A 288,358-nucleotide genomic window follows, 5' to 3' on the forward strand; every position below is an offset into this window, starting at 1 on the left:
GGTTGTGAGAAGACACACGTAACATGTTGTGCTCCATCCCGAGACTCCCCCTTCAGCCATCATCTTCATCAGGTGCCATTGTCCCTTATCGCCTTCCCTCAGCGTCTGTCCCCCAGCTCCGCTCTGAGGCCGCAACACTCGCGGCCAAACCAATTTGCCCACATCCCACAATCCAATCACTTCCACAATGTATCTGTGTCAATGTCAGAGAGGGAGGGGGAGCTGTTGTCCAATGATCTTTGAAATGCAATGAACTGCTTGAAGGAAATAATTGAATTGCACACTATAATGACTAATCTGACTGATGGCGGTAAACAGCAGTAAAGCGATTACCTCATTACCTGCTCAGAGGGAAGAATGGAGGCAAAGCTTTGTACAGCCACCAGCTCAGTGTTTCACAAACATCTTTTTTACTCAACTCATCCTCCCAGTATTGCTTTTGAAGTCCAGTGCCGGTCCTGACCGTATCGATTGCTATGATGGCTGCCTGAGGAGCACTAGGCTGTAATAACAGCTTGAAGGCATGTCCTGGCCCGACTGTACTTCCGCTGCAAAGCCATACTGAGATGAGCAGGGCACAGGCCAGGAAGCACATAAATAATTCACTGTGATCTCACTCTGGCCCACATGTAATTTAGCCTGTATCCCTGACGGCCCCACCAGGAGACACAAAGTGTTCTGTTCTACTCATCCAAAGGGGACCCTCCGCGGCGATACGAACAGGAAGCTGTGCTACCCGTCTCCGCACTCGAGGCAGAAAAAGAGCGAGAAAAAGGTGAGAAATCTGCTGGACTCATCAATATTCATGTAATACATGAGGCAGTGCTGCAGGAGGGAGGAAATCACAGCATGACCGAACAATTAGAGCATCCATAGCAGGAAATCATGCCAGGAAACAAAATAATCTTCCCCTCAGCTACTGCAGTGCTGACTAGCTCTACTTGTTGATCTGTTGCAAGTTATTTAATTTACCGTCTTAAACACGATTTCACTTTCAGTGTCGTAGTGACGCTCATTTACCATTGCACATAATCTCTATGTACTGACTTTGGAATCTCAAATGACTGTTTTTTTTTTGTCTAAAAGAACTATATACGCCAACTCACTTTGTCAGCTTGGGGATATTATTTTCCTCTGACAGCAGCTTGTTCATTCAGTTATGAATTTGTATTACAACCTTGTTAATACTTTAAACATTTAAATTACAAGTTGAATTTTTCTCCAAACATATGTAGCATAAAATTGAAGTCACTCACCACAGCATTTATAACCTCAGCTTATTTGCAATGCCTGTCCCTAGATGGGCCTTTAAATTATATGAAATATAAAAAAAAAACTACATGCAAGAGACAATACACAAACAAAAACTCAACAATAATTATGTCTTATATAATACATACAGATCAATATAAAACACAGATTGTTTTACAGCACAATATAATATCATAAAACAAGAAGCATCAGATCAGTCCTGACTACATGACTGATCCCTTTTGATAGGCCGTTTAAAAGGTGAAACAAAAGGAATTTATTAAGGCTTGTAAAGCTTACGTGGTGGGATAGGTGGAGGTAGGCTGAGGCGGATGAAGGCTCGGGTGAGTGCAAAGTGGCGGATCCACAGAGAGATCAGGCGGAGACTGACAGCCAGGTAGTTGGGTAGCAGAGTGGCTGTGGAGCCGGAGCTCGGGATGGCACTGGCTCTAGGAATGCTCCTGCGAAAGGGACCACTCAGAACAACTAAAGCACACAGAGAAAACCCACAAAACGTCCACAATCATGACAATCCTTGCAGTCATGGTCTTCACTGGTGTTGAAATACATTTCAGAGTCCTCTTTGTCTGAGACCGAGAAAAGAAAGTAAAAAGGCAATCCATTCTGATACCCTCAAAAAGATTGGTCTTGGGACAAACTATGTATCAAAAGACATTGTCAAAAAGTGAGACAATGTAAAAATGATCGCTGGTAGAGATGAACCTATAGAGAGTTTTCAGCTGAATCTGCAGCCCTCGGCAGCTTTTCAGTGCTTTAAAGTATCCACTGGTCACGACTTGCTCAGCAGACAGACACAGTTTTAAGACTAGCTGGTGAACATAGTGGAGCAGTTGGCAGCTAAAGGGCAGATATTTCCTTCTGGAGCTGGTGGACCAAAATCAGAGCTAAAGAATGGTCAATATTGGACTTACAGACTCTAAATGACTGATAACATTGCTGAATCTGCTCGATATGTACATGTTTACTATGTTAACTTAAGAGGTGATGATTTGTTTGATGTTGTGTTCACAGCTTGTTTCCGATGCCGCCCAGTGGGGACAAGAAATAAGTCATTGCAGATCTAAACTGTCAATAACTTACATGGGAAATTTCTTCAAGTAGTAAATGAGCTGCATTTTTCCCATAAATACCTTGCTGTTGCACCTCAAGACGTCTGAGATGAAGACTGACTGCAGTCAGTTTTCCCATGGCAATCCACAGCTCCGCTGGGAACACAGTGAAGTCATTTAGTAGCCATCTGCAACAGCTACAAATCTAATCAGCAGAGCCCGACAGAATGTTGTTCTTTCAACCTCAGCCTCTCAATTTGTCACATCCAATCTTTGTCCAATTTCACTCATCTTTCGCTGAAAGTCAGGGGTGCTGCTAGGAAACCACCTCAAACAATTACCCGGTCCTGACTGCGTAATGTTGGTGTTTAGGCTGTGCCAACTGTCACAGATCTCAAAGTGAGTCGCACTCAGACACATGTATGGCAGCAAAACCAATGAAAAGTAAACGTACAGTAATTAGAGCTCTTCTTTCTCACCGTGTTCACTCTTGAAACGAGACAGAACAGGTTTGTTTTCCTTTGTTTAGCAATTCATTACACATTACACACATATACATTCAGCTGAACACTCCTTGGAAAATATGTGGATTTTGGTGTTGTGAAACCTTCACGTACCTTGTTTGAATATAAAACCTGCTTAAATTAATCAGTTTTTGCTGTCAGCAGAGGAAACTTGTCTAAAAAAAAGTATTACGGTGCACTATGATCTGATTATGCAAAGGAGCTCATATGCTGTGCTCTGTCTTGAAATTAGATGAAGAAGCCATGTGTGGGCTTAAAATGGGTTTAACATTCCCAGATCTCTCCTCCATTAGACAAATCCAGGGTAAAATTATGATAACAGTGTACGGGATATTTCTGACTGCATACACAATCTGTACACAATCAATTGTTAAGTGACATATCAGTCAACTGCTGTCCTCTACCTTCACTGTTCTTTAGTCTACACCAGCAAAAAAAAAAAATGACCTAGTTCGCTTGAGTGATACACTACATTTACAAGCTAGTCATTAACTTTGTTGAACATGTAGTGTACCCCAGGTTTATCGGAGCTTTTGCTGAAAACAGCTTCCTTGAACAAGGTTAAATGGAGTGAACCAAACACAACACATCAAAGATCGATCGCCAGTCACTGCCACAATTACATGAATGTTACAGCGTACCAGCAACAGGTGCACGGACCTTTGCTGTACACTCACTGTAATGTCAGGCTTAGGCCAGAGAACTACTTGGTTAGGCTTAGAAAAACTAACCAAGGTGGTTTGGCTAAAAGTTAGTCTGTTACTGATGTAACTTCAGGTAACTATGTTACATACTTACATTATGTATGTGACAAAACTATGTTGGCAAGTCAGTAAAACTTGTCAGTGACTTTTGCTTTCATCCAACCAACTCCCCTCCTTATGCGGACTTGCTGCTCTTCATGCTACCTCACCTAGAAGCCATCACCTAACAAGAAACGTTAAATATGGATCGTGATGAGCTCTGTTCACAGTCAACCTGTATGGTTGTTTTTTCGGGGTAGGACGGGCTGACAAAACAGGAGAGTTTTCAGCCATAAAACCAAGACAATGAGCTCCAAGAGGCTGGAAGGCTGGGTAGGTCCGATGAAGAAGAGCAGAGGGTGATTTGTTGCGTGTTCGTCACTATGGGCAGCCCCTTTCACATCATGCACAGTCATTTAATCCCTTTTTAAATCAAGTTCATTTATAGTGCCGCTTTAATATGAGGAACTAAACGTACTTCCCAAAAGTCCATTTAGATCCTCTGAATTATAAATAAACTTTGAACAAACTTTAACATAATGTCCAGCAAAGAGTTTGCTTTGACATGAAATGTTATCACTAAATATCCCCCACTGTCCTAAATCAAAAAATAAACTCTAATCTCACATTAGCTGTCGCCTTGTCGAATAAAAATTAACACGTTAATGCAATAAAGTTGTTTTCTGAGTCGTAAATTATCTCAGATAATCAGCTCAACGGGCTGTAATAATAGCTCATCAATAATTAACAAGGATGGCCCTGCTGGAGATGATCTACTACACACAGCTACATGTAAAGTTGGCACAAGTGTGCGTTACTGTAAAGGAGGGAGGGAAATCACAGCTTATGAATAAACAAGTCTAATCTGAGCTCTGCGGCAGATTGTTACACAACGACTTTGAAAATCCTGGAAATCAGTTTATTCATGCGGCTTCGCGGCGGGGCGCCGCGCTTGACATGTTCACTGGAGGACGGCAAACTTCTGCAATATTTTTTATCTGATCAGCTTTGTTGTGGTAAAATCCCCTGTAATTGATGACAGAGACATGTTCTCTCTGGCAAATCAGTTTAAAAGGAGATGACGGATGGAGACAGAGGTTGCTGGGGAAAAGCGGCTCATCAGTCTTCCCCTCTGCCAGGATGACGGGGGCATGAAGCTGTCATTTTCATTCGCTCCGCTACTTGCTCTTCTTCTTCGCTCACAACTCAATCCACAGCAGCCTGCTCCGGTCAGCTCTGATGCTGGATTTGTGCCCTGATCTTCAGACAGTTTTGAAATGTATATTATATAAGCCTGTGAGTGCCGCACTGCAATCTTGTCTATGGATATTTGTCAGCTAATTTGACTGACTTCAGGAAGAAAGTTTCGTTGGCCAAACTGATGGATGGTTTCTGTCTGTAGATCACAGAGCGGGGGGTTGGGGGACTCTTTGGCTCTGAAAGCAACAGGTAGACATTTTTGGAAAGACACTCCTTCACTTTCTTGTTGAGAGTTGGATGATATATATGTGGCTGCAGCCATTAGCTTAGCCTCTCATCAATCTGTCAGCATAAGCCCTGGTAAGCATAAGTTTTGATTTAAACAGCATTGCACATTCCAGCAGCGTCACTAAATTAAAATATTGGCATCCTTGAATTTACGCAAACCACGGTTTGGTAAAATTTTGTTCATTTTATAATCATCATCAACATTTCTACAGTATGTTTCATATCATGTTCAGATTACTTATACAGTATATGAGCTGACTTTAATGTCTGGTAGAGGAGGGGACGAAAAGGGACAGCTGAAAAGCAAGAAACGACTGTTTGAGACTAAGAAAAACGATGACACAGGTTGGCTAATATTTTTGTTTACTGTCAGACTGCGACCTCTTGTGGCCATAGTATTTATTACGACACTAAAGGAGGAAGTCAGCAGAAACAGAATAAGGGTCAAGAAAGTCCACATAATGTGCATGTTGGGGATGGATAGTCGGGTCAGACAAGCAGCGCTGTTTGTGTCCAGCGTGAAACCAAAAGTATACGGTGAGTCATTTTGAAGTGAAGTTATCTCATGTACATAATGTAGAGTAAGTTAACATAGTTCCTGTAACCTGAAGCACGATGTTGTCCTAAATCTAACCGAGTAGTTTTCTTACCTGAACCTATCCGAACTGCAACCAGCCTATCAAGTGATTTAGGTATGAGGATGTGTTCGGCAAAACCATTGGATGTTGTTAACAAGCTGTTGGGACAGTTTCCAGTGTTTTCTAGTGTCAGAACCACCTGGGCCATAACCTGATCTTCTCCTGATCCTAACCACGTGGTTGATGTGCCTCAGCCTAACCAGAACCAGAGCACAGCGTTGTCACAACATGGAATTTAACGACTAAACTCAAAGAAACAAAAAGTTGCAACAGATCACTGGTTTGAGTACATCAGCAACATTCATTCTGCTGATTGGGTTTTCGTACTTAGCTTTAATGTTAAGAGCACCTCTAGCCACAGTGTTGTTACGATTAGACAAAGCTTTGCAGCAAAAACCTGTTTTTTTGCTCCTGCAGTCTCTCTATAACACCAAGCTGCTCAAGCATCAGTGCTCCCCTCCTTCTCTCATTTGCCTTCCAGGCTTTACGAGCTTTCTGTGGCTGGGGAATAGTATTGAAAGCCCAATATGTTGATATTAGGCGATTTAACTTGATAAGAACTTAATACTTCTGGACCCTTGCTTGGTTTTATTGGAGTTTATCAGAAACCTGCCAGGGAATAGAGCGCTGCAGTGAAATCGCGATGTAAACCCTGCACACACCCATCTCTGTTCTCCCTGTGCTATCCCTGCATGGCGGTGGAGAGAGATTAACAACTGGTAACAAATATGATCATCATTTAGGACAGAGGTAGACTGACAGTGATTGACAGCTGGTGTCACAGGAGAGACAAACAACAGAGGTTGGAGGATGCAGTTTGTGACGACGGCCTCACCTGGCCACAGCACAGGATGGAAACAATGGAAAGAAACAGAATGCAGGGAGGTAGGTAACCACAGTGTACACCCAAGCACACTCACTCACTCACACACATCACATCTTCATTTCACAGTCGCTGCTTGACTATGACAGTACAAGTAGCTTCATTAGGCTCTTTGTCGCTGTGCTGCAGGATGGCTGGGAGGACGCCAGGGGTTACGAGAACAGCTGTGATGAAAGTCCCCGACACCCAAAAATCATCAGATCCTGCAGTGCCTCCGCTGCTGCCAAGACTGCCACCACTGATGTCGCTGCAACGATGTAAATTCATCGCACCCAGATTTTTCATCGATTAGGAGTTAGATTTTGCAATTGTGTGCCTAAAGAAAAAAGAAACAAAAAAAGAAATGAAAACCCCAATCTGTGGCATAATAGCGCTAAGAAATGATCAGCGCCACGTCCTCCAAACAGAGTCACTTAATGACCGCTGGATAAGAGGCTTTTCTCCGCTGGTATTTGTCTGCGTGCATTGTGAATTCTGGCTCGGTCAGCAAAGGATCAGCACAAGTTTCCTTACCGGCGTCTGTGGCTGGCGGAATGCAGCCCTGTGAATAATCTGGATAAATAATAGTACAGTAAGTGGCGGCCCCGGCCTGCCAGCTGCAGCAGAGCCTCCTCTGCTTCTGTCCGAGGACCTGATTATCGTGAGCCTCCGTATCCTGCTCCACAGTCCAACACACTGGCTGAGATAATGCTATAGTGCTGCTTTGGATTTCACTCAATCTGTTATCTGTTTCAAGTAAATATACCTCCTTGTCCGTCAGTCCCAGTTGGATAAATATGCATCTGATAGAGACATAGCGGGGGTGCTGCCTGTTGACAGAGTGCTGAATCATGTCTAGTATTGACAACCTGGGCTCTGACCTTGGGAGGTGTCCACCGCTGCCTGATTGATGGCAGACAGATGCCAAGCACAACAAAGATAGAGGGATCGATCCGGCCAGGAGGCCTCACTGAGCCCCACTGAGACAGTGAAGAGGAAGTCTTACATCACTTCATTTTGTCGCGTGACGCCGCGTTATTTTTGTGTCGCAATTCTGCTAGGACGCAACATCAACTTTCATCGTAGTTTTCAGGCAGAAATGATCAGTTATGTTGCCTCACATTAAGGAGATAAACGTGAAATGATTACAATACGTTTAGTGGCCTTACGAAGGCTGGCAGTGGTGAAAGGTGGATGTTTGGCCGAGGTGGTTCAGTTGTTCCTGTATCCTTTGTTATTTTCAAGATCATGGCAAAAGCTCAGGAGGAGGGATAACCACACTCGCTGATCCATTTTCCGAGTACTTCTTCTGAATGGCAGCAGTGACATCTGCTGGACGGAGAACAAACCTGCAAAGCTGACCAATGACACAGATATACAGATCCAGACTACACAGTCAAGAACCTATTACTTAAATTCACATTAGTTAATGATAATTCTACAGTCAATATTAATTGTATTTATATTTTTGTGTTTATGTGCAATGTTTAGTTAAAAGGGCAATTCTATTTTGATTTTGTTTTTTTACTTGGGCTCCATCGTACATGTTTTGGCACTTAAATGATTCATATGTACCAAAAGGCTGCAACGTTATCCTTAGGGGCAACTCTCAAAGACACGTCCACTAAAATGGCTTGTTTTAGCTACTGGCATCCTGAGGTTGATGTTCCAAGTGTGTGACAACACAACAGAGACCTCTCCTACAGAGATACTGTACATGTTTTTGAATAAGCTCCGTTTTTGTTACCAGAAACACAAGTCTCGTTCAAGGACAAGTCTCTCGAGATGTGAGCTGGTGAAGGGTCAGAGAGCTGGAGAGAGGAGTTTGGAGTTAACTTACAGGACCTGCCAGAAATAATTTTCATTCAAATGCCATGACTGAATATTTAGCTCATTCTGGCAATCCAGAGACTTCTACTTAAGACTTTTCATGTTAATGTAACACTCCTGACAGTGTCCACGAGTGTCATCCAATACCATGTCATTTACTGTAAGATAAATACACAGACAGATGTACCCCCAAGTTCATTTAAGTACCCCAACTTTACTTTGCTTGTTAGACAAAAAAATCACATAGGATTTAGGAATTGGTGATGCAGAAGTCATCCCTCCATCTTACCTGAAACATCCAGATAATAAAAGAGGTACCCAGTAATTAAAAAATAACTAAAGTGTTAAATAAATCTCTGTAAAATCCCAGATTGTTACCCCCTTGGCTGTGATCTACTGCGTAACTCTGAACTTTTAGGAGCTACTTTAAGCAGAGGCCAGTTGTCTGGCCTGAAATTGGCGTTGTCTGTGATTTTGCGCCCCCGACATGTTCTGAGTGCAACGCTGTCATAAATACAAACCCCAGGTGTGTAACAGTTTGTCAGATGTAATGTAGGTGCTGAACAAACAAAACTCATCACGTCACTACAATGTTATGTGTTAAAAACTTGTATATCGAACCAAACATGTATGTAACACTGTGATAATCACAATAATCATCAAAATATTCTAAAATCTAAAATGCACCGGAATCACTGGAACCTTACATTTTGTCAGGCAGGAAGCAACTATTTGTATTGCATCACAGATAGGACTCAAATTTAGAGACCACACATCAGATTTAAGTTGTTTATGTCAAGGACACAATGTGCTGGCTCTGCCTTGAGCCAGGGTGCCAGGCTCAGGCTATTCAAAATCAATCACGAAATTAGGATATTTATCAATACCTTGATTCATGATTATTCAGATAAAGACATCTTACCACGATCAACTTAGTGTGAGTGTCTTTTATTCCTATCTGCAATGAAATCTTGTATCCCTACAAAGGTTTTGTATTATATAAATGTCATCAAATCAGATCAGAGCACTTTGCACACAGTGGGATGTGCTTCTCAAAATGTAGTGGTGTTGACTAGCAATGCCCCCTAGAGGGCACTCTTATCTTTTCTTTCACACAGCACTATATCATACTTGATATAGTTGTTGTTTCAACAAACCTACAACAGCTGCTGATAGCTGACCATTGGGCTGCATGATCCTGTTGTTAATGAGTGAAGCCGAATCCACTCTGAAATAAACTACACCCTGGAGAATATATCTTGCATGTTTTGACTATAAAGTGTGTAATATACAGCAGGCAGCAACATGTATATTAGAAAAATCTGACCAATAGTAAAAAAAAAAGCTGACTTTGTAACCCTTTGTTTTTCGTCCTGGTAAATATCAGTAAGCTGAATGTCAGTCGTCTCTTGCTGTTGGCTCTTTTCTCACTTCAGCTGTTCTGTGCTCTGTTTGTTGCCGGATCGTGCTCGACATGGATTATATTATAAGCAGATATCACTGGAGTGTTGTTGCTCTGCTGCGTGCCTGCGGGCAGTCGCTTCACTTTCCCCATCTGTATTGACTGTACATTTCTATCATGCAGCAGCAGAGATCATGGCTGTGATTGTTTTGGGGTTTTTTTTACGCTGACATCACTGATGACCTCACTTTCATCATGAGAAAACGTGTACATACAGGTACTTATAGGCTAGTTTGTCATGAGGAGATTTTTCATTAGTGTTGTTGGCATTTTTGGGTTTCAGTTGGCTTGCTACAAACCAGGTGTCTGTTTGGTGACAGTGTGTTCTTTTTAAAGGGGCACTATGTAGTTTTGGAGAAGAAATTCAATCTCAGATATTTTGTATTTACAACATCAAAGAGGCAATAATACAGACTCAAAAATATTTATGTTTTTCACAAGCGAATAAACAAGATGTAGAACACTGTGTGAGGCTAGAAAGGTGGCAGGATCTGAGGAGTTTGTTTATTTCCAGTTTTTCTCAATTGCTAAAACACTAAAACCCATTGGCTGAACAAAGTTCGCAGTTGCCTGAACTCATTTAGCTCATTGTGCAGTCTGTTGTCAATACCTTAAACCATTTCACATGGTAAAACACAATTTGCAGATCTCACTTAGACTTTTCAGCAGAACTCTAAACACATTCTCATTCTCAAAACACATTCTGCACTCTAATGCACATGTCATCCATACTGGTAAACACAATTGGCAACAATCAAATACAAAAAGAGAACACATGTCATTGATTACGGTTTTTTTCGATTGCCAAGACGCATTGGTCGAAACTGAAGCGACATATTCAAAACTCAGTCTGCATTTCCATCATGCAGCTCAGCTAAACAGTTAATCTCATGCCCAAAAGTGTGTCTCACCAACAAAACACGAGAAGCACAAGAAGCTCATTCAACAAAACACTAGCACATCGTCTCACTTTGGAAACACACACAATCACTCTTAACAAACGGAACGACAAAATACTAACAACAAAGAACATTACATCAAATACATCTTATATTTCAAGTTAGAATGATTTTTGTCAGGTAAATCAGTATTTTATATAGGATCTTTTGCACTTTAATGGTTCTAAATTATTGTATATGCTGTAATATATTGCAACAACACTGAATCAGGAATGCAGAGATTTATTCAAGAACATTTGTGCTTTTGCATAAGTACTTCAGGGCCATACAAAAAATAAAGATTACGTAAACAGAATGATGCAGAATTTCAGAATTCCAGGGGTAGAATACAAATTACAGTAAGAGATAAAACTAAAAAACAACACATGTATACTGTAATATTCAGACCCTGTCATATGCATTCGGCCACATGTTTTCCTCGAATCTTCTTGAATGTCTGATCCATCCCTGGCAGGCTTCGGGAGAAATATCTCCCCAACCAGCATTCATTGCATCCAGCAAGGAGAGCTGGTTGTATGGAGCGTGATCATAAATCTTCCACCTCCATGCTGAAAAAAAATCTTCAATGGGTTTCAAGAAGGGCGAGTATGGAGGCAAAAACAGCACAGACATCCTTGGATGCTTTCTAATGAGGCCAAACGCAGATCACCTGAATCAGTTTTCAGCTGAAAACTACCATCAGCTGTTTGGAATTGAATCTTTGTTTTAATTATTTTTATTGTCAGTATTTTGATATAATTTTCAATAGATTTCAATGTGGCTGCAGCAGAAATTCCCAGTGTTTTTTCCCCCTATCATTCTGTTTTGAGTGTGTTTTTAACTGTTTTGAACAAAGTGTGTTAGCATTTGAAAAATGTGCTGTTACAGTTTTTCTTGATTGCTTTGACCTGCTTAAACAAACTGGGATCCACTCGGTTTTCATCATCACTGTCTCAGCAGAGCACAAGACACCACTTGCAAATGTGTTAACCCTTTCTCACTGAATTGACACATTTTCTCCACCCTTTTGCAGAACAGTTAACACGGATGTCATTCAAGCAGTCCAAACTCCATTGTTTTAGCTATGGTAACCAAACAGATACCATCTGTTCCTAACTATTAGAAACTACCTACATCAGTATGAAATCACTAAAGCACCTGTTTGACACTCCTAAACACAAATCTTCAATGAGCAATCAGTCTGCAGGCCTTAAAAAGTGCAGCGGCTGTGTTGTTCTTTGTCAACATGGATTGAAGAGGTCTAAGGCAGATGAGAGTGAGAAATAGGTGCAGAGGAATGTCAAGGTTGGATGGCATGCAAGAAGATTTTTTCCTTGGTTCATTGCAGGAGAGGATAATGAATGTGATGTGGATGAGGCCATGTGGCCCCATCTTCAAGACAGAAGAGACTGAGTATCAATAGTGGCTATTTCTTATACTCTACAGTAATAGATTTTGATACTTTACTGTAATATTTTATACCTTTAACTTCTTTTCTATAATTTAAAAAAGGTCAGTTGTTCAGGAAAAAGCTTGCTGTGAAGCTGCAGAAATGTTTTGTGGACTATGAGACTACCAGCTTTTCTTATTTTCTTATACTCTAATAGATTTTATTTTGGTTTCCATGTCTTTTGTGTAATAATTACAGTATTTCACTTTTCAGCCACAGTTCGAAAAAAAGAATCAATTGAATCAAAAAATGCATCAAAGCATTTCTGATTCTGGATTCAATTCTTTGCAAGACGGAAAATTTGACAACAAATGGCACTGGCATGAAAGCTACGTAGAGTAATAGGCCACAATGACAAGCAATGGTGCACCGATTCGCACTGAGTGCTGTACTTTGTATTTTGTTGTCCACTGTGTAATGGTTGATTGGAAGAGCTCATACACTTGTTTGCAAGTTGTGTTGTTTGAAGGCAAAATTTGCTTTTGTTGCATATTTTAAATGTTTTGGCACGGTCAGAGCCTTTTGCAAACAAAATGAGTCATTTTGACCATGAGAGCCACTGTTTCGGCCTGTGTGGTAACTGTTTTGAAAATGTGGAGTCTGAGTTGACTGCTGCATCAAAGCAGTCAATAAAAACTGTAAAAATGTACTTCTCCCTGAGAACTATATGTTATGAACAACGTGTTTTCTATTTTTTGGTGTATTGTTTACTGACTGCTTGATAGTGTATATCATTCTGATCGCTTTGTTTATGATTTGAGAGCAGTGTTTGGTTTTGAGCACAGGTAAATCTGTTCTGGCGAAAGTTTCATTTTGCACGAGGAGTCAGAGGTTTTGTAAATAGTGCTTGAAGCTGAGCATTTGTGTTTAATGTTTTCAGAAAATGAAGCAAGGTTTCAGAAATTGTGTTTTAGCAATTGAGAAAAACTGTAATATATTTTAGGTATAAAAAGATCAGTTCTTTGATTAAACTGATTAAAATGTTCTCCCCAAAACTACATTTGTACACATTGCCTCTCATCACAAACAGGATAAATCATGTTCTCATTTATTTTTAGTTAGCCAGGCCTGATCAACTACCTTTTTTAGATTGGCCAAAATGAAGTGAAGTGCCAGGGGCCGGACCTTCAGTGTTTACAGTTTTTCTCGATTGTTTACACACATTTTCTGAAAGCATGCCTCATACTCTCAGAACTCTACACACAAATCAAAAATCACACACACAATGGGCAAAACCCCTCAATTCTCCTGCAAAATGAAACTTTACATTCAAAACAATGTTATTTCTTCTTAAAATGGTATTTTGTTTTCAAATGACACACACAAACCATCATATGAATAGACATTTATAAGGACCAGTTGAACACTGATGTGCTCAGTGTAAAACACTATGATGAATGGAAAACACTACTTCTTCATTCATCATATTGACTTAGGCCTTTTTTGTTCAGTTACACTTACTACAGTCAGTACATTCATAAGTGTGTTGTAAAACATTTGAGAATATTGTTTTTATACTCAGAACACACAGATACACGGTAACAGATATATTTTATTTTTCCCACAAAACAATGTACACAGGGTACATCCCAACCAACACAAAGTGCATATACAACAATATACGATCTACATACAAAACAACAGAAGAATTTACTGTACACAGTTACAGTAAAAAAAACAACAACAAAAAAAAACTGTGCAGCATGCTCTCCTCTGTTTCGGTCTGGCCACAGCACCTCATCCACATCACAAGCAATGTTTTCCCTGGCCAAGCAGCAAGAGAAACATTGCCTAGCATGGCGAATTCAGCCATGAAAAGCACCAACTGCTATCTATCCACATGCATCTTCCATAGCTTGGAGAAGTGGTATACGCAATTGTGGATTTCGGTCATACACTTTCCATCTCCAGGCAGAAAAGAAATTCTCAATAGGATTGAGTAAAGGAGAATATGAAGGGAGATAAACAACTATAAAGCGTGGGTGGGCAGTGAACCAGTTACGAACCAGAGCAGCCCAGTGGAAACGTACGTTGTCCCAAATGACAACGTACCTGAGCTAATCTAGTGGAATGAGTGTGTTGTGTAGGGTGTCCTGGTGTTTGCCCATGTGATGAGTCAGTACACATAGTAGGACAATTAACTTTAGAACTTTGAATGACAGAGTGTTCCTTGTGAAAACAAGAGATTTTCTTTATGAAAATTGTGCCAAATGCAGAGAATTGTGTGTAGTGTTTTGAAAAAAGTGTGTTTTAGAACTGCAATTTGAGTGTAAAGCAGGAATTGTGCTTGTAGTTTAGCAGAATTGGTTCAGGGGGTTGGTGCATGAGTTACATGTTGTGGTCATTGTGTCTCAAGTACCAATTTTTGTGTGTAAACTATTGAGAAAAACTGTAACAAGACATTATGCTAATTTGCAGGTCCATCCTTTTATTTTGGGTTGCAACTAGAAAATGTTTACATGCTTTAATGCCTCCCCTCGACTGAAAAGCTCTGTTTTAGCATCCGTCTCTTTAAGGCACCACTCTGATTGGTCAGCCAGCACATGCCTGACCCAGCACTACTAACACGGAGAGCAGTTCTGCTTAACAATTCTAACGTGCCAAGTGCCATGGTGAGATTTTACAAAGTCAATGATGTAACAGGTGAGACTTCTGACAGGACCTCTCAGGAACACACACTCACACACACACACACACACACACACACACACACACACACACACACACACACCCACACTCACACACACACACACACACACACACACACACACACACACACAGTACAGTCTTACCCTCTACTTAACATTCTTTGATCAAAACGTTTTAATGAGAAAGATGAGTATAAATAAGGGCATTTTTGTGATAAACTGCAGACACAACAAATTAATGAGCTAATTAGCCATCTGACAAAATGATGAAAGGGCTGGAACAAAATTCTTTAGTGCCACTTTCAGCCCACGGGCCACCACTTGAATAAGTCTGAGCTAAGCATAATGATTTATTTCTACTCAAAACAGTGAGTGTGTGTGAGAACCTTTCTAATGTTTATACCATAATTTGATCTAAGCTGCCGTTGCACTGACCAAAATGCACTGGTCTGTTCAGCAGATATGATTTAGAACATTTCCATGTTAGATGAGAGAGGGCGTTTACCTGCACTCTTTAAAGATCCTGTGTCATTGATTCTAATCTAATTTTAAAAAATAGCAGTAAATAAAAAAAAGATTGTTGATTGATTTCATATATGAGCTAATGTGTCGGTGAATTAGCTGCATATCATCTGTAAATGTCAGAGAGCAGATGGCCTGGCAGCTTTGAACCATAACTGCTCTACCTAATCCTTGTCATGTATGGGTTTCACCGGTCCATATCATTTTAATATAACACCTACTTTTAATTTAAACCTTTTATTAAAAAAAAAAAAAAGAGGACCACAACGAGTCAAGCACTAGAAATAATCTACCTGTCAGGTTAAGAAGAAGCCTGTGGTGCATCCAATTAGTCTTCTGACTGTGAGTGGTGATGAACAGGAAGAATGGGTTCAGACCTGCCACTGCTATAATGATCGGTGCCAAGATTTGCAAAGGCGCCTCCGACCTAAACAAAACATGTATGCAGTATAGTCCCCATGGTGGCTATAATGGATGTGAATGCAGGTGTGTTCGTGTTGATCAAAGCATTAAAAATGACATCTGACCAGAACTAATGCTGCGTTTCAGACAACTTGTATTTATGAGGTGCTGCAGCGTTACTCATGTGCACATCCAAAGACCCTTTAAGGCACCAATAGAAGATGAAAATACATAAAATGGGGGAAAAGGTCTGCAGACTTCATAAAAATAATTAAATGGGTTCACTTACTGTATGTCCTCAAGTACTCACCTGACTGGCCTCTGTAGTAAATCTTGTATTAATTTAGATATTCCAAGTCTATACTCCCTCACAAACAGCACTTAACACGATTGAAACCTGCCTCTTGGAAGGATTCGTTTAAGCTTCAGTTTAGTCCTAGAGTAGCTCTCATCTTCCCTCTTCCAGTTTACTTTGAATCCCAAAAAGGTTCAATCTAAGACTGTGTAAGATGAGTCGGTGCAAGTCCCTTTAAGTTAAGACGGTCCAAACAAGCATTTAGTCTGGGGTGAGGCTGATGGCAGAAGAGATGGCGGCTTGTCTGTATTCCTAATTTAGATATGATATGATAAAAAAGTGATTTACATGTTTTACCGTATTTTTGTGCAGAGTTCATTATTGGGTTACTAGTCAGACCTGTTTTACAGAACGGTGTTCTCAGAGTGTTCTCGCCGAGTCTTTTCTTGGATGATGTTGGAACTGGAAACACTCTCTACCCAAGTGAAAACCTACATATCATGAACTCCCCAAACCCGACAGTGAAGCCAGAGTTGTTAAAGATTGGATAGCGAAAAAAAAACCTACACTGACTTTTCTCTCAAATGTTTACTGACCCTAAAAATAAAGGCTTTCTGACAACTGTATAATTACATGGCGCAGGGAGCTGGGCTGCTCGCACATAACGCGATGCCATTTCGTGTGTGTTTGCGAAGGGATGGGTTTTGCGGAAGGTGGAGGAAGACGGGAGGCTGTGGAGCTTAGTGTGGAATTAAAACAGGACCTTTGCGGGGCTCAACCTCTTTTGTCTGGACATTTTAAGTGGCCAGAGTTGATCTGAGGCAACTGGCTGTATTCATGGGCAGGAAGCCAGTGAGTGATCCATTTAGTTACATTATAAGCGCGCAAACAGGTTTTGATGTTATTTATTTTTCACATTTGCATGCAGTCAATATGCATCGATGCTATAATACCAGTTTAGACACATGAAGTGCCCATTCATTTTTCTGCTGTTATTATACAAAGCAATTCAACTGTTACTAGTAGTATAAAGCGGCATGAAGAAGTGACAAGAATTCTTGTTATATGCAGCCCTGCTCAGTGGAGCCTGAAGAAGCAACATTGAGGACTGCAGAAACATTAGGAGCTGTCTGAGATCTTCCACACTTTAGTCCATATTAAAGACCTTCTCAGATGCAAAAGGGCCCCCTTTTCAATTCAGGCAAACGGTGGTTCAGAGGATGTAGTGTGCCTTTCATGGGCCTGCGGGATTGTTTGGGTTTGACACCTGCTGAAACTGACACTCGACACGACCCAATATTTACCAAGAGCTGTCAGGAAGATTGCTAGATATAACTGCGAGCTATTTTGTTCTCTTGTGCAGCATTTTCACGCCCCTTTCTTTGGTGTGTTTCTTGTGTGGTGGCCCTGAAGCGCATATCAGAAAACATAAAATGAATTGGCACGCAAACTTCATAACAACAAATCTGATTTCTGATTTGCCATTGTGATTTGCACTTCAGGGCCGCTGTAGTGTGTTTGGTTGATGCTGCTTTCTCTCTTCAGGTTTTTTCTAAATTCAACAAAAACATGAGGAAAGGAAAGAGAGGAGATTTCGAAAAGGGTGGAAGGGAAAGGAGTGTGACCAAGACTGTTTCAACACCATCATCTGGAGGCTTTGATGACAATAAATGGGATAATGGGGATTCTCGCTCCTCTGCCTTGACCACCTGCCGCAATTGTGTCTCATATTGACTTTGAGAGGGTAGTACTCCAAGACTATTCACCAGCACAAAATTGTGTGCTCGAATCGCTGTTCATCGATTTCCTTGTGCCATGAGTCCATGCGGTCTTTCTCTAGCATGCGGACACAGAACTCGCTGACATCGTCATTAGTCGGGCGGACTCTTCTGTTGAATCTGTTGCCAAGCATCTGTCTCGCTTGAATTATTCATCGTAGGATATTTAGGTAAAAGATTAGAAATGTGACACCCTAAATTTGATGGTGTACAGCTTATTCACTCGTTACACTTGTTTTAAGCCATGAAGCAATGATGAGAATTTTACGAGTCAAACTGCTTCCTCAAGGAGTCAGGTCAACCGGTTTGTTTTCCTTAAACATGACACAGATTGTCCTCATTGAAAGAGACAGAAATTCTTCGCCAGTGGGATTAGCTCAGGTTGTTGTCAATAAGGAATGTTGTTATTGGTTAAGCATGAACAAGCTAAAGGTTATACGCTATGCTTTCATTAGATTCTGGGTCACTGATTTGTTTGTGTTAACCTTAAGGTCAAAATGTAATGATGCTTCCTGCTGTTTCTATAGCAACATTGTGCCATAGGTATTAGCCATGTGTAAGATCAGGTCTATCATATGTCACATACATGGCCTAGAGCAGGGGTACTCAAATACAAGTCTTGAAGGGCCACAAAGATTTTTTTTAATGACTCAAAGGTCCATGTATTGAGGTCGGTCAGGCCACATGCAATAATACTGTATAATATACATATACATATATATATATATAATAATGCAATAATACTGTATAATATATGTATATAAATATACATATATTATACATTTGTGTTTTGCGACAATGGTTGTATGAAAAGGTTCCTGAGACCCCATAGTAAAATGATCCTGTGTTCACAAAGTGGTGAACTTCACGCAGTCCTTGCTCGTAAACACCTAAGCCAAACATAAGTTTGATTGTTTGTGAACTGTTCTAAATTGCGTATGTGACTATACGACATAAGCACATTCAGTTGCTTCATATTTGATAAAATCCAGTTTTTTTATGCTAATATGCTCTTCTGACCTTTATCAGGTATAATGTGCACCATGTTAATAATCATCCACTTGAGTGTTAGCATGTTGACATTTGCTCATTAGCACTAAACACAGAGAATAGCTGAGGCTGATGAGAATGTCATTAGATTTTCAGTGTTGTCTCATAAACAGTAATAAAGCATTGGTCAGATTTTGATCTGTTTGTGGCAAAGATGCTCACAATTGACTCTCTGGGGACCTAAATGACAGTAGTCCTTGGCAGTCCAACCATTAGCTGCTGAGATATTTGGTGGTAAATAGTGGACCACCATCTGTGCCATCCCTTGAGCACCTCTGCTAGCGTGGCATATAAAACAACAACTTTAACCCTATAAAGCCTGACACATAAAAAAATTGCTAGAAAATTCAAATTTTTTGGAACTGAGATTTTTATAAAACCTTTTAACAAAATCGTTTAAAAAACAAATTGCTATATCATTTTGTTTATGAGATATTTTTTGTATCACATTTGATACATTGGGCATTTCTGGCAACTTTTTGCTCACAGCAATGTTGATTTCAGATTTAAAAATGATGCAAATAACATTTTGAAAATAAAGAACATTTCAGGCAGTTCCTCTCATTGTTTTTTTATACATAAAACTTTTCACAGCCTATTTCTTTCACTTTGCGGTCAGCACAAAAACAGTTTCTGTCCTTGATCAGGCAAAGATGCACCTTACACCTTCACAGTAGACATCTGAGAAGGGATTGCTGGTGCAGTGCTTGCAAAATAGTGTGTCAGTGGCGTGCACAGACTTTTTAAAGGGCAGGGCGAAAAGAAGGGCACTTTAGCATGCGTTTTGGCTCCCATGAGGGCACTTTAGCGCGTGTTTTGACTCCCAAGAGGCCAGTTTATCATGTTTTAACCAACCAAGGGTGCAGTTTATCATGTTTTAACCAGCCAAGGGCGCAGTTTAGTGTGTTTTGACAACCAAGAGGGCACTTTGACACGCTTTTTTGGCTCCCAGGAGGGCAATTTAGCGCGCGTTTTTCAACAATTGAGCCACGAGGGGGGGCGACTGCCCCCCCTGCCCCCCCCTTGTGCAAATCACTGTAGTGTGTGCTTGCATTGTGGTAGGCATGATGTTGATTACATTATAAAAATGTGACATGACCATTCAGGGATAAATACCTGCAGTATCGATAGTTTAATTTTGATGAGGACGAAGGAAGGCAGGTGAGCGGCTTGAGCCAGAAGCCAGAGTGGAGTGATCTCGCTTGGTTTCCAGCCTGAAGGCGTAAATGATGTACAGCTGATTGCTGAACAGAGAGAAGGCTGGAGGTATGTGCACAAGCCGAGCAAAAAGACAATGTCAGAAAACATGAAAATCCACACAGGACCAAAAGCCCGAGATACTATACTTGATTAAGGCTGGAGCGTCACCCGAGGGAACAATCTGGCACTGAAGGGGTTATGGGTTATGTAGAGGCAATTGATGAGATGATGAAACACAGGTGCATCTCTCTGCTGCAGCGGTGACAAGACACCCACACATACTCAAAGGATCAGGTAAAGGGGGGTACACACATAAGGATTTTATAAATCTTAAGAGATTTTTTATCTGTAGAGCCCCCACACATGAAGATTAAAAAATCAGCTTTGATCGTACTGTGTGTGGTGTGCGCCAATATTCTCAACACAGGACACCACACACATAAAGATTATCTGTCTCACGGGCGATCTAGAATCTAGTCCTCCAAGCCAGAAATATTGCGTGATCAAACGTGATCTACAGTAACCAATGGCAACAACCCCCGCATAACGGTTAACGTTAGCGCCAACGCTAAACCCATTAAAAACATTAAAATGGCTAATTCAAACACCCCCATAGGAAAAGTTAGATCTCACCTCTGTTTTTATTTACGTCCACTTCCGTGTTCCTCAGTCAGCTGGTTGGCTACATTGCGTTTCACGTCACATTTCACGGAGTAGTGACTCGGGGGTCATCGGCTTTCCCCACACACGAAGATTTTTCGTCGCAAATATTGAACAAGTTTTACATTTACGATTGTCGGCGATTTCCGAGCAAATTATTGGGACAAATTGACTCTTTACACACCATAGACCACAGGATAACCGTATAGGATAATCTTATAAGACAGAAGATAATCTTCCGTGGTCAGGAAGGGGTAAAATTGGAGCAAAATCAGCCCGATTATCGTTATGTGTGTACCCCCCTTAAGGGAAAAGTAGTGGGGAAACAGGTAAGGAAAACACAACTGAAAAGGAGAACAGGCAAGAAAACCACTGTCCTGGTACACAGTGACAGCAGAGGTTGCTACGTTAGTAGTAAAGACAAAAAAGTAAGCTTGATGGAGAACATTTTCTTCAACAGGTAAAGAGAAAGGAAGACAACACACAAAGACACGATGGCCCTTTTTTTAATGAAGCTCTTCCAATTTTACCATGAAGATTCCCTATTATGCCAGTTTTGCTTTTTTATGTACTGAACCAAACAATGAAAGGCATCATGTTGTTCAGTGTGTTATTTTGGATAGCATGCCAGCATTATGGAAGCAAAAGACATGAAATTTGTAACACAATGGCACATTTGACAAGGAGGCAATTTGAAGTGGGATAAAGGAAGGTGCCATTTCCTTTGTAAGTGAAATGACAAAATTGCATCCCCCTTGTTAACCTGCAATCCCAGAGAGAGATATTAGAGAGGGATGCTAGTAGTATATTCTGACTCATGCCTTCAGGTTTCATTAGTGCACTCTTCAGAAAGCTGATTGTACAACTGACTCACAGATCTATAGGCTGCTGGTGAGCAATCTGAGCAATCTGATGTGCACAATGAACGACTATAGGAGGAGGTGACTAAAAAGGGACTCTTGAACCTCTAGCAATACTGCTGCAGTACACCATAGCTATTCATCAAATAAACCAAACAAAAATACAAACTATTACGTACATAGAAATAATAAAGTCAGATGATTTTATCAAAATTAAAGCCTATTAAAGAGGTAATATTATGCTAATTTTCAGGTTCATACTTTTATTTGGGGGTCTAAGAAGAATAGGTTTCCATACGTTATTTTTCTCATATGGTGCAGCAATCCTTTCACACACTTGTCTTGAATGTTTCATTTTAGCTGCGGAGTAAGACATCTCACTGCTGTTCAGTGTATGATGAGATTGCACATGTGCATTACTTAATGGCAGGATGAAGCAACTCGAAGTTATGGAAGTAGTGTGATCAAAAATTACGACGCTACAGCTGGTAATCACGTCTGCGGTACAGCCAATCTTCTTAGCGATGGTCTTGTTTGTTAATGCAGCACACACCAAAACCACCTCAAAACTCCTTGAAACTGCTCCAAAGGTGGTGTTTGTAAGAGACAGCACCTTGATTTTTGAGTCTTATTGGCAACTTGTCGAAATCTGACACTTGTAGCATGGGTCAGCCACCACCCCAAAGCCTCAGATATTGACGAGTTGGGAATGAGATTCAAAAATCATTTTTTAAAATTACAAATAGCACCTTTAGGTGCAGCCTTTTTTGCTACATCAATGCAATCAATTTGTGGTTGGCTGAAATTGATGGGCTCAGAAATGCTGCTTTAAAGCAAAAGCAAAAGCACAAAATCAAACCTTTTTTCCCTCAAACCGTGATTTCAGCAAGATGATAAAGGAGGCTTCTTGAGAGACGGCTACTTGTCAGATTGAGACAGCAAGAAATTATGTTAACAACACTTAAAATCAGGCAACATGAAAACAGAACTGATGAGTCCTCAGTGTTCAGTAGCATTCACATTCACATCAGCTCTGAACCTGATGTCAGCTGGAAAAAAGCAGACAGCAGACTCATGTTACAGTTGATAATTATTGACATTCACTGCAGTGTATAGTGCTTCTTAGAAAAGAATAGGGAGAAATATGACTGCTTTAAGCAAGTAAACTTGCTTCTACTCACTGTTTAAGGGTAATATGTGTGAGATTGATGGGTAAACGGGTTATGAAGCATCAACAATGGGCTCTCTCTCTTTCTCACTGTGCTGAGCAATACCATCATTAAATATAATTACAAAGTACAAGTGTCTTTTGATCCTCTATAAGGGGGAGCTTTCTGCCACTTATCTAGAGAAAACTGTAGAATGGCGGCTGTGGTTCAGGGTTAAAGCCAGCGTCTTATTATCAGAAGAACACTGGTTCGATTCCCCTAGTCTGCATGTCAAAGTGTCCCTGGGCAATACTGAACGCCCAAACTGCTCCTGATGTGCTGGTCCACACCTTGCATAGCGACCACCGCCATCAGTTCATGCATGTATGAACAAAAGCGTCTGCTAAATGCCCTTAATGCAAATGTAAAAAAGAGAGAGAAAAATGTGACAGTCTGTATTCATTGCATACGCAGTGAAGCATTCATTTAACCGAGTTGACTGGTGCATATAACAGTTTCAGCACCCGACAGAAACTCTACCTTTTGAAGAAGTCAGTAGGGTCAAAGTTGAAAACGGATCAACAACAGCATGTGGAGACCAACAACGCACAGCAACAACTCATGTTTGAAAAACTGTCTTTGTGTAGTCATGATTTCCAGGAGGTTATAGAGTTCTGAATCCTCTCTGAATTTAAACTGATTTGCTCACCTGTTTTTCTTTTGCCCTGCTAATTTTCATTTGTCTGTATCAGTGTGTCAGAGCAATCAAATCAAATCCAGGGTTTTATGTATTTATCTATATTTTGTGTGATTTGTTGTATGCTTCCAATAATCAGGGCTGGCCATAGCCTTTTTAGAGTCCTAGACACAATTTCACTTTTTGAAACCCTGTGCATTGGGGCTATGGCAATAGTATCCCTGCTGGAAAAAAAACAGCATAGACCAGCACCAAAACACAACATATGCTGGTCTTGCTAGTGACTGGTCACTGGGATTACTTGCCATGTCATATACATCTGTTGATTATTCTTGTCAGGAATAGGCAACAGGGAGGTGGGCAGGGAACTTAATCCAAGAGGGTTTAGACAGGAAGCAATTCATTCTGGCAGCAGGTTAAATCGAGCTAACAGGTAGGTTTACAGAAACAGGAAACAACATGGACAGGCTGGGAGCTGCGAGGGAAAAAGTGGAACGTATCCTGCATGTATGCTGAGGACATAATGATGGAACAAGGGACAGGTGAACAGAGAGGAGCCAGACCAGGTGATTGTCAAAAGGGGGGATATTGCTAAGGGCATCTCAGGTAGATACATGACCTTTTTCAAGAAAACACCTCCCCTATTCACATTTGCACAGGTTGAATTGGATAGTTATCTAAAAGAGCAAAGTGAGAATTCATCCCAGAAGCAACTGAGACGGACTAAAATCTGACTGCCCTTGAGAGTTGTTTTGGGATGCATTCTAGCCAGATGTTGCAAAGGTGAAAAATCCTCCGGCACTCCAAGACTGTGTATGTTATGATCTTTACTCTCCACCCAAATGAAACAACAATAATACACATGGTGTACCAAGCTATTGTAACTTTCATCTCATCCCCGAGTAGAAGTTTGTCCCATCAGCCCATGACGATAACACAACTTCTGCAGCCTATAATGGTAATGCGTCCTTATGTTTGTGCTAGTTCATGGATGGGTATCAGCTAGCTAAAGCTACTGCTATTGAGTACTGCAGGGATGACATATTTTTATAGGATAAGCCCTAAGTTAGCCTTTTCTTGAGAATGACATTGTTGTTTGCATTCTCTATGCTTGACTTAAATTGTTCATTTTTACCAGGGTAACTGGTCTGCTGTATCAGCCGCTGCCTGCTAGTTTCATCTGTGGCAAGATAATCTTCTGCCATGAATTCTGCTTTTACAAACATCCACGTTTTCGTTTTTTCTTGACACTGTCAGAAACTAGACTTAATGTTTATTATTGAGTTCATAGCAGGTAGTGGTGTTTCTTATGTTCTTCCCCTCTCATATTGTATTAGGAACACCTCACGATATGGTTTAGAGTGAGGGTTATGGGTGTACCTAATAAGGTGGGTCTACTGTATTACCAAGTGTCTTATAGCTCATATGGATTTCGTGCGGATATTAAACGTGCAGATATAAAACACATTAAACAAGTAACAAATGTGAATGTGTTCCTATAACATTCATCACATCTGAATTAAAAGGTGTATATCATAAAATGAATGATGGCTGAATTCCATTTAGCTGGTTTAGTTTTAGGGTCCTGTATAGTGCAGGCTGGCTGACTGGAACACTTTTAAAAGAAAGTAAATGTTATGAGTAAATCAACCAGCTGAGCAACACTGGCCATTCATTAGCTGCATGCTCCTGTAAAACCAAAAAAGATGGGAAAAAAACAATTACCCATAAAAAGATAAAAAAGATTACCCCTAGAAATCCTTAAAGCGAAACTCTCGCCAAAAAGCAACCAAGGCTTTATTTGGGATTGAATATGAGTCAAACCTTTGTGTGAAAGCATAATTATGACGAAAGAGGCACTTTTAAGATTTACCGTAGTTTCGGCTTTGGGCACGTTAATTTTGAATGGGAGTGCATGGGGCAAGACATGCTATTTTTAGAACACTAAGAAGGCTCGACACAACATGAAACTTTGCTCGTAGCATCACTAGGGTCTCTGCTCATGAACAAGAGCATTGAGAACATTGTTTGTGTACACAGAGTTTATGAAATAGAAGGTTTTTGAACTACTCACGTTAGCTGCTGCATCTCCTGCGCATTGCCGTCATGGCAGACAAAAATTGTCGATCCCCGAGTGCGACCTGACAGGCACGCTTGAGGAGCGGTTCACCATTACTCTCCTGCCTGTCAGGTCGCACTCGGGGATCAACACTTTTTGTCTGGCATGGAGAGCAGCAGCTAACGTGAGTAGTTCAAAAACCTTCTTTTTCATAAACTCTGTGTACACAAACAATGTTCTCAATAAAGCCTTGGTTGCTTTTTGGCGAGAGTTTCGCTTTAAAGCTAGAGAAAATTGTAAATAATTAAAGTTGTAGAACTATTACTTTTGAAGGCTTTGTTCCAGTTCAGAACACATATTATCCCTCTAATAAGTCTTATTGTTAGAGTCAGACACAGCTGACGTCAACCACCTTGCTGTTCTATGTGAAAATGAAGAATGAAGAAGTCTGCGGAAACACACAGTGCTCTGACAAACTAACATTTCCATTGAACTTCCATGAGTAAACACAGGCGATGCTGTTCATGTGGAGCATACACAGCAGGTCTCTCTGGTCAAAGTGGCAAAGTGGCTCTGCCAACGAAATTGTGCCAATGTTTTTATGATAAATTTGAAATTGGAAAGTACCTCAGCTTGCTTTTTAATGACTCTGACTCCTGAGGTCATAATTAGGCCTACTGCAGGTAGACTGGTGCTGCAAAGGTGCTGCTCACTCCCCCGCCAATTTCTTATTTGATTAAGTCTTCCTCATTTCACTTCTTCAAAATGAAAGATTTTCTTTGTATTCTTTTCTGTCTAATTGCTGTTCCAGTAATTTTATTTCTGTTTTTGTTTGTGTTATCCAAAGATAATGTCCATTTGGAGATTGGGTTTTTCAATTGCTTTTGCAAATTGACCTTGCCATCTTCTTCACAGGCAGGTAAAAGCACCTCATCCTTTTTGGAGAGAAAAGTGGTGGTGAGAAAATTCTGTGCATGCTCTAAAGAAGTTTGAGACAGCTCATTGAACTGCACTAAAGTGAATAGATGTGAGAAATGCAGATAAATAAATACCGTATAAAATCTGACCCTCATATTTCTTGATCATCTTCTTTGAGTTTTAACTGTCCATCGGTGAAAATAGTCCATCTGTAGGGAGCCTAATATCAGTCATTAAACAGCTGCATGGGGTCTTGGTGTGAAATCATCAAAAACAACAATCCCATTTAACAAATTGTTATGATCAATCAGTGTTATAAAAAAGCAGACAAAAATCATTCTACTAAATACATTATGGTGAAATATTACTTTGGTAAAAGTCAAAGTTGCCCATAGGGATAGTAATTGAGTAAAAGTAAATCACACATACATTTACATAAACACAGTATACTGTGGGTCAACTGATAACCCACCTGATTTATTAACTTTGATATTAAGCATTTTCTTCTGATTATATATAATCTGTGTTAATTTAATTTAACAATTTAAAAAAATGTGTTTGGCTCTGATGCAGCATACAAATTACAAAGTAATTAATGATGAAGACAACAAAGTACAATCTGTACCTCCAAAATGTAAAGGAGTGGGAGTATGTAATAGCAGAAAAAGGAAATACTCAAGTAAAGAAAAAAAAAAAATACTTACTTGATTAATGTTATTCACTGTAGAAACATCCTGTTGGCCTACCACAATCTGAGGCACCACACATCCAAATGTACCACTCTTGAGCTGCCGATTTAATAAAAATTGATCTCTCTCTGTTTTTTAGCGTGTCATTGCCATAATCAGACATGTTAAAGTGGTAGATATTTTTGCATGAAACAAATGTGGCAACTTAGAAAATCCTTCAAATCCAAGAAAAGTTGAATTCTTTGAAAATCGCACTTTCACTCATTAAAACATAATCACTGCAGCTCCCAGTTAAACAGCAACATTTCAGTCCGTTGTTCCACAAATTGACTGTTGCATGAAGATGAATGAAGAGATCCATATGTTCCCTTCTGCCTCGTCTAGCTGCCGTGTCTATCTCAGCGGTTCTGATTTTGACTGTCGGATGATGCGTGAGGGCGTCCTGAATCTGACAATTAGATCTGGCAGTGGAGACAGGCGTCCAAGCCTGTGCACATCTCTGCTGACTGTCCCATCAGGCGTCGAGGAGGAAACCTTTTTCTCAATCATTTGGTGACTTGTAGGGCGTTAGTGGTGATGATCACATGTTAGAAAGCAATATAAAGACAAAATGATGTATTCATAAATTTATGCATGAATTTAGAGAAAACATTAAAAGAAATCCTGGTTCATAAAAATGAAACGAAGGCATCATCCCATTCATATCTTATTTGTAGAAATCAGAAATTGGTCATTAAAACAGCACACACTGCTCACGGGGTTGATGGAACTGATAATATGGTTGGTAATGTAAGCTGAAGATTTTCACAGGAAGAGCACATATCCTTTGAGACTGTACGGACACTGTATGGATAGCATTAAACACATATCTACTTTCTGCCAGGCTTCAATCATCCGGCCCCTGTCCCGCTGAATAAATCTGTTGAATCAACACTGGTAGATGGGTTATTTTCCCTCTTCAGGGACCATATTGATTTGCTCATACCAGGTGTGTTGAGCCAATCAAATATGGTCTAGATCCTGCTACAGTACTGCTATATTAATAAGAACATCAAGGAGACTTGCTAAGTTGATGTGTAGCACATCAGGTGTGACACTGCTACTTAACAGAAAACAAGAGGGTAGTTTTAGTTTTAGTTCGTTTATTTTTGCACAATTTAAAAAAAATCAACAAAATGACAAAGAATACAAATAACATACAGTGCAGGGAGAGGCAGAAAACCCAGTGGGCTTATTTGAAGCCTCCACCTAAATAATGTTAAAATTTCACAACATCATAAGGAAAAACAACATTAACATAAAAAAAATCATTGAACTACATAAAAATGATAACAAGCTTATAGTAATAAATTATCTATAATAACAAAAAATAATAACATCAATATAAAAGCAGAGAATGTGAGTGTGTAATGTGTATGTGTGTGTGTCCGTGAGGGGAATATTGGTTTATACACCTTATTTATTAATTCCTTGAGCATGTTTGAATCAAAATAAAACATGGAGACATGGACAACAATACATGAAAAAAGCAATTACAAAATTGGAGACATGGACAACAATACATGAAAAAAAGCAATTACAAAACAACAGTTAAATGATCATTTAAGTTTCTTTTGTAGCATTTTATAGAGCAACAGTTTTCTGCTGGATAGGGAAAGCCATTCCATAATTTGGTACCCCTAAATCTTATTGAAAATTGACCTCTGCAATTAAGAAATTTAGGAGGATGAAGATCTGAAGATTGGCGAGTTGAGTGGGAATGGACCTGTGAATTTGCTTTAAAGTAAGTCTTGAAATGCTCAGGAATATTCCCTTCACTTGAGTGTATCTTATAAATAAAAACACATATTTAAGAAATACTGATGTTGTAAATAGTTAGAATTTGTAGTATTTGGAATAAAGTAGCAGATGAGATGTGGCTCAGGTGGTAGAGTGGGTTGGCCTATGTTCGGAGGGTCGGTGGTTCGACCCCTGCCCGGCCAACTGCTTCGTGGTCGATTTTGTAGAGAGTGGTAGGAAAAGTACTCACCCAAAATTCCCAGGAATCTTGTAGATGACACTTGAGGCATCTCAACAGACTCAATTGTGATTTTAGATAAATCCTTAGAATATGATTTTTTGCCACTGAAAGTGATAAAGTTAGATTTTTTTATATTCAAAGATAATTTATTTAATCTGAACCATGTAGTGTAGGCAGTTAAATCAACATTAGCATCCTTAATCAGTGACCGAAATTTGAATGAGAGAGAACTAGAGTTGTATCATCTGCAAACATTATTGAAGAAAGGATATTAGAGACATTAGACAAATCATAAATATATATAAGGAATAATAATGGTCCCAGAATGAATGGATCCCTGCGGAACCCCACAGAGTAGTCTGCCTTTGTTTGAATAGCAACCCTTAACACAAACAAACTGTCTTCTGTTGGAAACATAATTTAACCATTTGTACGTAGTGTCATGAAAACCGTATTTATACATCTTTTCCAGTAAAATATGATGATTTACCATATCAAAAGCTTTTGAAAAGTCTATGAAAATACTACAAGTAAATTCATTATTTTCAAGTGCAGAAGTAACTTTGTCAATAAGGTGAAGCAGAGCTATATATGTGGTGTGTTTTTTCCGGAAACCATACTGGTGTTTGTAAAGAATTAGAATCTAAATGAGAAAGAATCCTTTTATATATATTTTTTTCTTATATTTTTGAAAAACATGGCAAAATAGATATGGGTCTATAGTTATTAAAACAACATGGATCATAAGCTTTAAACAGAGTAATAACTTTGGCAACTTTTAAATCCTCTGATACAACGCCAAAGACAGAGAAAATATGTGACCAAGTGGCTGCAGTATTGACTGTTTCACCTGTTTTACAAGGAATGCAGTGATATTGTCATGACCGGCTGAAGATATTTTTAGTTCATCAATTATGTCACTAATTTCTTGGATATCAGGGGATTTAAAAGAAGAAATAATAGGAAAATGTCTCGGAATAAAATCCAGTGGATTACCATGACATGCAGATATTTTGTTAGCTAGTTCATAACCAATATTAACAAAAAAATCATTACATGTTTGAGCCATATCAAATGGATTTTCCAGGCAGTTTTTTCTCTTTGCCACAACCGATTTATTGCAGATCTGTATATTTATTTCTATAGGATTTATAAACACCATGGATAAGAGGAGTAGGATTTGAGACATAGTTTCTGTATAGTTTATTATTTTTCCTCAACAGCTTCAAAAAATCAACTGTAAACCAATGCTTATTGAAGTCTTGACTGTATTTCCTGGTAAAACTTCCAATTGGAAAACATTAATTAAAACTAAAGCTAATAACTTTCGTAAAATGTTGATATGTAAACTCAGCATTATTTTCCTCATATAGGTCATCCCATGAAATACTGGCAAGCTTGTCTTTAAATTTTGAAATATTTGACTTGCTCATAATTCTCTTGTGTATTACAGTTTTTTACACACATTTTCTGAAAGCATGCCTCATACTCTCAGAACTCTACACACAAATCAAAAATCACACACACAATGGGCAAAACCCCTCAATTCTCCTGCAAAATGAAACTTTACATTCAAAACAATGTTATTTCTTCTCAAAATGGTATTTTGTTTTCAAATGACACACACAAACCATCAAATGAATAGACATTTATAAGAACCAGTTGAACACTGATGTGCTCAGTGTAAAACACTATGATGAATGGACAACACTTCTTCTTCATTCATCATATTGACTTAGGCCTTTTTTGTTCAGTTACACTTACTACAGTCAGTACATACATAAGTGTGTTGTAAAATATTTGAGAATATTGTTTTTATACTCAGAACACACAGATACACGGTAACAGATATATTTTATTTTTCCCACAAAACAATGTACACAGGGTACATCCCAACCAACACAAAGTGCATATACAACAATATACGGTCTACATGCAAAACAACAGAAGAATTTATTGTACACAGTTACAGTGAAACAACAAAAAAAAACTGTGCAGCATGATCTCCTCTGTTTCGGTCTGGCCACAGCACCTCATCCACATCAAAAGCAATGTTTTCCCTGGCCAAGCAGCAAGAAAAACATCGCCTAGCCTGGTAAATCCAGCCATGAAAAGCATCAACTGCTATCTATCCACATGTGTCTTCCATAGCTTGGAGAAGGGGTATAGGCATTTGTGGATATCGGTCATACACTTTCCATCTCCAGGCAGAAAAGAAATTCTCAATAGGATTGAGGAATGGAGAATATGGAGGGAGATCAACAACTATAAAGCGTGGGTGGGCAGTGAACCAGTTACGAACCAACGTACCTGAGCTGATCTGGTGGAATGAGTGTGTTGTGTAGGGTGTCCAGGTGTTTGCCCATGTGATGAGTCAGTACACATAGTAGGGCAATTAACTTTAGAATTTTGAATGACAGAGTGTTCTTTGTGAAAACAAGAGATTTTCTTTATGAAAATTGTGCCAAATGCAGAGAATTGTGTGTAGTGTTTTGAAAAAAGTGTGTTTTAGAACTGCAAATTGAGTGTAAAGCAGGAATTGTGCTTGTAGTTTAGCAGAATTGGTTCAGGGGGTTGGTGCATTAGTTACATGTTGTGGTCATTTTGTCTCAAGTACCAGTTTTTGTATGTAAACAATTGAGAAAAACTGTATTTTCTTGGTATGTTCAGCTCTATTAACCTTGATTAAAGCTACTGGAATATGGAAAAATGGTCTGACAAGTCTAAATACAAGACCCCAGATTTCATTCCTTCACTCAAAGAGTTAGTTAATATGTTATCAATCAAAGTTGCTGAATTTTCTTTAACTCGTGTAGATTTATGAATAAGAGGGGAAAAGTAACTAGAATAAGAATATTGAGAGAATCCCCAGTAAGGGTATCTGATTTATATTTAAAGAGATTTATATTGAAATCTCCTTAAATGTAACAGAGTTTATCCTCATATTTTTCATTAAAATATTTGATGAGAGAGTCAGGTGAGCGATGAATAACACCAACAACAACATTCTTTACACCAGAGACACCAGAGAGCTCTACAAAAACAGATTCCACCTCAGCCCCATCAGACTTTAGAGAGAGATCATCCCTAATTTTAAATTTGCACTCACCATTGATAAACAGAGATACTCTGCCTCCAGATCTATTCTCTCTTATGTGGTGAACCGAATAATATTTAGGTAATTTAAAAATGTCTCTAGAGTCCTCTGTAAGCCATGTTTTCTGATAAAGCAATAACAGAAAAATCATGTTTAAGTGAAGATAGATAATGAATGAATTTGTCATAGCTGCTGGAAAGACTTCTTATATTCAGATGAAAAGTAGAGAATATATTAGAAGGCATAGAAGTCATTAAACGGATTGTCATGATAGAAACTACAAATGTTAGAGGCATCAAATGATGAAAAAAAATGTAGATCTGGGTCAACATAAAAATTGTAAGAGTCAATAGTAAAGGGATCAAAGGGCTAAAAAATCTGTCCAGGTTTGTTGTAGTCCATAGTTTGTGTATTTTTAAAGCTTTATATTACAGTTTATCTACAGAGCTTATGTAACATTATTTCAAATCAGAGTGAAAATGAAAAAGCCCTCTTACCTTCAAACTTGGTGTGATGTGTGGATGTAATGTAAATGCCACCCCATGACGCTTTCTGGCAATGATGGCTTGCCATGCATTAACATGCAGAGTGCCACTTACTGTTCAGTTACGCTCGCATAGAAAAGTCCAACAATGTTTAACGAGCAATAAACAACATCCGGCAGAACTATTGCTTCTCTGTCCACGGAGCACAAGCATGTGGGGAAGGGATCTAGTAGCCATGCCAACCACACACATCCATGTATGTGGCTTTCAAAGTCAATAACATATGCAATAGTAAGCAGCATAATCCCGAGAGGCACATAATTATTTTGCTGTATGTGATTTAGAATTAGTGAATGCACATAACTGTGTAACATGCATTTTGTACACAGCTAGGCAGAATTGTGTGATAGACAGAGAATTCCGATAATAAAACCTTAGTTGCCCCGAGCATTAAATGCGTGAGGTATTCTAATTGGCTCAAAACAAGCACTCGATCACATGTTTGGTAATTAACCTGTGCACCGCAAGGCCCAGGCTCTCATTTACATGCAGCAGGTACTCCAAGTTTAACCTTTGAGGTTGCTGCTTCCCCTCTCGAGCGGTTTGGTTGGCCCTGTGTGCATAATGAATGCACTGAACAGATGAAGCAATCTATCTGACCACTTCACTGTCTTGTTACTCAATCACGACCCTTGTTGGCTGACATACAAAGAAATGACACCATGATAATAACTCAGTGCCAAAATTATTGAGATTATTGCTCTTAGATTACCACGGAGTCAGCACTTTCTTTCCTCTACCAGACATCCAGATTTACAGAAATGTATGGAAGCACATTGCATTCACCGGAAAAAAAAAATTCGATACCTTATTTCGTAATTATGAGAAAAGATCTCATTGGCCACTGCTTCACTCATAACCACAAACTGCACATCCACGAAGAGTCTGTTAACCTTTGGCCCCTCACAGTTGGAAGCCAACCCCTGGACCTTCACTCACAATGAAAATCAATTAGTCATGATTGAATCTACCCTAAGTAGATCAGAATGTGTTGCCTTCCAGATACCTCACTAGCATACAGGTAGCGTAGCTAGCTAACAAGGAGACTGTCGATTGTTGATGATGCTGCAAAACATAATGTATTTCCAGGAAACCAAGGAAATTGCAAATGGCAAACGTCGCAATACAGTGGTTTATGGGTTGCAGAGGAAAATATTGACCGAATGCAACAAGACATTGAAGGTTAATTCCACTTTTCATGGCAAGAACCCAGATATTAGCGTTATTAAATTTATTAGCCATTACTGAGTTCTAAGGACAAATTTGAATTATGAGCTGATAACGTCCGTGGAGTAAGAGTCTGTGTATTACTCTTTGTAAACTTTAAGAAGAGGTGACATTGTTGAATATGGAGAGAGAAGATTTGGAGTTTAAAAAAAAGGCTTTACTGAACATCCGAAATTCTCCTGTATGATTACAAAGGCTTCTATAGCCTACAAGTATTGACATCATGAAGAACTTAATAATCCAGGGCTGTGTAGTTTTACAACTTTATTGTGTTTTACTGTGGCTAAATATTTCTTGCTGGTAAAAGTAGTGAAATGACAACGCTGAAAAAAAGTGTAGTAAATTCATAATTGCAGTTATTTGGTATATAATAGGGCTGCACAATTTAAAAAAAATATATATCTAATTGCAATTATTTTGACTGATATTCCAAATGTAATATGATTTGTTAAATTAGAGGGGAAGATCATTTTTACACTATATCATTCCAATTTAAATTAAAATGTGTATTATTGAAGTATATATGTATGGTTCTGATGTGAGTTTACAGGGATCTGTACCAAACAGATCCTTGTAAACTGTCATTATGTCAAATATGAATTTAGATCAGGCCATCTCTGTCCTGGAACAGGAGAGGAGGAGGAGAGGGAGAGGTAGAGAAAGACAGGAGGAGGAGAGAAGCAGAGGAGGAGGGGTGAGGTTAAGAAGCAGAGGAGGAGGTGTAGGAGGAGAGAGGAGGAGAGGAGGAGGTTGGCCAGGACATCACTGCAGAATCACAATGTTTACTCTAAGATTCTAAGAGAATTGCAGAGGTTCATATTGCGATTTCAATTAAATTTCAATGAATTATTCAACCCTAGTATATAAAAGTATACTGATACTCAGAGCCGGCCCGAGGCATAAGCGAACTAAGCGGCTGCTTGGGGACCCTTGGCCACCAGGGGCCCCAAGGAAAGAAAAAAAAAATGTGTTTCTTTTTTTTGTTTTTACATATTAAAGACATGAAACAAGTAACATGAATTAATGAATAATTCAAGACAAGATGATTCTGATTTCATGATCAATATACCTGCCTACAACTGCTGTGTGTGCCAGCGTAGATATCCTGACATCTGTCACTGTATTATTACAATTTATAATGTAACATTATAATGTGACATTTGTGTCAATAAATGTCAAGCACAGGTGACTCCGCGGTGGTGTCGCCTCAGAGCAATCCTGTCCCCATAACTGGTATATAGCGTGGAAGGTAGGCATCTTCTGTTTCTCTGACAAGCGATGAGTCAATCTGTGAAGAAACATTAAAAAATATAAGCTAACTTTAAATAAACTGCCAGTTAATTTGTACCTGAGTATCAGCAGTGCCGGCCCAAGCCTTTTGGGGGCCCTAAGCAGAATTTGATTTGGGGCCCCCTACAAATTAACTGGCAGTTCATTATCATATCACGAAGGTTTCCTTCCGGATTTCAAAGTAAAGGACGACGTGAGAAAAACAAACAAACAAAAAAAAACATTGTTTCCATAAGTAGTTCAAGATTCATTTACTGCTGGACTTGGTACTTCCTAGACTACTTGCATGCATAATATGAAGTACTTTTACTGTGTCAAAATCCTTAACAGAGAAACCTTGATGTGTAATCAAAAGCGTATTTTCCATAAGTAGTCCAAGATTCATACACTGCTGAACTAAGTACTTCCTACAATACTGGTGTAACTAGTATGAAGTACTTCTACTGTGTACTTTATAAGTAATCCTCTGTCAAAATCCTTATCCTCGTATGTTTCATGGGTCTGATTGTGACACTGCAGTCTGCGCCACAGTCACTACCAGCAGCTCTTCAGAACGGCTTCATTACGATTACCATAAAATCTGTAACTTTGTAGAGCTAGTACTGTATATTAACTTGCTCACAAAACTGACAAACTACCCTTTCACATAAGAGCAGTTGTTAATGCGGACAGTTTTATTGTGATTTTAACCTTTTTTAGTGCCTTTTCTGTGCTGAGTTGAGTATTTAACACAAAACTACATGATATTTTACTTGATTTGTGACAACTTCAACTTTCTTGACTCTGAAAATTATCTTTTTAATTGACATCATATCATATGAGTAGTTCATGGTGCAATTCAAGCAGGATCTAAAAAATATTTCTCTCTCTCCAACGACAACCATACAAAGTTTTTCCCAAATAAGATCCCATGGGGTTCCCCGAGGGAGTTGTGACTTTGTCACTCTCTAGTCTAAGCAAGAACTTCCCTGTTACTTAAATTAATTTTGAATGGCCAACACGTGTCCGGTCACTTAAAATGAATCCACACCTGTCAGCCAGTCAGAATCAAGAATTGTCTATTCAAGTATATATCAAGTATAGTTAATAGCAGGGGACCTCAAATTGATCCTTGTGGAACACCTTAAACAACTAAATGGGGACTTGGTTTGAAACCATACACAACTACCGTCCTATTTAACAAATTGTTATGATCAATAGTTTAAATAATCCTGTTGGCCCTCGTCAACCTTTTGGAAGTGAGTCTTAATTAAACTGTATAATTATTGCCATCTATCATCAGAAAGAAGACAGCGAGGTGCAGATTTTAATAAAAAATGTTTGACTGTTTCTTTGATGGCTAATTAATCCTCAACAGTGCTGGAATAGTCTATGTATAATTAACTAAGACAGGACGAATGGACCTTATATGTGAGTGGCACGAACAAGGAGTGACTTCCATTCTATTTTCATGAGACAGATGAGTTCAGTGTGAGAAAAGTCACTTTTCTGCTAATGATCAGATGGGTGAAAAAAAAAAAGTATATATAGAAGCTTATGCTTGAATATGAATCTCATTTGGAATTCATCACGGCCTCGGTCTTGTTGATATTCTGTAGCACCACTCTGGTTCTCACTGAGTCTACAACACTCTAGTGTGGTTCAGCGTTCCCTTGCTGTCCTTGTACTGATCATTTATTTCCTCTTGTGTCCTGCCAAGATCACCATCAATATTGCCTCTCTCTGACATTAGACAGTGTAGTGGTTGCAAAGTCATAACATAGAGGAAGCTCACGTCTGCTGCAGATCGATGCATTTGACAGATTTATAATGGAAACTTGATCTCTGATATATAGGAGAAACAATACTGCCTCTTTTATTTAAAACCCTTCATACATATATTTATATATATACGGATGAATGCTACTTGACCCAGTTCTTTAATGGAAGCGATGAAGAGGGGTCCGAAAGCATCGATGTTGATGGAAGCTGTTGAGCCTGCAAGTTGTTTTTCATCACTGCCTGTCAGCGTGCCTGCTGTTAATGCAGCAAACAATCTTGCAGTCAGTCGACCTCCGCCTATCTTCTGCTGTGTTCCTGCGTACAGCTGCAGGTGCCCACATTACTCTGAGCGCTTCAACCACAACACCGAGCTACATCCCAAACAAGTGAACCAAACAGGATGTATGGGGCTTTTGCTGTTTGTCCCCTAATGTTCTGACTGAGTCATCAGAACTGAAAAAATCAGTACAGCTCCGTGTCCACTTCCATGGATTCATGGATTCTGTTAGGGACACATTGTAAAATACAGTGATGGGTAGAAAAAATAAATCTGAATAGGGTTCAAATTTAAGAGAAATGACAAGCTAACTTATTGCATGCTTTTTCAGTCTTACAATGTGGACAGGTCTGTATTCAAAACAGGAAGTATCCTTTTCTTCGTTTATCTTTGTATGCTGCTAAAGCTCTGTCAAACTGAGCTGGGATTGTACGTTTTTTTACGTCGAAGAATGTGAATTGAGGTCTGGACCCCAACTTGTTGTCAGGACATTGTTGTTTTGAAGTCACTGCTTGAGCTTTACTATATATGGGGTCAGCGTCTCGTTGGAAATTACATCTTTTCTCGTTCATCTCCTGCAGAGAGCAGCAGGTTTTTCTTTGTATTTGGGTGCAGTTATTTTACCCCTCACACACCTTGAGCTAAACATTCCACTGCATTCATATTCAAATGAGGGTCGGAATGCAGTTGTATTCCCACTATATTTCTCTCACCTCCATGTGTGTTCTATTCAGCAGTGACTTTCTCTTCTGTCACTGCCATTGATTAGGGTTTTTCTCTCATAAAACAAAAAAAAAAGCATTTTGCAGAATTGTGGATCTTGTCACTAGTCTCATACATTGACATCACTTTGAGAAGGGATCTGTAATATTTACAGGAGACAGTAAGTCTTTCAAATGTCATGCCTTACCTTGCTCATACATGCTTATCCTTTATAAATGTGAAACATACACCAAATATTTCAAGTGAGGAAAACTTACCAACAAGCATGCTCTTCCGCGGTGCTGGCCTTGCACCAGTAAATACACAAGTGATAAAATAGAGCCATCTGCATGTACATGATTATGCACAGTGTGACAAGGGCAGCATAGGATAGACACAATGGGATTCTTGTCCAAGACCCTAAGACTCTTTACACAGTTTCTGGCACTCATGTTGACACTTGCATTAACCACTGACAAATGGTTGAGGATCTTGGTGGCTTGGAGTACTCCATTCATTTTCCCAAATATAGCATCAGCAGTCAGTCGCCAGTTGTCAGCCCCTTCTCAAGAAAAGTCAAGACTAATTTTATTGTCCCACATTGTGGAAATCTAGACTGCACATTATACAAGAAAGAGTGAGACAGCTATGGGGAACAATAAACATATCAGAGCATAATAAATAAATCTAACAATCCAGAGAAACAGAGAAAAAAAACAAAAAAAAACAAATAGGCTGTGTTAAGTAGATACATTTCATCAACTGCATATCTTGGAGCAGTCAGCAGAAAACTGCTCAGTATGTACCACCACAGTCACCTGCAACACTTGTTGCCCCCATCAGCGGCGGGCAAGACTCGATTTCATGCCAAATCATCCATTAGATAGGGGGCAACACGGTTATTTATCATGTCTTTGTTCGGGTTTAGGAATATTTGTCAGTGATCCCTAAGTCTGGAAAGAAACTCATGGGAGAGAAGGCGGATATGATCTGTGGAGGCTAATGGAAAGCTGTGCTGCATGGCGGAAACAGCCACTTAAACCTCGGCTCCACAGGTCAGTGTTCAAAAGAAAGACAATGACACAGTTCACCAAGGCAAATCATTTTACAGCAGCGACAACAGTCACATTATAAATAGACTAGTTAATATACAAATAGATTGATCATCTGTCTGACGTACTAGGCCAAACTGGTATTAAGGGCGGTGAGTATGTAGGATTATAGCTGACTTTTTATTCTTTTATAGATGTCCATAAGATACATATATTGGAGAGTATTGCAGTTGAATGTTATCATAGTATAAGCATTAGAAGCAATTAATAGTTAAAAAAAAACAAACATTTTAGCCACTTATCCAACCCCTGGGTGTTGAATTCACAGTTGCAGGCAGCTGACCCTGCGCTCCTTTTCATGATGGCATGATTATGAAACTTACCAATTGTCTTACAGCATACACTAAGAACATCTAAATGTTCCTTCACTCCTTGTCCTGCCAATTCTTGTTTCTCCCTCTTCATCGCCGCCCCTCCCCTTGTCTTTCTCATGTCTTCTTTCATCTCTCACTCCTCTCTCTCCTTTCCTTTCTTGGCGCTTCATATGTCATGCACACCTCGCTCTCCTTCCTTCTCCCCTCACCTTAATTTATGTTGTCTGCTTGAATCTTCAACTGGCGAGGACTGACTCTTTTTTTTTCTGGGACATGTTAGCTTTTAGCCTCAGTCTTTCAGCACATTACCATGTGTGTTGCAATCAAGATGCAGGTTTGAGACCTCTTCGACAGCATTTTGAATGCCTTTTATTAGCAACATAGTGGCAACATTTGATGATCAGCAGACAGAAACAAGGACCCAGCGTTTTCTACCACTGTCTGAAACCAATGGATTCAAATTTGCTACACATTTTTAACTGGCAACAGAGAAATTATCTGCTTTGATATCATTGTGAAGTAAACGATGATTGCACAGTTGATGATATGACATTCACTCTGCCATCAGATTTGCAAAGAAGGTGGAGAGAGAGAGTGACATAAACCGGCCATTAACCAGACGGAGAGAATCAGTGTTGTGTCAAAGTCTGTTCCCCTGTTCGTGTGTTTCCTCCTATCACCAGGACTTGAGACAACTCAAAACGGACAGTCTTCCACAATGATCAGTAAGTTACAAAACCTGTGTACTTTCTTTGTTTCTAGGTCAAAATGGGAATCTTAACGTTGCTTTTTTTTTTGGGACAGTAGCCATGCTGCTAGCAGCAGCCATGTTGCTACCGCTGTCTTTACAACAGCAGTGCAAACATAAACCTTATACCAAAGGGAAACACAACGAGGATGGAAAGTTGTAAAGCTCTCCATTTCTGCATGAGTCTGCCTGTCTGCATGCAGTCCAACGTGCGGACAGAAGGCTTGACAGATGAACTAACAGAATCAAAGGGATGTGAAGCTTAACAAAGGGTCAGTTACCTTGTTCGGGATTTGATTGGAATTTTTTTTTGTCTTGTTGATGCAGTTTTTTGCCATGAAATTGATGAACCATCTGTTAACCCTCTGACGTTTCTTTAAGGTCAAGTATATCGAGTGCAGGGTGTGGTCAGGCTAAAAGTCATTGACATTGATTAGACACAGGTGATTTAGTTTATGTGACTAATTTGCTGCTCCACGGTTGATGTAAGTGTGACATACAGGGGATAAATACCAATGCACTCGTCTGTTTTGTCTTTTATGTTGTTAATTTAACTCAATTTGTGTAAAAAAAAAAAAAAAGAAATCTTAATTCCATCCACTGTGACACAACTTTGTGAACCAATGTGATCAGTGCCATCGCTGTAGGCTAACTCCCTGATCAAACCTGTCCTGCATCAATCCTGCCAGTAGAAATATCACACCACTAAGACAACCCTCATCTGGACCTAATAGCAGCGCTGATGAATGGACACACCTGTCAGGCCCAGGAGATAATGAGGAGTCAGACCTATTCCTGGGACTAGCAGCTATCGTGAGCTCACGGCCCTGTTTCATTTTAATTAAGCTGGGGTCGGGAGCATGAATTATAAAGCGTTTCACGCTTTCGTTTTAAAGTTTCATGAGAAACTCACGCATGATATTACAACCCCTTCAGCGAAACATCTGCACCACAGCAGCTTTGGTTGTTTTTTTTCTCCCCTCACTTGTTGGCTCCCTGCTGGAAATAAACAGCATAGACCAGCACTAAAACACAACATATTTTGTGATTTGGTGCTGATTTTGGTGCTGGTCTCTGCTGGTTTTTCCAGCAGGGCTGTCTTTGGTTTAGATAATCAAATCCAATCATGCAATAAGTGAGATATACATTAAATGTTACTGAAACGTGCAATGTTTTGTATAATCTCAACACACATCTGTGGGATTATTTATGGCTCGCTAATGAATGTGTCCTGGACAGCGTGTGCATGCATGGATCAACATGTGTTTTATGTGTGTTTGTTTCTGTTTATGAACTGCATGAAGATGCCGAGCACAAATAAAAGAAGGATAAAAGGGGCTCAATAGGAACGGATCGAGCCGTGGGTATTTTTACCCGTTACATTTAAAGATTCAGTGTTCAGAATTGGGACACGTTTGAATGCACTCAGAAAATGATATAAAATTTATATACATGAACATGTTTGAGCATTTATGTAAATGAAGCTTCGGAACGATCAGGTGAAGATTAGTGTGATGTTTTGAAATCGTACTTTGTAGCTCATAGCGTATTCTGTATTCCGCCGCAGGGGGATGTCTCTCAATCAAGGGAAATGGAAAGAGAATTTCGAGCAGGTCAGGCGGTTTGACAGTCATTCGACAGATTGACAGGATTTATGTGGAATAACTGAACCACACTTTTTTTTCCAGTGTATGTGGGGAATGAACAAAACAAGCATTAGTTGCTTTGAAATGAACGACAGTATATGCAATCTGTATAAGTGGCTTCTTATGTGAAAAGCAATTTAACACAGTGAGGACACTGAATCCCTCAAGCAAACCATTTGGAATTCTGGCACGTACATCTTAAAGGCTCAGTAAATTGCTTTTTGACAACATAAGTATTAGGTTTGTTCACATACAGAATCAAGTAGTCCGGACTGTATTTCATTTGACTTTAATAGACATATTATATTTCTATATAATAGACCTGTGTTTACAAGAGTAACCGGTGAAAAGGTTCTTAATGCATAGTGTATGAAGATCTGTGTTAGCAGATTTGGATCGTTGTCAGCTTTACACAATGATCACAGACGGAACCTTTGCAAGAAAACTACATTTGTCTCAGTAGTTTCGGTCATCATCATAACACCTTGACTTGGATTACATCAAATGAGCTGAATGAAGCCATTTTGTTTCATTTCTTTTAAAACGTGTTCCCCATATATTTTCCACGACTTTCCATCCGCATGAGGGGGAGTAGACAATGCTGACTGAACTTTCTTTATGAGGTGAACTTATCGTATACTGAATGAGGCGTATGTTGTTTTATCCTTTCATGAATTCCATTTTTTTCTTTTTTTTCCAAGGAGTGGTAAACAAGCGGTCGCCATTGTTGGTATAACACATCCTTGGTTCCAGTGCACAGCTTGACAACATCTGGAACATGGTGTTAATTCTCCCCACAACACTGGTTGGATTCATTGTTTTTTCCATCAACAAAAACCACTGTTTCATGTCATGATGCCAGTTGTGCACGACCAAACACTTGGTGGAATGTGCAGATTCAATGTCTGGCTCTGAACAGAGGCTGAAGGCCTGTGGATTAAGACGAACAGGCCTGGCTAATGTTAGTCACACAATTTTTCGGCTGCCCAGTTCTACTGTAAAGGTCAAATCTCTCATTTTGTTTTCAGGACTTTACATTGTGACGATGCGATGCACTTAAAAATAGTTTTGCTAGAAATTTTCACAAATACCTTCATGGATAAAAGAGCCATAATGCACATAATAAGAGCTGAAATTGTGTGCAGCTTGACTGTCTACACTTTCATCAATTATCATGTTCATGGTGGTCTGTGGAAAAAATAATGGCAGCTCTTAGTTGCTGTATTGCAATTAGCCAGTTCTCTTAACACACCCATAGATGGAACCTGCTCACAATAACAAAGCTCGCATCTTCAAATAAACAGGGCAACAGTTTTTGAGTGACACACAACCCTGATTCCACTGAAAACTGTATTTATATTTAAAGGAGACCTATTATGTCTTTCGTATTCATTTATTTTTACCTTTCCTTCAGTGTTTTCTTTATGTTTTCTTTAAGATCCTCAAAGTTAAAAAGGCCAAAGTCTGCACCAACAGAAACTTTTCTCCTCCACAGAAAACACTGGTCCTGAAACGCCTCGTCAGTAGTTTCTCTTTTAATTCTGTGACTTTGTGACATCACACTACATCACCTTGTCACACATTTTTGTATGTTTTGTAGGTAAGAAGGCAGGTCTTCTAGAGGCAGGAGCCAAAATGGAGTGTTTCAGACAGAGGGGGGATACAGTGCTGCAGCGGTATGAGAAATCTGGTGTAATGTTTGAGCATTAGAGCATGTAAACCTATTCTAGTAGTAACCCAAAATAAACCTATGAACCTGAAAATTAGCATAAATGTCTCTTTTAAAGGTGCACTACGTAGTTTTGGGGAATAATCTTCAATTCAGAAGAGAAAGACCCTCACTGACTGACTTTTATGCCTAAGCAAACAAAATAAACAAACCGTTTTACTTTGTTTACATTTGGCGGACCCTGCCATCTTTCTAACTTCAAACAGCGTCCTGGGACCTGATTTTCCTCTGACAATAGGTCAGCGACGAGGAACGGGGGCAACAAAAGACTGGGAAAGTCATGGAACTCTACATCTGTTTGGAACATTCAGCAGGTAGACAGGTTCACTGGTATCAGGTGACAGTATTGTGACTGGGTATCGAAGGAGCATCATCGAAAGGCTCAGTCGTTTGAGCATGGATGGGGCGAGGTTTACCACTTTGTGAAACACATCATGGTATATAAGTATTAAAGTGTAATTCATTTCCAGGTCCTATCTAGATGCAGATCTGTCACCATCGTCCTCCTGTACTGGGCCTGTACCATATAGCAAAAAAATGCTTCCACAGTAGCGTGAAACTGTAATAGAAAGCATTAGTTAGCTTTACAACAGTGTTATCATCTTGTCAGATATGAATGTTGGTGTTAAACAAAGAATGATGCCATCGGCTACATCTCAGCCCCTCTCTGACGAGCAGCTGGGAATGCTGTATTGATGGCTGCTGGTCACTGTATTAGCGTTAAAGGTCAGAGTTGAGTCGCAGCCAGCTGCCAGGCAGTTTCTAAAGAGGATAGAAGCAGAGCGCTCTTTGTTGGATTCCTGCTGGATTGGTCTGTGGAGCTTGGCGAACGCAATCCAACCTTTCCACGTAATGAAACACATGACATTCAATATTATGGCTTTACCGCCTCATTTCTGTAAGAATTGCCAGATGACTGCTTTTGCTCATATTTCTCACCAAGCCTGAGCTATAACATGCAGCAGCTTCTGAGGCATCTCAAAATCACTCGGAACACAGCTTTTCATCCGTCACAATAATAGATTCCTCCTGCTCCCATCCTCCAAACGGAAGATTTGGATACCCGGAGGAGGTGACATATTGCAGAAATCACAGGGCTGTAGAAAAGCGAGGTAAAATGCAGACAAACACAAGTCTGAGAGGCGAGGAGTGAAGAAATATTTCAAGAGGACATTTTTCTCAACAAACAGCGCTGCTGGGCTGAAAGAAAACAGACAAATGAAAAGTTACATCAGTTTATTCGGCAGCACTTCAGAGAGAAAATGTAAACAGGTTGTAACAAATATCACCGGGCATCTTTCTGCATATCTGCAGACAAACACAGACCCACCCACTGTGTGATAACTTAAACCCACAACCAACAGATAATCATCACACATATGATCATATAAACAGATGTTGAGTAGACTGAAGAATCACATTCAAAGGACATACAATACATATCAACTGTTACATATTTACATTATAAATCACATTTACATTTGAACGAAACACTTCATCACAACGTACACAGACGAATTCCTGAAAATTGGGGAATTTTTACTCATTTCACAAGACAAAAACGAGAGATAGCATGCAATGAAATATACACAACATCTGAAATGCAAACTGTGTGTCCCTTCCACAATTCTCACTCATTTATTTATATTGTGCTGTGGCTCCTGAAGAAAGTTTGTTCCATTTTTTCAACAGTAAAGAGTCACAGTTAGTCACATTCATTCCAGCCGAAGCAGGTACAGTGTGGGACGACACTTTCTAATACCTAATGTATAAAATAACTTAAAAGTAAACTTTAGTCAATAGTTTATTCATCGTTTACAAAAAACAAAATGCTTTATAAAATATTTATTTTGCAAATGTTCATTGTAAAGTTGAAACGTGTGTTCATAATAACTTCCAAATGGTTAATAACGACTCGTAGTTAATTTATAAACATTATTTGGATGGCCATTACAAAGTTGCAACCGATGATTTAAAAACTTTACAGCTGCTTCATAAATGGAATATATGGCTTGTTGTTGTTGTTTTTTAACAGTAAAATAGTAACTAAAGTTTACCATGTATAAACGATGGCTAAAGTGTTACCCAATTTGAATATTAGGTAAGGTCGAGCCTCAGACCATCTTCTCTTTGTCTAGTTATGTACAGGATTTAAACGTAAACTTAGGCTGGGTTAAGTGCTGTCCGCCTCTCTAGATCATGAAACCCACTGCGGTCCTATTATTAAACATCATTTAAAGTGAATACTGGGCTCTGTAGGAATCGTCACCAAACATTTTTTTCACATTTCACCGCGTAATAATGACAAAAAAAAAGTGCCATGCTAGCGGCTCTCTAGTCTCTGTTTAGGCACGACAGTTCTTTTACCTTAATGCTAACGTCAGCATGCTAACATGCTCACTATAACTATGTCGACATGCACAGTACTATTCGGAATTTGATACAGGTCATATAAACAGCATGTTCTGTTTTGATATTCAGAACTATGATTGGTTCTGAAAGTAGCATTTCCCAGTTAGGACATTTACGATATGCCAGTGTGATTCCGTTTATAGGAGCATTTATTTTTGGACACGTGTGCAGGGCATTCAGAATATGCGTGTCAGCCGGTTGTTGTGTTGTCGTGGATACGCTGAACACAAACCGACCGCCCATCACTTTTTGTAAGGCTGGCGTACAGATGCGTGTCCAAAGAAGCAAAACGACACAAGTGCTCTCCATGGTTAGGACACATTAATTGGTGCAAACTCTGCTCCATATGAACAGGAATACTAGCGAAAGATTCATTTTCATCAGCCATGTAAACAGCTTAGTGGGGATTTTGTATTTTTTGGAATGAGCGCAAAAAATCTGAACAGTCACTGACAATGCTAACATGCTAACATCTTTAGCAGGTATGGTGTTTACCACATTCACCATCTTAGTTCAGTGTGTTAACATACTACCAGTACTCAATGTCATTAGGTTTGTAAGCAGGCCAATTTGGTCATGAAGTACTGCACATATTAGAATTTTTACCTGATGATGGCGCTAGAGGAAAAGGGTTTCACCAGAGTCATTACAATTCATCCTCTGGGGATCATAAATGTCTGACCCAAATTTCATGGAGGCCCATCCAAAATGTTGTGAAGACATGTCACTCAAAGCCACGCCTTGGCCTCCTGTACGCTACAATATACAGTTACTGCAGAGATGTGTAGCTCTGCTATAATGTTTGTCCTCACATTTATTTAAGGAATTTCACTGACTCCTGGTCCTGAGGTAGGAAAAACGCGTCCGTGGCGTCACTGCTTTCACCTGCTGTCCGAAAGGCTCTTGAGGCTGATGTACAGGGAGCTGACCATGGTGGCTTCGTCCTGGATGGACTCCCTCATATCTGACTCACCCCCACACATCAGGGCCACCAGCCCCCTCGGCAGCTTCCAGCTGAACAGCAGGTAGATGCAGGGGTTCGCACAGCTGTTCAGGCTGGCCAGCAGCATCAGGATGGTGAAGGTCGCAGCTGGGAACATGGAGAATATTGAATATTCAACTGTGCCTTTTGATTTTTAGATTTTGATCACTTTGACTAGAGAAGATCAAATTCTAATTGTAAATATAGTCTGATTTTGGAGAGCAATAAATTACAGTATCAATTATCAACATAACATGCAATAACCTCTAGGTTGACTTGAGGTATTGTCCAATTTCTACCCCAGCAAGTGAAGATGTATTATTATTGTTTTGTTATGTATTGTGAAAATTGCTGGGTTTACTATCGTTTACAGTGTATTTCAGGTGGAGATTTCACCTGACAGAGGGAGAATCAAATCTGGATTCCCAAATTACCAAGGATAGTGGGTTTTTTGTAATTTTGTAATTAAGCGTTGATGTTTTTCACCTTAAAATGCAATTCTAAAGCCAGAATGTGTCTTTTCTTGTCATGCTGTGAGATCCAAAACCCTGTCATCTTACTCTGAGTGGGCGCCTCCACGTCCCAGACAGACCACAGCTGCACGGTGAAGAAAGGCGTCCAGCAGATGATGTAGGCGAGCACGATGACCACGGTCATCTTCACGGTCTTCACCCTGGCCTTGGACACCCCTGCCACGCTGCTGGCCCTGGAGGACAGAGGCTTGCTGACCACCTCTCCGACGTGTTGCGTCTTCATGTGAAAGTTGAAGTGCACGGTGCGGCAGATGCGCACCTGGCACACGGTCACGGTGAGAATGGGCAGCACGAAAATCACCAGCGTGGTCCAGGTCACGTACGCTCTCGGTCCCCACGGCTTTATGAACTGCGCCCAGCAGTCGTACACTCCGGGAGCGACTTCCACCCGAGAGAAGATGAAGATCTGCGGGAGGCTGCCGATGAAAGATACGCACCACGCGGCGCACACCGGAGCGTTCCAGCGCGCTCTGCCCCGCTGGAACGTCACCATGGGGTTGCATATGGCTTGATATCGGTCTATGGTCATCACCACTATCATGTAGGTAGACGCAAACATCCCGACCACTTGGAGGTACTTCACTGCACGACACAAAGCATCCGGACCCAAGAATCTGTCCGTGATGTCCCACATGAGCTGCGGACAAACTTGGAAGAACGTGACCACCAGATCGGCGACGCACAGGTGGAAAACGAAGACGCGCATCCTGGAGAGCTGCTTCCTCCGCTTCAACAGCACCAACAAAACCCCGATGTTCAGGATCGCTGCCAAGATGAAGATGATGGAGAGAAGAGCTATTTCCAACTGAGCCAAGCGCTCGTCCCGCGGCTCCTCCTCAGACAGAGCGCTCTCCAAAGTGATGTTACTCGTGTTTACTCTGAACCAAGCCATGCTTTCACCGCAAATCACAGAAAGAGCACCTGAACACTGTTACACAACCGCTCCAGGTGAATCCAGCTCACGTGCAGACATCCAAAAAAAAGAAAGAAAAAAAGGGATTTGGGAGAATTTCCAGTGAGCAACAAGTGTTGAGAGCGTCCACTGAGGCGCAACTGAAGTAGAGGGAGAGGGGGCTTTATATCTCCTCATCTGTGCAGGAGGAGGAGCAGCCTCACTCCTGCACACACACACAAAGTATTCTCACGGTGTCGAGCACATGCAAGTGTCATGAGTCTGTACTCTGCTGTACATACACTGAAACAAACGAGTCACCGCATCAGTCCTTTTAATAAAAAGTAGAACCTTTTTATAGAACACTTTCTTTACAGAAAACATGGCAAAGAAATTAGACAGAGCTGCAGTTAAACAGAGGAGAACTCTAAAATCAAAGTATTGTTAAAGGGAAACTCCACCTATTTTACACAATAAGGTGTGTCTACAGGTAGCAGGATTTACATAAAGACATGAGCTCTGTAATAAACACAATCTGAAATGAAATCTGCTGCAGTCATCCAGTCCACATTTTCTCATACGGTAGCAGCTGTGATGCTGACAGCCTCTTGTGCATCATCTCTTTACATTTACATGGTGAAGCAGGTAACAGAAGTGGCCCTGGGGTAATTAAGAAGGAACTTGCATTAATGAATGTCTCAGCTCTTGTAGCGTCCTTTCTGAGCAATATGCATGAGCGGCACAATTAGAGAGTCAGGTGTCCAAATTATTATTATTGTCTAACGCACAAAAGCACCTGGGCTCCGCTCTGCTCATCAAGGCTTTATGTAACTGAGGAGCTCATCTTTGTCCATCTGATAGCGACTCTTCTTCCAGATGTCGCGCAGCTCCTGTAAGGTGGCACCTATCTCTTTGCCTGTCGTGATGCCCATCCGTCTCAGATCGTGACCGCTGACAGGGAAGCGAGGGATGGACCATCTGCAGAGCTCTGCCAGCAGCTTCTCCTCACCCTGATACTTCAGCAGCTCACATACTTTACTTTGTGTATCCAGCTCCCGACTCTAAAAAGACACAGCATGTGTGTGAATTAAAGCCTCTGAAAACCTGGTTTCATTTTTTAAGTATCCTATAACATTAAATATTTATGACTAAATAAGCAACAACCACGTAAAGGAAAAAACCTTCCCCATTTATAGTTAAATATTTAAATAGCTGATCTGCTTCATCAGGACTGCGAGTGGCAGACAAGCACACAACTCTCATTACATTTTGATTAAAATATTCCATTATAGAGATTGCCCTTGTCTTTTCTGATACTCGGCCCACTTCAAACCAGTATGAAGAGCGTAGAGAAAGAAAGAATACAGAAATGAGACCCGTGTGTTGAAGGACATTGTGCAGACATGCAGGACAACATCACCAATGAAAAAAAGCAGAGTGAAAAAATGTTTCAAGGTCCAAATGCCTTCCATTTGTTCTGTAGTGATGAGCCATTTCTTTCACTTCACCTGCTCCATCTCATCCTGCCATTTCCATTTCTGCTTCTATTAGTAAAAGAGTTCAGGTTCAAGTTCAATATGTTCTTACTGAAGCTAAATCCAGTGTTAAATGATCTCATCCCATCTGAATAATTGAGAATCCCTTCATGAACTTAAAGATGTTTATGTCAACTATCTTGTAGAAAAGTTAAAGCAACGGTATGTAGAAACTGGCATTTTGTGTGATTTGGCGCCCCCCACAGTGCAACATCACTGTTGTAATACAAATACCAGGTTTGTAACAGTTTGTCAGATGTAATGTAGGTGCTAATGATAAACACAGCTGATTACTCCAGAGCTATGTTATGTGTTGAAAATGTGTATCTTAAAGTAAAAATGTGTGTAATGCTGTGTGATCCCACCCTCTCACTGAAGTTACATAGTGCAGAAACAAGTGATAGGTAGCCCGAGTGGCTGTGACAGAGACACCATCCACCAAGCTATGAAATTAATTAAAAGTTAATGTTAAACTAAAGTTTTGCCAAACATATCAAATAGTTTACTCTTCAGATACAAGATATTGTAGACTCAGACTTTAATGAATCCAAGCATTTACCCACTAGATCCATTGATTTCACTCACAGTATTCAGTCCTAGTTAATAATTGCAAACATTTCCTAGAATGCCTTTCCACTGAAACCCAATTAGTATGGATGGGAACATGTTGCATGCAGATGTAGGTGATGGAGGGTGCAGGCGGATCTCGGTTCAGCAGGTTCAAGAAAGCGAGTTTACATGGGTGCGACTGCTGAATACAAAGTAGGGCTGTAATTATATTTATTGTCATGACTGGTTAATATACCGATAATGTTACTTAATAAAATCGACTGTTTGGTTTGTTCTCCGCAGAGATGCTAGTCATACTTTCCCGGAGCACAAGACGACGTCAGAAAATTGCTAGTTTTCTCTGGCCCACAATCCAAAATGTGCTGTATTTGGTTTACCATCAGGGAAAATGGAAAAAACTAGCACTCAAATCACATTTGAGCTTAAACCCATGACTGTTTGACTAGTGATTTATCTTTATTTTGGAATATTTGCAGATTAATCTCCTGTTGTTCAACTAATATTTAATTTCCCTGATCATTTGAGCTCTACTCCAAAGCATGTCCTAAGACCTAACTCCATCTGGCAGCTAATTAACAGTTGATGCTTGCAGGCAGTTTTGAAACCGTTAGTGATTTAGGATGGATTTCTCACTGTTGTGCATCTGACCATCCATTCAAATAAGCTTCTATTTTTGATAATTAGGCCATCTTATGACATTACTGGCTACATTCACTGGCACACAACACAGTACATGCTGATGAATAATACTGCCAGGCTAGAACACAGAATCACTCCGGCCTCTCATGGCTGCAGTTAATGATCTCATTGTTCTGCACAGTGCAAGGCTATACTGTAAAACTCTCCTGCTCTTTTTGTTATAAAAACACATTAATAATTGACATCCGATTGTTTCTACAGACTAACTGAAGGATGCTTAAACTTACGTCAATGATAAAGTCAGTGAAGGGTTTGAGGCTGTCAGGCTCGTCTTGGCTCTTACAGAGCTCCTGTCTGTATTTGACCAGGAACAGAGCCAGAGTCTTCTCCTCTCTGGAAACCTTCAGCCGGATGTCCATCTTTTCCACCTCCTCTGGGCTTTGGAAGAGAGCTGCCAGGATGGTCATGGGTTTGGGAGAGTGGTCTTTTGCGTTCTGCCACACTCGCTTCATCTCCTCAACATTGCCATCTGGAGGCAAACCTGAGGAGGAGCAGAAGCAGCAGGAGTGCTTTTACAACAGCTACAAACACTGAACGAGATGATAAAAAAAACCATCATACTAATATTTGTTACGATTATAATCCGTTTGACTGAGATTAAGCTGATAATGTTCCTAAAGTATAGGTCTCTATAGGTAAAAGTATTCTGCAGGAACTATGGTAAATGGTAATGGTAAATGGTCTGCATTTTTATAGCGCTTTTCCAGTCTGACGACAGCTCAAAGCGCTGTACAACACATGCCACATTCACCCATTCACCCATTCACACACACATTCATACACTGATGACGGAGGCTGCCATGCAAGGCGCCAACTGCTCATCAGGAGCAATTTGGGGTTCAGTATCTTGCTACACTTTGACATGCAACTAGGGGGAGCCGGGATTCGAACTGGTGACCTTACGATCACTAGACGACCCGCTCTACCCACTGAGCCACAGCCGCCCCTAACTAACTAACTAAATAATGAATAGTCTAGTGGTGACTATTACCAGAGTTCACTGTGCCACAAGAGTCAAGAGTCAGTAAGGCCACTTCATCTCGAGGATGGGAAATCAATTCTTCCCCATTTAGAATCGGCTCCAAACAATCAGACTCTGGAGAACTGTTGAGCTTTGACATCACTGATCCCTTTAATGGTGCCTGACTTCACAGACACTGACTTAATAGCAGGGTAGATGTTCCAATGACAGAAAAGAGTTGAAGTTCTAACAAGTGGAACACTTTACTAAAGTGGGTTACAGAGGGCAAGACATAAAATTAGACTTGCAAAGGTTAGTTCATGCAGAGGCGGGAGAAAAAGCTTAATACTGACAATTGAGCCATAAACCATTAGTCAGTGTTAACTTTGACATAAGATTCTGTAGACTCTTTTTATTCAACGTACAAGTTTTGCATGAATGATATTCAGCAATTTAAGTAAATTAAGTGATATGCAAGCATGAAAGGTTTTCCTTTCCACCAGTCAGTATCATTGTACTTTTTACTTGTCAGGAGGAGCACTTGCCAGCCTCTGAAAACAGCTGTATAATGTCTAATGAGTTTAAAAGGGTGCTTTGTATGGTCTGAAAAGAAATAGCATTAATAACTTCATTATGATGTCTCCAGGCTCATCTAAGCTTGGGCAGGAGAGCTTTTAAAGTGTCCATGACAAGCTGGAGATGAGGAGTCTGAAAGAAATGGTAAGTTATTGTAGATGCTGCCGAGTTACATTATGGGAATAATACAATAATGAAATATATGGGGGCACAGTACCTCCTTTAAGATTGGGATCAATCAGATTTAAACAGTAGTGAAAGTATTGTCTGGGTCACGTGATTGCTCCAATTGGTTGTTGTTACTACATAGTTTTTGTTAAAACATTGTGGCTTCTTTAATGACTGCACTTTTTCTGATACATATTACAGTTTGAGTGCAGTTCAGTTTGGATTGCCTCTGGTTTCCTGATGAACACTTTTTCCAATTTTCCAAGAGCACCCGTAACTATTTTTATCAACTTTGTATTAGATACAGTCATCTCCTTTTCCCGCTACTCTCCATCTAATGGAAGTCACAACATGAATGTAGGTAATATCTAAACTACCATCAAGTGGCAGTGGACAGTTACTTACTGTTACACGTGAAAAAGACAGACGTATTTTGACAAAGACTATTGTCTAAATACTGTGATATATTTATGTGTTGGGTTTGTATGAAAGAAATGATATCCTCCCTGCCTCCTCTCTTACCTGTGTACTGGGCCAGCTCCAAACTATACATCAGCTCCAGCAGATGAGCAGCATGGTTCCCAACAACCATCTTTTTTAATTCCACCCAAATTCGTTCTCCTGATATGGCTGCCAGGCCTCGGCCGTTGTCCTTGATAGCGGTAAGTGTCTCGGGCTCATGGTCACCCGGCTTCAAAGCCACTCTGCCATAGAACCTGGGGATAAATTTAAGGTAAAACCACTTTTATGTCAAACAAATATAAATTATTTTCTCTTTTCACGCTTGTTTTGCATAAAAAAGTATTTCTCCAAGAAAAAAAAGTGGCAACCTGAAATAGCGCAGTATTCTCAGGTAGTCCTCTTGGATTCTTTGCTCAGCACTGCCAACAAACCGAACTTTACGGTTCTGCAGGTCCTCATATCCTTTAAAGTAGTCATATAATGTCCCATCAAGTCCTGTGAGAGGATAAAGTCAACATCACATGGTGAAGTGAAATAAATGTAATATATGACAATGTCCCGCAAACGCACCAGAACTGACACCATATGCTGAGCATCTCCACAACATAAGCAAACACAGAGATGGGACAATGCATTTTATTCAGTGGAGGACAAACACTAATACCTAAAAACATGGAGTTGATGGTGAGGTCTCTCCGCTCAGCATCTTTCTGCCAGTCAGTGGTGAATTCCACCTCTGCATGACGTCCATCAGTCTGAACATCCACACGCAACGTGGTCACCTCAAAGTTCTCATTGTGTAGCTGTGACAGAAGACAAACAGACAGAACAAAGATCACTGTGGGCAGAGAAAAGGCCAACATGTTCAGTGTTCCTCTCTATCTACTCTAAATTATTGGTGTGCAGATTTTAGAGCGCATTCAGAGAAATATAGTTTTGACTACCATATGCCGTCAGGGCGTTGTAGCATCTGTCCAACCGCATGGACCAAAACCCTAAACTCATTAGATGCCGCTTATCTACATATTCCAGGAATAAACAAAATCAATCAGAAGTGGAGTTTCCCGTTATCGGGCTGTGGAGTTTCCACCCACAATCCATCAGGATGGCTGTTCCATGGATGCACTTATTAGATCGATCATCGACTTTCTGTTACAATCCCATTTCTGGTGTCTGTGTACACGTACACTCAGAAGTGTATGTGTTTGAATATCAGGCATTTACTGAATCTGTAGATGTGTAGCCATGGACCCGCGAGAACACATCAAGATCATTATTTCTTAAAAATCTGTATTGACTACTTTTTCTTTGCCTGGTTTAGCTAATCTTCTGCTAAAGTACCTGGCAGATAACTCAAGTGGTCTTCAAACCAGCTTTCTGACATTCATTTAAAAAGTGAAAGCTACATCTTCAGTCTCTTACTCTTGCTGTAATGGTCCCATGCTTCTCTCCTTTATTGTTGATCATCCTGATCCCAGCATTTTGGAACATGCGCTTCATCTCCTCTGGAGTGGCTGTGGTGGCAAAGTCCACATCTTCAGGCCGCTTCCCAGACAGCAGGTCACGTACAGCACCACCTGCTATTCTCAGCTCATGCTGGTGCTTCTCAAACACCTCTGGAAAAAAACAAAAACACACAGGAGTTAGGTTTCTTTTCAGAGTGAGTGAGTCTGGAGGCAGAGACAATCTTCCCTCGTTGGGTTAAACGTGGAGGGGCAGAGCCAGAGAAGAAACTTTTTAATATAATGAATCCTATTGTCTTGAATCAATACAAACACATTATATATATATACTTTTTCATTTATGTCCTGACTGCAGTTTTTTTACTTTGCCTATTAGGCAACTTGTCTTTTTGACTCTGCTTATTGATTTTAAGCCTAAACAATGGGATCATTTCTGCAGCCAGAGCAGCTTGGAAATGTGTTTAAGCTAACAAGTGTCGTGCATGGAATTTTAAAGGAGCTTTCCACCAGTTCATCCCATGAATAAAACTGACTTTTCAAACTGGAAGTACAGAGTTTATAAGACATGTGTTTACCAGACAAAGAGTCTAACAAAAGTATTGCATTGTGGGAAATCAGAACTTCATTTGGCCCTTTACCCAAAGTGGGGGCAAGAGATTATGTTTTCCTCTGCTGCATTAGTTTGACTAGTAATTTTTAATTTGCTCAGGCCCACTAACCAATATCTATTGAAGTGCAATACTAAAGAGCTGGAGAATGCCCGTACAGCAAAATGGTAAAACATCAACTAAAAAACTAAATTCTTTTAATGAGAAATTCTCTTTTCTGAACAGTAAACAGCCTTCAGGACATACCTGTAAATTTTGAATTTTGGATATACAAATTCTGATTCTTGCTTGAGGGGCAGATACCAATTAATATCTACTTGTGACTAAATCAGATGTCAGCAGACATCATCATATAACACTATCCAACTCTGCGTTCCCTTAAAACAGATCCTTTGAAAGAACGTTGACCAAAATGTGCACTGAGTGAGACAGAAAAAAAGTACCCATCAGCGCTGTTGTCTTAGTGTTTTATACTCTATACTGTAATGTTGCATCAGTCTGTTCTGTACTGATGGCATCTGTTAATCCATATCTAGTCTGTTGCTCTTCCTTTTTCTTGGTAGGAGTTTCTTATATCCAAAATCTGTCTAATGTTAGGTGTTGTATGTTCTACAGACTGGACTACGCCTCGAGATACTTTTATGATATTGGGCTATGTAGATCAATTGAATTGACTCTGTGGAGAGCTATATATGAGACAGTGTTTGTAAAATATCTCAAACACAGTCTCCTCTCTAACATTTATCTACTGTAACTTTTGTAACTACTACTGTAAATTTTCAGCGAACATACAGTACAATAGCATATCTGCAATGTGCCAATATGCAATGGCATATTTATCAGTCTTGCTCTTACTCTTTCAGTGAACATAGGGCATCTGCAATATATTTTATTCAGAAAGCATCAATGTAAGTGGTGAATCATGGGGCACATCTGTGGATTTCAAAGCCTCATATGAAGCTTTTGGGGTTAGAAAGTACCGATTAATTTTCAAACAGACTGCCGCTGACTAACATCACTGACAGGGTACCCAGGTGGCACCTCACCTGCTAGTCCATTGAGTCCATCATTGAACAGAGCCTGGAACTCACTGGTCTTCAGCTGCATGGTGAAGAGACTCCTCCAACACAAACGTGTTCTACCAATCACACGAGGGCTCAATAATCTGCTCCACATCTGTGCAAACATAAAAAATAAAATAAAAATGTCGTCATGTGCTTCTGTTTGGGTCTCTGTCAGCTTTTAACAAGCTAGCAACATGTCTGTGAAGACATGCTTGCGACCTTTAGCTCTCCGAGTGCACTGCTCACACGCTTCACGCGCTGTCGGCACATGCGCAACACCGACATGTAGCGGTAAACAAACCAAATATAACACACAGGACTGACCTGCAGCTTCAGAAGAAGAAAGTATGAACATTTAACGCAGCTATCTCTTCATGAAATCCCTCTCTGCTCTGATATCATGGAGCTCTGTAGGAAGTGTTCCGCCGACGTGCTGTTGAGGACCAATAGCAGGAGGTTGCGTCAGGCAAAGGGCGGAGTTTTACGGGCGCGTGCAGCCAGTGGCCTCTCGCGAGACTTTAGCTAGAAGCTAGAAGCGACTTCAATGGTGTTGGTGGCGGACGGCTGTCAGATTAGTAAACGGTGCAGGAGGTAATGGCTAAAGTGGAGCTGACGCCGCTCAGACCATGGGACGACTTCTTCCCTGGCTCGGAGAGGTTCGCGAAGCCAGACACGAAAGATTTGGCGAAATGGAACAACAGAGTTGTCAGCAACCTGCTGTATTATCAGACAAATTATTTGGCTTTGGCCGTCGCTGTTTTCCTCATCGTCGGGTAAGTTAACGCTGCATGACATGTCATCAATACAGCAGCTGTTTATTATAGTGTCTATTTGGTAACGAAAGTTTCGTATAAAGTTGTTCGTAACTCTTTCTCGCGTATTTTTTTTATGTAATGTTACCATGTTGGTGTAAACTGGGATGTAGCCTACTTTAAAGGTTTTAAAATGAGGGTACAAACAGGATGTTGACTCAGAGTTGGAAGGAGTCCCATAAGAATGAATGGGGAGGTTTGTGTGCTAGCATGCAGCGTTACTGTGTGCTCTCAGTGTGAACTCACAGTTTGTATAGGGATGTACAACTGACTTTTTCATTGGCTATAAATAAGCAAAATGTGATGGCATGACGCCCCCATGATGTACTCATCTGCTGGACAGAGGCTGAATTGGAGAAGTAAAAGAGGAGTGTGTAACCAGTGTGAGGGCCCTGACTCATACTGTGCACGAACCCAAATCAAGACTTCTACTCCTTTGAAGAACAAGCACATACCTGGACCACTGCAGACGGCTCTGAGAACTAATCTGATAGCTCCATACAAGGTAGATTCAGTGAGGCCAGAGCAAGTGATTAAACCTCTCATCTAGGAAAATATCTTGGCTTTAGTTGGCACTTTGTTCCAGCCAGAGCCCAGCTTCCTAAAAATAGTGATGCCCTATCCTGGTCCGTCCACTGAGCTGTATGATGACATATTGTTGCTATGGTCATGAAGGCCTCATAAGCCCCGTGTCTAGTCAGCTGTTGTGCTGCAGATAGCACAGCTGTGAGAAAAAATCAGGTCAATCAGCTGTCCCTTCACCCCTGAGTAAGGAGATAATCCGGTATTTGATCATTTCAGTCAATCCTGAAGAATGACCTTAAACCTACAAGGTTGACACAATCAGTTTAATTGTTGCGTTAAAAAAAGGAGAAAAAAGAACAACGTTTGTTATCTTTACGCAGTTTCAAAACAGTTCAACCATGCAATGTGTTTTTGCATGGACCTCATTTGCATTGCCAAAAGTGTTCGGGGCATGCACGTGTGTGTGAGCTTATTTTGTCATAGGATGTATTCGTAAGTACACACACACAAACACACACACACACACAGACGATACCATACTGAAACACCCAATTACATCATCTCAAGTTACCAGCCTGTTACAGTGGTTCTTTATCATTTCTAGCACATTCGCTGAAGTCCTGATGACTGTGGGTCTCCTTGTTAGGGATGGGCCGATAAAAGATTTTATCACTGATGGTGATAAAAGACACTCACAATAAATTGATTAGGGTGAGTCTTTAATTATGGGGACAATTGGGAATCAAGATACTCTCCAATATCCTCACATGAATGACTCGAAAAAGCTGCGCAGCTCGTTGACACACAGTCCTATATTGGTTTCATGACTTGCTCTGTCACCGTGGCTGAAGGCATGACTATCAGACTGTATCCCCAACAAAAACAAACAGAGAGAGGAGGTAACCACTACTTATATACCCTTTAATTGAGCAGGAAGACCTCATGATTTATGATTACCTATAAAAGATTCTTGGATTGTTTTTCACCAAAAAACACGTGTCCTATATGTGATGCAATAAGAATATTTCCTCACAAAATGCGAGGTTGGAGTGACTGATTCCAGCATGTTTTAGTGGAATTTTAGTTTTTATTTTAAACTTCTAAGAATATTTTGATGATTATTGGGACAGTATTATGAATTGCAATAATGTTGGATAGGCTAATATTGACATGACATTTGCATATTGTCCCATGCTGACTTCACCTGCAGTTGTTCTTCACAGTCTTTATGGTTTCACGACATTTCAACACGACGGCCGGCACTCAGTGCAGCTCTCACCTGAGGGTCTTTTGATTAGTATAGTCTCAAGATGAAGAAGAAGCTGTTTGTGCTGCGTTGGCACATTCACCTATGTTTGTGTGATATGCGGAGGAACAAACCTTTTGACCCTATAATCAATATGTCACATGTAAAAGGTCAAGCCAGGTTGGTCACTGGCTGTTTGTCATAAAAATGGAGGAAGAAGACAGTTGGAAATGCAACAGTGAGGTGGAGCAGTAGGAGATGTGAGGTGAGAAATTCTATAAAGAGGCGACACTTGTTACGGTGACATTTGAGGATGTGAGAGACTGTAGTGCAGCGGGTCAAGAGAGGTTTCAAACCCACCAAAGAATGTCAATAATTCAACACACTCACCACTGCACAGTGCAAGTGGTGACTTTCCTTCATTTTTTGTTTGCTATGAAGACGGCAAGAGTTCTCATTATTCCTGTTACCAAGTTAACTAACGCTGCAGGAGAATTTGTTCAGGATTAGTGGCATCCTTATCTTACTCACCTTCGGTTGCATGACACTGTATTGTATGGACAGTTCAGACAATGTCCCACTCTGGGTGAGGAACATATCAGGTAGTTAGTTTTATTTAGTGTCTGTAATAAATTGACCTCACGGCTGAAAATATTGAGGTACTGCCTGACAGATATATTGGTTGGTATTAGCTCATCACTGATATATTGATTTAATCAAAGGTCAGATGATAAGTAACAAGAAATTGGAGGAAAACATGATGTTTTTGAGGGAATTTAGAAACTGTGTTGTCATTGCGTAGTTTGTCCACCAGATGGCAGTAGTAAGTTCTTTTTTTGTCAAGTTCAGGGCATCTTGGTCACTGTAAGAAATTAGGGGACACATATCAAAAATGTTTGTGTGTGTTATGTGTTAATGAAGTCAAATAAACCTTGGTTGATATATTTGTAATCACATTTTATGCACTCTGAAATATCAGTCACTGCCTCGGAAATCCAGAATCCATCAGGACGCTTAACGCAACTTTTTAACATATACTTTTAAAAAATTTCAACTGCGAAATGCCAGATACGAAGAAGGAACATCGTGTCCTAGTTTCAGGCCGAGCTTAGTCTTTTACATTAAAGGTGGGAAATATCTGCACGCTGTAATTGCTTTATTCCTGCTACACTTTGATCACGTACACCTTCATCAACCTGCTCTCTCTATCCGTATCTCTGATTTATCCGGGATCATTAGCGTGTGAAGCCGCATACCTAAAAGGGAGCCTGAGTAAGGTGAACTTGCTGTGTGAGACAGGCTCTTGATCACACGTACTGAGGTCATGAACTGGGCCTGATGTAGTCACTGTGGTTATGCCAAAGCTGGATTTGTCACACAAAGCTTGTCTGTCGAAGGTGTCTGTGCAGGGAGAGCACAGCAGTAGATGTGATGGGGAAAGCTGATATAAGGCTGTTGCAGCAGAACATATACTGCCTATAATATATAATGCCTATAATGCACAGTGGATTGTATTGTCTTTTTTTGGTGTCATAGCTGAATTGTTGCAGGTGTGATGTCATGATTCATCATGATTTGATGTACCGATTTGAAAATGAAAGTTTTTAAGTTTTGAGGGCTTCAAAATACAGTGATTTTCTAGATAGTATAGTGATAGTTAAAATTCACATGTAACTTTTCCGCCATTGGTCCGAAACAAAAAGGAAGTAAGTAACTAAAATCATCAGAATACCTTTCACCAGTGGCGTGCACAGACTTTTTGAAGGGCAGGGGCGAAAAGAAGGGCACTTAAGCGCGCGTTTTGGCTCCCAAGAGGACACTTTAGCGCGCGTTTTGGCTCCCAAGAGGGCACTTTAGCGCGTGTTTTGGCTCCCAAGAGGGCAGTTTATCATGTTTTAACCAGCCAAGGGGGCAGTTTAGTGTGTTTTGCCAATCAAGAGGGCACTTTAGCATGCTTTTTTGGCTCTCAGGAGGGCACTTTAGCACGCGTATTGGCTCTCAGGAGGGCACTTTAGCACGCGTTTTGGCTCTCAGGAGGGCACTTTAGCATGCGTTTTGGCTCTCAGGAGGGCACTTTAGCATGCTTTTTTGGCTCTCAGGAGGGCACTTTAGCACGCGTATTGGCTCTCAGGAGGGCACTTTAGCACGCGTTTTGGCTCTCAGGAGGGCACTTTAGCATGCGTTTTGGCTCTCAGGAGGGCACTTTAGCGCGCATTTTCCAACAATTGGGCCACGAGGGGGGGTGACTGCCCCCCCTGCCCCCCCCCTTGTGCACATCGCTGCCTTTCACCAAAAGTAAAAGTACAGAAAATGCTAAATTTCCCCTTTATTATATTGCTGCATAATAAGTACTGATGCATTAATGTGTTCATCACTTTAATGTTGCTGCAGGTAAAACTGTTGGGTTAATCTATGTTAATACATCATAATTGTACCTCAAAATATTACAATACTTGAGTAACTTCCCTCACAGGTTACTTTAGATTTTAAAATGAACATATTTATTTTCATGGCAAATGTACATTGGTTCCAAACATCAATTATTTGTCTCCATGATTACTAATAATCGGTATCAGCCCTGGGGGAAAAAAAACAAAAACATCAGTCGATCCCTACTATCACATAAGAAAAATAAAAGCCGCAAAACCTCACGCTTGAGAAGCTGGGACAACTTATTGTTTGTGATTTTTGCCTGAAAAATGACAATAAAAAGATTAAAATAACAGCTGCAGATTGATTGTTGGTCGACTCATGTATTGATCAACTCTAGTATCAACACAGTTTTGAGCAGGAATACGCTATTATGCAAACACAAGGTCACCAGTTGTCAAGGCCAGTCCTGTTGTTTCTTAAAAAATACATCCAATAATGGAGGAAAATGCATTCAAAGTGACATTAAATGTTATTATGCGCGTGTGTGTTCAAAGTCCTGTCCTTTACCAGTCGTGTTGCGGTAGAAACAACATCCAACCACTCGGTGGAGCCACTGACCAGCCACACACACACACACACACACACACACACACACACACACACACACGATGCTGCCTGTGCTCTAGTTTGTGTGAGAAGAGTTTCTCACTGAGCCGTCTGCTCTCACGTGTCTTGTGTTGCTGCCCTGCAGGTTCCTGAACCCGCTGGGGATGTTCACAGCCATGGCCGTGGTGTCGGCCGTCTTCCTGGGGTCGGTGTGGGCCGGAGAGAACAGAGCGATCATCAACAACTTCAAGAGGCAGAACCCCACTGCGTTCGTGATCGCCGTCATGGTCGCCAGCTACCTGTTAATCTCTTTGCTGGGAAGCGTCATGGTGTTTATGACTGCAATCACTTTGCCTCTGACCTGTAAGTCCTACAAGATAATGCTGGATAATTTAAATGACTTATTCAACGGATTAAATAATAATGATACCCTTCTCGAGTGATATTATCAGTACATTTGAAGTGGGTTGCAATTAACCTTAGGCAACAGAGTTCACTCACAATCAATGAAACATGTTTTGGACCGAACCCTCTCAGATTCTTACAGACTGATGCTATTATAGTATGACTCGAACAAAAGTTTATAGGTTTGTTTTTGCCAAACATTTCAAACGCCGACAGTCACTCTCCCATCTGCCTTTTCAGTGATATGTGCACACGCTTCCTTTCGCCTCCGCAACATGAAAAATAAACTGGAGAACAAGATCGAGGGGGCCGGACTGAAGAGGTCACCCATGGGCATCTTGCTGGAGGCTCTGGGTCAGCAGGAGGAGAACTTTCAAAAGATCCAGAGCTTTCTGGAGGGAAAACTGAAGGAGTGACTGGACTCACCCACATGTACACATCGTCTGGCCAAAGATTTTGACTCACTTGGATGTAACAGAATAATGTATCTGTCAGTCTAAACCTCTTGAAGCTCCTTTCATACACAGTGTGTTTACCTGTCAAAGCTTGTAATCTGAAGGGCTTTATCTTTACCTCAGGGTATCTGTCACTCCAGCCAGAACTTGTCAGGGCTGCTTTTCTCAAACAGGGATGGGGGCATCTCACGTCTCTGCTATGCAATGTGTCAGTGTTCCCGTGAAACACAGCTGCAGAGTTCTTCCTATGTATGAAATCTGTGTTCAATCAGTCTCAGAAACAGCCGTCAGTCCTGGCAGGTTGCGCTCGACTAAAATTGTGAAATTGTTGCTTTGTAACAAAGAATAAAAAGTGCACACTCGACACGCATCGCTGCCAAGGTGCTCTGAAGGCTGGATTGTTTCAAGTTTTTGAATAATGCCTCCTCGCATAAAGTTTAACAGTTTACTTAAGAACCCATTTGAATAAAAATCAGCCAAGCTAAGGTCTACGCAAATAAAAAAAGAGCCAGACAAAAGAGAAAGCACGGCTTTGTCTCGAGCTTTGAAATACATGTGACTCCAAACACAGATCACTGTGTCAATATTGAAAATTGAAGACTTCAAAGCAGCGAGAGGTCCTGACCCGTGCCCATCAGTATTCCTCCTGCACCTCGGACTGTTTAATCTTGACAGTGCCCCCTGGGTGATGGATTGGCTAACTTTGCTTTCCTTTCCACTTACCCCCAATGCTAATCAATGGGCTGCAGTAGATTATAGTGTGGAGAGCTGGGCGCTGCGCAGTGACAAGGGTGGATTCATCTGCAGTCATTCACCTCCAAACTCGAAAAAGTTGCTGCGTCAGCTACTTCGGCTGTGATTTTAAAAAAAATATTGAATTCCATTTGAAATTGACTGCAGATAACACGAATCCATCTGGAGCACAATGCTCTGTATTTGGTTTTAAAGTGGCTGTGTGTAAGGATTGAAGGAAACATGAAGATAAGAATGATGGGCATTAAACAGAGTAATCACTTCAGAGCTCATATCCATGTTAACCCTTTGCTTTCGAAGTGACTAAAATCCACTTCAGTCATTTCTCTGTGAGGAATTCGTGGTATCTTTGAAATGAGCTCCTCAGATGACCTCTGCACACTCAGGTGTCAGTATTCCAGTGGCCGTCCGGTTTAACTGGGACTCGAGCTGCCAGGTTTTCCCCCTGTGCGCTACTAGAGCACTGATTTATGCCCTCCCCCATGGTGCCTCATCTCCATCCATATTGTGCAACTTTGGAGGAGTGAACATAAAGCACTGGTGGCAATAAAGTCAAGTAAAGTCATGTCTCTGAGGGCACAGTGCAGGCCCTTGTTCTGGCTGCTGCAGCTGCCGTAAAGATCCTACCAACACGTGTTTGTGCTGCTGCACACCCGACAGGTGTGTGTCTTCAGTGTTTGGTCCTTGACACACGTGTAATCCAGGAGAGGAAGTACTCGCCCGCGGTCCAAAAACAACACTTATCCTTTCTGGGTGTTTTTATATCCTTCAACAGCAGTTGACTAACCTGTTATTTTGAAACGACCATCATTTCTTCCGACCGAGTCTTCAGTGAGGCAACAGAAGTCGCGTGACACAAAAACAAACTTGTGTACTGTTTTCACACTAGCTGCTGAGTGACATCTCTGTCGTCCTTATGTAGGATTATGACTTCTTACATCAGCCTCTTGTTTAGTTTCCACAGCACAAAGGCGTGAGAGTAATTTACCATAATACATTGGTTAAAGCGGCTACAAGGAACCTTCATGTTTTGTTTCTGGCGGCCCCTGTGGATAAAAGCGGTATTAATTCCACCGTCGTGTGTCTTGGAGATCTCAGTCTGGATAGCTTGTGCATTAGTTTTGGAAGCAAGTGAAGGAGAGACTCGACATAGTTAGAATCCTGTTTTTCACTAATAGGAAGTAAATAATTAGATTTACTCAAGTAATGTAGTTAAGTACGTTTTTTTATAAACCTGTGCTGTGTTTGATAGTTTCCGTGATCTGCTACTTTATACTTCCACTCCACTACTCCACTTCTTCGGACACAAATATTGTACTTTTTACTCCACTGGATTTGTTTGATTACTTTAGTTACTAGTTTCTCTGCAGATTGTATGCTGCATCAGATGTATAGTATCAAATTTTTTTTTAATAATTTATTTTATTTTTTTATACTATATTGCGGGAAAATATAGTATTTTACTTAAGTACAACTTTGAAGTAGTTGTACTTTGGTATTTCCATTTCCTGCTTCTCCATATTTCCACTCACACACAACTGTTGTACTTTTTACTCCACTACATTTTTTTTGATTAAGTTGAGTTACTAGTTACTTTGCAGATTACATGCTGCATCTGAGCCATAGGGGCGCTTTTTAAAAATGTATTTATCTTATCTGATAATATGAACATTTATTTAAATTGTCAAAAAAGCGCTCAATATCAGAAATATGATATACGTATAATTTACTTTTAAGTTTTATTGTCGTATATTGTCCGATAATTACTTTTTGTGCTGGTTACTTTCAATCTTACCTAAATCATTATTAATATCATGCCTTAACTTTTACTCAAGCTTAAATTTTAGGTACTTTTGACAACACTATTCTTCTTTCTGAACAGCAGTTTTCAGGATCCATGATGGTGAGGTAATGTATTTGTGGCTATGTAAGATTAATAACTGTAATATGATGATGGTGGAATGGACAAACCTTGCTTTAGTGCCGCACCACCAGACTAGAGAGCAGTTTCTTTCCTCAGTCTGTGAAACTCCTCATATCAGCCCCAGCAGTCCGCCATTAAAAATAACTTAAATGATATGACGTATCCAACAGAGATACATCCGTCACTGTGTAACTGTAATAACTAGGTAGAAATAGCTAATCTTCTTGCTGATGGTCATGTGTGCCTATGTAGGCCATATAGAGGCATCAGTATAAACTGAGACTGTTCATTGTAGTACCTTTAATGTTGTCTGGTAAGGCACACTTAGACAACATGCTGCCTTTGAGTTGACCCCTATGCCCCCCCCCCAAGCTCGCCTGCGGGGCTTTGGCTTTTTGCTGGCCAAGCTGGTTAGCCAGCCTGTCATTCAGCAGACCTGCACTACTGCTGATCATATGACACAATAACGACGACCCACTGTGACCTTTGCGGTCTGCTGTATCCTCTTCAGCCTTCCCACACACCCATGCTGCTTTTACTGCCGCCGCGATGGAAGGTCATTCATATTAGCCCATTAACGAGAGTGGAGTGCATGTGGCCGGTCGGCTAATCCAACTATTCCCCCTTCATAAGAGCCATTACTCCGTGGATAAAGGTAAATGTGCTGATCCTGGGGAAGCAACAGCCCAACGTGATTCAAAGTCACTTTAATCTGAGTTTGGCTGAGTCTTACGGCGGGGTTAAGTTGTTGAGTCTGTCACCTGCTCTGTGGGCATTGTTAAGAAATGCTTCTATACTAGTGGCCAGTGAATAGCTAAGTATCAGTACTATTTTTTCTGTTATTCTACGAAAAAAATCATCAATACAACAGAAAGAGTTCTCAAATGCTAGTGTTGATGAAGCACAAGCTGCCGTGTCAATACTTTGTTCAAATAAAATGGTTTAAAGCTGGAAAACCTTTGATTTTTTGCGACTTAGCAGGACAAGCTTTAGACCTAAACACAACTTCAATATCGGCATTAGCCTATACCACCTTATTAAATTGATGGGCTATGGCTAACCCAAACAAACACAGAGCAGGCAGCTAAAACCAATACACTCAGCCGAAAGATGCTGAAACGCTCTGTACAGTTGAGTGGATCTGCAGAGGCAGCTACGGAATATACCTTTAGGATTAAACGTAGACATTAAAGCCACTGTTAATGTTTAGCACAGCTTTAAATTGGGGACTTGGGACAAAGTATAATAAAAGCATCTACAAGAACTTTCATTTTAGATTTTGGTGCCCCCTGCATACAAAAGCGGTATGAGCGCCACCATCTCACAGTATGAGGATACAGATCTCGAGTATCTTTCTCTTTTATTTAATTTTTAACAGATGATGGATGCAATGTCAGCTGGCTGTGTACGATATACAACTCTAATACTATGGCGGTGAAACAAACTAAACTTTGTTTTAGTTGCGTTGAGGTTCATACACCGAGGTAACATGCAAGTCTACAGCTAACAGACTCGCTAGCTCCGTAGTGTCAACAATAATAAGCCCACAGAATGACATAGCTCTGGCACTAGGCTGACACAAAACATTGTGCTCTAAGCCAGCTGTTCTGCTTCCACCTAGCAATACAGAAGGTATCCTGCCGCCTAACCACCAGACACCGGGAAGCATCTTTCCTGAGGCTGAAAAACCTCAGTTCTTCCTCAGCACTTCCCCATAAAAAATAGTTTTAATTTCTGGAATTCGAGCTGGTGACAGGTATTAGGATTAACTATATAAAAATAACCAATCCTCTCTCTGGTGGTCACGTTTGCTAATGTAGGTCATATAGAGGCATCAGTATTAAACTAAGACTGTCATAAACCCAATTCCAAGTTCCTTGTAGTATAATGAGATGGATGTGTCCAGTCTTTTGATACTGGCTTTCAGACAATGTTGTGACATTTGGTCAGTACCAAAAAAATAACAAGGTTCAAATCCAGCCCTAATATCCTGTCCATATTACAGTTTGAAATGTGTTAAATGAGGTGAAAGTACAAAAGCGGCCATTGTTTGTGCAGTTCAGTGTCAGCTGGAACAGCCTGGCCTGATGTCTGGCTGCAGCTGGTGTGAAGCAGCACAGGCTCAGAGACAGAGGGAGACAGCTGGATACAAAGCACTCCCCTCTGCCTGGGGTGAAGCCGAGGAGCTGGAAGTGTCTGAGACCTCCCCTGAGCTCGCTCAAGAAGCACAACACTGCAAGCAAGTAAAGCTCCTCAACTGCAGCCTTCCTTGAGAGGCAACCACCGGCAGGATTCACTTGCAGTGGTAGAAGAATACGCGCTGTCTGGGGAAGGAAGGGAGGGAAAGGAGGTGAAGGGTTATAGCGTAATCTAGGAGGGAAGGGGGGGAGCATACATGTGTACTGCAGACTTCCATTTCATGATGCCTCCAGGGAGGGTTCGGCGCTATAAACACTAGCTTGTCATTCACAGGGAGGACAGATGAACAGGTTATAGGCCGTGATGGGTGTGACAGGTTTTAAAGACTGGTTTGGTTGGTTTACGGCTTAAGGAGGCAGAAAACCAGCCTGGCAACCCAGAAAGGCAACGGGGACGCGGAGCAGAGCGACAGAGCTCTGCAGCAGGCGAGCATTTCTAAAAACAGATCATTTATTCATAATTAGCTCTCATCGTGACTGATTGCAGCCCTGCATTCATCCTAACAAGCTCCAGAAAAAGAGAAAAGCACTGGGATATAGCCAGTACTCTGCAGTTATCTTTTCTAACTATAATCAGCCTCCTTGAATGCACCCCAGATAAGCACTTTCCAAACCATTTATATGTGGAGAATGCCTTTATGTGTTCCAAGACCACCATCCTGAGCTACTGTGACAAAGCCTGCAGAGCAATAAAATGTAAATGAGACTTGGGGTTATTTAGCCATTTCCTCTGTAAGTGATGATAGTCATTGTACTTTTTTCAAACCCAATTTAATTAATTGAACTGGCTGAACAGACGTTCAATTACCTAATTTAATGGATTTGAACTTAAATCCTGTTTCTCTGCACTTATAGGGATGAGGCTTTTGTCTTTGGATTTAATTCCCCTGAGAAGTTTCTGTAGGAATCCCTATTAATAAATACGACCTACAAACCAAACAGCTGATTCAAATGCTTTTTTAATTCAAACGAATGCAATTATACAAATTACTAAGAACCAGCTTAACAACAGTTGTTTACTATATATTACATGCTTTTCAAATACATAAAAATGCTCTAAAAAAAAGAGACAGAACCAGTGTATTTACAATACCAACATTTACATACAGCTTCATTCTCTTGAGAGAAATTAATTGGGAGCACCAGTCCATGATTTCCAGCATGGATGAAATAACCATGTTAAAATAAACTAACAAAAACTGGATTTTCTGTCTTCTTGCACCGACTGATCAGATGTGGCAGTGATATCAAAGTTGGTTACTTTTAGGTAATACTCAAATGGTGTGACAGAAGCATTTGGCTCAATCGTATTGTTAGTACTGACAATGAGATAGAGGGAATACTTTGTAGATGACAAACATGAGTACAGGAAGCTCTATGGCAGCTACAAGCAACACTGTGATAAAACTGGATCTGGTGACTGCACAATGTTCCAGGAAGTAGCCATCTTTTTGACTCATTTTTAATGAGTTCAATCCTTCATTTTGATAAAGTCCTTGTCCGATCCTTCATGCTTACAGTGCTCGTACTTGTGTGTATGTGTGTGTGTGTGTGTGTTCATTGCGGCTCAGTGTCCTCTTATAGAGCTGGTCATAGTCCTCGGTCTCTCTACAGAGAGACACCGGAGAAGTTTAGTCCACATTCCCTTTGGCTATACCACACAGTCCACAGCAGGTCCTGGTATAGATTCAGTGCACAAGTGCCATCACCACAAACACTCGCAATCCAGACATGTTGACGCTCCCGCGGGGTTTTGTTATCATTTGAAAACAGTTTGGCATTCAAACTAAGGGAAAATGAGAGGACTTCGTTTTCTTTACATGCTGAATTCCAGAGGTTCAGTTCCTTCATTCTTTGGATCCCCTTGTACACAAAAAACAGGTAAGTGCAGTCTAAGGCACAGTGACAACTTGTCAAGGTGAAAAATGAGTACAACACGATGACAGACAGGCAACTACACTATTGTTCCCGGTTTTGAGTCTTGCCAGTAAATCTCGTCATCTGGCTCCAGGTTAGTGTTCATTTGGTTACCACTGTGTGGGTCCATTTGGCTGATATCTACGTAGGATCTGTAATAAACAAACAAGATTGACACACATTAGACAGATGGCAGACCGAGTGTAGCTTGTTAACTGTGACTCTAGAATGAATTAACCCTGGGCTGTCGAAGCACTCCTGTCATATTTCAGCACTGTAGCGCAAAGATCAGGAGCTAGGGCAAGAAATGTAAAAAAAAAGTACAAAGTAAGTGTACTTTATGTGTATGTTAAACCCAGGGTCAAACATTCTCAGCCAGCAAAAAAGCAGATGCACAACAATGCACACGCATAGCCTTCAAATGCAACAATATTCAGCGGTCACATTTTTTTCCCCCCTGCCTCACAAGTGCTGTCCCACCACCACACGACATCCAGAGAAAGAATCAGCAAGAGTCATGAAATGATTTGGAGCTTTCTGTCAGTCCCTGCTAGGGCTGGGCAATATGGACTTATTATATTATTGCAATATTTTAGTTATATCACGATACAGACAATATCTCCTAAAAAGCACTTCATAAGTGGTAGGACTGGGTGACAAAATCAAATTTAACTATCTTTGTGCTCGAATATATTAAGTATGCTGGAGGGGTGACTATTAGTACGTTCAAAAAATATTAACACAAAGAGATTATTGATATGTAATGTGTATGAATGGACAGAGTAGGTAAAGGAAAGTATTGGAACAAGTTGAACAAGTGTGGGAAGTTCAGAAAATTATAACCAGGAAAATATCATATTTACACCATATCAGGTTATAACAGTATACAAAATATGATGACAAAATAGTCTCATTAGGAATAACAATTTGATATCACTATATTGCCCAGCCCAAGTCCCTGCCACATCAGAAAAACACACATCACCATCACCATGATAACCCCGCGGGGAAGTTTTACATTCTCGTCTCTCACCCTTTCTTCTGTGCTGGGACTTTAATTACTGTGGGGAAGGGGTTAATTTTCCTGGTCAGTGGCAAAGGCAACAGCACCACACCTCTCTAAAGGCCCCGCAGGGCATGCCATCCTATCACAGCTCCGCCACTCAAACTCTGGGGGACATCTGTGCATGAGAAGGGGGGCAAAGGTCGAGGGTGAATGGCAGCACATGGGCAGGGAGCCTCTGCACAGGCCGAGAGGAAGGCAAACAAAACGAATCTGAGCAACATACTGCGGAGAAATGTGACCACTGGATGACAATATGCTGGCTGGAAGAGGAAGTAGGGCAGGCATGTTTTCTTTTAAAAAGCCATGCAGGTGCCTTATCATACATGATCATGAAGGAGCAGTCAAACATCTCAAAAATGCAGAGTTCACTTCAAAACATCAATAAGCAGACCATGGAGTCACGTTGCAGACAGACTAACAGAAGCAAACGCACAGGCTCCGACCGTTGCTGCTGTTTACTTACTATGAGCTACCTTTCACAAAGGACACCTTACTGAGCCTGTGCCCTCTGGAGGATTGTGGCTGCGCAGGGCTGGAGGCCACCTGCCTGACCCGACAGCCGGGGGAGTAGGAGGAGGAGGGAAAGGAGGAGGAAGGCAGGGAGGAGGTGGAGGAGGAAGCTGAGGAGGAAGAGCTAGCAGGGAAAAAGGCACAGCGCCTCTGGCCATCAGGGCTGTGCCAGGAGCCCTTTATAAGCTGGGAGGCGCCATATCTATAAGAAAGCAGGGCCAGTGGACAGTTAAGGAGGACAGCAGAACCAGTGTTAAGCTCAAAGGGAGAACTGACTGCTGGCTGCACAGATCCTATAATCCTACCGCTGAACCGTGCCGTCATGTGAAGCAGAAAAATGTTTTCTTATTTCCTAACTTGGGCTGAAGAAAAGGTAACACTGGCTACACATCAGTCCACCGTACTGTTGTGTTAGAAGAGTAACAAAACCAAACGGCAGCTTAAATTTTCTGCAACCATCCATTCTAGGTAATTAAACACTGGCGCTTAGCTTCTGGGATAAGCAGGATCAGGGAGTGGCTTATTGGATAAGGAGCTGAGGCCAAGTTTTTTTCTCACCTGTTGTGGGCGGGGTGGCTGTAGGGGGCTGCCGTGTAAGAGTAGGTCTGTGGCGCATGCATGGGCATGTCATATTCCGACATACCACTACTGCTCATGTGGCTGTGCCAGTTCGAGCTGGAGGACGCTGTGGACACTGGAGAGGAAAAATGGTACATGTCAATAAATGTCTCACATACATGTGAACCATAATGCATTACAGTTTATAACATATGGTGCTGTGGTCTAACCTGCAGAGTAGGAGGTGTTTCTGTTGTTGTGGCTGTATGGTGCAGGCATGGTCTGATAGCCCAGGCTCTGCTGGGAGCCTCGGTCGTAGTCGTAGTTGTACGCGGCCTGTTTGTGTGCTGCGTTGCGTTGGTACCAGCCTCTCAGGTGTTCTGCCACCAGAGCCTTTTGGATGTTCTTGCCGATGTGCTCGTTGCTGCGAGGCACCGGGCGGTTCCTGGGTGGCCGCAGCGTGGCGTACGGATTCTGAGACATGCCGTCTATCTCGTCGTTACCGTAGTGACTGTGCATATCATGGCTGTGATACGCTGCTGGTGTCGGGTGGTAGGACGGATTAACATTATAGTGTCCCTCCATCTCATTGTCATACATGTAGACTCCATTAGAGTAAGGCTCTGGCTCTACGTAGCTGGGGTAGCCTGCGACATAGTAGGCTGTCGTTGTTGGACGGGCCCGAGGCTGGTAGGCGTAGCAGCGGGCGTCTGGCTGAGCCAGGTTGGGCATGCTGCCTGTGTTGGCGTACGTGTCTTTTCTGTGGCGGCCGCGCGTCCTGCGTCTGTGTGTGTGGTTGCCAGGGACGCTGTACTCCACACTAGACTGGCTGGTGTAGGAGGAGCCATCATCGAGGACCTCAGTGCTGTTGCTGCGTCGGGCTGGGGAGAGGGTGAACGCTGGGACAGGAAGTTCATTCTCTGTCAGGAACTGGGACTGGGACTCCAGACTACCGCTGCGCTGGCGGAAATGTTGTGGAGCGTCCTCTGATCTGCAAGTGGAAAACACTTCATTGAAAAGCTGTTTTGACTCTGAAACACCAAAACAAACCAGTATCTGTTGACGAAGCAGATATTCAGAAGGGAAAAAAAGAGTCCTACCTGAGCTGGGTGCTGCTGTAGGCGTTGCGGGTAAGGAGGGGGGTGGGGGGCATGCTGCGTGCGTCACGTGGCTGTCTGGAAGACGGTTTGAACGGGCTGCTGTGGCTCGATAAGGCATCACGGTGACTGTAGTGGAGGGATTCCTGGACGTGACCGTAATTTAATCTGGAACACAGATAAGAAAGATGTTTTCAGGGTGAAGCTTTTTATTCAAATTAACTTCTCTACTCTCTCTTCACTCAAGCTCTAAAAAGAAGGAGAATAAAAACACCTTGTGTTTTTGCTTGAATGCAGCACTAGTCATCACTTACAGCTGAATGATTGCCATTACATACTCCATTGGTCTCTCCTCTAATGCAGCAACAAGCATTTAGTGTTTAAAATGAGTTTAATCTCTGAAGCTGAGAGCAACACATATCAATTTGCTAACACTCAAGAAGCAGCAGCCTTTCACACTAAGTTTCCAGAGCCACTTTCCTGTTTCCCTTTCCCTCTCAGTTTGGGATTGTTGTCTGCTCCTTCACAGGCAGCGACATGTTCTTTTCCATCTATTTTTAAAGCTGGTGTGTTGGGCTGATAAGCAGGAGATTGTTGGAGAGGCAGGAGAAGGAGGGAGGAGGTGACTGGCAGGAATGCAGCTCTGGATCTAGTCTACAGGTCTGTACTGGCTCCATGCTTAAGACTCATGCTGAATATTAACATATTAATATCCTTCATGGTTGTGAATGCTAGCCGTTTACCTGCTGTCTGCGTGCTGGTCATTAGAAGAGGCCCGTCTGTCTTTGCTGTAATGGATGTCCAGAGTTTCTGCATGATGAGGTCTTGGGGAATACTGAACCGACCTGGACCGCTGCCTCTGGGAAATGAGCTCATCATCTGGGAGATAAGTGTGATTGCTTGGTTAAAATTAATGTAACATGCCCTAAATGAGGGAGGAAGGAGTGAAACACAATGAGTATGGCTATGCCTGGGCACTTACCATCATCCAGAGTGAGGCTGTCAGACAGAGAGCTGAGGTCTGAAGGGTTGACATCATCTGATAAGAGAGGAGAGGAAACGGACTTCAGAGACGCCTCTGATATTCTACTTTTTAAATAGTGACCGACTTGTCAAACAATCACCACTTCACAGTCAAATAAAAAATCATAGTCATTAAAAAATAAATGTCAAGATTTGATGTAAAGCAAAGTCTGTGGGGGGACTTGTTTTGCATGGGGGGAGTGAGTCCTGGCATTAAAGTGGCTAAATCCCCAAGAAAGAAAAGGGAACAGCTGCTAACTTGTTTACGTTTATAACATTAGTGGCTAGGTTAAGTTCAGGGTGACATAAGATTTTTAGCGTGTAGGGTGCTAGCTTGGGGGTTGTTGTTGTTTCCCGTAGCAGCAAGGATTTTGAAAAGGGTAACACTTGTGCCTGCAGTCTACATCCATTGAGTCAGCCTATGCTGTTTTTGACATCTACCTGCTAAGATCAGTGAGGCTCTCTGGGTGGGTTTCTTTCCCTTCTTGATCCTGTAGGCGTTGATCTCCTTCTCAATATCCTCCAGCTTCCTCATTGCATCCAGACAGTTGTTCCTCCTCTTTTTCTTCACCGTCTTGCAGAGGTCGCCCTCATTGGATAATTTGATGGCAGCTTCCACGATCTTCTGCTGCAATGCGAACCTGCTCTCCAGATTCCTCAGATGTGGGTCCTACAGGGAAAAACAGTGTGCACAGAGTTAATGGGGGAATTTCCCCAAAATAATGACACATCCTGTCAAAGACCGAAGAGAGAAACAGATTTCAAGACACAAGGAATTTATCTAAAAACATTCATTTTCAGTGTGCTGACATGTTCATATTCACATTAATATTCATGTTTCCCCTGACTTGCAGATGGCAAACAAGCATTATGCAATATAAGCCTCAAAACACATGTTAAACTCTTAATCCTCAGACTCACATAGTCCAGTGATCTAAATGATCTGTTGGTAAATATACACAGTGGTGTACGAACGGTGTTTTCAGCAAACTGTGTCACGCTACATTACGTAACGGACAGAAACACATCACAACAAAAACACAACAAAAGCCTTACTAACCTCGTCGTAGGGGAAAAGCTCATCCAGTTTGAAGGCTGTCCCCATACGGCGTCGTACTGGAGGAGCCTTCTCCCCTGTGGCAAGGGGATAGTCTTTAGGCAGGTGGCCTGTAATCTCCTGCAAATAAGAATAATAGCCAACAGTCAGCTGAGAGTGTGGAGGTTTTAAATGTCAATGAAAAATAACAGAAATAGAGAGACACTCACAGCTTCTCTCATGCAGAGCTTCTTCAGTTCCTCCAGTTTCTGTGTCAGTGTGTCCTGAAGGTCCTTCTCTTTCTTTTTCAGCTCAGCAGCCTTTTCTTTCTTCTGCTCCTCTGTGACTTCAGAGTCCAAAGAACCTGGAAGAAGAAGCACATGTCCGATTAGCTCCAAATTATAGCAATAAATCATCACTCACAATCTGCCTTGGAACAGAAGCCATTAGCTAATTAACTCTCTGCTTACTGGCTGAGATGAGGCTTCCGTTGCTGGCCATGATAAGCTGGTCTTTGCTCTCGATGCTGGACAGTTTGGTGATCCGAGGGGCACAGATCTCTGTCAGGTCCATGGCGATGTCTCCTGTACTCCTGGTCGTGGTCATCTTTGACTGTAGGGGAGGGAAGAGACAGTTAGGAGGAAGGAAACAGGGATGAGGAGGAGGGAGAAGAAGGAGGGATTTGGGAGTATTTCATTTTAATGATAGCGCACTGCGATAGTGGCGGCTCCATTTGCATGCTTGGTACTCGAAGAGCACTGCTCTCTCATCAATCAGTGCGAGCTCTATTCCTGGATGAACACTGACACACCATCTGCCTTTGAGGGAGACAGCGGCTGAATAACCTCATTTGACTGGAGCCACACACACTCATCCATCTCTGCCACAAAATGCACATCGCACACCACTCATACTGTATAACAGCCTCAATACTCAGCAAATGTGCACCATAAACAAGAACACACAGAGCACAAGTTTCTCCTCAGAGCATTCAAACCACATTTCACACTCACACAAGCACCAAGGCTGTGAATAGGGTTACAGTTTAGCCATTACTTTGATAATTGATTTCTGCAAATTATTTTGAGATGATTAATCTATTAATCATTAAGACGTAAATTTCAAAAACTGTGAAAAATTACATTTAAATTGCTCCTTCTGTCCAACCGACAGTCCAAACCCCAAAATTCTCTATTAAAGTACTATTATACCATGAAAAGGAAAAGCAGCAAAACTTGACATGTAAAAGCTGGAACTAGATTCTGAAGGTTTGACATTTTTGCTTGAAAAATGAAGCGAATCGATGAACAAAATAGTTGATTCATTTTTTTTTTCTACTAATCGATTAATCAACTACTCATTGCAGCTCTAGCTTTGTACACATGGTGACATTTCCTGTATATTGTCAATGTCATCCCTTCTGAACTAAACACCTCACATTTTATGAAGCAAACTGTAGTTAATTTTGAGTTGAACATGTTAGCCTTCAGCCTCAGACAAGACAGAAATAGGCAGAACAATAGGCACGACCACCACAACCAGGGCTGTAAACTAACTTTTTGGCTCATCTGCCAAGTAAATCTGTTTCAGTACTTTTCATGGAGATAACAGTATTATATACCAATACATGCTTAGAAAAGAGGTCAGTCAGTGGCGACTGTAGCATAATAACATTTACACTGGATTGATAGACACATGGTTTTACACGTTTTGTGACGTGACAACTGTTCTCATATCAAGCCACTTGATTATCATACTGAAACCTAATTGAAGGAAGTCGTTTAGAAATGATGCGCAACTTAAGTACAACTTCCCTCAGCTCATGAGTTAGAGGTGTCCTTATTGCTGCGCTCGAATCCCAGCACTGCGCCAAACTTATAAAGAGCGGTGACGTCGGGGGAGCTACTTCAGTGCGACACACAACAAATAGCCGGTTTAGCACTAATGTTCGCTACCATCATAATTTATCACTTTACAGCTACTACAATGTTTTGCTATATCATGCATAATTTATTGCAAGAGCACGACCATCGGGACAAACATTTACCCGCCCCGTGGCATGTATCCCTCCAAAATTAAGTCGCCAGGGGAATATTTTAGTTGCATTTGGCGGGTGGCGACCGCTAGTTTACAGCCCTGACTACAACTATATAATTCTTTTCACTTCCCAACATGAGGCCAGAGCAACATGAAACCTATTTACATTGAAGCTGGAGGCCTGTGAAATCCCTTTGCCAAACTATTTACACAAGTCACAGGCATGGGATACAGATCAGGCAGTGCATCACATGATGAACAGTCACTGTTTTACCAGGCTGTGACACTTGCACAATAATGCTTTAGACAGAACTTCAGCCCACACTCAAACTGAAAGAGAAAGACAGGCTCAGAGTGTTTTAATCCACCAGAAGGCTCATTTTACAGCCTAATGAAATCAGGTCAACACTGTAGCTCATACTGAAGACAACTAAATGAAAATCAATGTTATCACTCAAGATTAAGTTCCTAATATGGTGAAATGACTTGACAAACTGACCAGATGAGAGCACAAACACACACAGTCATGTGCTCCACCAGCATTAATACCTTCCCTGTGTGACTTCCCACACATACACACAGACAGACTCTGATCTGTGGGTGGGTCGCCTCTGCGGTTCACTTGACATGAGGTGACTACTCTCTGGGTCAAGCATCAATGTGAAAAGACTGTTTCTAACTAAATGTCAGTTGGCAGGAGATGTGAACAAAGTGAATCAGTGAGGACAGAACAGACAGACACTCACTTTGCTTTGCTTCCTGTCCAGGTAGAACTGGTGCTGACTGATGGCCATCACCCAGATGGTTTTAATCAGAGAGTGGCTGGCATACCATGTGTGAATAACCAGCCCAGTTTGTCCGAAAGTTCGCTTGGTCACTGTTCTTCTGTAGAGGACAATAAGACAAACACTCAGTACAGTGCTTGCGCTGTGCCAAAAAGCAAATCTGTTCAGTAACTGCACACAAATACTGAAGGGTTGATGGCAGTTAAACACAGCTTTAATTAAGAATTAAAAAGATGTGTTACACAAAGATTAGAAAGGAATTCAAATAGAATCTTTATCCAATTAAATGTGCGGGTGTTTGTGTAATAATATACTGAGGATGAGATGAGCAGCACATCAAACTCATTTTGAAACAGACAGTGGGATTTAATAACGGCTTTAAGTGCCACATTAAAGCCCATGTGGGGCGCATGGGTCTTATAACAACCATAGAATAATAAAGTGTCTCTTGAATAGCAGGAAAAGACTCATTTGCAGACAGGTTACGGCTATTAACATGGTGTCCTAGATGGGCCAGTGGCTGCAGATGCCCTTCACTGTGTGTAAGGTGTAGGATAAGGGCAGCAGAAGCTGGGGAACAGCAGCTAAAATGGGAGCACTTCAAAAACAGAGAAAGGGCCTATTAAGATGAGTTTAGATAGATGAAGTGTTTTGCCTTCTCTGACCTGTGTGGGTCGTTCACTTCCACCGCAAATTTCTTCTCTCGGAAATATAAATTCTCCAACTGCTTCCACTGAAACAACTGCAGAGAGACAGAGACAGAGGGGAGGGAGACATTACACATCACTGAACACACAAGCCAACACAGGACTATTGATTAAATGTGGATTTACAGTACATGGAAAGGCATGTCATTTGATACCACAAAAGCTGTAAAACACACATCTGCATCAATTTACTGAGGAAAGCTGAACTCTTTCCGTACGGTGGGGATCAATGTGGCAAAAGGAAAACAAAACAGGGAGATAGCTATTAAAACAAGTCGCCTTGTTTAAGCCACAGCAGTCTCCTTTTTAGCACAGTTTTTTTCTGATCAACTTGCAACATTAGCAGAAACAACCTAACAGCTCAAGCAGTGAATAATGCTCAGCAGACTGGCCAATCAGGTGTAGGCATGGGCTAACATAGGCGCAATTATAACGCTGCTGCAACTGCAAGGAGCAAAACCGGGCCAGGCAGCAGGCAGTTCTCATTTCATTCTGCTGTGGAGGAGCCAGGATGAACACATCTGCTCCACTAGTACTGGACTCACTGAACAGATACGGAGCCACTTGTCTTTGAACAACTCTTCCCTGCTATCATTTTATAAAAAAAAAAAAGAGGCAGCACAACAGTGCAGCTGAGATTAATGTTACAGAACATTAATAACCTGAGAAGTAACGACCTAAATTCTTCCAAACTAAAAAAAAACACATTATATATCTCATATCCTGAGTGAGAAGGCAAGAAATCGCAATAAGCTGACACATCTCCGCTGCCACAGGGACAAACATATTTGCTGAGCCTAATTTATACTCAACAAACCAACGACAACACATTCCTTTTCTGCCTTAACAACAGTGTGGATATCACGGTGACAGAGCGCTTGTATTTAGATCACAGAAATCGAGGAACACACCAGACTAGATAGAATATTAAGAGGAGCATATGGACAACATACAGTTTAAAACTCATTGACTATTTAAAATGGCTAAGCAGATAATAGTTGGACACAATGAAAGTCTTACCGTGAAGGTTTTTCTCTCTCTTATCAAATCCCTGTGGAGTTCCCTTGGGTTTGTATTGAATCCTTTTGACTTTGAGTTTCCCACAGGGCTAGAGCTTCCTCGAACAATACTCTCTCTTGTCTGTCTGAAGCCAGATAGGTGTTGCAAGAGTTTCAGCTGAGCTGGCCACACCCCTTAACCACCCCCCTCCTCTGACATCACAGATACCTCACGCTGCCTTCAAGGCTCTGCACCGCGCTCTCTCTCTCTCTCCCTCTCCTACACAGCTTACTTCCTTTTGGTCAGACCAGATGAGCAGGTTGTTCACAAGTATTTGCTGGGTAGGGTTTGTCCTTGTTGAAAGACATTTCATCTTTGCTCTACTTCCCATCACTCACAGATAAGCAATCCAATCCTAAAAAAACTTTGAATACTCCTCTTCCGTCTAGGAAGTTCTCTGCTTTTCGTATTGTAAATACTACACAAAGCACTGTTGTGTGGTTCAATCGACTGTAACCATGTCACCCACCAGGGCAAACATGTTAGGAATCTGTTACTACGGTCTAATCATTAATAGCAGAGCCTTTCTTTCCTTTCATGTAGTATGGGAGCACTCTGTTTAGGCCACTGAGCCTGGCAAAAGACAAACTAGGAACTCTATGAACACGCATACACAGCACCTCAGAGAGTCAAATGTATTTAAAGACTTTGACAGGGAGATTCCAATCAATCAGTTTTACATGTACCTTTTTTTACTCCCAAGCTATAATGCTATCATCACCGGATGTCTATGTTGTGGTTTCTTGACCAAACATAACCATACTGTCTTTATGATTGTCGACATGGTAGACCTTTCAACATGGTGTTCAAGCTAATGCAGCATTCCTTATCAGTGTTGCCAGATCTTGTGAGAAATAAAAAAAAATACCAGGTCTATGGAATCAACCCCAAAAGAAGCCCCAAACAGGCAACTTGGTCAATTTATACCTTACATACAATATATGTATGAATTTATTTTGCATTCAAAACCACAAAAAATACTGGGCCATGTCATTTAAAACATTTCTTTTTAACTCTTAGAAACTAAATAATTACTAAAATATTGAATAAAAATGAGAGGAAAGATTTACATATAATGAAGTAATAAAGTAAATCAGTGGGCATTGTTAGGGGTAATAGTAAGATATTAATAATAATATTAACTAAGACACTTAGTAACCCAGTACCAGAGATTTTAATAATATAAGTACACTTGCTACATCTGGTACCCAGTGTCACCATTTAAACTGGCACGTTGAAACAAATCTGTATGATGTGCCCTGATTTCACACTAAATTTAAAGCATTTGACTGAGTGCCTTTCCATATTTTCCCATTGGAGGGTGATTCAGTCCTTCAATACCATGCTATTCACTAATTCTTTGTTCATCCCTGGCACTATTAGGTAAGTGGTTTAAAATATTGTGCTATTTTGATTTCAAATGTTACCTGTGTTTGTGTTGTGTATAGGTGTAAGGGAGGGGTGGAGGAAACCGGTTGCAGACAGATCCTGCAACGTGACAAACGAGGCATTCTCGCTTCATTAGACAGGAGAGCGAGCCTCAAGAAGAAACTACACTTGAGAAGCAAGCCCGAACAAATATTTTTAAGCGTCTCTACAGAAAAACAAGCCAATAGACGCTTACAATAAAGTGAATTGTCGACCCTGCTCCTTATCAATTACATAGTCATTCTGCCAGTGAAATAAAATGCATGGTGCTTAATGAACAATGGGAACCAGCTAGCAGGACACCTCCAAAAAGCCCATCCCATTGTAAGGGTGACCCCACACTAATTAACACCCCCTAGTCGCCATCTCTAGCATCTTTCACATTGTAATGACAGATAAAACCCATTTTCACTGGATCATTCCTCCCGTCAGAGAAACTCCATATCTGACTGCCAGCAAATAGATGAAACTACACAACATTCTGACTGCTGCTGAGGCCACTGCATAAATATTTCAAGGACGTGACACACCTGAATCTCTACGATCACAAGTCTGCAAGTAGCCCTTGAAGAGGAAACATTCCCAGAATCATCCTGCACACAGGCAAGTTGACACAGAAGTGACTCATCAATATAACTCCCACAGTATGCAGAAAAAACAAAATTAACCATTTACTAAAACCAGGAAGGACACCAGCTTTAACACTCATGATTTAAGTAAATACACAGAATTTTTCATCTTCATATTTTTAGTATTTTCATCTCCCTTGTTTTTGCCAAACGTCTCATTACAGGCAGGTGGAAGAGAGCCAGAAATGCCTGTGGTTTCAGATGGGATCAGGCTGTTCAGATCCAGCTCACACCCACAACCCAAGGACCCCCAGGGCTACGAGTTCACAAAATCATACATGGATGAAAATTTGATAAAGGCTGTGACTCATACGGCCGCACAAAAAAAGATCTGCCCCACCCTTCACACGTCATAGACCAGCTCTGGTTGGTAGCTCTGGCAACACTGTACATTTCCTCAACATGACGCATGGGTTAACTTCGTGAAAACCTGACAAGAAGAAGCTGCCAAAAGGAACTCTATCCTGTCTGGATTCATGATGGGATGAGTTTAATGAAAATAAAATAACAAGGGAAAGGATCTTTTCAGTTTCAGCTTTATTTTTTAACCAAACCCTTTCATTTCATGTCATTATTGTCCCCAGGCTGACACTGTCACCCATATTAAACTGAAGATTTATTTTGGTTCTGCTGGCTCATCGCACATGTGAACCAGCATGTGGTCTTAGAGAGTGTCCCATTACCCGCTGGGAGTGACACAGAGTGAGGTGGAGAAGCAGAAAAGTCTCCTGATTTCATTCAAGAGACAATTAAGTCTTTGCTCGCCATCTGCTTCAGACCCATCTCATGTCCTGGAATCACACCACACTGTTGTGGTCCTCCATTTTTGTTTCTCATATTGAATAGTTTCTAATCCTCGTCATGAATAAAATGCTGCAAATTGTTTTTATCCAAGTCCCCTCCATATCTATGCCTTTTATCAACATCAGACTGTACTTACATACATTTCATCTACACATAATGTGAAAACAGACACAGCAGGGAAAGAGGGCTTTTGAGTTTCAGGCTATTCAACAGTGGAGCGATGAAACTGGCATGCATGCAGAGGAGATAATTTGAGGTTAAGCTTTTGTAACTGCTTTAAAAAGGTCAACTTACATATATACAGTATATTTTAAAAATGCACAACTACTGACCTCCCGCCAGCACCACCACCAAATCCCGCCCCCAGCCCCCCCTATGAAGGTAACTGTTTTGTATTGTTTGATCAATTGTGTTCCCTCCAAGACACACACATAGATTACCATAATGAATGCAGCCTGCTGAGAGGGGCTGGGCAGAGGGCAAGGAGGGATGGGCTGGGTTGAATGCAGGGACTGTGAACTAAGGCAGGAAGCATGATCAATTTTCACCAGATACAGAGGTCTCCCTTAAAGGTGAAAAGAAAGTGGCCTTACACTTCCACAGTAAGAGCAACAAAAAGGGTCATTCAAAACAACAACTTTTCTTCCCACAACCGGAAACTCTTGTGACTGTCCCCTTCTTGTGCTGAGAAGTTGGAGAAGTCTTAAACCTTCCAAACACCCCTACACCCTTATTGCTGTCCCCCAACTCTAAACACCCACCCACCGGGCTGGCAGAGTGCCAACCCCAGTCCCAGAGGCCTGCAACTTCCCACAGAGAGCCATAATTACACCTTCCACTGGGAGGGAGAGGGGGAAAACACACTAGGGCTGTACCCATTAATGCCTCAGTGTAACCGCACACCCTGCTATGTCAACAGGTTCCTGCTGTATAACAACAGCTATGACGAGTCTAATGAGAGAGGCTGGGGAGAAATGCTTGGCTGAGACACTATTAAATAGCACCTCTCAAACAAACTGGAGGGGGTTATCAGAGAAATAGGAACTAACTCAAACACCATGGTAAAGGAGCAGCCCATTTTTGTACTTAAAGTACTATTTTCACAGATGCAACACAACGTGACAGGCCCTCTAGAAACCACATTAATATCCACCATAAAGCTATTACACTGTGTCTGATAGTTTAAGAAACATACTTGTATCACTTCTTCCTTAACTAAGGTAAACCTAACATTAAAAAGGGGCACAATGTAGTTTCTAGTAATTCTATAATTTACAATATTTCAATATAACCAGTCAATAATATAAACTCAGAAATATGCTGTTTTTTCATAACTGAATAAACAAGCTGTTCTCAGAGGAAAATAAGGTCCTCAGAACACTGTTTTCCAAGTAAAACAGTATAAAAATTGCATTTTCCTTAAAGGTCAATTTGTTTAATAAATTTATTCAGTCATAAAACGAAGAGAGCTGATTTATTATGGGGTTTTTTGGCATAACATGTCGGTCAATGATCAGCTTTTTCTTCTGATTAAAATGTCTTCTATGTAGTATGTAGGGCACTTTAACTGTCCAAAAAGAACAGTTTTGATTCTTGCAGTGCATCACTGTTCTTTTCAGTTCCAAATGGCAAGGCAAGAACATTCCCGCAAGAAAAGGAATCGAATATATTTGTTTACTACACTGGCCAAATAATGAGCTTTGATAATAAAAATGGGGCAATGATCCACCTTTTTTGGCTAAGAGCGTATTTGTGCATTTTCCCCTTTCAAATTTGCAAGCTGAGCTTTTTTTATAATCATTCCACTGTTTCCAGTATTTTGCTGTATTTGCTCTCACACCTACAGCCTTGACCTCGCACAGCACATACTGATACTCCAAAATGTTTTCCCCATCTGTCTTCCTTGCCCTCCTGACTGCCATGGGAACCAGGGTCTTAATTACGCCTATTTACAGTGTGGATGGATCATTAACCAGCTAACAAGAGGCACGATGATGAAGGCTGTGTTCTCAACTAGCAAAGTGTTTCAATAGCACATATTTTCACAAGAAGTTAAAAGCTGATAACTTGAGCAATTTAACTTGTTTGAATATTAAGTTTCTCTGTAAGAAAACCAACTCAAGCTTATTTGTATAAAGTCCGCACCCATAGTTAGTCCCAGATGGCTTTACAATGTGTACAACATATGAAATCCCATATCCTTGGAATCTTGACATGAATAAGGAAAAACTTCCTCACAAAAATAAACAACAAATACAAAAATGTGTCTCAAGTGGTAGAGTTTTGTTTGGAAAAAGTAACTTCATAAAATGAAATACTGTACAGCTGAGGGAAACAGAGCAGCTGTGAAAGAGGTCAACCTACCTTTCTCGGTTTCAGTTTATCCTGCAGATCGTACTGGCCGATGCCTTTGTAGCTGACTCCCAGCCACCACGGTATTTCTTGCTTGTCCTGCATGAAAGCACACACACACCACAGCACCACTCATTAGAGGTAGCTTTATTGGTGGTAGTTTAAAAAAAAAAAAAAAAAAGAGCAATTACCCCATTAGGCTCACAGAAACAGCAACACAAGAAGAGATCAAATACATTAAAGGCCTTAAAAATCTCTGCAAGACTGAATCATGTTAACGTCACTGTTTGATCTCCTCAGACGCCTTCATTTAATGGGGTTTGGAGGGAAAAGTTTGTGGATGTGAGTTAAAGTAAGGAAAGTGGTAGGAATCACTTAAAACATGCTAAAATGAACATGTGCGACAATGGTTTACTGGATTATCCACTTGAATCTTTTGAATTCAAGGTGTATTCAGTTGTACTCTCTTTTGGGAAGCACTGAAACTTTGGGCTGAGACAGTACAGACGTTAACAATAACAATTGGCCAATGGATACCTATGGTTTTTTTTTGTTCTTTATTTTCTTGTTGTTGTTCACTTATTCCTATTTTTGCCGGGGAAACAAATAACTATTTATCATAAATGAATAACTGTGCTGTTTTAAAAGACATTCAGCCCTTCACTATGATGGGGGCGGGACTTGATAAGCTTTGGCTTCTCCCGCTTTTCCCTTTCGGCCATGTGTGTTGTATTATTTGAACAATGATGAAATGCGATGCTTATGAATTGACATGCCCGAAATAAACAACATAAATAAATAAATCTTTAAAAACTAAACATATTTGATCAAATTTATGAAACTAACTTTAATGTAACTTTCTTATGTATGTAAAGGATATTTTTTTTTTAAGTAACTGCTTCAAAAGCCTTTTTAGCCTGAAAATCCAGTACCTACTTGATAAAAAAAAAGTTGTCAGCACTTACATAGCATAACAAACTGATGGCAAGGATCTCTAGAGCCAGAAGCTAATGAATGTGCCAGCACTAAAAGGACGTGGCACATCAGAGAAACACCGGCCACTGCTATGCTGGTAAACCAATAGCAGTCATCTAGGCGAATCTCGATGGATATGGATGTTTGGCCATTACATTAGTACTTCCCTAGTTCTCTTATCCCACCCAGGCAGCCACAGTTTAGGCCTGCGTGCTCCTACAGGAACAAACATGTGTTGCTGCTTTAGCTTCAGAACAGACTTTAAACAGAAAAGGGCCTCGTGATTCAAGCAAAATGCAATAAAATTAAGTGAACAAAGCTTAGATTGATTGCTGTGATTAGATGCAGAAAAAGAAATAAAGACAGCATGTTGACAAAAGCTTGTTCAAAGGTTAAGCTTCTGTATGACTTGGGGCACCACTGTTACCTTCACTGGGTAGTAATGGACTCCATATGTTGGCAGGGACTCCACCAGGGCCAGATACCTTCAGACAAAGCAGAACAGGTTAACAGGAATTCAGCCACTTACACTTCATCATTTTCAACTGGTGGCTTTTGTACAACAGACAGAGTGGGATTTAAGCTACAGTCATTGAGAAGCCACAGTCATTTGCAGTGACAGGCTGATCGATTTGTTTCAGGGCCGTGACAGAGGGAGGGAGGGTTCATTGATCAGTTCAAGGGCACAAATCATCTGAGCATTGTAAATGACCCAGGGTGGCTCTGAGTTACAGTAAAACACAGTGGAGGACTGACATCCTCCCAAGGCTGGCCGGCAGCCCACTCTAAGAGCTGCTCGTCTAATTAATGACACATTCTGGCACGTGACAGACACCTCTGTTAACAGCAGCTACCACAGTGCAGACACAAGGGGTTAAAGAGAGAGGCCTGGCGTACATGCCGGAGAACATCAGAGAATCAGTGCAAAAGAGACACACAAGTTAAATTGCCAAACTCAAATCAATATTCTTCAAAATGTCTTTGTTTTGAACTTACTGCACGATGGCCTGTCCTCTAGTCAGCCCTTTCAGCTTCTTGTAATGTTCAATCACTTTGTCCTCACTGCAAATAGATAGAAAGATAAAACATTTAATGAATAATCCATCAAGTGTTACACATTCCAGCAACAGCGGAATTGTGAGAGGGCCCATTCTTTGACACAAATTCTGTCTGCTCATGCAGAAAATGCAGTCTGGCCTACTGGCCTGTTGATGGCTCTCATCTACCTCTTTCTGCAAATGCATCCCATTTACTTCCCGACTGTAATCATCCTCTTTAATAGCATAGTGAGACTGCAAACTCATTGCGGCTTAACAGACAGTAAGAGACAGGCGTGTTCATGCGCTCAACCATACACCATAAGACTATAATTTTAATTTGGATATTAAAATGATGTATTCGCTTTAGAGGCTGCCGCAGCCTCAGTTGACCATTTAGCTGGAAAGGGGGGGAGCAGTGTGGATTGAAGCGAGAGACAGCAACCCTTTAGACAGCCTGTGGCAGTCAGCACCTCCCTGTGCTCTATCAGGGCTAATGAGCAAACATAATTAACGCAACCCAGGCACTAATTAGTCACCCCATCAGATGCAAAACTGTCTGCCAAATACCTGGCAGGTCCGTAGGCACCCAAAAACTGCTCTTCTGCTGCTTTGTGCAGCCAGGTGTTACTGACCACTGAGGCGATGAGACAGCTGAATAATTAGCGTATATTGCAGAGGAAAGGCTGTGGTATTGGTTTAACCACAAATATCTATAGGGCTGTGACCCCCCACCATCCCTGACCCTCATGCACTTTGTGGTTTGTCTTCAGAGTCCTCAACAGCTCAGATAACTTACCAGTAATTGAGAGATGGGTGCTCCCTTAATACTCTGGTGGGCAAGACTGGCAGCTGCTTCAGGTCTGACCTGGCGGTCTCAACACTGAAAAATAATCATATACAGATGTTTAGAAGAACAAATGCATTTATCCACACTACCAGGTGTCCTTTCCAGTTATAAACCTATACACACACCAAAAGTATGCTGTTTATTGATTAAACATGTTATAATGACTAACTACAGCACACATGAGAATCTCTACATTAAGACTTCTATAGGATCCTGTCATGACCTTGACTGTTCCACACCAGCAAATTGACCATAAGGAGAGTAAAGGTAAATGTTTACAGAAAGTCTAAAAATGAGCAGAGACCATTTCTCCACATGGCTGTGCTTTCACAGTGTGGTTTGAATTTCTATCTTAAGGCATGACAGCAGTAATTCATGTTTGCAAACCTTTAGAAAAGGTGCAGTGTCAGAATATTGTTTTCATCTTCCTTATCTATAAAGAGTAGTACTGCTTGCCAAGACTTAACTTGAGCTTCACTTATGTCTTGCCAGACTTAATTTATAAAAGCACATGCGGAGCCTTTAAGTCATGGGGAGCCTTTTAAGGGGCCTGGCAAGGGATCTTTTCAAAAATATCAAAGACGTTTTGTGCAGGTTCTCAACAGTAACACACAGCAGTTATTCTATGAACTGTGGGTAAACGGCGTTATATTATTTGACAGATTAGCCAATGATCACACCATGACAGATCCAACAGGTACCGTTCATCTCACCCACAAACTCTGTCAAAAATGTTGAGCAAAGGCTTCAAGCATTGAAACAAAATGGTCATGTTATCTGTACAGACAAACTGTGGTGTTTGTTACCATCAAGGTCTTTGATAGTCAAGTCTGAGTCACTCCAACATCATGTATCGAGTACTGGGTCTACAGTGTCTACTGCAGAAAAAGTGCTCTGGCTTGGAGGGCCAGTCCACTGGAGTCCCGAACAAAAGCCATTCACAAGCACTTGGCAGCCTCTCCCTGTGTAGAAAAGTATTGTACGAGCTCAAGCGCTGTAAAAAAAAACAGTGAGCTGCCTCTGAAGACACAACTCTAATGTGTAGGTCAAAGCATACTTAATATAAGCTATTAGAACATCCTCAATTATTGCACCAGCTACAACAACCTTAACGACTATTTAGATTGTCGATTAATATGTCAATTTATTCTCAATTAATTGATTGTTAGTTTTGTAGAAGAATAGCAATCAGAGTTTCTTAAAGTCTGAGACGGTACCCCTCAAAATATTCACATTAAAGAAGCTGGAATCAGAGAATTTTTACTTTCTTTTATCATTTTACTTGATTTTCAAAATAGTTTGCGATTGTGACAACAAACTGATTAATCATTGCAGGTCTAAACCTCAACATGACAAAATAAGACTAGAAGATTTCAGGCCAATGGCCATTTGACCTTAAGTCGACTTTTGAACATCAATTCATGTCTTCTTCTTCAAAGGATAATGGAATTTAACAGCCACTGACATGGTGGGACAGAAGCATAATGATTCAGTTATGTGAACCAGCTTACTAAACAAAAAAAAAAAAACAAGTTGAGTCGCTGCAAGGGCAGAGGCACTTGAATCACTCTTCCCTGTAGCTACCTCTCCTAGGTTGACTGGGTTTTGCTGCCATGGCACTTCGCAGCGTGTTTGATGGCGTACATTTTATGGGGAGAGCAGGGGCCTGCCGTTGTCGGGGTGATCTACTCTGCAGCCACGCTGCTCTGTCCTGTCAGCAATCTGGAATTCATTACTACGTCGGTTATCTCCCCGCAGCCTGCAGTGTGGGGGCAATTCCTACACCCGGCCGACCCAGCCCAGCACAGCCCAGCCTACCCAGTGTGGGAGAGATAATACTCATGTGTCAGCTATTCCACAGGGCTGAGACGTGGTGACTGTGTGGAGGGAGCACAATGAGAGAGCCTGTTGCTGTGAACGAACCACTAACTACAGACTGCACCTGCGAATAGAACCGAGGGCTAAAAACTGTCTGGGTGTGATATTGAATCATGTGGGTGCAATTAGAACACAACTGGAATTTTGTTAATCAAAGCTGATCTAAAATGAACAGCAGTTAATAAAGTGGCAGGGACAATGTCTGTAGCTGACTTTTAAAGTTGATTACAACTGTAAAAATCTAAAAACTAATCCCAGCTTGGTTACTCCTAAACTATTATTGAACGTAATTAAAGACTTCAATCAATTCAGTAATTTCCTGTGTTTCCCACAGTCCCTCTAATCAAGTCTCAGAGAAGAGTTGTAACTTGCTGCGTTCAATCCAGGTATAATCCATATACCTGCAGGTGGTGAGAGCAATAGCAATTAAGTGTGATCAGTATAGTAAGAGCAAGATGCAATGCAATAATGGCAAAGCAAAGGGAATTCTTTGAAACCTGATGGTGCATTAATTCAATGAACAGCAGGGGGTTGGCGTCACACCACCACAATAACATGACTACAGTGAGTCCTCCTGACGCCAACTTGTCTACCATTGGACAGTGAGTCTGGCTCATCCCTCTTAAGGCAGCTGGCTGGAGGAGGAGGAGGAGGTCTCCCTAACTCCTCCACAGCTAATCTCACTGCTTCAGGGCCCTTTACTGTTACAGAGGAGACACATTTATATTATATGCTTTATGAGGGGATTTACCGGGCCTGTTCTCTCAAAGAAACAGAGATAAAGGACTGACAGGAATGAGAAATACTGCCACAGGACAGCAGGGATGCATCCGCACAAGAATAGTGTTAAATATTGATGCCAGTGTTACACGCATGCATGAAAAATGTTAAAAAATGTTTTCTATGAATTTATATTCTTTATGAGGGGATTCACTGGGCCAGTTCACTTAAAGAAGTAGAGATGAGGGACACTGCAGAAATACTGCCACAGGACAACAGGAGATGCATTATCAGCACAATAAAGGCGTGAGGAAAACAACTTTATTTTAATGTTTGCTTAAGGGGTTTTGTCTGGGTCGACACTCTCAAAGAAGTACAGATGAAGGACATTGCAGACAGGAATGAAAAATACCGCCACAGGACAGCGGGGGATGCATTTGCAAAATAATCATGTTAAATATTGTTTATTCAAGTAAGAGAAGTCTGAGAATAACAACTTTATTTTGATGTTTTCTGCACATTTCTCAAAATGGAGAAAACAGATTATGTATAAATAATTGTTGTCAAAAGACATAAAACAATTGCTCTATGCTTCGGCTTGTATCTAGAAACCATCACCAGAGTGAACTTGGTAAAGTGTCTGTGCAAATAAAGAAAAAGACAATTTGATCTGGACTCACTCCCTTCTTCACTTATTGTACCAGAGTAGTTGGCAAGTTGTCCTTTATTGTGCTTTCAGAGTGAGGACAAAGTACAGCCCATCCCCACACCCACATCATCTGAAAGTTCAGACTCACTGCACACTACACTCCAGGGTGAAGAAATTTCAAACTGTAACACTGAGGCATAAATCTGCACTAAAGCTGCAATAAATAATCATTAACATTTATCAGGTCTCTCATGCCTGGAAATAATGGGGCAGGTAATGAGTGCAAGCAGATGCAGCCAAGTTTGTTTTTTTTGCGAGAACAAAGGCGATGGTTTGACATGGGTCAAACTGCATTTTCAGCATTGCATGTATCGCCATTCAAAGCATACACGTACAATTCCTTACAGAGCACAAATCTTTGTGTTCACATAATGGACAGAGAGGCCTTTAGAGGCAAAGCACTAGGACGACACACAGGTTGTGCTGCTTCAACCTGCTCAGTCACACACTCAATCAGACAAAGCAGTGTTTACTAATCGCAACCAATGCCCTTCACTCCTCTGGCTGGCAAAAAAAACAACATACCTTATCAGCAGGTCAAGCCTCTGACAGCACGGCCCACTATGAAAACATTATCTCCACTAGAGTACAGATTAGGGAGGTTTTGTGCACAGTCTCCCACCAGTTTCATCGACCAAATTGAGTACACAAAGTCCATGTATTTGTACAAGTCACTTAGGACATGTTTGTGTGATGCACTCACAGACGTGGTGGAAAACAACTGCCCTCGTAAAGTTTTATCGAAAACTGTTAACACAATGCATCTGCCTTCACAGGAAGACAAATAACAAAAGTGCTCTGATTCAGAGGCAACGCTTGGACCATGTGGATGGCAGCTAGCCAGCAGGGGTTCAGGTCAATGTCAGCAGAGCAAAACCAAGGGAATTATTAACTGAGGGAAGTCCAGCATGAAATACAATCTGAGCGAGTCAAGTTGAACATTAACTCACTATACATGGCCATCATTTATATACTGCAGCACTGACCAAACACCCACACAAACCAAAGCCTGCTCTCCTGTCAGAGTATTAAAGGCAACGCTTAATAAATTGGGAGGAGTTTGGAGTCAGCTGCAGACACTAGTTCATGAAAAGGTTTATGGATGTCTTTGTATATCTTTACAGTCCAAATAGCACAATATTAGGGCATGGAACTAAGTACACTACCTTTCCATCCCAGCTCATTTATCCCTTGTTGCTCACTTAAAACATGTTTCAAATGAAAGGTCAATGACATTTATCTCAATAAGGGCTTTAATGTTTTAATATTTACAACTTCTTACCTCGCGTAATCTCCTTTGGCCTCCTAAAAAAAAGGGAAAATAATGCAGTTTGTAAAAGCAGGGTAAAGACCAGGCAACACTAACGCTAACGTTACGTTAATTGCCCAGTAACGTTAAGCTAATATTATTTGCTACGTAACTAACACATTGTGCAGAAAACGTAACCTCAAACACCAACCTTGTAATAAAAGTGCACTTAATTTCTCTTAATACTCACACCACCGCAATTAAGTCACCGCAAACGGGCACTTTCTGTAACATTAGCTCCGTCCGAATGAGCCTCAGGAGACAACTGTTTTCAAAATGTTGCGTGCCCCCCGAGCGTCTTGATTCACATTTGTGCTGAGCGACTACATTTCAATGAAGAAAGCCTGCGACCAACTCTTTCTTACCTGCAATGCGAATGCGGCTAACTTGAAAACATTTCCACTCTCCACTTCGATGGTCTCCTGGTGCAAAAAACAAACAAACAAAAAAAACGATAGAAAAAAAGAGGCAGGTTTTCAAAAACACATACACACAAAGTGCAGGCGGTCCGACACACTTGACTTGAGAGCAAATCTTCCCCCGTCCCGTACCTCGGTCCCACCGTTACCGACTGAACCACTGCGGCAGAGACATCGCCGTGTTTGAAACTACCCTTGAAGTGACTTCAGTAATGCTTTTAAGCACCTGAGTTATCAGGTCATTTTCTACTGCCGACAAACACACACCAGTGCCTGGGAAACCTAGTTGGAAGTCTGTCCTGAGGCTGATGTCCCGTCTGTGAAGTGGTACGGTCCGAAAGCAGGTTCAACAGTCTCCGTCTCCCATGGTGACCAGTCTGCTCTCCCCGCGAAAAAAAAAAACTGCACTGCAACGTTTGATCAGTGCTGCATTCACGTGCTCCTCGTACGTTTCCCAACTCCCAAAACCATGCATGTCAACCACCTTTCAGTCTGATCTATGTAATTAAACTGTTTACAGAAAACACCTGGAATCACTAGTCATTTTACAACTTTTGCATTCCATTTCAATTAATTTAAAAGCTACACGAGCATGTTAACTCATCGCGCTTAAACCTCCAAACCTCAATAATCTGTGACTCTTACTCAACAATTGCACAGAACAATAATAACGTGATAACAACAACAATATAATAATAATAATAATAATAATAATAATAATAATAAAGTGTGAGTCACTCACTTTGAAGAAAATAAATTCTCAACAGTTTTGAAAGCATCATTCTGAATGACTTCTCGGGCTACTTAACATGTAGTATTGTGAGATCTTGAACAGTTTAAAGCTGTAAATGTTGTGGGTGCATATAGTTTTAGACGGATTACAGATAAATGTGTTTACTTAATGAATAACATGTTATTGATCAAATATTATGACAGAGATAAAAGAGGACAGAGTATGAAGTCATCAGAAAACAGAAAAAACAGTTGAAATATTCTCATCAGGCTATACTCTAAAATAATGGACATTTAAAATGTTGCCTTAATAATTCTTGTGTAACATAGATGCCTTGTGGCAACAACAATAAGCCTAGGCTATCTGTGCATCATATTGATCATCTGACCTTCAATCGCCAGCAGAATGAAATCCGTTATTTTATGAGACTATGGCCAACAAGAGTGATGGCGGATCAATGGTCGGATTAGGCATCTTGTCATGACATAATCAACTATTGTGTGCAATGATCGAGAGCGGGAGGAAATTGGACAGGATACAAAAAGAAAAAAACATGAGCCACGAAACACTTACATTAAACACTAAAGATTTAGCGTTCAGGAAGAACAGCTCCACTGTTGTGTTGTCTTTCAGGAAGGTGATCCTCTCGATATAAAACCTGCAAAAAAAGAGTTTTTGGGGTCGGCAAAGTTCACCTGAAACACATTGCCAGTGCAGTTTTATTTGGCAGTCATACAATAGGACCTAAACTGCGTTCTGTCACTGCCACCTGCTGGTCAGTGTGAGCCATGATGGCCATTAAGCTGTCAATACATACCTACCACAAAGTAGGCCACTGTTTACAGCTCAGTCTGACACACAACACACTGACATCACTAATTGTCATTACATACCGACATATCTGATGCAGGTCACCAGTATTCCAGGTTTGGCAAGCTTTTGTAGTGAGAGCACTCACCTCACGAGGAACTTAAGTTCCAAAGGCCCTGAAGTCTTGGAGAAGTCATGATCAAGGACTTTGCGATCCAGCTGGAGCCAGTTATTCTGGCCACTGAGCAAAGAGAACAGAATGAATCATAAGCTGGAATACCGCTATTGTAATATTCCTCTGTTCTTCTTCCCATCTCTTAAGGCTTATGTATACAAGGATGGGTTCTAAATCAAGCGCTCCATTTAATTAAAATAAAACGTAATAAAACAAACAAAAAAAAAAGCGCACACACACTACTCGATCTTATATGTGTGGAAATGTACTCACGTGTCATCTATGAAGCACAATCCAAAGTATTCTTTCTCCTTCAGGTTGAAATGCGAGGCCACCAAATCTAACAGCTCACGGGACAACAGCTTGGGCTGAAAGAGTGGGATGAAAACACAGGAGTTCAGTTGGGATCATTTGCATGCAAGCTCACAAGTCATGTGCTAGAAACCCGCTGAAATATCACAGTAGTTGGGGGAAAAAAAAAGGGTGCACGGGACATTCATCAAACATTACAATGAAAAAGTGACTAATTAAATAGAAGTGATCAATTTGGCCTGCAGCAAAAGTAAATAGGACTCGTGGGAAATAAGATTGAGAGTTCTTTACAATAATCAACAACAATTTAGGTACATCAGAATAATCTTTGAGGGTACGCAGCATGATGTTTGACTCAGGAGGTGAGCTGATAGTGTCACGTACCTGAACCAGCAGCTCCAGCTTCCTGCCGTCCAGGAGGTGAACCTGACACAGACGGCCTTCGGTCATCTGCAGGAAGACAGATAACATGAGACATGATGACAGGCACAAGGCCTCCACCTCCACCTGCGCCTCTCCACTCAGAGCCGCCCGTCCACTGCTTTTAGCCTGGGGACGAAATGGCTGCTGCTCTTTCTCTCGCTGAACAGTGACTCACCCCCCTGTCAGGTTTGTCTTTGTGCTGAATGAATAGGTAAGAGGAGCACCTAGGCAAGTGTCCATGAGGGGCCCACGCTCCAAAACATCAAAGTCAGTGCAGGAGCATCATCCTTATTTGATAAGAAATTGTGCAGCGGGGATATTTCAGCCATAAATCAGCTTTTTTAAAGGAGCACCATGAATCATAAACAGTCAGAGATTCTTTTGCTCACGCATGCTATTGTCTCCCCCCCAACCACCACCACCACCACATATCCTTCCTCCGCAGCAACACTGCTCTAATGAAACTCCCTGAAATGTCAACTTCCCACGTTATCCTCCACTGTTAAGAAACAAAACCGAAAGACAATGACGTCCCGGCGCATAACTTTAATTGAATCCACGCTGCATTGTTTAAGGAGAATGGCTTTAAGATTTCATTCTGTTGCAGTCAGCAGAACTGCCTTCCAGTGCAGGAAAAAGGTAGACGTTTTATCGCGAGCTGATGAATATTAGTCAGTCCGTATCTTAGCGTGTTAACTGCTGCCAACATCCAGCCTCGTTATCCGATATTTTAAAACACTCTTAGCGCCTCTGTAGAAATCCTGATGACATGGTGTATGTGTCAGCCATTGGACTGCTGCTAGGCACTGTGGGAGTGTCACCATGACTTTATATTAAAGGAATAGTTCATATACATTAGTTCATACATATCACTCCATATTGCTTGCTTACAGAGGGGTAGATGAGAAGATGGATGCCAACCTCATGTCTGTACGGTTAATATAACTATACCACAAGGAAGGTTTGTTAGTAAAAGATTTCATATAATCTTATTCATGCAGTCAGAGCACAAAGAATATTGATTAAACTGATTATCGTATAGTTGCACTGTCAGCGATCACCTGATTCCATTCGTCTTTAAATAAAAGCATTTTTGGAAACAACATTTCACGTGTTGCAGAGTGCAAACAGTGCATCTGTTGTTTGCGGCCAAGGGTGTCACTTTGTGTTGATAAGTGGTGGGGACATGTCTCCAGCGTAAATGACAGCTATCTTTGTGCCAGTACTGTTTTTTGCAAAGGTTATTTGATTTGACTTGCTGCAAATGCTGACTAGGCAGACTGCATTTTTAATTTGCATTGGAAATATTTTTAGAATTTTAAAGAGAAAAATAAGTACCGTATTTGTGGAACTTAAATTTTGGGGCCGCACAGTTCTTTTTCTTGTATGCGTTGCAATACGTTCAATCTTTGAGTTTGGACGATTTCGAAAGCAATAGATTAGACTACTTTTTTTGTAATCCGGTGGAGTACACGGAACAAATTTGACATGCAAATTGTATTCAACAACTGACTGCATTTGAAAGTGATCTGACCCACCAATCAAACTGACTCAATAATAAAAGTTACACAACATTGTATCTTAAGTTTGCTGAAATTAGCCACTATAAGGCAGTGGTTAGCCCAGACCAAGTCGGGCTGTAACTGTAAAAACCATGACAGTACTGATTTGAAAAAAGGGTGTGTTTTGTTGCCTATGAGTTCAACTTTCCATTTGTTCCATTTGTGTTTTTTTTTTTTATTTTGTCTCAGTTGTAGTATGAAAAGTTTGAGGTCATCTACTAGACCCTTTGATGAATACCACACCATCAACTCACCACATGGATTAAGGCGAGGCATTGTTGAACACGTCTAATAAAATAGAATAAATCTGCACAATTAAAGCCTCTACATGTTTTTTTTTTTTTTTTACATTCCTAACGTTGGTGCCACCCAGTGATTGTAACAGAAATACAACAATGGCAGTGTGCTGCATGACAGTTTCCTTGAGAGGGCTAAAGTCACCACTGTTTTATTTTTTACTTGTTCCAAAAAAAATCTGACAGACGCTATTTGATCACACTGAAATTCTCCACAAAGCGGCTTTGATGCATTAAAATGTGCTTTCGCTGGTTGGGAATTTAGCACATAGTCAGAAAACGGTGTCTTGGTCTTGCTATAAAAACGCGTCTTCCAGCGTCAGAAATATTTCATTACTGTTTGATCTCTGGAACCTCAGTGCCAAGAAAACTCTGTGTTCCTGTTGACTGGATGCTGTTTTGCTGCCCAGGAATGTGTCCCAGATGCCTTTTATTTCTGGGACTTCAGTGAAAAACATGTGGCATCCAACTGCTTGGCCTCCATGGTGGAAAGTGGGGGTCATGTTGACGTCCAGCGCGGCCGCAGGACGGGATGACGCCTCCTCGCGTGGTGTTAAAACTCCGGTCCGCCATCACACATTGTTCTCCGCACCGCAACGGAGCTGTCATTTCACTTTTAGACTGCTCGGGCTACTTTTTTCACTTTGTTGTTTCTCAACGCCCACAACCTCTGTCAGATTTACAGTTCTGTGGGTGCCCAACAAAAGGGCTGGGCAGTCACGCTAACTCGCTTTTTTACTACTTCAGATTTCAACACCATCCCACTGACAGATTTCAGCTGCACAACGGGACATTTATTTCAGCTCCATATCTCAGTGATCCGGAAGAGGCAAGAATCTCTGTCACTGACAAAAATAGGAAAAACAAAATACTACGCAATGTAACCTCCACGAAAAGCATATTCCTAATTGATTGGTCATCATAGGAAAAAATGATCCTGACTGTTAACTGCATGCGTGTTTTAGATGCGTAAATAGTTGTCACTGTCCAGGGCACAGTCCTCTTCAGCGCTCATCTGTCAATGCTTCATTGTTGCAGGGCAGTGACATCAAAACACAGAGGAAAAACACAAAGGCCTTTATTTAACAGTCTGATTTCAGCCTCACAGACAGCCACTGAATTCTACATTCACCTTCCAAATCCGTGCATGTCACTTCAAATCTCTTCTTTTTCATCTTTTCACCAAATCTTAACCCTCAACCACTTTGAAAATAATTAATTTACCATTAAATGAATCTTTAAAACTCTCTCAGAGGGTGGAGATAGTGTATCCTTTGATGGGCAGTCTTCACCACTGGGTTGAAAAGCAGCTCCGGCAGACCTGCGAGTGCTGCGGAGAGGACCTGAGCTTCAGAGCGAGGTTCCCCGTGATAAAAAGAGAGGTCAGGACTGTGTCAGGGAGGTCATCCCCCTGAAGCCCTGTCATTATGGGGCACAGGGCCCTGATGGTGCTCTTTTTCACATGACCCCCAGTCACACTGACCTACTCAGGCTGAGCGGGGGGGGGGCACCCTGCAGCTCTGACCACATCGACAACTCAACACCACACCCGTTAACTGTAGGTAACCACAAGCTGAGTGAAGCAGATGCAGAATATTTGGTGGACATATTACATTTACACAGATGCCGTGCTCAAAGTAACTATGACAGACTTTTGTTTTTGTTGACTCTGGTGGCCGTTGTGGACAAAAGACCAGAGAAGCATCTTTCCTCAGCGACTCTTAAATTCATCCTCTACGCTTCTCCATGAAATAGTGTTAATTTTATGACAAACCAACTTACTCTATGATGGGATCTTACCTGGTGGCAGGCACTAAGACGAACTATAAGAACTCTACAGAGCCATTCTTCTTACGGATGATATGTTTGCTTTTGTCAGTCATATAGAGGCTGCAGTATTAAACTGAGGCTGTTTCATAACCAGATAAAAGTTCCTTGTGCTATGTTTAAGTCTCTGTACTTATTACAGTAATACTGAAGTGAAAGAAAGCTGTTTCTGGTAAGCGGCATGAATGTTAAAGGCATCTGATACTTGTGTTACATGTGGGAAAGCAAGAGACTCAGGGAGCTGTGTAAAAAGTGTCAGGTTGTTGTAGTTTCACACCTGAGGGAATCTTTTAATCAAAATGTCACCTTGTCGATTTCTCTTGCATTTTTCTACCTTGTTGCAGAGATGAAGATGCAACAAGGGGGCTACCGTTTATGTAATACTGTTACGGGAAAAAGTGCCAACAATACAAAAGACGTTTTCACGGCAGTATAATGGAAAAAAAAAAATAAAAATCAGAGAGTTAAAATAGGACATGCAAGTAGGATGTGTTGTTAGCCGCACAGTCGGCGCTCAGGTGTTCCGGCAACAATGCATTTCAAAGACAACTTTGAAAGTTCTCCTCTTCAGCCAGACAGTGAGATCAAACGGCCGGTTGCGCTGTTCGCTAATGACAGCCATATGTCCTGGGAGAGGGAGCCTTGTTAAAACCCAGGCTTTGTGACTCACCAACAGGGAGCCTGTGCCTCTTCACGCTCACACAAATAAACACGCGCATACAATAATGAGCCAGATGAGAAAAACTACTGACTCACTTCACTCGCAGGGAAAGTTAAAGGGAGATTAGAGGCAATAAGCCATAAAATATTCAATGGATAATCAAAGAAAAAACACCTGGCACTGGCATAGGTATCGTCAAATAAAACAAGCCGCTATATTTAAACCCTTCTCGAGCAGATGCCATACCTGGTAGCATTTTCCAATCCTGAACCAGACTTCTAGCAAGCGTCTGCATGGCATCAGCCCACGGTTGTACCACCTCCTCAGGGTCTGGTGTGCCAGGCTCCAGACGAGCTGGCTGCCCGATGCCACCAGGTCTTCCATTCCACGTATGACGTTCATAGCCATGGCTAGCCGCCTTTTTCTCTCTTTCCCCCCGCTGATGACACCTCACGCCTTCAGAACCAGGAGGGAAGATGGATGTGCACACCACTTTGTTTTGCTCCAGAGCAACAAGCTGAAAGGGGCATCTACACTCCGGCGCGCACGCACACACGGTCTACTGTGTCTCCCCCCAGCTGATGTAATGTCAGTGAGAGTCGGCGCTCTGGAGAGGCTGGAGCGGAGCAGCGTGCCTCAGGCTTGGTCCTGGGCCTCGGTCCAAAACACTGCCTCATAGAGTGCAGGGGAGGGCAGGACAGAACCACGAGGCCCCTGCTGCAGAGGCTCCGTCTCCTGTCTCCCGTCTCCCCTCCACATAAACACAGTTGTATACAAACACGGAAACACACTCCGGCTGGCCACTCAACCTCTGAAGCCATAAATATTTCCTCACAGACTCACAGCAAAATAATTGTGAAAACTTTTTTTTTTTTTTGTTTCCCAGCTGCAAAATAAAGAATAAAAAATGAAGTTTTTGCTCGAATGACTTCATCTTTTTTATTTTACTGTTTTCCTCCAGCGGGTATTTCAATTTCATTGTCTGAAAAAGGGTGTGGGAATGGTCACTTTGTCTGGGATGTGGGAGCGATTTCCTGAAGAGACGAGACATCCCCCGCCCTATACTTTCTGCAGGAACACTCAAAATAATTGGTCCTGTTTGGATCAGCAGGGATGGGACTGACAGGGCAAAAACTAAAAGTGAAACTGCAGGCAAAAAAAAAAAAAAAAAAACATTTGGAAAGGCTTTGAAGTAAAAGAAAAAAGGAAAGAAAAAGAAACAAGCTTGTGACTCCAGACGTCTTCCTTTGTACAGCTGCCATGAATAAGCATGTGTCGCACACAAGCCGTACACCTGATTCAGAAAAACACGTCACAGAATACTGAGAAAAACACAGCAGGAGGAAAAAAAGGAGACACGGAACAGCTTTTGGCGGCGGCGACGTGTTGCATCTCATCTGGAAACAATATCCTGCTGCTTGTTTATGTGACCCAAGAACGCTTAAGCATCCGCAGTCAACATGGTGCTGTTTCATTGAACATGATGACCGTAATTGTCTCAGAGCGGGCACGCTGTGACCTCCACATCTGCAGTAATAACACGGAAGAAGGATGTGGACTGTAGCTCAGAGATGCAAATCTGTTCCTGAATACTTTTTTTTATCAATAATTTCCCCCCAAAAAAAGCACAGGAGAGTGAATGAGAGATGTTTTTTCTGCCTCATCAGCCATTACTCTGGTGGCGGTGGAGCAGCTCACACAGTGACAGTCAGTTCCCCATTACTGAACTTTCCATATGTGCTCAGTCATCCTACACTACACAGGCAAATGATAAACAAAAGTGCCGATCGCGAGCGGCAATGCATGTAATTGCTTCAGTGGATGCAGTAATGTAAAGTGTAAATCCACTCCGAAGAACACGTGTTGCAAGTGAACATATCAATTACCACGCCTATGGAGGCAGTGAACTGCGTCTACAGCTGTGACACTGGGCTTTTATACAAAAAAAAAAAATAAAAAAAAAAGGATATTTGATGAGCAACACTCAAAAAAGAATATGGATGAAACCTTAGCAGGAACACATATCTATGTGCTGTACTCTCAAAATGTGTGTTTCAACTGCAGGAACTGTCCCGACAACAGCGTGTCAGAACAGATTAATTTTTCATTCGTCAACAGACTAATTTGCCTCATCAGGTCCGCAGGTCTTTCAACCATGGTGGAATTGAAATGCTGACAGCAACAGGACTGAAGGGAGCTCTGAGTTCCTTGCAAAGTAGCTTCTGGGACCAGATGTTCTGGGTACTCCATTTCTGAAATGCAACTAAAGAAATAATTCACACTCTCATCTTTGTACATTAAATATAGAGCCAGGATACAGCTAGCTTGGCTTAGCATAAGGCAGAAAATAAGGGGAAACGGCTAGAAACAGCTGGTTAAAGGTGAAGGTTTCGTCTGCCAGCACCTGTTAAGCTCTTGTGCAGTACCTTCTTGAAATCTTATCATCACATTCTGATGAACCATTGTCATCTATTCTCAATGGAAAAGATGTTGTCTCTCAGCTGGCCTTGGTAATAGTTAGATTTAGCGACTGGCTTCACTGGTGGTTGCTGATTGGTTGAAGTTAGCCGTGATAAACAGATGGTTCGTCCAATCACCTTGTGAGTATTTCTTTTTGAAAGTGCCTGTCCTCTTCCCGAGTGTCTCTACCGGCTCCTTTCCAGATGGATTTGTGAAACAAACCATCTGGAGCATCAGGTTAGTGCGATCACACTCAACATAAACACAGAACCCATCGTTTTTCTTCCCATTGACAATCCCAATAAGTTTTATTCAAACAAGACTACCGCATCCTCTAAAATGTTTTAAATCAAGAAGGAAGAAGAAAAATATGCAGCCACAGATGGCTGGAAGATGCAGACTGTGGTCTGTTTGCTCGGCAGTGGAGTTTAGTTTTATGACACAACAGTCACAACACTCCAGTTTTAGCCACAACATGTAGATACTACAGGAATAATAAAGTGTTAGAGACAACTACACTGTCTGGGAGATCAGAAAGTGGAGCTGATAAAACTGCAAGACAGCTGACCAACCATTGGTCTCTGACTGTTGCCAGACTGTTGATCATTCAATCAGACAATTAATCTGGGGCTGTGACCCCCCCAAACTGCCTGTCAAAAGACAACAAATCTGGCAGAGATTTGTCCCAGTTCTAAAAGTAGTCAGGGGCGACCAATTTGGGTCTAAAATCGCACTTAATCCATACAGTGTCTGCTCGGGTTTAGAGTTACTGGTAGTCTCAGACAGGCAGGCTAGCTGTTTCCACCTGCTTCCAGTCTTTGTGCTAAGCTAATTGGGACGTGCTGCTAACTGTGCCTTCAATCCTACCATAATGACATGAGAGCGATTCAGTCCTCTCATATAACCCTTGGCAAGAAAGCAATTTAGTGTATTTGGCAAAACAGTTGAAACTAAAACAATGAAATTCAATTAGAATAATAATGAACAGCGTTTGACAAGAAATCATACTGACACAGCCAATGCCCTGTATCAAAGAGAAACAATGTGATTCCTCTCCTGTCATTTTAACTGCAACAAATGTCCTAACAAGATTAAATAATATCAATGTTGTAATCCATCACCGCGAGAACTGGATTAGGTGTATTTCGAGAGGACAGGATTCATCACCAGATACCCATTTTGAAGGTATGATGCACCGCAACCAGCTAACCGTGATAACACGGACAGATGCGTGAGGCCGCAGCTGCCTGGAGCGACGGCGGACGAGACTGCCAAACATATGGTGGACACAAGCCGCCGGTGATCACACACATGATCGCCACGTGTGTAGAGCGTTCTGGTCCACAACACGTTAATAAACACAGGGTGTCTGGTGCATCTGGCAGCACAGTATTCCTGAGTTGAGCCCACATAAAACATCGAAAAAATATCTGCCAACATTCCAACACTGGTACAATCACTCAAGGGAAGTTTCATTTGGAAATCTGTGATTGATATTCAATTACAAGTACGATTTTAAGACGACTAAATACATTTAAAGGCTGAAACACGGCCTGTGCGGTGTAGTCGAACAAAACAAATACAAAGACTGACTATATTTCAGTGTAAGGGCATACGGGCATTGTCTCTAGAGCCTTGCACACTTCTTGTGAACACACACACACACACATTCACACATATGCCAAGTGCCTCCAGGCGGCAGATAATCCCAGTAGATTTCTACGCTCTATACTGGGGCTTGGTGGGGTGAAGATGTAGGAAGGCGGAGTGACCCCAGCTCGAATCAATCCGTGGGAGTCTGGGCTCAGACAGGGCATCCCGGGGGAAAGTGGGAATTAACTGTCTGCGCTAACTCTGAGAGGCACACAATAAAAGGTCCATCTGATCCCTCAAGTTGCTCACGTCTCAGCGCCCTCTTTAGCATCTTTTACCGCGAATATCTGTTTGTATTTTTATCACGACTAACCTTCCCATTCACTGCTCTTTGGCCACACCACACCTGACACATTACCACCTTATAAAAGCAGATATGTTGAACGTGTCAGTTGACTGTTGCCTGTGGACACACGGCATCATTAGCAGTCATTTTGAGTTGCTATTTCTGTTCACTAATATTCACTCTCCTTTTAGCTCTGCTAGGTCTCTATCAACTCTTGGGGGAAATATTCTTCACTTTGTACAGATAGCCAGTTGCTATTTTTGTCTGCCTCTGACGCGCCAGACTGACTGTCAGCCATTGGTAAGCATCTGTGGCCCTAGTTTTTACAGTGTGTCTCCTTCCATTGGCACTTTGTTGGCAGCTTTGTGGCTGATTGAGTGTGTAGAATCGGCAGTGACATATTCTTGATTAGAGATGGCTAAAGTAGCAAGAGCAGTGTCAAGAATAGCTTAATCATAAAAAACGTTTCCCTTTTTGAATGTCAAATACAGACTACTGCTACCAGATAGCACTGAGAGGGATTTCCTCTCACACAGGTGCATAAGGACAACTTGGTTAGATGACGGCTGTAGTCTTTGCGGTGTGTTCAAGTACGGCAAGACACAAGCGACCCAACAGTTGGCCTTGGTTGCCACTGGGTTTTTGATGTCAATTTGGTGTGTGTGGGCCAAAACAGTACATTTTTACACATCCAGCAAATGGAGTCCATGCCCCACCACAAAAGGTTTAGTATACACTTTGCTTTCATGCTGCTAAATTCCACTATGCTCAGCAGCTAGTCAAAGACTCACAGGGGTTTTACTGGGTTGGATATTTTCTCTTCCTGGAAACATGGTTGATAAGGAGGGTTAGAGTGAACCAAAACAGGATGTGTGTGGACTTTCACAAAAAAAAAAAAAAGGGGTGGAGATATGCTAGAGAACAGAGGGGAACCTGAAAAGTCATATTACGGCTGTCTGTTGGTTTGTAACTATGAACAACCCCTTTTACATCAGACATTGTCCATTGATCCATGGTTATTATTAAGATATTGATAATAGCAGCTTAGTGCCGTCTAGTGTTGAGGTTCCAGAGCGCAACCAGTGAAGTACCCCTCACCTAACCCTCCCATTTAACGGCCCCTTAAACCTCAAGGCCCTCTGTAGCGCCAGTTTTTTTATTTGTCCATTCTGGGCTACTGTAGATACATAGCGGTGCAACATAGTGGTAAGAAGACCCAATCGTGAATTTTATATCCAATTTCTGCCAATAGATCCCCCTTAATCCTTCACACTGGACCTTTATGTAATCAACGTTATAACCGCTGAGTGACCATATACAGGTTTTTGTCCTTGATGACTTCACAATGATAATTTCACACTGATGTGCTCCAACTCTAAAGGCCAAAAGAGTTGTGTTGTAACATATATGACTATGTGTCTGAGACATGCTCCTTTGGGGGTAAATTGCTCTTTCTAAATAATATCTTTACACAAGCAGTGTCCGTTGCCTCAGTATATATGGCTGCTGTCTCCCTATCTCCCCCCTCTCCCTGTCTCCAGCCTGGCACCACGGCTGTAAACACCATGACCTCACACCGCGGCCCGTCACCCTCTCTGATGTCACTCTGGTGTGACTCCATTTCTCTACGCAAGTCATGTGCTACACACAAGAGTGTGCTCACTTAAAGGCTCATTCTTTTCCAAGCTGTTGTTACACTTTCCCCCTCAGGCGGAGTACAATCAATTGTTGTGGAAGTGCAGCAGTGGCTGACACACTTGGAGTTCACGCTGTAATGCCCCCTTATAGCCAGCAGATGGGGGAAATCGAGTGTCTCACAGTACCCCAGGGGACAAAAAACGGGAAATCCATTTGGAAATTGTTCGGGAAATTATTCTGTCTGGCGGGTTTTCCCATTACCTTTAAGCCAATGTCACACCCTTTTTCCTAATATAAGGGTCTGGATTGAAGGTTTAATAAGAATACTGACAGGCAGCCCACTGACTGCTTTGTTCACTCCCAGAAGTTGAGTATTAATAGGCCTGATTCTGTTGAGAATACAAGGCAGGGCATGACAGGGGCAGCCGCCTTGCCAAGATCATCACAGTTCTTTGTCCCTGGGCTGAATTCATCATGGGATGGCAATTATCTTGTACAGTAAGTGGTAGATTAATTATCTAAAAGGGGAAGGCCTCCGAGTGATCGCAACAGAGCCTGAGCAGGGCAGGCAAACAGCTGTCATCCACACGGGCCTACAGCTGACGAGCCGTGCCACATACTGAGACCGCAGCTGACACGCTGAATGGAAGACATTCTGTGCAGTGTGCCTGACGCACCGCATAACACACACACACACGCAGGACTGTTCAGTCCCAGTTATAACGTCCTCGCCTCACAGGACCCCGGCTGCACGCCTGTCAAACTTCCTAACTGTCACTCGCGGTTAGAAATGGGACAGGTGGACACAGCTGTCAGATATCATGGTGCTCGACAGGAGGACGATTTGTAGTCATACATCATACATGAACAGATTAAGGTTATAAAACATGAAAGAGGGCAATTTCCGGTCATGCATAGAGTATGTCCCCCCCCCCCCCCCACTTTAATGTGCTTTGCTGCTGCAAGCCTCGTGTGTGAGAATCCAGGAAATAAAATACTGCGCCTTCCGCCTGTTTTTCCTGTTGTTTGTTCTCTCCTTTGAGAGCATTAAATCGACACAAAAGGAACTACAAATTTAAAACAAGTCCACCCCGAGGCCTTCAGATTTGACAACCGTGCCACTGAGAGAGTGGCTGCCATTATACATCTTGACAGAAATTGTCACTGCATCTGTTTAAAAAAGCCACAAGACATCTTAATTACAGCCAATCAACACCATGTGATAAAGCTCCATTTGGCAAACGAAAGGGCGAGACAGAGAAGCTTTTTGTGTGTAATTCGGCAGTACAGTCAAGCCCAGCTTTGTGCGGCTAAGCAGGGGGTAGAAGAAGAAAAGAAGGCAGGGAAAGAGGCAGGGCTCAGGGGCTTCAGGCCGCAACCATCCACCTCTTGGCATGACGGTTGGGTCTGGGGATTTGGGGCCAGATCCTCTTCTGCATACGGGACGGCGCTCAGAGGCTCGCCGGAGGCCGCGGGCCATGACAAAACCATGTGCGTGTACAAACCAGATGCTTCGAAGAGGAGGAGGTCAGAGCGGGGGAAGTGTGCGGGGGGCAGAGGCCGCCGTGTCAGCCAGCAGCCGCACACTCTCTGCCGCGACGAAACGTTGTCCCGAGGGGCCGCGATTTTGCCCAGACATTTCTTAGAAGTAACATAAAGAGCCTGTGTCATTAGCTTTCAATATCATCGCCAAGTGATGGGAAATATGAATGGCCGCTGTTGACATCTCCACAGGCGTCCAAATGAAACAAAGAGATAGCAAGAGAGATGAAGCAGGGGAGGGGGGGAGGGGAGGAGACACCACCAGTTAGGGGCTATAATGAGCCTTGAGGCGATGGAGGGGCTGACATTATTACAGGGAGGAAAAATCATTTTAAACTGTTTGGCTTCTGGAGTCTAATAAACTGTTCTCGTGTCTGAAAGGAGGAATAAATATGAGGAGGGTTTCAGCTCTAGGACTAAGGAGGCAAGAGATAAAAGCATTCCCAAGCTTATGTTTTGTGGCATTTATGCGACTAACTATCGTAGTTCACTAACAGTTCACTGTGAATAACAACGGGACAAAGCTGTTTTCACTCAGCGCCATGGTGGGAAGTAGACTGTAAATAAAATGTCAATGAATCGATATCTTCATCCGTTCAATTTCCATCCATCGTTGTGAATCCTGCCCAAGGGAGCTTCTTCTTAACACTGAACCTCGACTTTTAAGTTAAAAGGGACGGTCCGCCATAAACCACTACACTGTGAGTGTTTATCTATTTCAATTAATAAATTAGCAAATTCTATCAACTGATTATCCATTTAGATCGTTTTGGTGTGAGAAGCAAACATTTGGGAACTCAACAGCAATGTTTCATTGTGCTTATGTCAGCGAGCACCACCCTGGTTCCCTCGACAATTTTCCAATTGGATTTTGGATTATTGCGGATAATAATCTCTGTGGCAAACACAAGTTTATGAAACTTAGTGTTTTGTTCAGTGAGATAATCTTCACAGATGAAAACCACATTTATGATTTTTGAAGCCTAAATTCAATTGTTAAAACGTTAGACTATGAATGAACAAGTCTCCGTGTTTGGCGTAATGATATCTAATGTACCCGACAACCACTGTAGTTCTCATTTAGCTAAATCTATTTGTTAGCAACCATATTCTTAAAGACTATAAACACTTGATGTTGTACTTACTGACATATTTTCTGCTGTAAATAAAAAAGGGAAAATCTCTTAAGACTGTGTTAACCACAGACTTTATTTCAGGCATCTAACAGAAAATTAATTAAAAAGAACCCCACTGACCTCGAGAAGAGGGAAGTATAGAAATACTTTACTTCTGGTTTTAGGACTCATTCCTGCGGCAAAATGGGCACAGAGGGACATTGAGGTACATGCTAATATGCTAACGTTCACAATGAGAGTGCTAAAATTCAGATGTTCAGCTGGTTTATCGAAGACCATATTCACCGTCTCAGTTTAGTGTGTTAGCATTCTAACATTTCAGTCTAGCTGAGGCTGATGGGAATGCTCACTGAAGGCTGACTGACCTGATGATGGCAGGCTACGAGACAAAATGTCAAGGCATGACCCAAGTTTATTGCAATTCATCCCAACAGGGGACGTTAATGTCTGAACCAGATTAATTAGCAAATCTGTCAAATAGTTGTTGACATTTTTTATGCTTGGCCAAATGACAAATGACACGTTTTGTTGTACAATTTTTGTTTTGTTTTGTTTTGTTTTAAATCCTATTTGTGGATGCAAAATTTGATTTCTGAGATGTTTTGTTTAAACTCCTGGTAATCTGATTTTAGCACTGGGTAAACTGTCTCTGACACCAATAACGTATGTACCTTGGGGTTTAATCTGATATTTGGAAATCTCTCCTCAACACATTTGGAGTCATGAGTCACCCCCTGCCAGGGTTAAAGCTCCCTTCAATCAAGCCGTCCCATTTCCATCCCGTGTAGACAAACTCAAGTGACTTAATCCATTTTGCAGCTGCAATCTGTAATTAGCAGAGTTCTGGCACTTGATATCTGCATTTAGATGATGTACAGTAATGAGACCCTCCGGCTTATCACTCTAAATCCAATTTACCAACTAGATAATCAGATCAGTTACATGGCCTTATCTGTGCAGATAACATATGTCTGAAAACACAACAGATCCAGACACTGGATTGAAATCTGCATTCTGTAAGCCAATGTGTTGTACAGACACACTACAGGACCTGGGCGATACCTTTGAAACAAAAAGTGTACAAGCTGTCAGAATCAAGCCACCAATAGGGTAGGAAAACCTCTATTTTTATCCTGCTGTATAAGAACAAGAGCTCTCGATGGGCTGGATGCTCTCAGAGGTTGCAGCTCTGTCACAGCGATTTCAAGAGGCGCCATGAAGTGAAGGTTTGGTGAGCTCACTAGGAGTCAAACTGGGATTTTATCAGTTTGTAGAGCAAAAGAGCCTCAATATGGAGCATCTGTTCCTGCTTTACTGCTGCTGGACCGTCTAATTCAATACTTTATACTGTTGCTACACCATCGCATATTCTGAGACAGCTGCCACGCGGCAGATGGAAAACATGTCTCAGTGCTTTTCAATATTTAATTGGTTAGAAAAGGCACCACATGTGAACAAATTAAGTTTTTAACCGTATAAGTATTCTCAGCAGACGAGTTTCCGTGTGAGCACAAAGTCACAGGCTGTCCCTTAAATGACATAAAACACAGTTTTACGGTCAAGTAGCCTAAATGGCAATGATCCAACAAAGGGGGAAACAGTGAGAGAGCGAGGCAGTGCCTGACATCACCAGATCAGGCTTCATATTGAATCTTAAAGATATAATATGGAACATTTCTGCATGACAATGTCTAAAAATAGTACTGTACTGTCACAGTTTGGTTGGGCTCAGGAAAACATCAGTCTTGGGCTAAAATAACTAAGTTACTATGGTTACGTTGCTTTATATACGCGATGTCACTTCACTATGTTAGCAGGTTAAAATCACTGACCGCTTACTTTTGGTTTTACGCCGCACACAGCAGCGGTCTCCTGGGTGAAAGTCTGATGCTTGTTTAACCCGAACATCCATTTCCCAGCCTCATTTGCAGCTGTAATGTAACCAAATGTCGCCACCAAACAAGAAACTTCAACACGGGTCATAATAAGCCGCTTTCACAGTCGACTTATATGGTTGTTTTTCTGATGAGGCCAGGCTGTCTCTACCTGAGTCGCCCAGGTAGGTTTTCATCAGCAGGTGGTTGTTAAACAATGAAGATGCCCCTCGAGTCCAAGCAACTTGCGCTTTTTTTTGTTTTGCTTCGATTCAGAGACCCTTAGTGGCAGAAATGTGCGTTCAAAGGCTCCATCAATGAACATTTCTTATGAGGTTTAAATGACTATGTTATCTTCTGTTTGCTGGATGTTTTCTGTTTATCTGTTATCTGGCCAATTATGTGAAGTTGCGGTGTTATGCCAGATCTTTTAAGATGCCCATAGAAGAAAACAAAGAACACAAAGCAAAAAACATTAAATGCTGATTTAACTTAGATACACTGCACAGTGCTATCACTAAAGAGAAGGGCGGCATTTAAAATAAACCTTCTGTTATCTCCTGAAAATGAAATATTCATATTCTGCACGGTCATGTCTAATTACTGATGCTCTTTGATAACAGTGGCAGCTTTACAGTAGTCTGAGACCGCCTGTATCCAGATCACTGTTACCAGAACGCACTGTAGGAGCTGTATCTGGGCAGAATTAGTGTCACAAGGGGATGCTGGTAATTTCATTTGAGCCATTATAACAGATCATTATTCATCTGGACACTTAAACAAATTACAGGGGGTCAGTGATATTAAAGGGACATGCTGCATAATGTCAGCCACAGAGCAGTGAAAAAAAGTGCTTCAGCTGGATTCACACGCGTTTGAGTTTCATAAAATTAAAAACTAACGTAGTGACTCAAATCAGTGTCTTACACATTAGGTCTAACCAGTGTATTCTGAAAAACAATGAGGTATGATTGAGAAAAAGCAGCAAATCTTCACATTTGAGAACCCAGAGTGAAACTTATTTGCCTTTTTGCCTGAGCAGGGAGTATTATCAACATTTATTATCAGCAATACTGTCAAGTAAACGCTTCCCAGCCCAATGGGGTCTGGAAGACATAGATAAATGTATTTGCTCATGTGCTAGCACCACCGTTCGTTTTCAGCCTAACCAACCGCCGCCCTCCCCTGGGGATACAGTATCATCTTTCCTCCCAGTGTGCTTGACACCTGTTACAGCTGTGCCCCGCAAACCGCCTTCATATCAGCTTTCTGTCAGAGTTCAGGGTGCAGTATCACTGAACACTGTCCTGACATCAACTCCTGCCCGCTGACTGACTGTAACTGTGAAGGAGTTAACGTTTACAGATGGACACATTCAATAGGTGTCTTGAGAGGGCACGCTTCTGTGGTTGTGACCAATCCAGCTGTTTGAAACATGTGTGCTGCTGTTACAATAGAGTGCAGTACAGTAGGTGAAAGGGCACACACACACACGCGCGCGCACACACCGTGTACAGGACAATCCGTGTATTTTTTAACAGGAAGTAGCCAAGCCTCTTAGCAGCACAATGCAACCTTGAAAAGACCCCGAGATCAAAGACGTCTCTTTCTATAGAATCCCCGACATGGCCTCCTGCTCATTGTATCACCACACACACTGACATCTTTCCTCTATGTTAGTGCTCACGCGCAGTCTTTCCCCACAGCCTCCTGTCCCTGTCACAGAGCTCAGAGCGGCCTGTCTGAGTGGACCAGCGGGGCGCTCGGTTTCGGTCCACGGGGCAGGTGATAATGACTTCCAACCCCTCCCTCCCCCTCCCCTCCTCCTCCTCCTCCTCCTCATCCCAAGCTGCAGTGGTGAAGGTGACTGCAGCTGGATGATGTCTTTCTCCCTAAACTGCAGGGGATTTGTTGGTGGAGGGTGGGATCGAGTGTGTTTGTGTCTGTATGAGTCCAGGTGGGGGTGTTGCTTTGCAGCATTAACAGAGGAGGCTCACGTAACACTCCATTAATGATGAATGCTGAGCTCTAATGGGTGAGCACCTATACCGCCTCCTTTGTAGTTATGGTTTCCCACCGCTCCACTGACAATACAACCCAAACAAAAAATTTACTCACCAGAGGACATATCTAGCACAGAACAGGAAATTACTTTGTGTGTGGGGTGGGGGGGGTGGGGGGGTGTTGGGGGTTGTGAGACTCGGAGCATCACATATTCATCGGTGTCTCCTGCGATTCTCCTCGCCATGCCGCCATCCCTTCTGGCACTTAACGTGAGAAACACTCACATGGGGTTTTAAGCATTGAGCACTATCGATCACCGTGGATCCGAGGCTGTGGGGTACGTCTGCCGGGTGAGCACGGCGGAATTTTTTATTTTTTTTTTCCATACTCCGCGCCGTGTACTTCTCTATTTGCGCCTGAGAGGGTAATAATAGCAGCTCAGGCCCTCTCCGTCCGCCCCCCTCCTCCGCCTTTACCTACACACACTCGCGGCGTAGGGAGTCTCATTGTGGTCATTACCATTCAGGCTTTCAAACATCCTCTCAACATCATCAACTCGCAGTTCTTCCACTGTGTGTGTGTGCGCGCGTGCGTGTATGTCTGTGTGAGTGTGTATTTAAGAGGAAAATAGGAAGAAATGGAGAGCAATTACAGAGCGGGATGGATGGATGGATAGCTGGGGAGAGGCACACAAGCAGCATAATTACAAGGAAACCCCCCCCCCCGTTCCTCTTTTCCAAAAACCTCGTAGGCAAGCCAGCAGCAGCACAGACAGAGAAGAAGGGTGGCAGAGGGCTCCGCTTTGTTCTTATTTTCATTTTCGCAGCCTCACAGCATTTACATCGCAGCCCGAGAGACCCATAAGGAGGAGAAAGAGAGGGAGGTGGGGGGGGGAGAACACAAACGAAAACGAGGGATATTCTGCTGCACAGATCTGTTGGGTTCAAGGCTACCACCGCTGCCTCGGGTTGTGGGTGAACCCACCAGGATGCAGGTGCGCCCCCTGCTTGGATCTGGTAGCAGATCTTCATCTCACCTGCCCACCTGTGCAGCAGAAACAGCAGCAGCAGCAGCAGCAGCAGCAGCAGCAGCTGCAGCGCACTGGGTTTTGATATCTGAGTAGAGTTAGGTTTACCAGGAAATCCAGTATTTGATCATCAAGAGGGACAAAACAACATTCGGTATCCTCGAGTACTTTGGCTTCGCGGGTGAAAATCTCTTATAAAAGATTTAAAGGATCAGTTCTCGGCTGTAAAACCTGTCAGCCCGTGTCTCAAGGAAAAGTGTTTATAGCTGCTGCGCGCAGCCACACTCAGGCAAAAAGCCTGCTGTCACACAAGGCAGCGGGACACGATTAATTGTACAAATGGGGATAAAATGGTGCACTCAGGAAGTCTCTCCTCAGAGACATTCATCATGTAGCACTACTTTTTCTGCACAAGAAGTAGAAAGAAATAGTTGTGTCAATGAAAAACGAGTGCTCCAGAGAGAAGATCAATTCCCCTATACTTCCCATACACCAGGGCCCATATTCACAAAGAATCTTAAGGCTAAAAGTAGCTCCTAACAGGCGAATTTCGGAGCAACTCCTAAAAATAATGAGCGTGTCAGTCGTAACTTTAGGACTCCTAATTTTTGAAAATAAGAGTTATTCACAAAACATTTGAAGCCTAAAAGTAGCACCTAAGTCTGGGAGACCTTAGAAGTAGTCCAGAGGACTCCTAACTCGCTAAGACCTGGTCACAGCTGAATGTTTTGGAGACGCTAAATGACAGGGAATTATTAAAACGATGATGGATGGACCGTGAAGGGACTGAAGTTGTGGTTGAGTTGGTGAGGGACGCAATAACGTTCCCAACCAACCGAAACAATCCAATAACGCCAGAGTTAAAATACACACCGGTATTTGGCTACGGCGAAAATGCAGCTCTTCGCACGGGACTAGTATTACCTGGGGACCTCAAGTGATTTAGAATTTATCCCACCACGTCCGTGTTTCGTGCGGCGCATTCGCACAGGATAAGCAAAGTCTGTGTTTTACTGACATTATCCCCGGGTCGATCGCACCGAAGCCCTTTCTGGAGCAGCACAACTGTTATATATGGATATTTTTAATATAATAACTGGTGAGCCTGTTGAAAGATGGAAAAATGTTCCTTACCGCATGCTGCCATGCATGTAATCCATCTAATCATCTTTCGAAATTTCGCTCTTCTGATGAGCCTCCTGAATTTGCACCCAAAATGCTGTCAAAACTTTCATTTATAATTCCCAACGCAGCCTCCATAATTCTCGACCGGGAAAAAGGCAGAAAAAAGGTGGAAAACACAAAAAACCTTAAGAAAAACAAAAAACGATCCCAAATCACAGAGATGCCGATTCGCACGGGACTGATATTATCACATGACCTCTGTGTTTGGTGAAATATGATAGGTAATTTGCGGTGGAATTTTTACTTTACAAATTATGGACATGGCAGATTCACACGGGATTAAGATCACAGACGACCTACGCAATTATTAGAAATTACTGGAGGTCCCCAGGTTATACTAGTCCCGTGTGAATAGGGCTTTTGTCAATCGGAAAAAGTTGCATTCCATCAATACACAAATTGTCTTTGATGCATGTTACAATATACTGGACATTGTTGCGAAATGGCCCGGATCAACACAGGATTCCCGAATTTTAATGGAGAGTGGTTTGACGCAGCTCTTCGAGCAAGTACCGCTTTTATTGGCAATTCACGTTTTTCATCGGAATCTTCTAATTTGTAGTTTTTGTCCGAAGCGTTTTTGTTGTGGGGGGGGGGGGGGGGGGGGGGGGGGGGGACACTTAATTCTCATCATAAACACATTTCTTTATCCAATATCTTTCCATAGGCTTTGTCATGGGCTTGCAGGCAACTTCCTTATTTTCACTTCATGCATTGCGTAGCCTAAATGACTTTTCAATGGGCTGCCCTGTCACTCAACAGCCAATCACCGTTGTCACCGCTTCTAAGTGTGTCCTTATAAAATGACGTCATCCATAGCAACAGAGAGTTACTTCTAGTTTAGGAGTTCACTGTTTTCATATCTAAAAGTAGGTCTCAGCGGCTTTGTGAATTACTTTTAAGAAACGACTCCTACATAAAAACTTTTAGTCCGATTTAGAAGTACTCCTAACGTTAAGATAAAAGTCTTTGTGAATACGGGCCCTGGCAAATTGCTGCATGTACTGTAGTGTGCGTACTTGTTGGACAGTTGTTGAGTGCAGACCTCAATCCTGATAGCGGAAAGGTAGTAAGAAGTGTTTGTCAGACCGTCCAAGATCCGTTTTTGGCAAGGTTGTGTCTAAAACTAACAATCCCACATCCAAGCCAACCTCACGGATCAACTGGCCAGGTATCCTGAGATGAGACGTGAGCCAGGGGTTGAAACCCTCTCTCCAACTTTCATTCATTTCACAAATACTTCTGTCAGTGTGAACAACATTATGGATGAGACCAGCCAAGAGAGACTGTCTGAAAATGTGTGCTGTTACACCTTTAAGTTACCAGTACTACCATATTTAAACCATTACTGGATAAAAAGCTTTTCACTACACCCTTGATTGTGGCCATTCAGATCAATTATAAATGCCTTCCTGACAACACCTCATATGAACGTCTACCTTTCTAGCAAAACACACTTGAATTTGTTTTAACAAGCACCGACGTTAACTTCCTGAGCTTTTGAGAGTTTCCTGCAAGCCAGTGTTCCACTCTGTGCAAGTCAACTCAATTTCGCTTACTGCCGGAATTTGTTTGCATAAAAAAACCAAAAAAACAACAGCTCTCTTGAGTCATTATTGTTGAGTCATTATTATTATTTGTGCAACCCTGTCTCCCATAACTTACATGTATACACAACGCGTTTGTTTTACCGATTATGTTGTAGTGAGAAATGTAACCGGTGGATTATGCTCACAGTCAACGTTCTTTTCGGATTAGATGGGGCCCAACATGTACCAAACAGATGTCATAGGTCAGTGGTCAGGGTGGTGTTCAATGGAGCTGCCATCCTTTGCCTGTGGTTAGGCCTAGCCAACAAAAGCCCTTCCAATCGGTTAGTGAAATATCATGGTTTTTTTTTTCAATGTTAATTAACACGTCCTGTCTTGTGCTAATACGGTCGTTTTCCTGTATCAAACAGATTATGACCTTTTTCCTGATCTTAAACAAGTGCTGCCTGTGCAGCTATCCTTTATAACTAATGATTTCACCATCTTCTGTTTGAAATGTTGTTTTCAATGTAGTTCATCATCCAGAATCATGTGAAAGGGCCTTGACGGTTACTCTTCACATTAACATACAGAGCTGTTACTAATGAGTATTTCCACTATCGATTAATCATATTCAGGATTTATTGATTCATTGATTGACTTATAAAATGTCAAAAGATGTGATAAATGCTCAGCCCAAAGTGATGCCTTCAGACGGCTTCTTTTGTTTAACCAACAGTCCAAATCCCCAGAGACTCTCTGTGTACTTTCATAAATGACAGAAAAGCAGCAAATCCTCCAATGTAAGAAGCTGGAACCAGCAAATATCTGACATTTATGTCCGAAAAATGAATTTAACAATCAATCAGTTATCAGAATATCTGGCAATTTTTCTTTTGACAGTCTAATTGATTAATATAATATAAATTGTATTACAGTTACTTAACCTAAATACACAGAAACATGAAAGCTGAATGTAACAGCTCCATATGAACATCTTGGCCAGAGGACACAAATAAAGATTGCTGCTGAAGGGTTGCGCCCTCCAAGTCCACTAATAGCTTTCTCATTAAAACAGTTGTCTTCATGTTGGGTAAATGATGACGCATCATCAGCCTAATGTTTTACCTAATTTGTGCAGGTTGTTGTAGCAGCATAAACCATGCACTGTTGGAATTGTGATTAATTTCCCACTGACAGTCCCCAGGGACAGGCAGCTTTTACTCTGAAGGGCTGGGGTCAACAGCCACTGTTACACATGGGTAACCTATAAATCCATCTCTGAGTCCATTCTTTCAATAATTCATAAGGAGGTCGGTTTCAGCGCTGCATTTTATGGGGATTTTTGTCCACAAACCGGCAAGTGTCTGTCCTTAAACAGATTGTAGCCTGTTTTAATGCAGTCTCTTTCATCGTAATTATATGGAAACCAGCTCCCAGAGGAGTTCCCAACCAGCTGAAAGCCACTCTTCAGGGCTGATGCTTGTGTTTTCTGCTGCATTCTGAAGGGGAGTAAACACACAAATCGACCCTGAACATCGTTATTCATCACAGCCGCACATAAAAGAGACGAGTCCCACAAAATCAGACAAAAGACAACAGTATTTCGGTCTCGTATAGCTCACTGCACGTGGTATTTCTTGTATACAAGAATCGTAAATTTTGAAACACACAATGAGTTTCACAATGTCTGCGTTTTGCACGAGAAGCTGAGGGCCAGACTCTTTGTTTTACTAAGGATGTCCTGTCTGACGGGACAAAGCAGACATGAAACAAGGAAAAGAGATGTTGCGTCTGTACACTGCTGAGCTGGTTTACAGCCAATGAGGAACAGATTCCTGTTGACACAACTTTCAGTGTGACCCATGTTAGCAGGGATTATGTTACTGAAGGCACTGGAAACTCTGAGGGCATTTACAGCAAATACAGGAGACAGAGACAACCTTTTTGAACTATTTTTTTTTTTTACTAAATATACTCGACAAGCAAGGCTCCGGCCTCTTCACTCAGATGTCCCCTCTGGACCGGGGATCTGAATTGATTTCCTCTGCTAAGCCTATAGATTACTGGTGACCCACAAACACATTCACTAGAAAATAGTACAGTGTCTGACCCTGAATTAGGCCTCTGGCAGCCAGCCTGTTTACGTACACTAAAGTGCCAATCCACAACATCCATGTTTTTCAACTCCGATCCAAGATAAGCACCCGTTAATCTGGTGTTTTTATGTCAATCAGAGAGTAATGTCACAGATTTTTGCCTGGATTTTGGACAAGTTAAAACAAAATATACCAATAAATGAGAGAATGAATAAAATACTTTTATCTCAAAAATTTAACGTAAACTTAATAAGCAACTAGAATGGCCCAACAGTCCCTTTGAATTCAGGCATGCCTCATCAAGTATCAAATTTAACATATTTAAATCCGCTACAACTGGATTTATATTTGGATCTGCATGAAATTGTGCTGTAATCTGTCCTTTATCCAGATCCACAACAAAAGTTGACTGGGTCTATTTTGGGCCCAGCACCATTCACCGTCCAAGTTTCAGTGAAATCCATTCAGCAGTTATTCCTGCTAACAAACCAACTAACCAACCAACAAACAAATAAATGGACACGGAGAAAACACAACCTCCTTAGCGAATGTAATAAAACATACCATTACTCAATTGAAAACATGCAGACAGTTTGCTGCTACAGCCTTATTCCATCCAGAATGATCAGTAGGCTAGCTTGCAGTTGCTAATGTTAGCACATTTTAGGTTTGGCTTTACCGTATAACACTCACTATTGAGTCAGAAAACTGACTTCATGACTCTTTTTGACTTGCCTGTTACAAACTCTTATTATTATAGCTAAATACTAAACCAAAATTTTGCTAACAGTAGCTTAGCATCTAGCTATGGCTGCTGCAAAAGTTAGAATCTCGCTTTCATGGAGCACTTCACTAATACAATATCAAGTTCAGTTCACTCATCATGAGGCATCCTGGGCATGGTTTGAAAATGGTTGAATAATTCTTCTGTGGCTCTGGGCGGAATGCTCCAAAGTCATACCTGATGATGTCATGAGAGATGAACTGTAGGATCCAGTGTTTTTTGAAGCTTAACTTATACTGAGGCTAAAAGTCAGGATTTCGTGGCCTCTGCTGCTTCGATTCTGATGATTCTTTTTTAAAATGTTGTTCTTGTGTGTCACCCAAATTTATGGATGCACAATGTAAAATCACTGATGCGACCCTTTAAGTTCCTCTGTAGGCAGTGCTTTTACATGTCTATCTGTTGTCTGCTTTTTTTATTCAGAACAGACTGCATGGCAGAGACTTATCTGCCATGAAACACCTACCAGTCACCATAAAAGCTTTCACAACCTTGATATCAGGTGAGATTTTTGGTATGTACAGTATGCCAACTGATACTGTTGCCTGGACTTGGACGGATTTAACTTCTGCTGTCAGAACCAGTCTGACAGGAACTCATGCGAACCTGCGAGACAACAGTATCACATAGCCTTGCTGACAAATGCTCTCATTCAAACCCCCCTGAAGAGGGTTATAATAAAGATGTGTGGGAAAGACGAAGAAAAAATGCTGATGAGCAACTTTTAATACAAAACAGGGGCTGTGTGGAGAGGTGGGAACACATCACCAGCTCAGGTCCCACTGCCCAGGTTGCGTGGATGAGGTGTGTAATCGTGTTTACCCTTTTCGAAGACCGCCTTGTATGGATAAGGCTGTTAATGGAGCCTGATAGGCAAATAACTCCGATCTGTGTGGAGCAGTGGCGTTGGAATATTCTGTGACGCTTAATAGCTTTATTGAATCAGAAGCGCTGACCCCATTAAAAGCAGCTGAACACCCTAGACTAAAGTCAACACAAAGCAGCGCTGCCTTTGCAGTTTGACTGTGTGCGTGAGTCAGAAAGAGAGAAAGAGGGGCACATGTTGCACCCATGAGCCACAAACTCAACACAGTCACCTATACAAACCAGTCCCGTGCCTTTGTTCTGCGTCACCCACACGCCTCATGCCACCGGGTTTCCTCATGCCAGACCTGCTGCTGTGTGTCGCAACCAATGGATGACACTTTTTAATTTCTGTATTAAAAGCATTCATCCTGTTTTTTTTGTTTGTTTTTTTTAGCCAAGTCCCAAATACCACACACACTTTTATTTTTCACGGGGGTGACACAAGACCCATGCAGGATATCATATGCCTGCCATGCTTGGCTCCCCATTGTTTGTTTAGTCCAGGAAACAGGATATTCACACAGAGGAGAGGAGACCATCTGACCCCAGAGACGTAAAAGAAAGAGTCAGGGATCCATTTGGGCTTGAAGAAAATAAAAAAATAAAACGTTTTTTTTTAAAAAAGCACAGAAGTACACACTCTTATTTTGTATTCCTCCTCATCCTTTCAGTTTTAAGGTGCATCACAGGTGGTGAAATCATAACCTCCCGCCTGTGTCCAAATGACCATTTGACAACTCCAGCACAAGTTTCTGACCAGCAAAGCACTCTCATGTTGACATGTCAACAGTTCAACAGCCCGCTGACATTCAGTCAGCAGCAGTCAGGTGAAACACATGAATATGCCAGTTCACAGGAGGCGTGGGTCCACAACAGAGCGGCTGTGCGCTGCTTTCAGATGGAGTGGTTAGAAGAAAGAAGCGCATTTCTCCAAACAAGTACTGCATAAAATATCAAACAAAGCAGTTAAAGGCTACAAATGGCTCAACTCCAAAGAAAGCTTTAAAGTACCAAAAAGAGCAAAGTGTGATTAAAAATGCAACATAGCAGAACTAGCCGTGTGACAGAGAGAAAAGCTGTCACAGGTGATCAGAGCACCGGATATTGTCTTACGGTGAAAATAAACGAGCCCTGAGCTCCAGACTGTTGTGTTTGTGTGCAGATGAACGCTTCCTCACCTTCTGTCTTTTGTTGTGATCTGATCGCTCCCACTTTTGTTGTCTCAGCCGGCACCGGTCACTCAGATAGATCCACCTCTCCGCCTCCCTCGACACTTTCACAATAAGAGATCTGCTGGGCTGTCAGTTCGTCGGAGATCGGGGTTGAAAAGTCCAGGAGGGCAAGCTGCCGCCTGTTCGGCGTAATAACCTTGCCTCCGCACAGCCAGCCAGCAAGCCAGCCAGTCAGTCAGTCAGTCCCATCCATTCACACTCCCCGCCTCCTCCACCCCCTCCTCCTCCTCCTCCTCCTCTCCACCACACATTCAGGATGGGACGGATGAATGTCCCTGCCGCTGCCTCGGCGCGCTGCTGTGGAGGAGCGCTCTCTGCTGCTAAACGCACCAGCGACAGTGGAGAAAGACCAAAAGTTAAGTGAAGGATTGAATCATCCACTTTGTGTTAACTGATCAGAAAACAATGACCGTCCATCGATTGATGATCAAGTTGTGTGTTCTAGTGTTAGTGATACTTTAAAGGGTCACTCCACCAATTTCATTCATTCATTCCATTCAATTTCATTTCATTTCTTTATTCTTGCTCGTATGTAGTTTTTATTTTTCTGCGTATTTTTGAATGGGAGCAGCTATAAGCAAGCAATTTCCCCTCGAGGATCAATAAAGTGTTTCTGATTCAGATTCTGATTTCACATAGGCTATTAAAGTGTGTTTGCAGTGATGTCACTCGGTGACCACGTTGCATTGTGGGTAACGCAGGCGCCATGTTTTGAAAAGAACGAAGAAGTCATGAAATAAAAAATAAATAAAAAAGGTGAAATCTCTGTTTCCTGTGTTTTGGGTTGTGATCATTTGTTTATAATTGGCCCATAATGAGTCCAACAGTTTTTAAAGAGTGCAATGCAGAGCAGCTGATTGCTTTTCAAAACCTGGTGCCTCCATTATCCTGCCCCCCCTTTATTAAGCATAATCAGTCATCCCAGTTCAGAGTATGAGGAGCAGGGACTGAGAAAAGTAACATCAGTCAATGGCAGAATAAGACAACAACAAATAAATGAATACATAAATAAATAAAATAATAAAAGGCACATAATTCACATGTGTTGAATATGAATTACTGAATCACATATCTTATCGGTTACCAGATTAAGAGACTCAATTTAATAATCCCAGGGACAGCAGATGCAAACTAGCTGCAAGATATCTCTGGTTCAACTTGTGTCCTGTAAAATAAAACACTAAAAAATAGGTAAATGAAAATAAGAACGATTTAAATGATGGGGATGAATTAAAGCATTTGCTACCTTTATTACCCACGATGCACCATAGTCACTGGATGACATCACTGGAGGCAATTTATCAGCTCACCTGCAGCTTCCTCTGGAGCCGCTACAGGCTTTATGCTGCTTCTTTCACCTATGACAGTTTTATTCCACAAGACCTGCTCACACACGTTACCGTTTAAAATTGGTGGAGTTACCTTTTAATTTGCAGCGAGCAACTCTTGCTTGCGGATAGTTGTGGATGATTAGATAATTAGGAAACGCTATTCTAACCACACTACCTGAAGACGCTCTCCATCTATTCATAGTGCTGTTTTGCCTGTACTGTCTAATGTGCTCCTCAAAGGACAGATGCACATTGGAGGTGGGCAGTGAAATATTGAGCAGCTTTCTGAGAAACATTGTTGCCCTGGAGCCTTGTGTGGGTTATTCTTGTCAGAATACACACCGCGATTTTTGTGTGTAATAAGTGTAATAAAGCTGTTGCTTTTTCTTTTTTTCTTTTTTTCAATTTTCAATTACTAGATGAGTAAGTGTATTACAATATCAATTTTATGAGTTTAGAGTGGTGGAATGGCACAAAGTCAGCTATACATACTCTGATTTACATAGCATTAATAAAGTACTTTTTAAGTTGCACCAATTAATGATTTTGTATTAGTACTGGGTGAAATTACTCTTGTAATGTCACCTGAACTGACTTTCCAGAGAGCATTTTAGAGTCACTATTTTGGCTTTCCTCAAGCAACTTTTCTGTTTCACCTCACTCTCACCATTTCATCAGTGTCATCTCCAGCAGCAGCAGGCAGACGTGTTTCCAGCAAAAAAAGAACTGCTCTGAAAACACGACTGTACACAACCTAATGAGCACAAAATACAGACACAAAAGCACAGACAGTGGAACATTTAACTGCTGGAGAGCCAGAGATTTTTCTCAGGAGTTGTTGGAGACCAAAACAGAGCGACATGCAGACTGAATATTGGACTTAATTCATCAGCTGACCGCAGACACGTCTCCACATTAAAGCTAATGTTGCGCCATTTCTTCTGGATGAATGAATAGGGAACTGTTTGCTAGCGCATTTCCTGTATCAACAAAAATGTCAGTGTTTAAAGCTTGTTGCACTACCCCCAAGTGGCCAAAATACTGCAGGTTTAAATGAGCTAGTATATTTACAGTATTATCAGAATGTCCTTTGCATCTATTATGTTACCTCTTAATCCTTAAGATCACAATCTATCTCTGAAAGAATCGTTTGAAATCAGAATCATTGTGACCCAGAAGAATTTGTCTCCAGGTTTGTTGGAACATTACGAGTAACAATTTGGACATGTTGGAGATTTTCCAGTGACCACACTGGGAGGGGAAGGAAAGGAGTGCCACGCTGTTGTGGCTTCACAGCAGGCTGAACAATGGAAAAGCCCAGTAAGCCACAGAAACTGCAGGAGAAAGGAAATGGGAGGGATGATACTGTCCAGTTTATTATAAAGCAGTTGAACCTAATGTCAGGGCAGCCATGAGGTGATGTTTCCTCGGCTATCTCAGCTGTGCATACACACAGAGGAGCGAAAGAAAAAAAGAAATGAAAGGAAAAGGATGAGTTTTCATGTGTAGGTGAAGGACGGCTGTTCTACTGGAGCAAAATGCTTTCTTCGAAGGCTAAATGAGCCACCCCAGGGATAGCCCCCATCCCCCTCCCCATTTGTGAGGATTTCTGCGAGCCCGTGATTAGGCTCACCCCAGTGCCATGTGTGCACCAAGTAACCCCCCCTCCACACACACATGCACACCAAATCTCTGCTTGGCCTCGGCTTCCATTGAGATTAGCTCTCTAGCTATTGTTCTGATGACACTTCCCGTAAGCATTATGATAATACAAAGACAGCGGTGCATTATTTGTCGATTTTGCAGAATAAAATGCTTGTAGGGTTCACTGGGAAAACACAGAAAGACATGTAGAATAATAAAATTCCAGATATGATTCAAAAAAGCAAAACTTTTTACATCATGTGAAGATTCTTGTAGTCTTTTTTTATTTTTAATTTCAATGACGAAAAGAAAAAAAAGTCGTGTTTTTAGTGAGACTGTAACGCAAAATCAGAGATTTGTAGCCCAAGTTAAACATCTGAGAGTCGAGGAGCAGCTTTGTCTCTGCAGAGGGAGGAAACTATGAATTTTAAGTACAAGGGGATTATGTTGTGCTCGTGGAACAGATGTTAACATGGAGAGGTCTACCCTCCTGAGAGCGGCCCCTGACTGACACACTGTCCCACACTCATTGGCCCATTGTCAATGTGCATCCTGTCTTCCTTGTCTTCAGTTGCAGATTGCCCCCACCCCCTTCAGCACAGATTAACTCTGCCCCCCTGCCATCAGCCCTGACCTTGATGGACTGCTAATGTCATCTTCTTTTGTAATTTGACAGACATTCACTCCTTCCAACTTTCATGCTCCCCTTTAAAGCAAACTTTATGCACTCCTGAATGACCACGGAGATAAACAAAGGATGGGGTGACAATAAGTACCATCCACAATAAGTGAGCACTGACCCTTCATCCCATCTCATCCTCTCATCAGACCTCTAAGCAGGTCAGCTGTTGTGCTGTTGTCCTCGTGCCACCAGTCTTTATTCTTCTCCTTCTTGGTCATTTCAGTGTGTCTTTAGTGTATACCAGGTCATGGCCGAATTAAGTAATTCTTCACTCAGCGTAAGCCCTCCCCCACATCTTCTGGAATTTATTGGGAGCGTCTTCTTGAAAACTGGGGGCAGGAGTACGTAGATGTCTCAAATAATCTCGACCTATGTATGTAAAGCAATAGTCTGTGATGTGTAATCACTGTGCAGATCCTGCTTAACTGAACCCTCTCTGGTCCCAGCCATTAAAAGCAGTTTTTTTTTTGTCTGGTAAACCTTGTTTCTATATACATTCTATGCCTGTCAAGCTTTCAGTTCTTGTGTGGCACATGGGCAGTTTACAATGACATTTTCCGCATGGGATTTTTCGGACAGTGGGTCATTGATTTTATACAAAAGTCGACAAAATTAGGGTTCATTTCTAGTACACAGGCATGGATTTTGTCTATGGGTGATGACTGACGCTAGTGGATTTTATCAGCTGTAGCTAGCTTCTGTTAACTAACGCTAAATACCAAAACAAATGGCTGACAACTCTGCCTCACTTAGCCAATAACATGCCCCTTGCCATTGATGGTAACGTAGGTTATTATTATAGGTATAGATAGTTACAAAGTTATTAGACAGTCACTGTTAAAGGTGGGAGTTTAGTAAACAGTCAATTGGATGAGATTTATAATATCAATACACTAACTTGAACAATAACAGTAAACGGATTCACAGATTTGTCTCTAGTCTGTCACTGATGTATAAAGAGCCTTAGGTCTGTGTGTCTCTTTGACCGAGGGTGGGGCTGAGCTTGACACACAAATAGGCAGAGCGGGTATGAAAACAGTGGACTGGATGAATTGTGCACTTTGGCTGCATTCACACAGAGGAGGAGGTGTGGATGTCCTAGGAACATGACTGCTATGAAACCATGTGAAAATAACATTTTATTATTGCCCCTCACTGGTTTATTCCCATTAACACAGAATAAATAACTGTAATAAAAACAAAAACTTGCACAGGAAGAAACTTTTTAAAAAAGGTACCCCACAACCAAAGACAGTCAAACAGGTTCATGTATGTCTTCTCGCAAAAGTCGTTTTGGTTAATTAATCTCTTGTAATATATAATTATTTTAGTATTCTACAAGAAGCATCAGTAAAGTGAGTATTCAATTTACACTTTGAAGGTGTTATTATATTTAGTCATTAAATGTGACATTCTATCTCCCCCTTTCACTACATTCAAGTCACAACAGCACTGTTGTTCAAATCATCTGCCCTCTCAAGTGGTTGTCGGTTTGTTGTAGCCAATGCTAGCTAGCAAATGTGAGGGTGGAAGGCTATGCTGGGCGCATTCTGTAAAAATCAGCCATTTATGTGGGTGAGTACATACTTTTTTCCCCACAAACTACCAAGACTCTTGATGTTAACGAAACACTATCTAAAGAAGTTATCACACTGACCTTTAAGATACACCCTTAAGACAGAAGTTGATCACCTGCCGGCCTGTCATTTAAATAAATATACAAAACATTACATTTGTCACTGTCGCAAAAGTAAATGATCAGAAAACTCAGAATAACCCCTGAAACTAAACTACATAAGAAGATTTAATTACCTGTGAAAACATCATCATCCGGACACATGCCAGAATGGACAGAGTTCTCTGCAGCTAACTTCTTGGAGGGGAGTCGATTGAAAACATCTGGTTCTGTAAACCACAGGGATTTTTCTTATTTATTTTTTAAGCTATAATTCACCCAAGCACTAGATATGTCTTTCTTGAGTAGAGCAAGAATAATCTTTTAACAAGTTATCATAACTTATAATGTGCTTTAGAGGAAATCATTGAAGTTCTGGTCTGGAGGACTTTCTTGGGGCTCATCCTGTAAACAATGACATGTGCTCCAATATTCAACTCTATCTGAGGTCGTACATTGTACGTGATTTGATATACTGTAACATAGATAAGAAGAAATTCAAGCGGTAGCTATTATTGAAATCCAACAACATGATGTAAGCATTACAAATCACATCTTACAGTCGCCCTTTTCTGACCCGGGTTAGACCGTTAGGGTTATGCTCCATTAAATTGATTGATCCTAATATCTGTGTCTGGCATATCAAACATTTCCTGGAGTTGCACCAAAGTACTTTTTGGCTAGTATCTCAAGAATGGTTACACTTGGAAATTGATGTGCGTCCCCATGTGACTTTACCTTGTATAATTGCTGAGAGGACCTCAAGTGTCCTTGCTCATCCTCACGTTGTCTTGCTCTAATTACATTATCTTGCAGTGTGAACTCAAGGGCAGGCTGCACGAGGATGTGTAGGACTACTGTACTGAAATTCGTAGTTTCTTGTTAATGGAGTCTCATGACTTTGACGTTTTCCTTTTGGCTGCTCGCCTTGAAACATAATGTGACCTAAAGTGTGAGAGAATCAAAACCTTTACAGTGTTTGGGTTATCAGGACACAGCTGGAAAAATGTCCGTCATCAGGAAGCTGAGTGAGGATGCATCACTCATGAAAAATGAAACTAACCAGAAGACACTACAGATGTGACAACACAAGATGCGCTCCCTGACCCTTTTACTGTCATTCCTTTAAGACTGTAGTTTGACTTATTTTTCTGTTTGTTTAATGATTTTTATTGTGTTCATTAAAACGTTTCCCTGTGTCTTTTCAGATATTCTTTACAAGACACACTGAAAGGACTTTTTCTTATGTACGCTGACATGTGACATGTTTCTATGCTTCACATAAATGCCTTAACCTCCATCAATCACCCATCAGCATTGAGTGACGCTGCCACTGACAGGCTGTTAGAGTACCACCATGTGGAGGAGACGGCTTGTGCAATCTTCAGCTTCAGGCAGCTTCTGTTTCTCTTTTTTCTCTGATTCCTTCTTCTTTCTTGATAAATGTTGTCTTTTTACTCCTCCAGGCCTCAAGTAAATATCATATGAACACCTTATGAGAGGAAAAGACACACTTTAATTGATTTGTTTTTGATGACAGGTTGCAAGGAGACTTCATATTCAGGGGTGTGGGTCACAAGCAACAAAACCACTGTCCTCTTATATATCATGTATGTTAACAAGTATTAAAAGGGACACTATGCAATTTTGGAGAAAACATTTAACCTCAAAGTTTGAATATTTACAATATAAATTAGTTAATAATGCAAACTCAGAAATATTAGTTTTCCAAAACTGAAAAACAAAACAAAAACTGTTCTCAGAGGAAAATAAGTGTTTGAAGTTAGAAGGTGGCAGAGTCCGCCAAATATTAGGAAAGTAAAACAGCATGAAATTGTGTTTTCCTTTAAGTTTAGGTTGTTTATTCAGTTTATTCAGTCAATAAAGATTTTTCTCCACTTATCAAAACTCCCTCCCTATAACTACATAGCGCACCTTTAAAACCTAGTCCAGCAGAGTTTTAGCTCCTTACACTAACAGGAGACTGTTTAGTGAATTCAGAATTGGCATTCTTAAATATTATTAATAAAAACAAAATACATTTAAAGTGAATTTGACATTACATGGGGTTCTTTTCATATGTCTTTGGCACCCTCTACTGAACGTTTCCAGCTATAGCAATAGCTGCATGCATGAGCCACCTTTGTAACCTTAGAAAACATTAGAAAAGTCACACAGACTCTATTGTTAAGCAAGTTGAACCCCAAACTAATATGGCCTGTGTTGTGAACCCAAACCATCAGGACAGTTGAGATAAAAATCTTCTCTGGGACAATGATTGAGATTTAGACTAACAGACAAAAAAACACAGTTACTACTGTGGTTGACGCCTCATATCTGTCTGAGATTTAATGCCTATAAAATCATGATCCTATCCTAAGTTATCTTTGCCCACCATCGTGTTTACAGCAGCTTTACTACATGTAGGCCCTGAAGTCATGTTCGACTGTCAGATGCTAAGATGCTCTGTCACACAAATAATACATATGCAGTGTGTAACAGGAATGGGAACATGTGGCTAACCCATATATAATTACAGAAACAGTTTCATGCTCATTGGAAAGACAAAGGGAACAGCACTGTCTTAGTGATGTCAGAGGCCTACACATGAATGTTATTCGATCCTGACCCCTAAAGTACACTCTGACCTCTCTGAGGTTTGACCAGTAAGCAAGTAGAAGGAGGCTTGGATTTGGAGCACGGTCTTCGTTATTTTTTTGTTTTTTAAAACTTGCTGTTTCATTCTGAACTGGCAGGAAGCACTGAAGTTTGGTAATGCAGTAATCAAGGTGGGTGGATTTAAAGGCTCTAGTAGCTCCTTTCCAAGTGAAGGACACATAATCACATGATCCTTCAAAAAAGAGCCATAAGAATTGCAAATAAAACCACTTACAGAGAAACAACGAATCCATTGTTTATCAAGTTAAAAGCTCTAAAATTTTACGATTTGGTCAATTTCAAAACAGTTCAAATTATGTGCAAAGCCAAAAACAAATTATTACCCAGTAGTATTCAAGAGTTGTTTCAATTCAAAGAAAATCATTACAGCCTGAGGGGAAACGATATATTCAAGAAACAATTAGTAAGAACAAACACAAAATATCATTGTGTTACAATCAAAGGAGTCACATTATGGAATAATTGTAACAAGGAACTGAAAACATGTACATCATTACATAAGTTCAAACAAATGTTCAAAGACAATATACTGAATGGATACTGGATGGAATAGGATGCATAGGTTGTTTTGTTTCGACGAATTGACTAGTTTGGTCTAGCTACCGGAACACACGGATGTCAACAAACAGGTAAGTAGCTGCTTGCACAAACACACTATTTTAACTACTTTTTTATTCAGTTTGAGTCATACACGCTACAGTGCTGTGTGCTAAGGTGTCTGCTGATGTTGCATAACTTCTGGTGTGAGATGTGGAGCATGTTAAGATGCTTAAAACACAGCGTGAAGTTCTGACCCCATGCAGTTAGCGTTCAATGCTACATCTCCGTTCACGGAGCTCTGTAATGGCTGGACCAAATTTGTTCGCGTCTTCGGTACTCGCAAGTCAAGGGTAGCTTGAGCAATGAAGCTGCATGTTTAAATCGACCGAAGTTCTCCTTTAAGTACATTTTATTTATTATTTATGTGATCTGAATTTTTGATTTCACAAGAATGATTATAAAGTTAAAAAATGAAATATAGATTTCATATTTGTGTAGTACTCGATAAGTAGTAGGACTCGATAAGTTCACACTTCCTTCCTGCTCCTTTTCGGACATAAAATATTTGTTTGCTTTTTTCTGGTGGGATTTAATGATTTGCTGTATGCCTGATGTTTTCAAAGCTTGTTTGTTTTGGTATTATTATTATTATTATTATTATTATTATTTTTTAAACGTATTTTATTGTCTTATTTTGTCTTTAACATGTCTGAATAAACAAATAAATAAATAAAAAAAACTGCTTGGAAACACGCTTACATGCTGTTCTTCCAAGAATGATACAAGTAAATGTTATATCACTTTAACTTTATGTTAATGACTGAGTTGCAGATGGGAGGCTGCTAGCCTTTAGCTTAGTAACATTTGGAGGGTGGGGAAAACAGCATCTTGCCTATATCTTTTTATTCACTGATTAATAAATTGTATCTCCTTTGTTTAACCCATTTATAATCAGAGATGAAAAATGACAAATTGTAAAAAAAAAAGGGAGCTACTAGAACATTTTCCTTAGTGGGCTTCATTATGAAGAAAGTAATGTGGGATGTGAAAACCATCCAACAAAAACTGACAACCTGAAATTTCTTTTCAATCCAAAATATCACGAAAGCTGAAATGTTTAGAAAGTGATTTGCGTTCAATTTTAATTAAACTTTAATTAGAACAGCATAACACTTAAACCTCAACTTAAAGTTGCAGCACCTCAACAGCAGGCCAAGCTAACATAACCTGAAATACCAACAATAACATCTGGCCGTAAAGTGCTAATAGGTGAACCTCTGTCAGAATAGGCTGACTTGGCTTTTAATCAAAAAGCAGCGAGTTCACAACTTAGCCAAAATAGCCAAATGTCAAGCGAGTGCAACACAAGATATCTAACTTAGCAAGCCAGGGGGCGCCCTGGTAACTCAGTTGGTCGACCTCATGAACAGAGGCAGTTATTCCCCCACTCTCTTGACTTGTCATTTCCAAACTGTCCTGTAAACAATGCCGTTACCTTTTCTCTTTTGCAGTTCTCACAGGCTCCAGTACTCCGTCCTGCCCCCTCACTGGTGTGATATGGAGCAATATACCGCTGCCCGCTTCCTTTAGGTGCCCATGTTAACCAACTCGACAGTTTAGACAGAGAATGCTGGGCCCCAGTGCTGTGCTCCAAGGCCAACTTGCAATCTGTAGTGATCTGTTTGGCAGAAGTGAATTAGGAAATAAAACACACAGATAATCTATTAGGAATAGTGTCACTGCTGTTTGTGATTGTGTTCTTATGTTGGCCTATTTTTTGCTCAGAGATGAGCAGACGGACGCACAGACACACCAGCTGAAACCCTCATCACACAAGACTATGGTCCTGTTAAATTCAATGCTGCAGAAGAAGCAAAGTCCTGCTTTTCCAGGAGCACATGAAATTCTATATGTAATAAGTTCATTGTTATTATAGTGATAGCTAGAGCACTTACCAAAATTAACCTTTTTATGCATGTTGTAATATCTTAGTTTAGACCTTTTACACATCAAAAAAGAGAAAAAAAATAGAGTGTTTGCACTAAGACAACTCAATTGTTCCCGTTTCAGAGTCAAAAATAACAACAAATGATGAAATGTCAGTCTATTAAGTCCACAATAGAAATTTTTTTTTCAGTTAACCTTCTGTTTCCCAGGTGACTTTTGGGGTGACTTTCTATCAAGTAGGAAAAAGATCCATCCAGGATTTGTTATCCTCCAATTGGTCATTGAGTGCACGACTCTAGAGGTAAGTTGTCGAAAGTACAACAGTGACAGAAGATGTTTTATGTGTTGTTGTTTTTTTTGTGTGTGATATATTCTAATGGGAACATATGGGTGAAAAAAATGGGACCAATTACAGAACCTTGGGGGACCCCACGGCAAAGTGGGGCTGAGGATGAAGCCGATAGCGAACTATCTGTTGTATAAATATGAAGAAGACATTTTATTCTTTTCTATCAAGTTGTTGATGAGGGCCAGCTGTGTAGCGCATGAATTATAGCACAGCTGTCTTTAGCTTCACTGATGGCTTAATGAGAAAAGACACATGAAATATCAGATACTCAAGTCACTCAAATAATATTTTTAGGTCACAGCTGGTGGTATTGTGTGTATTGCTCACTGACACACTGATGGGTAAGATAATTAGGAAAAGGAAGAATTATCTGTACTATTCTGAATTAGACCCTGTGAAGAACTCATTATCCCTGGGACAGAACACACGATGTTGCTTTGAATCGGCCTATTGTGTGCAGACAACTGGCCTTGTAATGAGGCGTGTCCTTGATCATCAACCGGCAAAATTCATTTGTATGCTCCACCCAGTAATGGCGCAGAAAGACACACAGGGGAATTCTCTTTCAGTAACTACTGTATGAAGCAAAACACATCTGACAAGCCATATTTTCTAACTCCAAACTATATATATTCCATTGCTGGTAAACAGTAATGAAGGAAAATACCAGCATGTATGTCTGAATAAACTCTTTGAGAAAGATGGTTCTTAACCCGTGCCGGAGTTTTAATGTTGCTCAGTTTGAGGCCAGCAAGACTTGACAGAATATGTTGATGTGCTGCCTAATTAGGTTTGGGACTGCGGCGTTGTGAAATCCTTTGTGAGGCTATTCGACAGGGTCTCGATGCATCACGGCTGGAGGAAGGTGGTGAAACAGTGTGGAAAAGAGAGCACCAAATTTAGAGCAAAGTTTCAGCATGGAAATGGTTGAATCACAGCTCACGCTTCCTGTTTTCAGTGGCCGCAACAGCTGTGCTAGATTTTCAATGGTGGAAAATTCAAACCTAGGAAGGAAAAACTTAAGTTTGTCCTTAGTCCTATTATCAATATGGTCCATGTGCACTTTTCCACCTGTATACATTGATAGTGGAACACAAATAATTACAGTAAGGCTGATAAGAGGTGGTTGGTAAGATTAAGTGTAATGCTCTTCCTGGGATAAAACAAATATAGAGAGTAAAACAACATTCTAACATGCAATATATTAAATCATAATTCCCATATGATGAGGCTGATCTGTGTCTGTGGTTGCATGCAAACATGAGCAAGCTGAAACCAGAAACATGACGTGTCCCACTCAGTGTAAACGGGGACACTGACCCTGTGGAATAATAACACGGTTTGTTCGGTGCGTCAGCGCTGGTGTTGCCGCTGTGAAAGCGCTCAGCAGACACAGAAGCAAATCCATTGATTACATTAATTGTGCCTGACATTATCAGTGCAGCAGCTTTGAGGAGGGTGAGAGTTCATCACACTGATGTCACTGGGGGATAACAAGGTTGTGGAGAACAAGAAAATTGCTGTTTTATCAATTTAGTTTTAACTGATCTAATACACAATAATGCAAAATGTGTCTTAATGGAAGATTGGAATGTATTTGTCATTGCACAACACGAAATGAAAGTTTCTTCATGCTGCACAAATTAAAGAACATATATACAGTTATATACAAATCCACATAGACACCTAGGGTGTATTTTCAATCTGCGTTAGGGTGCGTGTTAGCAACAGCGTCAAGATGGTGATGATGATGTGGTCAGCATCGTCATATCAAAACTTGGACATCTGGGAAACACTGTCAATCAACTTTGACTGAATTGATGTTAGTCCACCTCGCCTTGTCTTGCTGTAGTCCTGCTCTGTTGGCACAGAACAAGAACACTCACCCGTCGAGTGCAACAGCTTGATCTGTGATGTGGTAGAAACAGGTCTATGTGGCCACAGCAGTATTTGATGTCATGTTGTTTTGCCAGTCCAGTTTTGTCCATTTTTCTTCTCCTATGACCAGACATTAGCTAGGAGCAGCCTTAAACCAAGTTTGATTATCATGGCTCTTTTTCTGGCTTACTTCCTCCCCGAGGAGGTCCAAATGCTCTCAGGGTCCGCGAGTCTTAATCTAAAACACCCAATTCCTTCTTCAATGATGTGCATGTTTCAGCAATAAAGCTGCAAAAATGAAGGTCAAGAAAACTCAAATGCTGCATAATTTGAAGGAGCCTCCATCAGTTGCAGCTTCATGTGCGGCTGTCACCATAGTAAAGCTTCAGTCAGGAGATTGTTAGCTTGTTAGCACAGACAGAAGAAGAAATTCTTATCACCTCTCTTGCTTGGAGTTTGGTGAAAAGATACCACTCATTTCTCAGTCTAATAAACATAGCATTAAGCTTAAAAAAAACAACTTGATTCTGTGGAAAAGTAAAAAACATCACATGCTAGCTAACTGACCAAAAAGGTTGATTTCTCCCAAATCAACATGACCCCTGCAGCATACCAACGACTGATGTATCAGACCTTTGTGTGGTCGCAGTTTGGTTTAGGTTTAGGCAATTAAACTACCCGGTTAGGTTATGGCACAAAAGGATATCGTGTTAGCGGTTAACATTTCCAGAAACAGAAATAATTATACGGCAGATCAAATTCACACAATTTCAAATTAGGAGTTTCAGGGGACAGAGGCGGGCAGTGTGACAGCCAACAAGGCTGCAAAAATGGCCAGCCACAGCTCAAGTCACAACGGGTGCTTTTTTAAGGAGCCCTACAGACATTTCCATCTGTTTTTGTGTCAAAACCAGCTATGAATCATGGGAATCATTGGACCATGTCCATCTGGGATCGTGGCGATCCAAAACTGGTATTTTAAGCCAAACCTTGATGTTTTTCCTCACCCAAAAAAAGTGTTATGTGCATAAATCTAAGCAGAGCTTAAGCACAGCATTGTGACGAGAGAGAAGTAGATAATTCAACCCACACAGCAAAAAAAAAAAAGCTTATACTTAAGCTCTATTTCATACTTTTGTAGGATTTATCACTTGCGGGCTTGACAGAATCTCAGATTCACATCAGTTTTCAACATAATTCAAAAAATGTCTCCTGCCTGTCTTTCTTCAAATTGTTTACACTTTGCTCCAAATAGCCAGGGAAGAGTCATGGCCTGGCACAAATGAAGACAGTGTAAAGACTATTAAACCTTAGCTAAAATATCCAGCAGGGAATGAAGATAGTGGGGCTAGATAAATGTTGCAAAATCAGAGAACTGGTCATCCTCCTACTCCAGACCGAAATACGTCTAATTAACCGCAAAAACCCGGACATCTGGGACTTGTCATTGTGTCAACTTGCAAGTGAGACATTATTGTGTCACACCAGGAAGTGCTGTCATCATAAAGAGTTTTTAAAAGGACCCATTTCCTCAAACAGCAGCAGCAAGTGGAGACCCTTGGATCACCGACGAACATGAAAATAAAAAGGTAAGAAACCTAATTTTCATGTGTTTTTGCCTATGAGCATTCACCCTTCCATGATTGGCGCTCTTGAGCGACTGGACCAGTGTGTCGTGCTTTAGCTCTTAACAATTCCACAATTGGCAACACATCAGCGGTGTGACCTAGCTACACAGTCATGCTAATGTAGAGAATCTGCAAGGAGACAAGGGAGGTCATCGTACATTTTTCGGTGGGACTGATGTGGCTGGAGACACATTCATGCTTGGCTGTGATGTATTAACTCACTAAAGGGCAGTGTTTCAACAGGGACATGGCATGACCGACACTGGTTGTGCTGTTTGGTCAGGAAGATTTCAGTGGATGCAACAAATCTGTGTGTTCTGCCTCTTCTGCCAGAGGACACATGAGCAGTAAAACAGCCAACAGTAATCTGCTGAGTCGTGTGTAAGTGCTGCTAAGTAATTACATCCCAATTATTTATTTGGATAATAATTTGGATCAATATTCTGAATCCTAAGCGACCAACACATTTCCTTATCCAGATGTGATGAACAAACTAACCACAGCGGTTATGCAGAGAGCATTACTCACCACATTATCCATCGCAACTTATCCTTTCTTTGCATAATTGGGCTGAGACAAGAGTGTCTTCACATACATACTTGCGTGCTGTGAACATTATTTATGGACGTATTTGAAACTAACACAAACATCCTCAAGCCTCCTGAGATGTTCCTGTCAGTAACACACAGGTATTCTCTCATATTTTGGCTGCTTCAAGGTTGTAGATGGGTTCAGAAATGTAATGAGGTCAGTAAAAGTGTACAGGTAGTGTGAATATATAGAGGATACTCTCATGAATATCATCTACTGTAGTCATACCATGAACACAATCATGATCATAATCCACCACATTGTGAAATTGATGTAACTTGTAATAATATTGTGAAAACCACTCATAAACCCCACATGTTAAAGTTAGCCTATCTGGGTTTTGGGTTCCCTCTTAGTTTGTGCAACATGCAGAGTGAAGAAACAATGCATACAAATCTTACAAGAGTTTTGCAAACCTACAGTTACGTAATAGCACTGACCCAACACAACATGGGTGTGATTATTATGAGAATTCAGAATTTCTTAAAAATGGCGTTGCAGATATTTTATGAGGAAGACAACAACTATCAGATAAAAAAAAAAGATTCCAGCCCAAGAGAGCTAAATAATCTTTCTAGGATCAGATCACTTAATACATTAAAATTTAATGCCAATAAATTATAGCCTAACCACTTTTCTTAACCCTGATATTACAACTGTCAATGAACATCAGTCAAGCTGAAATTTTGATAAAAATTTGAAAACTTTACTACTGATCAAAAATATATGACTTGTGTGAGTGTTTCTGTTACATTATTGATCACTTTTGAGGGCGTATCCAGCTGTGCACTGCATTGTGTGCCAAAAGTGGTTATCCTTAACACACTAAAAAAAATCCAACAGTTTAAGACTACAATGCTATTTGTTTTGTTTTTTTAAATTGTACACTCAAATATTTTTTAGAATGACTAGACCTATTCAACTGGTGGCCCATGGGCTAAATCCAGCCCCTTTAAAACCTCAGTCCAGCCCTATGATCATTTTATTCATCGGTTAGTTAGCTAATTATCAGCTGTGTGTGTTGCTAAGCAAAACAACATTGTCTGTTTAAACAAAAAAACAAAAAAAAACAAATGACATACTAGTTTAAAATGGTGCATTATTTTTTTCCTGTACTTTTTAAAAGTATATATGTTTCTTTTTCTATAGAGAAACAACTCAACAAAAGCTGAAGAAAAAAATTTAAAAGGACGTATTTCAATTCTGAGCTTTACATTTCAGGGATAGGGAATATAAAAGTCCGGCCCTTTGGCACTTCATATTTTTTGGCTGTATTTATAAACCTTGCCTTTCTAACAACATAGTTGAACGGGCCTGGTCTATAGCATGTAGTGATATTTGATTACGACAGATGATGTGAAATCATCCCTATTTTTTTTCAACTGGCTCACAATGAAGTGATGCAAATGGCATTTTTCCAATTTAGCAGTTAGATTCACAGTAGCACGTCGAACAATAGTTCACGAACTGACTAACTACTGTCAGTCATGCATCTGACGGTGGTGCTGAACTCCTCATGTGTCATAGCCGTGACCAATGCCACGAGGTCAGCTGGACATGTACATTTAATGTCCTCTTTAAAACGAGATTATTACACTTTGTTAAGACACGTCCACGAGCCAGCACCAGCCTGATTTTGAAAAAAATAAAATGCGTTATTGTCTTTCACAGTCTGCCTATTGTCTCACTGGCAGGTTTGATATTTTGTTAGTTTAGAGTTATAATAAACTTCGTCAGTATATTTCCTAATAAATGTGACTCTACAACATCAAAGGTCCAGTTTGTAAGAAAGCTGATTATGAGTCTCATTCTCCACTCAATAAATACTGACGCAGTGGGTTGGTACATCAGGCCAGCCACCAATCCTGACCAAAGCTCCAAAAACATAGTTAACATACTTTTATCACCTTGATACCTCATTGATTTTATTTCATGGAAAGAGTTTGGATGACATGTTTCAGAAGTCCACTGCATACAATGACACTAGTGTTTGTTGTCCAAGAGACCTCAGCTGTCAAACATAGTTTAAAATAATGGATGAATATAGAAAGTTACATCTCAAATATAAGTACTCTGACCCCAAATATAAGTACTGTCATGTGGGATAACATGAACATAACGTGATTTAGTTTTGCCCCCCCTCACCCCCCAAAATGTAGTATTCACTCATTTGTAAATGCAAACCTACTCCTCACTCCACCACACAGGACCATGCACCCAACTCCCCAAACACATCAGAGACTGTACAGACCTCACAACCTTCAACTTCACCAGAACTCACCTTTTTAAAACTGCTTTTATGTATGACTTGTCATTTAATTTAATTAATTTTTTTATGTGTTGTTTTTATTGTTCTGCTTTTAAACCTGTTAAGTGTCCTTTGTGTGCTCCGAAAAGCACTTTAATAGTTTTGTTGTCCTGTTTGTGTTCAAAGCAAAGGTAATTTTTCCACACGCTATACAGTTTAATAAGGCCATTTAAAGCAACAGTATGTAGAAACTAGCATTTTGAGCGACTTGGAGCCCCCCACAGTTTCTGAGTGCAACAACACTGTCGTGAATACAAACCCCTGGTGCTTAACAGTTTGTCAGACATAATGTAGGTGCTAACTACCAACTAAGCTTATTGTGTCACAACAGTGATACACACATTGAGACAATGCAATAGAACAATTGCATGTAACACTGCGATCCTTCCCTCTCACTGAAGTTCCATAGTGCAGAAACAAGTGATGTGTGTGTGTGTTACATAATGTTGCTCTAACAAGGTGCATCCATAATTGTAAACAGTGAACACGTAAAGCCAATATCACTGAAACACAAGGCTTAACAAATACACCGTTCACTTCTGCTCTTTATTCCAACACAGTGATGACTTAATCTATAGTGAGTGCATGAAAACCTTTATTTCATTCATGCTGTAAAAGTTATTTCCTCTGAAAAAATAATCTCCTGGCCAAAGGAAAACAAGTCCACATGAACAGTCTGAGTCAGCGGTTAGAGCGGTTGGACAAACACTGAATATTACTGAAGAACTACTTAGAAAACTACCGCTAACATCACTTCGACACAGCTGATCACACTTTTCCCTCAGGGGCTGGGATTTTATATGATTTACGTCGGTTAAGTCCAGCTAGTCAACAACATCCTAAAGGTGCTGTCATAACCTTTCTGTGAAAAGTTAAGATATTCTTGGATTGAAAAGAAGATCATTGAGTTTCTCCACTAGTCCTGAAGCGCTGCCATAGACCGAGGCTGGATTTGACATGCCAGCCTAATTAGTGCGATTATCACAGGCTGAGAGGACTTGAGGTGGTTTTATCAAAAGGATCACTTTCCCAGGGAATGCCTCATCCTGACAGCGTGTGCACTGCCGGATCCATTTCGGTTTGGGATGTGCAGCTGCTGTCCGCTCAGATACGCTGCAGATTTGAAAGGGTGAACTCAGAGCGGACAGGAGGAGGGTAGTGGAAGAACAGCGCTGAGTTCTTGCTCAGTGTTTTATTGCCCATGAGCACGACTGTAAAGAAATGAAATGCATCTTGTTTTGCAAAGGGCCGGAGGTACTGCCTCAGGCCTCACAACAGTCTAATTATTGGAAGTCTGGTGGCACACATCTTACTCCCTAAATTATTCTCTGATCTGGAGTTTGGAGGATAAACCAAATTTAGAGCTAATAATCTTACCAAACAGATTTGGCCACCAATGGTGGGCTAACGAACAGAATTAACAATTGTTGTAATGCCTCAGTTCAGCCAGGGATTTGCCTTTCCCTTCTAATCACATTAGGGTTATTTGGATTTAAGACAACCTCATAAAGATTTAAAGCTGCTCTGATAAATATGTATATATGCAGCAATCCATCAAAAAACTGTGAATTTGCAGTTCCCCTCAGCTTTATGGTACAAATCTGTATTAGGGTCATTATAGGCTTGAAGAAAATACCTGGGGAGGGGGTTAAAGGAGCTATATGTAGCAATTTTAGTTTATATCACTCGAAAACATTGGTTGCTTACTTCCGAATGGATCGGTAAGCCGCTGCTAAAGGTCCCCACACACCGCCCAGACGTCCAACTGCCTTATCCGACCACTCTCCGACCACTCTGTTGCCTCTCGTCTGACCCATTCGGCACAAAAGTTGCATTGAACACACCGCTTCGATGTTCTGCCAGCTCCACAGTAGCGTGTACATTCTGCGCTTGCGCGAGATGTAATAAGCCAGTGGCTCTAGTGTTAAAGACGCTGGACTAGAGGTTTATGCACGCAACTCTCTTTACTTACGATCAAAACGAAACTTAACTATTTCAGACAAAAACAGCTGCATACTAAACATGCAGCGAGGCATTACTAAACGAACACAGATTAATTCGTCCTGAACGGACATAATAACAGCTAGTGTCGTGCCAGTACTCCAAAGCATGAAAACAAGAAATGACGGAACGGAGTGCGTAGAAAACCAATGCGCGCACACAGTATTCCGCCCCTCCCACACACCGCGCTGATTCGCTAGCACACCGCCAATCAGAGAATCCAATGGCTCAGACGTCCGACGGCACTCCTCAGACTTTGCATGCTCAGTCGGATTCGACAACGTCTGCGCAGCTCCGAAAGCTTCTGACGCACCTGAACACACCAAACATATTTGTTCCCGACCTCGTCCAAGTCTCTCCAAACGCTTCAGATGTCCAACGGTTGGGCCAGTGTGTGGGGGCCTTTAGGTTGTAGGTTGTAGTGTTGTCTTACACAGGTAGCTAAGTGTATAAAGTTACTGACAGTGATAAGTTAAGTAAGTTTTTTTGTAAAAGGGAAGAAAGACTTAAGGGAGGGACTGCACATTTCCTTGTTCTTTACAATAGATTTCTGTTGATACTTTATTTGGATTATGAACTACACACACAAAAAAAGAAAACAGTTTAAAAGTCAAACATTTTCTTTTTAATATTAGCCTCTTCCCTCAGCTCAGTATTTTTTTGACCTTATATTATACATTTTGAAGCTTTGTACTTAAGTTTAATCTCACGATTTGCCCCAGTGAAATGTTAAAACACAGCAACCAGTTCTTCAGTGGAAGAGCTGAGAGAAACCCACTGTGCAGGACCGTCCAGCATCCTATGGCAGTTAGCTCCTAGCTGGAGTTAGCTGAAAAAACAAAGTGGCTCATTTAGCAGCTAGCAAACCTACATTCCTCGACACAAATATCACTCCAAATTAATATTTCTCAGTTTGTAAGCCATATTAACTTGTTCACATCTTGTTCCTGCCAACCCTGACCCTCCCACCAACTAAAACATTAATGCAGCTTTAAAGAGACATGTGATACATTTTTGCTACCAAGTATATTTTTTGTATTTATATAGAGCTGGGCAGTTCAACTAACTAAAGTGTACCAGACAGCACTGTTGGTGTTTAGCACCCCTCTTTCATATTGCATAAGCTGCCTGAAACATAAATGCATCTTTCACAATCATTCACAGAACAATAACATATTCTCCGTAAAGGAATCTCTGGCTTCCCTCTCACTCAATCATCATATTGTACTCCACTACAATACCTCACATTGCTCACTGACTCAGGATGGCTCAGAAAAATGCCACTGACTGTGCATATGCACACAATGTTTTTTAGCCTGCTCTGTGTAACTACTCCCTCCTCTCTTTGCCCTTGGGTGGGCTGGGGTCCTCAGTGCTCCCCCGGTCTTGCCTGGCCTCTACAAGCGCCTCCAGAGTTCCCACCCTCCACCAGCCGTGACGTCACAGGTCCCGCTCCGAGAGCAGCCGGTGCTTGCCCATCGCCAGGGTCAAGTGTGCAGAGAAGACCAGAAAGAGACAAGGGACCTTCTGCACCACGACACCCAACACACCTTCAGCGTCCATGTCACGCCTCCCCTCGATTGGCCTGCTGTGAGTCAGCCGTCCATGGAAGTTCTCAAGGTAAGCCCACCAACCCACTGGTCTACCTGTATGAGCGGCAGCCATGATGTGGATTGTAACAATGTTCTGTAGGGCGACATGGTGATGGATACGCTCATTTTACTATTTACCATTTCTTGAAATAACAAATGTAACGTGATTATGGACTTGGGCTCCAGGAATTCTTGCGTCTGTGTCAGCTCCTGAGACACTGTGTTAAGTCCACGGGGAGGATTATCTCTTGACAGAATTCCTGTTTCCAGACATTTGGCATTCAACACATTTAATCCTATTTGCTCCACTACACTGACATATTTTCATTCATTTCATTCCGGGTATGACCAACTGGACCATAAAAATGCGAGAATATAAAGATGAGAAAAGGATTTTTGGAGGAGAACGAACCCCCGCACATATCCTGGACATGGTATAAAAACTCTAAGATATCAGTGTTAGATAATTAAGCTCTCAGTGTCTTGGCTACATATAATCTTTGCATTTTGAGACTGTCTTGTATCAGGACCAGGACAAAGCATTTGACTTCGCCAAAAGCACAAGGGGTAACCTCAACTGTCAGACACAATACATTACCAGCTACATTTCGTTTAGTGATTTTCTGTGCTACAATTAAAAAAATTAATAAAGAAAAAAATATTATTTCTGCTAGTTATCACAGATATGTTCGTGATGTCATTAAGTCCAATATGCTCTACAGTATAGGTATGATGTTTCTGCCATTGAGTGGTGGAGATTTTCTCTTAAGGCCGTGAATGATATCAGCTGTTGAATTGTGTGAAGAAGGGCGGATGTACGCATGTGTTTATTGATGGAAGAGCAAAGTAATCCTATCTTAGCATGATGATCAAATCCTTCTGCTGTGTTGCTCAGCCTGCGTTACTATTTTCACGTTGTTGTGCAAAAGGTAAAAATTACTTCATTGTGTCTTGCTAATGCTATTTCAGAGCTGAGGTTTTGGTGGGAAGGGAAATTAATGTTCCTTCTGCCAGTTGTTGTGATAAAGCAGGAAAAACAATTTGGGGGAAAGCAATTCATAGGAACTCCTTCCACAAACTGTATAATTCTATAGAGAAAAGTCCAGACAACGATCCCAGTTTCCTGGGCAAACTCTCCCTGACAGTTTGAACCTAACCTGTCTGTGGATTATCAAAGACCCCCCCAAATCTATGCAGGCGAGGCAAAATTAGCTTAGAAGTACCAGGCAGAGCTGCTGGACCATGAAAGTGAAAACATAAAGCTCAGATGAGGTTGTCCAAAAGGGGAGGGGGACCCTTAATTAGCCAGGTTACCTTTAACCCCTGTAAGAATGAAGTGAAAAACCTGTTCAAGGATCAAGACAAAGGCAGACAGAGTCTGATCACACACTAGTAAGTCAGGAACAAATACTCTTAATTAGGTTGAAGCTAGAGCTCTATTAAGATATATCATGAACTGGCAAACTTCAAGATAATATAAATGAATCAGATACAAGCTAAATAGAAACAGTAAAGAAATTAATATAACCTAAAGCTGATAAATACTGTATGATAGCTTCAATATATATTCAATTTCAACACAGGAAATGTGTAAACCATTTATATACACTGGCTGTGTTACACTTCCCAAAAAAATGGTATTGTAAGATTGTAGAAACCAGCAAAAGCAAGCCGAATTCTGAAAGTATATGACTGAAAAAAATCAAACCGCCTCCCTGCAAGCCTCCCTCCAAAGCCACTCCTCCAAAACACATGAACACAAACTGCCTGAAAACACATACACTGACTGCCCCTCAGCTCTTGCTGGCCAGCTGGAAGATGTATTAGAGCATGAATGCTGCAAATAAATTACTCTTAGCTATTTATATTTACATTATATTATATCTATATTTATATATCTATGAATAAACTAATTTGTTTAATTTATATATATATACAAAATAAGCAAAATAGCTGTCATTATAATATCTCAATCCGAAAAGGCCACCCAGCATGTGCTGTTTGCTTTGTGCTAACTGGGTTAGCATGGCTCCCGTGCTGTGTGCTTTGTGCTACTTTGTCAGCAGACAACAGACTGTCACCGGCACTGCAGCTTATATGGTCTTTGGCTCAGGCTGTGTGCTTAGTTCGACGGAGTTAGCAAGCTGCTGAACAACAGGCTCAGTGGCTGCGTACTGTTAGTGCAGCAAATTGTTGTCATCTAGACCCTTAATTCCACCAGGCCATGGCAGCTCTAGTCTCTAGTCTCTAGTCTCTAATCTTTGGGTGTACTTCCACTGGCTCTGCTGTGTTACGTATATACTCAGTTGCACCTCCGGCTGTCCAGACTCTCTCGTAGCAGGTACGCAAGGCTTCTATTATTGCCGGATGCGATATTATTGCGATTGCTTGTGATTCTGTAATTACTGCACACCGGGAACTCCTTGGCGTCGCCACTCCAACTGTCTGGCAGTGCTGCGCCTTGCTGCACTCAAAATAGAGCTGGAAGGTGTTGACGGACAAGGGAGCACGGAGCACAACCATGGTGGAGCCATTCCGCAATGCACATGCAACCAGTGGAATTCCTGGGTAACCATTAACCAACTATCTCCTGGCTTACTCACATGTGAGAAAACAATCACCATTACCGTAATGATCATAAACATTGGACAGGCCTATCGTTTGTACTCACTGCGACTTGTCGGTAATTGCTTATCTTTATATGATTTTATATTATTTTATATTTTTGCGTAGCCTTGTGGAAGACTGCGGCAATGCGGAATGAGTACATGCGCAAGTATGTTGGAAGACAGACAGGCTGCCTTTCTAATCTTTTCAAATGAAATGAGATGATGAGATGGGCTCATAAGTCCGCAACATCCACAGATGTTGGAGCTTTTCTTTGACTTTTCAGAACATTTGTTTTATTGAATTACAAGATTTAGCACTAATATGACAAGAAATGCTTCCAGAATGTGTTGGTTCTGCACATTTTCTGTCAACACATAAAAGCGTTACTTTTGCCCGTTGCGTGTCAATTACATATAACCACTGCAACCTCTGCACATTACGTTCAATGATGTTTAATAGAAATACTAATGGCTGCAGTGTTTTCTTTCAAACCAGAAAACATTCATTAGCCATTTAAAAAAAAGGCAACGTTATTACCAGTACACTTTTCAAACATCACATGCATTACAATAATTGGTAATACAGTATGTAAATATCCACAAAACCACAGCTAAAATATCTTGTTACTCATACTCAAATAGAGCTTGTCAGTGCTTAAATTTGTAATACTGACAAGAGGTCTAACATCTGCATCGTATATATAAAAATGCTCATCAAAATACTGAACGTCAAGTACTAAATAACTAAAAAGTAATAAAAAGATGAATGTCTTACCCTTGGGTATGCCATGAATATCTTACCAAATAAGCACTACCCATTCTGCTGTGTTTTTATTGGTGGTGCATATTGAGTCCTGTATGTGGCCATTTAAGGTCATTGAATGCGTAACATAAATGATTCTATTCATCATGAAATCTTTATCTAGGGGTTACTTTAGTTCCCCCAGTATAATAACAGCTTTCTTTAGATAATAGGGTTGGCATTGCGGACAGTAGAATTTCTTCCAAAATGGGCCACCAACTTAATTTATATGTTGATCTTGATGTTTATTAGGGAGAGTTTTGGCAATATCTTTGAAATTGCAGAGCACATGGGCTTTATATCTCATTCACCATAGCTGAAAAAGAGGTCTAAACAAAAAAAAGCATTCTTTGGGATAGTCCATAAAGTGGTGCTTCGGAATCAATGGCAAAACAACTTCTTTGCACAATACTGATCTTTCCTATCAATGAAATCTCTCATTTACCAGGGTTAAACTGGGAAGGGGCTCCACATTTGAGAGGCAGTTTGCCCGACAGCATTTTCAGTGGATCACAAATTGTTAACACTTGCTTCATTGTTTTTGTCATTCATATAACCATAGTCTAAACCAGCAATAATTTGATAAAGTAGCTGTAACTTAAAAAAAAAGTGTTTCTTCATAAATGAAGTTACATTATATCTACATGTGAATTTACTGTTACATTAACATTGCACTATTCTAACCTGAGTTTCATTAATCACTAGCTGGGCTTTGATCACATGATGGTAATAGTTCTTCCTGGGGGAGTACATTATATTCACTTAAACTGGTCTGGGGGAATACTCGATTCTGATTGGCTGCAGGGTGTCGATTAATCCCTGATATATGGACACCTACTAAGTAGTTCCGGTCAAATTGACTGTTCACCGCTGTAAATTAATGCGCTAGCTGGCGTAACAAATCTGAATATTTTATTTCCAGCACTGAGTGCAGTCCGTCAGTCCTTCAGTGTCTTATCCTCTGAACACCACAGGGTGGCGACTGTAACGCACAAGCTGCAGAAAGTACACTTTCCCTCTAAACTTACTGATACGCGAATAATCTCACATCCCGTTCGCTGTTCAGCCTTCTACTTCAGGCTGTGGCCACAGTAACGTTACACATGGCCGATCATTTGTTCGTGAAAATCTTGATATTGATTTGGGGACAATGACATGACTGGATTGTTAAACATACTGTCAAATTATATTTACTGTTTGTCAACCGTACGCAATGTTATTGACTTTGAATCTTGCTAGCATAACGTTAGCTTTCTGGCTCATCGCTGAGTGGACTAGAATATCTCCCGTTGCCAAGTCCTATCTAAGGTCCGTCCTATTTACTGGAGGAGTGAACACCGCTTCCGTTGCATAAGAACCTTACGGGAGGGAAATAATTGTTCGAGGTTTAAGTCAAACCCTCAGGCGTTACCAGGGAAACTTAATTATGGCTTGTGAAAAACTTTATATTTTGATTGTAAAATGCATGGAAATATAAATGAATGGTCTTAATTTATTTTCTTTGGCAAGTGACCATGGTATAAGCGGGATAATGCCCTTCGAGGTGTCCATAAACAGGAATTAATGGACTTCGTCGTCCATTAACTCCTGTTTGTGGACACCTCGTCGGGCATTATCCCTTACTTAATGGACGACGCGGAGGTCTAAGAGGCCTAAGAACCGTTCGCCGCGCCGCGAAGTCCATTAACTCCTGTTTATTGACACCTCGAAGGGCATTATCCCGCTTATACCATGGTCACTTGCCAAAGAAAAGAAATTCGGACCATTAATTTACATTTTCATGTGTTTTACAATCAAAATATAACGTTTTTCACAAGCCATAACTTATTTTCCCTGGTAAAGCCTGAGGGTTTGACTAATACCTGGAACAATCATTACCCTCCCGTAAGATTCTTATGCAACAGAGACGTGGTTCACTCCTCCAGTAAATAGGTTGGATCATAGATACGACTTAGCAACGGGAGATATTCTAGTCCCCTCAGCAATGAGCCCGAAAGCTAACGCTATGCTAGCAATATTCAAAGTCAATAACATTGCATACCGCTGACAAACAGTAAATATAATTTGACAGTATGCCAGCTGACACGATTAGCTAACTAACCAGTCATGTCATTGTCCCCAAATCAATAGCAAGATTTTCACGAACAAATGATCGGCCGTGTGTAACTTTACTGTGGCCGCAGCCTGAAGCAGAGAGTTGAACAGCGAACGGGATGTGAGATTATTCGCATATCAGTAAATTTAGAGGGGAAGTGTACTTTCTGCAGCTTGTGTGTTACAGTCGCCACCCTGTGGTGTTCAGAGGATAAGACACTGAAGGACTGATGGACTGCACTCAGTGCTGGAAATAAAATATTCAGATTTGGTACGCCAGCTAGTGCATTGATTTACAGCGGTGAACCGTCAATTTGACTGGCACTACTTAGTAGGTGTCCATATATCAGGGGTTAATGGACACCCTGCAGCCAATCAGAATCGAGTATTCCCCCAGACCATGGTATAATTCCTGTTTATGGACACCTCGTCGTCGTTGGGCATTATCCCTTACTTAACCCTGACTGTAGGCCATTTGCTCCTTATCATACAAAACTGGCATCATTTGTTGACGGACAAGCTTGCCACATCATCATACAGTGTATGTTTTGCCAAATCATCTGCTTTCAAGTTTCAAGATCCATGCTTTGCTTCTTTGAAAACTCTCCTACAATGTCTGTTGTCGGACAGGGAGGGTGGTGCAGGAGACTTCAGTGTTTTGGCATTTTCTTGTTTTTTTCAGCCTTCTAGCTAGCAAGCTAGCTAACGCAAGTGGCTCAGTTACAACGAACATAATCAGCAACATACCAACCAACATTATTTAACAACTCAAGCAGCCAAACAAAGAAGTTAGCTAACTATGTGACATTGGCTATCAAATTCATTGATTTACATCAAGTTCTTCAACTAATGTTAGCTAGCCAGCTAGCAAGCTAATATTAACCAAATATTATGAAAAGAGATCATTACAACATAAATATAGTTATCTGTCATGTTTGCTAATACCTGCTAATGTGTAGGATTTTGTTTCTCTCTGACGGTCAGCAGTGAAAAGGACAGTTTGGTGGTTTGGGATGGCAGCCGACCTGACCCGAGCATGACTTAACTGATTAAAAAACCCTCATTGTAAGGTCTTACCTGTGCATGAAATATGTTTGAAATTAATTATAAACTTAACACGTTTAAATTGTAGGAATTGCATTTTACATTTAAGCATATTTTTCTGGCCTCAACACACAAAAAGGATAATTCCTCTGTCATACTACAAGTGTGTGTTATAAGCAAACATAAATGACACAGAATATGTAAACATGCCTTTGACACAGCAGGTGTGTTGAGAAAGTGACACACTATTTTTAAGAAGCCGTCAGCTGCCATCTTTACCATTGTTGTTCTCCCTACTTCCTAGCAAAATGAAAAGACAAGGTCAGCCAACAAGCCTACCAGATGGCCACCCACAGTTAGAGTCAGAGCAGTGGATGTTTTTAAAGCAGATGGGAATATCTCCATCAATTTTTCTCATTGCATCGTGTTCTTTAAGGAGCCCTGTGGTTGTTCCATGCTGACCAAAACAAGCTACTGTATTTTTCTAAAGGAAGTTGGAACACCAAGTGGTTCCTAAGACTAGCATTAGCACAGCATTGTGACAAGAGACAAATAGGAGATTACATTTAAACAGACTTAAAGTTACAGCGCAAACAGGTGTCCAGTTTTAACTTATCTGTGGTTTTGTAGAAACATACTTAGCGAATATAGAAACTAATGACTTAAAGCATATGATGAACAGTGACTTTTACAATAACAAAGTGGGCTTTCTGCAGACCGTAGCAAATGAAATCCTGTCACAGCACATCCCAACGAGTTAAAATAAGATTGTACTTCTTGATTGAGATTAAATAAGATCTTTTTCACACTGAGACCTTCTTTGTGCTTTCCCAGTGTACCAAAGGAGAGTTTGTTGTGTCTCTCTGTGCTGCAAATGTTGCCCTTGGAATTGAGTTGTACGAACATCATTGCTCTCTTAGATGCTGTCAGGGCTGTTATAGAACAATGACTATGGTAGAGAAAAAAAGAATCCTGAATGAGACGTAAACAGGCAAAAATATCAATATAACTGTTCAAAACTGGTGTAAAAGATAATTTATCGTATCCATTTGATATTAATTACAATGTTGTGCTCCTAGAGATTAATTTAGATGTCGTTTTTTTTAAATATCGCTCCCAAAATGTCGCTTTCAGAAAACAAAAAAGTGAGCCTTAATGACCTGATGTCCAACACACAAGAAAAATTAACTGACCAAAAGTCAAACCCCTGACACAAACCTACAGTGTGCTCCATGCTCGACAGTTAACAGCAGACAGACACAGGTAGTGACTGGCTGGTAAACTTAGCAGAGCTTGCGCCGGTCACAAACAGAGCTAAAATGAGAGTGAATACTTGACTTACATTCGCCAGGTGGCAAGAAAAAAGACTATTATTTTATTGGAATTGCATTATTAATATGAATAGGCCCACAAAACTGCCTGAGTAAATGTAGGCAGCAGTGTTGTCTAAAGTACCCAAAACTCCTACTTGAGTAAAAGTGAAGATATTGTGTTAAAATGGTGATTTGCTCAAAGTAAAAGTCACCCATACACACAGTACTGGAGTAAAAGTCTTGAATATCAAAAGTATTTGTCAATAATTGTAAATTATACATTTATCTACATGTATGTATATAATTTAACCTGGAGGTCAAGTCATTATCAATCTAGACTATTTTTAAATCCAATATTCAGCATTTTTCTCGTATATGGGAATCAGTGTTTTGTTTTTTAGAACTGATTGCTGATAGAATAAATTAATTTAAGCTCTGATGCAGCTGGTATCAAAAAGAAACAATACCCGCCTCCAAAATGTCTTTTACCCATGTCATCTCTGTACGTTAACGAAGTAAAGTGCACATCCGCTTCAACACTCAAATAAGGATGGATTAACTTTACGGCACATTACAGTGCATATAGGCACCTTCGCAGCTTGTTCCTGCAGACAGGTTGAAGTGAGAGTGAAAAAGTAAAAAGTAAAGTTTAAAAAGTGAAGTGTGCTCTCCTCAACTTCTGGGCTTTGTCCCTCTAGAAGCTTCGGGCTCTGCCCACTGCTCCCCCTTCATGCAGCTCCAACAGCTGGCTGCCGATTAATGGGGATGGGATGCTTGTTAATATGAACGAATGATGTTCATCAGTAACAGTTAATGTGGGGTAAACAGTCAACACAGTTAGAATAATGAAATCATTTCAACTTAATTAAAATGGTTAAACAATAAATAACAAACTTATCATTTACTGTCTCTGAAATAGCAGCCTCTTCTCCTGCAGGCCCAGCAGATGTCTCATAGCTGAAATTAACTTCTGTGACTTAATTACCCATGCTGAAACAATATTACCCTCCATTTTAGTTGTACTTTTGTGGATATTTTGGTGAAAGTAACGCAAATGTACTGTTATCAATAAGCAGTACTCTACACAGACAGTAATGCTACAACTACAAAGTTGCTTATTACCTTGATTTGAAAGTACCTAGGATTATGGTATAGATTACATTTTAGAAAGACTTTGCCCAACACGGACTTATAACTAAATCGTGTACAGAAAGTAAGACAAAGCTTCCACCTTTGACTAATGCAGCGACAGTATACCACAGTTGACTGACAATGATTCTATAGCTTCATGTGTGATAATCTGTGGTAACTAGGGGGCTAGTGTCTTGTTCCTGTGTTCTGTATTTGTGTTTCTTATACATTTACACACAGTATTTCAGCTGAGCCGATCTTTTTGTTTTTAAGCAAGTCTTCTCTCTCTTTAGATTGGAATCGAAGACAGTTGCAGAATATTTGATGGCCCAGAAGAGTCTTGACTTTTAAAAATCATCAGATTCAACTCCACGTGCAGACCTCCATGGTTTACACTGACCTTTTCTTCAATCTCCAGGCAAAATAAGCGGAATAATGCTACATCTTTGTGCTCTTTCATTCTGAGGTTTGAAACTTAGCCGAAGCCGAGTTAAGAGAGCCTTTTGTTCATTAAACTCATCAGAGTATACCTAGAGCTCTGTTCTGAATTTCTAGTAGCCAGTATATTCTTCGAGATAAGTTCTTTTCAAAGCAGGACGTGTCTGAACAAGTCCCAAAAAATAATTTTCCAGCAGCCTGTTTCTGAATGTATGTATTTCATTTTCTGGCACTGCAGTCCATGATGTTGGACTGTGTGATCTTTACAAGATACTGCTTCTCCTTGAGAACAGGCGGTATCTTATTTAAACCTTTTAACTGTTTCACTCTGTAGTAGCTTATTGTATTGCATATCCCCTAACCATGAATGAGAATGAGGCCCTGTGTGTTTATGTAGTGCTAAATTAAGCCCCACTTGTTGGTTACTTAAGCAAGTGCATGTTCCTGATCTCATACAGACTGGACAATGTGCCTCTTTCTTGGAGGAGGATGTTAGATTCTAGCTAATGTCACCCTGTAGCCACAGGGTAAAGAGAAGAGAAGACATCTCTTTGTCTCAAGCTCCTCCTCTTGATAAAGTGGCCTGTCTCTGCTGTAGTTGTTATTTTCTAGATAGAACTGTTACTAAGGGAATTCGGCAAGAGAGCAAATCTACTTCCTCAAGGCGATGGCGGAACTCAAGTAGGCCCTCTCAAAATCCCTCTCAGCCTCGGTGTCACGTGTTGTTAACCAGCTCATTGATCTCCTAATTCCTCCTGTCTTAACACTACCCCTTCACCTACTACACTTCTTTTTGGATTCACTGACAAAACGCAAGCACCAGCTAGTGCTCGAAGTAAATTCACCCCTAGGTCATCCTACAACGTCTGTCTCTTACCCAACAAAGCACATTCTGTAACACCAACCTTGCTGATAACAAAGGACAACAAAAAGACAGAACATCTCCGGTGAGACAAGTTAGGCCAGCAAGGTCACCAAAAGGTTTGCTTCATCAGTCTCCTCCCTGCTCTCCTCATTGAAGAACAAAGATAAAAGATTTGAGAGTATAAAACAATTCTGAATGTTATTCTGTCTGCAAGTTAAGCTTTAAGAGTGCACTGGCACTGATTTGTTAGAGCAGAATTAGAATTGAGTGCACAAATATGAGTGGAACAGATGATTCTAACACTCAAAACAAACTGTGTAACTTTGAGCCAGCAAAATGGAATCGTCACTCCTAGTGACTAAAGCTGCTTGCTCTCTTAGTCTGAATCCCCTGAACACAAATTCGAACTGAGCATCACTTGTTCAATTTAACTTGGAAGTGAAGAGTCATCCTGTTAGACCCTGCTTAGAGTTAGAGGGAAAGAAAAAATACTGAAAAATTATTTTTCAGAGTCGTTGTAGTTAAAACCATATGGCATTCTGGCCATGTTAGCTTTGGAGCCATCACACCATTATCTTAAAAAAGTGGATCCACACAGTTTGTACAGGTCCCAAATTGATTTTTAAAATGTTATCTATTCCTTAATATGGATCTCAATAATTTAGCATTTTCTGTGCTTGATTCAAACTCAAGCAGTTGCTCTGGTAATGACTGCTTTCAAACATTTATAAGCTGTAGTTTTGCAGGTAAACACACCACCCTCTTCTGCCTCTATCCTGGTCCTCTCGAGGTCACTCCTCCCCTGGAGCCGCTCTTCGTCGTCAAGAGTGTCTCTGGGCTTGTGAGGTAGAGCGGACCACTGGGCTGCCCTGCAGCTGCACCACCACCCGGCCTGTCAGCTCTACCTAACGTGCCCGGGACACTGGTGCTGCTACAACCAGTCATTACTTCATGTCTAATATGATATGTTGCGAAAAATGATTCAGCATAGCATCCCATCAGGAAGTGTTTTCCATAAATACCTGAATCAAAAGAAATACAGAAAACCAAGCACAGTAAGCCAAGATGGTAGGATGTCATCTGTTGCAAGAGTGAAACAAAGAGGCTCAGTAAATCAATTTATCACTTCTGTGTGTTGATTCACTGAAGCAAAAATAGCTTTGAAAGGGACAATTTTTTTTAAGAACAAGCCTTAGTTTTTACAATTATATTTTTTTCAGTGTTTCTAATACTCAATTGTAAAATCTGTGAATAATTAATGCCACGCTAATTAGATACTGATGAAAATATGTCCTCAGGGTTGCTTTCATCTGAACATAGTTGCCAGCCTCATGTGTCCTCCGCTTACATGAGAAGAACGCAATAGTAACTGTAGCTATTCTGACAAAAGCTAACCATGTCATTCATTTTTACTTAACTAGTAGCTTCAATGACTAGCTCATGTGTTGTAATACTACTGGTGAGTCCATGAAGACTTTTAGGGACCAAATGTCTTTTGGCTGATTTACACAGCAGTATGGATAAAGCAACAATATGAGTAAAAGAGAGCAGCTACATCAGAACTAAAAACAGCATTTTTACAAGGACAAGAAAAACATGCTGGTGCTCTGTGGAATAAAATAAATACTGTTGCTATTGCTGTCTGCTCGACATAGTTGTAGATGAGTGGAAAAAAAGTGCACTCAATGATCTTTTACCTTTTTCCTGTTCCAGTGAGCATTTGTAATTGCTCTTAAGGCCGATTTGCTCCGCCACTTAATCAGTAAAAGCATGAGGTGCTGTAAATGTCATCATTCGTTGGCCTGAATTTTAAATAAACAAAAACAAGCAAGCACTTTATTTTGCATCAAGTATTGCTTAAGTTTTAGATGTTTTAAAAATTGATTACTCTTAGTTATTTATCTTACAGTTAATTGGTTTTACGGTTATGTTGTCTAAGCATCCCTCTAGTTTATATTGAGTAGATCCACCGCAACTGGATATCCTATGATTCAGATCAGATAAAAATATCCAAAAACAACCAAAAGAACCAAATCTGAACCACCCTGTCCTGTGACCTTTTGTCTGTATTTTTGTTATGAAGACTGACATTGCATGTGGACTTTACCGTTGTGTATGCATAGGCCATTTCGTGCTTGGAAACTGCTTTGATTGTAGTGCAACTGACCTTAGTAGTACTCATTTAATGTAGAAAAGAAAATGTCATTATGGGTAGTGAATCCCAACTAGGGGGCGCTTCTTTCAATTCCAAGACACTACTCTTAAAACAATATTGTAACAATATATATAACTCTGGTGTTAAATGATGAAATATCTAACATGTTCAACCTTTGTTATATATTTTGTTGAAATGTGAACTTTCATTATCCCAAATGGACGATGTTCAAAACCAGAGAAATTCATAATTTTATTAAAGGTAATGGTGTGTTTCATTCTGTCGTCTGTTGCCACAACTTCCAGGTAAATGCTAGGTGATACTACTAGAGAGTGAATCACATTGGCTAGATTTTCATGGTCATGATGGTTGTTCAACAATAAAGACAACAGCTCCCATGATCTCATACAGTGGCATGACATCATCAAACTATGTATTTTGTTTTCATTGTATTGACTAAGAGACCCCCTAGTGCCGGAAGCTGCACAAATGTATGTATATACAGTATATCAACCACAGTGAACACTGTAGACTCTAAGGGAATTTAAATAATGTAATCAATGGACATATTCGACTGCTATCAAGAAAAAGACCATATTAAATTGTTAATTAATAAATACAGATTAGTTATACGGTCTTATCAGTCTCTCATCCATCAATGCAACACTGAGCACTTGTTTATTGATTGTTTCTGATGTGATTTTTAAAGGTCTCAGTAGTCAGAAGCTCTACTGTAACCATTACTTTAAACTTCAAGACGCAGTAAATGTTTAGGATCCCTTTTCCACTGAATGCCCCCAAGTGTGAATGTTTCCAAGGAAGTAAGCAACAGAGCTGAGCTGGTAGCACGATCTGAATGGATCTGTTTCTTTTCAGGGGTCAAGGAGTGATGACTTTATCTCAAAATGTTACTTCTCCTCAAGGCATGAGTCTAAGACATGGACCCATGTGCTCTCCTTGAGAAGGTAATAAACCTCACAAAGAGTCTATAAATAAAGTGAGAGCTTGGCTTGTTGTAGGGATAAATGAAATACATCCCTTGTTAGTAGTTCCTCCAAAACCCAAAGGTTTGGCTAAAGGAAAAGGCCACATTGCGTAGGGGAGACAAAGAAACACTCACTGTGAGTTTACAAAGAATGCTTTCTCTGTTTTTTCATATAAGGCTATGTCCAGCCAGGGGGCACTTACCCTACGTTTGTTCACCTCTGCAGCTCTAGTGAGTTTCCAATAGTCCAGACAAAGACGCGATGCTTTGTTTCCCAGCAGCGTTACACGAGTTGCAGCGGCAGACGTCTGCAAAGACTGGTCTCACGATTGGTAGTGCTTCGTCACACGTGAGCATGCCGACGAGCAGCCTAATTCCTTTGATACATGTTCAATACTAGGAATAATGTAATTTCATTAAAATAAAGGAATCATATACTCAGCTCCAATGCAATGCTTTCACTTTAATTTACTCTGTGTGCTTTGCCTGTAATAGCATGTTCCCATCATCATCTACAGTGGCAAAACAGAAGTTGAAGTGGTATAAATAATCACTGCTTTATTTCCTTTGAAGCAAAACACTGTATGTACCTTTGTTTGTGTGCATCAAAAAATGTCCTCACCTCGAAAACATACTCAAATGTTAAAACCATCAACTGTTGTTTATTCAAGGAGAACCGACTTGAGCATTAAGTTCTTTTACAGCAATGCCCTGAACTCAAATTCACACATTCATAAATAAATTAGAGCCCAAAATTGGAAAGAGTCTAGCACGACATTGATTTCATAAGTATTTATTACAGCTGGAAATGCAAATGAGTGAGTTGGTGGCAAAGAAACATTTGCATAACTTGCAACAAATGAGGCATTACGAACAAAATAGACATTTGGAATAATCACAACTAGACAGTGATCTTTTCTCCATGTACATCCTCAAATAAGTGAGTCCCATTTTCAAAAAGACAGAATTGGCTTAGAGAGTTTTCTTCGCTATTTAAAATCAAACATTTGTGATTCTTTGAAGATGGTGTCAAGTAAAAGTAATTTTTTTCACCCACAGCAAAAGTACAAGGAACTTAGATGATGTTAAAATTAGTTGCTATATTGTGGAGAAAGAACCGGATGTTGACCTAATTCCTTCTTTTAACAGCGGATGTCATTCACAATGTTTTGTCTTTGACCAAGACATTGTATTGTTGACCTTGGTGTAATCTTTTATTCCCACATCATTTCCAATTTGATCAGTTATTTTCATTGCATTTAAAGCTAGGGTCGATAAGTTATTATTGCATTACTTGCATTTATTCTTATATAGAATTATATAAAAATCTCTTAACATCCCAACAGCAATCAACAGATCACATTCTCTTCAAACAAAAGAAAAAAATGCACTACTTTTGTTTGTTTGGTTGTTGCAGGCCTGTAATAAGCTCATCCAGTCATCTCATTCAGCCTGATGAAATACTTCGAACCTGTCTTTCTTCCTGTGCAAGGTCATTGCACATGACGGGAGTCTTCCACAAGGCTAGGGGGATGTCTTGATAAAGCTTTTACTAGCTAGTAGCACAAAAATGGCAGAGAAGGAAACTTTTCTCAATACAAACATGCTAGCTTGACAGCGATGAGTGCTAACAATGGCCATGTTTGTTGTTTATGTTCATGTCACATTATTATGGTTACGATGTATAAGTGAGAAATTAAGTAGTTGGATATGTTTATCTTAACCTAAGTTAGTAGCACAAAGCACACCACCCCTGAGCATTGAGAACAGCCAGTCCAGCAGCTACAGACTCATTCAGAAGCTAACCAAGTTAGCACAAAGAGAACACGCTTAAAGTGAAACTCTTCCAAAATGCAACCTAGGCTTTTTTTGTGAATGTATATGAGTCAAACCTTAGTGTGAAAGCATAATTATGACGAAAGAGGCACTTTTAAGATTTACCGTATTTTCATTTTCGGGTCAAGCTAATTTTCTCAGTGAAAGGGGCACTTTTACGATAGCATCAAAATCGCTATTTTTAAAACACTAAGAAGGCCTGACACAACATGAAACTTTGCTCCTAGTATCACCAGGGTCTCTACACATGAACACAATCATTGAGAACATTGTTTGTGCACACAGAGTTTGCTAAAAAGAATGTTTTTCTAACAGCTCACCTTAGCAGTAGCTTGTTCCGCTCCCAGTTGTCATGGCAGCCAAGAAATATTGACCTCAGAATGCGACCTAACTTTGAGGAGAGTTAAGGTGACGAAACTACTGTAAATCTTAAAAGTGCCTCTTTTGTCATAATTATGCTTTTACATTAAGGTTTGACTCATATACATTCACAAAAAAAGCCCGGGTTGCATTTTGTTTCACTTTAACGTTACACTAGAGAGCAGTTACTGTTGGGCAGGTAGCCTTTTCAGTTTGAAGTAGGTTGATATTTTAGGTTGGCTACTTGCAAAATGTAGCTTGCTCTTCCTGGATTCTCTGGTCTTCCCAGCTTCAGTACACCCACTGACATTGGGTATTTTATTCTTTTAAGAAATGTATATATAGTTCTCACTTGTTTGTATTTAATTGTTTGTTTTTGTAAGTGCAAGCTTACATTTTAATGTATTGTTAAGATATTCTACATCATGCTTTGGCAATGTAAATGTCTGTGTTCCGTACAAATAAAGATCCACTGAACTGAATTGAATGCACTGAAACATGCGACTACCACCATAATAAATGTTGAATTTAACCTAGTGTGATCTTGGGTGTCATACTCAAAAAAGGACAACTAGATGTAAGCAGACACCGCAAGCCATTAAGAACCTGTCCCAAGCCAAAAAGGATCAAGTTCATACTGTAGTTCAACAATTTTACTGCCAGATATAATAAACGTATTCTTAAATCCACTCTTAATTAAATGATATAATGACTTAGTGCGACAGTGTAGTTTGAGAGGGTGCATGTTTCAAAGAACTAAACAGATTTATGTGCTGGTCTGTCCGGATAAATCCTGGCAACAGAGGACTCATTTCCTGCTTCATTCTTTTTTGGGGCCTCAAGCTCCTACCAAACCCATAATAACTTACAGGGACCTTTTCTAATCTTTGCCCCTTGATTCTGAACTTGAGTTGCAGAGCCTCTTCTCTTGCTGAATTTTCTATACACACCACATCCATGACCTCTTATTCTCATACATGCAATATTGCCTTGCCTGTTCATGTTACTAGCGAGTGTTGTTGTTTGAGTTATTTTATGTTCAGTTGTCTTTGCCTAATGCAGTTAGCTTTACATTTGACCATTTGACTTATTTATTCTGCTATATGTTGATGAAGGTTTTCAGTCATACAGGTCATGGTAACTGAGTGCTGTATCGTAGGCAGCTGGACTTGTTTCAGTTTCTTGAAGATGTTTCACCTCTCATCTAATAGGCTTCTTCAGTTCTAACTATCTGGAGGGGAGTTGCAGGCTTCTAAACTGTGTCTGGGAGTGTCCTCACAGAGTCGTTGAGGACACGTGTGAGCTCTGAGTTTCAGAGTTGTTGGTCAAACCGTCCTTCATGTGGGTTGCTAAGGCTAAGTAAGCCCAGGTATGAATGGTTGTTAAGCTGTCTGGTGAGGGAACTCAGAACAGCATTGTAGGTGGGTGATACGTAGTGTCGTAGGCCACCTCCTCTGTCCACAGATGGTTGTTCCAGTTTGACATAGATGGATTCTTTTACATATTATGATGCTATATTCTTCTAAGAACTGTTGCAATTTTACCCGCCAAGTTCTCCTCTGCTTAGTTTTACTGTTCTGTGCTCCATATCATTTGGGTCATGGGTCACAATCCTGCCCTGTTTCCAACAATTCTATAGTCCGACCTCTACAGTTCACCTCTGGCCACAACAAGTCAATCATCACACCCTCCAGGCCTCCTGCAGTGCGCCATTGACTGCATGACGCCATGATCAATTGATTCACAAAACTAAAGGCTATGGAAAAACTCCCTTTCACTGCTGCTGTCTTGATATTTAATGATTTGTAATGCAATAATCGCTGACCTAGACCGGGCAACAGTTTATTTGGATAGACAAGTTCCGTACGTTCCTTAGAAGCGCATTGAGTCATTTTCCCTAAAATCAAGCTCCTCACCCTTTACCCTGCAAATGTGACTGCATGACAATCGGCAGTTAAATTTAATTAACCTCTAAAAATCCTTAAAAAAGTGTAGCGTTGGTAAACACACCACACATTTGGGTTTTCATATGTCTAGTTTCTAGTGAGACAGTGGTGTCAATTGTGTTCCCGGTGCACAGAACAAATAATGTTTTATATTAGATGAGCAGAACTAAAGATTAAACGTTAGATGGCCTTAAGCAGGCTTCAGTTCGCAGACTACTGGCCAGCCAGTAAAAAGACTTCTTTGTGAGCTGGAAGTGGTGACGTCAAATGGACTCTTTAAAGACATAAATTCATAGTTAAACTGGCACAGCACAGCTGTAGGAGGATGAGTCTCAGTGTCCTCCTCCATTTCTTAACTTGCATAACTAATGAGCTTCAAGCTGTGGATATATTAAGCAGGACTAGTGAGTGCTCTCAGTTTTGCACACGCTAGCTCACAGTCCACTGTGTTGGCTAGCAAGATAAAGGGAAACCATATGTAATTCATTTCAATCAATTACGACTCGAATAACATGTTGGAGATGCTTGAATACAGCCACTATCAGGTGAGATGGACTGATTTTATTTTATTTTTTCTACATTAATGCAAAAGACAAAAGTGTAGCGACTGAAATGGAGACTAAAGTTGAGGCTAATATTTCATTTCCTTTTGTCGCTGAATAGCATTTAATTGTGACAGAATGTCCGTGAAAGACTGTGTCATTATCCCGATTATTGTTTATCTACACTTGCTAAACACAAGTCAGAACCGTTGGCCTAACAGAGAAAAGGCAGTAGCGTAGAAAAGGAAATGAATTGTCTTTAAAATGCTGCATGAACTTAAATTTATCATTATGGGTCATGTGATACAACTTCACATTGTCCCTTCTGTGGACATGTCAGGAGTCAGCCATGCAGCGAATGATGCTGTCCAAATAATCTTTGCTGCACATTTGAGATCAGACCTTTGTTTTCTTTTAAATTTCGAAAAATGTTACTGTAATATTAGGAGAAAGAGATGTGTTCAAATGCAAGACTTCAAAGTCTGCTTTTGAAATGGTGTTTTCAGTTCTAATGACAGGCATAATACAATAGAGATTAGTATTTTAACTGCAACTCAACCGTACAACTTGATTCCTTTTGATTTCCTTGAAAACCAAGCTTATGATTTAGACTTAAAATGGAATTATCGAACAAAAAAATGTTTACTAAGCTGCGATACGAAACGCAATAGAAGAAAAAAAAATATCTAAATCCAAGGTTCTAATGTGTCTACTATGTCTTGGCCGTGAAGGTGCAGTCCCACCTGGAGAATCCCACCAAGTACCACATCCAGCAGGCTCAGAGGCAGCAGGTGAGGCAGTATCTGTCCACCACCCTGGGTGGTAAAGCCGGCAGCCAGTGCCCCAGCCAACCCCCAGAGCACGGCATGCCACCCGGTCCCGGCAGCAGCGCCCCCAACAGTCCCATGGCTCTGCTCACCCTCAGCTCCAACTGTGAGAAAGAGGTACGCCTGCTCATTGCCAGACACGTTCATTACATTCAGATAACACGTCTGTACACACTTTAATTATTGAATCAAATGTGGTTTTGTGTTTTCTAGATGGATGATGTCATTGATGATATTATTAGCTTGGAGTCGAGTTACAATGACGATGTTCTCGGACTTATGGACCCGGGACTCCAAATGAACAACCAGGTCATTTTTCAAGTTAACCCAACCTTTAAAAGTATCCAATGTATGAAAAATATTACTGTGAAAGGGAAGTTTAGAAATAATTATTTATATACAAGGCACTTTCGTTTAACTGACATTTCTTTAATACTGCATAGCTCCCTGTGTCTGGTAACCTTCTTGATGTGTACGGCAACCAAGGACTTCCTCTCCCGGGCCTTGCCATCAGCAACTCCTGTCCAACCAGCATTAAGAGGGAATACTCAGGTAAAACAAAAAAATTACTGAAACATCTCTCACACAGCATCAGTACCTATTCTTTTTACTGTTGATTATCTGTACTGTACATTATCATTTGGGTTGAAGTCGTGGACTATGTGATTGCTGCAAATTCAAACTGCGAAATCATTTGACAGTCATTTGAGCACACTTCACTGTGACCAATAAGTGGCTCTAAGTACAGTCTTTTTGCAAACCTCACCTCATGTCTTCATCAAAAAGTGATTGAAACACACACTGAGAAAAGTTTCTAATTGTCTAAGAATTGATGCAGTATTTGGGCAATTATGGAGTAAATTATTTTGTTTTTTATGATTAGATCCTTGTAAAGGAGAAAACTGACACCCCTCCGTTAGATTGTAGAAGGTGAAAGCACGACTATAGGCCAGTGTCAATATTGTGTGCAATTTGGAAATGCACGAGATACCATTAAGTCAATCATTTGCCAAATAATTACTCCAGCTCCAGGCATGAAGCAAGTACTGGACAAGCCTGGATCCTGTGGCCAGTATGAAAACTATCAAAGGCCAGAGGGTTTTCCAGTAGGTAAGCAAAGTGATAATGACGCAAGTGGAAAAGATGATGTTTTGTTAACTGTAAAAGCTGTTTTCAGTCAGATTTTCAGAAACTGTAAATTTGTGTATGACTAAATCGCACACAATATGAAAGAAGTGTAATTGTAGAAAATCAGCTTTATTTCCCGCTGTGATTCACATGATAATAATAATGATTTATTATTGGCTGTGACTTTCCGGCATAACATAACGTAAATAAAAATGTCCTAGCTGTAACAGATTGACCGTGCATTATGCGAACTGCCAATATGTAATTCCATTAATTTGACACACAGTAGTACGGTATTACCCATTAAATGAAAAGATTACTCATGTTTCTCTTTGCTCCGCAGAGGCTGAAGTTCGTGCTCTTGCAAAGGAAAGACAGAAGAAGGACAACCACAACTTAAGTACGTCGATCAAAATAGAATCACATTTTACTTTGCAGTGTAGTTCTGTGTTAAAATGGCTGCTGACATTCAGAGAGAACAGGCATTTTAACAGCTTCGAGATGTTTTCATGAAATATCGAAACAGCCTTGATGTCTGAGATAACTTTCATTAAAATATAATTTGTCACTGTTATAGGAAGCGTATTAATATGATGTTGATTTTTTTCATTTCAATTTTATTTCCAATTTTCATGCATTTCAGTTTTTTCCAGTTTCCCTGTATTTCCAGTTTTTAATGAATAAAAAAAAACAAAGCAGGAAGATAAAACATTTTTTATCAAATTGTTTGATCTGTGAAAAAGTGTATTGATTTAAATCTTCAAAGACTACAAAGGCTTCTTTACTAACTGTACACTCTATATGACAACGTTTTAGTTGAACGAAGACGGAGATTCAACATTAACGATCGCATCAAGGAGCTGGGAACGCTGATACCCAAGTCAAATGATCCGTAAGTGTTTTTTGTATACATCTTAATGATAAATGCATGTCTTGCCGTCAGTTTATTCATTCAACTTTGTTTTCATGGCCTCCCTTTCACATGCTTCAGTCTCCTTAAAGTGTCATGACATATTTGTTTGGAGGGGCCGTAAAGGAGTCCTGTGCTGTTCTGGTCAGCCGGTCAGCTGACTCTGACTGTAAACCTTTGTCTCCTGTATACCCCAGAGACATGCGCTGGAATAAGGGCACCATTCTGAAAGCATCAGTGGACTATATCAGGAGGCTACAGCGGGACCAGCAGAGAGCCAAGGAGCTTGAGTGCAGGCAGAGGAAGCTGGAGCACGCCAACCGCCATCTGATGCTCCGTATACAGGTAGGCCATTGATCTTTGGTGGAGCAAGCCACCAAACAGTACAATAAGCAGAGCCTTACTGAGTACTTTACGCATACAAACAGTATTTCCACAGAGTATTTCATTCCTCTATTTTTCCACCAGAGGCTAAAATTAACAGTTGTCATTCTAATGTGATAAAGTACATTGCTTGAAATATATAATTCATTGGACAGGTCACCATGAAATTTTAAAAAATCTGTGCTTCCCAGATGTTGAATCCCAGTAGCGCGGGAAGGGGGGTGCTGCCGGGGCTGCAGCCCCCCCTGGTGGTGGCTGCAGGGTGTAACATCACTGTAAACCTAAATGTTTGAAATAAATATACCGTATTGACCGAATATAGGACGACCCTGATTATAAGACGACCCCTCTTTTCAAGATTAATCTTCAGAAAAAGACTCTGATAACCAAAATTCGTTTCTCAATAACAAACTCAAATACCCTCCTGTCAATCTCTTGGAAGCGGCCGCTTAGAGGACCACGATAAGCTTTTCTCCTACTGTTAGCACTTTCAGACGGTCTTTTTGGACCCGCCATCTTCGGACGTTACACTCCGTAACTCCATATTTCTTGGTTGGCTGACAGTTGTTTGGCACCTCCGCTGCATTGATCACCATTATCTTAAAATTAGCATCATAGCTCTGCCTCAGATGTCTGTTACCTTGCCTTACTTTTGATCCACTTTGCTCCGTAAAATCACCGCGTCTCTCCACTTTTCATCTCCTGTCACTTCTTCTCCGCTGTGATTGACAGATAACCCAGCCACAGTGTCAGTGGCGTCTCTACAATAAGCTGGCGCCCTCTGCCGTTGCGGTCTTGTAGCGACCCAGACAACTATCAGCGTGTGTCAACGGTTAGACCCCGATTATAAAACGACCCGACCCCACTTTTCATTCATTCAGTTGGCAGCCCCCCCCTATTTAAAACATCGTCCCGCGTGCCTGTTGAATCATACTGATTTTGGTGATCCCTTGACTTTTTTCGCTTTTTTCTAATATTAGTGGTTTTGAGGGAAACGTCTTCATAGCTATTGAATTGACTGACACAAATGTTGGTACATTCATGAATATTGTAGTAACTTTGGTGACCCTTTAGGGTGACCATTAGGTCAACATTTCAAACTATTTCACATTTTGGCTCGCAGTCCAAAATGAATGACTCTCCCATTAGTCTCATCTTAGCATTGTGTTCAGTGATAATTAGCAAATGTTAGCATTCCAATATGCTAAACTAAGACAATAAACATGATACAAGATTCTTCCTGCTGAACATCAAAGTGTGAGTAATGTCACAGTGAGTTTAAGCAAGCAACAACTGGATATAGCTCAAAGGTCTCACAGAGCCACTGGCAAAGTGAAAAAGAATCTTTCCCAGTGTAGCATTACATTGATTAAATTGTAAATGTGTTGTCTACTTTTTCTAATTTTTTATTTAGTAAGATAGGAAGACAACTGAAGAAGTGAAAGTCTTGACAAAGTTTCCTTAGGTGACCCGTTGGAGGATCATTGCATTGTCTCACAGCAGGTTCTTGGGTTCGATTCCCAGCTGGGGAAGAGTCTTTCTGTGTGGCGTTTACATGTTCTCTGTGTGTTTGCGTGGGTTTCCTCAGGGTGTTCTGGCTGCTCCCACCCTCAGGAACAGGTTTCACTACATTGTGCTCAGTCTCATTGCATTCTTTTTTGTCTAGGAGTTGGAGATCCAGGCCCGTGCTCATGGTCTTACAGTGGTGTCATCCCCATCTGTCTGCACATCAGATCTGATGGCGCGAGCCATCAAACAGGAGCCCGTCCTCGGCGACTGCCCCTCAGATCTCTACCAGCATAACTCGACTCCTGACATGTCCCCTCCCACCACACTGGACCTCAACAACGGCACCATAACCTTCGATCAGATGCCTGCAGACAGCGGGGATCCCGGCCTATATGGAAACTCCAGGACCTGTCAAATGAAGGAACTGGTAAGGGACAACATCCTGGCGCCAATTTCCCCTAGTGATCCCCTGCTGTCCTCGATGTCCCCAGAAGGTTCCAACAACGTCAGCAGCCACCACAGTTCCTGCTCGAGTATGGAGGAGAAGGAACAAGGTTGTTAGCACTGTCAAATGCCAGGGGCTTTACTGACACTTTCCATCTCACGCATCCCGGTCAGGGAGAGTGACTCTGTATTTTTTTGTATATGTTGCCCATTTAATGCTGTTCAAATACTATTTGTTAATGTTATTGTGACATTTCAGTTCCTTGATTGTACACAGTATTTTATGTTTAATGTAGACAGTTAAGAATCACCTGACAATCATATACAAAGTGAGCTGTCATTACAGAATTGTCAGATCAACTTTACAGTTTGAGCCTGTTTATTTTTCTCTTCTTTTAAACAAAGGTTTTCATATTTACTTCTTCTAGACAGAATACTAGATGACTGACTCTTCTCTGAAACTTCTGAAGGCTTCATTGAAAGAAAATGTGCAAAAAGAAGTTGCTACTGGCTACACTAATTGCCATGGAATAGAAATTGACCTCCCCCACAGTTACTTGAGTAGAACACCACTGTCATTAATACAAATCCCCGGTCTGTACACTGTAAAGCTTCATTATGGAATTCAGTGGAATCAACTTTTCTTCTTTTCAAATTAACTTAACTTAAATTTGTTTTGTTTTTTTGAAGTTGATTAAACATTAATCGTTTTTTTTTATTTTCAGACCACTTCTGAATTCATAAACATGAGTTCTTTTAACTTGAAGTCTTTTGACTTGAAATGCTGAGTTCAATCATCTCACACAAGTATAAGTTAAATAAGAATAAGAACAATTCATCACCATAGTGACTGACTTCCCACATGCATTTTGACTTCCCAGCATGCATTTTTTAAGAGGTGAATCTCTCCAGAAAACCTTCTTTTTTCATAGTTCTAGGAAACACATATCATGGAAACTTGTTGTGCGTCTTTAATACATTTCAAGATTAATCATGGTTGAAACATGGTTGTTTCTTGTTTTACAATAAAGAAAATAATTCTAACCATCATAATGATGAGGTTAATATTGAATTCAGACTTTAGCCATCTGATCAAGCCACTGCCGTTAGAGTTGCTTCATGTAATGTCTCTATGCTGATCCTGCAACAGTCAACTCCAAAAGGAGCTACTGCTGCTGCACTCAGCAATGCAGCACCGTTGTGCTTCATGTAATGTCTCTATGCTGATCCTGCAACAGTCAACTCCAAAAGGAGCTACTGCTGCTGCACTCAGCAATGCAGCACCGTTGTGCTTCATGTAATGTCTCTATGCTGATCCTGCAACAGTCAACTCCAAAATGAGCTACTGCTGCTGCACTCAGCAATGCAGCACCGTTATGCTTCATGTAATGTCTCTATGCTGATCCTGCAACAGTCAACTCCAAAAGGAGCTACTGCTGCTGCACTCAGCAATGCAGCACCGTTATGCTTCATGTAATGTCTCTATGCTGATCCTGCAACAGTCAACTCCAAAAGGAGCTACTGCTGCTGCACTCAGCAATGCAGCACCGACCCCTCAAAGAAATCTTCAAACGTAATAAGATATCAAATGTATTGTCAGTGTCACTGAACTTTCATTGATTCAACTTGATATCTTACATACTTACCTGAAGATGTATTTTCAAGTTCAGTTAATTTCAAATTGTGTTTCACAAAAAAAGAAAACTTAAAAGATTTTAAACTTTTATTCATGAAATATATAAATTAAGTTAACTCAAATATTAATAAGGCGGAAAATGAACTTAGACTTTTAAGTTGAAACAGCACAAAATTATTTACAGTGTAACAGTTAGATGTCAGACGTAATATAGGTGCTAACTACAAACAAAACTCAAAGTAAACATGTAATGCTGTGATCCAACCCTCTAACTGAAGGTACATAGTGCAGGAAAAAGAGACTGAGTCACCATTCACCCTATTACAAGACACTGTACCATCAGCATGATTTTGAGGTCGTTGTTTTAAGGTAAAAATGTTACATAATGTTGCTTTAAATATTAAAGGATCAAATGTTGGATATTATTGTATATTAGTAATATTTTTGAAACATATTTAAAATCGTATGATTTTTTTACCCTGTGTTTTGAATGTATTCTGAAGAAATCAAGCATTGAGCAGAAGTCTCGTCATTACTATTTTTAGATAATATTTTATTACTATTATCGTTTATTTATTTTGTTTTTTCTTTGTCCACCGAGAGCTTATTTTCTTCTGAGATTTATACAGTACCAGTAGTACAGAGAGAGGTTTCTCTGAGGAGTCTTTAAATTCATAACTGCACACATTACCCTGTATTGTTCTAACATAATGTCAGACGTCACAACTTAATTTGTACTTTATCAATACAAGGTAATTGTATCCCATATTGTCACCACTATTTGTGATGTGTACTACAGTGTTTTATAAAATGTGGGTCAGGCACACACAATCAATTTAATGACAAGAGCACTACATATATTATACCTGGTCTTGTGGCCAAAACGTATCAATTGCTTCATAGGTATTGATGAATTTAATCTTTATCTGACATGTATGCTGGGGAAATCATCTCTTGTGATGTCTGTGCAGAACATACATTTTTGTTATTGTTTGTTATCTCTTACCAGTATTTTACAACAACAAAAAAAAAAATTTCAATGCTGATATATTGTATATAGTGTCTTTTGTGAATAAAGAATGAAAATGACATAATGTTGTTGGTTGTTGTTTCGTGGTGTGAAACCTACAAAGGATCCATTGATATATTTTGCTATAATCATTTAAGGATCATGAAAACAAGCTGCAGCTACAGTGTAGCTACAGCTACTGGTCCACTCTGTCTAGCTACTGGTCCACTCATACCGGTCTTTTTTTGGACTCCACAATTAACAATCCATCACTGCGGTGCAGGCATCTCGCCTCGCACCCCTTAGGATTGTATGTGGATTGTTTCTATTGCGCATTTGATGTACTGTAAACATGGCAGAGGTTACGCTACGTACAGAGTGTTTTAACTTCTCTCTTTGTTTCAGGTGATTGTCATTACCCGCAGCTTGTGGTAAGGCATTTTGCTTTCACAGCCTTTTCTCCTCTATAGGTGTGAATTATCAAGCTAGTTGAGTGTACTCAGAAGCTGCTTCCTCCTTTGTTTGTATTATTGTTTATTTTCCCGTTTTAACCCGCTGTTTGGCTTGTGTCCCCCCCCCTCGTGTGTTCGTGCACAGTGAGTGGGGCTGGTGAGCTTAAGTTGGTCGCGGGTGGTGCTTTTTTGCCGACCCAGTTTATTGGTAATTAAGTTAATAGGTAGTCTACATTCCCAACGTTGCGAACCGGGCGGCGGACCTCCTGTCCAGGACGGGTCCTCTCCCGGGAGATTGGAGGCTTCACCCAGAGGGGGCGGCCCTCCTGTGGGCTCGGTTTGGTATGGCCCAGGTCGACCTGTTAGCCTCTGCGGTAACAACACACTGCAGGATGTGGTTCTCCCTAATGGGCAGAGGGGGTTCTCCTGGTCTGGATGCTCTGTCTCACGAGTGGCCGGACCGGTTGTTGTACGCTTTTCCCCCACGCTTGTTGATTTCCCAGGCTCCACAGGGTCACCATGGGCCGTTACAGGGTGCTGCTGATAGCCCCTTGGTGGCCGAGGAAGCACTGGTTTCCCATGCTCCTTCGCCTGGTCCACGGTCAACCCTGGGCCCTACCAGGCAGGTCGGACCTCCTCAAAGGCGGGGGCCAGATTTGGCATCCCAGACCTGCTCTTCTGCAGCTCTGGGCATGGCCCCTCCTCAGTCCTGCTCTCAGAGATTAGATGAAGCCGTTCTGAGGACTATAGGACATGCCCGAGCTCCCTCTATCCGTGCCAATTATAACCAGAATTGGGGGTTTTCTTGACATGTTGTCGACATGTCGGTGTCTCAATTCATTAAAGGGGCCTGTCACCTGCTTCTGACCAGGTCCCCCAGAACTTCATCGTGGGACCTCTTGTTGGTGTTGAGGTCCCTGACTCAACCTCCAAATGAGCCCCTTGATCAGTCTGCCCTCAAGTTCCTGTCTCACAAAACAGCTTTCCTCTTGGCTATATGTTCAGCTAAACGAGTGGGCGAATTAAACGCTCTGTCTGTGAGTAGGGATTGTTTGAGGTGGAAGGCTGATGACACTGGTGTGTCTCTTTGGCAGAACCCTGCATTTCTGCCTAGGGTCGTAAACCCTCAGATAGTGAACCAGGTTATTGAGATCAGTGCTTTTCGACCTGACCCTACTTTGTGCCCCGTGCGGGCACTCAGTGCTTACATTGCACGTGCTCAATCTCTGAGGTGCTCACATTCTCAGCTGTTTGTGTTTTTACGTGGTAACAATTTGGGCCTCCCCGTGTCGAAGCAATATTTGTCCCGCTGGGTTGCCAATACTATCTCTGAGGCATACTCTATGCAGAGCCTCCCCGTTATGGGAAACATGTGACCGGGAGAGAAGAAACATCTGGCTAGACATTCAAAATAAAGTTTGCTTTTCACATGCGGTATATGACATGATGTTTTTATAAACTGTCTTTTTTTGACTTTTGGACTGTTAGTGATGTTGTCAAATGGTCGCTCATTGGTTAGGTAGACACAAAACTTCTTGGTTCTGAAAAGATCATACTTTTGGTTGAAATAACTACGACCTCTCGCAACTGGCATGAGTGATGTGATCATGTAATTTATGCACTTTAACTTTCTTATGTAACATACAAAATTGACACCAATCCTGTTCTCCAGAGGGAAAGTCCTATGAATAATTCATCCAACTGCTTTCTGACTCAGACTTTTCTCACTCTTTATACTACTGCATTAGAGTAGTGCTTCAAGATGTGACACCAGACAGGTACCTAAAGCATCAAACTAAGAAGCATTGGGCCACTGATCAGGCTTCTGTACTTGCCGTCTTCGGAGTGAGAATGGGCTGTCATATCACATTCCGATTACTAGGTTACACCAAAGCACGAAACACTGGATATTTTAAAGGAGACGCAGGGTCATTTCTAACATGACAAGGAAAAAGTGAGATTGTGTGAGGACAAAGGAGAGAACATGTGGGAGTCTTAGACCCCATCCATATCAGTTGTAGGCTCACGTAGAACAAATGTGTACTAGGTACAATATATTGTAAACGTATAATGTCATCTTCTATGACGGATCCATTACCATCTCTAATGCTGGGCTGATCAGGTGGCCAAAGTCCACGAGTCTGTTAAGGTCATCCTCCCAAAGGTTTGGGGCGAGCTCCTCCAGCATCGTCCTGGGAGTCAGTTAGTCTGTCAGGTTAACACGTTTGCCTTCCTTGGAATTTAAAACGTCCCTTTGGTGACTCCTGGAATAGGCTCTGTAAATGCCATATGTGAAACTGCCTAACCTGTAACTGCTTCTTCAGAATAGCTAGTACTGTATATAAGGTTTCTTTTTCCTATTGAGTAATATGAGCCCTATTTTTGTGGGGGCGCAACAACGAGCAAAAGCAGTACTCTGTATTAAGACTGTTTCTTTGTTCAGTGCCTTAACCTCTGATTTATATTCACATGGCTGTGTTGGACATACATTAACATTTGGAGACATCCTGACAACCCATGCACCCAAGACCTACCACTCTGCACTTACATAACTAAAACAAGGCCCTATAACAATAATAATTTTATTGTTATGAAGCAAGTCATGGTATTAGCGGGTGATCATGCTGATACTAGGATTCATCATCATCATTTGCAGTATGTATCAGATTAAAGTTAAATGCACAGTAATGTCTGCCACTAGGGTTCTCTCAATCAAAGCAAAACAAAAGAGTAAGTAGCATGGGATCGTGGGAGCTGTCGTATTCATTGTTGACCATTGCTGATGAAAATCAATGTACGAGGCAATGTATTAAAGTTCTATTCACATTATGTTTGGTTATTTCGCCCTGACTTCCGGACTCTCCCAGAGGTAAGAAGGTAAGGCAGCCAAGTGAAATGCACCATTCCTGTAGGGTTAACGTATAGAGTTCTCCGGATTTCTCTGATCGGGGCTCAGCAGCCTCTGTGGACATCATGATGGAAGTCAGAAGACTAAAGCAGAAGTTCATGAAGAAGGCAAAAGTAAGGAATAGAGTGTGATGGAGCAAGACACAAGTTTAAATCTCAGTATGGCTTTTAGACAGCAGACAGCTTCCGTAACATGAGCTGGACTTGTGCTGTAAATAATATAGCTGGCTTTCAGAGATGTATGCCTTGTGTTTATGTACTGGTTTGATGTTTGGCTGGTCTGAATTTCGTGCAATGTTTATGCAAACTTTCACTATCTTCTGGTAAAAGTACTTGAGAATGCATGTTTACCTCAAGTTTTCAAGACATATAATTGTTTCGAAGTACATTATGTCTAACAATTTTTTACAGAAGTGTTGTTTGATGCAAAAATGTTTTACATCTTCAAGTAGTCCACGTACCTTTAACATCTCTGCCAGCCCGTTGGAGATGTGTCTTCGTGGAACAGTCTGTATAAGGTCAGGTCCAGGAAGGCAGCGACTGGTGGAATGTAGGCGCCCAGCTTGTTCTTGAAGTTTGCAAAGTTAACCCCCCGTCTTTGCCCCCACGCTGGCATCAATGTGGGGGTTAGGACCCTGATGTAAGGGGTGCGCCTTCTGTAGAGCGAGGCAGCCAGGCCCATGATGTCAAGGCACACCCCTCCACCGATGGCAATGATGGGCTTGGTGCGGCGGTCAAGAGAGAAGTTGTTGACCTCTTCCAGGATCTTCAAGGCCATCTCCATAGATTTGTTCACCTCAGTGGTGGGTAGAGCCAAGATCTTGAACTGGACATTGTTGGCCTCCATATATTCAGTCAGCTTGGCACCATAGATTTTGTGAACTTCTTGGTCAACGACCACAAAGTGTTTGATTGGCTTGTTTGATTTCTTACTGCCTCCAGCTGCTGGGTGATGGTGATGTGGCCCCGTAGAAGTGTGTTGTTGGCTGGGTCCAGCAGGTCCTGGGTGTCAGTTACCTGGTAAGTAAAGAAGATGGGGCTGACCACAGTCCAAGTGGTGCCCATTTCTGTGGTGTTCTCATAACTGCCAAACAAAACACATGAAGACATAGTCATTTTAATGGAATGGGTACCAATTATTGTGGTTTATGGTGCTTTCTCTGTTTTTCACAGGTGCTCAACCCACGTAATGATATATACTCTATTTGCAAAAAAGATGCACAAGATGACCAATAAAGGAGGCATTCTTTCTAGATTTTTAGGACAACAAGACTTGAGTATTTGGGATCATATTTGACAAAAACTTGTGCACAAAACAACAGGACATCAGTGACTAAATCAAACTCTAATATTAATCTAAGGCAGAATAAGCACTGCTTTCAAGAATGAAAACATGAAATAAGAATGACTTTAATAGAGCATTTAACACTGCAAATGACAACCTGCCACAAAATCAAATAGTCCATTGATATCAGCAACCTTGCCAAGGCATCGCCAGGCTGTACAGATCATAAAACAACAGCTGATTTCAATTGGGCTTGTGTTTACTCAGCATCAGTTTCTGAAATGGTCTCTCTGTTAGACAGACTGAGTCTCAAGGACCACATTCAGCTAGAACACAGTGAATATCTCTAAGAAGTAAAAACATCAGTGCCTCTAAATCTCCTTGTCCCTGTTTTGGCTAGAAGCAGAAAAAGCAAGTTATTATCGGAGCGCTCTCTTCCTAAGGTAACAAACACAGCAAAACATTAAAATATTTGTCTCCAAAACTCACAAAGGAGGCAGATTAACAATCTACATGTGATATTTCTTAACATTCAGGTCTGCATCATATTCAATTAATAATTAAAAAACATTATTCATGACAGGAATCGATGCAGTTGTTTTATAAAAGAGACCTGGCTTGAGGGTAATTATGTGGAGAGGATAGAACATTATGTACTGCCAACATTACATCTACTTTCACTACTATCACTCATCATATCTATGAAACTATTTTTTCCACAACACTTCTCTGTTTAACTGTAACTAATATGTTGAAAAAATTACCCTCAAGCCATCACATGTCCTCTCAACATTTTTCAAAAGATGTTAGGTTGATTGACAGCAGAAATTTCAGTGTGTCTGTTATTACCTCTGGCAGTAAGCTATCAAAATGACAAAGTGTAACCTTTTCTGGGAAGTTATATAACTTGGGGCAAACTCATACCGAAGTGAAATACCTGTTACACAAACTCTCACTCTATTATGAAAAAACGCAGCCTCTGTCTCGAGGGCCACACACTAGTCAAAATAGAATTTATGGATTTCTGACAAACATTAATTATCACAGTCCTTTGTCAAATGTGTTCAAATTATGATGTAACATAACATAAGTCAGTACACTGGTAACTGGTACCCATTTATCTCAAATACAGTAACATCATTTGCATGTTTATTCAAATATCAAGAGGAATAACTGAATGTTGACCTCTTGAAACCAAAGAGGCTTTGCACCTAACTTGTGCAAACTTTGCTATAGCTTCATTTTGAAAGTCTAATTGGCCGTGGTCTTTTGATATTATTGCTAACTTGATCGCAGATCCCTTCACATGCAAATGCACACTGGAGGGGTAGGTAGAGCATCAGAAGCCCTTTTTACACAGAGACTCCGCATTATTGCTGCTGCGAAGGCTTGCCATTTCTCCGCCTAGTAAAAGGAGACATAGTTAAAAATTTTTGCTCTGAATTACGTCATTTAATCACCTCCATAATCACTACCGCTTAGCCCTGCTGCCGGGGACAGATGCAGTTTTGCAGGCAGAAATGTGACGAAGAGTCAGTAGGACAGACAGGATGACAGACACAGTATTTTTTTCCTCATGTAAGTTGCCAAAGACACTACCAGTTGCCAAATTACTGTTGTTTGTTCATGTAACGTTGCTTTGTGGGTCATTTTTTTTTATATTTGATGAATGAAGGATCTGTTAAGTTATCAGACTGTGAGCACCATCAGATCGAAACATGCCTGATCCTCGCCTCCAGTTTTTCCATTCAGACAGATCAGAGCCACAGCAACTTTGCCCTCTCTCCACATCTGAAACCTTCACACACTTTTACTCTTTGTATGTCTTAAACGTTCACAGTTTTAAAGCAAACTTTAAAGCAACTTAACAGAAGGAGTGAGTCGTCTGCCGCGGAGTCCACCATGTTGCACCGTCATGTTTCAGAAGGGCTCTTATGAGGAACTGCAGGGTTTACTGTCAACCAAAGGAAGAGTAAGACGACGATTGTTCAATCGGTTGCAATTTGCAACCTTGCAGTTAGATGTAATTAAAATCTACACACAGGACATCCTACAATATTTTCATTGATGGTGTTGATCAGTTTTCCACTCATGGTTTAACTGCTGTTAAAAAGCGCCCTTGTCTTGAAAATTAAGCAACTGAAATATAATAGCTCTAAACTCATCAATTTGATAATTGAACATAAAATATTAATGTGATCAACTTACTAGTTTTCAGTTAAAGTTTTTCCTTGTATTGATGCTGTCTTTATCCTTTGTCTCGGCCTCTAGCTCCTGAACACTTTTTCCCTGAATTACAGAAGGACAGCTGCGGTATACTTTTAAGCTCCAGTGCAGTCTTGAGAGTGCACAGAATTAAAAATACCAAGAAGTAAATACAGATTTAAAGACAAATTAAAGACAAATGCCTCCATCAACCAGTGTCAACCATTCTGAAAGCATCAGTGGACTATATCAGGAGGCTACAGCGGGACCAGCAGAGAGCCAAGGAGCTTGAGTGCAGGCAGAGGATGCTGGAGCACGCCAACTGCCATCTGATGCTCTGTATACAGGTAGGCCATTGATCTTTGGTGGAGCAGGCCAAATAGTACAATAAACAGAGCCTCACTGAGTACTTCACTCATATAAACAGTATTTCCACAGGGTATTTCATTCCTCTATTTTTCCACCAGAGGCTAAAATTAGCAGTTGTCATTCTAATGTTATAAAGTACATTGTTTGAAATATACAATTTATTGGATGGGTCACCATGAAATTTAAAAAAATCTGTGCTTCCCAGATGATGAATCCTATTGATTTTGGTGATCCCTTGACTTTTTTCGCTTTTTTCTAATATCAGTGGTTTTGAGGCAAATACTTAATAACTATTGGATTGACTGACACAAATGTACATTCATGCCCCAGAATGAATTGCAATAACTTTAGTGATCCTTTAGGACGACCATTAGGTCAACATTTCTAATTATTTCACATTTTGGCTCAGTGCAAAACGAATGACACTCCCATTAGTCTCATCTTAGCATTGTGTTCAGTAATAATTAGCGAATGTTAGCATTCCAATATGCTAAAGTAAGACAGTAAACATAGTACAAAATTCTACCTGCTGAACATCAAAGTGTGAGTAATGTCACAGTGAGTTTAAGCAAGCAACAACTGGATATAGCTCAAAGGTCTCACAGAGCCACTGGCAAAGTGAAAAAGAATCTTTCCCAGTGTAGCATTACATTGATTAAATTGCAAATGTGTTGTCTACATTTTTGTGTTTTTTCATTTAGTAAGATAGGAAGATGACTGAGGAAGTGAAAGTCTTGACAAAGTTTCCTTAGGTGACCCATTGGAGGATCATTGCTTTGTCTCACAGCAGGTTCTTGGCTTCGATTCCCAGCTGGGGAAGAGTCTTTCTGTGTGGCGTTTACATGTTCTCTGTGTGTTTGTGTGGGTTTCCTCAGGGTGTTCTGGCTGCTCCCACCCTCAGGAACGGGTTTCACTACATTGTGCTCGGTCTCATTGCATTCTTCTTTGTCTAGGAGTTGGAGATCCAGGCCCGTGCTCATGGTCTTACAGTTGTGTCATCCCCATCTGTCTGCACATCAGATCTGATGGCACGAGCCATCAAACAGGAGCCTCTCAGATCTCTACCAGCATAACTCGACTCCTGACATGTCCCCTCCCACCACACTGGACCTCAACAACGGCACCATCACCTTCGATCAGATGCCTGCAGACAGCGGGGATCCCGGCCTATATGGAAACTCCAGGACCTGTCAAATGAAGGAACTGGTAAGGGACAACATCCTGGCGCCAATTTCCCCAAGTGATCCCCTGCTGTCCTCGATGTCCCCAGAAGGTTCCAACAACATCAGCAGCCACCACAGTTCCTGCTCTAGTATGGAGGAAAAGGAACAAGGTTATTGGCACTGTCAAATGCCAGGGGCTTTACTGACACTTTCCATCTCACGCATCCCGGTCAGGGAGAGTGACTCTGTATTTTTTTTGTATATGTTGCCCATTTAATGCTGTTCAAATACTATTTGTTAATGTTATTGTGACATTTCAGTTCCTTGATTGTACACAGTATTTTATGTTTAATGTAGACAGTTAAGAATCACCTGACAATCATATACAAAGTGAGCTGTCATTACAGAATTGTCAGATCAACTTTACAATTTGAGCCTGTTTATTTTTCTCTTCTTTTAAACAAAGGTTATCATATTTACTTCTTCTAGACAGAATGCTAGATGACTGACTCTTCTCTAAAACTTCTGAAGGCTTCATTGAAAGAAAATGTGCAAAAATAAGTTGATATTCAAAGCAATTATTGCTACTGGCTACACTAATTGTGTTTTGACTTCCCCCACAGTTTCTAGAATAGAACACCACTACCAATAATTTTGCTTTAAATATTAAAGGATCAAATGTTGGATATTATTGCATTTTAGTAATTTTTTTGAAACATGTTTAAAATCATGTGCTTTTTTTACCCTGTGTTTTGAATGTATTCTGAAGAAATCAAGCATTGAGCAGATGAGAAGTATTGTCATTATTATTTTTAGATAATATTTTATTATTATTATCGCTTATTTATTTTGTTTTTTCTTTGTCCACCGAGAGCATATTTTCTTCTGAGATTTATACAGTACCAGTAGTTATAACTGCACACATTGCCCTGTATTGTTCTAACATAATGTCAGACGTCATAACTTAATTTGTACTTTATCAATATAAGGTAATTGTATCCCATATTGTCACCATTACTTGTGATGTTTTATAAAATGTGGGTCAGGCACACACAATCAACTGATGACAAGAGCACTACATATATTATACCTGGTCTTGTGGCCAAAATGTATCAATTGCTTCACAGGCATTGATCAATTTAATCTTTATCTGACAAGTACGCTGGGGGGAAACATCTCTTGTGATGTCTGTGCAGAACATACATTTTTCTTAATGTTTGTTATCTCTGATCAGTATTTTACATAAGAAACAAACAAAAAAAATGCTTTGATGCTGATATATTGTATATAGTGTCTTCTGCAAATAAATAAAGAAAATGAAATGATGTTGTTGGGTGTTGTTTCATGGTGTGAAAACTGCAAACAATCCATTGCTACATTTTGCCTCCTCTAATCACTAAATGTAATTATAGTGTTAACCTCGAATGTAACATTTTCAAAAGGTTGAGCTGAGATGGAGCACATTAAAAGGTGAAAAGGAAAGTGCTGCCAAATGCTGTAAAATGACAGATATCTTCAGGAGCAGGGGTTGATCATGCTATGGAATGCAGAGGATGCATAGGTACGGCAGGAAATAATCTGGAAAATTAAAAACTGTGCACTCTTTTTTGTCAGGTGGAAGTGTAAGAGCATCATTGTGAAAATACATGTTCAGTCAGAGCTCTGAGGGAAATCCTACGTGCAAAACAAAGTGCACAAAAAAGATAGAAGCCTGTAGGATTATTTATATCCTTAATTATAGAGGTGCAATTGACTTACTGTTGAGCTTGAAGATGAAAGTGGTGAAGAAGTGAAAGGCTTGAAAATATTACAACAACAACACAGTCTGTGGTCTGTGTTTATGGAGATTGACCAGGACTGACTCCAGGCCTAAATTATTAGCCAAGCCTGCTCCTTGGCAGTACAGGAGACTGTGAGTCAGATGAAAAACTAACATTTTGTTTTTGTTACTTCACTATCATCTATTAAACGCGACTTTCAAATATTATAAAACAATATTGTAATATATACTTAGGGAATGAATTTGGGGATGAAAATGATTTTTTTTCATCGGCGTATCAGCCGAAAGAACAAGGTTCCTTCGTCAGGTGTGCGTATAAATTATCATAATTTCTTGCTTTGTATTTTAATCCTGATGAAAGAACATTGTTCTGAAAATGTTGTTTCTTTGATATTCAATAAATGATTCTCTTTACCATTGAGGATGATGAAAAAAATAGCAGTTTTAATAGTTGAAATGAGTACACAAAGGCTAAATAATAAGGTGGTTACACTGCACTGCATTTAGTACACAGTATTTATTGCACATCAAATTAAGAATAGATACATCCTTCCCTCCTCATAATCACACTAAAAATCAACATGGCAAGCCTTACAAAACGCATGGCGAGTACTACACCGGCTGGCTCTAACCTTTATGCATATTTCTTTTTTTCTTTTACAGTTTTTCTTTTCTTCGGAGGAGTGTCAGGTGTCACTCTTTCTCTGACTCCATTCATCTCCGTCCGAACGCTGAACTGAGCGGGAAGACCGAAACCACCAGCGAGTGGCTTCTTATTATTATTTTCCGACAGTATCAATGTTACTTGGCGTATCACTGCCTCCAGCGAGTGACTCATGTCACCGGCTTGCCAGATACTGCAACAAATATCCTCTACAATCTTACTTGTTTCCTTCACTGTAAAATTGGGAGATTAACGGGAGATATTACTGACCGGGAGCATCGCGGGAGATAGGGTTAAAAATCGTGAGTCTCCCGTGTGAATCAGGGGAGTTGACAACCCTGTAAATAACACATACTTAACATGGCATATACAGTCTTCATATTCAGACGCTGATAGTTTCAGTTAGTTTCAGCTTTAGCATTTAGTTAGATATCCTTCAGCCTGAGAGAGTGGAACAGAAATCTTTAGTTATAAGGTTTAAATTTCTTTAAACTTTCTCTCTTCATAGGATTCAGTGGTTTACCCTTGCCTCCCTGTGAGGACTCAACCTACATAGACTGGCCACCTGTGTGGGGATGCATCTTTCAGTGCGTGCTAGGACAGGCTCCAACTGCTTCCTAAGGTACATGGAATGAATGGACGGTATAGAGTATGATTACTATAGAAAGCTAATGTAAATATCAGCTATAGATCTTAATCCAACGTACATTAATGACTGATAGACTAAATCATTTTTTTTGTTATAACTACTGAAATGTAAGAGGTTAGATACTGTAGTTACACCAGAATGGTCCGTGACTTTTCCCTAAACCTTTTTGAAAGGTTATTCAATCATCAGTAGTTAGACAGCTAACTTTAACAAGGGGCTATCCATCATTTTAGTTGTGAAAGATAGCTGGAATGCCAAAATCTTCCTTCCTTTCCTTATCTTTCTAATTACAACATTCTCAAGAGCAGGCAAGTTAGCAAATTGCTAGTGAAGTGAGGTGGAGGTAAACACCCACATATTTTACTCAGCAGTTGTTGGAGACAGACACTAAAGTTAAGGAGAATGACTAGTAGACTTTTTGACACTGGACAAAGAGGATTCCCATTGAAAACTAATGTTGCTCTATCTGCTAGCTTTGGGCGTCTTAGCAGCTAAGACACCTAAAGCTAAGACATAGCTAACGTAACGTGAACCTCACCCACTCAATGAAGACAGTGTGTCAGAGTTTTGGGTTTGTTCTTCTGCCCTGTACTGAGAATTATTTGCTAACATAATGTTATTTGCTTTCACTTACAGGCAGCTGGTTGTGAGTCTAGACTTTGGGTGAAATGAGCCTTTTGGTGCTTACAGAGTCCAATGGTGCCATATTTTTTGATCAACCCAGATGTTAGCTGCCTACAGTGCTCCCACAAAATTCTCTTATGTGTCTGATGAATTCAGAAAAGGAAGAATTGGGGAAAGAATAATGAAAAAAAAGGTTTTTTTGGGTGAACAGTAGTTCCTGCTGTTTTCATTAAGGTTTCTGTTGAGAATGTTAGCTTAGCCTGATGAAAAATATATCCTAACTTACAGGTTTAACTTTCCTCTGTGTATAGTGGTGTTTCCCTGCTGTTTAAAAGTTAGAATTACTACACATACCATTAGAAAATATGTCAGTGAAAGTAAGGAGAGTGTGCACAATGTTTGATAAGCAGTAAAAAAAATTTAATGTTGCAAACTAGTAATTATTTTACAGACATAACAAGAAACCAGTTAGCAACCTGCCTGTTACATGACTGGCTTGTTAATGCTATACATGCATTATTATAAAAAAACACAACCAAGATACAGTAAAAAAAAATAAACGAAAGCATATTTTCTTATTTGATCTACTGTACAACCTTTAAAATTCATTTAGATGGCACACACTTTCTGGTTTTGTCATAAGAATAATGCATTGTAAGAAAAATAAAGCAGTCGGCAATAGGGTTACCTCTTATTCAACGTCTGAAAAGTCAAAAGCTGGAGTACATTCTTAAAAAATGTGAACATATCATGAAAACAGACTGAACTGAAACAGGTGTAGATCTACAGGTTAAGGGTCACAGTTGCTGCCAGAAGAAATGCTCAGCTCATCACACCATTTTTCGTAAGCTCTGCACAGGATCTCACAAGATGTGTTATTAAAGATTTCTGCAATGGAAGAAAAGAGCAAAAAGAGCATTCGTTACTGTCTATTACATGGAGTCTGAATGACAGCACATACAACACATCTTACAGGGAAAGGAAGTTCCCTGTCAGTGCAATAAAAAAGACTCATGTGAGCTAACCTGGTGCATTCATTTGTAGGATAAACATTTTCCTTTGTAAAATACATAAAACTCCCAACTTGACCAGACGACCATTATATCAGCTTCTTTTACTCACACAGCTACACTCTCTGTGCAGACAGCAACATCTATTTTCATTTTCATGTAATGGCAGTGCCAGCTCGCTTCCCACATGCTGTACTACAGCAGAGTTGCCAAAAAGAAAAAGTCCATTCTACATTTCTGCAAAACCATGGGTATGTTGAATTTGTATGCTTTCACATGTATTATATCATCATCTCTGCAATGTCAAATCAAACATGTTGTCACTCCCAACTCGTCAAATACTTGGTCATTGGCCTTAAACTTCAAATCATGACACTCTATGTACACCTCTAGCGTCAGTCTTGAACATGAAGGGCTCCGCGGTCAAATTAGTAATGATATGCAGAGATCTGCATCTGGCTAGACATTCAAAATAAAGTTTGCTTTTCACATGCGGTATATGACATGATGTTTTTATAAACTGTCTTTTTTTGACTTTTGGACTGTTGTCAAATGGTCGCTCATTGGTTAGGTTTAGACACAAACTTCTTGGTTCTGAAAAGATCATACTTTGGGTTAAAATAACTACGACCTCTCACAACTTGCATGAGTGATGTAATCATGTAATTTATGCACTTTAACTTTCTTAAGTAACATACAAACTTGACACCAATCCTGTTCTCCAGAGGGAAAGTCCTGTAAATAATACATCCAACTGCTTTCTGACTCAGACTTTTCTCACTCTTTATACAACTGCACTAGGGGAGTGCTTCACGATGTGACACCAGACAGGTACCTAAAACATCAAACTAAGAAGCATTGGGCCACTGATCAGGCTTCTGTACTTGCCGTCTTCGGAGTGAGAATGGGCTGTTATATCACGTTCCGATTACTAGGTTACACCAAAGCACGAAACACACACACACACACACACACCCCATTTCTCTCTCCCTGTTTCTTCTTTTCTTTCCTCTCCTTCATAGGATCACGAGGGGGTCTGTCGCTGCCTGGGTGCGGCAGCATTTTCTTTTCTTTCATAATAAATCATTTAAACGCATCTTGTTGAAGGTGTGGTCCTTGCTAGTGAAACAAGATTTAAGGACAATTGCCAGTCGTGCTTTTTGGCGACAGATCCAGGGAAGCCAAAACAAAGAGCTTTTCTTCAGCCTTACCAAATGGCTATTGTGGTATTTGTTTAGGTAAAGACAGTCTCATTCAAGTGATTCTCACCTGCTTGCCCAAGACCAACAGGCAGAGGCATTCGGACCAGGCCTCCGGAGTGCTTCAGTCTGTCCTGCAGAGACCTCTGTATGAGCTCCATGGTGAAGTCCTCATGCCAGACAGGCAGCTCAAGGCCCACCATGCAGCTGATTATCCTTTGCTTTTCCTCCTCTGTCAATAGACCACTCTCTTTGGATACATAAACCATGTAGGACATGTCGATGTTTACTGCCTCCCCATGCAGCAGGGATGGGAGAACTTTCTGTATTACGAGGAAAAAGTGAGATTATGTGAGGACAAAGGATAGAACATGTGGAAGTCTTAGACCCCATCCATATCAGTTGTAGGCTTGCATAGAACAAATGTGAACTAGGTAAAACATATTGTAAATGTATAATATCATCTGCCATGACGGATCCATTACCATCTCTAATGCAGGGCTGATCAGGTGGCCAAAGTCCACAAGTCTGTTAAGGTCATCCTCCCAAAGGTTTGGGGCGAGCTCCTCCAACATTGTCGTGATGGCTATACGAGTTACTTGTGATGCGCCCTGTAATTTAGTGTCCAACAGCACACGGCCGTGTTTCTCAAGAAGCTCAAAGAGGCCTTTGTGTTTCATCAGGGCCATCTACAGAGAGAACACATAGAAAACTTGAATGAGCGGTTCAAAACACACAGAAAGTGAATGCATCATGTCTGAGAGTCAGTTAGTGTGTCAGGTTAACACGTTTGCCTTTCGTGGAATTTAAAACGTCCCTTTGGTGACTCCTGGAATAGGCTCTGTCCTGTAAATGCCATATGTGAAACTGCCTAACCTATAACTCTTTCTCCAGAATAGCTAGTACTGTATACAAGGTTTCTCTTTCCTATTAAGTAATGAGCCCTATTTTTGTGGGGCAAAAGCAGTACTCTGTATTAAGACTGTTTCTTTGTTCGGTGCCTTCACCTCTGATTTATATTCACATGGCTCTGTTGCACATACATGAACCAAAATACGAGCCGCATTTGGAGACACCCAGACAACCCATGCACCCAAGACCTACCACCCTGCACTTACATAACTAAAACAAGGCCCGATAACTATAATGTTCGTATTGTTATGAAGCAAGTCATGGTATTAGTGGGTGATCATGCTGATACTAGGATTCGTCATCACCATTTGCAGTATGTATCAGATTAAAGTTAAATGCATCGTATGTAATGTCTGCCACTAGGGTTCTCTCAGTCAAAGCAAAACAAAAGAGTAAGTAGCATGGGATCATGCGAGCTATTGTATTCATTGCTGACATTGTTTGCCTTTGCTGATGATCAAATCAGTGTACAAAAAAAAATATATATATATATTATATACGTTATGTCAGCTACTGTGGACATCATGATAGAGGTGGAAAGACTAAGCCTAAATCTCAGTATGGCTTTTAGACAGCAGACAGCTTCCGTAACGTGAGCTGGACTTGTGCTGTTGGACTAGTAAATAACAGCTGGCTTTCAGAGATGTATGCCTTGTGTGCAAAGCCTCTGCAAACTTTGACTATCTTCTGGTAAAAATAATATAGAATACATGTTAACCTCAAGTTTTCAAGACATATCGTTGTTTTGAAGTACATTACGTCTAATAAATTGTTACAGAATTCTATTCTATTCTATTCAGATGTGTGGTTTAATGCAGAAATGTTACATTTTACATCGTTAAGTAGTCCACGTACCTTTAACATCTCTGCCAGCCCATTGGAGATGTGTCTTCGTGGAACAGTCTGTATAAAGGTCAGGTCCAGGAAGGCAGCGACAGGTGGAATGTAGGCGCCCAGCTTGTTCTTGCAGTTTGCAAAGTTAACCCCCGTCTTCGCCCCCACGCTGGCATCGACGTAAGATAGCAGTGTGGTTGGGACCCTGATGTAAGGGGTGCGCCTTCTGTAGAGCGAGGCAGCCAGGCCCACAATGTCCAGGCACACCCCTCCACCGATGGCAATGATGGGCTCGGTGCGGCGGTCAAGGGAGAAGTTGTTGACCTCTTCCAGGATCTTCAAGGCCATCTCCATGGATTTGTTCTCCTCGGTGGTGGGTAGAGCCAAGATCTTGAACTGGACATTGTTGGCCTCCATATATTCAGTCAGCTTGGCACCATAGATTTTGTGAACTTCTTGGTCAATGACCACAAAGCGTTTGATTGGCTTGTTTGATTTCTTAACATCATCCAGCTGCTGGGTGTCGGTGATGTGGCCCAGAAGTAGTGTGTTGTTGGCTGGGTCCAGCAGGTCCTGGGTCTCAGTTACCTGGTAAGTAAAGACGATGGGGCTGACCACCGTCCAAGTGGTGCCCATTTCGGTGGTGTTCTCATAGCTGCCACACAAAACACATGAAGACATAGTCATTATAATGGAATGGGTACCAATTACTGTGGTTTGTGGTGCTTTCTCTGTTTTTCTCAGGTGCTCAACCCACTTAACACTCTATACTATATTTGCATAAAGATGCACAAGATGAACAACAAGGACAAACAGTGACTTGAGTATTTGGGATCATATTTTACAAAAACGTTTGCATAAAACAACAGGACATGGGAAACTAAATCAAACTCTAATCTGAATCTAAAGCAGAGCAAGCACTGCTTTCAAAAATGAAAATGTGAAATTAGAATGACTTTAATATAGCTTTTTAATAGTGCAAATGACAACCTGCCGCAAATTCAAATAGCCCATTGATATCAGCAACCTTGGCAAGGTATCGCCAAGCTGTACAGATCATAAAACAACAGCTGATTTCAACAGGGCTCCTGTCTACTCAGCATCAGTTTCTGAAATGGCTTCTCTGTCTCTCAGTCTCAAGGACCACATTCAGCTAGAACACAGTGACTATCCTAACCACTAAGAAGTAAAAACATCAGTGCCTCTAAATCTCCTTGTCCCTGTTTTGGCTAGAAGCAGAAAACGCAAGTTATTATCGGAGCACTCTCTTCCTAAGTTAAGAAACGACAAACACTAAAATATTCGTCTCCAAAACTCTTCATCTAAATGTAGTCAAGTCAAGCTATTCAACATGAGGTCAGATATAAAATGAAGAACACACTCGTCATATCTGTGAAACCATTTTGCCCACAACACACTCTGTTTTACTGTAACTAATATGCTGAAAAAATTACCCTCGAGCCATCACATGTACATTTTTCTAAAGGTGTGAGGTTGATTGACATCAGAAATGTCTGCGTGTCTGTTATAACCTCTGGCAGTAAGCTGTTAAAATGACAAAGTGTAATCTTCTCTGGGAAGATGAATAACTTGAACCAAAGTGAAATACCTGTTACACAGACTCTCACGTAGCCTGTCTCTTGGGCCACACATTAGTCAAAATAGAATTTATGGATTTCTGACAAACATTAATTATCACGGTCTTTTCTCAAATTTGTTCAAATGATGTTGTAACATTTTATAAGTCAGTACACTGCAGCTGGTACCCATTTAGCTCAAATACAGTGCGGTCATATGTCTGCAGAATCTTGTTTCAGAGTTTGGTGAACAGTCTAACCAAAGTGACCACTTTCATCAGAAGTTGTCAGCATGTATGTTTATTCTAATATCAAGAGGACTAACTGTATGTTGACCTCTTGAACTTGTGCAAACTTTGCTAGGTGCAAAGCCTCTTTGGTTTGGAGGTCACAGGGTTCACACATCATGTGACACTGACATTGGAGACTGCTGTTCTAATCTTATCTCCTACAGCAGTCAACCTTAGGTTTAACTTTACCTCACTCTGACCACAACCTTTCTCAACTTGAACCAAGCAGTTGAATCCTAGTGTGACTGCTTCCCCCCAACCCCACTGTGCAACAATTAAAGACTGAGAGAGGACTAACAATGGGGGAAAAAAAGATAAACGTATTGACAAATAGCAGAAAATATAGTGATTGATTCATTTTGTCATTTCAAATGATAACTGTTTTCGGTTTAAAGTTGAATTCCAGTCTCCTATCAATTCATGTCAAATTGAAATGTCAAATAATAGTTTCTATTTTGCTTTGAATGTCTAAATGTTTAATATTGAACTAACAAATAGATTTAAGATTTTTCTACTAAAACAAGGAGGATGAAGAAGTCACCTTACATTCTGACTGGCCAATGACTCCTGAAATCCAATAGCAACAATACATTCCCATCCCATTCCAATGCTGCCTCCACACTAGAATGGATATGATTTCAAAATTGACATTTGACATTTTGTTTTCACTCAAATTTTTGCAGTATCAATCCAATCGCCTAATCCAAGTGTGGAGCTTATTTTTGCTTGTGTAACACAGTAAACACTAACTACTGCATACTGATGCATAAATGATAAATGCATGATGTTAAGAAAAACCTTAGTTTGTAGATTTTAGACTACGTGACCATGCATCAGTGTCATCATCACATAAATGCAACAGCATACTTTTTCAAAGTGTACTAAGAGAGTCTGAGATAGCATAAACTATTGCATACTAAATCTAAATAAATATTAGTTATAAAGTTAAATAAAGTAAACAGACCCAATAGGCAATCATACAGTACTGTGACATGATCTGCCACTTGTAACACACATGTTTAATTTAATAACAGTATTTTAAAGAGTGTGATTAAAGAATTATGTTATACTCACATTTTTGCAGCAGAGACACATTCACCTGTGTCCTTTTTGACCTCCTTTGCAAGTTTGCGCTTCCAGGTACCCTTGACCTGCACCAGGCAAAACTCTGTTTTGTTTTTCTTGGCGTCTTTGTCTGCTACATTAACCTTGCCCATTCTTGCAGTGTTGGCTGTGTGTCGAGAGGCGTGATCTGAGCTACTTACTGTAAAGTCTGAATTTTGAAAAGCTCCCCCACCAGGAGTCTTTAAATACTGTATAGTATTAAGAGGATGCCCCTGAGACAAGGGAGGAGCATTTGCTTTCAGCCTACTTCACATGTCATTACATGTGAAAGTTACTTACACAACTGTGAGGTAACACCTGTTTTAATGACTGTCTTCGGCATCAGTCCAATGCATTACATAGCCATCTAATTTATAGGTGACTTATTAAAGTAACTCGGATTTTGGTCAAGAGAATCACATAATATTTCATTTTTCTTTCAAAATTACTACTTAATTAAAATAACTAATCTGATACATTAATCTCAGGTCGATGTCTGCACAGTGGCATTAACACACTTCTGTTGCAGTTAAGCAGGTTTTTAACAACAGCGGAGGCAAAAACTTTGTTTTCAATATTGTATTTTGATGAGTGTGTAATCCAGCTCATTCTCCCTCCCAACATGTCAAAAATAGCCTGGTCAGTTGCCTTACGCTTGAAAGTTTAAAGCTTCAGTTACTCCTCTAGCATAGTAGAGATGGATGGCAGTTGGGTGACTCATTGGTAGGACTTTCCCGAATAGAGTATAGTTCTTGTGATCTTGATCTTGATTATTAGTTTTTAAGTTTATGTAGGCTAAGTAAGTTTACTACAGTAAATCACATAATGTAAGGTAGGTCAGTGGCGTAACTGAATGTTATATTAACACAAAGCAGTTTTTTTCTCCCAAATCTAACCAAGTAGCCTAACTAAACCCCCAGCTGTGCAACAGATATGGCGTTATATGGTAAAAGTTTGTCCGCAAGCTTCATTTTGAAAGTCTAATTGGCCGTGGTCTTTTGATATTATTGCTAACTTGATCGCAGAGCCCTTCACATGCAAATGCAAGCTGGAGGGGTAGGTAGAGCATCAGAAGCCCTTTTCACACAGAGACTCCGCGTTATTGCTGCTGCGAAGGTTCGCCATTTCTCCCCCTTTGTTTGTTCACACTGTAACCAAGCAGCTCTGGTGTAAAGCCACACTAGTGTGTCAATTCATGGAGCACGCCAAAGCCGCGGATCCAAAAGAGGAGTGACTGTACACATCATTATGAGGTCGTTTGTTTGTCTTTTTCAGCGTGTCACCCGGTCTCTACCTGGTCATCTAAACATGAGCCCGCTGACTTTTTATAATCGCATGGATGCTGTTAAAATGTGTTGTGATTGAGATCATGACCCACAATGCATCCTGGAAAGTGACAAAGTTACGCTTTTCTCTCTGAATAACGTAATATAATTGGCATCAGTAAACAGTGGTCACACAGAGTGACTCTCACTCACGGGGAGGGATGCTGTTTTCCTGGGGGAAGGTTCTCTGAATTCTCAGTCGGAAGGGCTGACCATCGTAAAGATTTTTTTCTGTGTAAGTTGCCAGAGACAGTTACTGCAACAACACAATAGTACAAGGAGACAAAGTTAAAGTTTTTTGCTCTGAATTACGTCATTTAATCACCTCCATAATCACTACCGCTTGGCTCTGCTGCCGGGGACAGATGCAGTTTTGCAGGCAGAAATGTGACGAAGAGTCGGTAGGACAGACAGGATGACAGACACAGTATTTTTTTCCTCATGTAAGTTGCCAAAGACACTACCAGTTGCCAAATTACTGTTTGTTCATGTAACGTTGCTTTGTGGGTCATTTCTTTTATATTTGATGAATGAAGGATCTGTTAAGTTATCAGACTGTGAGCACCATCAGATCGAAACATGCCTGATCCTTGTTTCCGGTTTTTCCATTGAGACAGATCAGAGCCGCAGCAACTTTGCCCTCTCTCCACACCTGAAATATTTACGCACTTTTACTCTTGGTGAGTCTTAAACTTTCACCCTGAAAGAGCAGTGTGGATTTGGGCTATCGTATGAAGCGTAAGGCCATTGACCAAGCTGCCATATATGAAGGGGTTAGGAATGAGAACATGTTATTCATCATCTTAGAATGAGCCTTTTATATTTTACAGAGGGAGTGGGTCCTCTACCGCGGAGTCCACCATGTTGCACTGTCATGTTTCAGAATTAGGCCAGGATGGACAAATTAAATTAGGGCTCTTATGAGGAACTGCAGGGTTTACTGTCAACCAAAGGGAAGAGTAAGACGACGATTGTTCAGTTGGTTGCAATTTGCAACCTTGCTGCTAGATGTAATTAAAATCTACACACAGGACATCCTACAATATTTTCATTGATGATATTGATCGGTTTTCCACACATGGTTTAACTGCTGTTAAAAAGCGCCCTGATGAGGTTTCTTGTAAACAGTCCAAATTATACTTGCACGTTGAGTGCATCGTTGAGGCCTTACAAAGTTGTTGAAAGCATTCACTTCCTTATCAAACATGCAAACATATAAAGTGAATTACAAAAACTGTGCAAGTCTTGAAAATTAAGCGACCGAAATATAATGGCTAAAAAGTACTTTGATCATGGAACATAAAATATTAATGTGATCAACTTACTAGTTTTCAGTTGAAGTTTTTCCATGCTGTCTTTATCCTTTGTCTCGGCCTCTAGCTCCTGAACACTTTTTCTCTGAATTACAGAAGGACAGCTGCGGTATACTTTTACACTCCAGTGCAGTCTTGAGAGTGCACAGAATCAAAAAATCCTGCTAACACAAAGGAGCTCTGTTAAACTTTTTGACGGTCAACAATATTATACTAAAAAAAAAATCTGAGACCAGGTGAAGTATAATTATCCTATAATTTATCTTTATAGGGCTAAAATGGGACATATATCCATTGGTTTACATGGTACAAATTTCTATAACATTCCTTTATAGTTAATGTCTCTTTGAAAGGCCTTGTATTCCCACCTGAATTGGCTGGTAGACGGTTTGTCGTGGTCAGGGATCAGAGAGAACAGTGGGGCAGAGTGGTTGGATGGAGTGCCTAACATCTGCTCACTATGTGTTCCACCATTTGTTGAATATGCATTTTAATTACACCTTACAGTTTAATACAATATTATCTAAAATTACTAACAACTTTGGCTCACTACACGCGAGTTGAATTTTGACACTGTGACTGCCCTGACAGTCGAGGGATTTCCCCCTCAGTGCTTGAACAAAGGTGACTGAGTATGTGGCCCAGTTTTTTTCCTTGAACATTGAACATTACATGCATGTGGAAGGTTACTGGTACAGTGCTGGCCCCAAGGTGGAATCACTATGAAATGTAGCTGTAACCATGCAAAATTGAATGACAGAAGAGGCTCTCCACATTTCAGTTATTGTAAAAATGCTTACCATTTACCTTTAATTAATTTCAGTACCATTCATAACCAATCAAAGGCCAGTGAATAATGAATCATTTTGATTATTCTACTACTACTACTAGGACTTCAAGTCAGACTCTCCTTTTAAATCTTAAATGTCCTTTTGATAAGCAATCATCTACTTGTATCTGTCGGGGTAGCATGTAGTATAAAAGTGTACACATTTCCATATATGATACAACTAGTCTGATCACAACCAGCAAAGCTAAAAGACAAGCACAAAAAAACAAACACAAGCAGCAGACAATGAGCAACACCAAAATGTTAAACTCTACATTTGGACCCCTTGGCATCTGTGTAGCTCATCTGTGTATAAATTCAGCTTAACACAAACACAGACAGGTCATCACATTCACACGTCTGGGGATGTTTAAAGTGGTCAAATGAAAAGTCATCTCACAGACTTTTCCTGTGTAGTCATTTTACTCAACGTCGCTGTAAAAAAATTCAAAAAACGACTCCTAGTCATTGTAATCTGATTACTAGTTCTTCTGTTTGGCTACAAACACTGCCTGACAGTTCCGTTGGTCTACTAATATCACACTCACGAGTGTGGACACTGACCCTTTGGTTCACTGTCCGTACACCTTTTTGTAAGTCTCAAATTTAACATGCACCCCGTAATCCTTGATTGAACATGAACATAATCTCTTAGATATTAAGATGGTGGCAAAAAGTAACCAAGGACAGCCATTGTCATAAAGAATGTGGGGTTAAAAAAATCCCTTTACTTTTTAGCAGGACGCAGCTGGTGCAGGGTGCTCGGGCGCCTGCAAGGCCTTTAATCAAATGTTAGATAAAATACAGATACACAGTCAGACATGAAAACAGCTCCCTCTGACCCAGTATGTTGAGATTAGTGAGAGACGCGTGCACCGAAATACACCACTGCCTGTTCCCTATCAAGCCCTGTCTCTCCTCAGCCCCTCTCTAGAACATTCTTGCTGTCTTCTGGCTAAAGTGCCACTTAGCATTTATTCATCTATTTATTTGTTTGTTTGTTTTAATGAAATGAGGCACTAAGGCAACCGTGTAATGTGGATTCAGTCATTCAAAGCAGTCCAACATATGGACAGAGTCTTTATTAGCTTTTGAGAAATGCACTGTCTAATCTACCTGCCCAGCATGAAGCGAAAACCTCCTCATTCATCAGTCAGAGTTATATCTGACATCTGACACTGGGTTTTTAACACTTACAATACACAATGGACATTAGCAGGAAATCACAGGTGTAGCCAATCAAATGAAGGATGGCTCTGTCCCAGTGAGCATGCAGCCCTGACACAGACACAACTAGATGGAATGCAGCCTTTTTAGAGCTCCGGATGTGTGAGTTTTGGTGCCTTTTTAAGTTATTTTAATGGAGAGTAATCAAACAAACAAAAACGCCTGAACCTTTGCTTGAACTCCTCCAACATCTGGCGTGCCTTGTTGGCCAGACAGAAGCGAAACCCGTTCGTTTTGCCTTGGGGCATGTTGGATAACACGTGGCTCTGTCATAACGTTGTCTGTTACGGAATTTAGTAAGTTATGAAAAATCCGCGCTGTTGAATAATGCGAGATCTCGCCTGTTACGAAAGCCACCGGCCACTCCCTCCTCCCCAACGATCTGCATAGTTGCGGTGATATAACAGAAAGTTACCAGCGCGTCTGCAGGTAGCACCGCCGTGCCCGAGAGCTGCCAGCACCGACCCGCCCATAAACGCACCATGCCAGCCGAAAAAGGTAAGAGCCGCGCTTCATTCACGGTGTGGTGGGGTCATAGTAAATAAGAGCGGCTTAACTCCTGGAACCAGGACGTCCATGTGCTTATCTGTGCCTCATTTAACAGAACAACTGGCCCCGTGTGTTACCACAGACAGCCTGCCTTCACTAGCTGTCAGCGGTGCGATTTTATTTGCTGCTTTTCTTTGTATTTTGTGATAATTATGAGCATACATTTAAGTTTGGTGGACAAAGCATGCCACTGGAACGTGGGTATTTCCAATTATTTATGTAATAATTTTTTAATAATTTTTTAATTGTATTTTTTTTTCCCCACACCAAACATTTATTCAGTATATCTCATTATATAATCCATAGATGCAGCAATTGTGGTGATGATGCTGACAATGATAATTGATGATAATAATAATAAAAAAAATGCATCTTTTCAGGAACAGATGTTATAAAGTACTTCACAAAAGAAATAAAGAAACAGAAAAGCCACCAAAAAAGAGCAGGAGCGACAGACATTAAAGGCAGACCACCGGCTAAAAAACAAAGAGGCAGAAGCAAGTCAAAGTGTAGAAGCTACTTGCTCAAAAGCACAGTCTCCCTTCGCCTGGAGTGAGGAACAGATAACAGACCTTGAATCAGAGGAACTCGGAGTCCTACTTGTTTTTATTAATGTTCTGAATGTGATGACAAGGAATTTGATAATCGGCCAGCAGGCTAGAGAAAGTCGTTGAGTGCTATACACTGCTTTTTATTTTTCATCTCCCAGTTCCTGACACCCCCGTGGAAGTCCTTGTGGATCTCCTAACAAAAGCCAAGGAGATTGCTGCAGCGAGTGCTAACGTGCCTGAAGAGTTGAAATGTCACCTGCAGAGGGCGGTGGACATAGCCAGCGGCCTGGACGACTACCTGGAGAAAATGACCACGCAGGAAAGTGAACCTCTGGCAGAGCTTTATAAGTATGTCATGGCCCACCACACACAATCAAATATAACTCAAAACACTTATATGTGAGGTTAATATTTTCATTCATACTGTAGGAAAACAGTTTCCCATGACTGGGATCAGGTGCACAAGGATGGCAAAACCATGTTCAGGCTTCCCAAGGAGTGCATCACCGGCCATGTTGAAGGTTTGGACAGTGTCACGTGTTCCATTGTCAGTGTTGCCGTTAGACGTACAGATTGGCTGTATTATGATAGATTACTCTCTGAGGCGTGTTTTTGCAGGCCAGACCCTGAAGATGCTGATCCACATGAGTCAAGCTAAGAAGGTCCTGGAGATCGGAATGTTCACCGGCTACGGCGCGCTGTCCATGGCCGAGGGGCTTCCTGAGGGTGGCAGCATAGTCGCCTGCGAGTTAGAGCCATACCTCAAAGACTTCGCCCAGCCCATTTTTGACAAGTCTCCACATGGCGAGAAGATAAATGTCAGGACAGGATCTGCCATGGACACCCTGAAGGTGTGAAACCTGTCCATGTTGAAGTGAAGGGCTGTCAGAGGGGCTCAAATGCACTGTTTCGCAAGCTACTGCACTGTACAGTTATGTGTGTTTGATATTTGCCATTGTAGTTACACTTCGTTCAAGGCAAAGGTTAACACTGACTCTTGTAGTTTTGGTGTTAATAAGTTAACCAACTGCGGGGCACATGGCCAGTTTCCTAATAACTTGCTGTCCCTTCCAGGAATTGGCTGCTGCAGGCGAGCAGTTTGACATGGTCTTCATTGATGCTGATAAGAACAATTACATCAACTACTACAACTTCATTCTGGACAACAACCTGCTGAGGATGCAAGGGGTCATATGTGTAGATAACTCCCTTTTCAAGGCCAAAGTGTATCTTAAAGACACAACAGATGTCAACGGGCTGGCGCTCAGAGAATTCAACCAGTTTGTCGCTGATGATCCTCGTGTGGAGCAGGTGAGTTTCAAACCTGCTTCTACTCTGTGTGATTGTCAGGTGCAACGTTTTTGTTTTCACAGTGTTCTTCTTGTTTCAAAGGTCATTATCCCGCTAAGAGATGGCATCAGTGTTATCCGCCGGGTATCTGTGGCCTCTGACTCCACACTGACCCAGGTAGTGTTTAGTTAACCTCTTTCCTGTCAGGCCTCAGTGAGTCAGCAGTCATCGTACCATCGCTGAGGACTTTCTCTTACAAAAGCACCTCTCTCTTTGTTTGCGTCAGAGTGAAGTAACGGATGACGAAGTTTTCCGGGGGGTCAAGGGCCGCACCATCCTCGATCGGATGCGTCTTGATGGAAAGGTGGCCTATGTGACGGGCGCCGGGCAGGGCATAGGCCGAGCATTCGCTCATGCCCTGGGTGAGGCCGGTGCAAAGGTGGCCGTTGTGGACCTGGATCAAGACAAAGCCGAGGCTGTCACCAAAGAGCTCTCTCTTAAAGGTAAGCGGTGTTAAACACAGCAAATGTAGATTTGCCCGTGAAACTCTGGCTGTCTGGGGGGAAATAAAAAAGGGCAGCAGCCAGATGCAGTGTGGCACCAGCACACAGAAAGTCACGATGTGTTTATGTGACTCAGATTTAAAGTATAAACACCTCTTTAATAATAACACTGAGAACTATGAACTGCTGAACCATTTAGAGGCACTTCATCACATTTCCTCCACTAGAAGGGCACGCTAAAAAGCACTGCATCCAGTTCCCTGTCACATTGGGTCACCGTAAAGGGCACGTTATCATGTTCTATCTGCTGTAGGGGATTGTTAAGCAGCAATTTTGTGGCTTTTTTTTTTTTTTGTTAGTGTTGTTGTTGTCGTTCAACATGGGGGCATCAGGGTGAGCAATTGTCTTGCCCCTCCACCAGTATAGATATCCTCATCCTCATCCTCTAATTTCTTTCTTGGTACGAACAAAAGTGAAGTCAGCTCACAGCGTCCCAACAAGCATTAACTCTGTTTTTGACGATATTGGCATCATTTTGCGCAGGCTGGCCAGTTGAACATGTAGAAATATTCACTTGGCCTCAGTCCTCAGCTCCTATCACACCAGGCCCTGCAATGAGCCAACATTTTCAGTTTTACTGACACACAGTTGCACTAGTTTTCACATTGCTGCACAAAGTTAGGTTTTTCCATAATTGATTAATCTGCTATTTATTTCACAATGAATCGAAGGTCCTCAGTCATCCAGGTCATGGTAAATCGTAATGCTGTATCGTAGGAAGCTGGACGTGTCTGAGTTTCTTGAAGATGTTTAACCTCTCATCCAACAGGCCTCCTCAGTTCTAACTAACTGGAGGGGCGAACCAAAAAACCAAACTCCGCTCCAGTTAGTTTAAACTGAGGAAGCCTCTTAGATGAGAGGGGAAACATCTTCAAGAAACTGAAACAAAATCCAGATGCTTGCGATACAGCATTCACGATGAATTGTTCTATATAAACATTTTAAAAAATCCGAACACTCCAACACTCATTTGTTCACTTCACAGTAATGTTAGGGGATGCAAAATCAGCAAATGGTCACATTTGAAATGCTGGAAATATACAATATTTGTTTATGTTAATGAAATAATCACTCGGCAGTTAATCAATCATCAAAATAGTTGCCCTTTGCTTTTCAGTTTCAACTAATCAAATAATTGGCTAGTAGTCACAACCCTGCTCTCACCAATCACTACTTCATTTGGTGTGAATACTGCTACTTGGTCAACACATGAAGATGCATTTAATTTGGAGTATTCCAAGTGTATTTTTGTTCTTATTTAAGATGTGTTAGGGAAAATAAGCCAGTGCTAAACATTAGCTTCTTTCAAACTAATCAACAGTAATGAGAAGCTCATTTAAAAAAACAAAAACAAAAAAAAAATGTTTTTATATCAAAGGTTAGTGGATTACTACTACTTTTAAAACATAATCCTCACATCCCCCTCAACGTTGTAATTGTCACAAACTGAGTGGATTTTTGCAGATGGATTTTGTTTTTTAGGTTGAAAATGAACTTTGTAGCTGGAACAACAGCTCCGCAGGAACAGATTGTCTGTCGTTAGGGGAAATTCAGAAAGTTAAACGAAACTGTTTATACCTCAAGACTCCTGAATCAAAATGCGACAACTTTATCACTGCGTTATGTCGATCCTCATGTAGGATACCGATCGTAATTACTCGGGCGTCTTCCACCAGCAAGCTTATACGTTCAAACTGGCTTTGTGAACTTGCTTCGTGTCATGAGTTGTCAGTGAGGTCAGCTTTTGGTTGTTGACCAGCAGATGGCAGCATACTACAGCATAAGATGTACAGTGTCAGGTTATACATGTTCCCCTGAACCTCTGTATGAGGGAGGTTTGCTCACATTTCTTATTAAAGAATTAAACTCACTAAAAATAAAAAAGGACATTTTTAAAAAATAGCATTTTTCATAACTTGTTTGTTTAAAATTGTTGCACATCTCAAATCAGATTTTACATTTCAAACTTCCAAATGTTCAAGGATAAAAGTTGCTGGTACCATGCGTAATGTTCTGACATGTGCAAAGGCATTGTAACAGACTCTCGTGTCTTTTTTAACAGGTATCAACGCCATGTCAATCACAGCTGACGTCAGCAAACCAGACGACGTCCAGAGGATGACCGACCAGATCGTCTCCAAATGGGGGGAGATCCACATCGCCTGCAACAACGCCGGCATCAACATGAACTCAGCCAGTGAAGACACCAGCTTAGAGGAGTGGGATGAAACCTTTAACGTCAACCTGAGGGGGACTTTCATGTGCTGTCAGGTGTGTGTGTTTGGTCATTACTGAGACAGGTGATTTTGCTCCACTATATGGCACTGCGATACATTAGTGTGATGTGAAACAAAAAAACGCTTATATTTATGAAACTCAAGCTCAGGTTTTTTTATATGCGGAAAAATAGAAGAAAAGTAAAAGAAAAGTATTTCTACTTACTGCTATGAAAATAAGATGCTGCTCCAAACAACAGAAACACTTCCTCGTTGCTTTGACAAAAACACTTTGAAAACTTTCCACTGGAAAGAGAGTTAGACAGACAGAGAGAGAAAGAAAAGGCCTCTGAATGTTGGGAAAGAACAATTTACTAATAATTCATGGATTCTTTTAATATGAAGGTGTCTTTTGAATGTCTTTGTGAAACCTAAAGGGCTTTACAGAATCAAACTAAACTTTGATCTTAAACAAGAAAATAAAAAGCAACGTATGATAGAACAAATCAGGTAAAAATACCATATTCATTTGCTATAGATCCCATTAACTTTTGATGGGAGAGTGGTTCATATTAATCACGAGGCGAGAAGAACACAATGCAATACGTTTATAAATGATATCTGTAGATTTTCTTAACCCTCAAGAAACACTCAATCCTCTGTTTTAATCATAAAAGTTTTTAAATGATCAAATGTGGAGCTACAGTTACATAGAGGCAGTGTTGTATGACGCAGAGGTGAAGAGCTACGCCATTTTCCTCTGCAACAAATTCCACTTTGAAAATTAAAAAAATAGAGAATTTGTATACCAGTTCCAAAATATAATAATAATAATAATAATGATGTAATTCTGCCGTTAAGAAGCTCAACCCAAAGAACCGAACTGTTTCTTGATCTTCCTTCAGTAATTTATCCGTCAAAACTGGTTAGAGTATGACCTAATTACTGGTCCAACCAGCCTCAGCTTCCCTCTCGTTACTAAAATTAGTCCTAAATGATCTGCTGCTGTCAGATATCGATGTATACATGCCCTACCACCCTTTATGTGCGGCATCAAAAATCCACCCAAGTGCCCTGAATGTTGTTTAACCACTATATCTGTCTCTGAGGATAAACTACATGTTTTTGTGTTGATCCGTGCTCGGGCTTTTGGTAGCATATCAGCGCCATAATAAGGTGTTTAATGTGCCTCTTTCCCCCTGAATCCTCGCCTTAGGCGGCAGGTCGAGTGATGTTGAAGCAAGGATACGGCAAGATTATCAACACAGCCTCCATGGCCAGTCTAATAGGTGAGTGATGATTCTATTCCCCCACCTTCTCTCTGGAGCCCCTCCATGTCTGCTTTTAATCTCTCCATTTGGTGTGGAGAGTTTGGCTCGAGAGGAGGAGGAGGAGGGGGAGGAAGGGAGAGTTAAATACAGATATGTGCAGGAGTGCACATCACATGAAATAGTTGTTATCGTCGGACAGAAAGTCGTCCTATCTGACTTTGGATCATTACAAAAAGTCCATCTGCAGTTTTGGTGTTTGCGAGGACCTGAGAGTGAACCTGCACATTTAAAACCGGATTAGCCGGCTGCTTTTCCCCCTCTGCAACTTTTACCCCAGTTAAACAGTTCAATAGAGATGCATCCACCCCTGCATGCAGTAAGCAGAGCAGGAGAAAGTGTTGTGATTGCGTCTCGCAGAGGCAGTTTTGCATCATAATAAACATCCCCTCTCTGCGGAGCTGTCTGGAGGATGTGGAAGGCAACCTGAGGTCCAACTTGGGAGGGGAGGGTTCCTGTGCAGCGGCAAAACCCCGGCCTGTGCCAGCAGCCTTGTTTGAACAGCGGAAGACACTTTTAGAGTTTAGTGAGAGCCTAGTAAAAGCCTTGTAATACGCAGCGCCGGTGTAATGTTCCTCCTCCAACAGGTTCCTCCAGAGGAACAGCAACACTTCATCAGCAGTATAGTCAAATCGCCAGTAAACCGCTGTGCCATATGGGCCCCAGTCCCGACTGCAGGGGCAATCTGTAAAACAGGAGCATGCTGGTAAATAGAGGCCGGCATAAAAAAAATGATCAATTACTCACATTACGTACAGTCCTTCAGGAATTTACTTTATTGGTCTGGACATCTGTTATAATATTGTCATAATGTGTAATCAGATGGGACCTGTTCTCGCCAAGTGGAAGCCCAAAAAGCAGCCGTAAATGCCCAATTAAAATGCACAATGACAGCTTTTTGTCCATCTGCTGAATAGAACGTGTGTGTGTGTGTGTGCGTGGAGGGGGCGTTAGCAGGCGCACACACACGCAGAGTCCCATCAAGCACCATTTTTTATTTTTTTTTTTTCCCTCAATAATGGCCAGCAGCTCAAAGACTCCCAGACAGGAAATATCCAGGTTGATGTGGTCACACTCGTTTTTTTTGGCTGCACGGTGACCTTACTGAGGGATTTGCGACTCACACCTGCAGATCTCAGCTGCATAGCAATGTACATTACAACAGCCTTGCCATTCTGGGAAAGAAGAGTGCATCATTTGAACTCTGAAGAATCAGAGATGTAAAGGCGAGCCTGATAAAGAGCATGTTTTCTCCCACTTGAAATGGGCAATAAGTAGCAGGGTGAATGTTAAAGAGGGCTTTGGAGAATGCTCTCCTTCTACCTCCTTTTCCCTTCTCTGGGGATTACTGCTCTTTAAGACGGCGAAAAACATCAATGCAGGTTTATTTAAAGGATGAAGGCATTTTCTGAATGGTATTTTGGGGCCGTATCATCAGGTCTTGAGCGAGGATTAGTGCTGTTAGGCATTTTGAGCTGTGTTTCCTGTCCTGATAAGTCGGATTTCACCTTCAATCTGCGTGTAAGCCCTGGGCTCTGCTCCTCCTCGCCTGCTCCTCCGAGGTCCTAGCCTACCCCTTATCCAGCCCAGCCCAGCCCAATCTTACCTTCTCTCTGCTATCTCGCCACACTCTGCACAAAACCCACTCAAACCGCACTCACATCTACGGCGCAGTTGTCCCAGCTTTTACATGTTATTCCTTTAACTTTTCCCTCTATCCTGCACATTTCTATCCAAGCAACTTACGCGGGATGTTCCGGCCCCCTTTTTCTTTTTTTTCTTTTTTTTTTTCTCCTCAGGACCGGCCGCTGCCTCTCTGCAGCTGGCCGGTATTTATCATCCCGGTCTCACACTGAAGCCATTTGGCAGTCAGATCGGCGGGTGACGAGGTTAACTACTAAAGTTGTATGTAACTTGGAGCCTTCCTTGTGATGATTAATCAGCCGGCAGAAAATGAGCCCCTGTCCCGGCATCCCATGCAGTGTGCAGCATCTGTGATGGTCAAGGCAAACAAATGGCTCCCTGTCTTTGTTACTGAGGACAGAGCATAACTGGACATTATAAGCAATTAATTTTACATGGCTTCATCCGCAGAGTCCCCGGCAGCTAATGGAAGAGTATTTTATGTTGCATCCACAAGAAACCGCATGAGCTGCAGCATAAAATGTATGTGTTGTCAGCTTTTGTGAGAAAGGAACGGCCTTTTTTTCCCCCCCTTTTAAAGAAATGATCCATAAAAATGAAAGATTTCTCAATATTAACCCGAGAATGTCCATTATTAACGTCGCAGGAAACGTTATATTTCATTAAATGCCGTGTTGTTTCCATTTCGGGTAACTGATTGTTCTTCGTGCCCCACAGTTCCTCATCCCCAGAAGCAGCTATCCTACAACACGTCCAAGGCCGGAGTGGTCAAACTGACTCAAACTCTGGGCGCTGAGTGGATTGACAGAGGAGTACGCGTCAACTGCATCTCGCCGTAAGTCTTACCGTCCATTCTCGGCCTCCTTCCCTTTACCGCTCGGTGCCAAAACGTACCGGTCCACCTTGAGTGTTGTGAGGGACCAAGCTGCGCGAGGAAGTGGTGATTAGTGTGTTTGCTTTCATATGAGGAGCCCCATTTGAGAATGATGCACTAATTTAAGTCCTCAAACAATACATCAGCGCTTAATTAGATGACGTCTTGAGGGATGAATCAACCAAACACTTGCTCTAATTGTTCTATTCAATTAGGGAATCAAATTTGCAACCTCACTCCAACAATGGCGCCTTGTTTGTATCTATTTGTCTGTGAAGCTGAGCGTTGGAGGGGGGGGGGGAGGAAGAAAAGACGAGAACACAGGAAAGGCTGTGCATGTGTGTGGGGGGTTTCCTTGTGTGTTTGTTAAGTGGAGCATCCCTTAGCCCCAGCCATCCCTGAGCAAATCCGTCCGGTGGCACCGGGCAAGCCAGGCCCAGTCACAGCCCCAGAACAAAGCCCTCACACACGCGCCTCGCTCAGCTTTATTTATCGGCAGCTTGTTTGCTAATTTTAATTTGCAAAGAAGCAATTCTCTCTCCCCCGCGCTAACTGGGCGTCTCAATGGGCCGCTGATTTCTTTGAAGTGACAGTCGGTAAATATGCATAAAAAAGGGACACAATTAGCGCTCGCGAGGTTGACTGGAGCCTGATTCCATTGGCAACTTTAGCCGCAGCGGTGATAAGCTGCATTATCTAGAAAATTGGCTGAGGGAAAACAGTACCTCTGATTGCCAGCAAAGGTTCCAGATAACAGGGCAGCTGAAGAGAAATATAATTGAGGTGGAATATGTTAACCAAGGTGTCACACGCTCCTTGGAAGTGCTAATTTATCCAATGTTGGAATTCCATATCAAGGCACCGGGATACCTCGAACAATGATTCAGGCCTGACGGTTTTTTAGTCACTGTCACGTCGATTGTGCAGAAAGTCAGAAGTCGCCTCGTATTAGGCACGGGCGGCCGAGTTGACATATTTATTCAAATGTTAAGTCTGTGATATTTAACTGTAGAGAGCAGAGAGAACTGCATTTGTTGTGACTGAGACATTAGAAGCCAGGGCCACGCGAAACCAAGAGCGGCACCTTTTTTTTTTTTTTATGTTTTTTTTTTTATAAATTCCACCTCAACATAGTCTTATTTCAGAGCGGGAATGTGTTGCCTATCATAATAAGTGCTTAACCAAAGGCTTTGAGCAAATTATGCCAGACGTCCCCTCATACCCGGGGGGGTCCTCCTGAGACGTGCCAGTCATTTAAGTGCCACCGGTCCCACAGTAAACATCATCAGAGATGCCACGCCGTGCCCTTTCTTCAAAGGATAATTGGGTTTATTTTTGTCACCAAAGTGGTGGCTCTGAAACGACGCTGTCACTCCTGCCTCTGAGCTGTGATGCCTTCTGATTTCATTGTTTTTTTTTTTTGTCTCTCCCCCCCCTCCCCTCTTTCTCGCTCACTTTCTCCGTCTCTCTTTTCAGGGGGATTGTTGACACCCCTCTCATCCACTCGGAGAGTCTGAGGCCTCTGGTGCAGCGCTGGCTGTCAGATATCCCTGCTGGTAGACTGGCTCAAGTGACAGACCTGCAAGCTGCAGTGGTCTACTTGGCATCTGACGCCTCCGACTACATGACAGGGCATAACTTAGTCATAGAGGGTGGGCAAAGTCTGTGGTAGAGGGGGTAGATGAAGAGATGAAAACTTTTTTTTTTTGGTCTCTCCTCCTCACTCTCCCGGGATTAGTCTCTGAAATAGGTGGCATTCACATTATCTCCCTTTGACACGTTCACAGCACTGTTAGTTTAAATCTTTGCTGGTGTTTAACTTTTGGTCAGTTAACATCTGTTTCATGGTGTGATGAGATGACTGGTAGCTTTTTTTTTTTGTCCTCTGTGCGTCCCGTACAGGTTCAGTCTGCTGTCATGTGTGTTATGACTGTTCACTGACACTGAACGTTTGAGCGGACGTAAAAACACTGTAACGTGTTAAATACCGAAAAAGAGGTAAAGCAGCTGACCGTCCTCCTGTCACACAATGGAAATTTGTGAACATGCCCGAGAAAATAACTGTCCAAGAAAGTAGAGGAAAGCTGTTACTACTGTGTGCCTTCAAACAAGTCACAATGTCTGCTGTATGTTCTCTTGACATTATTTTATACATCGATGCTGTCTAAACACACAATTTTGATAAATACGGCTGATGCCACTGAAAGAAACTGTTTTTTCTCATTGTGTCTTTTGCAAAAGTCTGAGTGTACTCGAAACGTTTAGTTTATTTTTATAGCACTTTTTTTTTTTTTTTTACACAAATTCAGCTCAAGGTTCTTTAAAATAAAGTGACAGTTTTGTATGGCAATGAACAAAGGGCTGCTTCTGTACATGAGTACATGTGTTAGTGGAAAGTAACTAAGACCATCTTCTCAAGTACTGTATTTAGGCACTAGAACAATACTTTACTATTTCCATTTCTTGCTACTTTATACTACAACTATTACACATTTTCCACAAAAACATTTCTGACATGTTTAGTTGCTAGTTATTTTGCAGGCATAGCATAATAATATAAAATATTATCAACAAGATTATGTCATATTGTAGATTAAGATAAAACTTTATTGATCCCTCAAAAATTCACAAGCTGGCCTGCAGTTAAAGTATACACACTAGTTAGAACACCTTTACTGGCTTAAAGTGAAGAGCAAATGAATGAAATTCTGAAACATGTACTTTAAATTATGTTTTAATGCTAATATTTTTGCTCTTCTACTTAAGTAAAAGTACTACAGTAAACAAATACTCTGTAACGATTAAGTCATACATTAATTTTTAGTACAAGATCTAAATACTTCTCCCATTTCTTAGTACAAAGCACGAGTATGAAAAGTGCAGTACTGCCTGCATCCAAGCTTCAGTATTTGCTACATGGGTAACACTTTATAATAGATACATTTATATTTGATTAAACTACAGTTAAAAGTTGCTTCCCTGTCATCAATTAAATGCTTTATAAACCATTTATTTTTAAAGTTAAAAACTGATGTTTGCAACACTTTGAATGGTACTTTAATGGCTGATAAACACTCTAGTTTATCTATGAACACTTTTTTGATATCCATTAAAAAGTTGCAAATAACCACTAATGATTGATATAAAGTGGAACCACTTATTTGACACTGCAAGTGGCACCTAATAAAACGTCTTTCTTCTGAAATGCACATAAAGTGCCTGATGCAGAAGGACTGGTTCGGTGACAACCAGTTTACACCAGAATAGGACGCCTGCGAGTTGTACGGTGCACCTTGACTTACCACTCCCTCCGGTCCAAGACTCTTGTGTACCACATGCAGGATTACAGCCTCCCCAGTCGGCCTCTCTCCAGCTCCTCCTTGCCAAATGGTCCCCACAAGTGGCACTTGTGAGCGCCATCTTAATTGCTCCATTAACTGTTTGTGTGCTGAAAAACAATACTTAAAGGAGAGGTTAGCCGAGGACGTGACCTCAGCCGCTGCAATTATATGAAAAGTAGCGGCCAATTAGCGCTACGTGCAATGTGACACTGTTGGTGTTTATGTGAGCAACTTCAACTTCTCACTGTTAGTGACCGTTCTCTGATTTACATAATTGGGGGATTGGTCATTAATGGGAATTGCGTGTGAGAGGATCCCATTAAGATATGGAGTGAGATCTGATCATCTCCTCTGCTCTCTGCTATTTATCTCCAGCTGCATTGGCACATTAGAAATTATTGGGATTCTTATCCTCATATTTTATGGTGAAATGTTGAAGTCTGCTACAGTGTGCGTGAGCGCAAAGTCTTTCAGAACTGGTTTCATGTTAAGGCGAGTTGTCTTTTAGGGGGCCATTTCCCTGTTTTGCCACTGAGGGGCAGTATAAAGACAGGCAGCCGCAGCAGCACCGACACAAGGACACAAAGTTACAACAAGAGGTTATCACATTATTTGCTATCATCTAAAAGTAATAACAGCGAACTCTTGTCTTACGTGTGTGATAAAATAAGAACACTTCTCCAATTCTAATCTGCAAACAGCTCAACACAAGGGAGAGTCATAGAAAGCCTGAATAAATACTCATATTTTCTATTAAATGTGGTTTGACAGTGGACAGTTGCATTCCGAATGCATTAAAAATGTAATTATATCTGTCATTTTTCAAAGGGGGAGATTGGAGTAGTCATTTAAAGTGCAGAGACAATGAAGAGCAAATACGAATCAGTAACACGAGATGATAAAGGGGAGTGTCCATTAGCATCTACGGACCAAATCTTCACTGAAGACAAATAAGATTTCTGCTGTTTTTCATTTATATTTTTGGTGAAGTTGGGACACACACTGTACGTAGTTTCGACACCCACTGCAAATAATAGTGATTGTTCGCCCCCCATGTCTGCCAGAAAGGATGCAAATGAACATCTGACGTTCTTTTACCCACAGTCCTCCTGTTTCCAGCTATCATCGTCCAGCGACAGTGTCTAAACTGTTGTTTTGCCGTCGTGTTTTGCACCATATTAAACTCTTTTCGAAGCCCTCTTGGAGAGGTCCTGTTTTCCTTTACAATTGCAGCCAGAAGAGCCAAATCTATAATTTGAGCAGCAAAATGTGATATCCCCTCGTATGCCGTAGCCTGCTTCATGAGGTGTAAGTGATCTTGAATCCATTATTTATGACCCCCTTTTGCTACCATTACAGTGAAGAGTGGGACCCTGTTGTACGGAGCGCTGTTGTGCTAAACAGTTCTCCAGCAGAAAAAGGCACTTGCGCCCTCACACTGAAAATCAAGTTTGATTAATGCTCCGCTCTGTCACGGCATGCAACGTTTTACAGCAGCAGCCGTTCACAGGGAGACCCGGGTCGATGGCGAACAACACGACGGGGAGGTACGTGTTGCTGAGGAGGCTGTGTCCTGCTGACAAGAGGACCCAAGGGTTTATGGGTGACATATTAACATTTGACAATATCAATACACTTTTATTGATGGATGATAGCGTCCTGTTACCTAGCCACTCAGTGAGGTGTTTGAGGATGAAATGTTACCCCCTTATAAATTGAGCTGAGCCCCTGACGCTTTCATCAGAGGTAGGAGGACTGTGAAACAGCAAAAGGGAAATGTCAACATTTATCTTCTAATAACGGCTGGTAGTAGTGTCTGAACTTCAAATTTAATGACCCGAGAAGCTTTAATTTGACTAATCACCTGGAGGAAAATTTGATTTTCAGCCAAAAACAGAGTTGCAGTGCTTCAAAATACATGTAAAACTTGAACTTTGCTGCGTCAGGCATTACTTTTAAAAGCTAATTCATTTGAAGAACATGTCTCTAAATCCAAATGCGATTGTGCTACAATTCATGATTAGTGGAAATTTTAATTTTCATCAAAACAAAAACAATTCAAATCAAGATGATGTGACATTTGTTGGGGTCATCTGGGGGGAACAAGAATTGTGGACCAGTGCCTCTCTGCAGCACTGCAGTACTTCGTTATATTCCTCTTTTGTCACAGATTCTACCTGTGTCAAAAAAAAATGCTGATTCTTGCAGTTTGGATATTGCACTTAACCATATTGCTGTATCGAGATTTGGATTATGTTTTGATTTACTGTGCAGCCCCACTGCAAAAGATAAATACACTTGTCACTGTATTTTGCAGCTATTATGGCATTTCAGAGACCTTAAACAAAGCTTTAAAGAGCAACTAAACCCCTCAGTTTTGGATGACGTGCTCTAAGCTGGAAATTCAAAAAATGCCTTGATGATGGGCGGGGCTCCAGGAGTACTCTCCGATTCCCCCCTCCCCCCTCCCCCCTAACCGTCACCACACTACACTACCTACTCAATAATCACTATGCCTCTCTATTCGCAATTCTCTCAATCCAACCTACTCGCCACAGATTCCAGATCAGCAGGTGCTAGTTTTTATAGGAGGGGGCGGAGCTAACCGTGGTGGACCGTGACGAAAGCTGCCTCCAAAACGTCATCTGCCTCCATCTCAGCCAATAGGAAAATTCGATTGTAATAACCGGGTTTCAACCCATAGAGGGCAGTCACACTTACATTTTTACTACAAAATACGCCAAATTGAAATACTTCGACTAAAATGTCAAGAGTTGGACCAGAATCACTCAGCAACACTACTTCATACCCAAATACATTGGTTTTCAGCAGAAAAAAAGTGGTTTGGGGGTTTAGTTGCTCTTTAAAGGTGCAAAACTGTGTGTAAGAATAAGCCGACTGTTGAATTCAGCATATCGTCAGAGTATGTGCTTATTGCTGCTAACTGTAGCTCCCGTGAGCTAGCTAGCTAAGTTGGCCGTGCAGCTAGTGGCCCAATTAGCTGACTCTGCCTGAGCTTATCAGACATCACATCTTGAAGCCTTGCCTTTCCATGAACACTTCGCACTTCAAACATAAATATGCAGTGTCTGGTTAAACTTTCAAAATAAAGGCACCAAAACTACATGGGCATATGCAGAATGAGGTCGTGGTTTAGCCTCAGAACATCTTGTTCTTTAAAACACTCACCGCTGACTATTGGCTCTACACAGGATTCCAACCCTGATCTCCTGGGTTAAAGTCATGTGATTGGACCAATCCGGTTTCATAACTATTTCCTTACATGGGCTCTTTGGCTGTTTGTACTATGTAAACTCTTCGCTTCAGTCCTTACCGCCCCCTACTGGTAGTGCACCTTCATGCAAACGACAGAGCAGACAATCGGCCTGAAATTTAAGGCGATAATCAGAGATAATCTTTAGAGTTATGGGTAGACGTTTTTTATTACCTCTACACAATGCTCCCCCTGCTTCCAGTCTTTTTGCTCAACTAAGCTAACTGGCTGCTTGAACCAACTTCATATTGGGTATGCAGACAAGAGAGTGCTGTTGATCTACTCATGTAACTCTCGGCAAGAAAACAAAAAGGTGCATCTCGCACCATCGAGCGCTGTTTCATGTTGATCACAAGAGGTTGCATCAAATTAAATTAGCCTTTCGTGTTCATGCGATGCTCTGTGTGCGTGCGTGCTTGACTCGCTGAAGGCACTGGATCATTGTCTATGTTTGTTATCTCATGTGTTATTCATTGAAAAGCTGTTTTGCTGTTTGCTCTCCTCATGCTACCTGCTGACTTCACATGGGGTGACTTTAACTGGCTGCTGTGTGTACTCAGATGGATTGCCAATAAATAAAAGAGTGAAGACTTTGTCAAGCAGCAGTTTTGATCGCATTCCGTTTGAATGCCTGTGCGGTGACTCGCGCAGTCAGGTTTTATGAAGAACTTCTCACCCAAATCATGTTTCACACCCTCCTTGTTGGGCTCCCCTTTAAGTTTCTTGGCTTCAAAAACACAGGATTTTACATAATCAAATCAAGTATTTTGTAATTAAATCAAAACGTACCTACATGTTTTCTTTGGTTATTTGCGCCGGCTGCAATAACACAGATTTGTCCCGGCTGCTTTATCAGTTGCAGGATTGGACTGTGTTCTCTGTTCGTATGGGTTTGATGCTAATTCATTTACCCGACGTGATTATGATTGTTGTTTTGCAAAGATCCCTCCTGTGACATCTCAAGAGGTGTCTGAAAAACAATTCAAGTGTCCGCATCCTGTATCCACATTGTAAATGTATCAGGCTTTAATTCCACATTAATACTGAACCGGGGAAACATTGCACTCCGAGTTCTCTAATTACAATGCAGCTAATGTGTTATTTCCTCCCCATGTGGGATTACTTTCATCTTTCCCATTAAGATGCACATTTTGTTTGGATACTCAAATTACAAACCCCATATTAAATCTGACTGTGCAAAAGGCATTGATCATAGCCCCGATAGCTGCACTCCAACTTTGATTTAATTTGCACTTCCATTAATATCTATGAGACGTCCGATTGTCGTCTTGGGCATATTGATGGTATTGTAAGCCCTGCCTTCATATAATGTTCCCCAGCGGCAATGAGGAAATGTTACAGAGAATTAGGCCGAGAAGCAGGCTCAGTGGAACTGGCACTGCAGTCGGAAATTCATTACCCTAATAAATAGAGGGGAAAAAAAAGCGAGAATCTTAAGAGAAATTTCTCTCTTCCTCGCTCTCCCTCCCTCTCTCTCATCACAGACACACAAAAAAAGCCTTCACTTTGGCCTGAGAGTGGATGACTGTAACTTAGGCGCTCCTCATTATTGCTGCCCGTGCACCCAAGGGTCTGCTTGGGACCCTGAGAAGTCTTTAAAATGTGCCTGACGATTCAATAGAAAAGCAGTCACTTGCTGCCTGTCCATCACGAAGCCTTATGTCTACATACTTGGATATCTTTTGATAACGTTTGATCGTTACATTAATGAAAATGCAGCCTTAAATCTCGCTAAAGCGTCCGCGTGGAATGAGAGAAAACACAATACAGTAGTAGATTCATTGTGTGCTAGATAAGTGTCAAGCCATTCCGATTCCGTGTGTTGATTAATGAAGTGCCAAGTGGGTATATGTACTGTTGCCTTCCTTTGTTGAAGCCTTGACATGCTGTTTTCTGTGGGGAAAACACGAGTGGAGCCAGGAGACGTGAGTTATGCTGTAATTAATGCAATCATGAAGATGAAAATAGCTGTTGTTGCGACTGGAAAACGACAATGAGGAGCATGTGAACCGGGCGGCAGGAAGATTCATTGTTAGGTGACTGCGTTCAGAGACCGTGCCGTCCTCTGAGGCCCTCGCAGAGGCTCGGCAGTGTACCTTTCGGTAAGCAGCGTCTCTGAAACAAATATGTTTTACTGCGTCCCCTCACTTCCTGTAGAGCGCCGCTTTCATCCCAGACATCTTGCGAGCTGTTTCAGTGGATGGCACAATTTCCCTTTTTTGTTTTTCAAAAAGGGGGAGGGCTCCGCTTCTCTTACGATTCTGCCAGAGTGATTCATTTGCAGGTCATTAAAAAACTCGTCTTTTGAAAGCGTTAGGCTGCTCAGGTGGCGAAGCCTGTGCAGGGGAGACACGTCGTAAATAAAGGCAGCTACATTTCAAATGCCATAAATAGGGGACACCTAAGGACCTTGCATGATTGCAGACATCTAATCATTTAATTTATGCGTGTCTAAAGGAGCCCTCATTAACATTCAAGTAGCACTCATCTGTCTAGCGGGATCATTCCGAAGGCTGCATCACTCTCCGATGGAACGTATCTATTTGGGCAACACAGCATGGCTACACACTCAGCAAGCACCTTCTCACTTTCCCCCCTCAATGTCATGAGAGACACAGCATGCAACTCTCATAACTTACAGTGTGTGATTTGTGATCCAGTGATTGTGTTGCTGTTAATGCGGAGAACCTTTGACAAAGTTAAAGTCATATTCTCGAGGTCACAGTACAGTGTTGGGACTGACACTCCCGACTGTGTTGCAGCGAATCATTTAACCTTTTCTCAAAGCGCTCTGGACAAAGGGTGCGTCTTGGACTGTATTTGCAGACGATCATCAGCAGCCTTTTGATGAAGACAAGTGAAGCCTGTGATGTTTATTTTTGAAAACTGTCTGAAGTCTTTGTTAGCACCGCGGTACTGTAACACACCTCAGTGTCTGCACAGCAGATGCATGCATGACAGAAACTCAATAATAATTGGCGTGGATTGCTTTTGACACGTGCTGGTTGCTGACAGCTGCTTTGTTCTATGGTCAGATTTCATATTTAACACATCAAAGAGTTGGGATACTTCACACTCGGCTAAGGACTGATAGCAAGTCTGACACTTTGCTGTTAAGACAGGAGAGAGTTGGTCTTTCTCTGGCGGAGAATGAAGTCAAGTTGCATTCGGTGTTGCTTTTTTCACTTTCCTGCCATATGAATAAAGTTATGCTCAGGCAGGCTTTTTACAAAGACCCCGGTAAACATCGCGGAGGAAGTGTCATGTTTACAGTGATAATGAAAGAATTATTGGCAGGAAATTCCTCCAGCATGAAAGCATACCTACAACCTGCCGTGTACATGTGGATTCCATAACTGTGAACATGACATCCTCTGGGGGTGACATGGCGGAAGTGTCTGTACGGCAAGAATGGCTTTCCAGTTAGATGGTTTACACCAGTGGGACGGTAAAAAGGGAAACAATTGACCCTTCACTAAACCCCAATCAAAACAGCAATCATCCAGTCATAGCTTCTAAACCAAAACTAGGCACAGCGAGCCTGTCAAGCTTTGGACATCTCCATGACAAGGCTGCATGGTGCTCATCGGGCTTTAATAAGATCGATACCAGGCATTCAGGGAGATTGAAAGGTGGTGTTTTTTTTGTCTTTCCAAACTGAAAAGGAGCAAAAGCTTATCTGCAGTAGAGTGAGCTGCAATTGTTAGCATGTCGAGGTAACTAGCTAACCAACCTGACATTTCCATTAAAGAAGCTCTGTAGAACTTATCTGTTGTGCTGGAAGCCGGTAATTAGTTAATGTTAGCGGGTTTGATTTCTATTCTAGCGTTTGCGGCTGAGGCACTGAGACGAGGCACCCGAGAATGTGCATAAAGTCACATCCTTAGGACTGTCGTGGAAGATCCAAAGAAAAGAAATCAACAGCCCGGCAGCGTTAAACAACTTAAACACACTGTCCACAGGCTTTTATAGGAGACGGGGGGAGGTCTCATTTTTCACATCATGTTACAATCTGCTCACATATGGTCAATAGGAAATGGATTAATATAAAATTGCTACAAATTGTTACATAGAGCCCCTTTAAGCTGTCTTTAGCTGTGGTGATTTCGCTCACATTACGGTGGTAATACTGGTGTTGTCATGATCTGATGGAGATAGAAAAGCATGGACGCTGGCAATTCGCCACAACTTCATGCTATCAATCACGTCATCACAGAGAAAAGAAAACTACCATCATTACCTGGCCACTAGTGGTGCTTTAGAGGTTAACATTAGAAAGCTGTGCTACCCTGCCACTCTGCGCTGATATTAAAGGAACAGTAAAAAGGGCAGCAATTTCACTGCTGGACTTCAATTCAGTTTTGTCATATATCATGAAAAGGCAGGACTGCAACATGAAATACGTCTAAATGCTGGACTGTCCTGCACAAATCAGCCACAACGTAACGTTAGCTAGCTATCCCTAACACTTTGCTCAATGGCTAATGTTACTGATGATAGCGTTACGTTTGCTCAACAAAAAAAGGAAATGTATAGTGTAAAAATATGAGTACACAAGCAGCCAAACTGGTTTATGTTAGAAGTACGTGTGAGTCTTATCTTAGATGTTCCTTGACATACTGGGACTAACCAGCCAGACTGCAATGCAAGAGGCCATTTCTTAATTTCCATGTTATCAACAAGGATTATCAGCCGCTCAGTGAGGTGGCTGATTTGGTGGCTTTACCTTCAGTCTTTCAGCACCATGTTCAGTATCCTTTGCACAAGTTGTCACAGGTTTGGAGTCAACTGGAGGAATTGAAAGTCAGGAGAGGCTGAGTGTCCGACGTTAGCTGAATTTGCTCGCTTGCATGCTGACAAAATCTGCCAGCAACGGTTGTCAACGTCTGCAAAATCAACAGTTTCAGTCGAGAGCACATTGTTTCAAAAAAATGTGTATGAATATTGAGCGGTATATCTGCCACCATTATCACTGTAAATGAACAGGGACAATGGAAAGCGTGTACAGGTGTAGGCTAGTGAACAGTCAATTACAGCTTACACGTCAGCAGCACGAGCCTGAGTCAATGTAGCTCTCATTAGGTTTTAGTATAAACCCACAGGGCCTGGAGAAAAGTGGAAGTATTTAAGTGTAATGTGATAAGTCCCCTCATCAGCCCAGAAGACCTGCAACACCCCCACTTTTTAAGGTAAGGCAAAGCAAGGCGGGGGCCTTTTAATGGCCCCGAGTTAAACACCCCACTTTAACTGATGCACAAGGAGTGAGCGAGGCATGCACTTCTCTATAGGCAGTATCCAGCAGCATTTTGATGTCTCTAACAAGAACACAATAAATTGTTCCTCATTATTCAGTAATTAACTCCAATGCGCCGGGTCCCCATCCCCCTGCGCCACGCTCTAAATCACCACCCTCCTCCCCTCCTCTCCTCCTGCTACACAGCTCTTTAATTTCCTCTATGCTGTGGGGGGTGGGGGCAAGAGAGGGTGGAAGGGGGGGCACGCACAGCTTGATGCACTCCATCATCCCCTTGCCACCCTCCTGTCACCCCTTCGCCTTCTCCGAGCCACACCCTCCTCCTCCTCCCACCCTCCTGTCCCCACGCCAGCTCCCCGACGAAGTGTGCTCTCCCTGCAGGACGCCACCTGGTTAAAAGGAGGGAGAGGTCACCTGAGCCGGGACGACGGGCTCCAGTCACGTTTGGCATGGTGAGATTACACCTTGTACTATCAAGGCATCAAAACTCGCCCCCCGGCCCTGTTCGCTGTCTTTTCGCGGGGCTTTCCCCTTCCTCCTCTGCTCTTAATTGTTAAAATGAGGTCATTAATTGGAGAGTGAGTCAAATCACCTGTCATTTCAGCTGGGAATCATCCGCTGATTGAAAGGTATCATAAAAACCTGCCCAGGGCCTGGTTTTCGCCGTGCCTGCTGGGAGCTCCCTTTGTGCCTTGACAATCTCCGCCCATGGGCACACAACTCACTTTACTTTTTTCTCTGGCGGAGATTAGGCGAGTAGTCTTGGGTGACACACATCCACGCGCGTGGCCCAAATATAGATTCAAGAGAGTCAGTAGTGTCAGGCGCAATTCCTGGAGGATGTTGCGGGGAGTGTTCGCTTTCCACTGTACTATTAACGCCCCTGACCTAATTGAGGATGATGCTCACACACACTGCTTCCCTTATATGAGAGTGAGGTCAGGTTCATTTGAGGGGGTAATTGTGAAATTGGCATGTAAACTAGGACAATAGAACAAATGACAAAAAATGAGGACAGATGACAAAATTCTTGATAGATTTTTCGTAAATTAAGACATGTCCTGCTGCAGTCAGAGATGGAGTTTGGTAGTCCGGCAATGACGGCGAATGCTGCTGCTTGAAGTTATGTCGAGGCAACTGAGATTTTAAAGGTTTACTCTCTTCTAATGTCTTAATTTGGTCGAGCCGAATGTTATTTTCTTGGACGTCACGCTCTGACGGCGTTCTGCACCATGGGCGTAGCTGCAGTGGGGGCCTTACGAGAAACACATGCATCCAATATTTGAAGTGACGTCAACTTAAATGCGCCCAAACATTCCTCACCTTGTGACAGCTACATTGCACGCCGCAAGATACAGAAAGCTGTACTCTCGGCCACTTAAAAATGCTCCATTTGCTTAGGGAAAATCACAGTGAAAATGTTGGCAATATTAACACAGAAAGACCATTAGAAAAACAGGCCTAAATTATTCTGCAGGCACGACGCTACACAAAGCTTCGGGACCCCATTTTCCACATGGACCTAATCTTGAGGAACACTACATAAGATGCTGACAAACCCGCTGTTTGAAATGAAAAACCCTCTAAACACATGGCATTAATATTTAATGGTGCTGCTTCCTCGGGAGGCCACTCCGGGCTGCAGCGCTGTGTCTGAAGGGAGACAGTATTAGTGCTGTGTGCTCTGGAGGAAGAGCAGCTTCACACTAATGAAGCGATCAGGGCCTGAACTCTGAAGAAACCTCATATCCGATTAGTGAGCAGAGATGCATGTAAACATGGTGAAGCAGCACGCGATTAGATCACTTTGTTAATGCGAGTCTTGTGTCGCTAAACACAACAGCGGAGCGGCGTGCGGCGTTTTCAAGTGTTTTCGCTTGCAACAACACATTTCACATTTAATCACTTCAGCATTACGGCTTCTTTTTGACCCTCCGCACAAGTGTTTTGAATTAAGCCGAAAACTAGCGGAGCGTAGTATAGGCGAGCTAATGGGCTAACACTATCCTCTGAGCAACCATTAAGGTGCATGCATGTGTTGTGCAGCAGTGAAAACCACCTGACCTTGTCCACATCCGCTCGGGCCCGGGATGGGACAGCATTTGAACCTGGCCAGTAAAGGACAGGCCATTTGGATGTTATTAAAAAACATTAGAGTTCCTGAAGCCCCGTGCTGCTCCCAAAGCCATCAGGTAATTTGAAAGAGATCCAGCCAGTTTAAGATGTGCAGATGTTTTCGCTTTAAAACTGGCATCTGTTTATGCAGACACACTTTACGTTCGAAAAACCACAAAGGACCTCCAATAGGTTTTATGGAGCAGTATCAGCCAGAGCACTCAGCTTTGTAATTGTGCTGCACCAGGTAATGAGAAAATTGGTCACAAGCAGTGTTCCCTGTAGATGTAACCCGCAACATGCAATTTTGCACAGCATGTGCAGTATCTACGTTTATTTTTTTCTAGTCTGTGCAGTGCTGTCTGAGCGCCTGTGCCGCTTTCAGGAGGTCTAACATTGTCACAGTTAGAGCTTAATTCTTACACTGTAAGAGGACAAATACTATGTAAAAATACATGTGCAGACACAACAGTTTTCATGAACTTCTTACAATACCTATAAAAAAGAACACAGTACATCAAAAGTTACCCTGTCAGATATTCAGTAGGGACAGATTAACGATAAAGCGTGACAATTCTCCGTTCCCTCTCCTGCTTCCTTTGTGTACTCCACAAGCTTTAGAGTAAATATAAACTGTGGGCAATGTTTAAACGCTTTGAATTCCATGAATGTGGAGCATTTCCAAAGTATTTCAGTCTGGTTTTCATAAAATAACAGAACTGAAACGGCCTCTCTCAGAGCCGCTGATGATTTCCTGATGAATGCAGACTAATCCTCGTTTGTGCTGTGTGACTAAACTGCAACTTTCCACACAACTGATCAAAGTCTGATAATTAAAAGATGGAGGATTTGGATTATCATCTCTGCAGCTGCTCGAGTCTGGTTTTAATATGACCTGTCCAACAACCTTCAGCTTCTATTAGAAAATACTGCATATGCAAAATACTACTTAAATGTGACTGGATCCAGTTCTCAGGCCAGAACTAACAAGTATGTCATGTTAATACAGAATATTAATACATTTAAACATTTACCCCCTCAATAAACAGACCATGTAAAAAACATGAAGAAATGTACTGTAATCAACTACATAACAAATAGGACAAAATGTTCATATAGTCCTCAGCATGCTGCTGTTATATATGATCTTCAATTGGGAGTAGCGCCTGACCTTTCATCTAAATTTTGATACAATTTCCTTCATCTCCTATGTCATCATAGATAAACCAACATGTTCAACAGATAGTAACAGACATTGTGTAATGGAGACTTCCTTAATTGTGAACTTTTTGCATGTAGAAATAGGCTGAGAAATAACAGTTACTCTTTGATGCTCACAATATGTTGTTGTACTTAGATTGTATTGGTTTTGTCTCTTGCAATTTTTTGTGAATGATGCAATTTCAGACATGATGGATTCAATTTTTTCTCCTCTTCTGAAGTCTGTTGGTTGCCAGAAAACACAAAGTGTTGATTGATTAATTCTTAATCAGTGTTCTACCAAATAATTTGGTCAACATGTCCTCGTACCTTGCTGACGTAATAGGATATTTGTGACTCTGGGCGGCTGTAGCTCAGAGGGTAGAGCAGGTTGGCTAGTGATCGGAAGGTCGCTGGTTCAAATCCCATTTCCGGGCTGAGCTGAGCTGCATGTCGAAGTGTCCTTGAGCAAGATACTGAACCCCAAATAGCTCCTGATGTGCGGTTGGCACCTTGCATGGCAGCGTCTGCCATAGGTGAGGGCCTTGCGATGAGCTAGCGACTCGTCCATGGAGTACCCTGCCCTCGCCCAGAGACAGCTGGGATTGGCTCTAGCAAAAAACCCTGCAACCCCACAAAAGGATGGATGGGCGTATGAACGTGACCGAAGTACAGTGTGTTGTGTTAGTTGTGAAACAATCGCAGCAACAAAACTGTGCCTGACTTCCTCCTCTTCACCCATCATCATAAATACGGCCAGTAGAGGTCACTGCCTCTGTTTTAACTCCCTTCAAATACCAGCTTTGACACTAATCTTATGCTTCATTTTAAACCTTATGCACAAGAATATTACACAAATGTATTTTACTCTTGATAAAAAAAAAAAAAAAGCCATGTAGGGTAACAAAGTCCATGTTGTGAATGCATGGTCCGTTTCAAAAGTCACTCAACTTTTTGTGTTGTTTGGTTCATGTAAACCTGTTTTTAATGAGACCCCGACATGAAACTCACTTTAGGAATACAATGTATATAATATACATACTAATTGTTACATAAATGACACGACCATAGTCTTTCACTGTGACACACTGTACATAGTTTGTTTTGGAAAAAATGTAAGCCAGTGGTTGCCTTTATGTTATTTTCAAACACTTAATAATTAGGCGAAACACATAATTAAGACCTCAGAAATACAGTGAAATCAAAGGGAAGCTGCACTGATACTGGCTGCTAATTAACTCCTCTGCTGCAGTACAACACAACCATTTCTTTTTCAGTGCTAAACATACAATCTTCAATTGGTGCATGGACACTGTAGTTATTGAGCAGGAACACATTTATGTGCCACAAATAGAAAACAAATGAATGACAATTCACAATATATCTGCTTTACACATATAAGTGCACTTCCATAGCATGCGCTTTCATACTGTGTGGCTCTGGACTGCTCCAATACAGCATTATCATCACAGTGTGTAACTGTAACAGCAGGAGTGCTTCTCACAACTGCGCTATAATAGTCTCCTTGTTTGTAGAGTCAGATTCCTCTCTTGGTCTTCATATGTAATAGCAGAAAACAAATGTTTGGTAATTGAAGATAATCCAGTAACACTGTGTTGTGCGCCTCGGCTCTCACACTGACCTCTCTGGGAAACAGATGATGCTCGAGAACAATGTTGTCCTGTATACCGTTCTCACACTGACATAGCAGCGCCATTTCCCATTATGTGACAAGGACATATTTCAGACTGAAGTGATCCAAACAGTGATCTACCACTTGAGGGAACTGTCTTTGAGAACAGAGGTCGAGGGGAGCGACAAGGACGAGTGTCCTACAAATGCCATATCCAACAGCTCCTGTGTTTCCAGTGGCACTTGAACTGAAATAGACACGCTCAACAGGGGACAGGCTTCAAGATTTTTTTTTCCACACTTCAGAAAGACTATCATGTTGAAGCTGGAGTGCTTGTTGGTGTGTCAGTGTGTGTATCAACAGCGCAGCGATGGAATTCGCAGGCCTCAAGGCCAGCGTATTGTTTGTGATGACAGTGCTCCCTTGTTGCATAGTGATTTGGTACTGTACAATTGAAATTCAAGACGCTACATTAGTCAGACTGTTAAGGTATTCATTCATTCAGTATCTACAATAGATGCTGTGATGCGAGTGTTTGCAACAACCAAGAACGAGGAGGTCAGAGATAAAGAAATATTTATTTACTAGGACGGTTTGCATCAATCAGTTATCAACCATCAATCCTTCAAGCTGCATAAAATCTTCAATCTGAATACTGATTCAGGATCTATTTTTGAGAAAGATTTAACACAAGGAGACATGCATAGAGTCATAATAATGTATTGCATGTAATATATTTATTTTTTTATTTCAATATCACAAATGTTGCATAGTTCATCTTAATTTTATTGTCATTGTATTTTTTAATGTTTTAGCCCTTACAAATCACTTCAATTCATTTCACATGCGACATTCCAACCTGTCCTCATCAGGAAAACAACTACACAGGTTCGAGTGTGGAAGGGGCTTTTTACGACTCGGATTTACATTTGTCATTAGCAAAGGAGGATGTCAGATGACTTAGTATGAAGAGCAACAAAGACTGCGATAGGAAGAGGCTGGGACGGATGGTTAGAACAGACACAGGACTTCTACCCAGGAGACTGCTATTAATGTCTTATGTGAAAACAAAAGTCAACGGTGACTTATTTTAACTTTGCCATGCAGTTATTACATACATAACAAGCAGCAACTTCCAGGGCTAAACAAGAAAGTGAATGCAGACGTACCAAAAAACATAAAACTCCCTCAAATGGCCACTTGAGGCTTGCAATGTATAGAGCATGGGCATAACAGTTTGGGTCTCTATAGCTAATTCCCCCCTCGTGACAACTGTATAAGCGGTGGTCCTTTATACAACTCACTTGTTTAAACTGTATTATGGTTTAAAGTTATGCTTGATTAAGGTAACAGCTAGCTGTCTTCTGGGCTATGGGAGAGCTGTGGACAGAGCCTGGAGCTTCTGGAGGATAAGAATCCAGAGTCAAGGAGAGCACAAAGTTTGTTTTAAACTTTTGGGATCATAAAGTTGATTTATTTTCAATCTCGCCTCTCAACCTCGGCAACAGTGAGCACGAAGCTTAAACTGCAGAACGGAGGGCAAATAATTTGACATTGTGTTCGAATAAACATAATTATTCTGCGATCAAAGTCAAAAAGATAATGTGAGATTAAAATCACTTTTCTTTATGTGTGAACATGGATAGCTTGTTGGCCCTAGCTACCTTTGTAGCTTCAAGCTCTACTGATGCTCCAACTCTTTGTCCCTCTGATTAACCAGCTGTTGAGGTGAATCAGGAACTGCCAAGATTGAGATTTTATCACACAATCTGAGCTTCACACTGACTCATCAGAAACCTATGGATACCATCACAGTGGCTCTGTCCACTAATTACACAAATACATATGTTAAGTTACCAAAGTAATGCATGTATTTGATACCAAACCACAGTCTTTTCCTTGCCCCTACAAAGTAGTTTTCTATCCTAAACCCAACCAAACTGCAACGGGAAGGCGAAGGTTCCAGTATGCCTGCCTCTGGTACACTGCAGCAGTCATTTTGTTTCGGGAATGGCAATAGATTTTGATTTGAGGGATCATTGGCAATCGTACTATTCAGTCATTTAAGTATGGGAATGTGTTGGACAGTCTGATCTTTGGTTGTCCAACCGTTTTCTTATCATGTTTGTTGATTAGAATGGATTTCTTGCTAGTGATAACATATCTCAGAAAGCTCCATAGCCAGCTCCAGGCATTCACTTGTATCTTGACAGGAGCTGAGCAGACCACAGTCCCAGTCCTGGCAAGAGTCTTCATTACTGCTAGGTGTAGACTCCATGACTTGTTTGTAGTCGGGGCAGCAGCGTTTGGCAACTCTCTCGCAGGATTCAGGAAGCATGAGGAACAAATCGTAGAACCGGCAGAAGAGACATTTCAGGACAATTCCTGCACAGTCAACTGAGGGAGAAACACACAGTCAGGATGGCATTTAAAAAGTGGTTTGCGTCATTGTATTTATTGAACATTAAAGTCAGAAAATCATTATGCTTTTGTCGCTTAAAAAGATGCCTCTCCTCTTCACACATTTGCATTGACCTCTTTGAGATGATGTGTGATGAAATGTCTTTAAACCATACCTTGGGACATAAATCATCTGAGCTACTCTTCACTTACATCTTGTAACATTTTAAAAGCCTCATTTCCTTCCTTTACACATGCATAATTTAAGAAATCAGGCCTTGATCCCTCGCAGAGAGACAAACAAGAAAGCTGTTTGGAGACATAATCAATTACCAGAAGTCTCTCCTGTATACTTTGCCAAGAGCGTTTCTAAGTTGTGTTGTGGTTGCAGTGAAACAATGTGCAATGAAATATGTCTTCCCAGCAGCCTTTGCCAAAAGGTGGCCCCATGGGTGCTATAAAGCATGAGATCATCAAATGACACTGACCATGAACAGGCAGTTACTCACCAAAGAAAGTCGTAGGAAAAGTCCTTATCGCTTGTGCTGCAAAGAGTTTAGAACCTTTTAATCTGCACCTGGATCAACATGGATGCAGCGCCAAACTAAGGCAACTTGCATGTATTCCACTGCTTCCAGTCTTGATGCAAAGGTAGGCAAACTACCTCCTGACTCAAACTCCTGTTTAATCCACCTACAAGAGACTAACATCAATTTGTCTTGGAAATAAAGCGAACAAGACTGTTCCCTAAAATGTGTAACAATTCCTTTAATCCAAATTAGTTATCATTATAATATTAAGGGTTTATTTTTTAATCAATTTCATAAAAGAGCATAAGAACATAAACAGTCTGTGGTGTAATCACTTATGCTGCTGCATCTACAGTAGCGAGTCTACTTTGGTTGGCGATTTTTTTGCATTAGTCTTCCTCTGTTTTTGCTGTAGTTTCAGTCTGTGAATTATTCACACATTTACATAATTGATTATATGAACTGTATTTAAGCATTCTCACAGCATGGTGAGGCATAAAGCTCGTAATTTGTCAAATTTTTTATTCTGTCTGTGTTCTGTGGCATTATTATTCTGCATATTAATCATCATTTATGTCATCAGTAGAAAAGCTATGAAGGAAAAATTAATTCCCTAACACTTTTACTGAGGACTCAATACAAGATATTTTTCCTTTAATTATTTCAGGGTGTGTTTATCTTGGCAGCAGACCACAACAGCTGTGTGTGCAGCTAGGGGTCATCAGATGGGTGGTGTGCTCGTGTTACTAACCTCCCACGTTGCTCTGCTGAGAAGACAGGGAGTCTGTGGTGGAGGAGGATGCAGAGGAAGATCTCCTTTGGTACGTCTTCAAAGAGAACAGAGGGGATGAAGGGATGTCGCACTCTCTCGGTTGCTGAGCGTCCGTGTCTCTGCCTGTCTCGCCAGGCTCAGTTTCTGCAGGCGCACCAAGTCTCCAGTCACTGGCTCCAGCTTCATTTTGTGTCCTTTCTGCCCAAATGAGGAAAAGTTAAAGGAATGAATACACAAAACTGAGCGACAGGTACAATTTGATTATTTGACAAGTATGACTTGAATATTGGGGTAGCTCAGCGGGTAGGGCAGTTCGGCTAGTGATGGAAAGGTCACTGGTTCAAATCCTAATCCCGGGCCGAGCGGAGCTATAGTCGTAGTGTCATGAGCAAGATACCGAATCCCAAATTGCTCCTGGTCTGCAGTTGGCCAGAGACAGCTGGGATTGGCTCAGCAAAAACCCCCCTGACCCCATAAAAGGGATAAAGCCGTTACAGACAATGGATGGATGTATGGACTTGAGTATTTAAAGACCACAACAGCAGCATACTTTGGTGGAAGTGCATATTGGCCTTGAGATTGGTCACTGGTTAAAATGGCCAGAGTTAATTCTGATAATTCAGCACTATAGCTGCTGTTGTGATACGAATCGACGCAACGCAACCCGATGCGACATGATGCAAGAGGACAAGATTTAAATCTATACAACTGGACATGACAGTACAGTACAACACAACTTGATACAATGGGTGAAGTCACAATAAGAAACAAATTGACCCAATTGACAATGCATTGGAAAATGACACAACATGATACAACACAAATCAATATGAACGTAACACGATACACAATGACAGTGATCAATATGAACAACATGACACGATATGATGTCACCCTCATCGATATAATAAGGGCAAGACACAATGACACAATATGATACGACGCTAGTCGATAAGAAAGACACGACACGATACGAAATGACACAGAGTGATACAAAACTATACAGTCGGCCATGACACATTATGATGTGACAAGATATGAAAGAATCGATATGACGCGGAATGACACAAGTCAATACCGCAGGACATGATACGGAATCATAGGAAATGACAGGACATGTTTGATAAACCTCACAGGATTCCTATCTGCAACATATAAAACATAGCTACTGGTCAGATATACAGTTTATTGGTAACTGTTATATTTATACACTCCGCAAATTAGTTTCAACTGCTACAGGCCTAAGTAGCGGTAGTTACTCTTGAAAGTTATCAGACTGGAAGATTCATTGCTTGGAAATTACTGACTGACACAAAGTTAACAACTCTCCACTATCACCTGATCTATGAGATCCGTACACTGATAGACACTACATAGGCACACAGATCCCTGAAGCTTGTTAAGTTTCACGATGTGTAATAACCAAAATGTGTGGTCTGGTTTCTGATGAAGGGTCTTTCCACAAAACAAATGACGCAAGTAGCAGGGTGATCATGGGAGGCATTGTCTTCTCTGTTCATCACCAGTGCTGATTTAAATCTAACTATGCAACACAAAGGAAAATGTCTGCCAAGGGGGGTAATGTTTTAGAGTTTTATTAGTTTATGTTTTGTCACCGACTTCCTTTCTCACTCTTAGACTATCTCCCAGAAGTACTAGTGACAGACGACCAAATGAAATGCATTGTTACTTCGTAAAAAATTACGCATTTCCCCTGGGTTTGAACATTGCTGGAAACATTTGGGTTAATGTGAACAACTCAACAAAATATGTAAAATCTCCATTTTCATGCAGAAATGGTACACGTTCCATCTTTCAGTGGTGTCATGTCTCTAGCTCCTGAAACGGCAGATGAAAAGTGAAACCGTTCACCCTGCAAAACGTACAATCTGTGTTGGTCTGATTTCCAGAAAATCAGACAACAGGATGTGAAATTGCAGCCGTGAAAAGCGGCAATAGATCTGTTTGTTAACATCTGATTTAAATAGATATTAATGAATAATTGCGCTGGCTGCAGACTGTTTATTTTTTCACCACCTATTCGGAATGAATTATTCACCGTTCCTTTCTCTGTATTATTTAACATTTAATGTCCGATGATTTATTCACAGTCTGGAAACATTTTTGAAAGTCCAATAAACTGCATTTGTTGTCTTACCTACATTTTTGCCGGAGAGATACAAATGGACGTTGCTCAGGGCTGTATTGACCATTTTTAAGATTTTATTCCCTGTTTTTGAAGTGTGAAAAAAAACAAGTTTACTGAATACATAGTACGGTTTACCACTGCTATCACCTTTTTGTCAGATCGCATTTTCCTCTTGTGTCTTATGAGGGCTGTCCGTGTTTTGAACTGTCATTTGTAATTGATTGAATGAGAAGTGAAGAAGGCAGGGACTGGGTATTTGAAGTTAAAATGAACTTTCAAATCAGTGCCGCTGTCTGGGTGTCTGTTTGAGCTGAGAAGCAGTGCAATGCTCCCGGGTTATCTAATGAATTAAGTAAGAAGTAAAGCTGGTCCATGCCCATGACCATTAGCTGATAGAGAAATAAGGCCTGCAGGCATACTATGCATTTTTCAGGTTTTGTTCCAGTGTTTCGGCAGAGCCACGCTCACTCATTAGGCGCCGCAGTTACTCGGCGCGGTGGATCTGACGATAATTTCACTTCATGTTTTAAAAATCAGAATGCAAACTCGGATTTGCAGCGCATCAGAACCGCAGAACAGAAATCATCGACACAGCTTAAAGAATGCATGGAAGCAGGCGGCTGACAAGACGTGATTTGTTGTGGGGGATGGGGGGGAAATTGTTCTGAAACTGCAACTTTTCAAATTTCTCAAGTAAAGCACAGGGTAGTGGTTACTAAGTTGTGAAATTGCCGGAGACAGGAAGGATGACTGTTGCACACTATCATAACAAAGATTTACAAGAAGCACAGTGACTCAATAGTGATGCTCAGATTTTCTCCACAGACCTGAGTCACATTAACTTACCTCCTCTCGCCCACGTAGAGCTCTCCTCTGCAGTGTTTACTCTCCCTTTGTCTTTCTGATCGGCTCTCAGAGTCATTTCATCTGCCATCTGGTCCATTGCATCACAAATAAAAAATGCACTTCGAATGACAAACCTGATTACCCCAAGCCAAAAATATGGAGCTGCGCACAACTGAGGCCAAACGTGAGTTAATGTCTAACACAGTGCTCGCACAGCTCGCTGTCCTCGCACACTCGGGATTAGGTTCTCATGCAGCGGGCTGAGACATGGTCCTCTCCTCCTCGCTGTGGAGGCAGCTGTTTACCCCGGCCACGCAGAGAGCATCCAGCACAAATTATCCTATACATTGCACAGGGTCCATTTGGCCTGCTGCCTGCTGTACTGTAAGCCTCTCCAATGTTCCAATGACGTTGGCAAAAACACTGGAGATCCGCTCCTAATAAAACATCACCGGGACAAAGTCAGCAACATTTTATTAGTTTGACTTAGTTCCCTCTGTGAAGTGATAATGAAGCCAAAAAGCAAATGTAGAGCATCACATAATAAAAGGAAATATCACATTAAAAACGCAATTCCCTGTACAAATGCATTATTAAGCAATCAGGACGCACTATAAAGAGACTCCATGATGGTACAGTGATGTGATTTCTGCAGACTGTATGAAAATATTTGGCATAAACCGATTTATTTTACAGAAAAGACAACACAGCACGCATTTAGACACACACTGTGTCATGCACACACTACATCTCACTCACTCCGCCGAGGCTGCGCTTTCTGCTCAACATATGCATGAGGCGAGCCGGTGCCAGTTTGTTTGTTGGGGCGAAACACGCAGTGAAACATGAATAGCGAGCTGCATTCAAATTCCTCCGAATACAAGCCAACCAATTTACTCTAATTAGGCTCAACACTAGAGTTGCATTTTAATGGATGCCCCGCTGTGTTTGCATATGTTTAGAGAACAAGAGCCATGCTAATTGAAAAATTAAGATGTGAGAGTATTTGTCTACTGAGCTCCCACTATGCTGCACTCAGTGTAAATATAACTCCTGAAGAGAACTTCCACGGAGTTCCTAGTGCTTCTTTTCTTCTACACCTCCACCTCCAGCTTTCATTTTATTTGTGTTGTGATGGTGATACAGTGTGATGGAGGGAAGACGAATCAAGACTGTGCTCTTGTGTGCTTCAGAAGGCCTCCAGTGACGATGTGACAACACTCTGCGGTCTTGTTGCTTCTCACTGACACAGCAGGTTTTGTTTTATTGGTCAACGTCAATCACGCAGTCAGACAGGTTCAGCGGGTTGCGTGGATAATTTGGCTCCCGTGGAAACGTTCTCCCTGTGAAATGAGCCGCGTAGCCCTGCGTCTGCAGAAAAGTCACAGTGGCTGACATTCTGTTCCATTAGAGCCTTCCTAACGTAGAGGGAAGTGACAGCCCAAGATCAAGTTCAGGTACAAATTACACGACACGTAAGTGAAAGCTTTCTGACCCCCTTCGCTGTACTTGCTGTCCACTCCATTATTTACAGCTGTAAACAGGTTCAGACCCGCACGTCATGCTTCTAATTTAAACTTCAGACATGCTGTGTTAATGTGCTGTTTGTGGCTCAGCAGTGAATCTGTTACTCCGCCAGCTCCATCTTAATTTCCCATCGAATGAACTTCCCTCTTTTAGAATTGTGCTTTTCGTTGTGCATATTAAGAGATGATAATTTGGCCACAACTGCACAACAGAATCCATTAGCACATGTTCCTTAACCAGGGGGTCAGGCCTCAAAAACAAAGCAGAGAAAACTATCACCAACCTATTTTTTGTGGGAGTCGCGACCCAAAAAGAGAGAATCACTGCATTAGGAGAGCTGGGTCATCATATAATGAACTCTGTAAATGTATATACCTTAATAAGATTTCTGTTGGTGTTTTGAGTCTGCTCATGCTAAAAAAAAAAGTCAGAACACGAACCAGAGTGTTGTTGGAAAGTGAGGAGCAGCATAGCCACAATGGTGGTAGATCTACTAAGATTAGCAAACAAGGCTTTACTGTAGCTAAAAAAACATTGGTCATATAACTTGCATTAAATGATTTATACATTCATCAGTATGAAAAACAATGGAATACCTTATATTTTGTCAAAAGAGCTTTCAACCAATGTTGATGCATTCTATATGTTACAAAGATAGCATGCAAACAATGTTGACAAAAAATTAAGCCAAACTTTTTACTGTGTGTGTGTGTGTGTGTGTGTGTGTGTGTGTATGTATACTACATTCCTCAATCAGTTAGCTGTTTATTTTTATACCAACTTCCTGTGGTAACCAGTGCAGTCCGTCTGAAATCCACCACAAAAGTGGAAGCATAGCTGTGCTAACACATCAGAGATCATGGAGGTTTCTATGGAATGAAAGGACTTAAGGGTTTACTTTCATACGTACAGAGATGTATGTGGAAACGAGACGTAAGTATTTGTGTGCATGCAGACATCATTTATGTGTCCTTAGCGAACACTGTTCAATGCTAACATCTTCGTCACGAGCACATCTAAACACAGCAAAAGATGGAATAGGATGTTTCCACTTTAAATTTAAATGGTAGTGGTAGCTGTTATGGTCGTTGTTATTTTCAGGAGGAATGTGGCAGTTATGGGAAGATTTTTCTTTTTTTATATAAATGATGTAGCATACAGTTTGGAGTACAGTGACAATTTTGAACACAGTGTGAAAAATCGTTTAAGAATAACACAGTGCCCATCAGCTATATTGAATGAGTTAGTGTGTTTGACATTTTTGTATTAGTGTTTTATGGTAGAGTGTTAGCATGTAGCCTCATGCTAATTCAAAAGATGGGTACATAGATATGAATTTTGGGGTTGCATTCACAAAGATGGACTAAAATGTTAGACAGCCACATGTCACAACTTTTTCATTCACAATTTATTTATTCGTTTTTAAACTTCACACCTGATAACTGACTGTCTTAAATACTGTGTTATTATTTTGTTAAATTATTTTCTTAAATTGGCATATCTGTCACAACCCTGAGAAACCTTCACAGTTTGTGATGCCATCACATGTCCTACTGAAAAAATATCCATCAGACACCTTGTATTTACATGAAATCTTACATTATATGCAGCATTAAGTCAATCATGTGAAGTTCTTAGTGGAAATATTCCTCCTTAAGTTCTGGCTTAGTCGGATCACCTTGGAAGGGCAATTTAACATTTGCTTCATATGTGTGTGTGTGTGTGTGTGTGTGTGTGTGTGTTGATGTAGAGGGTGCTTCATGCAACTAAATGGAAATTGTGACTTTTCTTTTTTTTTGGTTTTGGTAAAATGTCTTAGTTTGTTGAACATGCTGCCGGTGCAGAGGTCCCCTTTGCCCCTTAATGAGTTCCACAGAGAATAAGTGTCATAGTTGGCTCTGGTGATGAGAGCAGACTCCCATGTCACCTTGAGGCCGGCTAAGACAAAGGGAAGACGACACTTGATGTCATATTCGCTCTCTCCTGTTACACATGGTTAACCCTGGTGGGCCGAGTTTATTTTTATGGGCAGATGTCATTGTTCTCCCAGAGATAAAGATTCAAATCTCAAATAGGAGGCATAGAAAAAAAACAAACGTCTAGAATATTATTATGTTAAATAATAAGACTATAAGTTTGTCAGGTTAATGCTCATTGAATTAATATTACTAAATGATATTGACTTAATAGGTGCATTTTAAATCACAACACCTTGGATACTGTATAGACAACTTTGGGCAATATTACCTTATTTTGCATATTTTTCTATATTTACATAATGACACTGTTTATATTTGTAGATATTATGTAGATACAATTCTATTACTATTTCTGTCCTAGCTGTTCTTCTTACCTTTTTATTATATTGTTTATTTTTTACTATTATAATTGTTTATTGTTATATTGAACTGTCCTTTAACTGGTATGATGCACACATTTTCCTGCTGAACATATAAAGAAGATTCTGATTCTGAAAAACAGACAGAAGACAGCAGACATACGTATTTGATACATTGGAAAGTAAAAAATCAACTAAATAAATGTGTTTATTTGGTCAGCTGACAAACTGATGCACAATTATTAGTGCAACCAAGATGTTGCATTAATCTAATGTCTTGGCTTAGTTTATCAATGCTTTAAATTTTCCCTAAACAATTTAAATTCTGTGTTATAACACTTCTAATGGTCACACTGGCTTTTACCATCTGTTTTCGCATCAGGTTTCTGAACTTAAGTGCAAAAGAGATGGGAACGCTCGCCTCCAATAGCTATTTCCTCACAGGATTAGGAGATAATCCTGAAAAATCACCTCTGAGAAACTGAGCTGTGCTGGAGAAGGGATGAAATATGAAATCAAAGAAACCCCTCTCTGACGGACCGACTGCTCCACTATTGGTGAGAGTTTACGTTTCAGCAGTTATTCATGGTCTTCATTAACTACCGCTGAGTTTACTGTGGAGCAGTTTGTTCTGATCCACTTAAAGTGCTGTACCTTAAAGCAGAGCTCACCTTGTGTGCTCTGGGGAGTGTTTCTGCTCAACCCATTAAGAACACAATAATTCATTTTCGAGATCATTTTGCTCTAATTGAACACGCCTGTTATATTCAATTTTTTCAACATCTTTAAGGACACCTGCCTACCTTTATGACAGCCGAGCACGGGGGAGAAGAAACTCCTGCTGCTTGTCACAAAGGGAAGAAATCACAGTTTCCAAATTAAGATTGCAGATAAATGACCTTACAAAGCAAAGGAAATCAAAGAAGTATGGGAATGGGGTAAATTGGATTCTTTGGCGTCTAACAGTATATGACTTAAACCAACTGGGGATTCTCTCCACAGTGGAGGAAGTGAGGGTTTCCTGAGGCAACAGTCCCACCTGGGACCTCCTGATGATCCATGGGGTGTTCGTGAAAAGCCTTGAAGTTATTCAACCCACTAAAAGGCTAAATAGATTTTTTTCTATTAACATTTAGGCTGTATTGCTCTGATTTCAGAGCTTCTGTACTGGTTTCAGGCAATCTGTTTCATTTTACTCAGTCAATATTCTGTATTTAATTTGCATAGCTGAAAGGTTCATTAATGCCTTAGATCTTATTGTCTCACACCAACATCAACAGACAATGGTAAACTTAAAATGTTCGGTCAAATCGTCTGATCCACAGACTTTGTTACATGTGCGACTAGGAATATTCTTCGAATATTCTTCATTATCCTTTTAGGAATCGTCCTGTATCTTTCCAACAGTAGCAAGGCTAAAGCTGTAGCAGCTGTAACGTACTGTCCTTTGGTTCCTCCTTATGACTGGGCTGGGTATTGTTTGAAAAGCTTTCTATACCACTGTTGAAAAGATTATTTTCTAGTAAACACACTTGTTAAGTAACAAAATAAGCTCTCAGGTGTCTTTGTCCTGCTTTTACTGTAACTGAATTACTTTAAATTGAAATAGTTGATTTTAAACTTGTTGCCTTTCCAGGGACAGCAGATGGCAACTGGCCTCCTGTTTAATTCTGCCATATTACAGTAATGTTCCTTAATATGCACTGTCCATGAGAAATACATTGTATGAATAACAATGAAATAAATAACTGCTGTATAAACACAAATGCTACACAAGACTTTTCCCGTACTGAAATATTTGAAAACTCGCAGACTTTTAATTAAGATCAGAAACTATTTGTTCAGTCTGATCAAACATTGGATACCAGGGTACTTGACAGTCTTTGATACTCGATGCTACAGGCACCTTTAGGTAAACTAAAATGAATATTCAAATCAGTCTCCGATTCCATTAAAATTAATGCTTAAAGCAACATAAATTAATTCTGGCCACTTGGGGCCAGCACACATTGAAAATGCACATCGACACATCAGCCCATCTCTAGCCAAAGTTGACATGGCTAATGTGTTAGCAAACCATTGCCTGATCCATAAAGCAGACAAAGAGCAACAACATCATTCATTTCAGGTCGTGGACATGTGAAAAAGTCTTTTTTTTCTAACGTCCTAGAGGAAATGGAACAATGGATAATGTGTTTAGTTGCTAAGGTCTTTACTAGCTAGCTAATTGTTAACTTTGTTTGGTGTTTGGTGAGAGTTGTTGTATTTCCCTTTTTCTGTTGTCTGAATTTTTGCTTCACATAAAATAAAATGACACTGATTTATGATATGAATCACTCACACACACACTCACACACACTCACACACATGCGCAGACACACACACACACACACGCGCGCGCACAGACACACACACACAAAACAAGAAATACATTTACTTTTTAAAATTCTGCAACTGCGCAACAGTTCTGGAATGGCAAAATGTTATTTTAGCCTGCATCAAGAATGCTTATATGCCTCCTAAATATAAAATAAATGTTGGGGATTGTTTTGGCTAAGTTGCAAAAGAACAATAACTGGCATAAATAAAATCAAACCTGTGCTTTTCTGCTGAATGAAAGAAGACCCTTAATCAGTGTAGCATTTGTACAAAATGGACAGTCCTTGCAGCTCCACACAGACATCATGAGAAATACCCATTATTACAGACCAATTTGCTCCTTGAGATAATCAATGTTGGCACTGACTCAAGCCCTGCTCCACAGGCTAAATGCTTGAATTGATCATTGATGCTTTCTCACCAATAAGCAGTTTAAAATGACTAATTGGGTGGGGCTAAGAGTAGCCCGGGCTTTTGCTATTAGTGTAATGATGATATGACATCAGACGTTTTCTGTAAAGCATTGTCTTGTTGTTATTGGGCAAGACAGATTATGATTGGGTTTAGTCAGTGCACATTATGAGATGCTCCTTAAGTAGCATTCATAAAGCAAAGCTCCTTGCTGTGTCAGAGTGATAATAAGGGTAGTGATTCATATATACTTTAGGAGTCAAGGGGAGCACCGTGTTAGACCTGTATTTTCTTTTATTTGTCCTTGCTGTTGGGGATCATGGATCTTGTACTTCCTTTGTCCCTGCGTACATCAGAAGCAGAGCTCTGTCTGGCAAGTCATTGATATGCCAGCTCTGTTTTTACACATTGTCATTTTATCTTTCTCATTACTGTCATTACTACAGACTCAGATACATCTCATTACAAGGGTAATTGGGACAAACATAAAATCCATGCCCCCTCCCTTTAACTTGGATATCTTTCAAATGCTCAAAGTAGATAACCGCCGTGTTAGGTCCACAACAGCTGTTAATATTTCATGATAATATGGCTTTATTCCCACTGATATCTGTCTGAATTTCTTTCCTTTTGATGGCGTGTTAAAATGGAAAATTAAAACAAGTTCAAATGGGTCCATTTTATCTACACGTTGTCTCCGGAAACCTGGATGTGCACCTGTGAGTGTGATGTGAATGCGCGTGGACGCTCGCTATAGCCCGAGCGTGTGAGTGGACACACACGCGCGCACGCACGCTTGAACACCCGAGCACACACACACACACGCGTGCTTTCATGTTGAGTTGGCGCCTACTTCTAATGTAATTTTATTTTTAGCCGGTCCTCTTTTCTGTCGGAGCCCCATGAAGTCTTTTCCATCTACAACTTAGTTCCTCAGCCAAATATTGACTTTGGGATCTGATTATTAAGCAATTTCCACAAAACTTCAAATTACTATCTGAACAATTATTTTAAAGACGTTACAAGACCCAGTAGACCCCCAAGGTCTTGAAACTGATTATGCAAAAAGATAATTGCTATGAAGATTTAAAAAAGAATGAAATTGGTTTGACAAACCTATAAGTTGTTAACTACTGCTCACTGCAAAAGAATACATTTGCTGACAAGGCCACAAAGAACCGGAGCAGGGGAGGCTTTTCCCGTGTGCTCAGGTGGGCGGGAGGTATCGCTCTCTTTATTATCACAGCTAATGGCGTTCCAGATCTGTCCTCAATTATACAGGATGAGATGAACTATTAATTAATAATTCTTCTGATAGATAAATTGTGCCACGTTCAGCAGATGTGCACTTCTTAGAGATGAGAGGAGACACAGATGGAGGCTATTGACCAACAGTGGCCCCCGCTCCATGTCTGCCTTTATAGATGTGTGAGCTTTATCTCCAGCCTGACACGCTGTTATGTTCCCTGTCCCCCCTGTCCTGCCTTAACTGCCCGCACACCGTCAGCGGGCGTCCATGTTTTCCTGATTTACTGTGTGTAAAGCCAATGTTGCATAATTTGTGTTTTAAGAAAAGATATTAATCCTTCTTCACATTGCGGAAAATGGTTATTTTTTTCCCCTCCCAGGTTAAACGTACACTGGCTGAAAAATGACACATCCTCAAAGTACTTTTGAGCAGAGGCTGAGTTGTATAATTTTCCCATAAGCTCGGAGCGTTTAAGTGTAGAAAGGAGGAATTATATGGCTATGAATGGCTTCCTTAATAGTGATATCACTTCCGAGAACAAAAGAAGGTGGCTCCGCGACGAGCTGGGGAGTGCGGACGCTGGCTCGATTGGCCATTTCCCGCGGCTTCCATTAGGGTCATGCACTGCGCCACCGCGCCGGAGAGTGCATGAGTGACAACACGGCCAAGACGAATGGAGCACTCTCCCACAAACCTCGTTAAGACTGAAATCACCGAAAAAATAATAGTTATTAAATTAATTGCAGTCATAATCTCGTAAAATATGTGTCAAAAAATTATATGCGGTTCGATTAACACATAACATGGGTGTCAAATCTGTAATAAAACCCTGATCAATAAAACAATAACCATGTTGTTAAAAGCAGTCATTGAAAGGTGTTGCTGGCAGTGGGCTCCAGGGGTGAGCAACCCTTTTAATATAAACGGATTTCATCTTTCCACCGTGTCACCTAAATCACCTCAATGTTTGTGTATACAATTAAAATAAGATAATAAATTGCAGCAATGGATGGATTACGAACGCTCCCTTCGACCCCATACATCAGCCTTTGTCAGTGGCCCAGAAAATGCATGTCTAACAATCTGTTGATTACAATGTGGTGTGAGCAGGGGCCCCGGTGGAGGGGAGGGCGATGACTGTTGCAGGATACATTATTTTAACATATTGTTATGTTTAAATCGATAAGTTTTAAACGAGCGCTAACGACTGCTATTAATTAAACTTTCAGGATCTTTTATTAGAAAAGTTACCTCTGGTGCGCTTGATTTAATGAATGGTTTATTATTTCATTTTGTTGGCCCTGACCATTATGCCCAAACGACTGGTCTTTTATCTTGAAAAGAAATGAGGCAAGGCGTAGTTTATTTGCAGTGCGGAGACGATGATAACGCGTCACTTGAAGGGCATATTTGTTTTAAAGCCTTGGAGGAGGAACTGCGACTAGCTCTCGATACAGTTTCCCTGCTGCTAAACCACATTGAAATCATTTTCCTCCCCCCTTTTTCCTCCTGCTATTTGGCCCTTGAGATATTATTATTTTTTATCAGTGTGTTTATATGAAATCACTTGAGTGGGGATGTCAATTTGGAAATGAAATTGTCTGTGCAAGGAATCATTCAGATTGGAAATTAATGGTATTGCAATTAAAACTTGGGAGTTACAGTATTTGGTAACAATTATGATAATGACTCTAGCTGGAGGTGTGAATTTCACAAGTGGAGTGCGGAGGGTGGGTGGGGGGGCGGCTGGCTGTTAACACGGGTGCTATGCTGGAAAGCTAGCGGTAGCAAACCTTGTCCTCGCTGTGCAAAAAAAAAAACGTTTTTTCCACATGTTTCTTCTAATAGAGCGATGCCACTGCGAAAATATCTCGACTTCTCCTCTGTAGAACCGTGTGTTATTCCATTACCGAGCGCAGATAAACTGCCTTTTGTGATACTGCTGCAGGAAGCTCTTTGCTCTCAAGCTGCCATTGACGGAACGTGTCCTACATTGTGCCGCAGTAATAGAGTGGTTTATCAGCTCGTGTTGAGAGTAGCTATAGGCTAAGTATGGTTGAGAGTCACAATTACCAGCAGACACAACATGCTGTTTGTCTGCTCATGATTAATGCGCTGGATCAATGTGGGCCGCCGCAAAGAAGCGGGGTGATGGAAGATTCCTGCGAGATATTTTTTTTTTCTCCCTGTTTTCTTTCTTTTTCTTTTTTTTTACACACACACACACACACACACACACACACACACACACACACACACACACACACACTGCTATCAGCCAAATTGGATGATCAGTGAGGGAATTCTCCCACTCTCTGGGGTTTTTCGCTGTGGTTTGTAGATTTTGCCTTCAGGTTTGAAATTCACTCAAACTGGAGAAGTCCTTTATCCAGAGACTGCCTTTTTTCAATTGAGCATTCAGCAAGGGTCCAGATGGGGGGAAGCAGTCGCCTTTTTATAGCAACAGAAACAGTGTTTAGAGACAGTGTTTACTCTGCTACTTGCAAACCCATGTCAGCAAGGATAAACCATGAATATCCATCTGAAGAAGTAACTGTGGGCCTACATGAGATCTGTGCTGTTTGTGTGGTGTGGCAGGAATATAATTCACCTCCACCAAACACCCAAAAGGTAAGAATTATCGGCTTAAAATATTGTTCCACTCGAATTCTCTTTTGAAACTTCTTAAAGGAATAGTGTGGCATTTCGGTAAATGTGCATTTTTATTTTCTTATCTTCGTTGAGCACACCCTTACCCTAAAAGACTGAACTGGTTGATTGCCACTGACTCCCAAAAACAACATTTATCTCCTTCGAAAAAGGAAGCAAGTGGGCTACCTTCAGGCACACTTTCACAGATGTAGTTAACGTACACTGACCCGCTTTGTCCACACCGGAAAGAGGAGTCAACTAGGGTGAATGCTGTGATTCCTTGAATAGACAAATAGTGTACATGAGGGTTGAACTACAGCAGCAACATAATACATATATCTCATGTAAGATACGTGGAAGGGAATTAAAAATAAAAGCCACATTGACATTAACTGTACGGTAGACATGCAGTATATCATCATACCAAAAACAACATGACCATTACAGACCTTCACCTATGCTGGAGTTTGGTTAGGTTTGGGCACTAAATCTACTTGGTTAGGTTTAGGGGAATGTATTTAATATATCTGGCTAGCTTTGGTTAAATTCACTTAAAATAACTAATGTACATACATTGCATTCATAGCTTTGGTTACGTAATGTACGTGACATAACTTTATTGCATTGGTAAGTTAATGTAATGCCCCGTTGACTGCTGGTTTCACACTGGACCCAAACAGCAGTCTCTTGTGAGTATAAAGGTACCTTGTTGCTCTTTATACTACTGTGCCTGACTTCCTCCTTTGAGGCTGTAATAATTACTATCGCCACTAGAGGTCACTGCCTAGCAAGAAATGCAAATATAGGTCTTAATTAGCTGCCTTCACAGTCGACCTATATCCTATATGTGTTTTTTCTGATGACGACCTGCTTTGTTTGATGAAGAGACTTATACCTCTGTCTTTAGGGTTTAATTATCCATGTTTCCAACAAAGTACCTTCAGTATTATACCCTTTGAACTGATATCTTGTAACAAAAACACAAAAATAAGCGTTTAAATGTGCAATAAACTGAACTGAACTAAACCGGACTGCTTGGTGTAAATGAGACAAAGGTATCTACAGCCAGCAGCCTGGTAGCTTAGCCTAGCATCGAGGATGAAAACAGATGGAAACAGCTAGCTTGACTCTGTCCAACGGTGAAAAATCTACCAACCAGCACCTCTAAGAGTCATCAATAATCATGTTAGGTCTTGGTTTTATCACACATACATAAGACATAACTTTAAAGGTGTGTTCAGACAAAGAGCAATGCCAATTTACTTATTAGCTGTAACATATCTAAAAGCAGATGGTTAGTGTGTGTTTAGATACAGTTCAGCCTCTGTCTGCTCTTAAACCTCACAGTTCTTACTCCACTCTCTTCTTTTGCCCATTTTCTAAGTTGAAAATTGTAGTCTTAAGACTTCAGTTATCGGATGTCTTAAACAAACCAGACTGATTAGTTTGCTTCAAAGGTGCTGGTAGATGAATTGTGTTGTCTTTGGATAGAGCCAGGATAGCTGGCTCCCCCTTTTTTCCAGTCTTTATGCTAAGCTAAGCTAACTTGGCTGTAGCTTCCAATTTACCACACACCCACAGGATTAGTATCAACCTTCTCATTCAGCGCTCAGTAAGAGAGTAATAAAGTGTATTTCACAGGATATTGAACTACTCGTTTAATGATGACTTACCTCTCATCATGAACATTTCATTCCAGTAGACATTCTGAAGGCAGCTGGATGGTTCTGCCAGATTCAGAGCAGACCATTAAAATGACTCGTACACACTCATCTCCAGTTTCAGTGGATTTCAGACAAAAGCCGATTACTCAACATTCGCGTCTCCCACTGAAAAAATGGCAATATGTGGTTTAAGTGCAAAGGCCAACTTCGCATACCAGAGGTTACTTAGCAAGATTTTATGGATAGGCCTGCCACACAGTATTTAGATCTAACCCTTTCACGGTTCAAACAAATTATAATCTAATATGCTTTTTGGACGGAGCCCAAAGACCGGATTTAAACGACATACAATCCGCTAGAAGGAGCGTTCTTTGTTTTTTTTTTTTTACCAGGATGCTGAATGCTGAGCCCCGGAGCCAGAGCCGAGAATGAGAATTACCCATCAACTCTAGAGCAGATTCAGTGGTCAATAATTGAATGAGTGAATCCCATTGTCCAATTACCCGCATTATCTGTGGATACTCCTCTCATTAAAAGGCTAGGGAGGAAGGAGAATAATTAAAAAGATTTGCGGCATGGGCATTTAATGATCACGCTGCTTTTGCCTGATATACTCTCCAGGACCAGTGAGATCATGTGGGATTGAAGGCAGAGGAGCAGCCCCCCTCCACCAACCTCCTCCAACCCACCCCCTCCCCTTTTCCCCTGCCCTCCCTGCAGCGCCAACTGGCTCCACTCTGACAGCGAGTGGGCTTCAGCCACAGCTCTGCAGGGACAGGCTCCCACTGTGGCCCCGGAGGGCTCCGGCTGAAACCATAGAGGCTCAGTGAGCCATTTGCAAGTTTTCAAATTCACCCTCTTAGTGTAAATACTCACTGAATATTAAAAACAGCAAGGTACATGAAAAAAGTGGCATTGCCAAAGTGCAGTGTAAACACTTGTAGTAGAGTGCTAAATTGCTGTTTGGCTGTCGGGACACATACCTGTGGTAGAAATGCCCTCATCAGGTAGAAATTCTGTGCACCATTAAGCATGTGAGTGCTTCGAGAAATACCCCCCCTCCCCACACACACACCTCTCCTTCCATGAAGCACAGCTTTAATTAGCGCAGACTCAGTGAATAACACCAGCGCAATTTGGTGGAGATCTTTTGCCGTAGGGGCCCTGCTTAGTTCAAGATGTTTTTTACCTCGTTCTCAGAGAGCGCATCACACGGTCAAGTGCGCTCTTGCATGGTGTGTCTGGAGAGCCCTGGTTTTAGTGTAAACACGCTTGAAGTGTTGCTCAGGAAATAGCAGAGCATAATAGTTTCACATCTCAATAGAAGCCGTCCAAAAAAGAAAAACGGGCGAGTCATCCCGATGATGAAACAGCTTACCGTATTTAGTGAAATCTTCTCATAAGAGCACTTGTGAGGCTTTTTTTGATAGTGCTCGACTTGATATTTGATGTTTATGGAACTTCTTAAGTGGTGTAAATATTAGTTCAAATGTTTCCAGGCAGCTGGCATGGGTCAAGAGGCTGTGGTCTGGACAGAGCTGAGAGAGAAGTGTGTCATTGAGCTGCGAACTTTACCAGAAACCCAGCTGACAGGATTTACAGTGTGATCGGATGATGCTGGGTTTTTCCACATCTGTATCTTGTCATCTGAATACGTGTGCACCAGTGACGCATCAGTAAAATCAGCGTTTGAATTGTTATGTCGGTTAAGAGAGGTGTCAAGATGTTTGTGTTTGCTTTAGTCAGGATACGGACATGTTTAATAAATACGGTGAAGTTATTCATTTACAATTGATTTTGCACAGAGCAGTTCCGTAAAATACTGGGAAACTTTACTTCATTCAACTTATTTCTCATTTCAACTTATGAATGCTTCATAATTAATTCATCCAATAATTTATATGTAAAAGAAATCTCAATTCAAAGATGAGGTAGAGCAGTAAACACAATAAAAGCAATACTGACAAATCTGACAAGTGTTTGAAAGGATAATCTTGGTAATGTTTTTGTCATCTCATTTTCTTATGGTCAACAAACCATTAAAAGTAATCCAATATATGTTGTTTCTCTGTGTCATTGAGCTCTACTTTTCTATTGCTCTATGTTGTTACATGTCATCACATTACATGCTGGTAGTTTAACTAAATTCAGATTTGCATGTTGATTCAAAATTACTTTTCCTTTTCCATTTCTTGTGGAGCTAACAGCCAAAACTCCAAACAAGCTCCAGCCATAAAAGGGAAGGAATGTTTTTTTGTTCTAATTTTGCTTCTGCGCTGTTGTTCAATGCTGACATCATTTGCACTTTACCATGAACAGTGCAGTATTTTATGTGACCTGTGAACAAGTGGGCACTTTCTGCAATTAAATCAATTGAGTGGCATTTTTCTGCTGGCATGTGATGTCATCATATTTTGTTATAATTTTGTATGACATGTACATTGTCAATTCTTTTTTTTTTTAAGCACTAGCTTGAACCACTTCTTCTAAGTAGCTTTAGTTCACCAAACTAGATTTCTCCTTTGGGTAGCTTTGCTGCTGTTAAACTTCTTTTAGTGTTAAATAATTGGGAGGTTGCAAAGCTTTCCCCGACACTGATGATGAACATTTCCCCCTGTTGTTTAAGGGGATACTCACTTTTTTAAGCCAGAATCAGGCCGAAGAGGACACAAAGTATTAAGAGACAGACTGGCAAATATTGAATATCACCAGCCTTATCCTTTAAAGTGATTAAGAGGAACTTTTAAATGTTTATGAAACAGTCTCACGATTCCTCTGATGATTATAAATGACCTGCAACAGCTGCAGATCATCAGCGAAAAGATCATTAATGATCATTATTAATGCCTGCGCTCACGTCCGATCACTTAGATCACATATAAGAGTATATATAAATAGATTTCCTCATTGCAATCCATCCTGCGATCTCCCTGTCACACAAATTCACATGCCACGGCCCCCACGCGCTAGCAAAGATCTTTATATATCGCTTTTGTCAAAAGGGGGCGCTAGAATCAACAAAAACGGGAAGTTCCTCGTAGTCACTTTAATGGGTCAATATTCCTGTTACCCCTTGCAGTATCAAGACAGTAATGGTTTGATTTGGCGAGGTTGTGAGACTTCTGCCGCCATCCTAATAAAGCCGGTTTAAACTGAATTGAGCTTTTGGACCCACTCTGTATTTCTAAATGCATTTAAGAAACAATGTCTCTGTTGCTCAGGAGAATTCACAGAACTTTTCTCTTTAAAAGATAAATTTAAAAAAAACAAGACAGAAAATAATCCCTGTTGACTTTGAGGTCTGTGTTAACAGGAACATTGTTTCTGGAAAACCATGTCATTGTTGGGTTTTTCAAATGTCTTTTTTTTTTTTCATGCTTTAAGCACCGCAAATCAAATACTGTTCATTCTCAGCAACAACCTCAGCAATCTCAACAAACAAAAACTAAAAACCCTCTCCATGCTAACAAACCACAAGGGGTAAAATGTTTTGTGATCTGGCTGAAATAAGCCTTTACATGCACTTGCACGAGTAATAGCATTGCATAGCTGCTGTCAGCCTGTGACACATACCGAGTCCTGTCCAGCAAACTGAAGAGCGGGGGCGGATAATGTTTATTTGTGCTGTTTTCTGTTCCGGGGGGGGATACAGGCTGCTCCTCTGACAGTATGACAATAAGCATTAATGGGTATGTTTTCCCTCTTCTAACCTACCTCCTGACCTACTAAAACCTGCCCGGGCCCACTTTATACTGTAAGTACAGCATAAAGAATAAACTGCCAGTGCAAATGCCACGTTAGCCATTAAGCTAATGTAAATATCCAAGCTGTTGTACATACATGTAAAGCCTAATTTGCACCATGACACGGTGGTGAGAGAGAATCTCATCTATTTGATCTAAAGCTCCTTCAGCAAGCATATTAGTGGCAAATATAACTGGAGCAAACCTGAGGTAACCCCAAAAATAGCACTAAGGCTAAATGAGCAGATATTGCAGTTATCCATGAGGCAGGTTTTTACTGTCATTCGAGATATATTGTTTCCCACACATCTCTCCTGTGCAGCCTCAAGATGAAAAGCTGTGTAAAAGGTGCCATAAGAGTGTCAGCGGAGATTAATCACACTTATCCCTGATCTGTGGTGGCATTCCTAACCGGGTCACCTGTAAAAAGATGACTCCCGAGCTAAAATAGTCCAGCCCCCTCTTAAAGCGAGCTCCAGCGAGGAGAAAATAACCCACAATCACATGGAAGTAACCAGAGAGACGTTCACGAGCAGCTGCTGAATCACACAACAGAACAACTGGTTTTCATGACGATGGGGTGATTTTGGTTGTTTGCTTGATGATTGATGTGTGTTTCTGTGTGCGCATGTCTGTCTGTGTGTGCAGTAGAAGAAATTGAAGCAGTGTTGGTGGTTAACCTCAGCCATTCGTGTTTATCTTTTTCAAATTTTAGGTTCGGCTTCTCCGAGCTGACACTAAATAAACACCCACCAGGAGATGAGAGTGGTCTGTCTTTTATTTTCCAGTCGTTTGCTCTGCTGTTTTAAACTTGTCTGGAATTTCCACAAAATAGGTTCTCCCAAATGTCTTGTCTTCTTCCTCACCTAAGTTCCTATTTATGATGGCAGCGGAGCACATAATTCAGAGGTCAGGAGCAGAGAATGGCTGTGAGGTGTCTGTGCCAGCTGGACTCAGATTAACAATCAGCCTTTGTGGAGAAGCTGGGAGTTCCAGGACGTCTTGCTTTGCTCTGTATCCAGACCTCTTAACTTTTCAGAGAACAGAGTTCTGTCTCAAAGTTGAACAGCTCAGGCCAAGGATTTTCCTTAACCTCTTTTGAGAAATGGACCGCGGGGTGAATTCATAAAAGAGCAGTCTGTTGGACAATTTGTCTTTTGACAGGAGGGAACATTGGAAGCCACCAGAGGGTGGTCAGCGGTGAGTGGCACAGGCGGGCCTGGGGCGGTACCTGCAGGCCATTCTTCCTCATGATTTGTCCTGGACAAGGAGAGGAGGGAGCGGCAGCGTGGGCCACCATCTGGCCCCGGCCGGGGAATTGGGTGGTGAGGTGCGGGCGGAGGGTGCGCGTTCGGTGTCAGTACGGCTCCATCAGGGCTGTTTGCGAACAGATGTTCTGTGGTGTGTTCACTCCAGCACGGCTCAGGAGGGAAGACGTGTCTATCAGTGGCTGGAGGCTTTCAGGGGAGCAGCAGACTCTGACCTTGAGGCTGCTGCATGTCAATCCCTGTCTCCTGAAGCCCTGTGAGACCACCAAACACTGCCCTATTTGGTTATCAAATAGACAGGAAATTGTACAAACACAACTGATGCAATTATGAAAGTGGCTGCTCAGAAAAAGTTACAATCCGGATGATTTCTCAGCGATCTCGATAAAAGTTCAATCCTCAGAATGTTGCACCAGTCAGGATTTATTTCAGTATCAGGATCCATTTCTCTTTGGCTCAGTGTGTATTATGCTTCCTCATGAACAGAGGACAGTGTAAAATGCAAGGGCAAGAGTATCCATATCCTCAGTCTCCATCATCCAGATCTCAGCAATCAATAAGCGTTTAATCAGTCAATTATATGGCGCTAATTTAACAGCCTGCAGGTAGAGCCATCTCCGAGCACTTCCCCATGAAAATACAGACTATAGGAAATTTATCTCCTGGAAAAATGTCAGAGCAGAAAATGAAGTTGCCAAAGAAAGGAATGTGGAAGTCCACAACACGCAGAGAGGAGCTGCAGTTTATGGGAAAGGGTTAAAGGGAAGATTATGAGGAGGAGAGTTATCAGGATCTTGTCGGAACGTGCAGAAGAAGAAGATGCCCCATGGTGCAGCTGATCTACAAATAACAGCTCTGCAGAGAGGCTTTTTAATCAGACAGTTTGAGTGAAAATAAAAAAAGAAGCTACAGTCCTGATAGTGGAGGGAATATTTGAACATTCCCGATAATGATTCCTTTGGAAAAGATCTGAGTGGCAGCCATATTAGAGCGCGCGAGTGAGCTGCTCTCCTCTCAGCCTCGGCGGTGAGCAACGCCCACATCCAGCTTATTATCTATGAAACAAATATTCCTGCATTCTCACTGACATCGCACATATTCACAAAAACCGAACTCTGCATGCAACAAAACAGTTTATTTGTTCCTAAACTGAAAGCTGATTTTAATTTATGGGCACTGATTAGAGAGCACTGTGTTGAGTTGATGTTCAGCTAATAGGGCACAAAAACAAGAAACCCAACAGAACGGCGCGGAGTCTGCCGGGCGACCTGGCTTGTAAATGTGTGGTGTCAATATTTGAATTGTTGAGGAGAAGCATTATGGACACGGGGCGCTGCTGAGAGCGCAGCCCAGCTCCTCGCTCACCTATAAAAACTAACATCTGTTGAAGCATACATTAAGTTTAAAAATAACTGTACAGAGATCACCGGGTAAAGTACAGTCAACCAGATGTCGTTTTAAAAGTGCCAGATGGAACAATGAAAGTGGGATTGGAAATTAGAAAGCACTGTGAAAGGTCAGATCAATTAAGAAAGCTGCGTTGGCTGCCATATGACAATTAAGGCAAGTTTAAAGCACTCCAGCTAACGGGGCGGCCGAGTGAGTGGCTGTCGCAGGGAGGAACTTCTTGGGGGCATGGAAGCGTGCGCGTGCAGGACGGGGGGAGCTTCCTGGACTGAAGTGCATTTACACCAGGTCAAGGTTAATGACCCGCACAGATAAACCTGATAGAACGCCTCACAGCGCTGCTCACGACCTTTGTCCGTCAGTATTAAGGAGCCAATAAATTACAGCCGTGACTTTAAGTGACATTGAAATTGACTCGGCTCTAATGAGAGAAAGAGAGAGAGCCAGCTGAGAGAGAGAGAGAGACATGTGGGTATGAGAGGGGAAGGCAGGTGATCTGGAGGTCTGGTTGCAGGTAGACATCTTGGATAACAGCTCATGTCTTCAATGCAATATAGACATACTTGTAATGCATTATAATATGCCTGTAGTGACTTATAATCACAGTTATAAGCACTTGTTAATATCCACAATGCTTTATAAGAATGATCATAAAACATGATGGCGCTGATGCATTATAAACATATTTATTTGTCGTTATATTATGTCTATATATATATATATATATATATATATATATATATATATATATATATATATATATATATATATATATATATATATATATATATATATATACATATGTATAAGCACTCAAACTGATGGATATAACACACTATTAATTACATCACTGCTACATAAGTATTCATCATTCAGTTGTTCATCATCAATTTGTTGGTTATGACCTATTGAACATATAAATTAATTAGTAACACTTTCTCCGAAGCCTATGTCTGATGACTTATAATGCATACTTATGATGCAGTGTATAGTCATAGTTATAAGTACCTGTGAATATTCATAATAGGGCTATTAGACAGAATGCAACAACATCCCCTCTCCGCTCTGAAACCCATTGTTTCCAATGGTTTGCACCACGCCAGACAGGTTTTTTTTTTTTTTTTTGCCGCACCGAGCAAAGCACCACCCAGCACCCCACTTGGTGCGCCTAACGTCCAGAGTTCAACCAGGTTGAACTTGAGCTGAACCCTACAATGTGTGCAGCACAAACCACAGTCTGAAAGGCCAGTAATGCTCTTTAACAATAATCATAACTCATTGTTACAAAAGTGTCTTAAATGCATTATTAGAATTTGTATAATGGAAAAATGGATCCATTCATTATATCTCACTACCTGATCGAAAAATACATCTTAAAACATTATGTGTGCTGATCCTGCACTGTCTTCTAAATGTCACTGTTCTTAAAGCACATCTAATGACTTATAACCAGATGCAGTGTATAACATCTGCCTATGAAGCAGGTATTTAATTAATTAAAGCACCCAATGTCCACTTGCAGTAACTTATAATCATATCATAAAGTCTTATAATAATGATTATGATGTATTACAGCTATGAGAATTTAAATAGAAGATCATCTTGCATCATTGATGATGTGTTATACTATTGTTATAAAGAATTATCAACATTTATGATTACTTATCACTATGAGCAAACTATACCAAATGTTTATTGTGCATTATAGACAGCACCATTATAAGTTTGATTATTGTTATAATGCATCCTGAATATTCTGAGTGCTGAAATCTGTCATTATACAGCGCTATAGGCACATTATAAGACATTATAAATATTTTTAAGAGTTACAGACATGGGCTTCACAGAAAGTGTTAATAAATAACTCCACAACATTTCGTGTGTTTTCTTTTGCATGGACTAAAACCTTTTTCACTTATAAATATATGTAAGGAATTTCATTAGTTTGCTTGAAGCACCCAGCGACCACTTAGAGTAACTTATAACATTATTGTAATGCATTATAAAATGACAATAATTTCTTGTTTCTCCAACAACCATGAGAATTATAATGCCATATGATCCTTGCTGAAATCCTTGCACTTATATGTTTATAATACATTGTATTGCATTATATGCACGGGCTTGTAAGAAGTGTTACCAAAAACTTGTATTTTCTTAAATATTTTCCACATCATAAAAACATCTAATAACTCTGATTTCCCCCCTTGTCACTTGTGATTCCTCCGTGCTATCAGACTCAGTTAAAAAGTGCCTCCATCATGCTCCAGCCTTTAGTTTTAATGTCCTTAAATTGAGGCCATAACAGGTTAGAGTCTCTCTGCTGTCCCAGATGGCTGCCAGCTCCCCTCAACACCCATGAGTGCACAGGAACCACAAGGGGGCAATATTTGCATTGTTTGTCTGCATCCTCCCCAGGCGCTACACACTGATTTACATTCATGTTTTGCATTTGCACATTTGGATCAAGTACAGTTTAGCTGTTCATTTACATTGCAACATGTTAACAGAGACCACGATAAGCTGTTTCCTGTAGCGACAGCAGCTCACACTGTCTGACTAACAGGACCACGGGCTCTTTATGTTCCAATTTACTGGCAAATAATAATTTACAGACTAAAACAGACACTCCTCTTTTATATCCAGTGCTTATCTGTACTTTTTTTGGGGGGAATGCATCAGAGCAACATCTGTTGTCTTGCCCTGCTCTGGTTTCCTTTGAACTGTGGATTAACAAGCCATTGTTCTAAGTGGTCAAGCATGCCGTTGTATGGCTCGGCACAAAGCCGTTGAGAGGAAGGAGATCTTTTCCACACTTAAACACTCCGAACAAGACCATTTAGGAATTTCTCACACAATTTGTTCTGTTGATTCTTCCAAAGTTCTGCTGTAAGCACTTTTGCAGTGTGCAAACGGAATTATTCATCGCATTAACGATAACATAAATGCAGCGGCGACAGAATTTAATGCACCCATGGAGATTACCTTTATTTACTCATGAAAAAGAATACATTGAGCTACTTTCTTGCAAAAGCGGGGCCTGTGTAAAACGATTCTTTTGAACTCTGTCCCCACCACACTGAGAAGGATATATGTTAGGTCTGCTAATATCTCCATTTGCATGTCCTTAAAATACAGTTTTAATTATAGATAAGGCTAACCTGCGATAGCGCCACCTCCAAAGCCGTGGCACACTCACAGTATGTTGTTAGTGAAGAATTTTTATAGATTAGTGTTAATAGTGTTCTCCTCAGGAAGATAAGATGGTCAAAAAAGTTAAATAAAATGTGCGGTCACACCTGTACTAATATATAATGTTCTATTTAGCTTGGAAGCTGTTAATCTTGCAGCTTTTTGTCACTTTCTCCACAGAAAAAAAGGTCAGAGTCAAACCTTGCAGCAGGTGAATCACCTCCAGCTCTGTATGCATCGACTGTAACTACACCGGGCTCTTCTGCCAGTGTTTTGCCTCCATTGATTGTTGGGCCACTCTGCTGGAATGTGGGAATTAATTAGACAATTTGTATAATGGACTTAGGCACATGAAGACACGCAGGGCTCGACAGAGTGGCGGCATCCTACGGCTCCCATTGTCCTTGAGGAACTCTCATCCAGATGTTCAAACGGATTGGAGGCTGACCTCTCACCCGCTCCTAATTATCATCTGAATGACAACATGGCCCAGATCAATAGTTCCCAGTCGCAGTTTGAAGATCACAGATAAGAAGCCACCTTGTTGTCAGAGAGAAAATGCTAATGTAATTAATGTTCAATAATCCTCTGGCAAAAGATCTGCGCGTGGATATTAATGCCGGATATTTACTCCAAACAGGCCTGCGAGGGGAAAAACACACCCCAACCTGGCAAGCAGGGCTTGAGAAAGGGGTTCTGAGCCAGTTTGAGTGCACTCACTGCTGGTCACAGTATACTGGAATGAAAGTGTAAAACAGAGGAGACTTCCTGTTGAGAGCGCAACTCATGCTAAGGTCAATGGGAGTCTTTAGAGCGGTGTCAGACTCCCTCACTGCCCTCCCTGTGCTGGAGGTGCATGTGTGTGGTCAGCCGCTGTGGGTGCACACTGCAGGCATCAGACACAATGTGACTCAGGACGTCACCATCTAATTACACTTCAGGATAATGACACATACTCTACACTCTCTGAAGAGGTATTTTTAACTCTTTATCTCCCAGTTTTCCCTGTTTTCCCCTTATGACGAAGATTTAAAGCTTTAAAAATTTGAAATATATTCCATACCAGCTCATTTCAACGACTTAACTAAATTGCATTTACACAATTTTTGACGTACTCCAAGTTTTTGCTACTTTGTACTTGGAGTCCACTACATTTTAGAGGGAAGCATTTCACATTTTACTTCATTACATTATCTGAAAGCTATAATTTTTTTTGCAGATTAAGGTTTTACACATAAAATCATCTTATAAAATATGAAGACTTGCTGTTGATTATATTACATAACAGTACAAAAGTAGTGTAAAAGTAGCTCTACTTTGACCAGCTAGAGCAGTAAAATGCTGCTTGTATTGAAGAAGTGGTAATAATAGTCTAATATGAAAAATTGATAGTGATGTACCACTCACAGAGGGCACTTTTCTGTGTAATAAGTACTATTACTTTCAATACTTAAGTATATTTCGCTGATGATACCTCTGTATTTTTACTTAAAGGGACACTCCATCTATTTTTACATGTTTTACAAAAGGTTGCCCATCATGAGGAGTACCACTCCACCTGTGGAAACAGCTTTAAAGCGTCTCCTGTGGCTCTGGATGGAGTAATCTGAAAAATGTCTGATAAAAAAACTTTCCTGATGATGTCACCAGCACCACCACTGATCCAGAATTTTCCTTCAAGCCATATGTGGTTTGTACACTAATATAAGAAGAGAAGCCCATGTTTTATGGAAGTTTCGTGCATCTGACATCTGCGGTAACTTTGAGCTCCACAAAGGTCTGTGTTCACTGCACAGCATGAGTGTATGACCGACCCAACAGTGGGGAACTAACGCACAGTGCTTTGAATTTTGTCATTTTTCTTCAACAAACACAGTATTTCGTTTTCATTAAAGCTAATAGATCAATATTTTTTGGGACATAAGGTTTCTTTGTTTTTCTTGCCAAGACTTATATCACCAGATTGATAACCCTCTAACGTCTGGACAGTAATGGGCCTTTTAGACACGATGTAATTTTCACTGCGCACTGCACTGGGTCCAGCACTGAGCTGCGCCCAAAGTTCAGCCTGGTCGTTTTCCTCGACGCAGCGAAAAGCTGACATGATGCAGTGCAAGCCATTGGAAATGAGGGGTGCCAGACTGCAGTGGTGCCACTTTCCTGTTGTGTCTGGAAGGCTCAACTGGCAGCAGACAGTTAGCCTGCATGTGCAAATCATGCATTGTGATTTTTACACTGGTTAGTTTAATTAGTGAGCTTTTGGGGAACCGATAAAGCCAGGTTAACTCCTCTTTCCATGTCAACCCTTGCAAGGCTAGGCTAGCCAGCTGCCGGCTTTAGCTTCGTATTTATCATACAGTCCTATCAGTGGTATTGATCTTCTCATCTAACTCCTTAATTTTGCAAAATGTCAAATATTGCTTTAAGGAATTGGTCTTCACACTCAGAGCTTACAGCAAGAAATAGTGTCATGTGGCCTGTGACAATGTGACAAATGTTAAACTCACAATAATGAATATCAAATCATTTGTTTTTCCCCAGAAGGTCTGATGTCAAGATGCTCACCGTGAGCTCTCCCTTTCCCCTCTTCTACCCACCACCTCTGTTGCAGTCCAGCCTGTACCTGCTAATGACACTGACCTCCTGATGACACAGATATCTACCGTACCCTCCGCTCTGCCGTCCTTTTCTTCTAGGTGTGCATTTTTCCCGTTGACGTCGACCCAGCCGCCACCTGCCACAGCTCACGACTCTCTGACTGACTGAGTTCATGATTAACTTAATATTGCTTCCAAACCTCTGCTCACAACAATGCTTCCCACTGAGCCAATAACAATATCTCTCTAAAAAAAAAAGCACTCCTCATGATTCAAAATCATAAACCCAGCATGTGTCAATGAGGATCTCATCCCTGATTTTGTAGAGATGAATAAAACAGGTTGCGGTGAAATAGGCAGAGATGCCCAATTAAAGAAATTGTTATTGTGAAATAGCACTGGATCTCATCGAGATTTTGCTTCAGTAACTATCCCATTCCGGCTTCAATGATCTATATGAGCAGTGAAGAGAGGAGGGAAGGGATGTTTATATGTGTGTGGGAGGGTGTGTTCGTTACAAGATGGAGAGAGATGGAGCAATACAATTTATTCCTTAAGTGAGGTAAAGGCCATATTGCCTACCATTAACAGAGCAGAACGTCGGCACGGGCTGATAATTAAGTAATCCATGAGAGCATGAGCAATATAGGACAATCACTAACATCCTCTGCTCCTTCGCCACGTCGTTCTTTTTTTTTTTCCTTCTCTCCAACATCATTTTAGATTATGCTGGAAAATATTATTGCATTGTGATTTGAAACTGCTGCTACAGAGGAAAATGTTCTGCTCGCAGCTCCAAACTAATGATTCCAGTGAGATGAGCTCATTTCAAAGACGCGTGTCGCCTGTCACACTTTTCTGATTCGCTCCCCCTCCAAACTTTAGGTTAATATTTGTCTGAGTTGGGGGATGTTATTGGTTGTTTTATTTTTAATTGTTGACTTTTGTGGACTGCTGTCTGTACCTTAATGGAAGGCCTGCATGCTGGATTCCTACAGCAGACTTACCACGATGAAGTTTGCATCACCTGAAATGATTTAACTCTGAGTGTATCTTATTTGGTTTGGACACAATCCATGAACTTTTTGAATTTAGTTTTCAATTTATTCAAACATTTAGAGGAAACCATTTGCACAACACACAGAAAAAAGGTGTTGTCTTTTTTTTTTTTACAATATAATGATATAACACAATATGATTTACAAACTCACCTTTCTGAATCTCCCAGATTTTACATTTCATGGATATATGAAACATTATATGAATATAATATTTGAATATAATGTGATATGAATATTTGGTCATTATTTAATGGAACGTTATCCTCTTCTGTGAATTTATTTTAACCATTAGTGTCCATTTTTATATTAACACAACTTTTATTAAAGTCAATTTCCTATAACATCTTTACTTTTCTAAACATATAGTTCTCATGCAACATCAAAACATATGAACAAATTTTCAAATCATTACATTGCATCATTGATTATTAACTGTTTTCTTTTATTGTTATCTCTGTCTATTATGTTTTTTATTTTCTTTTATGTCAGGCTTCATCACCAATCTTTCAGAACTTTTTTGCATTCTTTCTGTTTCACAATTTACATGGAAATCTTGTCATTGGTAAAATGTGTCTTCAATCACAAAAGTGCTTCTGCACTGCTCTCAAGCCAGTGGCAGTTCTGATCGATCAACAATTTTACCTTCAACAGCTGATAAAACACCTGCTGAAGTGTGATATCATTGATAGGTGTGGGTCCAACATGATTAAAAGTTTGAATTGATAACAACTTACCTTTTAGACTTTTGTCCACCACACAGAAAGGACATTTTACTAATGATCATCCTCATCCTTGCTAAGATCAACAATGGGGTTGAGATGCATGTTGGTCTTGGATTTCATTCATGCCAACAGATGATTTAATAGACGAATGCTTTTTGGAAGTAATGTGTGTCATGTAATTCAAATTAATAATTAAACAACTTCAAATGTAACACATTAGAAAGAAATTAATCAGCAGTTGTTAAGCTTTCAGTTGCAACTTTACAATATAAAGTGATATGTTTTTTAAAATAAGTCATTGTTTGTTAACAGTGAAATAACACTTAACTAAAGTTTAATTCATCATAAAATGTACCTTTTGTTAATGATGGCCTGTTCCCGCTTTAAAGCGTAAATGTAACATAACTGTAAGTCAAGGACTAAACTGTATTACTACTGTATACTATACATACTTTATATATGTACGGTGTGTATGTAATTCACTTGTATTGAATTGTATTGCAAAGCCTCTTTTCATCATGTCTGTTATATTAACATTAACTGTGGTGGAAAAAACACTTTGTCTTACAATACCATGCAATGTTAGCATGCTAACATAGGGCTAGCATTTAGCATACAAAAATAAATACTGTGAAATGTTTATTAATTAGTTCACATTGAATGAAAACATTAACCATTTGATTACAGCAAATAAAAAGCATCTCTAATGAAAGTTATTTATTTTCATATTTTACCTTTGATTCCTCAACTAAAAATTCACTTTCTTCCTCATCAGTGTACTGACAGTTTGTGCTGTGTTACAAACATGGCAGTAAACCCAATAAATAGCTGCTCTTTTATACAATAAAGATATATATATTTTCCATTCCAATTGTTTTATTTGTGGTAAATGTTTAATGATCTGTACTTGTACTAAAACGACGCCCACGCTGAATGAATGTTCAGTCTGACCTGGGCATAGACTATAAGGCAGAAATCCTGCCTATGACGATTTAATATAAGAAACAAGGTAAGATGTTTCTTTTTAGATAAGTGATTTTTAAAATGTTTTGTTTCAAGAATAATCATCCATGCTGTACACTTCTACTACTACTTAAATCATTCATAACACCACAGTTCATGTCCTTCTCTCATGTTACTCTCAGTCTGTCTGTGTAGCTGTTTGCTTCCTTCACATATATAAAAATGGACAATCTCTCACGCCGCATTTCATCATGTTGGTCCGGTTGCCACTGAAATATTTATTCAGATTGCAATTTACAACAATCCACAATTTATGACAGCAGTCTGCATCATCCATCTCCCTGCTTGTCCAAATGCATTTCCATTGTTTCTTAAAAGAAATTGAATCATGGGAGGTTTAGGACAAGACTCTTCAATTTTTTTTCTCCCCGCTTCCTAACAAACGGTAACATTTTAATTCTTGCTTTCATCCCTCAAGACCGAAAATACAATTTCATGATCACTCCGCTGCTAGAGCCATGTTTAATAATTCCCAATTATGCAGCCAGGCACCTAGTCCTCAGCGTGAGCCACACCATGCCGCCTGAACAGCAGCTGGTTTGCTGCTCTGTGTGTGTTCAGTCACCTTGATATCATCAATGAGCATGTTCCCCCATCTTAGCAGGTTACAACGCCGAGACCTATGCTGTTGTTTTTAATAATACAGCATGGTATTGTCCAGGAGGGAGTTTACTCTGTGTCTTCTGCCCCAGCCTTTTTTCTCCAATTTGTCACGCAGTTTACCCAAACATGGAGCGTGGAGCGTTTCAGGCCCTGCATGTGGCGGATGCACCGACGCACAGGGACGACTTGCACTCATCGGGGGAGAAAAGCACACTCAATGCAACAGAAGTGAAAGTGCACATGTTGACAAATGAAAAGCTGTTTGTCCTTGTTTCAGTTTTTTTCACTTACCCTGTGTCAGAAAATGTTCTTTTTAAAAGCAGAGAAATATTTATTTATGAATGACTTCTTGAGCAAGTTTTATCAGTAAGTTTAGTGGAAGTTGATTTTTTTGATATCTGCCTGAGCTTTTTTCAGACGTTTTGTCCAGAGATGTGGTGATAGTAATGGTCCTTAATGATGTGCAATTACACATTTCTGTTGAAAAACTTAACATTTACTTGGGGAGAAACCCCTGAGCCAATTGTGCACCTAAGTCTTCCACAAACCCTACAGAAAACACAAATTATTATTATTTGCTTTGAAGCCAGTGCCCTTCGGATATGTACAACTACCTCACATGATGTTTGTTTTGTGCATTTTAAGCTGAAAAGTAACAACACCGCTGTTACAGGACGTCCTGTTTAGTCAGAGAGGTTGTTGACTTACCTGTCTGACCTTTAGCCATACACAAAAAAAAAAACCCAAACTGCTGTAAACATGTCAGTCACCCTGAGGGGCTGACAGTTGGTTAAACCTAAACTAAAACATGCCTCACATTGCCTCTAGGAGCTGCTGAAGTAGTTTGTCTGAGTGTTTGTGTATGTTGATAGATTACATGTGTTTCAGAGGCTGTCACACAGTGTGGACACACACACACAAAACAGCAACATCACACAGTAAATACACTCAGTTAAAGTGAGAGTCCTGTTTTGAAGTAAAGAATACTATTATGAGCAATCTTTTTACTTTTACAAGTAAAAATAGTCAGTGTATAAAGATTGCCCCTGTGACTTATAGACTACTATAGATGAGAATACTAAATTGTTATTAGTGTTGCGTTTGTGTGCACGCAGCATTTTACTGTTGCAGTCGGACGAAATGGCTGAATTATTTGAAATTCTTACAAACACAGATGTTTATCAGAGAACATTGCAAAATTCGGCATAGTGCCTGGTCTGTCCGGGGTTCAAGAGAGTGTAAAACAAATCACATCTGAACACATATAGATCTTTTAATAACCATAAAAAACGTAAAAAATGAACCCATACAGCTTATCCATCATAATCCAAGTCTCCTGAAGCCCTGAGATCCCAAATTGATTTGGACCCTAGACATGCAGTCGAGCTTGTGAACCAACGTCAGATGGGGTGCATGCTAACACTTTGAGCTAAGCAGCTACACTGAAGATTTCTGCTGAGAAATGGGTGTAAATGACATCTTTTCAAAACAATTTAGGAAACAGGGGCTCCTGGGGACTTGGATTGCACCAGATAAGCTGTATTTTTTTTTTCTTTTTTTTTTTTCAGTTTATTAATGTCTTGAATCATGTCTCTATTTTCTTTAGTTCCATCAGCATGGGGGTGAGTAGATAATGACAGATGTTTTTCAACTTTGGGTGAACTTTTACTTTAATACCTTGGCCAGAGGGCTATAAATGAAAAACGCCTGTTGGCTAATTCTGTGTGTTTTGTTCATGTGCACGGCCTCTTCTTAAATAAACTGAACTAAACTAATAAATTAAGTGAAGGAAAAATGAAAAAAAAAGTATGTTTCCATACATTTGTACTTGAGTAAATGTACTTTCAAAGCCCTACGGGGAGTACAAAAAGGTGACAAAACAAGGACTCATATGGAGACAGGAACGAGTAAAGACATCTCAAAAATCTCTTAAAACCAAATAACACACATTAACAGTAGATATAGCAATGAGACATTCAACAACCATTAATAAAGTCAGTGGCCAATAATCAGCTGAACTCATCGCCTCACTCAGTTAACAGGAGGAGGAGTGTGTGTTTTGCTGTCGCGTTTGAAAATGTTTTTCTTTGCTCAGTGTGTCTTCTGCATTTCCTTCCTGCTCTTTGTTCCTCCGCTAAACATATCTCTAAGTCACCCTGGGTGTCGCAACGGGACGCACTCTCACCCTCCAGCAACGCTTTATATCAGACAATCGCCTCAGCTTATGTTGTGTAATGCTGCATTAGAACATCGCTTTGTGGTTTGGTTGTTTTCTTTCATGGTTTCGGCGGGGGGGGGGGAACTGAATATTAGCCAGTAAACGCACATGTAAGCTCTTGCTTTTCTTGCTTGCTTCAAATCAATACCAGCTTGGTCTTAATGCACGAGTCCTAATGAATGGGAGTGTATGCAGGAGAGAGGGATGGAGGTGGGAGAAATAATAAAACACCCATCTGAACACACACACGAGAACACACACACACACACCTGTAATGTCAGCGCCTGAGCATCCATTACACTATACAGTGAAGCTATTCAGGAATGAAAATACCTCACCGTGACTGGTCAGTTATGACACAATACAGTCCAGTGCTTTATTTTTCTAAGCTTTCTTTCTTCCCCCTTTTTTTTTTTTCCTTTTTGCATGTCACCTTTAATACCGCACTCGCTCTCCATATGGAGGCAAGCTTAAAATTAGTGATTGCAGGTTATGTGGAGGTCAAAAGTCTGATCAGAGCCATGTGTTCTGGACATTATGTGTGCATTTTTCACGTCAGTCCTCGTGGAAATCAATCCTCGCTGTGACCCACCCGTGCGCTCTGAAAAAAAAAAAAAAAAAAAAAGCCGGGGAGCATATTTATGAGCTTACTGTGCACTCGCATGGCAGGAAAACACGAAGGGCAACATTTAGTCATGCACAGAAAGTATTGTTCACCAATACTGAAGTGCAGAGGAAACTCGCCTGAGGGTGCGCCGCTATTAAACTTTGTTTTTGATCTACTTTGAAGAAGTTTCTCCGTCATTTACCACATCAGTGTTCCTCGTGAACACTCTGATCTTTATTGTCTAATATTGCTTGTCAAAACCACATTTTTCTTAATATCAAGCAACAGGGATCTGATGGCACTTCTGATTTAAAGTGTCATTTCATTCACGTTTCCTGAACTGATCTGAAACATAAAACTGTATTTGTCGGAGAGCACGGCAGCTCACCGCGTGTGACTTACAGCAGGAAACAAGCAAGTGCTCATGTACAGTGTGTGTGTGTGTGTGTGTGCGAGCTCAAGGGTGTGTGTGTGTGTGTGTGTGTGTGTGTGTGTGTGCAGTCAGACCCTGCTCCTCCTTGTGCACCGGTGTGCAGGGCCATGCTGGCCCCTTCAAAGCAATCTCTCTCCATATGGTGTTGTGTGCTGTGAGCGGGTCAACTTGCAGCACAGCTCTGGAGAGGAGGATTTTCTCTCTCTGCCCATTGTCTGTCCACAGAGCCTGCGGAGAGAGCCTGCCGCTTTCGGGGCATCACCGCCAGCCCCTAATATGGCAAATGAATGCATGAGCGAATACAAGGGTGAATAACTGAATGAATAACCAAAGACAATTTACATAATTGCACGTAGGGTATGTATTTTCTAACGTTTGAGCAGCTATTTGCATATTCACACTCTATAGAAATTATTCAGTCAATACTGTAGATCCATCATGTAAATACAACTCCTTTGAATTAACGGGGAAAAGGGGGGGAAAAAAAAGAACTCAAACAATAATAATGTTAATGATGTTTTATGCCCTGAGGGGGGATCTCCTCCCAGCCTCCAGAGCAATTGCTGTCAGAATAAGAAGTGTGAGCCCAAAAATTTGGTCCTGACATGTTTACTTAACAGGTAAACATCAGGCGAGAGAGAGGAGAAAAGCAGAAGTCTTCTCTGTGTTGGAACCCTTTTTTCTTCTTTTGTTTTTTTTTTCTTCTTCTTCGCCCGCAGCATTGATCTTAGCTCGAGCAAACCGTCCACGTTTCATCCATTTCAAATGTCAGGGGGTCTTTGTTTTTCTCGCATGTGATCACAGTTTGCAGAAAAAAAAAAAAACCTCGCCGCAAATTGTCGCCACTGTCTTGTTGCGTCATTTGAAGTGCTGTTTTCCCTCATGTCACCCTCCTTTGTGATCAAGATAGACGCCGGGTTTATGCGCGCTGACATCTTTTGAACTAGTCAAAAGCGCCACCATCACTCCGCGATCCTTTTGTTGTTGTTTTAGGCGGGGTAAGAGGCCAGTTAACCTTCACATGGCTGGTTCGAGAATGAAGGCAGGTTAGTTGGCGGCGGCGGAGGGTAGGATGCAGGGGGTTGGAGTGAAGAGAGTGGCGGATGAAGAGGGAGATGGGGGGAGAAAAGTGTTGTGCATGTGTGTGTGTGTGTGTGTGTGTGTTATGACCTGGCTACCCTTCACCTTTTGTCTCTCTGTGTGGTGCTGTTGTGAGTGCTGGAGGAGGACATGTGAAGAGCCGGACTCTGGCCAGCAGAATGGCACCCCTGCCTGGGTTTTCACAATCCCCCCTCCCCTTCTCTCTCTTTCACTCTGTCTTCCTGGCCTGCAGCTAAAAACACATATTTTCTCTGTTAGGGTTGGGGGGGGGGGGGGTTCCAGATCAGAGGGGAACCAAACACATCAAAAGCCCAAGGATGGAGAATGTAGTTGTATTTGACCAGGTCGGTCAGCGTTGTCAAATCCTACACGGCTCCCTCACTTCGCTCAATCATCTCATTTTTGCAGAATGCGAGCCTTTATGCCTCATTTTGCATGTCATACTTAAATTTCTCTTGTTTCTCAGCCGTAATTCAGCGACTCATGAATTAGTCATGCGAATAACCGTTTTCATTTAGGGGCTTTAACCTGTGCAAAATCCTCCTTGGCTGACTTGGCAGTGGCACGCACATTTTGGGTGGGTGCTGCAGGCAGGAAGCTGGGAGCCGCGCTCGACTCGCAGCGCTCTGTCCACAAACGGGAGGGAATGTAAATGAGATGGCCTGCAGTCCTGAGAGGGGGTGGTGGGGGTGTCGGGAGAGGGGAGGGGTGCGCCGATCACTGTCCACCACATTAAGCACCACTCATTCCCTCCCCACTCACACGCACAATCATCACATCGTATGCAAAACAGGAGGCCTCCAGTGTGAAAAACAACAACAGCCGCTCTAATGAAATGCTCGCCTTTAATGTGCTTCTGAGTAGCATGTCATTTGTTGAAGATGGAGAGACGTTGTGTTTTAAAAAGGAATATAATCAAAGTGGAGACTCGCTGGTCATGAACGCACAGCACAGTGCAGGTCGGACTGCTGTGGGCTCTGTTAATGGCTAAAGGATGATACATGTTTGTTAAACTTGGGTCTAATTTTCATGCATCTGGCATTCATTTTTATGTGTTATGATAACATTGTACTTACCATTCAATCATGACAACCTGCATGCTTTATCCTGTCTGCTGCATCCTGTGTGTGGTTAGGTTTAGCATAACCTACGCACTTTGGTGAGGATAATGAAAATGATCAGGGTTGTGGTTGTATATTGAAAAGGTAAACCAGTCCAAGTGTGTTGAGTTGCTTAAAGATGACCATAAAACTATTAAAGTCTGACATTTTAGGAAACACAACTGAAGAACAGATGGATCCTGCTGCATTTTTTTGCAAGACCTGCCCTACTCCGTCTCCGATTGGTTACTTTCACTATGCTTGACTCAAACTGATAGCTATGGTGGTTTATGAGCTGTAGTTTCCCTGGTAAACACACTGACCTCTTCGGCCTCCTTCCCAGTGTTCTGCTGCTCCCATTGGAGTAACTCATCCTCCGGAGCAGTGCTTCCCTGCCAATTTGCAGCGCGGGCTGCGATAGGTGAGGTCGTCGGTGTATTTATCAGGGGAAAGTACAGCTCATAAACACAAGGCAACATACATTTTGGATATAGTAGACTAGCTAGCACATCCTCCCTCTCTCTCTTGTTGTTCAGCGGGCTACCAGGGCAACCAGGGATGTCTGGACACAGGAGGGAATTCAGAGTCAGGCATGTGGCCGTCCAGCAGATCTCCCTTCCACTTGTTGTGGACTGTGAGATATAAGGGCCGTAAAAAAAAATCTCTGTCAGAGTGATTGATTGTTTTTTGTCTAGAGGAAGAAGATGCCTAGCAGTTGAACAATCAGTCGCTAATCTAATTCTCTCCCATTGGAAAAAATATTGGATCACAAATCTGTCGAGGCTTTCATCATATGAAAACGATAGATGCAACCCAATGAGAAGAAGAGTTGGGTGGGCTCTGCAAGAAAGCAGGGGCAAACAGCTAGCACGACTGTGCAAAGGTACTTGTTTGTCATTTGTTTCATCCATAAAAAAACTGAGGTGAAAATTACAAAGTGTAGTTTTTATGCAAGTTATGTAGTGTACTATTTGTTGGGCCAGATGGAGTGACTTCCTCAAGTGATGACAAGAATCCAGCTCCAGTTCAGGTAAGTGGTTTATGATTGTAGCTTAATTTTCAAAGGACAGATATGTGAGTGGTACTATTATCTATCTGAGTATTTTAGCACAGAATTGTTCAATCCTGTGTCTTGAGCCCCTCTGATCTGCATATTTTAGATGTTTCCCTGCTCCAACACGCCTGATCCAAATGATCAGGTCTGTCGTTAAGCTCTGCTGAAGCTTAATAACGGCGCATTGATATGTGTGTTGGGCAGGGAAACATCAGCAGGACAGAGGGCCCCAGGAACAGGATTGAAAAACACTGTTAAACGAAAAGTAAAACGAATAAATACTTTGCAACTTTGAAGTTTCTTCTTTAAATATAATCCAGGAAAAACATTACACTTCTTTCAAAACATATTTGCTCTTTCAAAAGAGCAGTATACAGTCTAATGTTGTTGAAGAGAACATAGAACTATCCTTTAAGGAGAGCACAACCTTGATGAATTATGGAAACATAGCTATAGATTGATGCAGGTTGGAGACGAGTCCTGTGCTGATTTGTCGATAGAATCGGCTGTTGGTCACAGACGCAGTCGATAAGACAACAGAGAGGACTGTGACCCGGCACACATCCTTCAGTAGACTCATAATAACCTGACAGATTGTGACACTGCAGCAGCACATTAACACCCCGTATCTGTCAGTGACAAATACAGCAACACTTGTTGTGTACTTTACCCAGATTTACCCTCCCGTCCACTCAGCAAACAAGCACTGCGGCGGTTATTTACGGCAGCCGCGAGTTCTGCAACGGTTAACACATTTGTACTCCCTGAATGCTTCATTTATTAAACTGTGCCAGTGCAATTTGTTCACTTAGCTACATGCCTACCTATTTGTTCCTTTACATGACAGGGTAGCGCTTCCTGTCAGGAGTGTTTTTGTTTCCTCTTAGTATGCTTCCAGCATTCAAATGTGCTGAACACACAGAGCGCACCCGGGCGGGAGAGGAAGAGAAGGGAAGGAGAGTAAGCAGACTGGAGTAAACAACGCTTTGGCTCCTTAAATAAAACATTTGTTTGTGATTGAGGCTTCGTGATGTGAACAGCATGACCTGTTTTACTGGGAGTCTCTAAACAGCCAGCCCGTCGCCCTCGCAGAAACAGATCCCATCTCTCTACCCACAGACTCAGGGCCTATTTATATTGCATGAGAACAAATTTTTTTGACAACTTGAGTGATAGATTTGTACAAGGCCCAAATGTTTTCTTTTTCTGCAGAGGCCCTGTCTGAGTGACATAAATTGCTATTAATAAAAATTTTAACAATACATGGCAAATGAGTTTTTTCTGTTAACATGGTAGGAGCAGGAGCAAATGGTGCTTGTTGAAGGCTTCCTGGGAATAAGGGCGCTGTCTGAGTCAACATTTGAAGAAAGCATGTTGGGGTGGAAAGAAAGCATGTGGTGCTGTATTCTGAGGAATAACATGAACACATGGAGGGTTAACAACTGAGACAACACCACCTAACTGACAGAGGAGACCACATTGATGGCGATTAACTCTCCAGCTCTCAAATTCATAGTTTTTACTTGAACCACGCTGCATGATTTTCATTATTGGAGAATTCGTGCTTTAACGATTGAACGTAAAAAATGTCAACGAGGTCTTTTCAGGAAGTACTCAGATTAATTCAATCCAGTTTGAAGACATTGTTCTATATTGATTTTTCTTTTTTAATTCAATATCAGTGTTTGAAAAGGAGACACAGAAAACCAAGAGGAGTTTGTGAATCCTTACATTTTTATCCTTGAGGAGCATTGTAGGAGCGCAAGTCATGGGGACTATAAACCTTGTGGAAACAGTTGTATAATGTCTGCTGTGGCTCTGGAGGAGCTGTTAAAAGCCTGCAAAATTACCCTCAATGATGTTATCAGCTGGGACACAACAAATGTATTACCACTTCATCACAAACTGGAAGCAAGGAGTTCAGAGGGGGAAGAAGTACTCAGATCTTTGATTTAAGTAAAAGTAGCAATATCTCAGTGTAGAAACACTAAAGCTAACGCGTATTAGCATCAAAATAATCTTCAAAAGAGTTGGAACGCTGTAGTTCTTCCTTTGCATGTTGCAGACTTCCAATTTATTATGAGCATTAATTTACAAAAAACAATGAACATTAGCAGTTTGAACATTGAATATCTTGTCTGTGTAGTGCATTCACCTGAATGTCCGTTGAGAAAGAATTGCACATCATTGCATTCCATTTTTTGTTTACGTTTAACACATCGTCCTGATGTTTTGGGGACCAGGGTTGTACTTTAAGTACCAAAAGTACAACAATATGCAGAATGGCCCCTTTCAGTATAATGAGTTGCATTACTGGATTATAATCTGTTTTCCTTACCTATGATAGCGCATCGTATTTTTTCATATCATATTATAATCATATTTAGCACTATATTAATCTAGATCAGCAAAGTAACTAGTGGTAAAGTTCTAAACCAAACATATAGTGGAGTAAAAAATAGGCCTAAAGATGTGGCTCTGAATTGTAATGGAGTCTAAAGTAGCAGTAAATGGAAATACTTGTGTTAAGTAAAAAAAACTAATAATAATAATACTTCACTGCAGAAACTGTCCCAAGCTAGTAACCACCACTGACATTTAACAGGTGTGGTGGGTCTTACAAGAAACAAAAGCATCAAAGAGAAAGAACCAAAATACATTCACATGTGTCCTTAATGACTCTGAAACCTTCATCAACACAACCAAAACAATTGCATCATGGGATGTGTAGGATCCAGTGTTTTGGGGCTTCACTCATAAACGGCTGGTTGGCCTGAAACCCAGTACAAAAGAGGTGACCGGACCTGTGTTTGTGGTGCTCACAGTATAATAAAATTTGCTTCAGCAGTAACGTGTCTTTAGAGAAAACGGTGCACGTTCATCTAAATAAACCACCAACCTTGATTTGACAAGTTTTCATTGCAGCTGCTTGCTGCCATAGAAATAGTCCCATGAAAACACAGCTTCTGCAAAGACATGCTACAGCTGAACTTTACATTTTCAATTGATAAATGCTTCGAGAAACTGATTTTTATTTAGGTGGGGGCAAAAGAGGGACAAATATTCCAATGAGACCAGTTTATCACTTGAGGTTTAGAGAAATATGTTTTTGGTGTATCAACCCTTTAATAGAAGGGTATATTAAACAGAGACTTCTGGTTGCACTTTTGTTTTTATTTCTCAATCTTGTCCTTCAATTCTTGTTATTTAGTTTTGGTTGTCCTCATTAAATGCTGGCTGTGCTGCACACACATGCACACACACACATATCGCTGCATGAGGCGGACTGACAGCAGCAGAACAGGATTCCACAGTTGCCTCTCCATCTCCCGTCTACGCGTATCGCCTCTCACTTTGTGCTGAAATAATTAACTGCGTGCATGTTTGAAGGCGGGATTACAGTTGTCTAATTGTAGTGAGCGTTGTCATGGAGACTATCAGGCCATCGGTGAATAAACAGCCTTACTTGGCAGTGTTTGGCTAAAACGGGGCTTTGTGCAGATGTCAGACACAGATTTATGATGGTGAAACAGATTATATTTGGCAGGAAAATCAATAGGCTGACCACTCTGGACTGGCTGCTTATTTTGATAAACAGCTCTGTGGATGTAACCTGCCCAGAAGCTTGTCTCCTCATCTGTTTGCTCTGAGAGCGTGAATTAATGTAAAAGTTTACTTTTCCAAAGTAGCGTGGTTCAGTTTCACACGAATTCACCCTGTTTTGCTGTAAGGTACATGAATACTTACTGCTGTCAAAAAATAACAGCATTATCTTTTTTGATTAAGTTACTTGCGGTGAAAAAAAAGACATTTAAATGCTTTCTCCTTTCGGTAACTGAAAACAGTTTGAGACATTTATCAAAGGAAATAAAACTGACTAATACAATGCAGGTTTGGAATCTCAATTTAAGGAAATATTTGATTAAGTTGCCATGAATCATTACATCAGGCGGAATATATGGGAACAATTTGCACACATCTGGAAAATGAAACTGGTTTTGTCTTTTATTTCACCAACATCCAAAAGTCAAAGAGAAAAACAGTGATGACAGAAAGTTGATGACAATAACAGTCCGTTCTACTGTGATGTAACGTTGATGACATTATGGAGGATACAGACCGTCTGCACAGTAGCAGTGAATAGGTTTGGACAGTGAGAAGGGCAGTAGATACAGTGTCAGTAGTGTCGTAACCCAAACAAACCTAACCAACTTTTAACATGCTATTTGCTAATGTCAAATAAATAGCAGAGCTGGTTTGTAACCAGAAATTGAATTGCTTGTAAATGTAAATATTAATAATCAACAAATACTGATGAATAAATAATGTATCATGTTTTGGAAACATTTTTTATTTATTAGTTGTAAGAAGGTAACTGTTGTCAACCTAAAAGTCACCTCACACTTGATTTTGGCCACTTGGGGGTAGCAGAAAGCATCTGTCGACACATTATTTAAATATAATTGCTATAGTTGGTTAATAAACAATAGCTTATTTACACTTGCAGCAGTTACGGAGCGATATTGTCATTTGGTCCAATATTTACTCTCTCTTCGCTCTGTTTTGGTCTCTACCAACTCCTGAGGGAAGCTTTTTACCCTTCAGCTGCTATATGCTATGTTATGTTCACCAGCAAGTTGCTAACTTTGCCTGCCTGCTGCTTGTTGTTGGGCACCTTGTACACCAGGCTTTTAGCTTTTTCTGAAAATAGCTGTGTGCTGTGGCTGATAACAATGCTATGAGAGCATTGAGAACAAACCAAGACAGTAAAGTTAAGACAGTAAGACAGTTAAACAATGAGCTGAAACTCACCATAAATCACAATCAACAATCACATAACCGGCTCCGCCCTGTTTGTCTCGACTAACACAGGAAATGAAATGAAGCGATGATAGAGAAAAAATGCTGTGAAAGAGATAAAACTTTGGAATAAGGGATTTTTGAAATAAAAAAAACTTATGACCTAAAACAAAATCACTGATGTGAATAAAAGTATGAAATAAGTTTTGATAATAAATAGTTAAACTTTAAAAATAAATGGAGTTCTTCCACAAGGGCCTGTATTGTATATGCTATTTAATATATGTCATACTATTGCTCTATTTGTTTGGTTTTGTCTCCATACCTGCACAGATGTTTTCACTAAATGTGTCTAATAAGACGTATTTTTCATGTTGTTTTCACTTTTGAGAATGACTGTTGACCTTCTAGTTGAGTCCCATCAGCAGGAAATTAGTTTCTGAATCATTGTTTTGCGTCTCATAAAAGAAAGGAAAACGAAAGAAAGAAAAGAAAAACCCCATTTGCACCCATGACATTAGTCAGATTACAGTAATCTTCACACTTTAGTTACTCAGGTTGACATCTTGATATTTGTAATGAACCGAGGTGACAAGAATTTTGTGCACAACTATCCGTGATCTCATGCTGATCTGCTCTTCTGTGAGAGTAGGTATTCGACCACAAATACGGCCATCTGGTTTTTCCTGGTCTGCTTTTATTTTGAAATGAGCTCATGGAGCGCTTGGAATAGCATCCAGAAGGAGCTTCAGCTCATAACTCCTGGTCCCTCTTGGACAATTCACATCGATTGTAAAGAGGAGAAAGCTGGATGTTGCTGGTCACTATTCAGTTCTTATGTTTTTATCAATGCAGTGTCATTGATTTCATATAATTCAAGCTGTGCTGTTGTGTAACTGTGTGAAAGGGCTGCCACTATAAAAGCAACACGAATGCTCGGTTGATCCGCACAATATCTTGGAGCCACAAGAACCAATCTAAATGATTGATTTTTGTTTTCAGTTTTTTTTTTTAAATCTCAAAGATGGTATGTTGATAAGACATTCCACCAAAGCTAAGTGTTTTTCTGAAAATATACATTTGAAAAAAAAATTTTCTCCATCAGTTGTGTGAAATTAAATATCATATCACGTTATGGCCACAAATTGTTCAAGAAACTTCAGGACAATGTGTTGTCAGGTCGGAGGAATGCAGCTCTCTACCCTCCCATCTAAGGCCCAGATGTAAACCAGCCCTCCCGGCAATCAGCAGCTATTCCTCAGACAAACAGTTAAAGAGAAGGATATGTCTGTAATATATTCACTTTCCACACATGCCTGCAAACTTAAAACGAGTTCAGTTAACAGTCAGGAGAAAAACATTCCAGGAACAGGAAGTCAATAACGCCGGTATCCCCCTCAGGGTGCACATTACCATTGTTGTGAGCCAGGTTAATGTACTTCAAACAAGGTTTATTATATACTGCAGTGCACAATAGTGAGGTGAGGAGTGTAGTGGTCATGTGCTGTAGGTGAGAGAGGGAGCTGTTCGCTTCTCTCATCCCTGTCTCTGGGTGTAGAGTGTAATAACCTCATATGTTCCATAGTTCATCTGTTTGTGTGACACGTTGTTGGTGTCGAAGTGAGGGAACTCCGATGTGGCACTTATCTGAAGCCATCTGAGAAACACTGACGCCTACTATATTACCTCCTCATGTAGCTTGTAAACAGGATCCTGATGTGCTGTTTCTGATGATATCTTACAAACACAGCTGCTTTGTTGTTGAGCTTTTTCTGCTAGAAACCTGCAGTTACCTTATAAATCTTTCAGCTGACACCAGTGGTGGAAACGACGTTTACTCAAGCACTGTATTTAACTACTAATTTGAGGTACTTGCACTTTACTCGAATCATTTCCGTTCATGACCCTTTCTTCTTCTACTCCACCGCATCTCACAGGCAAATACTGTACTTGAGAGCTTTAGCTTTTAAAACAAATAACATGTTTAAATACAAAACATAGTAAAAATCTAATTAATTATTATTTTATTATTATTTTATTTCATTTTGAGGTTAGTACGATTGGTCGGATAAAACAAGCACTCTGAAGGTGTCACTTTGGGCTTTGGGTAACATTTTTTTAGCTTTAGCTTTTTTCTCGGTATTGTATTTTTTATTTTTTGAAGTAAAGGATCGGAATATTTCCTCCACAACTGCCTGACACAATCTGCTAAAGGAAGGGAAAGGTGAATCACACATTACAGATTTTTGGTCCAACTTTTGGTTTCGTTATTTGACGAACTGGTAATGAAACACAACAATCAACTATCTTTCTCCAGAATCTCCTTCGCAACCTTTAAATGATGACTATCATAATGTTTCACAAAGCCACAGCCTGCCTTATTTAGGCTTCCTATTTTCATTATTTCACATATTTCCAAGAATCACTCGGTGCACTTGCACAAACTTGTTGTGACCAGGTGTTAGATTCGGGGAACATTTACCCAGATTCATCAACCTGCTTTACCTAAATGACTCATCATTGACTCAGATATGAGACATGAAGCTCTTTTGCAATCCATATTTTGAATGAAGGCCCTCTGTTTGAATCTGGTCCGTGTTTCAGTTCACCTGAGAGATTTAATCTTTTGAGGTCAGCAGTCACCAAAAAGAGAGTCCCTTTATTTTGTGTGACTGTTTGTATTGTTTTTGTTGTATTTATTCAGCTGTTCGATTATATTGTCCACCAGTTTTAAGTAAATAGGCAAGTTCTTTAAAGGATATTCTTCTGGAAGTCTTTCAAGCTCAAAACTCTCTCACTCATTTATTGCTGGTTCACATGGAAATTCTTGAGGAGAAATATTGAATCCCATACTTATTTCTTTTGTTGCAAGTAGTACATTTTGATAGACTTGTCTAAAAGTAATGACATCAGGCTAATGTGTTTAAATTTAACCCAGATTCTTAAAAAAAAAAACTCTTATAGATGATGTCATTGTCCTCAGTAGAAGCTATAGTTTATCGAGGAGGAATCGTGCTGACATATCACTGTCCATAGAAGTCTAATGCAGAGATATTAAAGGGTGAGCTACCTTCCTATGTTACCAGTCCCTGGCTACAATGCTTAAGTTTCTCAAAAGTCTTGGGCCCTTTAGTTTTGTGGTGAAAGATTTGCAAAATTCTGCAGCTAAACCTGGAGCCCTGCCGGTTTAAATCCGATCCGAGCAGAATCTCTTTCTGTTGGTGTGTTAACAATATCAGTCTATGGGGTCCACTGGAGTCACCCCCCCACTCAGCAGGCCCGAGGTCCAGGTGGGGGCTTTTAGGCCTTGCTCCTACACTGAGGGGCCCGCAGGTCATCAATATTGCAAAGGAATAAAGTAGGCTGGTGTTGAAGGACAGGAGTACTGAGGCCTATTCAACCATCAGTGTGCGCCAAACCAGAAGACTAACAGGGATATAGATTAACCGATACACTTTGCCATAGCTGTTTAATAAATAATATGGACACATATGGCTTATTGCGCATCCTACAGAAATGTGCCAACGGTACAGGAGAAACCATTAGATGTGATAATGTGTCACGCTGGTCCTCAAGCCTGAGGTGTCCATCAGCGAGTGAAGACACTCCAGCCTCTCACTCGACTGTTGTGGTGACCAGAGCCTCCCTTTCATTCTTCAGCAGACTACCAGCACCACCTGGTAATGCATGTTTCTTGTACACAACGGCAGAAGAATGTACGCTGCAGCTCAAAGGGATGGAGAGTTTACCTTTATTTCAATTATAAAGTATACTGAATATGGCCGACTTTGAACACAGCAGGGGTGCCGAAGCCCTGCGCGTTTTTTGTTCGTTATGCTGCGATACCTCAGCGACGGCCTACGGTGCCGCAATAAAAGACCAATGAACGGTGCACATCCTGTATTGATTTGTTTGCTGAATATCAGAGTGAATTTTCAGATGTATTTATAATGGCCTTATTAAAGCGCCCTTTGATCTGAAGAATACAACAATAACAGAATCGTCTGTGTTGTTTGCAACCGAGCTCCACTGTGGTAAAAATGTCAATATTAACTGGAGTTTTTCAGGGCTATTCAATTATTTTTCCTTTTAATCATAAAATGTAATCACTTTCATGGGGTGGGCTCGGGGTTATTCTTTTCTACAACTGATGCAAAGCTGTCCATCCAATGGTGTTGCTCCACACATAGCTTCTTTTTTTTTTTTGTCAATGAAATATTCTATTTGAAATACAAAACAGCTTTAATTATTGAAACTGACACTGCACTTGACTTTGAAAGACTGTCAGCTGTTGACATTGAATAAAGAAACAGCGAGTTGTGAGGGTTTCTGCGCTCGGCACTTGTGCGATGAAGACATTATTTGGAGGTGAATCTCATCTGTTTTAAGAGTTACCGAAGCGGGCGAACACAAAGACAAGTGATCTGATGAATTGGTGATTAATGTGAGAGGTCGTTAAGTAAGGATGAGGATCAATGGTCTGTGCTTGTTTTCTTAAAATGATGTTTAAGTGGAGCCGAATGACAGAAAAACACTAAAGGCAGACAATATCAAGTGAAACTTAAGGACATTATTCATGGGGGAAAAAATTGCGTCTAAACGCAACCATAGAGATAATATGGAACTATATTTTCTGGTGAATAACTCCTGTAGGACAGTCCTCAAGATGAAGAACATGTTGAACATTTGTTGGAATTAATCAAATGCTTAATTTTACCATACAAAAATATTCTATGTTGTGGAAACAATGCCGCCACATTATGTATTGCAGTTGCTATTCATCGAGCCTTGCCTTAAATCAGCAATATTCCGTATGTTCACCAGTAGTTATGAACCTACAGAGAATCATCACCTGGATCTGCAGCTCCATTTGCTCGGCCGCATTGCTTCAACTTTACTGTTCGGTTCATTCCCACCAATCTCGTATGTTGTTTTTCAGATACAGCAAACCCAATGACCACACGTTAAGCAACTAGGTGCGAAACATAAGCAAGCATTTAGCAGCTAAAGAGTGAGCAGAGACCATAACAGACCTGATAACAGTTAATGTCAATGTTGTGGTTACAACATGTCTCCACTAACCCCAAAAGTCCAACAAAAATCAGTTATTGGAGGTTAAATATATATGTAATACATATGTAATGTTTCTGCATTGAAATGTAATAATACAACTAGACCTTTATTAAATCGTTATCCCATAAGTTTCCAAAGATGTCCAAAGCCAGAGAAATCCAAGTTTACTCAAAGTAATGCTGCTTTTTATTTCTCTCTGGTCGCTATAACTTCTGGGAGAGAGTCAGTGTGTGAGAAACTAAGTCAGCAAATGAGCCTAGACATTTATAAAACCTTAACACATTACCTTGTTCATTAACATTTGTGCCTAAAGCCACGTCAGATAGATTTTCGAAATTGTGGCTGTTTAATGATGTGCTCAATACCTCTACTACTCTGTGTTTGAATTCAGGTCAGCTCTCACTATATTCAGCACGCACCTGAGACTCCAGCTCTCTCACTTCTTTCTCCCCTCTCTTCTCTATGATGTTACGTTTATGAAGTAAAGCACATTTTGCCTCCAGCTCAAGTTGGCAGTCCACATTACAGTATATAAACACCTGAGAACTGGGGTCAACTCTGCAGTTGACTCTGCAGTCAGATTATTAAATGGGTTTGAAGATAAATCAAATCTTTGGACGGCTCAGAGCACAGTCTGGGTGTTTATTCCTCCAGAGTTTCTGGCTCTGCACCTGACTCCACAGATGGCCAGCTCTGAGCAGCTGAATGGCTGCAGAATGAATAGGTCATCTTCTGACTTCGCATCCTAGCTACCTTCAAATTCATGAACACGATGAATAATGAAAAACAATTATCAGAACTGTTGAATCCAAAATGCTTCCGCGCAGTGCCCCTTGGAGTGTGTATTTTCACCTGCTCAGCGTGGCAGGTACAGCTAGGTTAAAAGATAGTTTTCCCCATTTTGCATGGACAAAAAGAACAGCAGATGGAGGTAATTTACTGATGAGCGAGGCATGCAGTAAGAGTGCCTGCTGCGCTTATGGAATGAAAGTTTGAATTTGGACATTTTCCTAAACATTTAATATTTAACGTTCCGCCACACTGAATTGATCGTTCCAAATGCGGATAAAATCTTCTATTGAAAAACTGCTGGATTATCAGTTGCAGTGGCGCCTCGTGTCAATCAATAAGTTGTTGGCGCAAACAGAATTAATGCTGAAGTGAACACTTTGTCGCGTGCTTTTCCAATTTACGGCGGCATCTGTCGTATGACTTTTATGCCTTGATACACCGTCCCATCGCTTTATCAGGACGGATCGGAGGATCACATGAGCAGCTAATGAAAGCTGACATAAGGACTGGATCAGTATTCATGAATTTATCATGCAGCTGACATGAAGCTATTGTTTAGGCGTTACAAACGCTAAATAAATGAGCGCTAAATTGCCGGCCTGTCTTCTTGTTAACCTGAGCTCTCAGGTTGCACATTGAGATTATTGTGAAACTATGATAAGACACACGACAGCTAAATTACACTTGGTATGTCTAGTGGATTTTCGCTGCTAATAAATCATCACCATTCTTCACATATCTTCCCCTCCACTGTGGCACAATATAAATGTGTTGTTTTTTAAACCAACAATCTGTTGTCCATATTTAGGGAAAGTTGGTGGCAACCCAAAAATATCATTTGGCTTGGCAGGCCTCTCCAGGCAGCCAGTTGCAACAGCTTTCTGCCTTTGTAGATAAAACAAAAAAGACACACATTCATGCTCCTTATGGATCCAGTCACTCAGAATCACTGAACAGGCAATTTATAAACTCGTCTTCCTGTTGGACAGTGTGTGCATCCCTGTTTTAAATCAAGTCCCCACGAGTCATGGTTATCTTTAGGCCCTCAGATGTGGTGAGGTGGTTTTACTTCAGCCTTTCATCGAGTCCAAACCGTCTTCATGTGCTCGAAATATTACAGCTGTAGGTTATTTGATCCTTTGCTGAGAAACATGCCAGTGTGAAGATTTGATAAAGCTACGGATAGAAATTCAACAGGGACTTTGCTTTTTCCCCCCGATCGTCGCTGACAGTCGATCTTCCTGATTGAGAGACGGCCTCTCAGCTGCCAACAAACACAAATGACTGTCTCTGTTTCTCATTGTGTTGATGAGGTGCTGCAAAGGTGCGACGTATAGAGTAGCCAGAGTAAACTGAGCCGTGATTGCTCCGAGTTGAAGCGCTTCCATGTGAGCCTGATCGGCGGTCCCCGCGCGCTCCGACAGCAATGTTTGGTTAAAGCCCAGCTCCACATTAAACCGGAGCAGTGAAACAGTTTGACTTGTGCAAATATCATTCATATATAAAAAATGATCATGCTGTTCGTAATGTTTTCCTTTTTATGGAATCCGTGGCACTGAGGGTTATTTCACAACCGGGACGTTTTTTTTCTTTTTTTCTTCGCGCGGGTTGTCAAATACGCCTTGTATAAAACTCCCCACACACAGCGCGTGAAAACATCTGTGAATTTTAAATATCTATAAATGGTTTTACTCAAGAAAAGCTGGTCGCAGCAGATGTGTCGGTGGCAGGAAGAATGGGAGAGTTTTTCTCGTCTCTCGAGGGAAGACAATACCGAAGTTCTTCTGAGGCCAGTGGTTTTCATCAGTGGCGTGCTGTACGCCAGCGGCAGGGGCACTGGTTTGGCTGGATCACGAGACAGGAGACAGGGGGAGGGCAGGTCGTACATTTGTATTAGTTTAGGATTTCATACATCATTAGAGAATGGACTGACTGTATTTATCCACAGCCGCTGCTCTGCTCGGCTCTGCCAAGAGGGCGCACGTAACCTGAAAGACGGAGCTGAGGAGGGGAAAGCAGCCGTTCCTTTCCTCCAAACCTAAAACAATGTCACTTATTGTAACACGGCACCTCTCGTGTGTCTCCTGAAACTCAAATTACCAAATTAATTGCACCAGATCACATTCCGGTCCTTGTGGAAAAGCTTCATTCTGCTCATTTGGGGGGGAAAATTAAAACAAACGTAAATAAATAAACAATTGGATACCTCCAAAGGCGTCATTCTTCCACATTTCAAACACCACAGCAGCTAATTATAGCCTTAAGTCAGGCGCTTTGATGCATTTTCCCTCAGCAGGAATCCCTAGCTTTTCTTTTCCTGGAAGTGCTTTTCTGTCGGTCCTGAGGTAAACTGCCCTATGGCGCACAGCAGGCTCGGATCACTCTGAGCCTATAGTGCATTTATCTGTGTGTGTTTATGTGCATCTTTGAGGGGGGGGAAAAAAAAGAAGAAAAAAGAATAAGAGAGGTGACACCCATACCATGTTGTCCCCAATGTGGCATGGCACAAGAACACTTCTAGAGCCCACATCACATGCAGTAGACTTTGTAGACTTTGGGGCTCTAAAGAAGCAACCGCAAGCCAAGCAGAAAATGTGGGTCTACACTGCACAAAAGAAAAAAGAAGACAGGGAGAAGAAATTACCTTCCTGGATGCAGACCTACGTCTGACATTGGCAGGCCCTCTGCGTGTGCGCAGCGCGAGCCCAAGATCAACAGCGAAGACGGAGAAACCACCCCGTGTGTCGGCAGACCGCCGCTGTTGAGCCCGTCACACGCAGGAGGGCTGCTGCTGTCACACTCAAATGCACGAAACCGTAAACTTGTCTGCCCTATATGAAAAAGCTTGGGAGGGAAAGGGGGGGGGGAGGAGGAGGGGGTGTTGTGTTCATACAGGGGTGGAAGTGTAGACCCTGGGCACCGCCGTTTCCTCTTGGCTCCCTTCCCGGTCTGCCTGCGTGCACACACCCCGAACAGGCATCCAGGCCGCCTCACATGCAAAGAAGTGTGAATGTAGCGGGGGGTTCACTCCGGGGCTAAAAAGGTTTCACCGAGCGGTGACGCAGCTCCACCGCGCTCCCCCTCCCTATTAAAAGTCAACCCAGGGTGACATATGACATCCAGACATGCAGGGAATAATTGTTTTCACTGATGCTCCCTGACGATGCCTCGTCAATGTATGAGGCTCCTTGTCTCAGCGGAGCGCCGCTCATGTGTTTCCCATCAGGAGAGTCTGTGGTTACCTTCCTGATTTTGCTGGACTGGAAAAACATAGCTAATATGGTGTGATCTGGAAAAAGCTTTGATGCAGGGGCTTTACAAATAAACCCCCGAATGCCATATGGTTTGCATTCATCTCTTAATTTATTTCCTATAAATGTCTATTGAATACTGGGCCGAGCCAACATGTGTGTAACCAGACTTGGAAAACAGAAGGCCGGGGAGAGCAGTTTGTGGCAAAGTGTGATTATTATGATTTGTCCGTTTTCTTCTCCTCGCTGCATGATAGATGAGCCGCACAGTCTTTCCAACACAAGCAAACAAGAAAACATGCAAACAGTTCCCCTCTGAGCCCGACAGTTCCCGGCTCACCTCCCGGTGCCAGGCCCGACACGGCGAAACATTTCACTCAAAGAGCAATTAAAAAGTAATGATTGTAAGCTTCGCCATGACTCATCAGCTGACAGACTTTTCCCAGTGAAGTTGGGTATTCGGTTACCACTGATGGAGAAGTCAACAGACAGCGGGCGTCCAGCGGTGGAGGACATGGAAGTGAGCTTTTCCAAAACGCAGCAGACTTTCCTACGGTGGCTTCCAACGCAGCGGAGATATAACCTGCTTTCTGTGCGAGGCTACGGCAGCCCAAAATTTGTCATCAGCGGCTGCCAGCTGTGTGGGTGTGAGCTCTGCAAAACACACAGCATTGTGGTCCTTTCTCTACGCTTAGAGCCATCCATGCAAAAATAACCAAGGGACAAACATATCAAGTGTTTGTTTCATGGTTGCGGCCAACGAGGAAACCTACAGCAGACACTTTTTCCACCGTCTTGACCTTTTCCACGTCGATGGCAGCTAAACAGGAAGTGGCCCGTGTGCTGGAGTTACATTTTTCTGCCCACTAATAATCTAGAAACGCACCACGAGATAAACACAGAGTGTGAAGAAGACAAACAAAGCAAAACAGAATTATGAGTATAGATAGGGTGAGTGCGCTGGGCACTAAACAGCCGCCTCGGAGCACATGTCACATGCCATTTGGTGGCCACTTTAAGCCAAAATGAGACATTTTTAGCACGTCTGAGGCTCCTGGCAGTGTTAGTGCCACGCTGTGCTGTATACAGAGCAGGGAGCTATTAAAGGATGCACTTGCAGCATGTGACACTTAGCAGCACATGGTAACTATGTACCAGACAGAATATTCATGCCTATCCCTGCGGTCCCACGAAATGCATTTTAGCCGGAGATAGTGGAGTCCTGTATTTACTTTCAGCGGGGTGAGAGGAGGAGAGGCTATAATCACTGATTGAAATGTAAATGTGAGGTAGCTAACTGAAGTATTAGGGCGAGCGAGCGCCCAGAGTGGAGATATGAATTACAATCTGTCTGACAAATTTTTCTCATCGGACATTATGTAAATGGAAGTATAAGTGACTGGTAGTATTTGAAACAAAAATCGATGCAGTAGGCGATAAGTGAGAGTGGTTGACAGAGTGGTTCTGGATATCCACAGATATTTCAAATTCAGGGCTGATAATTTGATCATGCAAAGTATATTCATTACATAAGGGCCCCTGCATGCTAATAGAAGATAGTATGTGTTCTATAAAGTTAATATAGACTATATGTGATAATTTAAAACTAGTGTTCTTATCTTTGGGATGTTTTTTGATTAACGATTTTAAAAGTTGATCTGAAATGAAAATTATTTGTTGATGAGAATCGATGTGCGAATATATATTTAGTGTCAGTCTGGACTTACGTATGGAATAGGTCAAAAATGTGTAATCAGAGAGAAGTTTTTTTTTTCTTTTCAATAAATAAATGAATAAAAAATCCTCACACTTTTAATAGGCAAGTTACTAAAAATCAAGCCTGAAATATCACTTCATATTTACTTCATATTGATATCAAGAGTGTGTTGGTACACGTTGCGGTAAAGTACAAGAACAAGTAGACCTAGCTGTGACAGACGTACCTGTGTTACCACATTGGTAGTCGATTTAATTAGTAGCTGTAGTTTTTATGCCAACAAATAAGACTACTTATCGTTGCATTATGTTAAAATCACAAAGGTTTCAGCCCCTGATAACTAATGCTGTAGTGGATTCAAGTCAGTCTTTGAGTAAAGCTCAACAACACAAACACAGAAGCTAACGGAGCAGATACTAGCCTGGTTGTGACATCAGGACTTCATCTCTCTATGGTTCCCCCACTTGATGAGTACTTGTTGCGTTGTTTGACGATGAGGGTATTTTGCCTGTAGAAGGGCAATAAAGAGCTGAAGTCTTGTCCCTTTGGGTGGATGCCATCGTTAGACCCCATGGGACCTTATTTCGGAAAAAAACTTTGTATGGGTTAGGGTTAGGTTTAAGAACACTACATCGTCTCGCTCAACACACGTCACCAACACAAAGGTGACCGCCAACTTGGAAAATCACAATAATTCTGGACATACTGACAACTGCAGTTGTGTGAAAGGAGAGTTGGTCAGTTCTGTGAGCTGCTAATATACAGGAGCAGCTCTACAATGTTAAAGTTACATGTTTTGGTGACCATTCAAAGAGTCCTAATAATCATGTATTTTCACAGTTTTCTATTTTATCAGCTTTACAACAAAGTTTCTGCAGTGAAAATGATCTTTTAAAATGTCACAGTATTTGACGATATGAAAAAGCTATTTGTCCCTCTTCATTCACTACAATACAACGTTTCTCTGAAATAAGATCCCATGGAGCAGACTAGAAGAAATGTAACTTTGGCTCTCTATATGTGTGGGCAGGCAGAAAAAAAACGTTTTTATTGCCTATTACTTAAGTTTTAATAGGGGCCTAACATTGTTAGCTGTTAGCTGTTAGCCGTGAGCTGGTTGCTGTAGTTCAGTGTTACCGGCCTGCTCGCTGGCTGTCACTCTAACCTAGATAGGCTAACGCTAGTTAGCTCCTCTCCTTTTCTACAATGTGGTACAAATACAGCAGTGACTCTGTAGGAGCTGCTGACAACAGCCATGTCGAAATAACATGATAAGTGGATTTCAGATGAGTGCTAATATTAGCCAGCTAGGTCAACTAGCTTTCACTTTCTGACTGAAATACATAATTAGGTGGGTCATAACAGTGGGTCATTCCAAATGTTGAATGTTGGAAAGAGACAGACAGCTTTTATTGTTAAATATGGATGACTAACACTTCATAGACTTGAAAGAGGCGCATGTGAAAGTGTTCAAAGGCCACACAGTCAGAGTGAGTCAGTAGCTTCCTGTAGAAGTTGAGGCTTAGATGCTGTTTTCTTAGTCAGAATAATTCACATTTCTATTTCAAGTCGCTGAACTGATCTGGTCATCAGATGTTGTGAACATGATTTAATTTAGAGAAAAAAAAAACACTGAGAAAGACTCTAACGCAGGCCTGAAATAACATCAAAGTGAAGTCCAGCCTGACAGTTTTATCTTTTTCCTCCTCTGTTTAGAAATGGAGTAGCCTTGACAGGAGGAGGGGGGGGTGGTAATCGGGGTGGACCGGCCCGGTCTGCACCCAGCCCAGTTCCCCGTCTGTAAACAATAGGGGTGTGGATTAGTTTGGAAACAATGTGTTTATTTAAAAAGCCCACTTCCTGTATGGACTCAGCAAGTCTCCCATTAATTTTATTGGCGGCGGCTCCAGTTCTGAAAAATCATTGTTTGGAGGGGGGAAAAATACAAAACAGGCAAGGCGAAAAGGAACGCTTTGCATCAGCGCTCGGTTCCTGTGTGATACGACGACAGCATTAATAGAATTGGTGCTTGCTATATTTGTGTGTTTTTAATCATCTGGTGGGATCTCGCTGTAGTGTTCAGAAGGAAAAAAACAAATGAGGAAATATTTTGATGTTTTTGTTGAGTCTGCCTCGGCACAAGCTCGCTGCCGCTGCGTGCCCTACGTGTATAGAGATGTTGAGTTTCATGAGAAAAGAAAAAAAAAACAAAAAAAAAGAAAGCCAAACAGTTTTTCTGCTTAGTCTAAACTGCCATGAGCGATCTCCAGAATCTGCCTGCAGGGGCTGAGATTCAGCTGAGGGCTGTGGAGCCCAGGAGCGACGCCCACCATCCCCAACTGCCCAAAGCCACATCCTGTCCAAAAGGAAAAGACTTGCACTTTCTCCTCAGGAGGAACACATGCATTAATGTGATCTCAATTACCCATGAAGCCGTCGTGCAGCAGCGCTCACACCTCACAGCCTCATTCGGCGTCGGTCACATCCTGCCGTACACATGCGCTTTAACTTTGGCTCATCTGATTGCCGCAGTGGAAAGTTCGGAGGCCCTCCGGAGCAGGAAACAAACACAACTGCTGATGTGCCGTTACGCTAAACCAGTTTTTGCAATGTAGAGTAGCCTCGGTGGAGTTTATGAGTTCATTCCTGAGACTGACAGATATGAGGGGGGATGAAAAGGCATTAAAAATAAGCAGAGCAACCTTAGCCCATCCAGACGCGCGCTCAGAGGCCAGAGAGTAACAGGTAAACTCGGGGGAGGGTGGTTAAGCCCTAGTTAGGCATGTAAATCCCACCCTTTACAGGCAGAGCGCTCCAGTAGATCCCTGTCAATTTCCTGCAGCTGTGCTTGGGCGGATTTACATGAATACACTCTATCACTAGCGCTTAGCCTCCTGTGTTATACATTTACTCACTTCTAGGTTGGTTCTAAAATTGGTTATTTTCTTTTGACTTTTTTCCCTTTTTTGTCTTCTGTAGAGAAAAGAATGGTTTTATTTACAAGCCACCCAGCATGGCTTCTTTTGTAAATTGACTCCTCAGTTTTGTCCACGCGCCAGGCACAAGAAGGTTAGCTGCCTGTTTCCTGATAAGCTGGCAGAACCTATCAACCCCGGCAAGAAGATAGTGCTCTGTATTTCTGTCATGCTTTATCATCAGCTGGGGTGAAACTAAACCGGTGTTAAGCGAGAGTAGAGGGACCATTTCCCTGGATTACAGGCGTCAACTTTAATTTCAAAGACCAATGGTGTATCCAGGGAAGGTGCAGGCTTCGCTTGCCACAGATTGGCAGCGGGCTCCTGATAAGGACCCAGTAGCGTTGTTCGCATTCACCACGGGGGCCTATTGATCTCCGAGCCGCTGGTTCATTTCATAAAATACAAGGCAAATGGTGTTAGAGCGGCAGTACGGCTCCCTATTCACCAGACACACTGCGTCCTGTGCCAAGCTTGTCTCGGCTCTGTGCTGTGGCGAACAGGAAACGCACCGCAGGAAGACAGGGTATTTGTCAGGAGTCATTAAGGAAGGAGGTGACAGTTCAAGCTTTTTTTTTTGCTCGGAGAATACAGAGCAGAATGAGCTTCGGAGGGAAGATGCCTTTTCTTTGCAACAAAGCCGAGTCAGGTTACAAGCAAAGTTTCATTCGAGCGCAGTGTGAGCCGCTCTCACCGGTCCGACTGAACCTGAAAGCACAGCTATCATCTGCGATGCTAAAATTCACATCAACGCATTGAGCACTTCTTTATATCGAAACGTCTCCCTCCTTCTTCTTCTTCTTCTCCTTTTTTTTTTTTGCGAAACCAAATTTATGAAAAGCATAATCACAACATGAGGGCCCTCTTATTTTATTATCAGTGGGTGTTATTATTAGAAAACCATTTCAAATGATATGTCACATGGGAACAAATATCATTTACAAACCACTAATGACTTGCAAACACTCCTCTAGCCTCCGGTGCAGAGTGACGCCGTCTCACAGTGTGTGCTCTGCTCGCCTCTCTACGGGGACGTGCAGTGGGACGCCGCACACGCTCAGAATCAAACAGAATAAACAGGAAGACCTCTTTTTCTTCCAGCTCGGGCCATACAGTGGCAATAACACATTAATTCTTAAAAAATCAGCCCATTTAAACCTGTCATTACCACGGCCATCTAATGGTTTTAAGGTGTGTGTTTGTTGCAAAAATTCAAATGAGACACTAAAATATGTACATATTCTCTGCAGAGATGGATTAGGTTTTGGATATCAATAATTAAGCAGGCATTATTATTATTACACTTTGCATCTTCTGGGTGGATCAAACTCACCTCACTGCTGGACTGCTAATAATGAGTCATCAATAAAACATTTTCATAATGTCAGGAAGACACTTGTGCAGATGCACGGTCTAATTTTACACGGGCTGACTTGGTCATTAGTTCACTATGGCGTGAATGCCTCGCCATGCAAAACACAGAGGAGGTTGCAGAGGTGGCCTGATGTGGCCTGACAGTCGGCGCATCAAGCCGCTCCTTCATTAATGTTAATCATCTTGAAATTGTGAATAACCAAATCAGTGCACCTATATGCAAATATTTAAAGCGTTTTTACTTTTTAATGGAAAAGGTGTTTTTGTTTCTGGCACTATCATTTGCATAGTAATCATGCCTATTGTGTCGTGTTTCTTTAACCTCAGACCAGGCCCCGGCGAGCACTGGATAGTCGTCCGCGCTTGAAATCGGAGCAGCAAATGAATAGATAAAGGTTGCAAGCACGCAGGCAGGAAAGAAAATCATATTTTAAAAAAAAAAAAAAAAAAAAAAAAAGGAAAAACTCTGTAAAAGTTTCCCTCTTCAAATCAAACATCATGTAGGCTGTTGGACTCGAAACCTTCCAAAAATTTCACCGAGCTGTAATGAGAAACTAAGAAAAGCACCGAGCAGAGGCAGAGAGCCGACTTTATTGCCACCCAGCCATAATAAGCTAATGCAAATTGTAACTAGTTAAGCACAGCAAAATAATATGATACCATTGTCTGCGGCAGATTGATATTATAATGTTAGCATGTGCAAATAATCACATTTTCTCCCTGATACAATTACATTATTTGTTATGGTTGTATCATACACCAATAAAAGCAAACATCATATTAGGATTCATGGCACTTTTCGCGTTGCGTTATCAATATGTGGAAATAATTGTCTGCAGAGAGATTAAATTACATTATTGTGTATCTTTTTCATGCCTAATAAATAATGATGGATGGCTCTTATTTTCATCACCACCTGCAACCATTTTGTCTTCTTCCCCCCCCTGCAAGTTAAAAATGAGAGAATAAATAAAGAAATAAAGGCGGCGAGGAGAGTGAGGGAAGAACCCCGAGCCATACGAGCCCTGCAGGTCCTCGTCACTGAAGTTTCGCTGTCTGATCAAGGCAGTAACCGCAAATAAAAGCCAGGAGGGACGCCCTGAAAGTCAACACGCCGCCGCTTGTTCAGCGACACGTCTTGTTAAAGAACACACGTGATTGACACAGAAAAAAGCCCTGCAGGGTTTGTTTTTGTGCATCATCATCATGAACAAATATTGTTCCGTCAAGCTGCAGCGTATTTCATGCACAAGGTGAAAACCTGTCGCAAGCAACATATAAGCCCCTTATTAATGTCTTAGTTTAGCAATAGTTATCATCAAATTATTAGAGCAGCAAATGGTTCGACTAGTGTGTCTAAATATGCTACTTAGCTACAGGGTTAATATGATCGTGACGACAGATAGTCCTCCTCTTGCTTATTATCAGTGTGTAATTAAAGGCTGTCAGGGTGTATTTACACACTTGTGTCAATGGAAATGGGCCTTGTTGTGTAAAATGTAGCCAAGAGGAGATACGGGTGAGTTGAGGCGCAGTTCACAGTAAATATTGACCGATGTAACCGATAAGGGTGACAGCTTCCCAAATTTCACGAAGAAAACCCTGCTGACTCCCACGCTGAGACAACAAGTCGAAAGTTTTTGTTCCTGAAAAAGTGGAAGAGGGGAAAAGGAAATGTACATTTCAAAACAACTGGAGAGTAACTAGAATATTATGTGTTATTTTCAGGGTGAAAAATATCGTAACAAAGAAACAAGGGCCGGTTTTCACTTCCCTCCACATCTGAGGTTTAAATATATCTTTGAACACCTTCTGTATATGCAATTTCCAAGAGTTCATTTAAAATGCTGCAATTTTTTCAAAAAAGTTGCTCAGATTCAGTTCACATCTGATAACACCGGTCGAGACGTAAATGTAATTGATGAAATTTGACCGGTCAAATTCAGGCTCCAAAATACAAACAACAGATCAGCTGTGCCCCATTATTCATGATAACCTTCACATTAAAAATGAAATGTTGATGTCTTGTCAATAATCCATGTATGATAATATCCTCTGAATAATCCAGATAAAATGTCAGGCATCTTTTGTTTATCAGCTCACCTGCTTGCCTTTTTTCTAATAATTGTTCTTTTTGTGCACTCGTCTTTTGAGAGTGATTAATCCCCCCAAAATAACAAAACACACATAAACAAAGTTAGAGATGGATTTGATTGCTAGCATTTTTTAATATATATATATTTCCCTGAAGATACTGCGATAATATCAGTGATCATGAATACTTTTGGCCGTGATAATCATAAGTGAACATCTGATATCGTGACAGCTCTACATTAGATAACAAATGAGATCTGAGATATCTGAATTTGAGAACTTTAGAATAGCAACAAAGAAAAGAAAAGTACATTGCACGGCTTCAGATATATGGTTTGCGTCGTACAATATTCCAATTGTTAACATCAACATTAAGAATAGTCCGTGTAGGTTCAGTTTCCCAATCAGATAGAGAATCCAATCATCACGGCCTCTCTTTGCTTCCATACCGATCTGAGTAAAGTGTACGTTTAGCGGGTTGTTTCACAGTCCTGACAAATGTCTGAGATAAACCTGTGTGTCTGGCAGCAGCAGCGGGCTGGGTGGCCGTCCGGCTCATTTACAATTCTCGTTCACTCCTTCCTTTTGCATAACCTTAATTTTAATCACTTCATTTGCACTTTAGGTAGATAAGAGAATTGATTAGCCCACCACTCTCCAGGAGGCTTCATGTTTGACTTTCGCTCTTTTCTTTTTTCTTCCAGTCCACCAATCTTAGCTGTCAATACCTGAAACTCTTGTTGCATGTGATGCATTTGTGGCGCGCTATTATGTGCGATAAAACAAGGTAAGGACATTATAGTCCCCCCACCAGTTAATTGGCATCAGAGAGAGAAATGCTGTTATAACTTCATAACTTCTTAAGTCATGCCTTGTGCACAGCAAGACGTACGGCGTTGTAAAAATTTACATTTTAATGAAATATTTGAATAAGCACTTGAAATTCACTCTACCAGGTCTCCCGGTTCTAAAACCAACATTTCATGTTTGTGTTTTGAATGGCAGCGTCAGAGAAATTAGCATGCCAGTCATACAGATTAGGAGGGCATCAGTGTAAAGTCACAGGCTTTCTCAATCAAGGTTCACTGCAGGTAAACACTACCCATGACATGTTTAAATGATAGCTTTTTTTTTTTCTTTTTTTAAAGAAAGGGGGAGGAAAAGGCATTAAACTCACAGGGGAAGGAGAGAAATCCCATATAGGAATCAGAGCAGAAGAGAAGATAGAAATTCAGACTGAAGGCTATCTGCATTTTACAATAATTCACAGCCTTTTACCTAAACCTGTCAGAGAACCGCCAACCTACTATTCAAATGTCCGCATAGACGGCGCTTCTTCGTCAGAAATAAAATCAAAAGCGCGTGTGTTGTGAGCATTTTTATTTTAGAAAATACGGATCGTGTAGTTGCATGGAACTCATGACATGTAGTAAGCTGGTGGCTGGTAGTTTGACAGTTGGATTTGCCTCGAGGCAAGAAATAGAGTGGCGTTTCGGGAAAAAACGCTTATTTGCTTTCACTTTAATTCGACAGTTAAGATGAGAAGATCAATAGCGCTCTCATGTTTGTACACTTAACATAAAGCTATAGCCAGCAGTCAGTCAGCTTAGCTTCGTTTGGACTGGAAACAGGGGAGCAGTTAACCTGAAAGATCCTAAAGAGACTAAATCAGCCTACGACCTTTTAAAGGTTGTCATGATGCAATTTGTAAGATACGGACAGCAAAAAGGGAAAAAAAAAGAGAGAGAATCTGAAGAAGTTATAGTTTTGGTGTTATATAAAAAAAAATGTCTATTGTGTTGCAGAGCAGTCTATAGAAGCTAGCATGCTAACCAGCAAGCCCTGGCTATCTTGTCTTGCAATACTAATTCATACCTCAAGAGGCAAAAGTCTAATAGTGAAGTCAGAGATATACTTAATGTTGAACCACAAGTTCGCGTGGACAACCTGCGGCCTGGTGAACGCAGTCGTTCACATACTTGCCTGCTACGGTTAGCTTGTTGACCCAGTGTTTCCCCAGTGTTGTCCCTGCTGCGGCCGATAACGTTACATTAAATGCAGATTCAGTTTTGGAGGTGTACACCCGTTCATTCCTTTAAAAGCTCGACAGCGGCGCATGAAGACAAAATGGCTCGACTTCCATTTCCACAGTAAAATAACCTGGATCTCCCGTTTTGTGCGGCCCACATAGTGTTTGCGTTAGAGACTTCCATGCATTGAGTAGTAACTTCCATTTTAGCACCTGGATAACATGAATAGTGATAAAATTATTTAATCTAGGCCCTAGTGCATCACATGGCGTTGTAATTACACAGTTGGGCCACTACAAAAGTTGGATTCAAAGCGTGGCGGTCTTCCTCGGGGCTTGCTCCTGGCCCTGTTACACTCTTTACTGGCGCTACACTGATACTACTGTTCATTTACATATTGCATCTTGCAACGGTGCGTGCATGCTTTGAGGACGTGCACAACTGGCGCTCCAAACAGATGCAGGATCGGTGAGCCAGCCCTCATGCATCCCCGAAAAATTGTTAAAGCAAGTCTAAGCCAGCTGTAGTTTCAGCTTGAAGATGTATGCCAGCAGCGAGTTTGATACGTTTTACTAGCTGCACGGCTAACTGAGCTAACTAGCTAAAGGAATCCAGTAGCGACAGTCAAAGATAGCTAGCAGTGATAGCAGTGGTTGGTGATGTGCTGCCCCCTATTTGTTTGGAGCAATCTTTAAACTTTATAGCCCGTTGTATGTTGGATTGTGTTTTCCCTTTCAACAGAGCCAGGCTAGCTGTTTCCACTTTTGTACTAAACTAAACTAACTGGCTCCAGCCTGTAGCTTCATATGTGGCACAAAGCTGCCGGATCAACTTCCTCATCTATCTCTCAGCAATACATCAAATTAGCGTATTTCCTAGAATGTCGGACCTTTCCTTCAAACATATTGCAGAGCAATTCCATCAAAGAGTAAAAGAAATAGAGCCACATTTGTGCATAAAATAAAACATTATTCAGCCTTGAAACATCAGCTCCAACATGGTTTGCAAGCTGTGAGAAAGCAAACATATAATCTGGACCTTGGTTATAGTAACACACTCGTCCTCTGATAAGAAATCTATTATCTCTTTTAAAAACCGTCCCAGCGGCAAGCACTTCTCTGTTAACTCACTATGACACAAAGTGCGAGAGTCAGACGTAATTATTCATGTTGTTTTGCATCTCTTCTATTATTCAAGCAAAACATTTCTTACAGGGATGCTGGATGCTGCCACAGGTCAGACAGAGAAGGCCACAGTGCACTTCATCATGGGAGTCACTTTGTTTACAGCGGAGCAGGTTCAACCCGAGGCTGCACGCTCCACACCTGCTCCACACGGTCCGCTTACAAGCGATGATGCAGTTCATTAGATACCGATGGTGGCCAAAATCTCGAGCGTTGTTGATTTGATTTTCGTCTAGAGACAGAACAGAGGTATATATACAAGTCACAAAAGCAGACCGACTTCACGTCAAGCTCATCCGCTCTGTCTCAGTTCGGAGCCACGTCTCAAGTCATGATTACTAATACTTTCATCAGATTTAGTCAATCAAGTCCAAAGTCTAAGAAGTTCTATTTGTTGCAAGTTTTCTACGCAGCATGTCGGGCAGTGTGTGAACCATTTGCATTGTGGAGGGTGCACAAACCAGCTTTTACATCTCGGGACAGAACTCATTTCTTGACGCGTCCTCAGCCTCTTCAATTCTTCAACTACCTAACTGGGAGCTGACGTACAGGGTGACCTTTAACATAGACAATAAGTCCTGATCATCTTATCTCCATACCATCGGATCAAAGTCAAGAAAACATAGATGCTTGAGATAATACTTCTTTAAAGTGTCCCTGACTGTTCAAAACAAACGAAGAGCAACATGAAACTTGCCAAATATTAAACTGAAACCTTTTATATCAAAGAAGAGACGACATTTGGGGGGATTGGGGTTGCTATAACAACACCAGCGGGTCTTTAAAACCAACCGTGCATCCACATTCGGCGCCCATCTCAGCACCTGCGATTGCATTGTTAGTCGTCTTCAGTTAGTGAACCCATCAGTGGATCCAACAGCTCCCCCACCCTTAACCCTCTGTTACCAGGAGAAGGAGACATCTGAGCATCTCGCCTATTTACTCAATGAGCGTAATTACCATTGGCTACTCACACGAGGCCTGCTAACTGATGTGATAAGTACCTTTATACTTTCATCTTCCTTTAGTTCCCTTTTTAATTGCTCGGACTCTCTTTGAAATCTAGCTGTGCCTTCTAATAAAGAAGAAAGCAGGCCCAGCTGTGAAGTACTGATTGTTGTGTTGGAGCTGGAGCTGCTAGTAATGCAGGCCTCGCGGTATTGTTGTGTACATGTGTGAGTATATATGTGTGTGTGTGTTTGCGCGCATGTGTGTGTGTGTGTGTGTGTGCGTGCGTGCGTGTGTGTGCGGGTGGGGGGCAGCGAGGCATGCCTTTTGAACAGCAGGTGGTAATTGAAACAAAACAAGGGCTGATTAGGGAAGCGTCTGGCAACTCATGATCCAAACAGCGAGCCGCCGAGGAGCCCCAACACAAGAGCCCTGGAATAAAGTGGTCATCATCTAATTAACAGAACACATTTTAATTACCGAGTAAACCAAGCAGTGCAGTGTGTCAATTTAACTGATGTGGTAAGTGCCAGTTTACAATATCAGAAACAGACAAATAATTGGAATCTAATTACAAGCAGGTCTATTGCACACCAGCGCCTGCAGCCCATCTTAATAAACAAATTTTTACATCAAACCGTGAATAACAAACACTGCAGGACTGCTAATTGCCTCGCTGCAATGTTGGGAGTTTGCCAGCTTTGACTATTTGACTGAAGCTCTTGTGTGAATGGATGGGGCTGTGCCACGCTGTAATTAGAATAAAGTGAACAGCAGCCATCCATGTTTGTTTTTGTCATCTGACAGAGCTTAATAATATGACTGGTGATCTGTTCGAGTTGTAGGGTCAGCTCATAACAAAGACACATTTCCTCATTTACATCAAGTGGCACGAAGATGGGTTAGGTTTATTTTGCCCGGGTTTTAAGACGCCTCTGCCCACGCCTCAGCATAATGGAGGTTGAATGGAACTTCACTTGCAGCGCTGCAGCACTGAGAAATTAGCCTGTATCCAGACCACATGTTATATGGAAACCCACGTCTGCCAGGAATAGGAAAAGTGACACTTGATTACAGTTTTAATGCGGTCAGGAAAGGAAACCAAGTCATATTGTGACTAAATTCTGAGATATCAAGTTGTGATGCATGATAACAAATCAATAATGTTAAGAAAACTTACTTTGAGAGTGTCTAATCATCAAACCTAACGTTTATTTATTTATTTTTTTTCTAGCTGAAATGGGATCTCCACATCTCTGATTTGTGTAGCAATCCAAACAAGGTGTGGTGTCGTGCTACCCGCCGGCAGTACCCAGGGATCGGGAAGAAAAACAACCAATCACAGCTTTGCATCCAGGATTGAGAATGTTGAGTGTTCCCACATGGCTACCCAGCAAGCTGCACTGCTGTAAAATAGCAATGACACAATGATGATCTGTATAGACGCAACACAGTCAGAAAAAAAATTAATTCCCGCAGATAAGTTCAGACTTAACGTTTATGTTGCAACTTGACTTTTGTTTAGGTTCAGTTTTCTATGTCAGCATTGTGCTTATGCTCTGGTTAGGTTTAGGAACAGAAACCACTTGGTTAGGAAAACATCACGGTTTGGCTTAAAATACCTGTTCTGGTCGCCACAAACTTCAACAGAGATGGTCTGACTTCCTGTGAAAAAAAGCCACTAAAATGTCTGGAAATCTCCCCACAGGCTTAAACTGCTGGCAGCATGGTAGCTTGTCATAACATCACCAACACCATCCCCTCCACTTCCTGATGTCAAAGTCAGCTGATAAGCATATAATGTGAACGTGATATGTCACATTTGGGACAAATGTGTAGCTATTCCTCGCAACTTCTATTGCAGCTAAGATGTCAACTAAGAATTAGGCAAAATCTGACATTTCCTTCTGGAATCTGTGTCGCCATCACTCAAGATAGTTGACAATAGACATGTCGTCAGTTTTCATAGGGACTATTTCTTCAGTACAACCAAGTTCCAGTGTAACCAAAACACAGTGAGGTTGGTGGGTCATCCTTGAGTCTCAGCAACTCTGTTTTGGGGGGAAAGATGTAGATGTTAGTTTTGTAAATGTGTCGTTGTAATGATGCAATGATACGTAATACAGTGTACCAGTACAACTGGTAAAGAGAGGCGAGATGGCCGCCAAGCGAGATGATGATTCAACATTTGCATGTCTGAAACTCTAAATGTTCTTAACAAGATGTCAGGACATTGTCCAGGCGTGTTTTTGGCAACCAAACCGGATACTTTGATGAGACATCGGGACAATTTTGCAGTAGAAAACTTGGTATTTTTCAGTGTTTAGGGTGATGGAACCATGTAAAGATCTTTTCTCAAACCTAACCAAGTGGTTTTTATGTCTAAACCTAACCACGAGCACAACTTAAGTTGTACTTAAGTTGCAACGTCTGTGGTTCGCAGAAAATGGACCCTGGCAACATTTATTCCCGGGATCGGGTTGTTGAGCTCATATTCCAGACATGTCAGCGCTCATGAGTCATGTTGTGCCTGCATTATCCGCTCCTCAGTCACTGAGTCACTGGTTGTTCAGAGAATTTGATAAAGGACTGAAGGATAACACGGCAGTATTAGCGAGGAGCTGCTTGAGGGAGGCTTCAAAGAAAGACCACTCTTAAGTTAAGAATGTGAGATTGAGAGAATTCACAGAACCTGATCAAAAATCAGAGGACCTGGAGCCATATTTAGACTCTTGTTTTGTTTCAGTTGGAGTCTATTTGAAATGTGAAAATGATTAATAAGGAATTGCATCAAAACATCATGTCAGACTGGTGTGTGTCAGCGCTGTGCACGGAACGTCAGATTTATGTGAGGAGGGCCCACATCGGCTGATCATGTCACAGCTCCAATATATCCCACAGTTCCCGTAATATTTCATCCACCTTTATGGTCTATAATAATATCATATGTTAATGCCTCTCTGTAAGTTACTGTGCTCGGATTAATTGATGTGAATGAGTCTGCTCTGGATGACTTTTGAGCACAAACGCCTTCCATTACTGCGTGTTCCCTCCAACTTTATGTTGCCCGGTTTGTGATCAGTGTCATGACAACAACACAGATGCACATGAATCCTGACCGCCCGGTGAAATACGGCCCGCGGAAAGATTGCTTGCGATTTTATATCGTTTCCATTAAATCTTGTCTTTCAAAGCTCTTAATTAATAATACACTTGACATTTATGTTTTCCAGCAATAAGCTAAGCAAGAAACGATTTATGTCACCTAAAGCTTTTTAACAAATCAATGCAACTATTTGTAATTGCTTGTTTCACAAGATTAAAAGTGCTTAGACTTGATCTCTGTCTCCTGTTTAGTGGCCAACATGACCTGCGCCTCCGTCGTAAAAAACGCAAGTCCTGGTCATCAGCATTAGCTCCCGTCACCAAATCCATATCGCTATTATTTCTGGAGTTTTAATGCTGTTACAATTTATAGCTTATCAAATGCAGTTACCTAAATTGCTGTTAGGAAAAAGACAGTTTAACTGTCTCTTTTTAATTACGATATAATTTAAGGTTGAGGCTGAGATGAGAGGCCTGCTGGAGATGACAAACAGGTCTGTGTGGATCGAGTCTGCAGGCCGAAATAATGATGGAAGCAGCACGAATAGGGGTCCGAGAGGTGACATCTGCAAAACTGAAACACTCACTGTTGTGAATTCATCTGGTAATATGAGCTTGTATCAGTCAGAAATATATTAAATCAGGTTTTGATGACCTTAAAGGGGATAGCAACTAAGAAAAAAAAAAACTGCTT

General features: G+C 41.2%; 8 protein-coding genes and 1 pseudogene across 15 annotated transcripts; 3 read left to right on the forward strand and 6 right to left on the reverse strand.

Annotated features, from left to right (window-relative positions):
* Nucleotides 1-44,871: 44,871 nt before the first annotated feature.
* On the reverse strand, nt 44,872-48,612 carry avpr2b.1 (arginine vasopressin receptor 2b, tandem duplicate, 1). The gene is made up of 2 exons (XM_030418983.1): nt 47,605-48,612; nt 44,872-47,152 (listed from the first exon to the last, which is right to left on the reverse strand). Exons 1-2 carry the CDS (start codon nt 48,467-48,469, stop codon nt 46,944-46,946), a joined length of 1,074 nt encoding a protein of 357 aa, XP_030274843.1. The 5' UTR covers nt 48,470-48,612; the 3' UTR covers nt 44,872-46,943.
* Nucleotides 48,613-48,786: 174 nt separating this feature from the next.
* On the reverse strand, nt 48,787-57,023 carry trnt1 (tRNA nucleotidyl transferase, CCA-adding, 1). The gene is made up of 8 exons (XM_030418982.1): nt 56,900-57,023; nt 56,558-56,687; nt 54,863-55,056; nt 54,105-54,243; nt 53,809-53,935; nt 53,501-53,694; nt 51,501-51,754; nt 48,787-49,530 (listed from the first exon to the last, which is right to left on the reverse strand). The coding sequence occupies exons 2-8, from the start codon at nt 56,685-56,687 to the stop codon at nt 49,285-49,287; spliced, it is 1,284 nt and encodes a 427-aa protein (XP_030274842.1). The 5' UTR covers nt 56,900-57,023; the 3' UTR covers nt 48,787-49,284.
* A 50-nt stretch (nt 57,024-57,073) lies between these two features.
* arl6ip5a (ADP-ribosylation factor-like 6 interacting protein 5a) lies at nt 57,074-63,393 on the forward strand. The gene is made up of 3 exons (XM_030418984.1): nt 57,074-57,348; nt 62,283-62,500; nt 62,783-63,393. Exons 1-3 carry the CDS (start codon nt 57,170-57,172, stop codon nt 62,956-62,958), a joined length of 573 nt encoding a protein of 190 aa, XP_030274844.1. The 5' UTR covers nt 57,074-57,169; the 3' UTR covers nt 62,959-63,393.
* Nucleotides 63,394-68,814: 5,421 nt separating this feature from the next.
* Nucleotides 68,815-121,085, reverse strand: frmd4ba (FERM domain containing 4Ba). Of its 5 annotated transcripts, none has more exons than XM_030418978.1 (24): nt 99,823-99,984; nt 95,192-95,257; nt 94,769-94,863; nt 94,469-94,561; nt 94,084-94,168; nt 92,724-92,780; nt 92,332-92,354; nt 87,692-87,775; nt 86,852-86,917; nt 86,283-86,340; nt 84,893-84,979; nt 78,567-78,643; nt 77,863-78,001; nt 75,550-75,691; nt 75,310-75,443; nt 75,104-75,220; nt 74,485-74,713; nt 74,003-74,059; nt 73,764-73,899; nt 73,024-73,188; nt 72,154-72,914; nt 71,924-72,059; nt 71,329-71,567; nt 69,798-69,941 (listed from the first exon to the last, which is right to left on the reverse strand). In XM_030418978.1, the coding sequence occupies exons 1-24, from the start codon at nt 99,982-99,984 to the stop codon at nt 69,931-69,933; spliced, it is 3,219 nt and encodes a 1,072-aa protein (XP_030274838.1). In that variant the 3' UTR covers nt 69,798-69,930. The 5 variants fall into 5 exon arrangements, with proteins under 5 accessions (XP_030274839.1, XP_030274838.1, XP_030274841.1 ...); XM_030418981.1 differs by lacking the exon at nt 99,823-99,984 and adding an exon at nt 120,839-121,085 and having other exon boundaries at nt 69,801-69,941; nt 71,319-71,567; XM_030418977.1 differs by having other exon boundaries at nt 69,801-69,941; nt 71,319-71,567; nt 99,823-100,183.
* Nucleotides 121,086-135,152: 14,067 nt separating this feature from the next.
* Nucleotides 135,153-167,713, forward strand: mitfa (melanocyte inducing transcription factor a). Of its 2 annotated transcripts, XM_030418946.1 has the most exons (11): nt 135,153-135,206; nt 141,519-141,765; nt 160,589-160,801; nt 160,898-160,993; nt 161,128-161,236; nt 161,711-161,794; nt 162,156-162,212; nt 162,629-162,704; nt 162,920-163,067; nt 164,773-165,169; nt 165,488-167,713. In XM_030418946.1, the coding sequence occupies exons 1-11, from the start codon at nt 135,193-135,195 to the stop codon at nt 165,505-165,507; spliced, it is 1,461 nt and encodes a 486-aa protein (XP_030274806.1). In that variant the 5' UTR covers nt 135,153-135,192; the 3' UTR covers nt 165,508-167,713. The 2 variants fall into 2 exon arrangements, with proteins under 2 accessions (XP_030274806.1, XP_030274807.1); XM_030418947.1 differs by lacking the exons at nt 135,153-135,206; nt 141,519-141,765 and adding an exon at nt 159,741-159,860 and having other exon boundaries at nt 164,773-167,713.
* A 3,357-nt stretch (nt 167,714-171,070) lies between these two features.
* Nucleotides 171,071-175,902, reverse strand: LOC115582935 (2-epi-5-epi-valiolone synthase-like; annotated as a pseudogene).
* Nucleotides 175,903-180,200: 4,298 nt separating this feature from the next.
* On the reverse strand, nt 180,201-191,365 carry LOC115582739 (2-epi-5-epi-valiolone synthase-like). Of its 2 annotated transcripts, none has more exons than XM_030418907.1 (5): nt 191,312-191,365; nt 183,779-184,412; nt 182,497-182,700; nt 182,082-182,334; nt 180,201-180,690 (listed from the first exon to the last, which is right to left on the reverse strand). In XM_030418907.1, the coding sequence occupies exons 1-5, from the start codon at nt 191,320-191,322 to the stop codon at nt 180,593-180,595; spliced, it is 1,200 nt and encodes a 399-aa protein (XP_030274767.1). In that variant the 5' UTR covers nt 191,323-191,365; the 3' UTR covers nt 180,201-180,592. The 2 variants fall into 2 exon arrangements, with proteins under 2 accessions (XP_030274767.1, XP_030274766.1); XM_030418906.1 differs by lacking the exon at nt 191,312-191,365 and adding an exon at nt 186,699-186,925.
* Nucleotides 191,366-191,411: 46 nt separating this feature from the next.
* LOC115582609 (3-oxoacyl-[acyl-carrier-protein] reductase 2, chloroplastic) lies at nt 191,412-202,647 on the forward strand. Of its 2 annotated transcripts, none has more exons than XM_030418658.1 (11): nt 191,412-191,524; nt 192,681-192,870; nt 192,952-193,043; nt 193,141-193,373; nt 193,597-193,833; nt 193,915-193,989; nt 194,099-194,315; nt 196,438-196,646; nt 197,808-197,880; nt 200,281-200,398; nt 201,914-202,647. In XM_030418658.1, the coding sequence occupies exons 1-11, from the start codon at nt 191,521-191,523 to the stop codon at nt 202,107-202,109; spliced, it is 1,644 nt and encodes a 547-aa protein (XP_030274518.1). In that variant the 5' UTR covers nt 191,412-191,520; the 3' UTR covers nt 202,110-202,647. The 2 variants fall into 2 exon arrangements, with proteins under 2 accessions (XP_030274518.1, XP_030274517.1); XM_030418657.1 differs by having other exon boundaries at nt 191,433-191,920.
* Nucleotides 202,648-219,424: 16,777 nt separating this feature from the next.
* Nucleotides 219,425-224,069, reverse strand: mdfic2 (MyoD family inhibitor domain containing 2). The gene is made up of 3 exons (XM_030419183.1): nt 223,973-224,069; nt 220,957-221,175; nt 219,425-219,672 (listed from the first exon to the last, which is right to left on the reverse strand). Exons 1-3 carry the CDS (start codon nt 224,067-224,069, stop codon nt 219,425-219,427), a joined length of 564 nt encoding a protein of 187 aa, XP_030275043.1.
* Nucleotides 224,070-288,358: the final 64,289 nt, after the last annotated feature.

Source organism: Sparus aurata, chromosome 6, assembly GCF_900880675.1.
Source record: "Sparus aurata chromosome 6, fSpaAur1.1, whole genome shotgun sequence".
In the NCBI taxonomy this organism is placed as follows: Eukaryota; Metazoa; Chordata; class Actinopteri; order Spariformes; family Sparidae; genus Sparus; species Sparus aurata.

Bases quoted from the DNA above. Each gene is read 5' to 3' on its own strand.
- LOC115582609 (XM_030418657.1), top strand. The intron at 193,990-194,098 runs GTAGTGTTTAGT...TGTTTGCGTCAG, and splicing joins CTGACTCCACACTGACCCAG to AGTGAAGTAACGGATGACGA. The intron at 197,881-200,280 runs GTGAGTGATGAT...CGTGCCCCACAG, and splicing joins CTCCATGGCCAGTCTAATAG to TTCCTCATCCCCAGAAGCAG.
- mitfa (XM_030418946.1), top strand. The intron at 160,802-160,897 runs GTACGCCTGCTC...TGTGTTTTCTAG, and splicing joins GCTCCAACTGTGAGAAAGAG to ATGGATGATGTCATTGATGA. The intron at 161,795-162,155 runs GTAAGCAAAGTG...TTTGCTCCGCAG, and splicing joins GCCAGAGGGTTTTCCAGTAG to AGGCTGAAGTTCGTGCTCTT.
- arl6ip5a (XM_030418984.1), top strand. From the start codon at position 57,170: ATGGCTAAAGTGGAGCTGACGCCGCTCAGACCATGGGACGACTTCTTC. The intron at 57,349-62,282 runs GTAAGTTAACGC...GCTGCCCTGCAG, and splicing joins GCTGTTTTCCTCATCGTCGG to GTTCCTGAACCCGCTGGGGA. The intron at 62,501-62,782 runs GTAAGTCCTACA...CTGCCTTTTCAG, and splicing joins AATCACTTTGCCTCTGACCT to TGATATGTGCACACGCTTCC.
- frmd4ba (XM_030418978.1), bottom strand. From the start codon at position 99,984: ATGGCTATGAACGTCATACGTGGAATGGAAGACCTGGTGGCATCGGGC. The intron at 78,644-84,892 runs GTAGGTTGACCT...GTCTCTCTGCAG, and splicing joins ATAAACTGAAACCGAGAAAG to TTGTTTCAGTGGAAGCAGTT. The intron at 78,002-78,566 runs GTCAGAGAAGGC...TGTCCTCTACAG, and splicing joins GAAGTGAACGACCCACACAG to AAGAACAGTGACCAAGCGAA.
- trnt1 (XM_030418982.1), bottom strand. From the start codon at position 56,687: ATGTGGAGCAGATTATTGAGCCCTCGTGTGATTGGTAGAACACGTTTG. The intron at 55,057-56,557 runs GTGAGGTGCCAC...GTTTTTTTCCAG, and splicing joins TGGACTCAATGGACTAGCAG to AGGTGTTTGAGAAGCACCAG. The intron at 53,695-53,808 runs GTTGCCACTTTT...ATTTATCCCCAG, and splicing joins AGAATACTGCGCTATTTCAG to GTTCTATGGCAGAGTGGCTT.
- mdfic2 (XM_030419183.1), bottom strand. From the start codon at position 224,069: ATGGACCAGATGGCAGATGAAATGACTCTGAGAGCCGATCAGAAAGAC. The intron at 221,176-223,972 runs GTAAGTTAATGT...TCATTTGGGCAG, and splicing joins CTCTACGTGGGCGAGAGGAG to AAAGGACACAAAATGAAGCT. The intron at 219,673-220,956 runs GTTAGTAACACG...TTTCTCCCTCAG, and splicing joins TCAGCAGAGCAACGTGGGAG to TTGACTGTGCAGGAATTGTC.
- avpr2b.1 (XM_030418983.1), bottom strand. From the start codon at position 48,469: ATGGCTTGGTTCAGAGTAAACACGAGTAACATCACTTTGGAGAGCGCT. The intron at 47,153-47,604 runs GTAAGATGACAG...CCATGTTCCCAG, and splicing joins CGTGGAGGCGCCCACTCAGA to CTGCGACCTTCACCATCCTG.
- LOC115582739 (XM_030418906.1), bottom strand. From the start codon at position 186,841: ATGGGCAAGGTTAATGTAGCAGACAAAGACGCCAAGAAAAACAAAACA. The intron at 182,335-182,496 runs GTAATGGATCCG...CTCGTAATACAG, and splicing joins TCAGCCCTGCATTAGAGATG to AAAGTTCTCCCATCCCTGCT. The intron at 180,691-182,081 runs GTGAGAATCACT...CTTCCATTGCAG, and splicing joins TGTTGGTCTTGGGCAAGCAG to AAATCTTTAATAACACATCT.